Raw genomic sequence first — 276,945 nt, forward strand, 5'->3', positions numbered from 1 at the left:
CACTCTCTCCCCACCGGCCTTGCTGTCCACCCCACAGACAGAAGAGTGGGTGGGAAAGTGCCTGAAAGGGAGAGGAGAGGGGCCATGGGATGAAGAACCAATCAAGGGAGAAAGGGCAAAAGAGGAGGCTGGAGGGGAAGTGAGGGCCCAGGCAGGCACAGGGTGGGGCCGGGAGAGGGGCCCAGGGCCGGAGGGCGGGAGACAGCCTGGGAGGGAAAGCGCTGGGGAGGGAGGAGGGAGGGACAGGCTGGGAGACCGGCGGCGCTGACACAGCCTCGATGTGTGGAACGGGCTGGGGTTTGGCCCACAGGTCAGGCGTCTGGCAGTATTATGGGATGGAGAGGCCTTAGGAGACAGGGAGAGTATTATGGGTTGGAACAGCCTTAGGAGACAGGGGAATATTATGGGCTGGTGAGGCCCGGCTCCAACTGGAGGCGGGAGGAAGGGGTGCGGGGCGGGAAGGGGGGGGTGGTGGTGGAAGGGAATATTATGGGCTGGAGGCCTCCTGCGACCAGAGGCAAGAGTATTATGGGCTGGCAAGGCCTTCGGTGGCCAGAGGGGGGAGCAGCGGGGGATGGCACCGGCTGCATGTGACCGAGGGGGGGGCCAAGTTGGGGGGGTGGCGAGTGGGGGTGGGGGAGCATATTATGGGATAGCTCTTTGTACCTACTGCGGGGACTGCTTCTCCAGAAGATATTATGGGATGTCGTGTGTGGGAGGGGGAGAGGGGCTGGGGGATTATTATGGGATGGTGGTGCAGAATGGGGAGGGCCTGAGGCGCTCTTCTCCCACCGCCCCCCCCCACACCCCTTACTCTCTTGCCATCCTCTCTAAGGTCTGCCTTCTTTCGCAAATGGCCCAAGGAGAACACCTGAAATCTACCACCCCCCCTCTCGCTCTGTGGGCACCTCGACCCATCCTAGGCATCCCGCCTAATTAGCAGCCACCTCGCGGGTGCTGAGGGGGAAAGGGAGCCCTTGGGGATGGGGAGAAGGTCCCAAAGCGGGGATGTGGTGGCCAGTGGACCACACCTCCCACCTGTGCGGCGTCCCCTTGGCTCCCCATCCCCGTGGGTCACTCTCCGTCCCCTTCCCCAAAGTGGGGGCCCTCGATCCTCCTCCCCTTCCCCCTCCCCTCCATTTCCTCTCCAGCTCCCTCCACAGCCGTAACCAGTAAAACAGGCGGCCAGTTATTATGGGATGGCTGCTCCCGGCAGCTCTGCAGGGAGGGGGCGGTCACCGCGGAATGTCTCTTGTGGGTGGCTATTATGGGATGGCCGCCTCTCTTTTGGGGGGGGTGGGGGCTCGCAAGGAGAAGGATTATTATGGGATGTGCCCAGCGCAGCTGGGTGGGGCTGTCCTGGGTAGGTGAAGCTCTGGGGAAGGGGGATGGGGAAGGAAAGGAAGGAAGAGGGAGGGAAGAAGCTGGGGAGGGTGGGGTGAGCCCTGGAGCCAGACCTGAGGCCTGGCAAGAGTTGACTGGCTGGAGAGGTTCTTCAGTGACAGCTGTTTGAAGAGGCCCCTGGGGGCAGGCTAGAGCTAGCCAGATCTGAGCCCTGGACACCTGGGTCCCTAAACAGCTTGTGAGCTACGGGGTCGCTGAGTCCAGGCATGCAGTGAGGAGGCCTGGGTTCTGGCTGTGTAACACACGAGGTAGTAGTGCTCCTGGGTGACCACAGCACCAAGTACTCCTTTCGCTCCCTGCCTTCCTGGGTTTGAGCCTTGGGACTGTAGCTCAGGTAGGGGTCAGGCCAGGGGAGCTCTGCCACCTTGCAGTCACACCCAAGGAGCTGAGGCTGTGTTGGCTCCTGCAGGACACATGCCTGGGTGGTGCCCCCCAGTCCTGCACCACCTGCATCCTGTCTAGCTATCAGAGTGCACTGTCACTGTGGCTTTTCTGTCCTATGTCGCCTTCCCAAACCCCCTTTTCTGGCAGAGCAGGGGAACCCTAGTCCCTTAGACGTCTTATGAGCAGAGTTTCTGGGACTCACAGAACAGAGATGTAGAGAGAAGAGCTATAGAGCATGTGCTGAAAACTCCATGGACAGCCCATTCTGTTATTCTAGGTTCTTCTGTACCATGGGATGGAAGCAGAACTCTAAGGTGACCAGCTAGAGAGGCTGTCCCCCTGGGTGCATTAATCAGGAGATTATCCCACCCTTAGTCTCTGTGGGCCAATCATGCTGGTGGTTTATTTATAATTTATCTGGGAGGGTAGCATGGGGCTAGTGTATGGAGGCGAAGCACAGAAGGACCACAAAAGCAAAACACAAACACACACATCCTAGCCCTCTGGAACTCAAGAATAGAGGAAGGGACTTTAACCTTCTCCTTGTGGTGGTATCATGGAGAGGTGGGAAGTGAGGGGAGCTGGGGGATAAGTGGGTACAACCTGCAGGGGTGGGGCAGAGGGGCTGTGGTGGACAAAAGGGACCATGTTTGTAATCCCAGGCAAGAGGCTGTGACTACCCAGTTACAAAACTCTCTTCCTGGTTTATATTATGAGTCACTGTAGTAACGTGGTATATATATGCGAAGAAGAGGGTATGGGGCAGATGGAGACGTTACAGAAGGGAATTTGAGCCCCGGAGGCAGGCTGGATCCCCTAGAGAAATGGGGAAGGAGGAGGGCATACTAAGTACCTGGCAGTTCATACACGAATGAGAAACTTCTTGAAAGGAGGTCTACCCACATTATGGTATCTTAATGAAAGAGCTGTCCCCTCTCCCCCAAGTAAGGAGTAAAAGTTTTCCTCTTAGTACTCAGAATAAGCATGGGGGAGGGGGTGCACAAATGAATGGGGTCCAATCTTGATGTCAAGAGAATTTAATGAGAAGACTAGGCAGCCTTGCACAATGGGGGAAACAGCCTGCGTGCCACAATGGATATGCCGAAAGGGTGGTCCAGGGAGTTAAGTCAGGTAGGAGCTGGGGGAAAGCCTTACCAGCATCACTGGTGGTCTGCTTGGGGGCACAGGGATAGTGATTTCCCAAAGCAAGCTCTTGCCTCTCCTGAATTCATCTCTCCTCACCAGTTCTCCAGTCCTGAGGTTCTCAGAGGAGGGAGAGTCATCTGGCCAGGCCCTTTCTCTAGGGAAGTGAGATTAGAAGGGCAATGCAGAGATGATGTGAGGTTCGTCCCACTCACTTCTGGTCAGGAAGGGCCTCTCTTAGGAGGAAGTTCCGGTTTCTCTTCAACCTGTCCTACCACCAAGGGTCTTGGACTTGTGTGAAAAGCAGAGGAAGATATTATCTGACTTTGGGGTCTGGAGCGGTGGCAGCAAGGAAGTGGCGTTGGGATATTGGTTTTCACCCAGGTCCTGGTTCTCTGGGGATCAGGAAGAGGGAAAAGTGACAGGCTGTAGACTTAGGTTCTCTTAGGGCCAAAAAATTCTAAGATTGGGCTCTCTCACTTTCTTGGGCTGGGTCCCCAGTGTGGCTGCAGGGTAGGTGCAGTTAGGGAAGGGGGTGGTATGTGTTGGGAGGCTACCTTGTGGCATAATAAATGAAGAAGGCATTCTGGGATGTTGACTTGTACACAGGAGGGGAAGATGGTGAACGTTATACAAAGATCAGGGGTGTATTTTGGGTGGAGAATGGGACCTCAACAAGATGAGGATGGGGGCAGTTGGAAGTATTATGAGATTTCAGGATACAAAATGAGAAAGGATATAAATAAGAAACATGGGGCGTTGAGGGTAGAACTTGGTGTTCAAGCATGAGGATGACAACTCTGGCATGTTGATGAGTCTCTCAAGAAGGAAGCACATGATGATGTTATAGGATTTCGTATTAGAAACGCTGGATGGATGAACCTTGCTTTCCAATCAAAATCCCTTAGTATGTAGGGAGCAGATAGGAGATTATCTTGACCATCCATCTATATTGTAAATCCTTTTGAAATACCTTCGGGGCTCTAGAAGGACCGCTGAGAACTTCTACTGGGATCTGATCTCTCCTGAGGTCAGTTGGGATTTGTTTTATTCTCTGTAACAGAAAATTAGGAAATAGCACTCAGTTTTCCATTGACACCAGACATTCTATCTCATCTTGGAGTTTGGTTGTTTACGCTTCTTGAAGGGAGGCACTCCCCACGGTGCCCATCTTTGTGCCTTGCTAGGTACTCCGTCAACATTTGTTGCATAAGCACGAGCAGCAGTGAGCAGAGGGAGAGCAGTTCTTGGATCTTTGTGTGTATATAGCGGGATCCTCAGTTCACACCATGGTGGGATGTCCACCCATAGGAATGGCCTAGGGGTGAGAATAGACCGCTTGACCTGGGGAGGCGGTGTGGGAAGAGGACTGCTGGAATGTTGAGAAATAATCTTTAGGTGGGAGTTTGTAATTATTATGGGATGCTTTGGGGTGAACTAAACTTTATGTAAATGGCTCATCTGGCCAGTATGGTATTTGGTTGGTCTTACTCAAAACTCAACTGGAGGTAAGTGTCTGGAGAACACCTGGATTTTGGTGGGATTGGGTGGGGCCCTAGGTTGACTCTCAGTTCCTGCATGTCTGGAAATGATGGATGAGGGAAGCTAGGGTCCATCTTAGACATCAAGAGGCTTTGTGCCAGGACACTGCTTTGGCTCATTAAGGGATGAAGGTGTGTACAAGTTGGGGTGGGGGAGAGGGCAATGTGGGTAGCCTGTTTCATCCTCGCTGGTGTGGGTGTTAGAATAGACTGACAGCCTTGGAGACAGGGGAGATACGAGTATGAATATTATGGGATGCCTGGCTGGAAAGGTAGAGGGGTGGTGGAGTGGAGATGAAGCATTATGGGATGTGACTCTGGGTTGTGCTGGGAGTATTATGGTATGTCTGGTTGACCACGGGTTCTTTGCAATTATTATGGGATGTCAGGATGTGGGTGGGGGAGTAAAATTATGGCATATCTTTCCAGTGTTAGAGGAAAGGAGATTAGTTGTCCCTCTGTGGGGTGACAGTAGGGCTCTTGATCATTATGGGCTATCTCTTTGATAGGGCAGGAGTGGTTATTACGGGCTGTGAACTTAGAATGAATGTGTGAAGTTTGGGGGTCATGTTGTGAGGATCTAGCCTTGCAGGGGCCGAGGGCAGCGCCAGGGGGTTGGTTATTATGGGATGTCAGTATAGAAGGTGGGAGACTGATTATTACGGGATGTGTGTGGGAGGAGGCCGAAGTGTCCGTTGTGTGTGGGGGGGTGAGTTTCTGCCTATTATGGGATATCAAACTGGGGGTGGATGAAGAGTGGTTATTATGGGATGTCTGTGGGGGATGGGGATTGAGTATTATGGGATGTGAGGCTGAATGGCTGGGAGGGGTGCTTATTATGGGATGGCCATGGGGAGGGAGAGGTGACGAATTATTATGGGATGTTAGCATTAGGGCCAAGAGTGAAGAAGTTGGCAAAGGATGGCTATTATGGGATGTCTGGGGGTGTAAAGGGTTAGTTGCAAAAGGTCGGCAATACCATGAGATGTCAACAGCCCTGGCATATATGTGTATGGAGTGTGTGTGCGTGGGGGTGGTGGTGGTGGTGGTGGTGGTGGTGGTGGTGGTGGTGTCCGTGTGTATTATGGGATGGCCAGGGGGTGGTTGGTTGCCCGGGTGACACGCGCGCGCGCGCTCGAGGGGGCGTGGTCAATGGTTGCCGGAGCGACGAGGGGGCGGGGGTTGCCCGGGAGACCTAGGGAGGAGGGTGGCGGTAGTGGAGGGGGGGTTGGAGTTGGTTGAGGTTATTATGGGCTGTCCGTGGGGGGGCGGGGCCTGTGCGGTGGGATTTCCCGGCCGGTGTTTCGGGCCCTTTAAGAGGCGAAGCTGGAGCCGGAGCCATTTTCCCCCCTTCGGCCGCGGCGAGGAGGAGCCGGAGCGGGAGTGACACCGGGCCGGACCCAGCGCGACCTGCGGCGGCTCTGGGGTGAGGAGAACGCGGGGTTCCCAGAGAGACAACCCCTCTCAGCCCGACCAGCCCCGAGGGTCCTCCCTCCATCCAGCCGCCCCTCGGGCGTCCCCGGACCAGCGGACCGCCCTCTGCCCGGGGAGCCGACCCTGCCTCTCCCTTTCCTGCAGGGTGCCCAGCCCCCGCCCTCGTTCGGCCCGAGTCTCGCTCCCCGCGACTCCCCACCTCGGGCTTGGCCTTCCACAATGCCCGGCGCCCCCCTCGCCCTTTGCTCACTTGCCCCCCGGGACACGTGGCCCGGCCCCCTGCCCGGTGGGAGCTCCGGCCCCCCACGCCCCTGCCTCCAGCCCCCTGGAGCGCCGAGCCTCCACGCCCCCTCGTCCCCGCGGCTCCTCCGGAGAACCCGAGTTGTCCCAGAGGACAGCCTTTGGAGAGCTACCCTGTCTGGGGACTGGCCCCTCCCCAGGCGCAGGGAGGCGCCCCCCCACCCCCCAGTGACCTTGTGTCCCTGAGCGCCTCGCCGCCGGCCGCCTCCCCCGGCCCCCCCGCGCCGCGGCCACTCGGACCCCTTCCCCCGTCACGCCCGGCTCCGTCCAGCGGCTTCTCCCCTCCCCACGCCGGCACCGGCCTGCCCTCGGGGGCGCCGCTCCCTCTCGTCTGGGGGGCTCCAGCCGGGGAGCCGGCTTCCGGGCTGCCCCCGGGAGCGTGGAACTAAAGTTCAGCCTGAGTGGTTCGGGTGCCCTGCTCGGGTGGCTGTGGGGCGGCCGGGGGTGGGCGGAAAGCGCGGCGGGGTGGGGGAGGGGGCCGTGCGCGTCACTGTTCTCTTTCTCTCCCCCCTCCCCCGCACAGTGACTCGGGCCAGTGTCGAGGGCCCCAGGCCGCAGGCAGGAGCAGCTGGGCCAATTCCCTGGCCGGGAGCGGAAGGGGATGGCGTCGGGCCTGGGCTCCCCGTCCCCCTGCTCAGCGGGCAGCGAGGAGGAGGATATGGATGCACTTTTGAACAACAGCTTGCCCCCTCCCCACCCAGGTAACAGCTTCCCCAAGGGCCCCGGGCAGGAAGGAGCCATCTGGGCCCTCCCTGGCGACTCTGGTGCGGCAGGGTTGAGTTTCTGGGCTTTCTCTGTGCAGTCGGAGGTGGAGGGCATCCGAAGGGAGTGGTTCCCTTCTGCGGAGCTGTTGTGCGAGGGGGCTGGAAGCCATGTGCCTTCTGGGCTCCGCGGACCGCGATGCAAGCTTGCTGCACTGTCTTCGGGAATGCTGTGCAGATCCCGGTTGAGGGAGCTCTCCGGGCTGGCAGGCTTTGCCTGGCGTGGGTCCTAGGAGGAATGCAGGTAGCTGGGACCCCTGGAGGCTGCGCGGCGGCGGCGGCGGCGGCGGGGTTGAGGATTGCGGTTGGAGGAGACCAGCCGGGCATCTCTGCTAGTAGGATCCTGTAGCTGCTGCTGTGGAAAGGAAAGAGGGAGTGCGGGTTACTCTCTGATTATTTTTAGCTTCTGATCAGTTACCGGCTTTCTGTGCAGTTTCAACCGTGTGAAGTTTGAATTGCGCTCCTCAGCTGGGATCTAGAGCGCTTTTAGTCAGGCAGATTGCTGGAATGTTGAGTGAGGCTAGGGGTAGGATGTCATAGCCTGCAGGATATACTAGGAGGAGCAAAAAGAAGGAAGGTGACACCCTGGGCACCCCTCTTCCCCTGGCAAGTGGACTTAATCCTGGCTTTTTTCCCAGGAGGCTTCTGCCCTGTGCAGGTAGCCTGGGGTTTGGGCTGGTGGTGTGAAGTGTTTGTGTCGGTGTGTTGGGGGTTGTGCTGTCTGTGTTTTGGGGTGGCTCCTTGGACTGGCCGAACCCCAGTGGTTATAACCAGCCTGTATGATTGGCATGGCTCTTGTCTATCCTCAACTGATGATGGATGTCATGTTTCTAAGTGGATGTCTCTCTCCTCTGTCCTTCGTTCTTCAGAGCACTTAGCTAAGTCACCTACTTGTTTCCTTGATCTTTTTTTAGTTTAGTTTTTTTTTACATGCCATTTCTTCATCTTCCTTGTTTGTATTTTTATTTTAATTCTGGAGCCTGCTGGTCCTGTTTTTGTTTCCCATCAAGCATCTTTCACTCTTGCCTTCTCTTTGCTTAGCTCCAGCTGCACGCTGAGGTGGTCTGGGAGAGGTGTTTCCACATTTGGCACTTCCTAAGTTGGAAGTCTTCACTTCAACCTGAGGCCACTTAGGAGAGGGTCAGTCTTCTTACTGAACCTTCAGCTGTTGGGATGAGAATCTTAGGCTTGAGCCTCATCACCGTGTAGGGCAAGGTGGTAGATTTCTGTGCTATTGCCCAAGGTGGGGTAGGGTGGTGCTAGTGGTGAGGCAGTCCCATCCTTTCTGTGCGGGGCATGAGAAGTAGCAGTGCCATCCAGCCAGTGTTGGTTCCACATCTTGGCTTCCTGTTGGCCCCTTGGTCTGGGGCTGCCCCTGTGTTGACTGGGAGCCTGTGGGCTCCCAGGGTGAACTCTGCCCCAAGCTGTAGCGTGACCCAGTTTTTCCACTTGCCCCACCCCATTCCTGCCCCTTTCCCAAATCGTTCTCTATGTCTCAGCCAGTTTGCCGCTTGCTGTGTCAGCACATCTGCCTGAGAAGTTTGAGGGTCTTAGGTGGATGGAAGGGTGTCCCTTTTGCCTCCGCGAGTTTGTCCTTGTCTCTACTTCCAGCTTTTATGGAGGCATGGCTGATTGGGAAGGGGGGCACCACAGGGATTGCTGGGGAGAAGCCCTTAAGAAAATGATTCTTTCTGGTGAGATCCAGGCTGGTGTCACATTCCCAAGGGAATGGGAGGGGCTGTCTTGTGCCTGGCCTGATCCTGGGCTGAGAGGGAAAGGGGGAGGCTGATGGTGCTTTGTCCAGCCCAGTGCCGCCTGTTCCCTAGTATCTGCCTCGCACAGGAAGGGCGGAGTCAGAGGCATTTTCGGGCCAGTTCTGGGGGTCAGGAGCAGAGAGCATGTGTAGGAGAAAAGGAAGCATTCTGTTGTCCACCACTCTCTAGGTGCTGCTCCTTTTTCTCTGTTGGATAGGTGGCTGCCTCTAATCTGTTAGTGGTGGTTTAGGATCTGTGGTCTGCACTCTGGTAGAGGTGATGAGGAAACTGAGTTTCAGAGGCGTCTTGTGGGCTCCCATTCCTCAAGGTAAATCTTTAGGGTGTCAGAAGGAAGGTTGTGTGCTCTGCCCACAGCTCCACTGAACTCTTGTTAAATCTAAGCTCCGATGATTGAAGGCATAACGAGGGAGTAAGTCAGCCCCTCACATGGTGTAACCCTTCAAGGTGTCTTGGGTTTCCTTGCCTAAGACATTATTAGAATGGCCTCTTGAGAACAGTGTCATCCCACAGTAGGTGTTTGAAGAGGTGGCATTTGGACCTGGGGCCAGGTAGTAATTTGGGAAGTCTTCTGTGAGAGGGTAGTCTTTCCCCGGCTACCTCTCTCAACCGCACTCCCTCCCCTGCCACTTCCTGTCTGTCCTCTGTTGGCAGCTGGGTGCCCTGGGTTGGCTTCTGTGGTCAGGAGCCATTTTCCCTCTCCTCAGTGGGTGAGGCATTCCCTCCTTCTCTCCACTCCCTTCTCCACTCCTCCCACCTGGAGGGGGGTGGGTGGCTTGGGAAGCAGGAGGGGGAGGAGGAGGGAGCCGGTGCGCTGGTGTGAATGTCTGTTACAAAGGAAGCTGCCTCCTGGCCTTCTCCTCCCCCTCTGTGCCCCTTCCCACCTAGGCCTGCCCAGGAGCTCTCAGTATTACCCCAGGCTTTGTGTGTGCTCCCAGCCGGGGAGGAGGTGGAGCCAGATGGGGGGAGGAAGGGGGGGGGGATGGTGACAGCTGGGCTGATTTGGGCCCCTGGGGAGAAGAGGCTACTGACCCAGGAGAAGCTGGGGAGGAGCAGTAGAGCTGGAGATGGGGAAAGGAAATCAGCTTTGGGAGTGGGCCTGATCCTGGGCTGGCACCGGAGCCTGGGGCTTGGAGGTTCTGGTTGTTTTGCGCAGTGATGAGCCAGAGGGGTTAGTGAAGGGTGTGGTTTCTGGGACCCTCGAGCAGGTACTGTTCTGGGAATGTGCTGAGGGTATATTCTTTAGTTTTTACCTTCTGCGTAGGACCGCTCATTCTCGTTTCCCGGCTTGTGGAATGCTTGGTGGCTGGTTATAGGAGGACTAGGCACGTTTCTCTTACTTGGTTAACTGTACGCAGCTTGACTCAGCTGCGCTGGTGAACACATAGAGGACTCGTGTTAGGGATGAGGGAGAGGAGGCAGGGGTCTGGACAGCTGCCCGAGGTGGGCCTGGTCTGTCCCGGCAGGCCTATTTCAGGCATATACAGCTCTCTCTTTGTCTGTTTTTGTCCTGAGTATCAGCTTCCTTCTGTGGCGTGTATAGCAGTTCTCTTCAGTGGAATCTGGGACAGAAGGTGGGGGAATAAAGTCTAAAGCCTCTGGATTGGGCTCTAACCTTCTGCTATTGATCTTTTCCCTGCCTCCCTTTCTTTGCCAAAACATATGTAGAAAACGAAGAGGACCCGGAAGAGGATTTGTCAGAAGCAGAGACTCCAAAGCTCAAGAAAAAGAAAAAGCCTAAGAAACCTCGGGACCCTAAAATCCCTAAGAGCAAGCGCCAAAAAAAGGAGGTGAGTGGGTGACTGGATGTTATGGGCAGCAGGAGGGAGTGGGAGGTGCTCTGTGGAGGGCTGGGGCCTGCGTTTCTTGCCCTGGGGCGGTGGGCCAGGTCCTGGGCGTGAGCCTCAGGGCCGTCCTGAGGTCAGCATGTGTGTAGCATGTGTGTGTGTGTCTCCCTCTCCCCCTTCCCTGCTCCAGCGTATGCTCTTATGCCGGCAGCTGGGGGACAGCTCTGGGGAGGGGCCGGAGTTTGTGGAGGAGGACGAAGAGGTGGCTCTGCGCTCAGACAGTGAGGGCAGCGACTATACCCCTGGCAAGAAGAAGAAGAAGAAGCTCGGACCTAAGAAAGAAAAGAAGAGTAAGTCCAAGCGGAAAGAGGAAGAGGAGGAGGATGACGAAGACGATGATTCAAAGGTGCCTGGACCTCCATCCTCTTCTCTGTACTTCTGTCCTTTGTTTTCCAGACACTCTGCTGCCCCTTAGAATGTTTTCTCTCCACCTGTTTCTGATGATTTCTTCTTAGCCCTCTTACCCTGGACTTGCCAGCCTTAGTGGCAACTCAAACTCCCTTAGCGAGGGTGGGCACTAGGAGTCAGGCTTTGACTTTGCTCTCTCTGCAGGAGCCTAAATCATCTGCTCAGCTCCTGGAAGACTGGGGCATGGAAGACATTGACCACGTGTTCTCAGAGGAGGATTATCGCACTCTCACCAACTACAAGGCCTTCAGCCAGTTTGTCCGGTAAACAGGAGGGTCTTGGGGGCAGGAGATGGAGAGCGCTTCTGTAATCTCTTCTCACCTCCCTCGCCTCCTTTATTTTTAAACTTTTTCTCTTTTCTGTTCCTGCCATTTTTCCCCCAGACCCCTCATTGCTGCCAAAAACCCCAAGATCGCTGTCTCCAAGATGATGATGGTTTTGGGTGCGAAGTGGCGGGAGTTCAGCACCAACAACCCCTTCAAAGGCAGTTCTGGGGCTTCTGTGGCAGCAGCGGCAGCTGCGGCAGTGGCCGTGGTGGAGAGCATGGTGACGGCCACTGAAGTTGCACCTCCTCCGCCCCCTGTGGAGGTGCCTATCCGCAAGGCCAAGACCAAGGAGGGCAAAGGTGACATGGGGCTCAGTGGGAGTGGGGACTAGTGCGGGCTTGGGATGTCGAAGTTGGAGGAAGCGCGGACGCGCTATTCTGTCAGCCCAAAGATGGAAGCTAGGAGGTGGGAATGAACCGTGGATTAGGAGGGAAACTGGGGAAGCTGGCCACGTAGAAATATTTTAGGTGGGGAATATTTTATTGGGTTGGCCAAAAAGTTCATTCTGTTTTTTCCATAAGATGGCTCTAGTAGCACTTAGTAGTTTTCTTTAACTTCATTTGAAACAATTTCGTTAGGTTGTATTGTGACAGCTGTCATATCAGTGTGCATTTAAAAAAAAACTTATCAAAATTGGTGAATTTTTGTGTAGCCATTTTAATATTGAAGATGGAAGAAAAAAAGCAACGTTTTCGACGTATTATGCTTTATTATTTCAAGAAAGGTAAAAAGGCAACTGGAACGCAAAAAAAGATTTGTGCAGTGTATGAAGAAGGTGCTGTGACTGATCGAACCTGTCAAAAGTGGTTTGCGAAGTTCCGTGCTGGAGACTTCTTGCTGGACGATGCTCCACGGTCGGGTAGACCAGTTAAAGTTGATAGCGATCAAATCGAGACCTTAACTGAGGACAGTCAACATCATGCCACGTGAGAGGTAGCCGACATACTCAAAATCTCCAAATCAAGCGCTCAAAATCATTTGCACCAGCTTGGTTATGTTAATCGCTTTGATGTTTGGGTTCCACATAAGTTGAGTGAAAAAAATCTTCTCGACCGTATTTCCGCATGCCGCTCTCTACTTAAATGTAAGGAAAATGTTGCATTTTTAAGACAAATTGTGACAGGTGGTGAAAAGTGGATGCTGTACAATAATGTGGAACGGAAGAGATGGTGGGGCAAACGAAGTGAACCACCACCAGCTATGCCAAGGGCCGGTCTCCATCCAAAGAAGGTGATGCTGTGTATATGGTGGGATTGGAAGGGAGTCCCCTATTATGAGCTCTTTCTAGAAAACCAGATGATTAATTCCAACAACTACTGCTCCCAGTTAGACCAGCTGAAAGCAGCACTCGATGAAAAGCGTCCGGAATTAGTCAACAGAAAATGCATCATCTTCCATCAGGCTATTGCAAGACTGCATGTTTCTCTGATGACCAGGCAAAAACTGTTACAGCTTGGCTGGGAGGTTCTGATTCCTCCGCCATATTCACCAGACGTTGCACCTTCGGATTTCCATCTGTTTCAGTCTTTACAAAATTCTTTTAATGGAAAAAATTTCGATTCCCTGGAAGACTGTGAAAGGCACCTGGAACAGTTCTTTGCTCAAAAAGATAAAAAGTTTTGGGAAGATGGAATTATGAAGTTGCCTGAAAAATGGCAGAGGGTAGTGGAACAAAACGGTGAATACACTGTTCAATAAAGTTCTTGGTGAAAATGAAAAATGTGTCTTTTATGTTTACTTAAAAACCGAGGGAACTTTTTGGCCAACCTAATATCTTTCCCATGTTCTGCTCTGTGGTGTGTATTTGGATTGTATGATCTTACTTGCTTTCTCCTGATTTAGGTCCCAATGCTCGGAGGAAGCCCAAGGGCAGCCCTCGTGTCCCTGACGCCAAGAAGCCTAAGCCCAAGAAAGTAGCTCCCCTGAAAATCAAGCTGGGAGGTTTCGGTTCTAAGCGTAAGAGATCCTCGGTGAGAGCCCAGCCTGTCCCCTGGCGAGGGTGCCTTAGCTAACGGGGAGGATGTGGTCTTAGGTCAGGATTCAGGGTTCAGTAGGTGCATGAGCATGTGGGGAGTTGGCCATAGAAGAGGTGGTTAGGCTTCCTTGCTGGGATTCCAGCACCCCTAGTAAAAGGGTGATCCCTTCTCCATCACTGTCTCCTTCCCCTTGGCCTGAACCTCTAACCTTCTCATCCTGCCAGAGTGAGGATGACGACCTAGATGTGGAGTCTGACTTCGATGATGCCAGTATCAATAGCTACTCTGTTTCTGATGGTTCTACCAGCCGCAGTAGCCGCAGCCGCAAGAAACTCCGGACCACGAAAAAGAAAAAGAAAGGTGTGTTTCTCTTCTGTATCAGTATGTAATGGAATGAGGGGGGAATGATTGGGGAAGCATGTCCCTAAGGAGATAGGGGCTGGTTTAGCGGGGTGGGGGGAGGTAGGTTTTTTCTAATAACTGGGCTTTCCCTCTTCCTTGCCTAGGCGAGGAGGAGGTGACTGCTGTGGATGGTTATGAGACAGACCACCAGGACTACTGTGAGGTGTGCCAGCAAGGCGGTGAGATCATCCTGTGCGACACCTGTCCCCGAGCTTACCACATGGTCTGCCTGGATCCGGATATGGAGAAGGCTCCCGAGGGCAAGTGGAGCTGCCCACACTGCGTGAGTGCCGGGCCGTCGTGGCCCTTTGGGACCCTTGAGCGGAAGGGTGGGATGAGGAAACTCTTTGGGGCCTGGGTGGGGGTAGGAGTGGTGGCGTTGCTGGCTACGGGCTTTGGGAAGCTTTCAAAGGAATGATGGGCACGGTTCAGATGGGGGTTGGGTGGGGGTGGGGGTGGGGGTGGTAGTAATCTGACTCTGTGGTCCTTGACTGCAGGAGAAGGAAGGCATCCAGTGGGAGGCTAAAGAGGACAATTCGGAGGGTGAGGAGATCCTGGAAGAGGTGGGGGGAGACCCTGAAGAGGAGGATGACCACCACATGGAGTTCTGTCGGGTCTGCAAGGATGGGGGGGAGCTGCTGTGCTGCGATGCCTGTCCTTCCTCCTACCACATCCACTGCCTGAACCCGCCCCTTCCAGAGATCCCCAACGGAGAGTGGCTCTGTCCCCGCTGTACGGTGGGTGCCTGGCCCCGGCCGGTGGTCCAGCAGCAGGGTTTACCCCTCTTGCGTGTAGGTGTCGTGAGGCTGAGGTGCAGGAGAGGTCACTGGAGGGCTATAGGCCTTTCAGCCCTGAGGCATGGATCTTCCTTCCTCGTAGAGTCACGGGATACCTTTGTTCTGGGAAACCGTAGGACTAACTCTGAACAGAGTTGATGCTTTGCCAGCTCTCCGAAGTGGGATGGAGCCGTGTTCTTTTAGCCCAGAATATCCTTTCCTGTCTTGACACCCAGCCTCGAGGTCTTGGTAGCTTGGTGATATAATAGGGCCACTGAATGCTGTTAGATTGCTTAAGAGAGGAATTCTGAGCCTCAGGTCTGTGACTTTTCTGTGCCTACTTGTTCTGGGTTATTGTTGAAGTCTAGCTACTGGCTCTGTTAGGCAGATAGGAGTGATAATGTCTCACAAATCCTGGACGAAGTCCAGAAACAGAGAGGGAATTCTGTTCTTCTCTCCTGGGATTAGGGTCCTGGGATTAGGTCTTACTTGAAACGAGGTTTTAATAATGCTCTGATGAGGCTGAAGCTGCCTGTGGGCTATGCCGTGGTAATGATTCGGTGTTGGATCATCTCTTTTCCTCTTAGTGTCCAGCTCTTAAGGGCAAAGTTCAGAAGATCCTGATCTGGAAGTGGGGTCAGCCACCATCTCCCACACCAGTGCCTCGGCCCCCAGATGCTGACCCCAGTGCTCCGCCCCCCAAGCCCCTGGCGGGGCGGCCGGAGCGGCAGTTCTTTGTGAAATGGCAAGGCATGTCGTACTGGCACTGCTCCTGGGTGTCTGAACTGCAGGTAACCCTGGGGCAGAGCAGATGCGGGGCTGCGGCGAAGAGGGCAGTGAGAGACAGCAGCCTTGTGGGCAGGAGTGGACGTAGCTCCTTGGGGACTTCCTTCTCTCTCCGCTCTTGCAGTTGGAGCTGCACTGTCAGGTGATGTTCCGGAACTATCAGCGGAAGAATGACATGGATGAGCCGCCCTCCGGGGACTTCGGTGGCGATGAAGAGAAGAGCCGAAAGCGGAAGAACAAGGACCCCAAGTTTGCAGAGATGGAGGAACGCTTCTATCGCTACGGGATCAAACCCGAGTGGATGATGATCCACCGGATTCTCAACCACAGGTACCGGGGGGCTGGGCCGGGCGGCGTGTCGTGGGCATCCTGGAGGTGGGCATCGTGGGCATCCTGGAGGTGGGCAGCGTATCCGCGGGGGCTTAATTAAGAAAGTGGATGTCACCAGTAAGTTACAGTTGGATGAGACACTCAGTATGTTATGAACTGACTGAATCCTGGTACTTGAGCTATAGACTGTAGATACGAGATCATTTTTGGTGCAAAGACTGGTGGACCAGATGTATTTGCTTCTGAATACGTGTGGTGTCTGGCCTCCTTAGAGGTCTGGTTTTTGAGGGGAGCAGAGCAGGGTGGCCTTCTGGCTCTGAGGGTTTTCTCTCCTTGACTTTGTAGCGTGGACAAGAAGGGCCACGTCCACTACTTGATCAAGTGGCGGGACTTGCCCTATGATCAGGCCTCCTGGGAGAGTGAGGATGTGGAGATACAGGACTACGACCTGTTCAAGCAGAGCTATTGGAATCACAGGTGAGGGACTTTGATGAGTAGAGCTGCTGCTCATTGAGAAGGACCCCAGGCAGCTGTTGATGTATCTGTCTTCCTTAGGGAGTTGATGAGGGGTGAGGAAGGACGACCAGGCAAAAAGCTCAAGAAGGTGAAGCTGAGGAAGTTGGAAAGGCCCCCTGAAACCCCAACGGTTGACGTGAGTCATCAGGAGAGGGAGGGCGGTTTGTCGGGTAGGACGATGTATGTTGTGTGCTCCAGTCTGAAGGCATGATCTCAAGTGATCACTGTAGCTAAGTTGCTTCACACAGACTGCTTCCCTAATTCTCCACATCTCTGTAAGTCAGGGGAAAGATACTAGGATTACTTTATTTTCTCTCTTCCTCATCAGAAAACTAAAAACATAGATGTTAGTGTTTATATGACTGAGGAGGTGTTATGTATGGAGGGGTCACATAACCGAGCTTTTGTGAAACTTATTTTGGAACCTGGGTCTTCTGACCCTTAATTCATGGCTCAGTTCTTCCGGGGTTTTGTGTAATATAAGGTGAGTCTGGTTAAGGTTAAACAGATAAATCTAGAGGGGGCATAGGATCATTTACCTCGTGGTTCCTGACCAGTAGAATTTACTGTACTGCCAAGGAGACTATGATGTGTCTTTCCTGGATGTCTGTAGGACCAAGATCTGCGTCTTGCCTTGCTTCCTGGAGGATCCTAAATAAAACACAAAGTTACAGTAACCATTAAGCACCTTTTTCCCACCATTTTTTGTGGCCCCTCGAGTAGGATCTAGTGAGAGTGTGTCAGGAGGGGCAGCTGCCGTCTTACAGAAGGAAGGGAATTCCTGGCCAGCTCTTGACTTCTTTATTTCGTCCTTCAGCCAACAGTGAAATATGAGCGACAGCCAGAGTACCTGGATGCTACAGGTGGAACCTTGCACCCCTATCAGATGGAGGGTTTGAACTGGTTGCGCTTCTCCTGGGCTCAAGGCACCGACACCATCCTGGCTGACGAGATGGGCCTTGGGAAGACCGTTCAGACCGCAGTCTTCCTCTACTCTCTCTACAAGGAGGTAGGAGAGCTGGGGCTGTTAGTTTTTTGTGTGGGTATTTTGTGTTCGTGGTCTTCTCTTACACTCTGAGGAGACAGAAAAAGGAAGAAAAAAAATTGGTCTCTGGCCCTGGAGAACAGTGTTGAGTGACAGTAAGATAGATGCAAGTACACAGAGACAGACTGGAGGGAATGGAGCTGTGGGTGGGATTAGTGGTGGGTGCCTGGAGCCTCGGTCCTGGGGGACGGATATGCGCTGAGACAAGCAGAACTGTGGGTAGAAGTAGTGTGGAGAGACATCGAGCGGCAGGGGTGCGGTGTAAGCTCCCTGCAGGGCAGGCAGGCGTGTTGGTACATGGAGAAGGGAGGGAGAGGAGCGGCCATGCACACGCCCGTCCTCCGCCCACTCCGGGGCAGGGGCAGGGGCAGGGTGGGCGCTCGGGTTGCGTGTGGGACCCTCAGTCCTTACTCTCCGTCTCCTCTTCTTCCTCAAAGGGTCATTCCAAAGGCCCCTTCCTAGTGAGCGCCCCTCTTTCTACCATCATCAACTGGGAGCGGGAGTTTGAAATGTGGGCTCCAGATATGTATGTGGTGACCTACGTGGGTGACAAAGACAGCCGTGCCATCATCCGAGAGAATGAGTTCTCCTTTGAGGACAATGCCATTCGTGGCGGCAAGAAGGCTTCCCGCATGAAGGTACCTCAGCGGGAGGGAGACCCACCCTCGGAGAGGGGAGTTCTCGCTCTGGGCCCCTCGTGCCCCGGTCCCCGGGGTGAGGCGAAAGGATAATAGCCGGGAGGAGGGAAACCCCCCGGAGTCCCTTGGCTTGGCCTGTACCGGCAGAGTTGGACAGGAGTGACCAGGTTGCCTTCTTGTGCAGAAAGAGGCATCTGTGAAATTCCACGTGCTGCTGACGTCCTATGAGTTGATCACCATTGACATGGCCATCTTGGGCTCTATTGACTGGGCCTGCCTCATCGTGGATGAAGCCCATCGGCTCAAGAACAATCAGTCTAAGGTGAGGGGGGGCGGGAGGTATGGCCTCCAGTTTTAGTGTTCTAGTACTGCCTACTCATTAAGGGGAGACCTAGGAGGACAGGAAAGGGAGAAGGGCTCTCTGCCTTCCTTCCTCACTCGTGATAGATGACCCTTGGAGGCCAGGCCTTGAAAGTAAGATGGAGGGCTTCCCTGGCGGTCCAGTGGTTAAGAGTCCACGCTTCCATTACAAGGGGCACGGGTTCAGTCCCTGGTCAGGGAACTGGGATCCCGCATGCCGCACGGTGCGGCCAAAAAAAAAGAAAAAAGAGTTAGTAACGGGAAAGAAGATAAAGGAAAAAAAGAGGTGGGGATGGGGGCGTAACTGCTGGGCGGCAAAGCAGAAGTCTGTGGACATGTGCTGGAGCCCTCTTCTTACTGAATTCCACTTCTCTCCTGCCTCACCAGTTCTTCCGGGTCTTAAACGGTTACTCGCTCCAGCACAAGCTGTTGCTGACAGGGACTCCATTACAGAACAACCTGGAAGAGTTGTTTCACCTGCTCAACTTCCTCACCCCTGAGAGGTTCCAGTGAGTGTGTGCTTATCCACAGTCGGCTCCGCGTTCTTCCAGTTCTTCCTTTTGCCTGTTTCTTATGTCACTTTCCTTTCTTCCTTCCCCCTCCAACAACCTTTTCCTTTCTCTTTCTGAAGCAACTTGGAAGGCTTCTTGGAGGAGTTCGCTGACATTGCCAAGGAGGACCAGATTAAAAAGCTGCACGACATGCTGGGGCCTCACATGTTGCGGCGGCTCAAAGCTGACGTGTTCAAGAACATGCCTTCCAAGACAGAACTGATTGTGCGTGTGGAGTTGAGCCCTATGCAGAAGTGAGTCTGAAGGGACAGAAGCACTGGCTCCGTTTTGCAGACACACTTAGACACCTGCCAGTCTGCACAGTGTTTCCTTCTCCATACTCTGCCGCAAGGCGTGTGGTGACAGGAGCCAGCGAGGGCTAAAGAAACCTGTTGCCAGGTTGCTGGGGCCCAGAGTTCTTTGTTTTCTTTTTTTGACATCTTTACTAGAGTGTAACTGCTTTACGGTGCTGCGGCCGAGCTCTTACTGAGTTAACCCTTACCTTGTTTAAAATGATGGTGGCGGCGCTTCTTAGGTTTCCTCGGTCCCAAAGGGAGATGTGTTGGAAAGAAGATCCCAGACCCTGGGACTGCATTATGAGTCACACAAAGGCTCTTGAGCATGGCTTACCTTGCTGTCTTGCCCACATAGGAAATACTACAAGTACATCCTCACTCGAAACTTTGAAGCGCTCAATGCTCGAGGTGGCGGCAACCAGGTCTCTTTGCTAAACGTCGTGATGGATCTTAAAAAGTGCTGCAACCACCCGTATCTTTTCCCCGTGGCTGCCATGGTACGTTGTGCCACCTCTTGTCCCTCCCTGGGCGGGAACTGCTCCATTTGGGGTTTCTTTCCATATTTTTTTCTTTTTTGCTTATTTCCTCAGGAAGCCCCTAAGATGCCTAATGGCATGTATGATGGCAGTGCCCTAATCAGAGCATCTGGGAAGTTACTGCTGCTTCAGAAGATGCTCAAGAACCTTAAGGAGGGTGGGCACCGTGTACTCATCTTCTCCCAGGTACTGTGTGGGAGCTTTTGTGGGTAGCAGTGGACAGCTCAGTGACGTAGGGGAGGAATTGTCATCTGATTAATCCCATAATTAAAGTATGCTCATTTTCCAGATGACCAAGATGCTGGACCTGCTAGAGGATTTCTTGGAACACGAAGGTTATAAATATGAACGTATTGATGGTGGAATCACTGGGAACATGCGTCAGGAGGCCATTGACCGCTTCAATGGTGAGAGGGAAGGAGTGGCTTCGGTCCTGGCATCCTCACTCACGGCTCTGGACCGATCACTTGTTCTTCTTGAGCATCTGCTTTTCTGCGTAGAGGTTTAGGGTCTTTTGTCAATTGACGTGGAAGAGTACTGTTGAATGTCTTGATTGGAAGGATGTTTAGATTATTGCTAGGAGATTGTTTATTCCCTTTGGAGTCTTTGTTCTTTCTGCTAAAAAGAAGGACACTTTATTTAACCCTCCGCATTGCATCTTGAGGCCCAGGAGGGACCAGGACTTACCAAACCCAGATAGCAAGTTAGTGGCAGGCTTGTCTCAGTAGCCACTACCACCTCCTCTTCTTTTTTTTTACTTTTTAATTCGAAATAATTGTGAACTTAAAGTTCAGAAAATAATACAGAGAGTTGGTGTATACACTTCACCCAGCATTTCTTAATAATGACTTATATAACCTCAGTACAATGATCAAACCCAGGGAATTAACACTGGTGTCATACTACTACCTAAACTGTAGACTTGAATTGAATGTCACCACTGTTCCTGTGACAGGATCCAGTCCCAGATCCCACGTTGAGCGTAGTTGTTGTTTCTCTTCCAGTTCTTCATTCTTTCCTTTTCTTTCACAACGTTGATACCTTTGATGACGACTGGTTAGCTCTTTTGTAGAACGTCTCTGTTTTTTGTTTTTTTTGGCGGTACGCGGGCCTCTCACTGTTGTGGCCTCTCCTGTTGCGGAGCACAGGCTCCGGACGTGCAGGCTCAGCGGCCATGGCTCACGGGCCCAGCTGCTCCGCGGCATGTGGGATCTTCCCGGACCAGGGCACGGACCCGTGTCCCCTGCATCGGCAGGCGGACTCTCAACCACTGTGCCACCAGGGACGCCCTAGAACGTCTCTGCTTTGATATTTTCTCATGCTGAGATTGACACTAGACATTTTGGACAGGAATCCCAGAGAAGCGATGCTGTGTCCTTTTCAGTGCATCATTCCCAGGGAGGACATGATGTTGATAATGTTCCATTGCTGGTGTTAACCTTGATCACTTGGTTAAGGTGGTGTCTGTTGAATTCCTCCCATGTAAAGTTACTCTTTTTTTTTTCATTGTGATTAATAAATATCTTGAGGGAGATACTTTAGACTGTGGTGACATCCTGTTTCTCCTTAAACCTTCACACTGATTTCAGTATCCATTGGTGGACCTTGCTTATGAGTATTACTTATTAATATTATTAGTTTTGTGTTTGCCTAATGAGGTGGGTATTTTAATTCAAATATAGTTGGTTTACAATGTTGTGTTAATTTCTGCTGTACGGCAAAGTGATCAGTTATGCATATATATATGTTCTTTTTAAAATATACATTCTTTTTCATGTTCTTTTCCATTATGGTTTATCACAGGATACTGAATACAGCTCCCCGTGCTATGCAGTAGGACCTTGTTGTTCATCCATTCTATATACAATAGTTTGCATCTCCTAATGAGGTTTTATAGTTCTGATATTCCTTAAACATTTATTAACTGGAATTCCAGAGACACCTCTAATGGTGTTTTTGGTTCCTCTCTTAGCACCAGGTGCTCAGCAGTTCTGCTTCTTGCTTTCCACTCGAGCTGGGGGCCTTGGAATCAATCTGGCCACTGCTGACACAGTTATTATCTATGACTCTGACTGGAACCCCCATAATGACATCCAGGTGAGCAGAGGTAGCAGCCTTGGTCTACAGTGACTTTTTGGAAATGCATAGTGTTCTCTGTGAGGGCTCCACCATCTGGGATTAGTTGTTTCAGGGGGAAACAATAGATTGTTTTCAAATGTCTTTTACCTTATTGTAAGCCAGAGAGTTTGGGTTAGCTGTGGTCCTATTTTGGGTAACATGATAGAGGGTGGTATCTTGGGGTAGGGGTGCAAAGGGAAGTTTTGTGTGAGGGCAAGCTGCAGCTCCTGCCTTATGCTGGATTTAACTTATTATGTGGAAGTCAGGGCAAGAGTAGGAGTAAGGAAATATGATTACTTCAGTTTTTGCCTCCGTTTTGTGCACAACTCCAGGCCTTTAGCAGAGCTCACCGTATTGGGCAGAATAAGAAGGTGATGATCTATCGGTTTGTGACCCGTGCGTCAGTAGAAGAGCGCATCACGCAGGTGGCAAAGAAGAAGATGATGCTGACGCATCTAGTTGTTCGGCCTGGGCTGGGCTCCAAGACTGGATCCATGTCCAAACAGGAGCTTGATGACATCCTCAAGTTTGGCACTGAGGAGCTATTCAAGGACGAAGCCACAGATGGAGGTGAGCTAGGCAGGAGCTTGTTTTGGTGTGGGGCTTGGCTTCTCTAAAGGGTATCTTTGATACCTAGGGTCCTGAGACTCAGACCTAGGGTCCTGTGGGACTTGCTTTTTCCACTGCAGCTGCTGAAGTTAACTGGGGGTATGGACCCCTGATTCTTTATAGGAGGAGACAACAAAGAGGGAGAAGACAGCAGTGTTATCCACTATGATGATAAGGCCATTGAACGACTGCTGGACCGGAACCAGGATGAGACAGAAGATACGGAATTGCAGGGCATGAATGAATATTTGAGCTCATTCAAAGTGGCCCAGTATGTGGTGCGAGAAGAAGAAATGGGGGTGAGTATGAGTCCAAAGCAATGCTGTGCTTGGTGATTGGTCCAGAAATTGGAGTTGAGACCACGATGGTATTTGAGATGAGAGGAAACCATCTGTAGGCAAATTAGTACATTGCTGAATTGATACACCTCTTCCTTTGAAGAAAAATTCTGTAACATATGAGCAAATCACATTCTCATCTTTGACGTGGCTGTCCGGCCACTTTTCACACTCAAAACACTTGTATTAGCTCTTCTTTTTTTTTTTTCTAATAACTTTTATTTTTATTTTTGGCTGCGTTGGGTCTTGCTGCGTGCAGGCTTTCTCTAGTTGCAGCCAGCAGGGGCTACTCTTCGTTGCGGTGCACGGGCATCTCATTGCGGTGGCTTCTCTTGTTGCGGAGCATGGGCTCTAGGCGTGCGGGCTTCAGCAGTTGTGGCTCGCGGGCTCTAGAGCGCAGGCTCAGTAGTTGTGGCGCACGGGCTTAGTTGCTCCGCAGCATGTGGGATCTTCCCAGACCAGGGCTTGAACCCGTGTCCCCTGCATTGGCAGGTGGATTCTCAACCACTGCGCCACCAGGGAAGCCCTGTATTAGCTCTTCTTTATCAGAATCTCATCTTATTTTCTCTTATGTATTTTATTAGCCCTATAAATAAATTTTGGATTGCTATCTCAAGTCTCTCCGGAGAAAAGGTAGGAGATATGATACATACTTAGCATATCCCTTGTGCTTTTTAAAACTTTAGAATTGTTTTCCCTTTTTGTTTTCTTGTGTATTCTTTTATTTTGTTTGTTTTTTGTTTTTTTGGGGGTTTTTTGGGGGGGTACGCGGGCCTCTCACTGTTGTGGCCTCTCCCGTTGCGGAGCAACAGGCTCCGGACGCGCAGGCTCAGCGGCCATGGCTCACAGCACGGCTGCTCTGCGGCATGTGGGATCTTCCCGGACCGGGGCACGAACCCGTGTCCCCTGCATCGGCAGGCGGACTCTCAACCACTGCGCCACCAGGGAAGCCCTCTTGTGTATTCTTGGTCTTTTTTTTAGTAGAAAACAAAACATACTCAGTTATAAATGCTTGGCCTCTGTAATGAAGTTTTTCCTCCTAATGATATCTAGGGTATAAAATGAAAAAACAATTGCTTTCGCTTCTGGTCCTCTCTTAGCCGCCCAGGTCAGGGTTCTTCGAATTGGCATCAGTTTCTGCTGGTCCTTGCCATCTTTTCTCATCCTTCCAATTCAGAACCATCCCCCTTGTTGTATTTTTCTTTTCCTTTTTTTTATTTTTCTGATACGTATTATCTTTGTTCTTGAAAGTGATTCTACTAACTTCAGTTGGGTGTAACTGTGGCTGAAAAGTCTGACAGGTCTACAGACCAGTAGTATTCAGCCAAAACTGCCCTTCTGTCAGGGTGGTGACCGCATATGGGAGTGACTGACTGGGGCAGAACGTGCTGAGTGGTTGTAAGGGAGGGGTGGTACTCTCCCTCCCACTGATGACCTCTCCTGATGACTACACAGGTATACAGACAGCCCTCTCATTAGTGGCTGAGGCTGCTATTTACTTTATAATTTTTTTTTTTTTTTTTTTTTGCGGTACGCGGGCCTCTCACTGTTGTGGCCTCGCCCGTTGCGGAGCGCAGGCTCAGCGGCCATGGCTCACGGGCCCAGCCGCTCCGCGGCATGTGGGATCTTCCCGGACCGGGGCACGAACCCGTGTCCCCTGCATCGGCAGGCGGACTCTCAACCACTGCGCCACCTGGGAAGCCCCTACTGTATAATATTTTTAAATGTTATTTTATTTTATTTTTTTTGAATTTTATTTTATTTAACTTTTATACAGCAGGTTCTTATTAGTTATCTATTTTATACACATCAGTGTATACATGTCAGTCCCAATCGCCGTATTCATTCCCCCACTGCCCCCACCCCGCACCGCTTTCCCCGCTTGGTGTCCATACATTTGTTCTCTACATCTGTGTCTCTATTTCTGCCCTGCAAACCGGTTCATCTGTACCATTTTTCTAGGTTCCACATATATGCGTTAATATACAATATTTGTTTTTCTCTTTCTGACTTAACTTCACTCTGTATGACAGTCTCTAGATCTATCCACGTCTCTACAAATGATCCAGTTTCGTTCCTTTTTGTGGCTGAGTAATATTCCATTGTATGTATGTACCACATCTTCTTTATCCATTCCTCTGTCAATGGGCATTTTAGGTTGCTTCCATGTCCTGGTTATTGTAAATAGTGCTGCAGTGAACATTGGGGTGCATGTGTCTTTTTGAATTATGGTTTTCTCTGGGTATATGCCCAGTACTGGGATTGCTGGGTCATATGGTAGTTCTATTTTTAGTTTTCTAAGGAATCTCCATACTGTTCTCCATAGCGGCTGTATCAATTTACATACCTACCAACAGTGCAGGAGGGTTCCCTTTTCTCCACACCCTCTCCAGCATTTATTTGTTGTTTGTAGATTTTCTGATGATGCCCATTCTAACTGGTGTGAGGTGATACCTCACTGTAGTTTTGATTTGCATTTCTCTAATAATTAGTGATGTTGAGCAGCTTTTCATGTGCCCCTTGGCCATCTGTATGTCTTCTTTGGAGAAATGTCTATTTAGGTCTTCTGCCCATTTTTGGATTGGGTTGTTGGTTTTTTAATATTGAGCTGCATGAGCTGTTTATATGTTTTGGAAATTAATCCTTTGTCGATTGATTCGTTTGCAAATATTTTCTCCCATTCTGAGGGCTGTCTTTTCATCTTGTTTGTAGTTTCCTTTGCTGTGCAAAAGCTTTTAAGTTTCATTAGGTCCCATTAAACTTTATTTTTTGAATAGATGGTGTAGCCCTCCATATCTTTGGTTCCTCCACATCTGCAGATTCAACTGACCATGGACCATGTAATACCGTAGTATTTACTATTGAGAAATATCTGCATATAAATGGATTCATGCAGTTCAAACCTGTGTTGTTCAAGGGTCAACTGTAATTCACCTAGTTCAAAATTCAAAAGCTACAGAAGTATCTCTTTCCCACTCCAGTCCTTTGGCTCCCTAGCTCCCTCCCTGGGGATAAGGGATATTTATTTTATAAATTATTTTATGTGCACACAAATTACATATATATGTATATATACATATACATGTATATACATATGAATGCCTTTTTTCCTCTTCCTTTTAAGGAAAGTAGTTGTTTTTTTTAATTGAAGTATATTTGATTTACAATGTTGTGTTAATTTCTGCTGTACAGCAAAGTGACTCAGTTATACATATATATATATTCTCTTATTTTATATATACTCTTTTCCACTATGGCAGTTCCCTGTGCTATACAGTAGGACCTGTTGTTTATCCATTCTCTATATAAAAGCTTACATCTGCTAACCCCAGCCTCCCACTCCATCCCTCCCCCAACCCCCTCCCCCTTGGCAACCACCAGTCTGTTCTCTAGATCCGTGATTCTGTTTCTCTCTCTGTCCGTGATTCTGTTTCTGTTACATAGATTCATTTGTGTCCTATTTTAGATTCCACATATAAGTGATATCATATGATATTTGTCTTTCTCTTTCTTACTTCACTTAGTATGAGCATCTCTACTTGCAACCATGTTGCTGCATAAGGAAAGTAGTTTCTTATACATGACATTCTGTACCTTATTTTTATCCTCCTAATAAATCTTGGAAGATTTTGTCCAAGTCAGTACCCAAAGAGCTTTCCCCTCTCCGCACCCCTTTATTCGCTGCATAATATGTCCTTGTTTGGAAGTACCATAATTTATTTACTTTAAAAAATTGAGATATAATTGACATATGCCATTATATTAGTTTCAGGTGTACAACATAATGATTTGATATTTGTATATTTTGTGAAATGGTCACCTTGATAAGTTTAGTTAACATCTGTCACCATACATAGTTATACATTTTTTTTCCTATGAGAACTTTTGAGGGCTGCTCTTTTAGCAACTTTCAGATATGCAGTATGGTATTAACTATAGTTACTATGCTATACATAAAGTCACCATGACTTATTTATTTTATAACTGGAAGTTTATAACTATAGTTACTATTCTATACATAAAGTCACCATGACTTATTTATTTTATAACTGGAAGTTTATACCTTTTGACTCTCTTCACCCTTTTCACCCCCCATAATTTATTCAAGTTCCATAATGATGGATGTTTAGGTTGTTTCTAGTATTATGCTGTTAGCAGCAGCTTAATTCTAATGTAAGGGATTTGGAATTAGTGGTCCTGAACGATCTGAAAAAAAGGTAAGACTTTCAAAGGAGCATAAACATTATTGGGATATAAGAGGATATATATAATTTTTTTTCACGGTTGGTAAACTTTTATGAAGCTTATGCAGAACAGAAAGGGCTTATGGCCCTTCTACTTCCTCTCCTGGGAGAATCTTCTGCAGTGTTGCAGAAGCCTCTCCATTCTACCTTGCTAAGGCTGTGACCTCACTTTTCTCCATTTTACTGTCTCGCAACTGTACATGCATCAGCAAAAGGAGTTAAAAGAAAACATACTGTCTCTTCATTCTTCTCTTGTGATAACAGCTCCATCCTATATTTTTCTTTAGTTATTTTGACTGCTAATCTAAACATAACCACGAGAAACCAACCATGTCTTGTCAATTAAATTTCTTTTAAGCTCTTAGGTCCAAGCAGGCTCACCAAGTATTTCAGAGTCCAGTCATGAGAAGGAGCTATAGCAGAATGGGGACTATGAGGACCAGGGGTAGCTGGTGGTGCCGACTTCAGCACCCCTGAGTCCTGGCCCTCCCTCTGTCCCAGGAGGAAGAGGAGGTAGAACGGGAAATCATAAAACAGGAAGAAAGTGTGGATCCTGACTACTGGGAGAAGTTGCTGCGGCACCATTATGAGCAGCAGCAAGAAGATCTGGCCCGCAATCTGGGCAAAGGAAAAAGAATCCGTAAACAGGTCAACTACAATGATGGCTCCCAGGAGGACCGAGGTGTGTGTGGCCGGCCCCGCCCCCAACCCATGGGCCGTTCCACTAGAGCAGTGGGCCCCGCTCATCTGCCCTCTCTCCCTCCAGATTGGCAGGACGACCAGTCCGACAACCAGTCCGATTATTCAGTGGCCTCAGAGGAAGGTGATGAAGACTTTGATGAACGTTCAGAAGGTGAGGGCTATGCCTTTCTGCTGGATTTTTAAAATATTGCCTTGTCTAATATCCCTATCGGTGTCGCTCACGCATCCTTTTCTTCTCGCAGCTCCCCGCAGGCCCAGTCGCAAGGGCCTGCGGAATGATAAAGATAAGCCATTGCCTCCTCTGTTGGCCCGTGTTGGTGGGAATATTGAAGTAAGTACCGTTGCGTTCTAGGGAAGGTTGGGTGAGTGCTGCTGTCAGGTCTTTGGTGGAGTAAGGTCTACTCCTTCTCTCACCTAGGTTCCTTCTCCCCCCAGGTTCTTGGCTTTAATGCTCGTCAGCGAAAAGCCTTTCTCAATGCGATTATGCGATATGGGATGCCACCTCAGGACGCTTTCACCACCCAGTGGCTTGTGAGAGATCTGCGAGGCAAGTCAGAGAAGGAGTTCAAGTAAGTGGAGAGCTGGAATGACTGATGTAGAGCAAGGGCTTTTAGTCTCTGGTCACCCCACAGTACTAGTGCAGGCTGTGCAGGACATCGGCTGTCTCCTCTGCTGACGTTGGCAAGGGAAGCTGTTAGTAATAGGGTTCCTTGTACTCCTCGCTTCCCTGGAAGAGGACTTGGCACATGGTGTGGGGTCTGGAGACCAGCTTTCAGCACGATGGCGGGCTTTACCTCAGATGGAGCCATAGTTGATGCCTGACTGCGGGTGGGAAAGAATCTGATCTAGGAGTTGGCATGATTGCTGTTTGACCCATTTCTCTATTTGTTTACTACAGGGCTTACGTCTCTCTTTTTATGCGGCATTTATGTGAGCCAGGAGCAGACGGGGCCGAGACCTTTGCTGATGGTGTACCCCGAGAAGGCCTGTCTCGCCAGCATGTCCTTACTAGGATTGGTGTCATGTCCTTGATTCGCAAGAAGGTGAGCCCTGAACCTCCCTCCATCGTTCAGGGGTTTCTAGGTGAAACTGGAGAGCCAGCAGGAAAGGAACCTAGATGGAATTGGGTCTTCAGCATCTTGTCCCATTGCTGCAGGTTCAGGAGTTTGAACATGTTAATGGGCGCTGGAGCATGCCCGAACTTGCGGAAGTAGAGGAAAACAAGAAAATGTCACAGCCAGGGTCACCTTCCCCAAAGACTCCCACACCCTCCACTCCAGGGGACACACAACCCAATACTCCTGCACCTGCCCCACCTGCTGGTAAGTCTGCCTGGACTGTTGTTTTCTATCCTTTTCTTCTTGTCCTGGCCTTTGCTTTTTCTGTTTCCCTGTACTCAGTTCTAACAGGGGAGTCTGGCAGGACACACAGCAATCTCCCTCTCAGTTTAGGAGGGCTGTCCTAAGAATAGGGCTGGCTCTTAAAGGCACGAGAGGACAGTTAAGATGAGACAAACTGAGAAGGTGTGACCTTCTCTCTGATCTGGGACCTTCTTCCTAATGAATGTCTATTATTGGTGTGCAGAGGATGGGATAAAAATAGAGGAAAATAGCCTCAAAGAAGAAGACAGTGCAGAAGGAGAAAAGGAAGTGAAATCTGCAGCCCCTGAAGCCACTGTTGAGGTAAGAGACGGGGGTGACTGGATGCCACACCAAAGGCAGATGGATAAGCCTGTTCTTCCTCTTGGGTGCTGGCCTGTCTGCTTCAGCTTCTTTCTTCTTTCCTTTGAAGTGTACACAGCCCCCTGCCCCTGCCTCAGAGGATGAAAAAGTCCTTGTTGAGCCTCCCGAGGGAGAGGAGAAAGTGGAAAAGGCAGAGGTCAAGGAGAGAACAGAGGAACCAATGGAGACAGATCCCAAAGGTATGTACATTTTCACACACTACAGATCCCTGTGAACCACAGTTGCTCTTGGGCTTGCAGCCCGGCTGGAGGGAAGTCCAGAGGAAGTGACACACTGAAGAATCTTGTACCCTTGATTTTAAACTGTGGGCTTTTTCTCTCTCAAGACATCTTTTATGACTTTCATCATGATTTAGGTTCAGGATATAGTGTAGAACAGAAAATACACTTCCTTAGACATGCTCTCAGTGCCATCTGTTCTCCCAGGTATTGCTGATGTGGAGAAGGTGGAGGAGAAGTCAGCAGTCGATCTGATTCCCATTGTGGTGGAGGACAAAGGTGGGTGTTTGGAGAAGCTGACTGTGCTTTTAAAAGGACTCTAAAGCTGAAAGGAAGGACGTTATCTCTTGGACACCCCTCCACCCCCAGGTTCCCCCATCCATACCCATATAAATCATTTTATCCCAAGCTAAAAGACTCCACCTCTCCCCACATGTGGCTGTCGGTGGGCCAGTGGCACCTGTTCCTGGGTTTAAGAACACTTCTGTGGAGAAGGGTGGAGGTGGATGGGTATCTTGTAGCGTATGGTGCTATGTATGGGTAAGGGCTATGGTGCTGGCTTCTGTCTGGAGCTGACATTTTTCTTCTGCATGTCCTGTAGAGGAGAAGAAAGAAGAAGAAGAGAAAAAAGAGGTGATGCTTCAGAATGGAGAGACCCCCAAGGACCTGAATGATGAGAAGCAGAAGAAAAATATTAAACAGCGTTTCATGTTCAACATTGCAGATGGCGGTTTTACTGGTATGAAAAAGAGGGGCCCACTTGGGGTTAGATGAATTTGAGGTGAAACCAGGGTTCTTGTCAGAAACCAGGGTACAGAGACTTTACCTCTCCTAGAGAGAATGCCAGGCTGACTGCACACTCCTCTGGGGTCCATGTTAGAAAGCCAGAGGCATATTAAGTTGGTATCTGGGAATCAGGAATAAATAGCTTTTTGAATTCTCACAGATGTTTGCCTTTCTTTTTCTCCCCAACCTTCCCTAAATTCCTCTTCAGAGTTGCACTCCCTCTGGCAGAATGAGGAGCGGGCAGCCACAGTCACCAAGAAGACTTATGAGATCTGGCACCGACGGCATGACTACTGGCTGCTGGCTGGCATCATAAAGTATCCTTTGCCTGAGTTGGGGCTGAGGTCCTTGGTGAAGGTTTCTGAGGGTCCACAGTTTGAAGTTCTTAATTTCCTTGTTTCGTTTTTCCTGAGCAATTAATTTTCCAATAGCCATGGCTATGCCCGGTGGCAGGACATCCAGAATGACCCACGCTATGCTATCCTCAATGAGCCTTTCAAGGGTGAAATGAACCGTGGCAATTTCTTAGAGATCAAGAATAAGTTTCTAGCCCGAAGGTTCAAGGTGAGCAGGACGAGGAGGAATACAGCGTTGACGTGGCAGCCTTTAAAGTGCAGAAGGGACTAAAGGAGGGAGTCTGCTCATTCAGCCACGTTGATTATTGTGTTCTCCTGTGCACTTCGCTTTGTATTCTGTGAAAGGCTTTGCTCCCAAGTATCTTAAATATTAGAGATCAACACATACAGACCTGAAGGTTAACCAGTTGGTTAAGGGCTGAAGATGACTGTGCCTGCTGCATGACACAGCCCAGTGCAGTGGGTGTGCTGGGGGAACACGGTAGGCTGGAGTGTTCAGGAAAGATACAGAGGTGGGACTGAATTGGATCTCTGAGGAGGCAGGGCTGCCAGTGGGCTGGTGGTACTTTTTTCTGGGTCTGTGTGGATGAAGGGTGGGGTAGACGCAAAGGTGTAGAGCTCCATTTTCAGAATCACTAGGGCTGATACGCCCAGGACTGAAGGGGAGTTTTCCTCAGGAATTCAGCAAATGCATATTAAGGGCACCTTGTGTGCAGACCATCATAATGGGATACCATGGAGGTGAGACACGTGGATCTTAACGCTGAGTATAATTGGGGGAATAAGAAATGTACACTAATAAACCTTCAAATATCACGTGCTAGGGAATGGGTGGGCCAGGGACAGGCCTGGTGCCTGTTCTCAAGGAGCTCTCAGTTTAACGTGGAGGCAGATTGTGGTCAAATGAATGTCATTCTGTGTGTCGCGAGGGAGACTGCTAAATCCTTAAGAAAGTTCTCCAGAGGGAATGTGGGGAGAGCTCACAAATGCTCCAGGGAGAAGATGGCATTGGAATGAAGTTTCGGTGAATGTAATAGAGATTGCCGGATAGAAACGGAAGGCCCTTTGATCAAAAGAATTAGGTTAGGCAAAGACAGAGCCTGTAGAGCTTATGGTGTTTGGAAACAGCAGATAGTCCAGGTGGGGTGTAGAAGACACTTGTGTTGGTGATGGTGGGAGGTACGTTGGAGAGAGAAGTAAGGCTGGAGGTCGGTAGGTAGGTTTTTGGCACCAGATAAGAGAGTTTGGACTTTACCTTATAGTTCATGGGCAGCCATTGAGGGTTTGTGAAGGGTTTTGATACAACCAAGGGAAACTGAAACAGAACATTCATGAGATTACAGAACTATCAATAGTCATGAGGTAGTAAGGGCTCGTCTGTGATGCTGGTTGTGGAAAATGAGAAGGATAAGATAAAGGGAACGAGGGACCTCCCTGGTGGTCCAGTGGTTAAGACTGCACTCCCAGTGCAGGGGGCCCGGGTTTGATCCCTGGTCAGGGAACTAGATCCCCCATGCCACAACTAAGATCCAGCGTGCTGCAACTAAGACCCGGTGCAGCCAAATAAATAAATACTAAAAAAATAAATAAATAAATAAATAAAAGATAAAGGGAATGAAACACCAAGGAATTTACAGGATTTACTGATTTACTGTAGGGGTCAGCAAACTATTAAGGGGCCAGAGTAATTCAAGCTTTGTGAGACACTGATACTCAGCTCTGTCATAGTGGGCAAGCAGCCACAGGTGATAAGTATGAATATGTTCCAGTAAAACTTTTTTTATCGACACTAAAATTTGAACTTCCTATAATTTTTATGAAGCTTTGTAAGCTATTATTTTGATTTTTTTTCAACCATTTAAAAATGAAGAACCCATTCTTAGCTCTTGGGCCATCCAAAAACAGGCAGTGGCCCAGATTTGGCCCACAGGCCATAGTTTGCTGACCCCTGAGTTACTTTATTGAATTTGAGATACAAAGGAATGCGACTCCAAAAATAACTGAAGTTTTGAGTCTGAGTCACTGAGAAAGTTAAATTACTATTGGCAGATCAGGGAAGTGAGGAGAGGGAGCAGTTTGTAGAAAAAAGTTAAGTTCAATTTTAGACAAGTCATTTGGTGTTTTTCACAAGTAAATATCCTCCCAGTACTCCCACCACCGTTAAACAAGTGGGATCAAAGTGATCAACCACGCACGAGTGGGATCAGAACAATCAGTGCTTGAGATGCATGTTTGAAAAGCACCAACTCATTTGCACAGAGGTGCTGGCTGATGCCAGGAGGGGAGAGAGCGCTTGGGAGAATGCTGATCCTGGAGAAAGCTCATAGTTTGGGGCAAGAGGGAGGGGAGTTGGTGAAGGAGACAGGGTGGTATATAGATTGAAAGGAGGTGCTTGGTCTGTTTGGGGATAAGTTAGGCCTGAATTGGAGCCAGGTCTTCTGGAAGAAACAACTGTCCATTCTCATACTGTCCTTTTTCCTGACCCCTAGTGGATTCCTTCTTTTTAAGAACCAGTGGATACTTGAGTAAAATAAGTCTCATAAGTCATGAATCAACATTCTGTCCCTTGAAATGTATTTCAAAGGCCGTTTTACACAGCTCCATCAGGTGACATGTGCAACTGTTCGTTGCATTATGATTTTTGGTGGTGGGGCCTGGAGGCAACCTAGATGTTTGACATTGGGAGTGTGGGTAGGTAAAATGTGGATTCACATCACCGAGCATTAAGAAACAACAAAATACACGTTTTGTAACATAAATGGACCTTTAAAAAAGGTATGTAGTGGGGAAATGAAAAAGCATTTTATAATGTACAGAAAAACATTCTGTAAATGAGAAATGTGCACATGAAACAATACTGTCTGCAAGAAAACCCACAAAAAGACACACAGTAGGTATATTAGAAGGGTTGCCTATTGAGGAAGGAAAGGAATGGGAGTGAGATATAGAGATGAAAGAAAAGAAACAACAGGAATAATTTTAGAGAGTAAAACAACTTGATAGGGTAGATGGACTGCCATGCAACCATTAAGTCATCTGTATTCTGTAATAACCTAAACGGGAAAAGAATTTGAAAAAGAATGGGGGAAGAAAACGTCATCTTTTATAAAGAGCAGCTAGTAACAAGGGAAGAGCCTTACTATGTAACTTTGAGTTGATACAATATAAATACGTATATAGAATCTTAATTTTGTAAAAAACATGTAACAGAAAACCTCAAAATGTTAACAGTAGCTCTCAGAGGTGGAATTGTGATTTTAATTCTTTATACATTCTGTATTTTCTAAATTGAGGATTTATCATTTTTGTATAAGAGTGAATCAATAAAGGGTAAAGAGCTTTAAAAACACAGACCTTCAAAGTGGGGTGAAAAAGGCAATGGAATGTTGAACTGGCCAGGTGTGGGTTCTGAGAGGCCCATGAGAAATGAGCAAAGTGAGGGTCAGTCCAGCTGCCATCTCCTGTTTCTCTCTTGTCCAGCTCTTAGAACAAGCTCTGGTGATTGAGGAGCAGCTGCGTCGGGCGGCTTACCTGAACATGTCAGAGGACCCCTCTCACCCTTCCATGGCCCTGAACACCCGCTTTGCTGAGGTGGAGTGTTTGGCAGAGAGTCATCAGCACCTGTCCAAGGAGTCGATGGCGGGAAACAAGCCAGCAAATGCGGTCCTGCACAAAGGTAGCCAGTGGCTCCCCTGCCTCCTGTGGACTTGGCCTCCTTCCTCCTCTGCCCCTCCCCGACACACACCTACTTCTCAGGTCTGAGCCTTTTTTGGAGCCCCTTTCTTTGTCTGGGAGCTTAGGGTGTGCTGGGGATCCTTGCGTTCCTTCTTAGGAAGCTAACATCTTAGAGACGGTCAAGGACAGTAGTTCTTTGCTTTTTAACTCTTGAATGTATTCCAGTTCTTGGAGGTGGAAAGCAAAGCAGAATAATATAGTGTGATCTGGGATAGTTTAGAGGTAACAAGGTGATTTAAGATCTTGTCAAATTCTAGACTGCTTTCAACATTCTGTTTTTAATTAAAGTTAAGACATTGTAAGGGGGATGGAGGGTGAAATGAGGAAAAGAAAGCTGTTATAAAGGAAGAGGGAGACAGCTCCAAAGGTGCAGAGGAAAGATAGTGAGAAGAGGAAACAATAGGAATAGCTATTGAAGAAGTGGAGGAAATAGAGACAATAGGGATCAAGGGACAGTTGGCTTTAGAAAGCACAGAATCATGGACAGTTGGAACTGGAATATGAGGGACAGGAATTTGAGTGTGGTGGAGCCAGGTCAGGTGACTCAGTGACAAAAGACAGTACTCCGGCACATCAGTCACTTGGTCATTGAGAAGTAATGGGTGTGTGGGGGGGGTCCACTTAATGGGAAAGATGGACCTCGGTCTTGACTACCATGGCTCACCGCCTCTTTTTCTTGCCCCTGCAGTTCTGAAACAGCTAGAAGAACTGCTGAGTGACATGAAAGCCGATGTGACTCGACTCCCAGCTACTATTGCCCGAATTCCCCCAGTTGCTGTGAGGCTACAGATGTCAGAGCGTAATATTCTCAGTCGCCTGGCAAACCGGGCACCTGAACCACCTCCACAGCAGGTATAGGACCATTTTCGTCTGGCCAGCTCTTCCAACAGAGCCATTCTAGAACTTTAACTCTGCTGTCTGTCCCTAGCTTTACATACTGGGCAGGTGGGGCTGGCTTACCAGTGAGTTCCCTAGGGATCAGGTGGGTTCCTGGAGTCTGGAATTCTGACTCCCTTGGCTTTCTCTTCCTATAGGTAGCCCAGCAGCAGTGAAGATCCAGATTGATGATACCACCTCCACCGCTGAGCAGTGACCTTCCTCACTTTCCCTTGCCCAGCTTCTCCCCTGGGGGCCTGAGAGACCCTCTCCTTCCTTCTGCCCCATCTTCCAAGTTGTAGAGGAACAGCCCCGCTGAGCACTGGGGGAGGGGAGGGAGTGAGGGGCAGTGGTGCCCTTCCTGCTGGAGAGACATGCAGCAGTAGCGCCGGCGCCATCTGCGGGGAGCTGGCGGGCTGGCCTTCCGGGCCCTGGCTTCTCCCCACTGTAACGTCTGTTACACACAAACTGTTGCGGGTTCCCAACAGGCTTGAAGAAAATGATCAGAATTTCTTCCTCCTTTTGGTTTTATTTTGTTGGTTTATTTTGTGTTTTTTCTCCTTTTTTGGGGGGTATTCACAGTGGGCCGGGCCCCTGGGTGAGACACAGCTACCTCTGTTGGCATCTTTTTAATACCAGGAACCCAGCGGCTCCAGCCCCTGAGTGGCTAGAATTAAATAAAGTGGAAAAAAAAAAAAAAAACCAAAAGCATAAAAAACCACAGCAAATTTCTTGACGAAAATTGAAAATAAAATTTTCCTTGTATTTTAGTGCTCTCGTTCAGTGTGGGTGTAGGTGCAGGTGGATGAATGTTTCTGTATGGGAGCCTTGGGACGTGTGTTTGGAGACGAAGGGTTTCCTTGGGTCCTGAGATTTCACGAAAGAGCCGAGTTCCCACTGTGCACGTGCTGTGTGCTGACAAGCCCACCTGTGCACAGCGGGGCCACCGGAGCCGCCGGGTTCACAGCCCACACCGCGGCCTCCTGGATCCGCGAGGGTGCGGAAGCAGACTTCTCCGGGCTGTGGACGTCGCGCGTATAAAATGAAGGGGTCTTCCTCGCAGAGTTGGGAAAACAAAACCAACGAAGGGCTGGAAGAGTTTTAACAGCTAAGCACCACCTTGCTGTCTATTTGAAGAAAGGCTGAAGTCGGTTTTTCTGTTAACTTGCGTGAATGAAGTCAGGACGCGAGATGCCTTCCTCCCGACCTCCAAGACGGGAACCTGGGCAGAGAGGACCGTTATCTGAGGGGGAGCGCGGGGTCTGGGGTCAAGGAAGAGGGTTTCCGCGTCGCAGGCGTGGGGTCCCCCGATCTTGAGGCGACGTCGGGCGGAGGAGGGCCCGGCTCTGGCGCCTCCGTTCGAGGGGAAGGGGCTGCTTTCGGGTACAGTATTTCCGACAAATCTGCAGTGAGGCGAAAGGCCCATGCCCGGAGGGGAGGGCGGGGAAGCCGAAAACGCCTTGGGTGCACCACCTTCTCCGGCCGGGGGGAAAGCAGAGCGGTCCGCCCGAGAATCGTGCCCGGCCGCACGGCCCCCCAGCCCCGCGCGGGCCGGGTAAGCAAACGTTCCGGCTTCCGCGGCGGACCGGAAGACCGGAAGAGGCGGGGCCTCGGCAGGCACGCAGGGCGCCTGCGTAAGACGTTTTCGTGGTGCGGCGTCGGAGCGCTTGTCCTGGGCCGCACGTGGAGCTCCGCGCCTGCTTCCGAATCCCGTCTCGGGGCTGGATTGGCTTCCAGGTGAGCCGAGGCTTCGGGCGCGTCTGGAGGAATTTGGGGAAGGAAGGGTGAGGCGCTGGCCTGGACTGGGGCGTGGGGAGGGTGGGGGTACGCGGTACCTAGGGCGTGAGACCCAGGGCCCGGGGCTCAGCGTGGAGTGGAGGTTTGGACAGGCCTCGAGGGGCTGTTGAGTCGAGGTTCTGGTGGAGGCGATACCCTCTCCCGCTCCATTTCGCTTCGTCTGCGTTCTGCCTTTCCCTTACAATACGCGCTCTTTTACTGTCTCCCGTTTTGTTTTCCCCAGTACCATGGGGCGTAAATTGGACCCTACGAAGAAGGAGAAGCGCGGGCCGGGCCGAAAGGCCCGGAAACAGAAAGGTGCCGAGACCGAACTTGCCAAATTCTTGCCTGCAGGTAGGGGTCTGGCGTGCTCCCTCTCCCGATTCTCCAGCTTTTGCGCTATTCTTTTATCTGTAGCGCAACCCTTCCGTTTTTTTAGTCATTTTGTGTGTTCGCTTTCTGTTCAACCGGAATTTTCTTTTAATGAGTTACTAGGAAATAAGTAGGAATGAAGTACTCTCATTAGCGTTTAGAACTTAGGGAAGATGCGACTGGGACACAAGTACTCAAACAAGGAGAGGTGTGGTTTAACACTGCGGGAGTTCAGAGGAAGGGGGATCCCACGTAGTTAGAGAGTTTGAGAATATTTTGTTTGAAAAGATTTTGTGAAGCAGTTGGGTTTTGAAAAATGGGTGACATTTTAGCAAGTGGAAGTTGGAAGGGGATAGTCCAGTCACTGTGAACTGCATTGTTGAGGGCATGGAGATGGGAAAGCCCAGAACTGGTTCCTGCATGGTTGGTAGTCTACTGCATGGAAGACTGGGTGGGAGGGAAGAGTGGGCAAGCAGTTTGTGTTGAACATCATATAAAAGATGCAGTTTACTGAGGTGTTGGCAAATGCTAAACACTATACCGAAGCCTTTGGACACATTGTATCCTCTCATTCTCAGTGTCCTGTGAGAGAGGCCCTGCTAAGGAAATGGGTGCTGAGAGGTTAACCTGTAAATAGTTATTAAATGACAGAGCTGAGATTTAAATTTTCTGTTTCTTGGAGCATATACGAACAGCAGCAGTTGTAAAGGTAAAATGTATCGTGGTTGGTAACTGATGAGTTGAGAGTAAAAGAAAGGGGAGAAGAAAGTTTTGAATCTGTGTTACCAGAATGATGATGATGCTGTGTGTTGAAATCAGTCTGGAGGGAGGCCCTGTTTGGATTTGGCTGGTGAACAGCCAGGTGGAAATCATCTCCTCTACATCTCTTATCCAGCTCCCGGTAGAGCACAGTGGAGTGAGTTATCATCTACTGCCTCTAACTAGTGTTCCAATTCTTTTCCCTTTTATTTCCTTTCCCGTTGCTTTTTTTTTTTCATTTCCCCTGTAACCTCCTGTTCTGCCTGTTTAAAAAAAAATTTTTTTTTAAACAGGTGGTGATGAAAATTTCAAGAGGTTGTCCAGTCGTGCCCGAAAGAGGTGAGTGTGCATGTCTAGACTTACGTTACCCAGGTTAAACTGGTCCCACTCATCTTTAGGCACTGCTCCCATGTGATCATGCTGATGGAAAGAGCTGTTGGGGACTGTCAGGTTTCCCTGCACTGAGAAGTGGCAGAGCCTAGAGGTGTGTTCCATTTCCTCACTCCTTTTATGTTTTCAGGGCAGCCAGGAGGAGGTTGGGCTCTGCTGAAGCCCCTGAGATGAATAAGTCCCCTGGGGCCAAACCATTGCCTGGAAAGCTATCAGAAGGTCAGTGGACATAGGAGCTGGGTGCCACGTGAGGAGTCCTCTGGGTCCTGGGTAGGGAGGGGCTTGTTGAGTATTTCTGAAGTGAAAGGAACAGCCAGAGGACGTTCTTGGGGGTAGGAAGTACAGAGGCTCCATCAGTGTGTGGCTGCCATCAGTCCAGGATTCTTCAAACCCTCTGGGATCTCTGCAGGAGCTGTCCAGGCACCCAGTAAGAAGGGAGCCCCGTCCTTATTTAACAGTGCTCGAGGCAAGAAGCGCCCAGCACCAACCCACAGCAGTGACGAGGAAGAAGAGGAGGAAGACTCTGAAGAGGGTGGTGTGGCGAACCAGGGGGACCTCTGGGGCTCCGAGGACAGTGACGCTGATATGGTAGATGACTATGGAGCTGACTCCAGCTCAGAGGACGAAGATGAGGATGACGGTGCAGAGGTGAGCTTTATCTCTCTGGGTCTTCAGAAAGCTATCCTTGCCTTTTAGAGTCTTTCCAGATCCTTGAGACTATCTCTCGGTGACAAGGATAAGCCTGAGTGGAGAAAAGGGATTTTAGCGTTCCATCACTTTTCGTAGCACCTTACCTCCTCGCAGCGCATGTGCAAGTTTAAAAGAGCCACAGGATAGAGCACTTTAAAATATAACGATGCTCAGTGCTGGTGAGGACATGGGAAGGTGGACACTTGTATGGCCCCACTGCTGGGGCTAGAAATGCACACTTTTTTTTTTTTAAGCATTTGGTATCTGAGAACCTTAAAAAGGTTTTTCCTTTTCACTTAGTAATTCCACCTTAGAAAGGTGATCCAGAATGTAGACAGGTTTACTTGCCGAAGTATAAGAAGTTATCATGTATTATACAGTTTAAGTATATGAGTGTGTTACTAGGAAAATTCAAGCATAATCGAGTCGTATGGAATAAAAAGGAAGTTCCCACTTTCACCCCTCTCCCCTTCTCTCTGCAGAGCTACTGTTTTGCGATTTCCAGGCACCATGTGGACCATAATGCCCAAACTCTGGAAACTTCCAAAATGCCTAATAGGCTTAAGTGAACTGTGGTTCATTCGTATGCTAAATTAACGTTTGGCCATTGCGTCTGTGAAAATGCTTGTGATCTGTGAATGAGAAAAGGCGAGAAACAGACTCGAAAATGAATCATGATTTTAACTGTGTGAAAAATGTAGAGTAAGCGTGGAGGAAAATATGGCAAAACGGGTGCCCAGGGAAGTTTTTGTGTGTGTGTGTGTGTGTGTGTGTGTGTGTGTCCGTGTCCTGCCTGCCCACCCGTGTACATATGGGTATGGGAAGAACAATGTACCGAACTCTTTCAATCCATCATTTCACTTCAGTAATGGTAAATATTTTGCTAATCTTATATTCACTTTTTCAGGATCTAAATTTTTTTCTGGGAGCAAGAGTTATGTTTGTATTTAGGAAAAAAACAGAGGTAGGAGGTATTTCATGGGCTGGTGGAAGGGCAAGCTTTGCATCACCAGCCTCTTGTCTCTTTATTCAGTTGCTGCCCATTGAAAGGGCTGCTCGGAAGCAGAAGGCCCAGGAGGCTGTTGCTGGGTGAGTTTTGGAAACTCTTAGGGTGGAGAGTAGGCAGTGGCTGGGATGAAGGAAAATGTGAGGAAGGAGGAGGTGTCTGCTTTGATCTGTGAACCACTCTGTTCTTGGACCTGTTTATAGGGGCCAGTGGAGTGAGGAGGAGACCTATGAAGAGGAGGAAGAGGAGAAAGTGTCCCCTGGGTCAGGTCCTAAAGAGGATGATGAGATGGAAGGGGACCTGCAGATCAACGCGGACGAGGAGGAGACTTTTGTGCTGCCCCCTGCTGGGGAGATGGAGCAGGATATCCTTCTGGGGCAGGGGGAGCCGGAGGGGGATGCTGGGGAGAAGGCATTTCCAGGCCCCAGGAAACCAGGAAGCAGTTCCTTAACAGGTCCACATGCCCAGGTTCCAGACTTGCAGCGAGTTCACAAGCGCATCCAAGACATAGTGGGAGTGCTGCGCGATTTTGGGACTCAGCGGGAGGAAGGTCGGTCTCGTTCTGAATATCTGCAGCGGCTTCGGAAGGACCTGGCCACTTACTACTCCTATGGAGACTTCCTCCTTGGCAAGCTTATGGACCTCTTCCCTCTGTCTGAGGTACCGACTTGCCATTCTGATGCCCTTCATGCTTTTCTTTCCTCACTCTCTCTTCTCTTACACTGTGTAAGAAGGCAGCCAGCCCCCTTGCTCTCTGCTTTTCTGGCTGCGCTCCTAGGCCAGCCTGACCTGCTCCCTGCCATGCTCTGTCCCAGCTGGTGGAGTTTTTGGAAGCCAATGAGGTGCCTCGGCCCATCACCCTCAGGACCAATACCTTGAAGACCCGGCGCCGGGACCTCGCTCAGGTGAGGGGTGGGCCCTGAGGTTTGCTTGTCTCAGGGAGGCACTGAATCCCAGAGACCCCCGCCCACCCCCCCCCCGTCCCACCGCACTGGGCGTGGGGGGGTCTTAGTACCTAGGCATTTCTTGGTACAGGCATGGTCCCAGGAGGCAGACCTAGGCCTGGTGTCACGCTGGGTCTGTCTGGCAGGGCTGAGGACCTCTGTCGATTGGGGAGCTCGTCCCTTCAGCCTCTGCTCCCTGTGACAGGGCTGAGACATCCGCATCACGATGAAAATGCCGCCTCACAGAGAAGTGGGAGGGGGTTGTCTGCCTCGTAGATGATTGAGAAGCTGGTGAGGCTGTGATTCCCTATCCCCGGGAAAAGACGTGACACACACACACAAGCAGTGTTTTAAGCTCCTCGTTTCCAGGGGTTCAGGGGCCCCAGGTTAAAACCCTGGTGCCAGAGGCAGTGGTGTGGCCTTGTGTGTTGTCTGTCTCCTGGTGTCTGTCTTCTGTTGCCTCTCCTGGAAGGTAACTCGATAGTTATCTTTAACGTTGCTATAACCAATAACGCTAAGTTTTAGGATGGCAAGGGGGCTGAGGCTCTTGGAAAGTCGGGGTCCATTTCCAGGAGATGAAAGAACAGGAGCTGGCAGTGTGCTCCATTGGGATGGAATTCAGACCTTGAGTTAGAACCTGAGGCTAAGGAAGAGGAGACTATGGGATGGGACAGACTGTTCTGTGCGCCTGTGATGATTGTGTCCTGACTAAGCTCCAGGGGTCGTGGCGCCACGGGCCTCCTGCCAGGACCAGGGTGTCACGTCTCCAGTCCCCTACTGGGTATAGTATCTTCCGACGTTTTAACACTTTCATCCATCTTATTTTCAGGCGCTGATCAATCGTGGGGTTAACCTGGATCCCCTGGGCAAGTGGTCGAAGACTGGACTCGTGGTATATGATACTTCGGTGCCCATTGGTAAGTGTTCCCTGCCCCGGAGCCCTTCTGCCCGTGCCCTCGTCCCAGCATGTCACAGGCGGGTCCTCATCCACAGGTGCCACTCCCGAGTACCTGGCTGGGCACTACATGCTGCAGGGGGCCTCCAGCATGTTGCCTGTCATGGCCTTGGCACCCCAGGAACATGAGCGGATCCTGGACATGTGTTGTGCCCCTGGAGGAAAGACCAGCTACATAGGTATGAGAAGGGCCGGTGGGGCTAGGCTTCAGCTGGCGCTCTGCTTATGAAAGGAGGTGGGGTTGCACAGGCGGTCAGCAGAGTGGGCGGCAGCACAGGTTCTGGGGGCGGCCCAGCTCCAGCCCCACGAGGGCCTCTTACTGCCCACGTGACCTTGGGCACCTGTGGAACGGCGAGGTGATGGTGCTCACGTTGGCTGTTATGTTATGCGTGGGTCCTGAGGGTTGAGGTGCGCATATGCAAATCCCTGGCACAGTAACTGCTACGTATAATTAGTCGTAACCATTTTATTAAACTGTTATCCCTTGGAAGAAGTAACTTAGTCTGAAGGATCAGAAGGGCGTTCAGTAAAAGTAAAGTTCAGTAAAGTCATTCTGGCGGGCTCGCTCATCACAGGGCCGGTGCGGACCGGGTAGCCGGTGGGGTTGCAGCTTATTTGGGGAAGGGGTGAGACTTCACAGGCAGAGTCTTGGGCTAGAGGGTGGCCGGCAGGTGTGGAGGCACAGGAGCTGCTGGTGAGCACTGTGCCCTCCTCCCTTCAGCCCAGCTCATGAAGAACACAGGTGTGATCCTCGCCAATGACGCCAACGCCGAGCGGCTCAGGAGCGTCGTGGGCAACCTGCACCGGCTGGGAGTCACCAACACCATCATCAGCCACTATGACGGGCGCCAGTTTCCCAAGGTGGGGCTCCCCGCTGTGTGTCTCTCCTGGGGCGTCTCACCTGCTCCCTTCCCGACCTCAGGATGTTGAGACCTGCCCTTAGGGAATAATGGGTATGGTTCAGGTTGCCGAAAACACCCACTTAGCCTGCCTTTTCCCCAGGTGGTGGGGGGCTTTGACCGAGTCCTGCTGGATGCCCCCTGCAGTGGCACCGGTATCATCTCCAAGGACCCAGCAGTGAAGACGAACAAGGTGCAGGGGCTGGGGGACCTGCTGAAAAGTCTCGGGGAAGGGGGGCTGGCGAAGCGGAGTGGGAGGTGGGCAGTCAGCAGCTCACGTCTCCTGAGGCTACCTTTAGAAAGTCCAGCACTGTGGGTCTCTCCGTCCTGGGACAGGATGAGAAGGACATCTTGCGCTGCGCTCACCTTCAGAAGGAGCTGCTCCTGAGCGCTATCGACTCTGTCAGCGCCACCTCCAAGACGGGGGGCTACCTCGTCTACTGCACCTGCTCCATCATGGTGAGGCCTGTCGTGGGGCGAGGGGGGCAGGGCTGGCGCCGGCGCCCCCCAGCACCCCCTCGGCTCCAGCTCCGCTTTCCCTTCTGTCTCTGTCTCCCCCACACGTCAGGTGGAAGAGAACGAGTGGGTGGTAGACTATGCCCTGAGAAAAAGGAACGTGCGGCTGGTGCCCACGGGCCTGGACTTCGGCCAGGAGGGCTTCACCCGCTTCCGGGAAAGGCGCTTCCACCCTACCCTGCGCTCCACCCGCCGCTTCTACCCTCACACCCACAACGTGGACGGTTTCTTTATTGCCAAGTTCAAGAAATTCTCCAATTCTATCCCCCAGTCCCAAACAGGTAAGCAGTGTGCTCTTTGTACCTCTCCTCTCCACCTTTGCTCTTTCTACCATAGCTTCAGGAGGCTTTCTGGTGTGACTGCGGGGAAGGGCGGATCTCGGCCTCCCTCTCCTGGCCTTTGCACGCTTGGGTGAGAGACCCCTTTCATCCCAGCTAGTTGTTCCCAAGCCTGGGCCCCATTCGGTGCGTTACGGGGTTCACGTGGGTGGGGTCTTTCCCTTGATCCTGCCAAATGGCTGCAGTTGGTCGGCACTAAACGCGTTCCCAGTGCGAGTGTGGTTTCTTGGCCGAGGGTTGCCTTACTGGTAATAGACCTCTGCCAGTCCAGCCTTGTCAGCATTGGGTTGGCACGCGACTCCTCAGAACTGTCCGTTCTCTGAGCCCATCACACTAATTGCAGATCGTTTCCTCAGCCATCTTGAGGAGTCTGGCCTTGATCTCAAGGGGAAGGGTGGGGTTTTCTGAAACAAGCCTGAGGGCTCTGCCTGCTGGGATGCCACCCTGAGCTGAGTTGGAAGAGGGAGAGGCGGGCTTCTCTGGACACAAACAACATGACTTATTGAGTTGATTTTTTTTCCTCTTCATAAACAATGCCTCTTAACAAAAGTCACATCTGAATGTTAACAAAACAAAAACCTCTTTAAGAAGTAGCAAAATTTCTTGCATTTTTTTTTGCTGTAACTGTAAAGATACATATTTAATATGTCTTCATTAATGAAGACTAGCTTTTTCTAGTTGCTCTGTGTGCATTCTTATTTTCCTGCATCTCGTCAAACTCTGCATGAAAAAAATATCTTTTCTGATTCAAAGAAAAGCCCAGTGCTTCAGGTTTTTTCAGGGTTCGCCTCCTCCTTAGAGTGTTTTGTTACCTGCTGGCCTCAAGGGGGCACAGCTTCCTCTGAAAACCTTTTGGCCCAAGGATGGGGATGGGTAGTGATGCCTTCTCTTTAATACAGGGTTCAAATATGACTTGCGTAAAGACCAGGTGATATTAAGTAATATGAAGCCAGGTAATCTGCTCTTAGGCACCGTCCCAATTGTGTGGAACACTTGGCCAAGAGATAGTACCCCGGCAGTTTCCTTATTTTAATACCTCTACCTACCTCCACTAATGATCAAGACCCAGTGATGAGGCCTGTTTTCTCAAACCATCTGTTTAATTTTAACCTCAGGAAATTCTGTGATATCCACCCTTACAAACCTAGACTTGCCCCACCTGAAAGGGCAGGTGACCCCCCAGCCTGAGAGCAGCAGGCAGCCTGCCAAGAAGGCCAGAGTGGCTGGTCAAGCAAAGCAGCGGCTGCAGAAACGGAAACATCCCAAGAAGGCTTCCTTCCAGAAGCAGAACGGTGTCTCCAGAGGGACAGACTCAGAAGTGTCCACTGTGTGTTCTGTCACAAAGGCCCAAGCTTCCTCTAAGCTGCAGGATAGCAGTCAGCCAGCTGAAAAAGCAGCAGGGGTCAGGGAACCAAAGGTAGCCGGGAAGCTACAGCAGCAGTCACCCGAACTGCAGTCCTCCAAGAAAGCTGCCTTCCGGAAGCGGCACGCTCCTCCTAAGGGCACCTGCACGGAAACACCTGCTGCGCCGTCCCTCTCCAAGACGCAGGCCACTCTCAAGCCTGAGGACCGTGGTCAGCCCCTGGGGAACACCACAGGGGCTGAGGAGGTTAAACAGCGGGTGCCAGAGCAGCCTCTCAAGAAAGCTGCCTTCCAGAAACAGAAGGGTACCCCCAAGGGACCTAAGACTCCAGTCATGTCCCCCCACCGGGGGGGTCACAGCCGGCCCCCACCAGCAAAGAGGAGAAAATCTCTGTCCAGAGGCGGCCGCCAGCCCCTGCTGTCTCCGATGGATGGTTGAACTATACAGGGGTGGCTCATTGCCATTGTTACTGGGTTGGAACTCTTACCTCTATGAGGATGGCTTCCCCACTGGGGATGTGAAATTTAATACACATTTTACGATCTCTGGCTGCTGTGTGTTTTTTTGAGGGGACTGGGTACTGGCTTTGCTGCTTGAAGGGTAGAGGTGGGAGGGTGGGACGGGGAACCCCTGAAGAGAGCGGACAGTGTGGTATACTGAGAAATAAGGTCAGTTCGCAGGGACCCAGGGAAGGAGAGTCATGGAGTCAGAGCCTGGGTGTTTGGATTCAGGGGAGAGGAGGGCAATTGGGGTGTAGGGAAGGTGAATTTCGTGCCACCAGAACCATGGAGTACTGGAGGACCTGGGTTTTATGTCCTGCCACGCTGGCTGGATTCTGGGCATGGGTCGGGGTCCGGTCGGCTCAGGGCTCAGCCTCAGACCCGGAAAGGTCGGTCCAGGTGCCAGCTTCCGAATGAGCCTTTCATTGGCCTCCTCCGCCCCGCTGACCTCTGCCCCTTCCGCCGAGCCGTCTGATTGGCTGCCCCTCGTCCCCCTGGCGCCTCATTGGCTCTCCTCCCTCGCCCTCCAGCCCTGCTCCTGCACGGGTCTCCATCTCCCGGCAGAAGGCGCAGCCATGAATCCGTTATTCGGCCCCAACCTCTTCCTCCTCCAGCAGGAGCAGCAAGGCCTGGCCGGGCCGCTGGGGGACCCCGTGGGAAGCGACCACTTGGCCGGCGGCGGGGACGTGCCCCCGGCGCCGCTCGCCCGGGCCGGCTCGGCTTCCTACTCGCCGCCCGGGCCGGGCCCGGCGCCCCCCGCCGCCATGGCGCTCCGCAACGACCTGGGCTCCAACATCAACGTGCTCAAGACCCTGAACCTCCGCTTCCGCTGCTTCCTGGCCAAGGTGCACGAGTTGGAGCGCCGCAACCGGCTGCTGGAGAAGCAGCTGCAGCAGGCGCTGGAGGAGGGTAAGCAGGGCCGGCGGGGCCTGGCTCGCCGAGACCAGGCCGTGCAGACCGGCTTCGTCAGCCCCGTCAGACCCCTGGGGCTGCCCCTGGGCGCCCGGCCGGCTGCCGTCTGCACCCCGTCGGCGCGGGTGCTGGGCTCGCCCGCGCGCTCGCCGGCAGGCCCCCTCGCGCCCTCCGCGGCCTGCCACCCGGCTCCCTCCACCTCCACCTCCGCCTCCTCTGCCTCCTCGTCGGCCCGCTTCATGCCCGGCACCATCTGGTCCTTCTCTCACGCCCGCCGGCTCGGGCCGGGACTGGAGCCCACTTTGGTGCAAGGGCCTGGCCTGTCGTGGGTGCACCCCGACGGGGTGGGCGTCCAGATCGACACCATCACCCCCGAGATCCGCGCTCTCTACAACGTGCTGGCTAAAGTGAAGCGCGAGCGGGACGAGTACAAGCGGAGGTAGGGATCGGGAAGGTGGGGAGGGGGCTCAGCTCACGCCACACTGGGGCCGGGGCTAGGTGTGCGTACAGGAGCCGAGAGCAGCTGGGGCCCAAGAATCAGGGAGGAGTCAGTATGAGTAAAGTTCCTGCTGTGTAAGGAGGAGCTTGGAAGTCCACAGAAGGAATTGGATACCCGGAGACTAGAATCCCTAGAGAATGCAGAAGTCGAGACTCGTGACCGGAAGGAGGCGTCTAGGAGCCGAATACTGCGGGGAACACTTGTTTTTCATCTAGGCTGCAGTGTTTGGAGGACTGTGTTAACTGGGGGTTTTGTGATGTGTAAAAGGGACATGGGTCGGAGAGGCCACATCCGGGCTACTGCTTAATCCCCCAGTCTCAGCCCTCGGAGCGACTTTGTGATATAGGCTCCACATTACTGATCAAAAGTTAGAGGCAAAGGTTGTAGTTTTAATTTGGGAGTCGAAGGGAAATGAGAGGGGGTTGGAGAGGGGCTGCACCTTGCAGTAGGTGATCCTGCCTCTGCCCAGCGTTTCCCAAAACGGCGTCCGAGGGAGCAGCACGGCTACCCTGGTTCCATCCAAACCAGAATGCTGTGGGGACCTTAGGGCATTTCTGGGAGTGGGTCAGAAAAGGAGGGAGGCGGGAAGAAGGAGTAAAGGGAATTCCCTAGGGAAAGGGGAAGGGCCTATGTAGTTGGCCCAGGGCTAGCCTTGGAAGCTGGGGTATCTGAAAGTGCAGAGCTGAAGGCGGAGGAAGTGTGAAGAGGGCAGCAAGGACCCGAGTAGGAGAAGGCTGGGAACATGGACACACCACACCTTTGACACAAGGCAGCTGGGGCAGGCTGGGTGGCTCTGAAGATGAGGAGTTGGTTTACTGTAGGGAGCCCTGCGGGGTAGCACAAGGCGCCAGGGGAGGGGATGCGACGCAGGAGTGCTGGCTGCATCCAGGTGGATCCCCTAGACGGCTGATAACCATGCTGTTAGGACAGCAGCCTGAGCACAGCCAGCACTTCGTACACTGTGCCTGGGACGCCATGGTTGAAGAAGGAGGAGGTGACAGGTCGGAAAGAGGCTTAGCCTTCAGGTTTAACCTCTTAATGAGCTACTCTGACCCCTTGTGGGCAGGCCTGGGAATTACCCTTGCAGCCCAGTGGAGCAGAGATTTGTGTCTGGTGGGGATTGGCTGAATGCTCAGGCAAATGCCTGCTGGGTCGGGTTGGGGCTCGGGGGCGAACTTCAGGGATCTGTAACCCGCCAGAGTCTAGCAGATCACAGATCAGCAGGCTTGCTGAGGTGGAGTCCTGTCCTCATGCTGGCTGGCTTCCTTCCTTGGTTGTAGTCCATGACTGAAGTGTCTTTGGGAGTCTCAGTTATCCTAAAACCATCATTCAGATGCCACCCAGAATCATCCTGCCCCAGCCACTGCAGGAGTTAATTAACGCCGTCAGCAGTGGTACATGGACAGTTTGGGAATACATCCATAGCCACAGGAACAACTGCTGTTGTGGGGGTGTTCTGTTTCTAACCGGAAGAGTATTTGTCCTTGGTCCAGCTGTCCAGGGCAGCAAAGGGTTATTCCTCGGGGGCTGATGAGCTCATAGCTCTGCAGCACTCCGCTGTGCAGAGGGCCTCACAGCCAGACGTGGGTGGTACGTGATACTGGTAGTCAACTCGTTCTTCCACCCCAGATCCCCTGCCCTTGGTCTCTTCTCTTTATAGCAAAGCTAGCTCCCGTCTGTAGCCTGGAAGACGTGGGCATAGTATGAGCACTAAACTGGGAAGGAGCTGAGGCCTCCTGGTTCTGGGTTCAGCTCCCCTGCCTTGTGCGACCTTGGGTGGATCTCTTTTTCCTGGTCTCAGTTTTTCCGACATAGGAGTGGCCCCTGCTTCCTCACTTCACTCAGGGAGACCGTTTATTTGGAAGAAAGATGTTTGCTCAATGTAGAATACATGGAAATTGCTCAACGTCTACCCATGTTTAAAGAACCTTGCGAGGGAGACCAGATTTAAATAGAGGTCAAAACGAACCCATTCGTGGGAATGTCTGGCTGGAGTACAAATAGAATTCTAGTGAGCTTCCAGATGGTTTATTTTCAGATTTTTTGTTTGTTTGTTTGAGATTTTATTAATCTTAAGCCATACCTAACTTCCTTAAGTTTCTACCTGGAACAGTTGAGTTCACTGTCCTGCCCTCCCTGATGCATCTTCCCCAGGGTTTTGGTCCCCTTGTCTGTCTCGCTTGCTTCCTCCAGGGATGCATGGACCCCAGGGGCATCAGGGTACTGCATCCCCTGCCCTCACGCTGTAGACGAAGAAACCAAGGCCCAGAAAGATAAATGTCTTCTTTAAGAAAATACATAACCTGACACTGCTGGGGCACCTCGCTGGCCCCAACTGTCTGAATGAGAATGCCAGAGCGAGGGGAGGGGCTGGGTGGGGAGCCAGGAAGACGGGAGGGGAGCTGGGCTGCTTTCTCCCGGCCCAGCCCAGCCGCCAGGAGGGGCGGCCACGGTGAGTTCGAGGAGTTATTATTAGGAACACTGCAGTGCGGAGGAACGGGAGGGCTAGGAGAGATGGGCCTGGAGGAGGAGCCTGGGGAAGAGAGCTGAGAGGCACCTGGGAACAGAGATGGAGGGGAGGGGAGGGGAAGACCAAATCCTGGGCCTGCGGAGTATGTTCTCCATGCTGCTTCCTAACCACCTTTCTGGCGTTGAGGTTTCTCCCCTGGTGCAGTTGCCCTCCTTTCTCAGCCTGGAGGAAGCCTTTCCAGGATGGGGGAGAAGTACTGGGCTATGTCAGTGGGGTCTGAGGAGTCCCGCTGTTCCAGCCAACCTTGCGGGGCCCTGAAATCAATCCTAAGCAGGGGTGTTGCCCCCGCCGCTGCCCTCCTGCCTGTGTGAGGAGGAGGGGGACGTGCCGGCCAGCTCCCAGCCTTGGCCAGGAGCGCCTTCTAGCCTCCTCGTGGTCTTAGGCTCTGCATGCGGGGGCCCAGGAGGTCCTGCCGCTAGTTCTTACCCGCCACGGTTTCCCTCTCCCTCTGGGTGTGGGTGCTCAGTGATCCCAGGCTCCTGCCCGCACCCTGGCCCCTCTCTGCGGCTCACCCGGGGCCTCTGGGTGGGCAGTTTCTGGAGCTTGTGGGGATGGACTTCAAGCATCTCCTCGCAGGCTCCTGACCACCTTTGCTGATGCCGTATGTGTCCTGCAGCTGCTTTTACAGGATTAATGGTACCACAGGAGGCAGGGCAGCGGGCTAGACGAGCTCTGTTCTGGTGCAGGCAGCAGGCGGGAGCCCGGATCTGAGGACTGGAGGTGGGAGACCGGGCCGGGTGGTGTGGGCAGAAGGAGGGGGACGAGGCCAGCCGGACAGCTGGTCGGGCTGGGCCCTGCGAGGGACCAGAGCAGCCGCAGTTGCTCTTAAATGGTGCGAGGCCGGAGGTTCCGGGAAGGCAGCTGGTGAGCTGGGAGCTGGCGGGGAGCCTGGAGCCACACGTTTCTGCCCGGCTCCTCCCGTCTGGGGAAGCAGACCCGGGGCCGGGGCCTGAGCCTGAGCCAGACGGGCGGGGGGCGGAGAGCGGAGGCGGGAGGACCCCGCACCCAGGCGCTGGCCCTTCGCTGTCTGCAGGTGGGAAGAGGAGTACGTGGTGAGGCTGCAGCTGCAGGAGCGCGTGAACGAGCTCCAGGAGGTGAGGGCCGCCCTGCCCCGCCTCGTCCCACCTTCCCCTGCCCGCCGCCCGCAGGCAGTGCGGCTCACGCCGGGTTTCTCCCGACCGTAGGAGGCCCAGGAGGCTGACGCCTGCCAGGAGGAGCTGGCCCTGAAGGTGGAGCAGCTGAAGGCCGAGCTGGTGGTCTTCAAGGGGCTCATGAGCAACGTGAGTGCCGCCGCGTCACCCCTCGTCCCTACCCGCCGGGGCGAGGCTGCCTGAGGCCAGGGAGCCGGCCTTTTTAGTTGCACCCAATTCACTGACCCTCCCCCCAGCGTATGTGCTTCCATTTCTTTTCCGCTTGCCCACCCCTAACTCCGGAGAAGAAGAGACAGCGGAAGTCCCCGTGGCCTCCATTGTTCCTCAGGGTGGTTTGCTCGCAGTGTGGCCCTGGGTGAAGTCCTGACACTCTGCCTTCGTATCTGGGTCTGTGGAGTGGGATAGTAAAGCACGCACTTTGCAGTCTGGTTCGAAGGTTGTGATGCACTGAGTTAGGACAGCGGTGCTCGTTCAGCGTCAGCTGATGTCACCATTGCGATACTTCTCCACTCTCATAGCCCCTGGTGGTCAGCCAGTCAGTGTCTCTTGTAGCCTGAGTTCCAGGAGGGAGCCCCCTGCATGTCCCAGCCACTGGGCCGTGCCCTTCGGGGGCCCCGTCTGGCCGGGGAGCCAGCTGTCCTGGGCAGAGTGCTGGAGGGGCACCCAGGAAAAGGGGTGCCTTCTGCTGGGAGGGGCCGTGTGTCTGGGAGGATGAGGGGACATTGCCGGGCCCTGAGGACCCCCTCACCGCCCTCCGTGCTCCCCGCACAGAACCTGTCCGACCTGGACACGAAGATCCAGGAGAAGGCCATGAAGGTGGACATGGACATCTGCCGCCGCATCGACATCACCGCCAAGCTCTGTGACTTGGCCCAGCAGCGCAACTGCGAGGACATGATCAAGATGTTCCAGGTGAGGGCGAGGGGCGCCTGGGTCCGGCCCCCGCCCCGTCCCACCGCCTGGTGTCCGCGCCTGAGCTCTGTAGGGGGGCGCGGGGCCGCGAGAGCCCGGTCCTCCGCGGGAGCTGGGCCCGGCCCCTTCTCGGAGAGCTTAGCGCGGCAGCCGGGCCCTGGCGGGACGAGGCTGGGGGTGAGGGACAACCTCTGGAGAGGAGTTTGGAGCGGTCTCTAACGCCGTCTCTCCCCTCCCCTCTCTCTCCCGTCTGCCTCCTCGCCTCTCTGCCTTTCATCTTCTCTTGCTTCCTCCACAGAAGAAGCTGGTTAGTTCTGCTCTCACGCAAGCTTCCTGCGTCCCCGGCCCATTTCTCAGCTCCCCAGGCCTCCTGACCCGCAGGGCTCTCAGCGCAGACCCCTCCCCTCTATCCGGCTGCTCTGCTCCCTTCTTTATCTCCCACCCCTCCTTCCCTCTCCCCGCTTCTCCCTCCCTCTACCCCCTTCTATCCCTCTCCCCTTCTCTCTCCCTCTCCCCCTTCTCTCTCCCTCTCCCCCTTCTATCCCTCTCCCCCTTCTATCCCTCTCCCCACTTCTCTCTCCCTCTCCCCCTTCTCTCTCCCTCTCCCCCTTCTCTCTCCCTCTCCCCCCTTCTATCCCTCTCCCCCTTCTCTATCCCTCTCCCCCTTCTATCCCTCTCCCGCCTTCTCTCTCCCTCTCCCCCCTTCTATCCCTCTCCGCCCTTCTCTCTCCCTCTCCGCCCTTCTCTCGCCCTCTCTGCCCTTCTCTCGCCCTCTCCCCCCTTCTGTCCCTCTCCTCCCCTTCTCTCTCCCTCTCCCCCCTTCTCTCTCCCCTTCTCTCTCCCTCTCCCCCTTCTCTCTCCCTCTCTCCCCCTTCTCTCTCCCTCTCCCCCTTCTATCCCTCTTCCCCTTCTATCCCTCTCCCCCTTCTCTCTCCCTCTCCCCTTCTATCCCTCTCCCCTTCTCTCTCTCCCCCCACTTCTCTCCCCCCTGTTCTCCCCCCCACCTGTTCTCCCCCCACCTGTTCTCTCGCCCGCCACCTGTTCTCTCTCCCCCCACCTGTTCTCTCCCCCCACCTGTTCTCTCTCTCCCCCCACCTGCTCTCTCTCCCCCCCACCTGTTCTCTCTCCCCCCCACCTGTTCTCTCTCCCCCCCACCTGTTCTCTCCCCCCCACCTGTTCTCTCCCCCCCACCTGTTCTCTCCCCCCCACCACCTGTTCTGTCTCTCCCCCCCCCACCTGTTCTCTCCCTCTCTCTCATTCTTCTGCCTCCAGTTCTCTCTCTCCCTTTGCCCTCTGGCTTCCAGATCTGGATGTGTGACTCAGGTTCTGCTTTGTCAACTCCGTGTCTCCCTCCTCCTTGCAGCCTGAAAGTTTCCTCTCAGTTCAGTCATTTCACTAGAAGACTTTTTTTAGAAGAGAAACCCTCTGGGCCATTTTGCACATCTTACTGTGGCCGAGGCCAGCCATTTCCCCCTTATCTTACTGCTCTGTTTTCTCTGTTTCTTGTCTGTCTTCCTCCTAGTCTGCAGCCCCGTCCCCATCTGTGTCTGTCTGCCTGTCTCGGTGACGCTGGTGTTTCTGTTCCGTCTTGTAACTGTGTCTTCTCTCTGTCTGCCCCCCCTTCCCGCTGGTCCATGCTTCCCTCCCCTGCCGGCGCCCACGCCCTTCTCCTCATGCACCCGGCCTCGTCTCTGTAGTCTCTGCACTTGTCTCCCATTAAGGTCCCGTCCATGGGGGGGCGGAAGCGGGAGCGCAAGGCTGCCGTCGAGGAGGACACCTCCCTGTCAGAGAGTGACGGGCCCTGCCACCCCGACGGGGACGAGGAGGAGAGCACGGCCCTCAGCATCAACGAGGAGATGCAGCGCATGCTGAACCAGCTGTGAGTCCCGCAGGCCCCTCGCCGCCCCGCCCCCGAGGCCGGAGCCCCGCCCAGCAGCCCCTCCCTGCCGCCCGCCCTGACGCCGGGGCTCCCTGTCTCTAGGAGGGAGTATGATTTTGAGGACGACTGTGACAGCCTGACTTGGGAGGAGACCGAGGAGACCCTGCTGCTCTGGGAGGACTTCTCGGGCTATGCCTTGGCTGCTGCAGAGGCCCCGGGAGAGGTAACCGCCCTCCCGGCCGCAGGGTCCCGGCTCCTCCTCTCCGGGCGCCAGGCCGTCTCCTCCCCGCCCACCGTCCACGCCGTGCTCTGTCTTCCCTTTGTGGCCACCCTCCGTCACCTGCTTCTCCCTGGTCCTTTGTCCTCGTCCCCTCTCTCTCCGGCTTCCTTTAACCTGACTCACTCTCTCCCTCGCCTTGCCCTGTGGTGCCCCGTCCCACCCCTCCCATCTGGCCTCCCCCTGCTTCCCTTTCCTCTCCAGCAGCCGGAAGACAGTTTGGAGAAGGTGATTAAAGATACTGAGTCCCTGTTCAAAACCCGGGAGAAAGAATATCAGGAAACCATTGACCAGATAGAGGTAAGGCCGTGCGCTGAAGCCGAGGGGCCCAGGCTCCCGGTGGGTCGCAGGTGCAATGGCCTCACCCCTGCGGGACCCCAGACACCAGGGCCTCCCCATTTCTTCCTGACGGGGGCGGAGTGATCTCCCCACTGTAGCACCTCCGGTGGGTCCTTAAGACCTCAGGCTGGGGAGGGAGGCCGACAGATGTGGGTTCAAACCTCAGCTCTGTCACTTACTTCCACTCTAACTTTTAACAGGCCTCTTTTCTCTGAGCATGCTTCTTTATTTATAAAGTGGGGTTCTTACTAATACCTCCCTCAGGGTTGTTTGAAGGTCAAGTGAAGTAAGGCCCAGGCAGAGCGTGGGGCAGCGTCTGTCTCGTCGTCAGCACAGCATATGGTCGTTGCTTTATCATCATTGCTGTTATTATTGTTAGTGCTGTGGTGAAGTCCACTCGGATGGACTTGAACTTTGCTGCTGTCGCGGCTCAACCTTTGAGCCAATGGGGAAACCTCCATTCTTATTCCCTAGCCTTGAGGAACCTTCTAGAGATGCGAGTGGAACTGGTGCTTCAACTTAAACTCTAGGCCTCTAGGGGCGGTGGGAAGGATTTGTGGCACCTGGGAGGAGGGCCTGTGGGACGAGGCTTGCGTGCGCGTGCGATTCTCGTGAGCCCTCCTGCCCGAGCGAGCGTGAGAGGGTCCTTGCCATGCACTCTGACTTGGGGATGAGGCTGGGGGCCTCTCTCCGAGCCCACTGCCCTCACAGCGGCAGTGGAAGTTGAGGAATTATTTTCCTACATCCTCGTTCCCCCAGCGCACATTAGCCGGCCCTGCTCCTTTCAGCAAAACCTGCTTTCATTTTTTTTGCCCGGGCAGACAGGTGCTCACTTTTAAAGGCACTGCTGGGGACTTCCCTGGCAGTCACATGGTTAAGACTCCACACTTCCACTGCAGGGGGCACGGGTTCGCCCCCAGTTCGATCCCCCCCCCCAAGTCCCGCATGCCATGTGGCCAAAAAAAAAAGAAAAGAAAGACACAGCCAGCTGTGCGCCACTAGCTGAGGAGCTGGGAGGGGGAACTGCACTCCGCTCTCCCGTTTACACCATCCCACTGTCCGCCTCCTCCCTACGCCTAGAATGGCATGATGGGAGGTGTCAGCGGGGCGGACACGGTGGTGGTGGCTGCAGTGTTGCTCCTGGACATCCAAATGGGACACCTGAGGTCCTTCAACTCAGTGACCTTTGATCTCTCAGGGGCCCTGGGATGGAGGCAAGGACCATTTCCACCACTGGATGGTGAGACCAAGGCCCAGGTGGAGGGTGGGCGGGAATTCTTTCCCCCACCCCTTCCCCTCCATCTGCTCCCAGCCTCACCCCTCCGCCCTGCCCCGCTGCCAGCGTGCACGGGGTTTGCAGTGTGGCTTTTGGGGTCGTCTCCTTCCTGCAGCCCTGCTCTGAGGGGCTGTGTAGAGACTGGTGGCCGTCCTAGCCTCGTATTCTGCTGGAATATGTTTGGTTCGTTCCCTTGTTCCCTGCCCCGCTGAGCGATGGGCTCCAGAGCCCACCCCTCCTCTTTAATACCGGGGGGCTCTCCTGAGGTGTAGGGATTGGGGTGTAGGTGGCAGCCAGTCTGGACAAGAGCTGGCGGCACCGTATTTCCCTCCTGGACTGAACAGTCAGTGCGTCCTGCCCCTGCACATGCTCTTGCTGCTGGGCCCCGGCTGGGATCCCAGCTCTGGAACCAAGGCTGGAGTTTGAGCCGTGCTCACTAGGGCTTCTGATCCACCTGGGCTGCCGTCTCTGTGTCTGGCTCTGTGACTATTTTCTTTTCTCTCCGAGTTTCGCATCCTCTCTGCCCAGTTCAGACCGTTCACAGGTGGCTTCCCGCCCTTCCTCTTTGCTCTCAAGCAGTCAAGCACGTCACCTCCGAGCAGTTTCTCTGCCTCCCCTTGTGCCCAGAACAGAGAGAGGCAGCACACTGTCTGTGGCCAGATCTTTCACCGCCTCTGCGCCTGGCTCTCAGCTCTACCTCTGAGCCTGTGGCGCAGAGGCGGGGTCTGGGAGGGAGACTGCGTGCCCTCGACTCTGGGCCACACGTCATGTCACGCATGACGTGTCTTGAGTCGGGCTGCATCTCAGAGCCCGTCGGACATTCAGCGAGGCAGGCAGTCCTCCCGTTCATCTCTGAAAAGGACTTACAAGTGAGAAAAGCAATGCGAGGAGATAGGTGGTAAGGGAGCAGAGTGCCTTCAACAGGGCCCAGCCGGCCTCCGGGCCGTGAGTCTCGTGGGCGCTACTTGAAGTTAGCTAATGACTTTGCCGTCGAGGTGTGGGAAGAGAGCAGAGTGCCTTCAACAGGGCCCAGCCGGCCTCCGGGCCGTGAGTCTCGTGGGCGCTACTTGAAGTTAGCTAATGACTCTGCCGTCGAGGTGTGGGGTGTGCACGCAGGGACGAGTAGGCCCCGTGGCCAGCCCTGCCAGGAGCTCCCAGCTTGCAGAGGGGGACAGGCTGGGGGGACAGCGCTGTGTGGGGAGTGAGGACTGGAGCAGGCCCCGGGGGGGCCCCAGGAAGGGGCAAGGTCATCCCCACGTGCTGCCCACGCACTCAGGAACATCCGTTCCTCACGGCTCTCGTTGGGAGTCTGTTCCGAGAGTGCAGGCCCAGAGCAGATCGCTTAGTGAAAGCCTCTGTGGGAGAGACTCCCGGGGAAACTAGAAGGAATGATGGGGTATCGGGCACCTTCTGCCTTGAGCTGGTTTAGTTTAAAATCTGAGTCCTTCACTTGCACTACGGCTGCCTGTGCCCCGCCCGGGGTGCTTGGCAGTTAGCCTCCGGGGGGCGGGGGACAGGCCCTGCTGACCCGGCGGCCCTGCCCTGCCCCCGCCACAGCTGGAGCTGGCCACGGCCAAGAATGACATGAACCGGCACCTGCACGAGTACATGGAGATGTGCAGCATGAAGCGGGGCCTGGACGTGCAGATGGAGACCTGCCGCCGGCTCATCACCCAGTCCGGGGACCGGTAAGGGCCCCCCGGGCACAGGCGGGAGGGGACAGTACCCAGCGCCCCTCACTGGGGAGCCCTGAGACCCTCCGGCAGTGACTCAGGCCCGTCTTGCCGTGGGGCTGCCCGTTGGAGATCGCCTGGTCTGCTCGCCCCAGCCCGGCAGCTCCCTCCCCCTCGGCAGTTGTCCATCCGTGGTTGGACTGCCGAAACCTCCCGATGCGGTTCCCCTGGTTAGAAAGGCAGCTAAAGACTGACAGGGAGCACAAGGGGCAGACTTTTATCTAAAGTCAGCGCCACAATTTGTGCCTTTGACCCTGCGTAAGTTTTTAAAAATCGCAAAACTACTTCATAGACGTGAAGCTGGGGCCACAGAGCCGGTGCCCTCCGGCTCCGGCGGCGTCTCATACTGTGACCTCAGATACTTCTGAACTCAGCCTCTCCGGGTCCCCAAGTTAAAGTGGGGACCATTTCTTACCCCCTTCCCCCCTCCCTTGCCCTGCATCCGCCCTTGCCCTGTGGTCCTCCTGCCCTGCCTGAGATGCTGCCTGCCAGGGGATCAGGCCAGGGGTGGCGGGCGTGCCGGCCTTGTCAGGACTCCTCCCGCCCCGAGGTTACAGCTGACCCGCCCCGAGGTTACAGCTGACGCTCTTTTCTAGAAAGTCTCCTGCTTTCACTGCGGCCCCGCTTAGCGACCTGCCGCCCCCGCCGCCACCAAGTGAGGCTGAGGACTCCGATCGCGATGTCTCATCCGACGGCGCCGTGAGATAGGGGCCTCCTCGGCCCGCTGGGACTCACCGAGGCAGGGGGCTGGGTGGTTCCCAGAAGGGAACGCGTTTGTCCTGCAGCACCGAGCCCGGCCCCGGCCACGGGGTGCTCCTCCCCAGCCTCCCCGCTTGGTCCTTGGCCTCTCTAGGGGTCTGGGGTGTCTGGAGCGAGGCTTGGCCTGCCCTTCCCGGGCGACCCCCTGCACAGCCGGCTCCCCTGCCTTCCTGCGTGGGTGAATGCTACTTCCCATCTTTAACACGCTGCCCGAGCGCTCGTGGCCCCTCACCTCCCCACTGAGTAAGGAACATGATGGATTGTCCTTCCTGCCGTCCCTGTGGCCTCGAGCCAGCTGGCCGTCTTGATTCTGTACTGGTGCTAACTGGCGTGGGCACTGGTATGAGGGGGATTAGGCTGGATGTTCTGTGGCTCGTGCACCAGAGAGGGCTTCCCTCCGTGTCACAAGCGGAGGGAGTGGGCCTGGGCAGGGCGCTCTGTCCTCCCTCTTGTCCGAGTGCTCACGGCCGTGCCGGCCGACAGCAGTGACGTGGCTGTGAGCCTTCCCTGGTGGAGGTGCCGCGCATCGCAGGGGCCCTAGTGCGTCCGGTGCCGGCGGCTTCTGGGTCTGACCGGGTGCGGCGTCAGTGTCGTGGAGGGAGACAGAAGCCCCTGCTTGTTTCCCAGTCACCGCCCGGTGACAGAAAGGTGAAGCTGTGTGTGTGTGTGGGGGGGCGTGTGTGTGCACACGAGCATGTATGGGCGCATGTGCCCTCAGGGTCCCAGTTTCTTCAAGCATCAGCTGCAGGTGTGTCTCCTCCGTGTCTGTCACACACTGAGACGAACCGGCTGAGTGAGATGTCCTGGACTCGGAAAAGCTTGGTGAACTGGGGCTACTGAGACCGAGGGTCCCTCGTTGTCGCCGCCTGAGGCGGGCTGGGCTGAGCCGATGTTTGTGTGGAATCTAATGACAATGAAACTGGCGACTGTTTATTGAACACGTCTGTGTCACTGTTTCCAGCACTTTCTGGTCTGGTGGTGGTTATGCAGTCCTCTGCAGAGTGCGCTAGTTATCACTTTAAAAACATGCAGGTGCAAGGCAGGTGCGGAGATTGTAGGTAACCTGCCCAAGGTAACGGTGCCTCGAGTGGCACGGCCACGGCCTCAGCCCTGGTTTCCGGCACCAGCTCTGTGCTTCTACCGCCAAAGCCACGTGCATCCACAGGTGACAGATGACATGGGAGCACAGCCATCCCCACCCTTCCCATGGTCCAGCCTACTGTAACCCCTCCGGTGACACTAGGGCACCCACCCAGCTGCACTGCTGGTGATCACCGGGGCACTGAGACTTGCAGCCACTGGGCAGAGCTGGGGTCTGCACCCGGCAGGCTGGCCGTGCTCCATGCTGCTGCAGAGGTCAGCCAACTGGCCAGAGGCCAGGCACACTCTGCCCTGACTTCCTGTGCCAGTGTCACCCTCGGGGAGCTGCAGACAGAACGGCATCTGGATACGTGGAGCCAGACCATTCCTGGGCTCAGCCACAGCCATCTGGAGCACAGCGAGTCCCTGTGGCACCCAAAGGCCTCAGAGAGGAATCAAGGTGACCTGAGGACACGTGGCTCTTCAGGGGAGCAGTGTCCGCCCTGGGGCGGGGCTCCTGCCTGGTTGGGTGGTCTCAGCAAGATGTAGTTCTCCTTGGCCCCAGCCCAGCTCCCGTCCCCTTTATCCTAGACCCTGGAGCAAGACAGAACAGTAGCCTGGGTGCAGTGTGCTTTATTGATGGTACATGACAAGGTAGGGCTCCCTAAGCCCCTCCTCCCCTTCCTCAGGGGGTCTGGGATGGAAACCGCATGGAGGTTGGGAGATTCTCAAGTGTGTTGGAGGACAGAGTTGGGGCAAGGACTCCCCAGCAGCGGAGGACCTCTCTCTTCCTCTTGTGTTCCTGCTGGGGCTGGTGGTCCAGGGACTCTTACTCCTTGGAGGCCATGTGGACCATGAGGTCCACCACCCTGTTGCTGTAGCCAAATTCATTGTCGTACCTGGAAGAAGAGGGAGTTAAGGGTTGTTTTCCCGAGTCGGCCACCAGGGGGCAGCAGACTCAGTGCCACTCTGGCGCACCAACTCCCACACCACCCCAGCCACACACCAGGAAATGAGCTTGACAAAGTGGTCGTTGAGGGCGATGCCAGCCCCAGCATCGAAGGTAGAAGAGTGGGTGTCACTGTTGAAGTCACAGGAGACAACCTAGGGAGGGAGAGGGCCAAGAATAGAACCCAGTCTTGCTCACTGGGGCCACGTGGACACCAAGTTCCCTGACCCGTGAGTACCTGGTCCTCAGTGTAGCCCAGGATGCCCTTGAGGGGCCCTTCGGACGCTTGCTTCACCACCTTCTTGATGTCCTCGTATTTGGCCTGAGGACGTAAACACAGGCGGTCATTCAAGCTCCAGTCTTGCAAGCCCCAGCCCACCAAGGCTGCTCCAGCCGGAACTTACAGGTTTCTCCAGGCGGCAGGTCAGATCCACGACGGACACGTTGGGGGTGGGGACACGGAAAGCCATGCCAGTGAGCTTCCTGTAGACACAAGGAAGCAGAGTCGGCACCAGGCATCCCGGATCCCCGGGTCCCCAGGGCAGAAAAGCAGCAGCGAGTCTCACCCGTTCAGCTCAGGGATGACCTTGCCCACAGCCTTGGCAGCACCAGTGGAAGCAGGGATGATGTTCTGGGCAGCGCCTCGGCCATCACGCCACAGCTTCCCAGAGGGGCCATCCACGGTCTTCTGGGTGGCAGTGATGGCATGGACCGTCGTCTGGAGACAGGAGGGGGCGTGAAGGCCCTGCCTAGTGCTCACCATGCCACCCCTTCCCCCTCCCTCCTACTGAGGGAAGAAGTGACCTGAGCAGATCCCTTGGAACCCCGGATGCCCCTCAGCCCCTCAGCCCAGGGCCATGCTCTGGGAGGGAGAAGGGTCCCACCCTGGGTGTGGACTGAATGTGCCCTGGCAAGCCCCGCATCACTCATACCATGAGTCCCTCCACGATGCCGAAGTGGTCATGGATGACCTTGGCCAGGGGGGCCAAGCAGTTGGTGGTGCAGGAGGCATTGCTGGAAAGAGGGAGGCAGGTCAGGGGCACACCCCTCGCGTAACACGCAGCACGATCTGCCCACTTCTCCGCATGCTCACCTGACGATCTTGAGGTGGTTGTCATACTTCTCATGGTTCACGCCCATGACGAACATGGGGGCATCGGCGGAAGGGGCAGAGATGATGACCCTCTTGGCTCCACCCTTCAAGTGAGCCTGCGGCAGAGGAGCACTTACAAACCCAGGCTCCCCCTTCCCGGCCTAGGTCCGCCCCACCCAATCTTCCTGGCACACCAAAGCCCGGGGTCCCCTCCTCTCCCACCTCCCTGTGGCTCACCCCGGCCTTCTCCATGGTGGTGAAGACGCCGGTGGACTCCACCACGTACTCAGCGCCAGCATCACCCCATTTGATGTTGGCGGGATCTCGCCTACAAGGGAAGACAGGACAAAGCTCAGGGCCATGGGCTGCCACGGACCCAAGGAGGTCACCCCATTCCAGCACCTCCTCCAAGGCAAACTTCTTCCTGTTCCGTCTCCCACACTTACTCCTGGAAGATGGTGATGGCCTTTCCATTGACGACAAGCTTCCCGTTCTCAGCCTTGACTGTGCCATGGAACTTGCCGTGGGTGGAATCATACTGGAACATGTAGACCTGGGGGGACGAGGGAGGGCATCAGGGGGCCACGCCTCAGCCGGGCTCTGCTCCCCGCCACCGGCACGGGTGGCACTCACCATGTAGTGAAGGTCAATGAAGGGGTCATTGATGGCGACAATGTCCACTTTGCCAGAGTTAAAAGCAGCCCTGGTGACCAGGCGCCCAATACGGCCAAATCTGAGGGGGACAACAGGTGAGAAGGCATGAGAAGGGAGGAGAGAGTCCTCCTGGGTATGCAAGCAGCCCCAGGCCCACTCACCCTCTTTCAGAGGGAAGAGGATGCCACTTTGCTACCACCAGAAAAGTCCCAGGAGAGCTCACTTCACCTTCCTAAGCAACTCTGCCAGGCCAGCCTGGCTTCCCAGCACGGCCACAAAGTGAAGGCTCACATCCTGCCCAAGAGGTGATTAGGCTCAAAGACTTGCCCACCCATCTGAAATCTGTTGAGGAGCGACAGGGTAGGGTGGTGCGCTGCTGCTGCCACCTACAGTCTGGGCACGTGACAGGCACATGGCACTCATCTGACTGTAAATGCTTGTTCCTGCCTGGCCCAGCTTCGGGCTACACCCTCTAGAGAGCAAAGACCTGTACACTCAGCATCACCAAGCTCAAAGGGCAAGAGCAAAGGTCAGAAGTGAACTGGCCAGGGGAAACCCACCCCTTCCCCAAGTCCCTCCTACAAAAGGGAAAGAGGGAAAAGGAATGGTTTCTCAACCCCTAATCCCAGCACTCTGATTTGCTTAGTACTTGCCCTTCCTAGCTCTTTCCCAAAAACCAGGAGTGGGAGCAACAGACGTTTGGGTGTGGGGAGGGCAGGGGGAGGAGGTGGAAAAGAGCAGAAGCCCAGGACCCCAGCTGCAGAAAGGTCAGGCAGCTATATTTAACCCCAGCTTAGGGTGGAGTGGGGATCTGGTTTCTGGAAGACGGGATGGGGAGAAGGGCAGGATGCCTGAGGCTCACAGACACCTAATCCCTCCTGGTGACCTTTACAGCCTGGCCCTTAGGGTTGGGTCACCTCTACGCATGGATGGAAGAAATAAGCTTCGAGGAGAGCCGCTGTGAAGACAGGGGCTGCAGCTCCGGGAGCCATTTTGTGGTGGAAAATTTCTAAGTACCCATGACTCAGCTCCCCCAGCATGGCGCCAAGCCACGGCTACCACACCTCTACGGAAAAAGGAAAGGAAAAAAACCCCAACACAACACAAGACCACCCCCATAAACCCACGTTTTTGATTCATCAGATAACCATCTAGGAAAAGCGTCCTATCATCCCTGGGGGGAAATGTGGCTAGCGGTTTAAGGGATGGTCAGAGTTGAGGTCTAGTTGAACAAGAACGGGAAAGCCTGGCCTCACCTGGCTTAAGGGATAAAGGCGACTCCACCCCACGAGACAGGGGTAGGAGGGTCAGTTATAGGCAAGGAAGGAGGAAGGCTGAAGGGCTAAGGAAGGTTTCCTAACGGGCAGTTCATTCATTTCCTTCCTAGTTGCAACATGGCGGCTGGTTACCGCAGAAGACCAACAGCCCCCACCCCCCCGCCCCCAGCTGGTTCTGCGCGCAGCTGTGCCTCCTGCATCCCGGGGCTGCGCCCGGCCGGGGGCACGGGCTGCAGGTGGGGGACCGGCTCCTCCCCAGCACGTGACCGCGAAGGGCGCGAAATGAAAGAAAGGGCCCGAGCTGGAAGATTAGAGGATGGGTCCACATCAAGAATCGGAGACTCCTGGGTATCTGCCGCAGGCGGAGTGGAAGGCTCCGCAGAGGCGGAGTTAACAGGAGGCGCAACAGCCGGGGATGGGGGACACGAGGCCTTGCGAGGGCCTCCTCCAGGTCTGAGCACCGACCTTGAGCTCTCCTTGGGGGGCGGTACGACCACCCCCATCCAGGTCCCCCACGCGCTGGCAGAGACCCGGTAGGGCAAGACCCACAGACGCAATTCGGTGGGGAGCGCAGGACTTACTGCCCCACCCCGCGCCACCCCGCAACTCACCCGTTCACTCCGACCTTCACCATCTTGTCTCCGGGACGCAGCTGCAGACAGAGGGAGGTGAGCATTAGAACGCGCGGCGAAGCGGTTGGAGTCCGGCGCTGCCCTCCCCGCCCCTCCCCCAGGCCTCCATCCCGGACCTGCGCTTCCGCACGTCCTTCCTCCCGCCCCTGCAATGCGGGGGCCCCGCGACCCGGACCCCGGCCTCCTCAGCCGCACCCCCGGCCCGCGCACACCCCTTGTCCCTTTCGGGGCCATCCCCGAGCCCTTTGTGGACCCTCTCCGCCAGGCTTTACCTGGCACTGCACACAACACACGGCTGCCTGTCGAACGGGTAGGAGCAGAGAGCGCAGGGAAAGGCTGCAGCCGGAATTTATAGTGCAGGGGAGGGGCGGGGGCGTGGTGACGCAGGCCCGCCTAGCCCAGTCCCAGCCCCCGGGTGCGGAGGCATGAGCTACGTGCGCCCGTAAAGTCGCGAGTAGTCGGCCCCCCGCTTCTTTTGGACCAGCCTGGTTCTTCAAATGTGCAGGCACCGCGCGTGTGGGCTGAGGGAGAGGGGGAGGGGACCGAGACTGGCCCAAAGGAGGAGGGGACCGGTGATGGTGCTTGGCGGGGATTGGGGGCGGGGGGTTACTGCGGGATTCTGTGGACTCGGGGCCGTGGGCCCTGGTGAGAACTGAGGGATGCTGCACGGATGTAACGGGAGAACTTGGGGAGCCGGTTAGATAGGGAATTGGACCCGGAGCCAGGGACGGCTCGCGGCTGCAGGGTCCCCCTTCCTCCTCCTCCCCGCCCCCGCTCCCCTACTTTCAAAGGCTGAGAGGCGGGAAGGCTGCGGAACTTCTCGAGGCTCTTCGGTAGTGACACTGGAACTGCAGAGGAAAAGGCTCGGGAGGGCCTCCCGCAGGACCCTGCCCAGTCCTCCTTCCCCCTCCCCCTCCCCCCCTCCAACGGCCCGGATTCTGGGCCGGGGGCCGGGGCTGGGCCCTGGGCTGTAGGGGCCTGGAGAGGAAGGAGGCTCCGGAGGAGGCATGAGGGGGAGGGGTCTGCACTGAAGGTCACGATGTCCTGCGGCGCAGGCAGCCTGGAGACCTGAGAATCGAGGCAGACAAACCAGGCCCTGTGCGCACCAGCTGCTCTCCCCTAGGCCCGGGCTGGGGCCCCGGGGCGGGATAGCATCGCTGCTGGGGGCTGGCCCGGTAGAGGGCCGGAGGCCTCCCACAAATTCTCTCCTGGGAAGCCTGAGGGCTGTGCCGCCCCCGCTGGAAGACAATGCCTCTTTCACCCTGTCCAGCCCGTCCAGCCCTGGGCCGAGAGCAGGACGCTAGGGCGGAAGTCCCTCCCCATCCTGGGACGTGCAGGCCAGCCCTGCAGCCAGGGCCTCCCCTTCACTGGCTGCGTCCAGGGGATGTTGGGGGCAGGGTGAGGAGTCCAGAAGAGGAAAAATATTGGGAGGTCTTGGGCATATGGTGGGAACAGGCCCCCAGCCCCTTCCCACACGTGATGTGGAGGAAGGGATCCATTCCTCTCCAAGACCCGTCAGTCAGAAGCTGGCACTGTGCTGGGTTTGTAAGCTGAGGATGGAGGAAGGGCTGGTTCTGAGGACTTGAAGGGTTGAGGATTTAGAGGGGGGTGGGGTGAGATGGACATTGCCCATCAGCAGGTGCTGGGGGACAGAATTGGGGCCTCTTTGCTGGCCCAGCGTAACCTGAGACCAGCCCCCTTTTCCAGCTGAAAAGCCTGTGGCTAAGTTTAGCCCCGCACGGTGACAACCTTTGCTTAAAAGGCAGAGAGCACTGCCCTGCACCCCGACTCCAGCCCGTCCCTTGCCTTTCTGGGACTGCCCTCCCTCTTGGGGCCCCAGACCCAAGGCTGGCTGTGGCTGGCAGCCATCTGCATGGCCCATGGCCAGACTTCTGCAGGAGCAGGAAGAGCAGGGCCACGGGGCAGCTAATGGTGGGGGAGGCGGGAAGCGCCGCACTGAGGGGTCTGCTGGGTAAGTGGAGGGGAGACGCCACCTCCTCAGGCTCCACCAGGACGGCAGCGCCTTCCCTGACAAGGGCCTTAGGAGCCCCTCCACCCTCCTGTGCTACCCAAAGCACGTCCCCCTTTGCCGCGTGCTTGTCATTTCTCATTACTGTCCTTTGCTGAAAAGGGAGCTGAGTGCTCCGAGAGCACGACTGACTGATGCAGTGTGCTGTTGTCATGACAGCAAAGACACCACTGTAGCCATGACAGCAGCCTCACTGCCTCCAGTTCAGGTGATTCAGCAGAGAGGAACTGGGGAGTAGGAGGGGGTGGACGGGGCCTGCATCTGAGGGGCTGACTTGCTGCAGACCCTGTAACGTGGTGAGGAATCCCTGGGAGACAGTCCCCAGAGACACTGTCTAGAGCTGACGGGGAATCATGACCTGATCTCCCATCAGCCTGGCCAGGTCAGTCACCTGTCTTTAGAGATGGGGTCAGGGGCACGAGTCGGGGTGAGGGCAGGACAGAAGCCAGCCCTTGCTGGAGAGGAGGGTTTCTCAGCTTCAGCTTCACTGACATTTTGGGCCGGAGCATTTTCTGTGGTGGGATCTGTCCTGTGCATTGTAGGATATTTAGCAACATCCCTGGCCTCAGCCCCCTAGCTGCTGGTAGCACCCCTCCCTGCTGGGTTGTGACCACAAAAATAGTCTCTAGATGTTGCCAACTGTCCCCTGCAGGGCAAAATTGCCCCCAGATTGAGAAGTGCGGATCTGGAGTCTAGACGCTGCCTAATTCTGCACAGCGGAGCAATCCTGCCACGCGTGCAGGGTGGGGAGGTCGAGGGGGAAAGATGAGGCACTGAGGGGGCGTGAAACTCAGCAGATGCTGGACGGGCCCCAGACTCCTGGGCTCATCATCTTCTGGATCAATAACCCTCTATCTGCTGCCTGCCTCTGGGCTAAGGAGAAAGGTGAAACAAAGATGAGCTTAGGAAAAACCTCTAAAAGTATATAAAAACGTTTATTCATTGGAAAACTAGGAAACTGGCAATTGTATATTCCAAGGAAAGCAGCTCAACTCAGTTCAGTTAGGCTAGTTTAAGAGCAAAGCCGTCTGTTACAAAGACCATTTATGCATTAAAAAAACAAGGAGACAGGCAAACAAGTATTTTACAAGGGGAACGGAATTCAAGGTCACTCCACAAGACACCAGCACAGCAGGGTTGGGAACAGGCAAGGCTGCCCCTAGGACCTGTGCCTGTGAGCAGATGCTCGGCGGCGGATGGGGGTGGTTTTCTTGGGTGTCTCATCTTCTGTCATCTCTGCTAACGGTTCTATTCAAAGAATTGGGGGAATAAGAAAAAGCTGAGTCACAAAGATGGTGAAACATAGGTCTCAGAGAACAAATGGGACAGTCCCAGGCCACACTGCACAGGGAGGAAGAGGACCTTGGGGGCAGGGGGCCTATGCAGCAGGACCCCATCAAAGCCAGCCTCCCCCCCGCCCCCCCGAGCTATGCTTCTTCTGGGCTCGGTGTGGAAGGAAGCACCGTACCTTCCTCGCTGGACTCATCACTTGAGAAGACGATTCTGAGTTTCTTTCTTGAAACTTGCCGCTGGGTGTCTGGATGCCATCGGGTAGTACGGCGGGGCTCAGGTGTGACAAAGTCACTGTGTGACGCTGCAGAAGCCAGACGCCGGTGTCTAGAGACTAGAAAAGGCAGAGGCATGAGTCCAAAAAGGAAAGACAAAAGGAACCTCTATCTGAGAGGAGGGCCCCGCCTGGTCTGTCCCGCGAGGGGCTGCCTCACGTACCAGCAGGCTGTTTCCTGGCTGATGGGGCTCTCTGGCTACCCGCTTGGCCAATCTCAAGTTCCTCTATTGCATCCAAACCTCTGGTGTGACAGGCCCGAAGCTTCTGCTCGAATTCATCTATTACAGCCTGGAGGCAAAAAGAGGTGAAAAGCAGGCCTGGAAATATAGTTATTTCTATGATTAAAAAGAAACAAGTTGGGGCTTCCCTGGTGGTGCAGTGGTTAAGAATCTGCCTGGGGGCTTCCCTGGTGGCGCAGTGGTTGAGAGTCCGCCTGCCGATGCAGGGGACACGGCTTCATGCCCCGGTCCGGGAAGATCCCACATGCCGTGGAATGGCTGGGCCCGTGAGCCATGGCCGCTGAGCCTGTGCGTCCGCAACGGGAGAGGCCACAACAGTGAGAGGCCCGCGTACCGCAAAAAAAAAAAAAAAAAAAAAAAAAAAGAATCTGCCTGCCAATGCAGGGGACAGGGTTCAAGCCCTGGTCCGGGAAGATCCCACATGCCACGGAACAACTAAGTCCATGTGCCACAACTACTGAGTCTGCACTCTAGAGCCTGTGAGCCACAACTACTGAGCCCGTGTGCCACAACTACTGAAGCCCGCACACCTAGAGCCCAGGCTCCGCAACAAGAGAAGCCACCGCAATGAGAAGCCCACGCACTGCAACGAAGAGCAGCCCCCGCTCGCCGCAACTAGAGAAAGCCCACGCACAGCAACGAAGACCCAACGCAGCCAAAAAAAAAAAAAAAAAACACAAGTCCGTGAAAAGACATGGAGGAACCTTAAACGCATATCACTGGATGAAAGAACACAACTGAGAAAAGCATATACCGTGTGGGTGCGATGATATGACACCCTGCGAAAGGCGAAGCTGTGGCAACAGTAAACAGACCAGTGGCTGCCAGGGCTTCGGGGAGGTGGGGTGAACAGGGGAGCAGAGGATGCTCAGAGCAGGGAATCTACTCTGAATGTCGCACAGCAGTGGGCACAGGTCACAATACATTCTAAACCCTCAGCGCGCACATCACCGAGAGTGAACCCTCCCGGAAACCACGCTCTCTGGGCGATGGTGATGTGTCCAGGCAGGTTCATGGATGTCCTGCTCTAGCCTCTGGCGGGGATGCCGGTAACCGGGGAGGCTGTGAGGCTGTACCTGCCTGGGGGCAGGGGGCACATGGGGGAACTCTATATTTTACTCAATTTTGCTTTGAACCTGAAACTGCCCTCAGTAAAGTCTACTAAAGAAAAGAAAAAAGAGAAACAAAGAATCAGGAATTGGAGACAGAAAGATCTGGTCTCAGGTCACTCTGGTTACTTGGTTGCAATCAGCTGGGGCTAAGTCAGAAATCCAGAGCCTCAGAACAGCGGAATGAACTGCAGCTGGAATGCGGGCGGGCACCGCTCACCTTGCCCTCGGGCTTGGCTCCACGCCGCAACTTGCCCACAGCGGACAAAAAGGCGCTGAAGATGGACTCGTCTGACAGTTTATCTCCAAAGCAGTCAAAGTTTTCCAGCATCTTGCGGAGACCCCGCTCTGTGAGGGGCAGCTGTGACACGCAGTAGGCCAGGTCCCGGTACTGGCGCTCGGTCCTGCGGGCGGGATGGCTCTGTGAGGAGCAGTGGGACCCAGGAGGGAAAGGCCTCCTTCCTCATCAGCCTCCCACAGCCCCGGGGAGGCCCCTGGGTGGGAGGGCTCTTTCCCTCTCGCCACAAAGAGCCCTCAAGGCAGGCAGCGTACTGGGCCGTGCGGAACCGCTGACACAGCTTCTCCACCAGGCTCTCGGTCTGCTTGTCCTTGGTGATGTAGCAAAGGAGCTGCCTGCAGGAGGGGAGATGCGGATGTGCCGTCTCTGGGGGCAGCTCCGAACCCACCCACTGCCAACACCAACCCCGTACCCTCCCCAGCACCAGCCTTCTGCCATCCTCCTGACTCCGTAGCAGGCCCTTCTCTGCTGCAGCCCATGCCCGGGCCTGTACCTCCTGCCCTCTCTCACGCCTCAGGGAAGGGCCCACCCCACCCTCCTGAGGAATTTCACTGTGACGCAATTTATAACAAAAGCAGCTGCTGTCCAGTGTCAGGACTTTTGCCTTATTGAATCTTTTCAAGAACTAATAAAGGGGAAGTATTTCTGGCCTCATTTTACGCAGGAGGAACAGGCACAGAGAGGTGGTTATTGCTGAAGTCCACAGGCTAAAGAGTAGCAGAGCCAGAAATCACATACAGGTTTGTCTGATTCCTAAGGCTGCTCGACAATGGAAAACGTGCCCCAAGGCCCAGGGAACTGTACTTCATGATGGTGTGGAAAGGCTCCTCCTCCACTCCTCCCTCAGGGGCTGACAGGCGGCTGATGATATCTGGAAGGAGGTTATAGATCGCATTGCCCTGTGAGAGAGAGAGAGTCATATCAAAGAGACGAGGTGACCTGCATGTTCCCCCGGCAGCAAGCTCTAAGCTGCCCCCCACCTCTCACCTTGTGGGAGAGCTCGTTGAAGAAGTTCTTGGCCAGGGCAGCGATCTGAGGGGCAGGGTCGATGAGCAGCACGGCCATCTCGCTCACCTGCCCCTTCACCTTCACCATGTCCTTCAGGATCAGGTGGGTCATCACCAGCCCGGCTGTTTTCCGCACTTGCTGAGCGGGGTCCCGGAGACTAAGAATGAAATCCGAGTCATTAGGACCAAGACCATGGGCTAAAGCTGACGCTGGCAGACAGGGCCTCAGTAGGACTCTATGGCCTCTTCCTAGTGCCATTCTAGAAGCAGTTAGGGGATGTTTAGAGTTGAAAGCTGGGTTTGGGGAAAGAGGCCAAGGCTGTAACCAAGGCTTTAGAGAAGAAACATCAATCCCTTTGGGGCCACACTCAGCCAGGGCCTGCACAGATGTTCAAGGGAACATTAAAGACCAGGGCACAGTTTTGGGGATTCTCACACTGACTTCACCACAGCCTCCAGGGCTGGCAGGGACGGCGAAGGTGCTGTGAGGTGTCCCTCACCGAGCATACAGATGAGGTGTCCAGGGGTCCACCAGGTTGGGGAAGCGGATGGCCAGATCCCCAGTAGCAATCATGAGGTTAGATCGAACGATGGGGAGCGAAGACTTTTCTAGCATGGTGAACAGAAGACGAAGCTGGGAGTCACAGAAAGTGGCACTAGGGGCAAAGAGAGGATCATCAGGGAAACCATACCATCCCCCATCCTCCTGGAGAAGGTGATGCCCACCCCAGGGCCTACCTGATCATGCAGAACTTGCCGAGGGCAAGTGAAGCAGCTGCAGAGAGCTCTGGGTTGCTATAGAGACCAGGGTTGTTGCAGACTTTAAGCAGAAGTGGAACAAAGGCAGCCAGTGTCTGTTTGCCTGGTGAAGGAACAACTCTAGGTTTGGGACAGCCTACCTAGCCAGGGAGAGGGCCACTCAGCAATTCTTCTCACCATCTAGCAGCTCCAGCTCACAGATGCCGCGGATGAGTTCTGCCTCGGTGTCATCAGCTGTAGCCCCAACCAGCCCCATCTCCTCCTCCATGGTGGCCTCAGAGCTTGGATTCTGATGGGAGAGCAGCCAGGTCATGGGTGAGCAGACCGTTTTGATTCCAGCCTACCCTTCATTTCGCACAAATGGATCTGGGGAAAGGCAAATTCTGCAAAACCAGGCACAGGCGTGTCACGTGTATCCAAAGAAGGACTCTTGAATTAAACCGGAAGAGAACTAGGTCCGTTTGTGTTCAAGTTGCCGAAGCACCCCACACCTCTTCTGAGTTCCTCCTCAGAAGCACATAACTTCCTAGACACAGTAAACAGACGGAGCCTGCCAGACAATGGTTCAAGGTCACAGAGAAGGGCAGACTTTATCTCACTGCTGCAGGGCTCTGTCAATCATCTGTCTGCCAGACATCACTGCCTCTAGTGGAGAGAACACAAGGTCCCATCAGGTGCTACGCCCAGTCACCAAGGCTGCCGGAAAGGCCCTGGGAGTGTGCTAACTAACAAACACTGCCTAGGGCACAGCCTGTGTCTTGTGCCAAGGTCCTTATCTCGATGCTCTGTATTTACCTAAAACTTTCCTTCCTGGGTGATCCATCTTTGTTCTCACTAATCATTTCCAGAGTAGTTGCAGCAAGGAGGCAGTCTCCATCAGCTCATTTAACAGGAGAGAAGCGGAGATCCCCAGAAGGAAATGTGAAGGACCCGAGGGCCGGAAGCAAATCTGGGAAACGCCTGGGACCCGAACCCAAATGCGCAGGCGTGCCACTCACCTTCTCCTTTGGCTCTTTCGTCTTATGCTCCTGTTCTTCCCGAAGAACTCGGCGCCGACAGAGCTCTCCACTCACTGCCTGCTCCAGATGCACCAGCTGCTGCAGAGCCACATCCCCGGCCAGGGACAGCAGGTTCATCAACAGGAAAGTGGGGAGCACAGGCGTGTCCTCTGCAGGAGGGGGAGCGGGAAAGCACGGAGAAAAAGACAATCAAGTCTCACAGGCCCCCGCCATACTGATGGCCCCCTTGCTCACGCGCTCTACACCCCAGTGAAGAGGCAAGAGCTGGGGGTGGAGGGTGTGGTAGCAGTGACGGGCCCGGCCTGAGTGACAGAAAGGGACAGCGGGGGTTGAGGGGATCGGGAGTGGTTGTAGGAAGTGGTAGTATCAGTGGCTCCCGGCCGGCAGGGACGGCAGCAGAAGCTGGCTGCTGCCCGCGGGCCCACCGACCCTCTTGCCTACTTACTCATGGCCTCCTGGGGGATGCTTTTCTCTCCCAGCTTCTCCAGGGCCTGCTTTGCACAGCCCTGCAGCATCCGGGCACAGATCACCTCGGGGCCCTCTGCCAGCTGGTAAATGAGGGTCACTGCCGCCTCCTTGAATGGGATCCAGAGTGGGTCTGGGCAGACAACGCCTGCGCAGCAGAAGGGAGAAGTTGCCACTGCAGACAAAGGCCCAATTCTGCCCGAGGCCCTTCACGGTAGCTCACCTTTCGTGACCGTCTCCTGCAGTCGCTCAAACAAGCAGTGTTCCTGGGGCAGCCGGAAGGGAGGGTGACGTTTGCCCAGAGAAGGCTGTCGAAAGCAGGGAAGACAACGCGGGTGTGTGTTGACGGTGGACAGGAGAATGCCCACTCTCCTTAGTTTGGACGTACCCACCCCACGTACCTTCCTCCTGTCAGAGATGTTGGCAATGGCACGGCACACCTGTTGGGCCAACCTGTAGTCCTGTGGAAGCTTCTCATCCAGCCCTATGCTCACCAGTGTGTCTAAGTTGCTTCCTACAATTTCTGGTTTTCCTCTAGGAGAAGGAAGCCATAGAGTTAAAGCCACTCACGGACCCCTCTGCGTGGGGGACAACACCAAGGGGGTAGGAACTAGCACCCAACTTAGGGCTTCGAGAGCCTTGGAGCGCTACAGAGAGGCTCTGGCATAGGGCTGGCCCCTTGGCATCCCTCTTGCTCTGTTGACCCCACTGTTTCTGCTGCCTGGGGGTAGACTGGTACGGTCACTGTTATTCTCCATTTAGGTGGCTGATGCGTGCACAGAGCTCAGCTGGGCCTGACTGCTATTACTGAAGCAGTCTTTTTTTTTTTTTTTTTTTAAAAGAAGATGTTGGGGGTAGGAGTTTATTAATTAATTAATTTATTTTTGCTGTGTTGGGTCTTCGTTTCTGTGCGAGGGCTTTCTCTAGTTGTGGCAAGCGGGGGTCACTCTTCATCGCAGTGCGCGGGCCTCTCACTATCGTGGCCTCTCTTGTTGCAGAGCACAGGCTCCGGACGCACAGGCTCAGCAGCCATGGCTCACGGGCCCGGCCGCTCCGCGGCATGTGGGATCCTCGCAGACCAGGGCTCAAACCCATGTCCCCTGCATTAGCAGGCAGATTCTCAACCACTGCACCACCAGGGAAGCCCCACTGAAGCAGTCTTAAGAGAACCTTCCCTTCCTCTCTCGTCCTACCGCCTGTCTGGATCTGAGCCTCACCGTGCCATCATCCCGAGAAGCATGACAGAAGAACAGCGCTCCAGAGCAGAGCAGGGCACCTTCTTCGTTGCCCGCTCCCACAGCACTTGGGTCACTGCTGGTTTCAATTCATCCTTCTGCACAAACTCACAGAGCTGAAGAGAAAAGAAAAAGGGCTCAGGCCAAAAAATAACAATTCCCCTGATGCTTGGTCCACCTCCTCTGAAGAGAATATCGAGAACCTAAGTAAGTAAAGGCAATGTTGAGGAGTGGGAGAGGAAGGAGGAGGCTCGAAATGTAAAGTGGGGGCTGGAGAGGTACTTCCATCTCTGTTACTTTTCTGCTTTCATGCCTTCAAATCTACGTTCATGAAGATGACACACTGAAACTGACCTCGAGTTCCTGTGGATCTACAGTCTGGACTACATTCTGGGGATTTCTAGTAGGTTTCTTGCTGTAACCGCTAGCTCAGCATGTCTGAAATGGACGCCATCGTCCTTTCTTGCCTTTTCATTTTGCCAACGGCACCAACACCAACAGTCACATATGCTTCAAACTTCATAGTCACCTAATATTTTATGTATCAGTCACTTAGTCCGACCTATTCTTCCTCTTAAAATTTATCTTCCATTAAAGTGCAATTCTCCAGATTTTCCTCCCACCCCCAAAGTCTAGACCCCTGTCACTGCACATCTACAGCAGCCTCCAGGGACATCCCTGTCCCTAGCCTCTGCTCCAACCAACCTGTATGCTGTGACCTCCCCAGACGTCTGTTTCACCATGCCACAGCTCTGCTCACCATGCAGAGATAGCTCTCCTTTGCCCGCTGCATGGGCTCCTGGCCAGCAGCCACTCTACAAGATCTCGGGCCAAGTGCCACCAGCAGGCTCTTCTTTCCCGCGGTGACGCTCCTCCCAGTGGACGCTGGCACGCAGCACCACCTCTGCCTTCTGTCCCATAATCCAAACCCTTCAAAGCAGCTCTGCCTCACTAAAATGCTGGAGTCCCTGGCTGACAAGGTTCAGGTCCTAGACTCTTGAAAGGCATCCCGGGATCTTCCCGATTTAGTTCCAACCCACATTTCCAGCTTCCTATCTTTTCCAGATGACAGTTTTGAGCCAGAACACAATCGTCTTCATTCTACAACATAGGCAGTGCTCTTTCGTGGCTTTCTGTCTGAAATGTTTTCATTTCTTTTTCATTTCTCTTTAACTCCTTCCTTTCTTTAATTCTCTAAATCCTACTCATCAAGGCCCAAATTAAGTCCTGCCACCTTCAGGAAGCTTTTCCCTCGAGTATTCCACCTCACACTGCTCCCTTTCCCACTCTACTCGTCAATATAATATACCAGGTAAGAGTATGTTTTCTGGAACTCTTATGCCCGAGTTTGAATCTCAACCTTTGCTCCTAAGTAGCTGAAATTAGCCAACTTCTTTAAGATCTCTGTGCCTCAGATTTCTCATTGTAAAATGCTGATAATAGCATAACCTCCTAGGGCTGTTGTGAGGATTAGCAAATTAATATGAGCAAAGTGCTAAATACAGTACCTGGCATAATGTGTTACTATTATTATATTACTATCGCTACTATAATCATTGCCTGGGCCACTTAGCAATCTGCTGCATTGCTCTAGAAATGTGTTGTGTTTTGGGTTGCCAACTAGACTTGAAAGCGAATAATCTTATACTTCTTTGCAGGGCTGAGTAAGTTGCTGAACACATAGTAATCACTCACTAATACTTGCTGAATGAGTAAGTCAAAGTGAGGAGACTTACAATTTCCTCAAGACACTGAATGGTCCCAACTGAGGCATCCACTAGCAGCAAAGAGAGATTGTGAATCAAAGTCTGGGCCTTGGCTCTGCGGGAACAGCAGAGATCAGGAGTCATTAAAAGACCAAGAAGCTGAACCTGGCAAACAGGTTATTAGGCAATCCCACCACAGTGTCAAATAATAAATAACTGCTTTAGACTCACAGATATAGAGAACAAACTAGCGGGGAGAGGGAAGGGGGAGGGACAATACAGGGGCAGGAGATTAAGAGGTACAAACTATTATGTATAAAGTAAGCTACAAGGATATACTGTACATGGGCAATATTTTATAACTATAAATGGAGTATAACCTTTAAAAATAGTGAATTACTATATTGCACACTTCTAACGTTTAATATTGTACACATCAACTATACTTCAATAAAAAGAAAAACAAACCAAATAACTGCTTAGGATGGGTTTCACTGTAAGTTCAGGCCCACCCCGAGCCCATTACAGACCTAGTGCCTCTGGAGCTAGAACGCCTCTAGAAGAAGGGTGCCCACTCCCCCCAACTCCTTCAGGAGGCGAAACACAGCCCATCTACCTGGCAGAGTCCCCCTTAGGTTTGAGGTAAAGTTGGCGGTAGGCGTTCAGCACAGCTTCCCGGACACCAGGCTCCTTCGACCAGATGAGAGGCAGCATGCGGCGCACCCCGAACAGGGCCTGGGGTACCCCAAATTGGAATACCATCACAAAGAATTCAATCACCTCCTGTACCACTGAGAGGACAGACACAAATGTCACCTATCTGCTTGGCAAAACTCCCCCAATACTTAAAGGCGGAACCTTTCTTAATGTAGCAACATGCGAGCGGAGGCCTTCCTCCTTTTTCCCTGAGGATGCCAACTCCCCTAAATGCCCTGTGAAATACTATATGCACACTCCGCAGGGCTACACAAAGCAAATTGAAGAAAGAATCCGGGCCTTTCAAAGAGCGGACAGACATCAATAAAGTACGGACAAGACTGGTTCTTCCAACTCCAAGACCCAGTCCTTGCAGAGGGGATGCCGGCGTACCTGTAGTTGTGTGTTCATACATCATCTTGCTTATGATGCCAATGGCCTCTGTGATCTTCAGAGAGAAGCTGTAGGCATCCTGCAGATACTGCACCAGCATCTCCTGCTTCACCACCTCATCGTTTTCCCTGCATTTCTCAGGCTCTGACACACTGGGCTTGTCTTTGCAGCCAGTCTCTCCTGGGCCCAAGTTCCCCGCAGCCCCCTGGGGATTCTTCTCCTGTGTGGGAGCTGCTGGGCCTAGAGTTAAAGAATTACAGGATGGTTTTCGTTCAAGGGTATACGGGGAAACCCAACAGTTCTAAACATCGCTGAATATTTGTTTCTACAATAGGAAAGCTTTTTTTTTTTTTTTTTTTGCCGTGCTGCGCTACTTGCGGGATCTTAGTTCCCTGACCAAGGATCGAACCTGTGACCCCTGCAATGGAAATGCAGAGTCCTAACCACTGGACCACCGGGGAATTCCCACTAGGAAAGTATAAATTTAGAATTTATTCTAAAATATGTTGGTTCATTTCTCAAAAAAGATTCCTCAAGTCCTCCACAGTTTGGAAATAACCTTTTATACCCCGTGACTAAATCTTAGGCCCGTAGGCTGCTTCCATTCCAGAGCAGAAGCACCACTAACTCCCCTCTGGCCTCTTTCAGCACCAGGCTGCCAGCCAGGCCAGTGTCTGACAGAAAGTAAATGGTCTATAAATACAGTTGAAGTGTCTTGTTTGCTGACTGAAGAAGGAAAAGGAATTTACCTTTGAAGATAGTTCCTAAGAGATTCAAGAACGCAGTCTTCTCTGACTCCTCTGGGTCCATATGACAGAAGGGTTCAGATTCCTGGAAGTGGCCTATGGCTTCTTGAGTGAGAATGATGGCCTGCCTGACAGAACATCACCTGTCACCAATCAGGCACCCATAAGAGTGTCACTGCAGCCTTGTGTCAGGGAGCCTGTGTCATGATTCCATCAAGAACCTAGACCTACTGGTAGAGAACTCTGTCACTTGTATAAAAAGGGGGAAAAAATGTAGATATGTCTGACTGTGTGACTACATATTATCTCTAGAAGGAGGCTCGCTACGGGAAGGGAACTAACTGGCTGGAGAGCAGGTTTGGAAGGGATTTTTCATGGCACGTCCTTGTTCAAATTTTAAATACTGTATGATGTGAATATATTGTCTAATTACGAAAAAGTAGCTTCCTGCTTAAAAAAAACCCAAAAAAATCCCCCCAAACTCTGCTATTAAACTGTTAAAAAGTTACGTTCTAACACGTTTAAATTTGTAACTGGCAGCCAGAACCTCCGCTGTTAAGAACTCCGCCCAGCACTGGCCGAGAGGACTGCTGAGGGAGGAGGGGCATCTTTAACATGAGAAGGAGCCTTTTCCTAACTCATCACTAGCACGCTTGGAGGCAGAGCAGGCTGCCTTTTACGCTTCAGCAAAGAGAGACACCAGAGAGACGTAGGGAATTAGCCAACTAGCCACCCTCTCTTCAGCCTTTCTGAGCAGCCTAGTTAGGTAGGAAGTAAACTAATGACTTGTGGCTGAGGTTTAAGAATACCTGTGGACAGCTCTAACGCTTTTGTTGCCAAGGTGCTCTCAAGTTCTAGTCACAAAAATCTTTCCTCTAAGATCAGGATTCATACCAGGTTGATTTAAAAATTAAGGTACGATTGAGCACGTTTGTTATTATTTATCAGCTCACACATTTTGGAATTAAAAAGCCACTAGAGATCTTATGACCTAATCAACTATTTTTAAATAAATAATGAAACTGAGACCCAGAAAGTTTAAGTAACTTACTTTATAGAAATAGGATTATACTTATAGGTCGTCTTCTTCAAATGAAGCAGGACTTTGGTCATATTTAATTATAACACGATTTATGTCTAGTTGTTTTAGTAGTTTTTTTAAACATTTGTAAAAGCAGAAAAGCATGCTTAATTGTAGACTTTGCCTTTGGCATATATCTGGTGTTCAGACTATTACTGCAATGAAAACACCTACCACCATCTGATGGCAGCATACCCTAAGTGCAGTTCATTTAAAAAAAACATTGTTAAAGAATGTACGTATGTGTATTAACAGTCACTTTGCTGTAAAGCAGAAATTAGCACAACACTGTAAATCAACTATACTTCAATTAAAAAAAAATATTGTGTCTTAAAAGTTAACTCTAAACCTGACAGGTCATGAGAGAATATCCCATTCTTTCACATACTTGTAACTAGCTTTGGCTAGCAATCGACGGATGCGTCCTTCCACCTCTTCCGCTGTCTCTGTTTCGGCAACCTCCTCGGGCATCCCCTCTCCTTCCTGGGGAAGCTTCAGCAGCTGCTGCAGGGTAGCCTTCAACTCTGGCAGCATGGCTTCCCACTCCTCCCCTGGGTCCAGCACTGCGGCTGAATGAGAAAGTCTCACTTAGACTCTTGCACCGAGTTTCCAGCTGCAAGGAGAAGGATGTCTGGGGTGAGAACTCCCCCGCAGCAACTACTCACAAGCAGCTGCAGCTCGCCTCTGGGCCCTCATCTCTTGTAATTTCTGGGTTTCCTTCTGCAGCGGTCCAGCAAGGTCAGTATCACTAAGCTACCAAGGTAAAAATGAACATCAGGGTCACTGAGTCATGGAATTTCACTGCTATTTCCATTTAATTCCTTCTCTTTTGGGTGGGCCCAGACTACTTACCTTGCAGGAAAAGGGATTATTGGCGAGAAAACTGGCAAGGAGCTGGATGGCATTTTTACAAACCAGCACCGACTTGTCTGCCAGACGCCCCACTGCTAAGGCCACCACTGCCTGGAAACGTGTCAGGGGCAGAGCCTACGTGGAACAGAAAGACAGGATCAGATCCCGCCCCACACCTTCCATTCTGCTCAAGATGATCGTGAAGTACACTCTACATGACCAACCACTCATTCTAAGGAAACTTTTCTACGGGATGTGAATAGCTCAAGAGGACTGTCTGTAGTGGTTAAGACATACTGTAGTCCTTAAATGGAGCCCAGAATCCTTGTCCTTGATAGAGGAAGACCTTTATTACTGGTAGTAGAATCCTGAATTCTAGACTCTTCTTTGACATAGCTACTCTTCTTTTGACCCTGGATTCCTTTTCTTCGGCCTGTACATAGAGGGGTACCGTGTATCTTTATCACGTCAAAGGACACTCACCTTCTGCTGGACGATTCGGGTAAAGAGTTGCAAAACACGGCTCCGCACAAAGGAGCTGACGTCGTGGCCGTGGGCCTGCAAGGTGTCCAAGAACTGGTCTCGGGTGTCTCGGGCTGCCGCCTCCAGCTGATCTCCATTCAGAACCTGCAGCACCATCTCCGCCATGGCCGCCAGCACGGCATTGCGCATCATGTAATTCTGAGAGGGATATGAGGCTGGTATGAGCCTCTGCACCCCCATACTGACTGTCGTTTTCCTAAACTCTTGTGCTCATCCAGGCATAAAGAAGGGGTAAGGCCTTTAGGCAAGGTTAAGCTTGCTTTTCTTAGCTCTGACTTTCTCTGGTCAACTGCCCAGCAGGTATTCATTGACTCCTGAGGTCACTAGAAAAAGCTGAATCCCAGAAGGGCCTTGTCTGGTCAGGAGAATGTAGGGACAAAATAAACAAGAGCCCAGAGCAGTTTTTCCCCACAAGGCTCACCCAGGTAACCATGGTGGCAGCTGAATATGAAATCACATCCATCCACCAACACATGTTTGAAAAGCATTAATTACTACCTTTCATCTGAGGCCTCAAAGCCTTTGATCCTTACTAATAAACACCGCCTTTCTCTCACACTTCCCTTCCCACATCTTACTTACAGGGAAGCAGAAATCAGCCCTGGTGCCAACCATGTCCGTTACAGAATCATGGGGAACAGTGTTTGGGGTTTTTGCCAGGCCAAGAGCCTGAGAATGGGATCTTGCATAAAAGGTTATAGTACATTAGATGAACAAGCAGACTGCCTTTGTTCCTGACATTCACCGAGGAGTGCCAGCATCAGCTTGGGAAGCAGTCAGGCTAACACTGAGGGATAAGACAGATGATGTGGGTGGATCTGAGAACCAGGTGGGCAGGAAGGGGCTTCATCCTGAGGAATGGGTGGGAACCAGAATCACAGCTGAGTCACTCTCACTAGACTCTCCCCTTCCAGACCTGGGTGAAACCAGTGTGATACTGAAATAGGATTAATAAGTGGCTCTTTATTTAATTCAATAAACTTCATCTGCTTCTCTATAGGAAGGAACTGCCACAGTGATTAGCCTAGACAACTTGACTTCAGTGAAAGCTTCCTTCTTGTTAAGAAACAGCCTTTCAACAATGCACTTAAAACCCCTAGAAAACCCTGAGATCCCCAGGGGACCGCCTACCTCTCCATCCAGATGATCTAGTAGAATGCACACACTGGACATCAGGGTGGCCGGGACACGCTCCGCTAGTTCTGTCAGGAAGGCGGCAAAGCCCTTGGCCCCTGAAGGGTCCCGACTCAACTCCTGGGGACACTTCTGTCCAATCTCTCTACACAGGGGAATAAACACAGCCATAGCAGCATAACTTAATTACTAAGGGAAGGTAAAGTTGGCATCTAATATCTGAAGGAATCTAATGTTACACAGAGAAGCAATTTCCAATCTTTATACTCTCCCTGAGGGAAATGAGAATTAGAAATTAGAGAAGGAAGGGTCACCTTACAATCTCTCCTACTATGCTCTTCATCCCATAATCAGTTGCCCACAGACTCACAGCCGCCACCAGTACAGATGCCAGGTGTTCAAAGTGCTGCAGCATCTGGATGATCTTCACAGTGGCACCTGTGGAAGTGCTACACGTGAGAAACCATGGGCAAGATGAAAAGGGTGGGGCAAAGCGGAGGGCTAACTTACTCAGCATATGGTTATAACGTGTCAAGGCGACACCAAGCAGGTGTGTTATGGCTTCCCGGGTGGAGCGGTTCTTCTGGTGACTAATGGTGGGGTTCTCCAGGAGGCGGTAGCAGCAGCCAGTAACCAAACTGAGAAAGGAAGAGTTGAGATGGTGACATCAGCGGTCTGGACTCAACTACATTGGTCTTGCCTCATTCATTCCATCTCTGCTGCCCCAGTCAGGGTTTTCTAGTTTTCTTTATTCTATCGCCTTCCACACCAAGTTGCTTTGCTTTGCTGACCCCCAAAGGAGGAAGATAGGTACTTCCTCCTTCTGGATTACCAACTTTCAACCAGTTATAATGTCTACAGAAGCTGAATATATGATAAAAGACAGGACAAAGTCACCACTGACTTCTCATTGTTAAATGGCCAACGCAGTCCTCATCTTAGTTGACCTTTCAGCTGCATCTGACACAACTGATCACTTCTTTCTCCTTGAAACATGCCTCATTTGGTGCCAGGAGGCCAGCCTCCCTTCTCAGTTTCTTCAGCTGGCTCTTTCTCCTCATCTCACTCTCCTGATGCTGGAGGGCCCCAAGGCACAGTCCTTGGGTTTCTGCCCTCTTCTAGCTGTGCTTACTGATTTAGTGATCTCATTCAGCCGCATGGCTGCAAATACCATTTATATAAATGCATTATATTCCCAAATGTGTGCTCTAGCTTAGACCGCTCTCCTGTCTTCCTCCAGCTTTGTACATTCCACAACCAAATCTGACACTATTTGGATGTCTAATAGGCACCTCCAGCTTTCTATGTCCAAAGCAGAACTTCTACTGTCCCCCCAAACACGCTCCCACAGCCTTCCCCATTATTTCAGTTACTGGCAGCTACATTCTTCCAAATGCTCAGGCGAAAACCCTGGGTGAGTCACCCTCGACCACACCCTCCCTCAAACCTCACGCATCTGTCAGCTCACCCCGTAGGCTCTCCTTAAAAGAACAAGTGCAGACTGCATGCACTTCTCCCCATCTCCAGCGCCCTCTCGGGCCTAAGCAACTGTCATCTCTTGCCCAAGTGACCGCCACAGCCTCCTTACTGGTCTCCCGCTTTCCTCCTTTCCCTCCAGAGTCTGTTTCAACACAACAGCCAGGATGACCTTGTTGAAGACAAGCCAGACCACCTCACTGCCCTGCTTGGAACCCGAGGGGCCCCATCTCACTCTGATAAATGCCAAACCGTGACGGCCTATGAGGATCTGCAATTGGCTCCCTGTTGCCCCGACCTCACAGCCTACCCCTCACCCTGTCTCAGCTGCCAGCTCTGGCCTCAGCGCTATTACTTATATGTGCTCAACACACTCCCTCCCTTGTCCTTGCTGTTTCCTGCCCTTGCCCTTGCTCTCCCTCCAAATATCCTCATGGCTCTTATTACCTTCTCGAGGGCTTTGCTCAAATATCACCATCTCAAAGAGGTCTTGCTAGAACAGCTGATAAAGATTACAACACTTTCCCATCAAACTTCCCACTCCCTCCACTATCTTTCTCCACAGTAATAAACTATAAGACGTACTATATATTTTTACTTATTTAAAAAATTGTCTTCTGATCTAAAATATAAACTCTAAGAGGGCAGAAACGCTGGTTTTCAGTGACTTTAATGACACCAGCCATGCACCTAGGAGATTCTCAGTAAATACTGTTTCATGAATGAATAAATGGCATTAAAGATGAGAAATTCAACGCAGTTTCTAATCTTCATTATCTACTTCTGAACAATTCAACGTAATGGGAATACTTCTGTGTATTACAGACAGAACTGAGGGATGAAATGAAGTATTTAAAAGGCATATCTAGTAAAGCAAATGTGGTAAAATGTTAACATTTGAGGAGTCTGAAGGGTATAGAGGATTCTTTGTACTATTCTTGCAACTTTTCTGTAAATCTGAGATTATCTCAAAATAAAAAGTTAAAAAATTGAAAAACAACAAAACAAAACAAAAAGCATATCTAGGGCTTCCCCAGTGGTGCAGTGGTTAAGAATCCACCTGCCAATGAAGGGGACACGGGTTTGATCCCTGGTCCGGGAAGATCGCACATGCTGCGGAGCAACTAAGCCCGTGCGCCACAACTACTGAGCCTGCGCTCTAGAGCCCACGCACTACAACTACAGAGCCCACACACCAGAACGACTGAAGCCCATATGCCTAGAGCCCGTGCTCCGCAGCAAGAGAAGCCACCACAATGAGAAGCCCATGCACCGCAACGAAGAGTAGCCCCTGCTCGCCGCAACTGAAGAAAGCCCGCGCACAGCAACAAAGACCCAACGCAGTCGTTCATTCATACATACATACATACATAAATATATATATATATATATAGAGAGAGAGAGAGAGCATATCTAGCAACAGAGCCCTCATTCCTCACAGCCAATATCACCTATAGCAATCAACTACCCACCTGACAAACTCCTCTTCGATTACTGAGTGACTCCACAGGTGACGGATGTCCAACTGGAGCAGCTGTGTTAAAAGCTGAAGAATCGGTTGCCTCTCTTCTTCCCAGTCAAAGCCATAGGTTGCCTTGGCCCGGGCTTTCCTACCCTAAAAAAGGATATACTTAAGAAAAAATAAGGAAGCTGAAAGGATCATGATCTGCTAGTCTGAGTGCCCAAACTATCCAGTATTGAGACAAGGTAGAAGGTAAGACGGAAGTATTACAAGTTCCAAAATATAAAAGAGCTGCTTGTCAGCAAAAGATACATTGTGATACTTTTGAGTACCTCCTCATAAACCTTAAACATGGGTCAAGGGCAGAAAGGAAAAGATTCTCAGAATCACTGAATTCCATCTTTCCCACCAATTCCCGTATCTCCCCAGATCCCATATTAAGTGAGCCAGGAACAACAAATTACCTTCCCACCAAGGGCCAGGTCCATGAGGCTTTTCTGGCTGGCCATGGTCTCAAAGGATTCCAAGAGGCATATCAGAGCATAGCAGTTCATCTTGAGGGCATTTAGGTGTGCGCTTCTATCGGACCCACTCAAAGTTGCATCATCCAAGATGGCGGGAAGTTCCTGGGTGTGGCGAGATACCACTGCGAGGGGCAGGATCTGGAGTCAGTTTCATTCACTTTCCTCATACAACCCAACTTCAAAACCCCTAGCACTTGCAGCCATCAGATTACCAAAGATCTGTGTTTCATCTCTCAGTGGCTACAACACAAGCTAAGTCCTCTGGGACCCCTGACCCTGATATCCTGAACATGCCCTATCCCTACTCTCTCACTCCAGTTACCCCAATTTCTCTCTGGCAACAGGAAGAACTGCCTCTATTGAAGAGAGGCAGTTCAAGAGTGGGAAGAATTTATTGTTGGTCTGCCCTTACAGTGAACACACATAACTCTGTATTGCCCACCAAGATTACAGACCTATAGGTCAGAGGTCCCTGGGCTTAGCCAAACCAACTGAATCACCACAGCCTTGATATCATCATGTGGCAGGAAACAGTAAACAAACAAACAGCAACACACACCTTCCATCCCCCACCCCCGACCCATAAACACCTTTTATCCCATAAACACCTTTTATCAGGAATTCCAGAGTATCTTCCTTGAGGCCAGGGTCTATACTTCGAAAGTGACTATGAGGGAAAGAAAGTGCGGGGGGTGAGACAGGAACCTGCAGAGCCCATTCTAATAGATCAGATCAAACCTGAGGAATCTAATACTTAAAACAAAAAAACACGTGGAACTACTCGACTGAATAAATATGGTGGCAAGCTGGGGTAAATGCTCATGAGTAGAAATGTCAGCACCCAGAACCATTTATCAGTGAACTATAAATTGGAATTTCAGGACTAACATGCAAAGTTAGGGCAAAGAGCCACCAGTTCTTTTTAAAGTATCAGAGGGTACTTACTGCAGAATGCTGTAGATGGTATCAAAATGCTCCAGCATAGCCAGGGGCCCCTGAGCTCGAAAGGCAGCCTGAAATGCTATAAAGATGAAAGAAACTGATCAATACAGAGGGATAGGCCTTTTTTTTTTTTTTTTTTTTTTTTGCTGTACGCGGGCCTCTCACTGCTGTGGCCTCTCCCGTTGCGGAGCACAGGCTCCGGACGCGCAGGCCCAGCGGCCATGGCTCACGGGCCCAGCCGCTCCACGGCATGTGGGATCCTCCCGGACCGGGGCACGAACCCATGTCCCCTGCATCGGCAGGCAGACTCTCAACCACTGCGCCACCAGGGAAGCCCAGGGACAGGCCTTTTTGGTAAGTTCTACTCATGGCAGAAAATGGAGTTAATTGCTTTTCTTGGTAGAATCACAAAAGTAGACACTTCATTTCAATGTAATCTAGTATTATAACATCTGACACTTTGTCCTGTTTTACAATTAAAGCCTTACTTGAGTTTTATTACCACATCTCTGAACTAGATGAAGCAAACAGTACGGTGCCTATTTTATGGGAAAATAAATTATGTGACTTGTCCAACTGATTAATGAACATAAACTCAGGATCTTTTTTTTTCCAATTTTGAAATTACAAAAGTAGCAAAAACAGTACAGAGTTCTTGTATTTTTCACCCAGATAATGGTAACATCTTATATAACCATAGTACAAGGATCTATTCTAAACCAAGAAATGAACATTAATTCAATGTTATTAACTAATCTACAGATCTTACTTGAATTTTGCCAGCTGTTCTATTTTTGTCCTTTTCCCAGACCAGGAGCCAACCTAGGATACCGCAATGCATTGATTTGTCATACCTCCTTAGTCTCCTCCAATCTTTGTCTTTCATGATCCTGACACTTGAAGTGTATTTGCCAGTTATTCTGTAGAATGTTCCTCACTTTGGGTTTGTCTGCTATTTTCTCATGATTAGATTGAGGTCATGCACTTTTGGCTAGATCACTGAGAAAGGGAGGATGGGTCCTTCCAGATGCATCAAACCCAGAAGGAGGTGATGTCAATGTCTTATTACTATAGCGATATTAACTTTGATCAGTTGGTAGTGTTTGCCTGGGTGTCTCCACTACAAAGTTACTATTTTCCCCTTTGCAACCAGTAAGTATCTTGTGGGGAGATACTTTGAAAATCCTGTTTCTCACCACATTCTGCCCACTTATTTAAGCATCTATGGATGATTCTTGCCTGCCACAATTATTACTTTTACTAAATGGTGATTTGTCTGTTTCTATCATTCCTTTTATGCTTACTTAATGGGAATGCCAGGCTAAGATGAGCTGTTACTTTCCCTTCATTTATGTATCCAATTATTTGTTTATAACAGAATGGGCTCATGAACGTTTCTTTTATTCTGTGTTTTAATCATTCTTCTTATTATTAATTTTGTTGCTCAGACTGTCCCATACTTGACCACTGGGAGCTCCTTCAACTTGGCCTGTGTCTCTGACATGCTCCCTTCACTCTTGTTCTCTTACTTTCTTGTACCACAAGATGTTCCAGGCTCGTCTTGTACCTTCCTTGGCTCAGTCCTGGAATCAACCATTCTCACTGGAGTCCTGGTTTCTTTTATGAGAGAATGGTATGTAGAAACCAAGTTCTAGGCCCTAGTTAAAATCACTGCTGTTGGAGCTTTTAGGCCCTGTCAGTAGAGAAAAGCAGGATATACATATATGTAGGTATAAATGCACACACCCCTATATTTTTATCTGTGTATATATTAAAAACATAAATTCACTTATATATTTGCTTGATCCTAGTATACACATAATACAGTTTCAGAATTGCTAACCCACACCCCTTTAAAAAATAAATTTACTAACTACCTTACGCTAATCGTGTAAAGTTCTTTCATATAGAGTTTACAGTCAAAATGCTGGACTTCCCTGGCAGTCCAGTGGTGAAGACTCCAAACTTCCGCCGCAGGGTGCGCGGGTTCGATCCCTGGTCGGGCAAGACGCCGCATGCCACACAGCGCAGCCAAACAAAAGACCCAAAATACTGGGTCTCCTGGTTGCTTGTTAGTTATGTTCTCCTGCAATCCTTTAGTGCGATTAGGTCAAACATCTGTAACACACTTAGGTTCATGTTACCACAGATTTTCCTTGATTTATGATGGGGTTACATCTTGAAAAATCCCCTGTAAGTTGAAAACACTGTAACTCAAAAATTTAATACACCTAACCCACTGAATATCATAGCTTAGCCTAGCCTACCTTAAGCATACATTAGCCTACAGTTGGGCAAAATCATCTACTACAAAGCCTATTTTATAATAAAGTGTTGAATATTTCTCGTAATTTATTGAACACTGTACTGAAAGTGAAAAGCAGAATGGCTGTCTGGGTACAGGATGGCTCTAAGTGTGTGGGTTGGGAGCTGTGCTTGCTGCTTCATGAGAAGAGTATCCTAACTACATGCTGCTAATCCAGGAAGAGATAAAAATTCAACATTCGAAACATGGTTTCTACTGAATACATATTGCTTTTGCACCATCATAAAGCTGAAAAATCATAAGTTGAACCATCGTAAGCTGGGGGACATCTGTATTTCTATTACATTTAAAAAATCCAGCATTTGTTTTTTTTTTTGGGGGGCTGCAGTTCCCCAACCAGGGACTGAACCTGGGCCACAGCAGTGAAAGCCTGAAATCCTAACCACTAGGCCACCAGGGAACTCCCTGAAAACCCAGCATCTTTTGACTCTCAAACTCAGTGCTCTTTTCATCTTCACTGTACTGCTTCTATATAAAAACTTCAGTATAAAAGGGAGTAGCAGAGCTTCCCTGGTGGCGCAGTGGTTGAGAATCCGCCTGCTGATACAGGGGAAACGGGTTCGTGCCCCGGTCCGGGAAGATCCCACATGCCGCGGAGCGGCTGGGCCCGTGAGCCATGGCCACTCAGCCTGCACGTCCGGAGCCTGTGCTCTGCAACAGGAGAGGCCAGAGCAGTGAGAGGCCCGTGTACCGCAAAAAGGAAAAAAAAAAAAAAAAAAAAAAGGGAGTAGCACCTAATTATGACTTACAACATGCAAGAGTAGCAAGGCAGTATGGGAGTTAATTTTTTTTTTTCCTGGCTGCGTTGGGTCTTTGTTGCTGCGTGCGGGCTTTTTCTAACTGCAGTGAGTGGGGGCCACTCTTCATTGTGGTATGCGGGCTCCTCATTGTTGGCTTCTCTTGTTGTGGAGCAGAGGCTCTAGGAGCATGGGCTCAGTAGCTGTAGCACGTGGGCTCAGTAACTGCAGCATGCAGGCTCAGTAGTTGTGGTACGTGGGTCCTAGAGTGCGTGGGCTTCAGTAGTTGTGGTGCATGGGCTCAGTAGTTGCGGTGCGTGAGCTCTAGGGCAGGGGGGCTTCAGTAGTTGTGATGTGTGGCCTCTAGAGCACAGGCTCAGTAGTTGTGACGCACAGGCTTAGTTGCTCCGCGGCATGTGGGATCTTCCCGGACCAGGGCTCGAACCTGTGTCGCCTGCATTGTCAGGTGGATTCTTAACCACTGCGCCACCAGGGAAATCCCGGGAGTTAACTTTTGAACCAAGGTGTATATCTAGTTCTTTCTGTGGATGTGGAGGGAAAGAATTCCACCAAATTCTTCTTTTCTGCAGTAAGAAGTGGGTTTGCCTAGAAAGCAAAGCTTGAACCTTGTACTACATTATCACTGCTGGCTCACTGACCTGATTCATCATATTGCAGTGTTATGCTGTCCAACTACAACCTGGTCCTCTGCGATGCTTAACAAACTATTTTATTTCTCCAATTCCTACTGACTCCCTAGCGCTATACCCATAGCATGTTTCCCCCTTTCTTTATACCTCTTCTTATGCTTTGCCTCTCTTCTTTTAGCAGATGACTGCTTTGTACTTTACCAAAAAGAATGAGACCCAAAGCTCCCTCATGTAATCCTGCCTCTCTGTCAACAAGTCATTCTGCCAACACCTTCCCATTCTTTGCTTCAGTCTCAAGTGAAAAGATTTTCTGTTCTGAAGCTAAGCTGTCTCACTGCCCCAAAGACTTGTCTCCCTTCTTTCACCTCTGGCTTCATCCTCTCTAGGGAATGCTCTTTTCCTGACAATGTGCTTAGGCCCCTACTTCTTTAAAACAAACAAACCAAAAACGATCAGTGCCTTTCATTTATGACTTTGCTCTCATATCCCTTTAAAATTTTGTGTAATCTTTCTCAATTCCCTGAAACCTAGTTTCTGAGATTTACCAATCTAACAGCTATTCTCTCAAAGATTACCCATTACCTATTTTTTATTACATCCAATGATTCTCTCCATTCACATCCCTCTTTACTTCTCCGAAGCATCACCTGCTGATCTAGTCTAGTCACCCTGCTTAGGTTTACATGTGGCTTGAACATTTACTAGGCTAAGCTACTTAGCTTACCAAGTCTCAGTTTCCTCTTTTGTAAACTGGGAATAATAACAGATCATACCTCATAGGGCTTTTCAGAACTTTTTGGTAAAGATTAAGTGAGATAATCCACATGAAACAGTCAGGACAATACTTAGCACATAATGTAACTCAGTACTTGAAAGCTATCTCCCACTCTTACAAACCTCCTTCTGTAATTTGGAAAATACGGTAAAATGAAAATGAGAAAGAAATAAACACTGTTAACATCTGGCTAATTTTTTTCAGTTTATTTTCTATGCATACTATTTCTATTGTTGAGGTCATGTCACATATTCAACTCTCTGTTCCGTTTTTTAAAACTTAATATTACAATAAGGATATTAAAAAAACCTTTGTCTTTAATGACTGCATAACATTCCACTGAATGTACCTCAATTAACTTACTGTTCCTCTATCATTAGACATTATGATATTTCTAATTTTTTCCACTAATTATTAACACATTTACTCCCCTTGTAAATCTGGATTATATCCCACTGACTGATTACTCCATTCATGTAACTACACAAATAAAAGTGGCTCGAAAAAACATAAAACCATACCAACTATTCTCACTTTATGACCTCAAGTAGGCCCTTAGTATTTCTTAGTAAGCCTATAACAAGTTCCCAGGCCTATTTGCTTTCTTCTAGGCAATTATTTCACACCTTTCCTCTGTTCATAACATCAAGATCATTTTCCCCCAACTCCCCTTCAGTTAAAGGCGTCACTTCCTATCTCACTGAGAAAACTGAATCAGACAGAAGAGAAACTCCAACTGCGCCAAGGTCTGTATTTATCAGCACGACCTGCACCTGTGCCCTAAGCTCTGCCTTTTTTTTTGCTGCTGTGGATAAAGTGTCCATGCTCTAATAACCCACCTCCTCCCCCAGCACCAGATCGCTTACTCTGACTCCTTAAAGGATACTGCTCCCAACACTCATTCACTCTCCCTCTGGAGCGTCAGCTTTCCCCCTCTCTGATTATTCCCATTCAGCACATACACATGTGATGTTGCCCATCTTAAAAAGAAAAAAAGTCCTCCCTTGACTCTGCCTCCCCCTCCAGCTACGCCCTATTTCTCTGCTACTCCTTAAAGCAAAACAAGAAAGGGTTATCTAAACTCATCATCTCTAACCTCTCTCTTCCCATTTTCTCATAAACTATTCCAATCAGGCTTCATTCCCACGGCTCTGAAATAGTGTTCAAGGTTACCAGCCACATTGCTAAGTCCAGCAATTAAATGTGTAGCTGATCTCTCCTTTCCCTTTTGAAACTTCTCTTAATTTAGTGTCTTTGCTCACTTTCTGCCTCAACAACTAGTCCTTAGTTTCTTCTACTGGTTCTCTCTCATTTTCCCAGCCTCTAAATGTTGGACTGTCTCAGGTCTTATGTCTTGAAACTGCTTTTCTTCTCCATCAATACTTACTCCAATCTCACAGCTTTAAACACTCTCTACATGCTGAATATTAAATCCCAAATGTGTATCGTTAGCTGGAACCTCTCCCCTGAACTCCACAATCATATAACCAACAGTCTAAACGTGCTCCTCTCATACTCTACCCATCTCAGTAAATGACAACTCCATTCTTCTAGTTGCTCAAGTCAAAAAGCCTTATTTATAATCATCCTCAATTCTTCTTTCTCGAACCCTGTAAGTCCAATCCAGTCCATCAACAATCCTGTTGGCTCTACTTTCAAAATTCACTCAGGATCTAACCTTTTATGATCACCTCCACCGCTATCACCCCAGGTAAGCTGCCTGGTATTATTACATTAGCCTCTTAATTAGTCCCCTGCTTCTTCCCTTCCCCCTTACAGTCCCTGCTCAACACAGCAGATATACTTTTTAAATGTCAGACCATGTCACTCCTGTGCTCAAAACACAATGGCTTTCAAGCTCACTCTCTCTGAAGCTAAAGTCTTTACCATGACCCACAACACCCTAGATCAGTGCTTCTCCAACTGAAATGTACATACGAATTACCTGGGGATCTTCTTAAGAAATGGATTTCTGATTCAGTAGTTTGAGGATAGGTCTTCCTCCTGCATTTCTAATAAGCTCCTAAATCATGATACTAATTAACGCTCCTGGTCTGAAGACCACTCTGAAGAGCAAGACTCTAGAATAATCTGTACCACTTCCCACCTGACCTCTCTTTTCCTAGAGTTCTCCCCTCCAACCACATTGACACTTCCCCACCTCAGGGCCTCAGCACTGGCTTTCCTGTCTGCTTACAATGCCCTTCCTTGAGAATCTGCATAGGTAACTTCCTCACTTGTATGGTCTCTGCTCATATGTCATCTATCAGCAAGCCTTCTCTGATCATCCAACATAAAATGCTAGTCCATAACCTGGCTCACCGTAATCTTTTTTATCTTGCTTTATTTTTCTCCTTGGCATTTACAACCATCTGACATACTCCATATTTATTTATTACTTGTTGAAAGCCTTGAGAGAAAGAACTTTGTCACCTTGGCTGCTTTATTTACTGTTGTATCCCCAGTGCCTAGAACACTGCCTGGCACATAGCATAACACCAGTAAATACTTGAACAAAGTAAATGACCTGATCTTGTGTATTTATAGTAGAACTTGTATTTAGGGTTCTAAATACCAAAAGCAATGCAATTGTTATAAAAAGGACTCTTTTTTTTTTGCGGTATGCGGGCCTCTCACTGCTGTGGCCTCTCCCGTCGCGGAGCACAGGCTCCGGACGCACAGGCCCAGTGGCCACGGCTCACGGGCCCAGCCACTCCGTGGCACATGGGATCCTCCCAGATTGGGGCACGAACCCGTGTCCCCTGCATCAGCAGGCGGACTCCCAACCACTGCGCCACCAGGGAAGCCCTAAAAAGGACTCTTAAAAGGAACGAGCACTCATGTAACAAAGCGATGCATAATAACAGCTGAAGAACAGTTTGCTAGAGTGTGCAGCTTGTGCCATTGGCGATGCACAGATTCACACAATATGGAGAGAATGGTCTCTCTGTGGACACCCATCAGTCAACTCCACACTCTGTTCTCTTCCTTGCTTACCAAATGGTGATATGTTCGGGTTTAGGGAAGCCTAGGTAATGATCTTGATCAATTTAGCCAATCTGGATAATTCCATCTCCCCTACCAGTAGTTAGGGAAATAGGCACCTGATCCAATTCTGGCTAAGTCTGTTATAAGACTTCTGGTAGTTTTAAAACAAGAAAGAAGAAAAAGCACAAGATAGAAAAATCCCTTCTTCTACTTCTGCACATCAGAGCAAGGAGCTGTCATCTGGCAACAATGATGGGAAGGCCAAGAAGAAACAAGCTGAAATTATATTATCAAAGTGCCTGATAATTAATGAACCTTACTTGTTGTAGGAGATAACAAACAAAGCAGGTTACTATCCAGATGAGGAAACCAAGGCACAGAGAGAATCAGTAACTGTCCAAGGTCAGAGTAGTGGAGGCAGGATTCAAATCCGGGCAGCCTGGCTCCACAGCCTTAATCTCTACTCTCTATAACTCTCCAAAGCAATCTAACTGACACAAGACCCTTCCAAGAAGTACAGTGACATTATGGATGGGGTCTTGTTGATAATGCATGAATTGTTCTCGGTCATCTCTAGGTTTCAATGGGCAACTGCACTGTACATATATTGTACAGTGTTGCAACTGTGCACATATGCTTTTTTCCATTATTGCACTCTTGGAAATGTGATCTAGACTCTAAAAAAGTATTACCTGAAACAGGTCAGGTCAAGTCCCAGACATTCTAGGAGCTATCTTCTCCTACAACTCTTAAAACCACCAGTACTTTATTTTGGCATATGGTAAGAAGTCAGGATCTAAAATAAAATTCTCCCCAAAGACTAATCATACACACCAAGACTGTTTATTGAATAACCTAGAGAAGGTGGTCAATGAACATACTCTTCGTGTAATGCAACGCTAGGGAGAAAACAGTAAGGAATAGGAAAGACATGTTCCGTGCCCCCATGGAGCTTAGTGGTGTAGTGGAACAGACAGACACAATATAATCACATGTGGGTGGTTGTTCTGAAGTGCTAGGCACAGTGGCAGCTACGGAGTCTTACCTTTAAGGTGCGATGGAAGATGTCTGATGGACAGTACCTCTTGCACGACATACTGATTCACCCCTCCACTTTTCAACAACTCCTCTGGGGATAAGGGCAGATGGAACTCATACAGTTGGGGAGACATCTTTCCCCCAGTGGCTCACAGGGCTAGAAGCCAAACAGCAAACAAATCAGGGTCTATATCTAAGGGTCGTCTTTTTAATCTGGTTCTATTATTCCCCTCCTCCAATACATAACACTTTTTAGTGTTACATCAAGCTAATAACATTATCTTAGAGCGTGTGAGATTAAGCCTGGACTACAATCTAATTCTAGTTGTGACTCTGACACTTGGCCATGTCACTTAACCCCCTGGGCCCCATCTGTCAAGCAGGATTACTGATCTCTGATTACTTTACAAAATTTCTCAGGATCAAATGAGTCAAGGGGTATTAAAGTATTTAAAGAACTGTAAAGTGGCATATCGATGCGTTAAGTTAGCATTGTTATTTCTGTTTTTATAGGCAAAACTTCTTAAGTATATAGACACTGTCTCATCTGAGGTCAGAACGGTGATCCAGTATGGGCTAATGGGCTTCCTGTCTCCAGAATGAGAGAACGTGAATATTTACTATTTGTTTACTCTGTGCCAGGTTCTATTCGGCTATTTGAACGTCCTATCTGATCTAAGCCTCCAAATGCCAATCTCATGAAGTGCATAGTAATATAGCTCAATTTACAGATGAGGAAACTGAGACTAAGAAAGGTTAAGCGATTTGCCCAAATTCCACTGCGGATCTGTGAGACTTACTGTTTCTACCACGTCGTACCACAAGGACACACCCACTAGACCTCCCAGCCCAATACCGCGTCCTACAGCCCGGTGGCCGATTTTCCCGGCCTCTCCTTCCCCGCTCCCCCTCAACACCGCACCTTACAAGAGCACTTCGCCAGCCGTTCCTCCAACTCGGGATGTAGGTCTGAAACGAAGGAAAAACCAAGGAGGGCACAAGACGCACCAATCTGCGACGCGGCACCCCCGTGGGTAGAGAGACCGACCAATACCCGCCAGGCGGAGGCAAAACCCCGCCTCCGAGCCGGGCGCCGCGCGGGCAAAGCCACAAAAGTGCAGTTCAAATCTCAACGGCCGCAAGGGAGCCAATCGCGACGCTCGCTGCAGACACCGGCCAATCAGAGCGCAGGAGCCGGAAGGCCCGAGGAGGGCGGGGCCTAGATTCCGGCTCCCTCCCCACCCCCCCCTCCCACGCCGTAGTCTCGCGGCCGCCTAGTTCCCCACAGGGTCCTCTTTTTTCGCGGTCGGTGGAGAGGAGGCTCTGGCGGTGCCTGCCGGAGATGCCGCGTTTGTAGCTGGGCAGTGGCCGTGCCCCTGGGACCGTGACCCACTCCGTCACCCCCAAGACAAGACAGGAGGCAAGTTCAGGCCGGCAGTTAGAAGGCTTAGGCTCTAGTCCAGGTTCCGCCATGTCCTCTGCCTTATGACGTCCAGCAGGTCACTTCACTCCCTCAGCCTCAGATTTCCTCCCCTGTCGAATAGGGGAAATAAAAACAGCTACAGCGCAAAACTGCTGTGGGGCACAGAGAAAGGAAGCTCTGGGTTCCAGGTTCTGGACCTTCCTCTCCCTCAGTTGAGGGACGCCCACGGAAACAGGAAAGGGTGAATTTGTTTGACCTTCAGCTTTGAGGGGCCCTAGGCAACGAGACGAGTCCCTCAGCTCTTCCGGAGCTCCAAACCTTCCGGCGGGCAGACCGGAAGCGCCTCGGCTGGGCGGAGCGTCGAAGACCTTCTGCAACGGAACCTGGGGGGCGGGGCTCGTGGCTGGGGAAGGCGGGGCCAGGCTGGGTCTCACCCGGAGCTGCCTGCGTAAAGCCCAAGATGGCTGCGTGCACGTAGTATCCTTGTGAGCCAGGCGGGGACGGTTCTTGTTCTCTCGTTGAAGGCCACGTCTGGCCCTCCCGCCTGTGCTTGTGAGGTGGGCTGTTGTAGGGGAGAGATGAGAGCAATGGCAGGGAGCCTCTCTTGGGTGGCAGGCAGCCTCTCTTGGGTGGCAGGCAGGAGCCTATGGGGCCAGGTGCCGCTGGCCTGCAGAAGCTTCTCTCTGGGTAAGTGGCTGATGCAGAAGGACGCCCCGAGAACTACTTCAAAGTAAGCGGCTCAGATTCATTCCTTTTCTTCCCCATCCCTAGGTGTTCCCAGATTGTTCCATGTGAGGGTCACCCTCCCGCCCCGCAAAGTGGTTGATCGTTGGAACGAGAAGAGGGCCATGTTCGGGGTATATGACAACATCGGGATCCTGGGTAAGACTCGACTCGGTAGTGCAGAATTTCAGAGCGGCAGTGATGCCGTAATGATTATCTTTTTTCACCTGTGTAGAAATGGTACCTTCTTCAATAGTAAGAACAAACACGTGGCTATTTACGTTGTGTTCGGCACTGTTCTGTGTGCCCCGCATGCATTAACACATTTAATTCTCATAACCTTTTCACTTTGCAGGTGAGGAATCTGAGGCACAGGGAGGTTAAGTAGTTTTTTCCAAAGCTAGTAAATGGCAGGTCCAGAATTTGAACCCCAAGCAGTCTTGCTCCAGAGCCTGTGCTCTTGTTACCCTAGCGTAATGTGTTTTGTCTCTAGGTGCTGCTAGGGAGATGCAACCGTGTTGAAGGCTTAGCTGGTGGAGGCTGGGTTCTCTCCTCTTGGAACTAATACCTTCTTTCACATTACACAGGAAACTTTGAAAAGCACCCCAAAGAACTGATCAAGGGCCCCATATGGCTTCGAGGCTGGAAGGGGAATGAATTGCAGCGTTGTATCCGAAAGAAGAGAATGGTTGGAAATCGGATGTTCATTGATGACCTGCACAACCTGAACAAACGCATCAGCTATCTCTACAAATGCTTTAACCGACGTGGAAAGTACCGGTAGAAGAGAATGCTTGGAACTGTGGAAGAGGTGTATCTATCACCCAAGAGAAAGGGAAAGTACTTTTCCTTATGAGGAAAGGGATTTGTATGCTCTCAGGAATAAAATGGGACTTCTTTGAAATCTGTTATCCACATCTTTATTTTCCTCTAGATGCTACTTTTACTCATTCATGTGACTAGGAAGTGGAACTCATCCCTAAGTCTTACAGTCTTAGGTTTGGACTTCACCACTTGCCCTTTGCAGTCTAGCCATACCTATGGTGTTTAAAAACTAAAAAATTATTGTTGGCATCTGTTGATGTTTGGCCCTTCATGTATTGAAAGTGGTAATTTTAAACTGCCCCACAGTGCCATCACGTTAAATGTATTTTTTAAAACCCTTCCGCACTGAAATGAAGTATAATAGAAAAATGAAATTATACTTCTGCACTAATCTTGTCAAAAAATATTTATTGAGTACCTTTTCTGAGCTGAGAACTGTAGAAAAGCCAAAATGTAATATATCCTCCCCCCATGCTTTTCTAGTTATGTGTATAAAGTTATAGTCTCACATGTACACTTTAATATGAGGCATTAAGCACCATATGAGTGGTTTGCTTGAGTGGTTCCTAAGCCTGATTGATCATCAGAATCTCTGGGTAGTTTAATAATTTCGAAAGTCTAGTCCCTGCCCCCAAAGATTTGTGATCTGTAGAGCTGAGCTGAGTCTTGTGGGTCTATGTGGGTGGGTTTTTTTTTTTTTTAATAATTTTTAAAAAATGTATCCATCCATATAGGACATATGGACATCCATATAGGATATATAGACATTTCAAATTAAGAGTAATCAGGGACTTCCCTGGTGGCACAGTGGTTAAGAATCCACCTGCCAATACAGGGGACACAGGTTCGAGTCCTGGTCTGGGAGGATCCCACATGCTGTGGAGCAGCTAAGCCTGTGCACCACAACTACTGAGCCTGCGCTTTAGAGCCCGCGGACCACAACTACTGAAGCCCGCGTGCCTAGAGCCCCTGCTCCGCAACAAGAGAAGCCACCACAACGGGAAGCCTGCACGCTGCAACAAAGAGTAGCCCCCACTTGCCATAACTAGAGAAAGCCTGCGCGGCAACAAAGACTGAACGCAGCCAAAAAAAAAAGAGTAATGAGAGGAAAAGTTTTCTCACAGCTTGCTTTTTGTGCTCCTTGAGGCAACCACTCTTATGAGATTCTTTTTAATCTTTCTGGATATATACTGTGCATGTACAAGCTTATATTATCTATCTGTCTTCTTTATAAAAAAAAGTAGGATTCCATGCACACTAAGTTACATTTTCACTTAATGTAACTTAGGTATGGTTTTATATCCTCACGTTATATACCATAATGATTTAACCAGTTCCATTTTGATAGACATTTAGATTGTTTCCAGGCTTTTGCTTTTGCTTTTTCAAAGTATGACTCCTCTAATTTTAAAAGCCAGGTGATTTTAATTAGCTGTGTTTGGAAGCCACTGATGTGGGTGATAAATAACCTAGATAAGAGAATGTGTTTGGCCTAATCAGAAGAGGCTTCATAGAAGAGGTTGGATTTCAGTAAGCAGAGAAAGAAGTAGAACATTTCAAGTGGGGAAGAGAAGAGTGATCCGTGGTGCATGGTGAGGGAATATAGAATGTGTTGGGAGATGGCTGGGTAGGTCTAGCTATAATGACACTGTCTGCTTTTTCATCTTTTAATAATTTGCTTGGCCATAAATCAAGTTAAATAAGTTTGACATTACTCAACTGAGAGGAGAAAAATGTTGCTACAATTTTAGAATTGTGTATTGATTAGAGTTAAATTCAGTGTCTCCAGAGCCTAGTCTATGTAAGGCTCTCAATAAATATTTGCAGAGTGAAGTAGGGAAAGTATTTGAGGGGCTTCCCTGGTGGTCTAGTGGTTAAGACTCTGTGGTCCCAATGCAAGGGGCACAGATTCGATCCCTGGTAGGGGAACTGAGATCCCGCATGCCACAAGGCATGGCAAAAAAAAAAAAAAAAAAAGAAATGGGCAAAAGGAAAGTATTTGACATATTACTTTTAAAGAAATCTTTTATGTGGGTTAAAATTGCTATTTGTGTTTCTTGGGAGGGTTTTTTAGGTTGATTATGAGTCTCTAGTATAGTGTAGACTGTCGATTAAAAACATGTCCTTTGGAGTCAGACAGGTCTGGGTTTAAACTCAAGCTATACCACTCTATTTGACCCTAGGCAAAGTAGGTAATTTCTGAGCCTTAGTTTTTTTTAGCCTGTCAATTAAGAACAATACAATACTTTCCTCATAGGGTTATGTGAAGAATAAATGAAATTATGCATGTAAAACAGTACAAAGTTTGGCAATGTAAATGCTAATGACACTCTTCTGGAGTGTGTGTAGTTGCCAAGAATTAGAAAAACCTGAAGAAATGAATGGAAATAGGTTTTTTAAATTAACTTTTCAATAAAAGTATTGCAAACTAAAGAAAGTGAATTAGTTATAGATATAAACTGAGATTTGAAGGTAAACGAATTAGGGTGATTAGGTCTCTTATTTGATCCAAATCCTTTAAAAGTATCAGTTTCGATTATCTATTGTTACATAATACTCCATCCCCAAACTTAGTGACTGAAAACAACAAATTATGAACTCATATTCTCTGGGTTATCTGGGCTCAGCAGGGTGGTTATGCTCCATTTGGTGTTGGCGAGGGTCAACCATGTGGTTGCATTCAGCTGGGAGCTTGGTTGAAGCAAGAATGTACAAGATGTCTTCACTCACACGTCTGGTGCCTCAGTTGGAGTGGCAGAGATTTTTTTCCACGTGATTTCATTATTCAGTAGTCTAGCTAACCTAAACTTCTTTACATGGAGGCTTGACTCCAGAGGGCAAAAATGGAAGTTGCAAGGTTTGATAGACACAGGCCAAGGAGTGACATGTTGTCACTTGTGCTGCATTCTACCAGTCAAAGTAAGTCACAGGCCAGTGCAGATTCAAGGCTATGTGGAAATGCACTCCATTTTTGGATCAGAGAATGTGCATGCAATTACAGGGATGTGAGGAAGTGTCCACAGACATATTTGCAGGCAATCTACCTCAGTAACATTTTGTGTCTTTGTTGGGACTTTATCTTTTGGAAGGCTCAATAGAAGTGAAGCTAATTAAGTACATGTTAGATTAACTGAAAAGTAGATTTTGGAGAAGTGGATTGATGGGTATACATGACCATACATTATGATCCTGGGTCTCATGTAAATGTATATATGAGAGTGTCAGGACTCAAAGGGAGTGAATTTTTAAAGGGATGGCTGGAGAGGAGCTGGATATGAGAATGGAGAGGTTGGTGTGAAGTATGAGTGGCTCTGGGATACTTTACATGATTTGGTGGGACTGGAGAAGAGAAAATCAAATATTTGAGATTCTGCTAAGTACAAGGTGCCCCAAAGAATACGACTACATGTTTTAGTAGGATGTGTGGTTCTTGGTAAAGAGGAAAATGATCATTTAATTCAACGAGCATTGAATCTTCCTGCTGTGAAGATTTATAAGATCATGTTTTCAAGGACAGAACAATCTTGGTTTTGGTGTGAAACAGTGTGTAATATTTTTATTCAATAAACACTGAACCATTATGTGCAGTGTTATTTGGAGGGACATAAATCACTAAGTCAGGGTTGGTTCCTGACTCTCAGTAGCTTTCAGTCTACTTAAGAGATACAATATGTAAACAATATAAATTTGGATATGATAATTGCATAGGAAAATTAGTTCTTTTTTGGCTGGGGGGAGATCAGAAAAGTTATTTGTTGAAGAGATGACATTTGAACTGAATCTTGGAAAATTTCAGCTGATGGAAATGGGAAATCCTTGTTAAATATGGACAGTAATATCTATAGGGAGGAGCTTTGAAGAATATGAAATAATTCAGAATGTGAAACAATTCAGAATATGAAATAATTCAAATAATTCAGAAATAATTCAGGTGGGAATTACACAAGTCCATAGGACTAGTTAGTGATCATTAACACACAGTAGGCTTTCTCTGATAGTAGGAAATAAGTTTGGATAGGAAATCTAGTGCCAAATAACTAGGAGTCTTGAATGCCAGCCAGGATGAAGAGCTTAAATTTATTTTTTCCCCTGCAGACGAGTGCTGTTCAATCCTGGCAACATGTTAGAATTCTTGTCAGAGCTTGAAACCCAGCGGGACCCTGTGGGGCCTTCCTGGTGACTGACACCCCACCACCACTTGTGTCCCCTGCCTCTTGTTTGTAGAACATCTTTAGCCTCCTAGGCCTTCCCCAGGTTCCAAAGAGCAAATTTAATCAGAGGAGTGAGAAAATGCAGAAACAAAAGGAAACAGTCAAGCAAGACAAAATAAATAGCCTTAAAACAAGATCAAGGACTTTTATTTCCTCTCTGAGGGTTATAAATAATATCCTGAGCCGTATCCTTGAGCTGTTTTGCAGATACTAAACCCCCACCAGGTGTAAGAAGTTAACTACATGCTGACCACAGACACATAGACCCCAGACTGGCTGGAACCAGAAGTTGATGATTGAGATTCCTGAAACATCACCCTGTTACCTCACCACCAACCAATCAGAAGGAAGTATACCAGCTGATCATGCACCCTGTGACTCCCTCACACCGTCTTTAAAAACCCTTCCCTAAAAGCCATTGGGGAGTTCGGGGAGCTCTGGCCTTTTGAGCTTAAGCTACCCATTCTTCTTGCTTGGCCTTGCAATAAATGCTTTACTTTCCTTCACAACCTGGTGTCAGTAGATTGGCTTTGCTGTGTATTGGGCAAGTGGACCCAAATCCAGGTTTCATAACATAAAAAAAAAAAAGAGAGAAAAAAAAGATTAGAACCCAGACCAATGAAATCAACCTGAGCTGGTGTCCCAAGCATTCATCTTTTCAAAAGCTCCATAAGGGATTCTAAATCGGGGTCAAATACCACGGCTTTGGAAAAGTGGAAGAAGACAAGGGAATACTTTCCAAGGTCCATTTACCTTGAGATGTCTGAGCCTCTGAACTCATATTTTTGCTTTTCGATCTTGCTTGGTTTTATGTATCTCTTTGTCCACCTTCCCCACAGACTAGGCCTCATTCCCACTGAGGGCAGGAACTGTCTTGCACATGTCTGTTCACTGTAGTAGTCTAATATCTGGTCTCTTTGTGTACTGGCTCTTAATAGGCCCTTGGTAAATATCTGTAGAAGTAATCCATTCAACAGCCATTTACTGAAGGTCACCAGTAGGTTCCAGGGATACAAAGAAAAAAAGATACAACTCCTGCATTTAAAGAATTCCACGTAATGCAGGAGGTAGACAAAGAAGCATACTTATAAGGGGAGGGGGGAGGGAGAGGGATGGACTGGGAGTTTGGGGTTAGTAGGTACAAACTATTACATTTAGAATGGATAAACAACAAGGTCCTACTGTATAGCACAGGGAACTATTTTCAATCTCCTGGGATAAACCACAATGGAAAAGGATATAAAAAAAGGATGTATATATGTGTATAACTGAATCACTTTGCTGTACAGCAAAATCAACACAACATTGTAAATCAACTACACTTCAATTAAAAAAATAGCAAAGGGGGCTTCCCTGGTGGCGCAGTGGTTGAGAGTCCGCCTGCCGATGCAGGGGACACGGGTTCGTGCCCCGGTCTGGGAAGATCCCACATGCCGCGGAGCGGCTGGGCCTGTGAGCCATGGCCACTGAGCCTGCGCGTCCGGAGCCTGTGCTCCGCAACGGGGGAGGCCACAACAGTGAGAGACCCACGTACCGCAAAAAAAAAAAAAAAAAAAAAGAAACATAATTATAAAATATATCATGGCATTTAAAGTTTGTTAATTACCTACTGTGTAGGTTCAGAGAGGAGGGATGCTTATCCTGGGGGAGCAGGAGTGGGGGCAGGGAAGGCTTTCTGGAGGAGGCCATTACTGAGATATCTTAAAGAGTGGAGGCTAGCAGGCTTTCCAGGCAGATGAAACAGAAACAAAGGTCCAGAGGTGAGAAACAGCATGGTGTGTATGGGAAAGCTGTAAATGGTATTTGTTGGTGCGTGATAAAGAGGGCAGGAGATGGAGGCAAGAGTCAGATCACAAAGACGACTCTAAAGAACCATTAAGACTGAACCTTTAGTAAAAGGATGCAGACACTTTGGAAAACTGTTTGGCAGTTCCACAGAAAGTTACATAGAGAGTTACCATATGACCTAGCAATTCCACTCCTAGGTATACATATACTCAAGAGAATTGAAAACATTCACACAAAAATTTATGCACAAATGCTCATAGCAGCATTATTCCGAATAGCCAAAAAGAAGAAACAACCCAAATGTCCATCAACTGATGAACGGATAAACAAAGTGTGGTCTATTCATACAATGGAACATTACTCAGCCATAAACTAGAATGAGGTACTGCTACAACATGGATGAACCTTGAAAACACTATGGCAGAGGAGAGAAGCCAGTCATAAAGGCTACGTATTGTATGATTCCACTTACAGGAAATGTCCAGAATAGGCAAATTCACAGAGACAGAAAGTAGATTAGTTGTTGCTAGGGGATGGGGTAAGGGGTGAGGGATGGGAGAGGACTACTAACAGGTACAGGGTTTCTTTTGGGGTTGATGTAAATGTTCTGGAATTAGTGGTAATGATTGCACAACCTTGTGAATATACTAAAAATCACTTAGGTATATACTGAATGAGTGGATTCATATGGTGCATGAATTTTATCTCACTTAAAAACATGGGTTGGGAGACTTGAAGATTTATTTCTAAATTAAGCTTTATTTTTAAAAAAATCAAAGTAATACATGCATATAGTTAATCAAAAAGAAGGGAAAGTTATATGACAAAAAGAGCAATCCCCTGCCTAACCCCAGTCTACGCTCCAAACTAGCTTCCCAGAATGAAAGACTTTCACTTCTTTGAACTATTCTAGTATTTGTCATCGTAATTGGAAATAATATGCCCTCCTGCTCTTCATGGCTTATCAGCTTGAGACATCTATTAGCTTCCTGTTATGAAGGGTGAAGGTTTAGTCCTCTGTGGTGATCTTAGTTGATACAGAAAAGAGAATTTAAGTAATTCAGCTATTTATAATTAAAAAATAAAACCCTGGGAACAGAAGGAAATTTCCTTAATTTGGTAAAGGTGACATACTAGAGATCAACAACAGATATTTAGTGGATATATATTCCCTTAAGATCAGCAACAAGGCAAGAATGCCCACTATTACTGTTGCACTTTAACTTAGTACTGAAGGTACTAGTCAGTGTTGTAAAAACAAAGAAGGAAAGAAAGGGGGAAAGGAAGGAAGGGAGGGAGGGAGAAAGGAAGGAAGGAGGGAAGGAATTAAATGCATGCGAGGATTGGAAGGAAAGAGCAAACTGATCATTTACAAACTATATGAATTTCATCTTTAAAAATTCATGCTGAGTGAAAAAACAATGAGATTTAAAACATGATATCACTTATGTAAATTAAAAATACATGCGGGACTTCCCTGGTGGTACAGTGGTTAAGACTCCGTGCTCCCAATGCAGGGGGCCTGGGTTTGATCCCTGTTCAGGGAACTAGGTACCACATGCACGCCACAACTAAGAGTTTGCATGCCACAACTAAGGAGCCCGCATGCCACAACTAAGAAGCTCATGGGCCACAAGTAAGGAGCCCGCCTGCCGCAACTAAGACTGAGTACAACCAAATAAATATAATTTTAAAAAAATCAATCCATTTGGGGCTTCCCTGGTGGCGCAGTGGTTGAGAATCTGCCTGCCAGTGCAGGGGACATGGGTTCGAGCCCTGGTCTGGGAAGATCCCACATGCCGCAGAGCAACTGGACCCGTGAGCCACAACCACTGAGCCTGCGCATCTGGAGCCTGTGCATCTGGAGCCTGTGCTCTGCAGCAGTGAGAGGCCCGCGCACCGCGATGAAGAGTGGCCCCCACTCGCCACAACTAGAGAAAGCCCTCGCACAGAAACGAAGACCCAACACAGCCAAAAATAATAATTAATTAATTAATTTTTAAAAATCAATCCATTAAAAATAAGTAAATAAATAAAAATAAAAACACGTGCAGGAGACACTACACATTTTGCAAAAACACAAAATTATAAATATCAAACAATTTATAGTGTTCTCTATGGCTGGGGAGGGGAATAAAGAAAAATGGAATCATAAAATGAAATGAAATCTTTCTATGCATAAGTGGAGATCATGTGTCATGAATTGATGAGTAGCAGTTAACTCCACCTTCTGTACCTGAGGTCCTCCAGAAAAACAATGTTCTATTTTTGTCTTCAGGGTGATTCATGCTTTAAGAAACACTCATATTTGTTTACTCCTGTTGGTTTCTTAAACTTATCAGTATTCATAACAAGTCAAACACTTTAGCACACTTGCAAGTCCCTTTTGGTATTTTCATCACATGTATGTGTAATATCTATGTATGATATTTGTTGTTTGTTTTGGGAATCTAACACATGTGCTGGTTCAAGATAGCTGTGTTAGTTTTCTAGGGTGGCCGTAAGTACCGTGAGTTGGGTAGCATAAACAACAGAAATGTATGAACTCACGGTTCTGAAGGTTAGAAGTCTGAGACGAGCCCTCATCAGGGCTGTCAGGCAGAATTTGTTCCATGCCTCTCTCCTAGCCTCTGGTGGTTTGCTGGCTATCTTTGGTGTTCCCTGGCTTATAGACATATCAGCCCAATCTCTGCCTTGATGTTAACAAGGCGTTCTCCCTGTGTGTGTGTCTCTCCAAATTTTCCCATTTTATAAGGACACCAGTCATACTGGAGTAGGGGCCCACCCTACAACAATATGACCTCATCTCAACTAATTACATCTGCAACGAACCTGTGTCCAAATAAGGTCACATTCTGAGGTCTGAGTGTTAGGACTTAAACATAAAAACTTTTGGAGGACGCAACTGAACACATAACTAGAGCCTTCAGTCTCCCCAAGGTATTCTTATGCCTTTGTCTTTGTTAATTCTTGAGATTCATGATTCCCTATAGCTTCCATGGATTCTTCACGTGTGATTTTGGAAGAGGGAGCTGGTGGCCCTTACTAGTTACTTTGTTAGGAAGCTGGATTTACACTCCCCAATGTCCTCCTTTCTTATAGCCCCTATCCCTCATGCCTCTTCATTATAGTTATATCAGCATTTTGCCTTAAATCAGTAGACAGTGTTTACATTATTAGGACTATTAAATATTGTTTACTACTGAGCCAAATGGTGTACTGTGGTATAACTTATGTTTCTTATATTTAAAAAAACCTCTTGGTATCTTTATTGAGATACAATCCACATACAATTCACCCAATTCAATGGCTTTTAATATATTCGCAGAGTTGTGCATCCAATACCACAATCAACTTTAGAACATTTTTAACATTACCCCAAAAATGAACCCCCTGCCCCTTAGCTGCCACCATCAGTTCCCCCTTCCTCCCAGTTCTAGGCAACCACTAAGCCACTTTCTGTCCCTGTAGATTCTTGCCTGTTTTGGATATTTCATCTAAACAGAATCATACAACATGTGATCCTTTGTGACTGGCTTCTTTATCTTAGTGTAGGTACAAGATCTCCCCATGTTGTAGCAAGTATTAGCACTCCACTTCTCTTATTGCTGAATAGTATTCCATTGTATGGCTATTCCACACTATATTTATCCATTTATCAGTTGGTGGACATTTGGGCTGTTTCTACTTTTTGGCGATTCTGAATGATGCTGCTATGAACATTCGTGTATTAGGTTCTGTGTGGGCATTTTCATTTCTCTTGGTTAAATACCTAGGAGTGGAATTGCTGGGTCACGTGGTAACTCTGTGTTTAACTGTTCGAAAAACTACAGGCTCTTTTCCAAATTGGCTGCATTGTGTTGCATTTCCACGAGCAGTGTATGAAGGTTTAATCCTCATCAACATTTGGTACTACCTGTCTCTTTGATTGTAGCCATCCTAGTGGTTATAAAGTAGTGTCTCATTGTGGCTTTGGTTTGTACTTCCTTGACGGTTAATGATGTGGAGCATCTTTTCTTGTGCTTTTTGGCCATTTGTGTGTCTTCTTTTGAGAAATGTCAGTTTAGACCCTTTGCCCATTTTCAAATTGGGTTATTCATTTTTTTTATTACTGAGTTGGAAGGGTTCTTTGTATATTCTAGATACCAGTACTGTATCAGATATAAATATTTTCATTTGCAAATATTTTCTCCCATTCTGTGGGCTGTCCTTTCACCATTTGTTTATTTAAATATTTTATTTGTTTGTTTGTTTATTTATTTATTTATTTACGTTGTGCTGGGTCTTAGTTGCTGCACTTGGGGATCTTCTTTGTGGCACGTGGGATCTTTGTTGTGGCATGTGGGATGTTTTAGTTGCGGCATGCATGCAGGGTCTAGTTCCCTGACCAAGGATCGAACCCAGGTCCCCTGCATTGGGAGCACTGCGTCTTAACCACTGGACCACCAGGGAAGTCCCCCAGCACCATTTATTGAAAAGACTATTCCTTCCCCCATTAAATGGTCTTGACACTCTTTTTTAAAAAAATTAATTAATTTATTTATTCATTACTTTTGGCTGCGTTGGGTCTTCGTTGCTGTGCGCGGGCTTTCTCTAGTTGCGGTGAGTGCGGTCTACTCTTCATTGTGGTGCGCGGGCTCCTCGTTGCAGTGGCTTCTCTTGTTACGGAGCATGGGCTCTAGGCGCGCGGCCTTCAGTACTTGTAGCATGCGGGCTTGGTAGTTGTGGTTCGCGGGCTTGGTAGTTGTGGTTCGCGGGCCCTAGAGCGCAGGCTCAGTAGTTGTGGTGCATGGGCTTAGTTGCTCCGCGGCATGTGGGATCTTCCCAGACCAGGGCTCAAACCCCTGTCCCCTGCATTGGCAGGCGGATTCTTAACCACTGCGCCACCAGGTAAGTCCCGTCTTGACACTCTTGTTGAAAATCAATTAACGTAAAGGTGAGATAATTTCTAGTTCTTATTCAACTTTTTGTTTTCCCCTAAGTTTATAATTACCTCTTTTTCAAAATATAATTTTCTATGTATCTAGCTCTAATTTTTTCCGCACATCGCATCAGACTTGAAAAGTACTTGTTCATATTCTTTTTCAAATATTTAAACATGTCAGATGCTTTACAGGTTTTTTACCCCCCTCTGGAGACTGTCCTGCAGTTTCCTCCTTCTCCTACTTCAGTCAGGACAGGTTGTTTCTGGGTCTGTGGTGTAGCTTTCATTCCAAAGATTTCCTTCACCAGTTTTGTGTGTGGATCCAGCATTCCATTCCCTAGCTCTGCTGCCTTTCTCTTTCCTGCTTACCAGAGCACATCTTATAGTAGCCTACTTGGAAAGAGAAGTAAAAATGTTCACTCCTTGCATATCTGAAAGATGTCTATATTTATCTTATATTGGTATGTATTGGTCTTATATTCGTTTGGCTGGTATAGAATTCTAGGTAATGATCATGTTTCTTCAGAATTTTAAAGGCACTGTCACATCATCTATCTTTTAATACTGTATTGAGTTGCCATTCTCATTCCTGTTCCTTTCTCTCTCTCTCTCTCTCTTTTTTGGGGGGCCACGTCATGTGGCACGCAGGATCTTATTTCCTGACCAGGGATCCACCAGGGAAGTCCCTTTCTCTCTTTTTGAAATCTTTTTGGATCTTCTCTTTTCCCCTAATATTCTGAGATTTTACAAAGATGTGTCTTGACGTGATTCTTTTTCTTTCACTGTGCTAGGCACATAGTGTACTATGTAATCCAGAAAGACTTGTTCAGTTCAGAAATTTTTTCTTGTATTTCGTTTGTAATCTTGCTCTCTCATACTTTTCTCTCTTTTTAGAACTCCTATTAATCAGATATTGAACTATTTGGCTTGATTTTCTAATTTTCTTACTTCCTATTTCCATCTTTGCTGGCTCTTGCTCCTGGCTCTTTGCTCCTTATTTGTTTCCCATTTTTGACAAAATCTATTTTTCTTGGAACCGTATCTGTGGAAATTCCCCAAGGCCTAGATTGAAGATCAGCTCATCCAGAGATGATCTGCATTGTTTCGGCTGGTGCTTGGTGGCACTGTCAACCTGGAACCATTTTAAATTCTTGCTATTTTGTTTTTCGGACCAACAAGGCATTCGGGCAGAAAAGTCACAGCTTTGATGATAAATTATCTGCATATATTTAAAAGAAAAAAGAAAAGATCTCTAGTAGACACTTAGATTCCAGATGAGCAAATTTTCTATGCAGTCCCCTAGGGGCAGTTCAGGTGTTAGCATATTTTAAATCCACTCTTACATGAGGATATAGTCTTCTGGGGTTCTGGTGTTATAGTGGGGGCCTTCTATTAGATTTCCAACCCTATGCAGGCCCTGGGTTCTGTCTCCTATGCCACAGTGGCACCCTATGAGGTCACCATGCCTAAATTCAACTTTTAAGCAAACGCCCTCAAGGCAAAACAAGCTTCAGTGCTCAATTTACCTCTCCAGGTACCAGCTTTCACTTAGTTTTTTGGTCCTTAAATAGTCTATTTTCTTGCCAGTTTACACAAATGCATTTTTTAAATGATCTATTAGGCAAAGGACCTAGAATAGCTAAACCCATTTTGAAAAAGAACAATAAAGTGGGAAAAATAATTCTACCTTATATTAAGGTTTACCATAGCCACAGTAATTAAGATAGCATGTTATTGGCAGAAGGACAGACACATAGGTCATGGATCTGAATAGAAAACCCGGAAACAGACCTGCACAAATATGCCCAACTAATTTTTGACAAAAATGCAAAACAATTCAATGGAGGAAGGATTGCTTTTTCAACAAACAGTCCTGGAGCAATTGAACATCCATTGACAAAAAAAAGGAACCCCGACCTAAACGTCACACCTCATACAACAATTAACTCAAGATGGATTATGGACTTACATATGAAACAAAACTGTACAACTCTTAGAAAATAAAATAGAAGAAAATTATGAGACTCTAGGGCTAGGCAAAGTGTGACATCAAAAGTGATGCATTAAAGGACAAGTTGATAAATTGGATCTTAAAATTAAGAACGTTTCCTCTACAAAAGATTCAGTTAAGAGGATGAAAAGACAAAAGACAGACTGGGAGAAACCACTTATCTGACAAAGTACTTTATCTAGAATATTTAAGGAATTGTTAAAACTCAAAGGTAAAAGAAATGAACAAGCCAATTAGAAAATGGGCAAAAGACATGAACAGATCTTTCACCAAAGAGGATATATAGATGGCAAATAAACACATTAAAATATGTTCAACATCATTAGCCATCAGGGAAAAACAAAAATTAAATCCACAATGATATATCACTAAATAACTATCAGGATGATTAAAATTTTTTTTAAAAAAGTGACAACAACAAATGCTGGTGAGGATGTGGAAAAACTGGATTCCTCATGTGTTGCTGGTGGGAATCTAAAATGGTGCCGTCATTCTGGAAAAGAGTTCGGCAATTTCTTATAAAACTAAATATGCAAAATTACCTTATTACCTGGTAATTGAACTCTTGGGCATTTATTCTAGAGAAATGAAAATTTATGTTCATGCAGAACTGTACATAAATGTTCATAGCAGCTTTAATTTGTAATAAGCCCAAACTGGAATCAGCCCAAATGTCTTTTAAGCAGGTAAATGGTTAAACAAATTGTGGTATATCTGTACCACGGAAATACTACTCAGCAATGAAAATTATTTATACACACAACTTGAGTGGATCTCGAGGATATTTTAAAAAAAAGCCAATCTTAGAAGGTTATAGACTGTCTGAGTCCATTTATATAACAGTCTTGGAATAAAGGTATAGAGATGGAGAACAAATTAGCAGTTGCCCAGGGTGCGGGATCGGGGTGGGTGTGGCTATACAGGGATAGCACAAGGGAGCCTGGTAGTAATATAATAGTTCTGTAACCTGATTGTGGTGGTGGTTACAGGAATCTACACACACATTGCATAAAACTACACACACACACACACACACACACACACACACACACATGCACACACACAAATGCATGTAAAAGAGGCAACATCTGAATAAGCTCTGTGGATTGTACCAATGTCAATTTCCTGGTTTTAATATTGTACTGTAGCTAAACAAGATGTTACCATTGGGGGAAACTGGGTGAAGGGGTACAGGGGAACCGCTCTGTACTTTTTTTTTTTTTGCCACCTCATGTGAATCTGGTGGCCATTTAGCCATTCATGCTGCCTGAAACAATTCCTTCCATTCTGTTTGTCTTTGAGGGTTTATAATTTGTTTTCAGTATTTACCAATTTTCATTTTGATGTAGTTTCAGAAGGGGCATGCGATAAACACATATGATCAATACATTGTGTTTCTAATTGTTTAAAGGTTTTAAGCAGGGTTGTAACATTTGGGTAGACCACCCTGGTGGTTTCTTAGAGGATGGTTATAAATGAGGGCAAGATGAAACAGAAAGATATTATATTTCATTAATTTTAAGAGGCACTTGGCACTTTTTTTTTTTCATTTTAACATCTAAATTGGGATGTTTGACTATAACTATTAGCCAGAACAGTCATACTGTATTTGTCACACTGGCTCATAAGAATCAAACTTTGCCAAATGGGTGTCTGAGGCTTGGAAGAAAATTCCAGAGACAGAAAAGGAGCATTCCTTTAAGAAATGCTGCATCACCAAAGCCCCTGATGGCATGCACAGAGGACTACATGTGTGGAAATAATGCACATGAGTAAAAAAAATGAATCATAAGAGTCAGTGTCTGAATGTGAAGTTTTATGAACACTGTTACCATGTTACTCTTTTCTGTTTTCCTTTTTATGTATTTTCACGAGAGTGAAGTATGATAAAAATCTACATTTATAGACACCTGCACTTTAAATAAATATAAAATAAAAATTCGAAGTGATAAGAAAGCATTATGTCACAGTTGATTTGCTACCTTTTAACTTATCGGGACATAAAATAATAGTTTTACAACCGACGGCGTCCAGGTAAGGGATAATAATCTGAAGCAGGACAGTGAGACGAGGGGAGAATCCTTGAAATGCTAAGAAGGAAAAGTTGAACTATTAGAGGACAGGTAAAGATGAACGGGGAGGAAATCTACAATAGTTTCCAGGTTTCTGGTTTGGGCAACTGAATCGATGTAGTAAGCTACCTGGGAGGGTTAGGAGGAGCAGGTTTGGGGAGGGGGAGTTAAAATTAGGATACACTGCGTGAGGGGCTGGTTGGCTGTGTAGAACGGATGAACGGAGCTCTCGTATTTACTTTGGCCACGGGAGCCTGCGGCTCTGCCTTGATGGATTCAGCCTCCTCAGAGCTGTCAAAGGCGGGGAGGTGGGGTGGAGGCCGGCCAGGTCCGAGCGCCAGCGCAGTGCCTAGACTACCGAACCTCCGCCGCTCCCCGGGCTCCAGAGTCCAGGCCATAGCGAGCCGGAGCCCGCCCCCGCCCCCGCCCCCGCCCCCGCCCACCGCTGTCAGCGGAAGCGGCGTGATTGGCTGGAGACGCCGGCGCCGGCGGCCGCGAGCGGGCCCGGACTTAAGGAACTGCTTAGCGATTGGCTGGGAGGCACCAAAAAGGCCTAATTCAAATTGTTGGAGCCGCCGTTCCAGGGAGCGGGCGCTTAGTTCCACCCCGCCCCGTCGCTTAGTTAGACAGGTACGCAAACCAGAGCTGTATTGATCAGATCCTTCCGGCACCGCTCCTTACCCGAGTCAGGATGAGAAGAGAGCTGTGACTGGCAGATTTTCAGGGGCGGGCACTCTAGGCCTTATCCGGGCTTCGCTTCGGGACTGGCACCTGTCCTGGGCGTGGATTGGGCCGCAGCGTTGTCAGCGTGATCTGGGGGCGCGGCCAGCGCTAATAAAGACGAGCCGGGGCTGCAGGTGCAGTCAGTTCCACCGCAGCTAGAGCTCCGAGTGGCGGTCTGGAAGCGGAGCTCGGCGGTGCGGTCGGCTTCACCGCAGTGTTCCCCGGCCGGGTGTCTCGCCGCAGCCTCGGGAGAGGAGACGGACCTCTCCTCCTTCTGTCAGAGACATGTGAGTTGACCCTGGTGTGGGGGGCGCGACACCTTGCCAACTCTCACCCCTTGCCAACTCTCACCCCTTGCCAACTCTCACCCCAGCGCCGGACTCTGCGGGACCGAAAATGGCGCATTGCAGCAGCTGCGGCGACGCGGGGAACCACCGCCGCGCGCCGTCCGCAGGCCGAGCCACCCCCGGGGAGGGGAGGCAGCACCCCATTCCTGCACCAGCCGCAGCCGGCACCCCATGGGCGGGGCAGGGGCGCGGGGGTCCCACATTCATTGCCCCCTCTCCTCTCACCTGCGGGGCTCCTCAGTCGAGTCTCGGGTGAAGGTGGGGCGCGGAGACACCCGGGAGGGGGCTCCAGGCCCTTTCTTGTCGTTGATTGAAGCTGTGCTTGGGGCCTCTGGAAGAACAGTCATGGGTGCACCTGCCAGTTAGTAACTTGGGTTGCTCTGCAGTCTCTAGCTTTGTGTACGCCCCTCACCCCGACCGTGACGAGTAGCCCCCGCTCTAGGTAGTGAGCAAAGCTCCAGAAACTTATCTGCCAGTTCTTCGGCGCCAGGTGAGCAGCTCACAAAGACTCATGGGGCAGTGGCGTGTGATTCCAAGCGTCCATTCATCCCAAGGCCACCCGTATAGGAGTTTTCCTGTCATTGAGTCTTAGCCAAGTACTTGGAAGAGAAATAGAGATAAGGATCCCCCCCTCCCCTCGCCACCACCTTCCCTCAGTACATTCAATTTAGTCTCTAATCATCAATTTAGTCATCTGACCATGGTCACCGCATCCCAAGATCCTGAGGGAGAACTATAGCTAGACAAATGAAGAACTTCCCTTTCTTTCTTGGAGTCCTGGCCTGGTCCTAGATGTATTTGTGTTGCTTCTCTTGGTGACTAAAAGGGAAAAGATTTACTTACGTTACATAAGGGTTATAACTATCCCCGGATATGTTACTCCTGCGTGTTCCCAACTCCCAAGAAGTAATAAGTGAAATGGTCCCTTCAAATGCTTTATAACGATTTCCCTTTTTCTCTATTTGATTTCTACAGTTTTAACTGTATATGATATTCTATGCGTTTTGGCCAAGCCCTAGGATTCCTTGTGTTTTCATTTTGGGAGGGGGAGCCTCTTCAGTTGACCGGTTCCCAGTAGCATCTATGTGGGATGAAAGGAAGGAGATGGGGAAACCGTGGTGACTAGAAGGGCATCACGAGGTCTCTGACCTTAATCTTGTCATTGGTGCCACCAGCCTGGACTGCTTCCAAGACCAAACACTGGCTACTTCCTACTCCTTGAATTTTCCACTTTCACCAGAGAACTAGATTGTGTGGCACAGTAGTAGCATAGGAGTCTGGTGGCCGCCATAGTGTTGTATCTTTCCTTTGCCTCCTTTGTGCCTTAAAGGGCAATGGGAAAGCAATTCTTTTAGCCAAGATGAGTCAGGTGTAATCTGCTAGTATAACCTCTCTGAAGGGTTATTCTCTTTTGAGACTGAAATTTACTTACTTAGAGAGGAGGAACTTCTGGGTATTAGTTCTATTGTGAGTAGTCAAGGCTTTTCCTTTTTGGTGACTTTGTGATGGTTTCATCCGTAGTGCATTTACTCTTGGACTGCTCCTATGAGGTAGGCTTTGTGAGATTCTGCTTCTGTTTGAGGAGTTCTTATTGTAATTTCTTTTCTCTATCAAATTGCAGAGATCTCTCTCCTACCTGTGACTTCTTCCTTGGCAGGGAAAATCTCATGCCTTAGGTTAGACTTCAGGGAATTCTTGAGAAGGTGAATTTAGCTTCCATGTGTTGGGACGTGGAGAGGAGTTTATTTTGAGAATCCCACACTGGATTATTCTCCCCTAAGGCTAAGGGAAAGGGAGTACGGTCTCTGTGCCTAGCAGTGTAAACCAAGATTTCTAGTTGGGACATCAGGAGCTAGGAGAGTCTCCTGAGACTGGATGCCAAATCTAAAAAAGGAAGGGACAGGCTGTCTCTGGTGCATGTACACTGAGGACCATTTCCAATATTTTTGCTCCCTGTCTATGCTCTTGGAACACTTTCACAATTGACACAATTGCTTTGGGCCCCAGTTCTATCTAAGTGAAACCCCAGTCTTCTCTGCCAAAAAACAAAGCAAGCAAACAGTCCTGACTCACTGCAACTACAGAGGCCTTTGGTGATTCTCCAAGTCGTCCTTACAGTGGCCACGATATACTAATCATTGCATGAAACAACCAATAACTGGCTCCCCTTCAGCAGAGTCTGTCAGCTTGGCCTTTCTTTTTATATTCAGACTTTGCAAAAAAAGAGTTGTTCAGTCTGTAAGCTTGTCCTGAGTGTTGAGTTTTTTTTGTAGGTAATTATCCTGGATTGGAGTTTTCCAGTTTGACTTCATGTGAAAAAGGCTTCCGGGAGGCAGAGAAATGCCATTTAAGCCAAGACTGGCCCACTTGTCCCTGTGGCCATTGTGCCAGAGGATGTGTTTGAGTTTGGGTCAGAGGATAGACCAAACGAGAGCTCTTGATGCCACCCTGGATGTCGCTGAGCCCCATCTGTTACAGGATCTTTCATCTTTTGCTTTGGACCTCTGTGCTGCATCTCCCCACTTGGTATTGCCAAGGAGCTGGAATCCCTTCTACTTGCATATAGCCGTATCACCCTTGCTTTGGTGATAGGGGTGAGAACGTATGTGATTCCTTTCTTGTCTTGGTCACTCTGTGCACTTCTCTCCGCAGGTCTGCGGCAGCTCAGCCACCCACCGAAGGGGCAGAAGGGGCTGCCCCAGGTGGGGGTCCCCCTGGCCCTCCTCCTAATTTGACCAGTAACAGACGACTACAGCAGACCCAGGCACAAGTGGAGGAGGTACGTGGATAGCTTTTTCTCTAAGGGTTTCCAAGTCATGGAAGTTGGGAAACTTCTCTTTAAATAAACTTCTCTTTATCTAGAGGGGCAGCTAAAGGTTCCGGGAGACAGGGTACCCCTTAGAGTTAGGCAGGGCAGACTTGCTGTTCTCTCCCCGGCTCTGGGGGAGCTTAGCCGCTTTGCTCCTGCGCCCTGCTCAGGTGGTGGACATCATGCGTGTAAATGTGGACAAGGTCCTGGAGAGGGACCAGAAGCTGTCAGAGCTGGATGACAGAGCCGACGCTTTGCAGGCGGGCGCATCACAATTTGAGAGCAGCGCTGCCAAGCTAAAGAGGAAGTATTGGTGGAAGAACTGCAAGGTGAATGTTCTTGTCCTTTCCCCCTTATTTTCCTGGGTCTCAACACATAGGAGGCGGGAAAACCCTCAGGTTCCACAATCCTTCCCTCTCACGATCTGTGCCCTGCAGGACTCTTGGGAGGCAATCTGGGAAGCCTCCTTCTTGAGCTGCATTACCCGAATTGGCCACCAGGGTACGCTAAAGTGCTCAGAACCACTAACTGAGGGCCAGGGGAGACCTTGAGGAGTTTGGAGGGGTTAGTCCAGCTGCCTTTTCTCAAAGGACCCCGGGAAAAATTCTTACCTGACCCTTCCTGAGATACACTGACATCGACACAATGGCTGGGGTAGCTATATATTTAAATACCTGCAGCTTTTGGGAATGAGCTGGACACTTTTTGATGAAAAACGAACCAGTTGACTAAAGATGCGAAGTCTGCACCTGCTCTGGCGTTCCTTTAAAAGCCCCCGGGCAACAGGAACTAGGAGACAAGGAGCAAGCTGCAGACCCTCTCGTGTTTCTGAGAAGCTCCAGCTGTGGTGCAGGGGTTACTGTCTGATGGGGAGCACGAGGGGTTGGGAGGCCTTCAGCTGTCCTGGGGGGCGTGTGGCTTCTTCCGCCGTCCGAGTCCCTGGTCCTGGCTCCTGCCTCCTTCCCCAAATCCAAGGGCTTGTTTTTTGTCAATGTCTCCTCAGATGATGATCATGCTGGGAGCCATCTGTGCCATCATCGTGGTAGTTATTGTAAGTAAGTATCGCTGAGGTTGCTGGTTGGGGTGAAGAGGTGGGAAGGTCCTGGCTTCACCTGCCTGCCTGCCTGCCTGCCTGGGGAGTGGGGCTGCTCTGACTGAGGTATGGAGATCGTGGCCAGGGAAGCACCATCTGGTGCGGGAGGGCGGGAGGGCAGAGGTGAGGGACCTCCTCGGTGGACAAGCCTTCACTCTGCAGGACTGTGGGGGAAGGTCGTGGCTCCTGTTCTGAGCAAGTGGGCTGTGCTTCTTCTCACTGGCTTGGGTCAGAGGGAGACCGTGGGGATGGGACACCTACAACTACACCTGAATGTCCAGTAACCTGATGTAATTTGCCCTCGTTTTCTCCTCTTTCTCTTTTCCATCTGGGACTTCCTGACTCCTGTGTCCAGTCTACTTTTTTGCTTGAGAATGTGCCACCCCTTCCCTGTTCTCCATTGCCATCCAAACTCATGTCCCTGCCCTGCTGTTTCTCCCCAGAACTTCCCCATCTGCCTTCCTCCATCCCAGCCCTGCTTCTCCATCGCCCACTCCTCCCCTTGTGTTGCTTTCATTTGCGCTCTGTCCTGCGACACTGGAAATGCTGCTTGTGGTGCAGTCTTGAATTAACTACCCGAAGAACAACAGCTGGGATCTCCTTCCTACCCTCTCATGTTCTCTCAGGTTCCCCCAAAGACAAAAGGAGTTGGAGGCCAAGGGATGGGGAAAGGGGTGTAGCTGAGGTGACGTGCTCAAGAAGGGGCCAAGACTGGGACGAGGAGAAGAGTGTTGTGCCCATGGTGTTGCCAGAAAAGGCCAGGCTGCTGGCCCGAGGAGGCTGGGAGCAGCTGGGAGGATGCCCCCTCACCTCTCCTGTGCCAGGCCTGCAGAGGAGCCTGGGCCAGGCCCAAAGTCCAGCTTGGTCCTGGTGCAGGACTCTTTTAGAAAGTCAAACCTGTTTTTCACAGTTATTTCCCATCTGTTAGTCCAAGATCTATGTCTTCAGGGACCTTACAACCTTTTACTTTGTCCTCCAGAGACCTGGAGAACACGTATTAATAGCAAAAATATCAGGACTCTCGTTCCCATCCTAGAAACAGTCCCACAAGCTCATACCTGGAAGGGGCTCTTGTCCACGTTTTCTACAGCATTCTGTATTGCTCGTGAAGGCATCAAATAATTTCATTTAGCCAAAGTTTGAGCCTCTCAATTTTAGTTACTGGCATAGATAATGAGAGAATGCCCGTTAGTTATAGAGAAACAGCGAGTCAAGGGCCTAATCTGAAAATACCAAGCTTGGAGGAAGCCACTTCTCACCCTCTTGTTACAAGCGTCCTGTACCTCCCTTGCTGTTGATGGAAGAGGATGAGATGTCGGAGGGTAGGAGCCCTGGACCCTCTGGGAGCCCTTCCCCCGACACCACCCCCGTGTACTTGCCAAAGGCAGGGCTGAGGAGAGAGGCCCTTCCTGAGGCCCGGCCGCTCCTGAGCGGTGGGAGTCCGGTGCCCCCGCCAGCCTTGGGGCGGACGTGGAGCCGTCAGCAGACGGGCCTGCTTGTTGACTGCTGTGCCACCACGGCGCCTTCTCGTCTGGAGCGGCCCCTCTGTTCTTCCAGCAGTACGTTCCCCTTCCAAAGCACCCCTGAATTCCCTTTGCCTTCCTCCTCTTTGCATGGTTTGTGGCACAGACAGTGGGACCTGGGGATGGAGCTGCTCAGCCTGTCTCGGGGGCCAGTGCTGGGTTTCAGGAAAGGGCACTCAGTGGGACAGACCCCGGTGAGAGGGGAGGAGGGCCGGCTGGGAACAGAACGGGGACCGCCCCCCGTTCCTTCGTTCCTTCCGTCCACCAGTCCACCAGCAGGAGGCGGCTGGGCCAGGCTCGCTTTCCACGCAGCAGCATTTCGTTCCGCAAAACCATCCTTCCTCTCCCTTCGCCCTGTTCCCACATTCCCTTCGTCCTGCCCCAGGGCGGGACGGAAGAGCTGGACGAAGGCAGTCTCTGTACCCTCCTAATGGCCAGAGGCCCCTCGAAGGCCTCCACCCTCCTCTGGGCTCCCCTTGCCTAATGGAGGGGGTCACCGCTGGAGAAGAACCACCACTGTCCTCGATGTGTCCCAAGCCTGGAGCAAATCCGCCCTCTTGGCCCGCCCCGTCACAGGAATCACTTCTGCGTTTCTGTGCCATCTGTCCCAGGTGTAGTTGGCTTTGCTCTTCTGGGGACGGTAGCCCTTCTACTCTCTTTCTCACCCTGCCCTATACCCCCCTCTTCTGTGTCTTTGCCGCCCCCCTTCCCTCCCACCACCCATGTGCATGAGCAAATATGCAACTAAGCCTGGGGCTTGGCAGTCACGCGAGGCCGGGTCTCCTCGGCCCCTCTTGGGTTTGCCGTGGGACGATGTGGCGTCCCCACTGTGTCTGTCATCCCCTCTCTGTCTTTTTTTCTAACCCCAATCTCCTACTTGTACAGAAATAACAGCTGTACTTCCACCAAAGGCATGTGGCGTATTTACCAATTTCCTGTATTCTGAACAAAGGCAAAACAACAATACAACTTCCTACCACTAAACCGACTCGGCTGTTGTTTGGGTTGGGGTGAGTGCAGCAGGGCGGAGGCGTCTTGTTTCTCTCTGGTTCCTTTCTGATGGTGCCCTGCGCCGGAAGGGTGGCTTACGGGTGCTGTCGGTCTTCTCGAGATTCCACAGCTGGGTGCTGGCAGAGGAAGTGGTCTCCGCTCTCAGCCTCTGTGCCCGAAGCAGCCCAGCTCTTCAGGTGTGGGTGACAGGAAGCCACGGCAGGAAGCTGAGCGGGCATCTCACGGACAGACACCCGCAGATCTTCTTAGACATCTGCCGCCTCCTCCCTCCAGGTCCTGGGCCAGGCCCTGAGGAGGCCCCCAGGGGACACGCTCTGCTCCCCACCGTCCCCATGCATAGCCATCTTCTGCCAAGTCCCACTGTGCTGACCAGGCCCGTTTGAAAATGACTGAAAGGGGAGCTCTGTCCCCTGCGGCCAAGGCAGGGGTGTGTGCAGGTGTCCTGAAATGCCCAGCAGCTGTCCAAAGGTACAGGAGCTTAACGGCAGCTCAAGGTTACCCTGAGCGACTGGGGGGGGCAGGCCCAGGGCCGCCTCTGAGGGTCTTCGTTTCACACCTCAAGCACTTTGCCAGCCAAGCGGCGGGGCGGGCCCCAGTGTGAGGAAAGACAGGAAAGTGGAAAAGCTTTGCTTCTGAGGACATGAGGGCTTTTACTGGGACAGAGTTCAACGATTGTGCGTGGCCCTCCAACCCCCATCCTGTTCCACTGTCCCTCATCCGCTCCTTTCTTAATTTTTTTCTGCTATATTGTTCCTACCACCGCGCCTCAAACCTGGCTCATGTTTTAACCTCCACCCAGACCTCCTGCCTTCCTGCCACCCTCTCACCTCTTCACGCTTTCTCCCTTGGGTGTATCAGCCCAGGGCATGCAGTGAAGGAAGGCAGAGGCCTGCAGAAATCCAGTGCCACAGTCAGTGATCTGTGCCTTCTTCGTATCTTTCTCGGGGCCTCTTTGAGCTCTGGGACTCAGCTTCTGGGAGAATGTGACTCTCTCTTATATCTAAGGCAGGAGAGTGGCTACCCGGAGTGCCTCGGGGTCCTGGCAGGCCTTGGTGAGGTAGCTAGGAGATAACGGGAGGGAAGGAAGTTGGTGTCAGGGGGGGTAAGCCCAGGAGCTGGGGGCTGGGGGGCCAGCTGGAGCTCTGGATGCTTGCGTTTCATCCCTGGTCTGGGTGTGGCGGCACTTAGAGCAGCTGGTCTCCAAGTGAGTTCGGTCAGGGCCAGAGCCAAGGGTGCGCAGGCTCACTCTTACCTTGGCGTCTCTGCAGTCCCAGGAACAGCAGTGCCAGGAGGAAGAGGCTGCTGGCAAAAAGGACTCCAAAGGCCGTCCTCTGCTCTGTAGGGGACAGAGGTGTGGACGGGGATCAGTGGCGGGAACCATACCGAGCCCTCATGTGCAGCGTCTGCTCCGGCAGAAAGGACAGGGCGCGCGCGCCTGCGTTCAAGCGTCCCTGGCCGAGGAGCTCCCATCAGCTGTTTTCCTGCTCTCACCCAGGAACCAGCACACGGTGGCGCTGGGGCCTGCTCGGTGGACGTCCGTGTGTCACTCCACACAGAATCCTCTACCTCTTCCCACCTCAGGACAACTTTTTTTCAAACGGCTTTGCACGGGAGATTTAGTTTAGATTAGCTGGTGATAGTTAAACTGGAATTGTGTAAACCACTGGGAATGATGTAAGCTGAGGCAAAACCCCAGTTTCGGGGAAGCTTACAGTCTCATGAGACACCAAGTTAGGCATTTCGAGGTGCCGACTCTTTATGGTGTAGGACCTTTCGAAGACATTCTGTGGCCTCGGGATGAAGTTCCCGCTTGAAGGCCTGCTGTTATCTGCCCATCAGTAGCAGGAGCGGGGTTGAGGCTGTAGGGGAATCGCCTATTTTCCACATTTTCTGTTTGACCATTTCCTAGGCAGGTGACCTTGGGCAAATTACTGAACCTCTGCAAGTATCAGTTACTCATCTCTAAGATGGGAGGAGTGAGGACCTGTGGAGGCCCACATCTGAGGGCTCAGTGCCCTGCTGGCTTGACGCAGACGCTCAGCGAACACCATCACCTCTCAAGCTTCACGGCCACAGCCCCCTTTCCCCACGCACCCTTGCCTCTAGCCGTGCAGGCCCCCCAGTTCTTTCTAGCCTGTTTGATAATGAGGCCTTCACACATGACGTCCCTTCGGTCCTGGTGTTCCCTGCCCCTGACCCAGCTCAGCCGGCTTGCAGGCCTCCCCCGGGTCATCTTCCCTGACTGCCTAGTCTGTCCCTCCCACTGGGCTAAGCTCCTCGAGGGCAGGATGAGGAATTGTTCAGCCTTGGTCTCCAGCTCTCAGCAGTGCCTGGTACCCCAGAACTCGGGGGGTAATAAAGTCTTGGAGGACGGGGTGGGACCTCTGGAGGCTGTCACCTTGGGAAAGAAGCAGCCGACACTGTGGGAAGCAGAACAAGGCCAGAGGGCAGGAGCCGTGAGCCCAGGTGTGGTGGTGGGGAAAGGAGGGCACTCCCATACCTGGTGGGGCAACCCAGGTGTTGGCCCCCAGGGGCTCCTGCAGGGAGACGTGGGTGACTTGGCAGGTGTAAGTGGCACCCACAGAGCCAGGCTCTGCCGTCAGGGAGGAGGAGATGCTGTAGGTGCCTGCCATGCTCTGCCGGAGGTTGGAGAAGGAGGCACCAGAGACTGGGGCCGGGGCTCCACCCAGCTCCTCCCGGATCCACGTCACAGTCACATCCAGAGGGTAATAGCCAGTGACACTGCAGAGGAGGGTGGGCGGCAGAGCTTCGCTCGCCAAGCTCAGTCGTACTTTGGGGGCAGCTGGAAGAGAGGAGGAGAAGTAAAATCCCACAGGCATCACCGGGGCAGCAGAGGAGCCTAGAGCCTTCTCCTGCTGCACGTAAGAGCAGGCTGTGGAGGTGGAAGTCCCCTCCTCAGTGAGGTGGCAGGCGGCGGGAGGACAGTGGTGGTGAGGGGCCTGCCTGGATGCACGACATAAGGGGGTAGGATTCCCACAGGTAACTGAAAAACAACAGCAAAACCAACTAAAGGTTGGCTTGCTTCTTAGCATCACCACAAGCCAGTGATGTTAGAGGCTGTCCTGTTGAGACAGGCCTCCCGGTCGGGCCGCTCCCACGCCTCTCCTCGCTTTGCTACTGCTCCTCCTTTGGACGTGGCCCAAAAGGACGGGGGTGACTGGAGGCAGCCGGCCAGTGCGGGGCAGCAGGATCCTGGGCTGGGAAACTTCTCAATGGAATTATCTAGAGCCCGACGGGAAACTCCACCTGATGCCATCTGCGCTTCTAGGATGCAGACGGCATTCAGGCTGTGGGAATGCAGTCTGCCTCTCAGGAAAGCGCCCTTGTGTTTGATCCCATTCTGGAAGACACTCTCAATAGGTACATCCCTTTCCCCCTCTTCCCGACATAACTGAGTCCTGGCCTCACCTTGGACGTTGAGCTGGATGATCTGTTGAGCTCGGTACAGGGAGGTTGTGATCTCGCAGATGTAGGTCCCCTCATCCTTCAGAGTGAGGCTGGGTAGGGTGAGGGAGGCGTCCCCAGCCATGAGCAGCTGCTGAGGCTCCAGGGTGGCGCCCTCCCGCTTGGCCTGCCCCTGCCCCTGCCCCGTGGCCCAGCGGTACACCAGGTGGCCACTGCCCTTATGCTGCCGGTGCCACTCCACGCTGGTGATGCCCAAGCCTGGTGCCATGGAGAAGCCACAGTGCAGGGAGGTTGAGGACCCCAGCAGGAGATTCAGGGACGGGGTCTGTGTTGTCACCTGGAACTCCACTGTGGGAGAAAGAGGGTGATTGTGGGCCGCTCTCTCCTTGAGGCCACCTGGTCTCTGAGCTGTGGCAGGCTCGGGGTGTGTTGAGAGGCAGCATGCATGCGTAGCACTCTTAACCATTTTGGAGTCACTCACCCCTTGCACAATCTGATGAAAGTTACAGACCAGGCAAATACATATGCAAAATTATGGCTTACTGGGACTTCCCTGGTGGTCCAGTGGTAAAGAATCCACCTTCCAATGCAGGGGACGCAGGTTCGATCCCTGGTCGGGGAACTAAGATCCCACATACTGTAGGGCAACTAAGCCCACGTGCCACAACTACAGAGCTCGCGTGCCTCAATGAGAGAGCCTGAGTGCTGCAAACTACAGAGCCCACGCGCCCTGGAGCCCACGTGCCACAACTAGAGACAGAAAACCTGCATGCCGCAACTTGAGAGAAGCCCACGCACCACAACGAAGATCCCGCATGCCTCAACGAAGACCCCGCATCCTGCAACTAAGACCCAATGCAGCCAAAAAAATAAAAGAAAAAATTTTATATAAATTTATAAAAAATTTGGGGTTACTGTTGACCCTCAGGTTAAGAACTACTGGAGTGGCTTCCCTGGTGGCTCAGTGGTTAAGAATCCGCCTGCCAATGCAGGGAACATGGGTTCGAGCCCTGGTCTGGGAAGATCCCTCATGATGCGGAGCAACTAAGCCCATGTGCCACAACCATTGAGCCTGCACCCTAGAGCCCGCGAGCCACAACTACTGAGCCTGCACGCCTAGAGCCCGTGCTCCGCAACAAAAGAAGCCACCGCAATGAGAAGCCCCCGCTTGCCGCAACTAAAAGAAAGCCCGCGCGTAGCAACGAAGACCCAACGCAGCCAAAAATAAATTAAAAAAAAAAAGAGCTACTGGAGTTGCAGTCAGCTTTCAGAAGCCCGGCTCTTCCATTTAACTCCCTCTTTGGCCTGGGCAAGCCCCTCAGTGTTGCCGACCTCATCTGCTTAGAGCAAGGCTGCTGAGGAGACTAAAGGAGACAGAGCTTAAATACACAGTGGTGGTGTGTGAGCCAAACGTGCTGAACCCCAGACTAATGAGGAAACAATCGGACAGGTCCCAATGCTGGGACATCTACAAGGCAGTGGCCCGGCCTCAAAATAGTTCAGGCTCTGAAGACTGTTCTGGAGTAAAGGAGGCTGAAGGGACGGGACAACTAAATACAACGTGCAATCCTTGTCTGAATCCTGGACTTCAAAAACCAAACCAAACCCCCCAAGGCTATAAAGAACACTACGAGGGCAATTGGAGAAGTTTGAATTTGGACTTCATATTTGATAGTAGTATTGTATCAATTTTAAAATGCCTTAAGTATGACAATCAGGGGCGGACCCAGCCATGGTGGGGGAGGTGAGGATGGTCCGCCCTGGCAGGCAGGCAGGAGTGTTTGATCACTGACATGGTTCATAACTGCCAGTGTAGGCTGACGGTGAGGATACGTTCGTCCATTATCTGCACACTGCACCCCCCTTACTGCCTGCACCCCGGGTAGACCACTCCCCACCTTGGGTTGCTGCCGAGGCGATGGTGTTATGATTATGGAGAACATTCATGTCTTTGGTTATAAACTAACACATGCTATGCATGGAAGCATTTGGGATGAAGTGTAGAGATGTCTGCAGTTTACTTTCAATTAGTTAAGCGGAGGGGAAGTGGAGAGAAGATGAGGGAGGGGGAAAGGATGTGCAACATGTTAACAGCTGGTGAATCCAGGTGCACGGTATACAGGTGTTTATTATTCTTTCACCTTTTTCTGTAGGTTTGAAATATCCCAAAATAAATGGGGGCAATGCCTAGCTATGCTAGGACTACGGTTGACACTGGACAGACATGAGGACCCCTTTTTTGATGTAGCAGGATAAATTTAGGTTGGACCACAAAATAATCTGAGTGTTCTGAAGCTTTCTAAGGATACAAGGGTAGGCCCCTAATCTTCTCTGGATGTGGTTGTCTTTCTTGGAGGCAAAATATTGGATTCCATGAACTTTGGAGAAACCTATCATCATGTTCTCAATTTTCTGTGCCCTCTGAGATGTGCAAGGTTGGAGAGAGCAAGGACCAGGTTCTACTGATAGGAGATAATGAACAAATTCTGCGGGCCTGTGCTCTCCTCTCTCATCTTGACCAGGCTAGCTGTTCCCTGGGAAAAGCTGGCACTCTGCTCACTGAGACAGCTGTGGACAGCATATGCAAGTAGAGCATCACATGCCTTATTTCCTCAAGTCACCTGGCCAGGTGAAAATTATCCCCATTTGGGGTCTTTAGGAAGAAAGGACTGAGGCCTAGGAGACACCCTGAGATGACCAATGTGCACGGAGGTGGACTTGTCCCCTTCCTTCTCCTACTATTCCCCCATTTCTAACCCCTTTAAAAAAATTAAAACTTTCTTTCTGCTACTTTTCATTTTCTCACCTTCAGTCCGCACAGTCCCCTGGGGGCTCAGGGGCAGTTTCAGCATGGGATGCAAGACAGCCCCATTCTCAGCATCCCCAAGGGTCTTCATCACCATGGAGATACTAGGTCCCTCTCCAGGCACTAGCACGTTAGTGATGAACCAGGCTGCCGTCTCCACCGTGGCCTTGGGCCTGGCCTGGAGAAAATAGCGGGAGATCTCACAGGTCACCTCTTTGCCGCTGCAGTCAGCATGGAGCAAGGCCTCGGCCTGGGGAATCTGTATCAGGTTCACTGGGGGAGAAGAGGGCAGCACAGAGATGGAGCTGGATAGAGAACACCTGGGCTGATGGGAAGCAGGTGTGGGTGGGTGTCCTTGGGAACTGGGCTCAGGAACTGGAAGGAGCCCAGAAGGACTGGGACACAGGGTGGAGGGCTCTTACCTGAGGCCTCGAAGGTAATGAGTGGGTCGTCCTCGGCCAGTGTGCCCCCTTGGAAATCCGTGAGGCCTTCCAGCGAGCCGTCGTCCGGCACTGGCACCTGCTTCAGCACCAACAAGGCCTTCACCGTGTTCTCACTGCTGGCGAAAGCTCCACGGTGCCCACCTTCCCCCATCAGGAAGCAGTCCAAGATCACGTCCACTGCCCGCCACTGCCTTTCTACTGCAGGGAACAGGCTGGGATGAGCACCCTCTTGCCCAGAAAGTTACTTCTATACTTGTCGAGTCATCAAGGGGTAATCTTCCCCGTTCCTAGCTGCCTCTGCGTCCAGCTCTGATCCTGTTTTACCCAGAACCAGCTTTCTGCGAAACACCTGCTTCTCCAGGTACATACTTCTTGGTGTGAATTATTTAAAGTCCTGATTTCCCTTGCTCAGAGGGATTTAAGAAGCTTATTTCCACCTATCAATGGAAAGCTATCTCTTCAAAGGAATTCTCAGCAAAAGCATATAAATGAACAAAACTGCATTGGGAGAGGAGACGGGCTTGGATGCTAGGGCGTTGGCAGCCGTCTCAACTTCCCAGTCAGCCCCCAGGGTCTGCTCGCTCCGTGCTTTTTACAGGTGGCCTTCTCCTCCCCCACCTCTGGGGAGCACCTACCCCCCTCCGTGATCTCCTAGCTAGGGGCTCCCCTTCCTCTCCTGAAGGTGTCCGCTCCCAGGCCAGCTCCCTCTCCTGTAGGCCAGGGGGCCCACCACATCCACCGAGGCGGCCCCTCATTCCTTCGTTTGGCCCTTTCCCCAGAGTTCTCAGTCTCTCTCCCCGGCACAACTGGTTCCTTCCGTTACCAGCCGCCCAGTCTTCCGCCTGCTGGGCTTAGAAGGCGATTGGAAGCCATTCCCGGCCCCTTTCCCCTTCTGCGACCTCGGGGAGGGTGGCTACCTGATGCTTCTTTAACCCGACACGCCCCACCAGCCAGCTCCCCGACTCACCGGCGTCTGCTGCCCCGGAGAGAGCCAAGCAGACCAGCAAGCACCACCCCTCGGAGCCCATGGGGGCTGCTCTCAGGCCCTCCTCCCCCGCCGCCCCTCCTCGTGCCCCGCGCCCGCCAGGTCCGGGCTGGAGAAGGGGCTCCAAACACGCCTGCCTGGCCGACCGCCTGGCCCCGTCAGTCCTCTCCGCCTACTTGGCTTTCGCTTTCACTTTGAGGAAGTGTCACCGAGGCTGCCTTGGCCTCCGGCTGAAGCCATTGGTGCTGGAGCCAGAGTCTGCTCACTGTTCTTTCCTTCCACCTTCTCCTCCGCAAAAAAAATCCCCCGGTGATTTCAGGACCTGACTTCACCGCGTGCGCCCTTTTGCTCCCGACCAGCCCCAAGAAAATCGAGATAAGGGACGGGAGGCAGGGTGGAGGAAGGGAGGGACTGACAGACTCAGCTCCCAGGTAGCCGTGACCTTTCCCCACTTTCTGTAGGCGCCTTACCTGCCCGCCCCCGCCCCCGCCCCCGCCCCCACCCGCGTGGGCCCCAGCGCGCCTGCGCGGGAGAAAGCTCCGCCCTCAGATCGCGGGTCTGCGAGGAGGGTGGGTGTGGCCTGCGTGGGGAGACTGAAATCTCAGAGCTGGAAAGCTGCAGGCGCCTCTTTATTTTGTCGAGTTTCTAGGTCAACGGTACACCACGTGGGCCTACCGTAGGCGGAAGTATGTCTTCCACCTGGAGCCCTAGCCCTCTTGCAGCACAGGGGTGCAGCTGACACACTCGGGCTCCCGCTTCCCGCCCCCCACCTCGTTCCCCTGGGTCCTCGCCACTGCCAGTCTCGAAAAGGCACACAGGACAGTTTCCCAAGTCGGCACACACGAAAGGGTCCCGATGAGAGGGTAGTGCTGAAATTGGAGGTGCCGGCTCTCGATCCCCCTGGATGGCGGGTGGGTTGAGATGGAGGCTAGGACTTGACTGCAGTGACGGCCCCCCTCCGCCGAGCGCTGGCTCAGGGGTAGGAAGCGGGCTCTGGTTTTCGGTAATCCTCCTGAATGGGGATGGCACTGCCCTCCTCCTCCCTGGGGCAGCTGTAAGGACAAGGCTCTGCAGGCGCCACTGGACCTTCTCTCGTGTCTGAAGAGGGAGAATCAGATGAGTGTTGATCGGCGGTGGAGGATGCGTGAAGGGAGAAGAGGTGAGCAAAGGCGGGCTGTCAGGAGGGCCCCAGCTTAGAGGAGGGGAAGAGAGGCCACAGGGTGCTAAAGATGGAGCTGGAGAGATTCAGTGAGGTTCCAGATAGGGAGGCAAAGCCGAGATGGTGGGGTGGGGTGCAGAAACCTGAATTTTGTCTCTTACTTAATCTATATTTTCTTTGTTGATGGAGGAACAGGGCTCCGACTATGGTGAAAGCAAGAAACATTCCAGAGAGGAGCACAAAGATGCGGATGCAATCCGTGCTGCACAGGGACCTTTGGGCTGTGATGGGATGGGCAGGGGTCACAAGGGGGTTTGGGGGAGGGCCTAGCCCTTGACTCCCCTCAGCCCAGCCCTCTGTCACCCCTGCCTCTCCCCTTTCCCCACCTTCCTCCCCTGCCCCCACCATTGGACCACATCCTTTCCTAATTCCTGGACTCTGCTTCTCCCTCTTCTTACCCCTGTTCCTAGGAGCTTTCTGGCTGGCTTCCCTCCTGGACCCTCCTGTGTGCATTCTCTCTCTTGGGGTGGGGAGTGGGGAGAAAACTCACGTGACCAGTGGGTAGAGAGAGTTGGGGCAGGCAGCCACCTGGAATCAGCCAGAGTCCGCATATGCTGGCCTGTCCTGGCCTCTGGTGTCTCTGGTAAAACAGAGACAAGATGGGCAGCCGCAGGGGGCCCCAGAGGGCACAAGGCTAGGCTGAAGGCCTAAGCGAGCCAGGGGGTGCGAAGGCCGAGACAGGCGGACGAGGCAACGTATGTGGGGCTGGGCATGGGAGAGGCGGTGCTGGTTGGGGTGTGACCCTTACCCCCAGTGACCAGACAGAGGGTTGCCTAGAACTTACCTTCAGCATGAGATGAGTGGGAGGGTTGTGGGTGTGGGCCTGGGGCCTGGGCTGGACCAACACACTCTGTACACTCCTTGTCCCTGCACTGCCAGCCCTCAGGGCAGGCACACTCCGAGTTGGCGGTGAGGGAGCAGTTTCGAATGAGAAGACCTGGCGACAGAGGAGAGGGAGGGAACACACAGGGTCCACTGGCTTAATCCCCTCCCTCGCCTCCCAGGCCTGCCCCTCCCCCACTGTCATCCAGTGCCTTTGTCATTTGTGTTATTGTTATTCAAGAAAAACTCGGACCTTTTAGAAAATTCACGGTTCAGAAGTCGAAACAGCTTACATGATTTTTCCTCTCACTCACTGATGCTTTTAGAACTTCTTATTGAAGTATACTTATAGAGAGGTATGCATGTCACAAGTGTAAAGCTTGAGAACTGGGACGAATTGGACTCACAGGTGTAACCAGCACCAGATTAAGAAACAAGATGACCAGTCGTGTTCCTTTTTAGTCACTAACACCGTCCCCACCAAGAATAGCTACTGACTTCCTAACACCACAAGTTGGTTTTGCCAGTTTTTGAACTCTATGCATGAATCAAGCGCGTGTGCTCATTCGTGCCTGGTTGCTTTCACTCAGCTCTTTGTGAGATTAATCCAGTGTTGAGTGTGATTGCAAATCGTTCATTCTCACTGCCATCTAGCGTTCCCCTGTGTGAATACAACACCATTTATTCATCCGTTCTACTGTTGGTGTGTGTTTGGGTAGTTTCCAGTTTTTAGCAATTGGAAATGGTGCTGCTGTGGTCCCCAATAGGTTTTTAACTTTACTGATATCCTTTGCCTCTAAAATATAATTTGTATTCAAGTGTAGAGGTCAGGTGCTGGGTGGCTGCCAATCGGTGATACTGGGGGAGGTAGGTAGGAAGGGCGTCGCATGGGTTTGGGTTCATGGGTGTTTGGGGGTGAGAAGAGAAGTGTGACTCTGGGGAAGGTGGCACCCGGATGTGGGCCAGGCCTGAGTGGGAGCCTGGTGGGGCAGGGTGCACTCATGAGAACCCAGGGAGAGGAGCCCTGACAGGTGGGAGAGGGGTGCAGAAAGGGACGTCTGAGGATACCAAAGACTACCATCAACCCTCCCAATTTCTTTAATGTGCGCCTTTTGTCAGGAAAGGGTGTAAATTCCTTCTCATCTTTATGCCCCTGTGGCATCTCCTTTCTGAATTCTGACTCATGGTTGCTACTAGAACTTGGTTTCCTTGTGGCTCACCAGGAATTGTGAGCCAGCCTGGATAAGGATCTGCACAGGAAGAGCAGTGATGGAGGAGGGAACGGTGGTGGTGGAGATGGAAATAGGTAGGGAAGGTGAAGATCAGGGAGGGTATCTGCCCAAAGGGATGGGAAGGGTTAAAGAAGGGGCTGGGATTGGTTAAAAAATGAGTGAAGTACCATTGTTTTCAGTGGAGTCTACAGAAACCTGGGAGCTCTCTTCGCCATGTACAACCTGTGCACAGAAATCCATGCTGATTGCAGGCACTTGTCCATCTTACAGATGGGAATACTGAGGTCCAAGAGGACCAAGCCCATTCAGCCTCTTTCCAGTGCCCTGGAGTCCTGCAGCCAGGTGCTGCCTGAGTGCTTCAGGGATCTGTGGGCTGAATCTCACAGAGGAGGATCGTGGGCTGGGCTGGGCTGGAGCAGAGTGGAGGGAGCTCCGACTGGCTCAGTATTAGGAAAAGGCCTTCTACTGGGGCCTGCAGAGTGAGTTGGGGAGGCTTTGACTAAAAAAAAAAAAATCCCCATCTTGCCCAGATTGTTGCCAAGAAGAGAGAAGCACCCATGAACAGTCATATCTGTAAGTTAAGTAGACTGAGGAATGCCTCTGGTGTATTTCTTTTGTTGCCGTTTGACTGATTTGCAGCAACAAACCCTTGTATTTATTTTCAAGAATACAGTATTAAAAGGCCTAGTCAGTCATTTACAGGCGAGTAATGTGGTTCAGCTAAATCGTCCTCAAAAGCGTCCTGCTGGAGAATATTTGTTCCAAGGGGCCACTTTAGATCTGCTGATCTATGTACACTTGTACATACATAGTTTCTAAAATTCTAGCTAAAACAGAGAAATGATGAAAGTGTTCATAACCCAGCTGCTGATATTTCATTTCTTAGTTTTAAAAAAGATGAAATTACAAAATACATAAAGACACAAGCCACATACACATTCATTCTCCTGAATTGGCTTTTGGACAAAAAGAGGGCGTTATCCACTGACTGGGATTGTTATGTCCTTAGAAAGGTGTATTCCAATTTCCAGGCCAATGTGCACTCTGAGATACGGCCCGTCCATCAGTGGGGAGAGGCTCGTCTAAGATCTCGGCTCCTACAGCAACTTCCTACTCTGTATTGTCTTGATCCTAGCCATAGACCCCTTCTCAGCAGACCCTCAAACTCTGCTGGCCCCTTCCCTGAATCACTTCACAGCTCTCCCTACCACATCAACACACACCGCCCAGGGCGCCCCGTTTCCCACCGCGGGCTCCACTGGCCGTAGCCTTGAAGCAACTGAAGCTCCTACTTGCCCCCTCTTTGCTTCTCCATACCCACTTTGCTCCCCAAATGCTTGCCCATCTCACCAGAGTTACAGTGCCGGCAGCTCTCACAGTGGGGCCGGGTATGGTGGTCTGGTGAGAAGGAGACCCCCGGTGTACACGGATCGCATTGAGTAGCCTTTTCATGCTGGTCACATTCCTTCACCAGGAACGTTCCTGTGAGCAGAGGTCCAGGGTCAAAGCCCAAGGAAGGCCGCTCCCTCACCCTCTTCAAGGTGCTGCCTCCTGGCCTCTGCAGGATTCTGCTCCTTGCTTGAGCTCAGACTCCCTCTCTGCGTCCCTCCACCCCAAGCCTGGTCCTCTCTCTCCATACTCAGCTAGACCCTGGCAAGGCCTCCTCTTACCTGGCTCGCACATCTGGCAGCACCGTTCTCCCTGAGCCAGGTAATGCTTTTCCGGACACCTCTTGGAGGCTGGGGTCGCTGAGAGCACTGCCAGGGGCCCCAGAACCCACAGCCAGCAGGGAGGTGGCCGGGCCATGGCTACTGCCCGGGGAGCTCTTCCCGCCCTGGCTGCCAACTTCGGGCCTTGGGGGAGCTGGTACCTGCCCAGCCAGGCACTGGTGCCTCTTCTTTGCACCTCCCGGGCCTGTTTTCTTGGAGTGGTCCCCGAGTTGGGTGGCAGGCTGACCTGTGATGCAGTTGAAGTTCTACTGTAGCTGTTTCTCGCTCAGGCAGCTACCGCCACCCCTCCCCCTTTCCCATGCGCTGGGTGCTGGGAGAGCATTAAAGGGGAAACTGTCAGAAGACCTGCTCTCTTCAAAGACGCCCCCAACACGCCAGCCGCTCCGTGGCCTCTGTCTCTCTTCCGCTCGTGAAGAATTTAACTCTGCCTGCAGCTTTTATAAAACGTTGGATGCACAGGGACACGCACGCTCCTATTCAAGCACCTGCACACGAAGATGCCCACGTTGCCCCCTGTTCACAGCTGCGTGTCCCCACGCCTCTTCCCACACCACTTCTTACACCAAGGTCAGCGGTTTAGGGAAGGAAGGGAAACCAGAACTGAGTGCGGGTCCGCACACTCTTATCTGAAACTCTTGGGGATGGGATACATTCAAAATTTTTCAGATTTGGGAAGAAACCAGCATCACACGACACCCTCACGGGGCTGGAGCAGCGCTCACCACCAAGCACAGCGTTTCTGCAGCAAAACTGTTGACTCTTTCAGTGGGGTGGATAACAGCTATAGCCAGCCTCACATCAACTGACGTCTGGTTTCACGGCCAAAAGAGTTTGCTATGGGATTGATTGTTCAGAATTGCAAACAAGGGACTTAAACCTGTGTCTCCTCTCTGTCAGGCTGTGTGCTAGGAGCTCACACATGATCGTTTAACCTTCCTGCCAGCCTGTGGTACAGGTGCCACCCATTCCCAGCTGGCCTCCCTCACCATACTATCATTTTTTTTTTTTTTTGCGGTACGCGGACCTCTCACTGCTGCGGCCTCCCCCGTTGCGGAGCACAGGCTCGGGACAAGCAGGCTCAGCGGCCATGGCTTACGGGCCCAGCCGCTCCGTGGCATGTGGGATCTTCCCGGACCGGGGCACGAACCCGCGTCCCCTGCATCGGCAGGCGGACTCTCAACCACTGCGCCACCAGGGAAGCCCACCTTACTGTCATCTTTGTCCTCCCCTTCCCACCTCTGGCTGTGTTCGCCATTGGTCCTGGGGCACCTGGGCGTCTTCTCTCCCAGCCTTGGGCACTTGGGATTAAATGTTGATCCTATGGTCATTGTTTCCCTATTTCTGTGGTTCTCCTGGGAAGACTGACTTGGGGATATTGGAAATAGCTGGACTTTCCCCTCTTTGAGTCCCAGGAACACCTGGGTCATACAGCCCACCCACCGCCCCCCCCCCTTTCCCCAGAGACTGGCTTGTTTCTCCAGGCCATTTTTTCATTCAGGGGCTTTACCATTGTTTCCACACAGCTCATAAAATCTCACACCCCTGGGGCTCCTCTGTTAGATCTGTTCTCTGTCTCATTCGTCGGTTTCCTTTCTCTTCATTTTTTCCATCCTCCTGTCTTTCCCCAACTTCCTCTACTCTTCAGGACGGTCCTCTCAAGTGGGAAGCCACACAGGGGTGTGATTTGAAGAGTTACTTGTGCAAAACCATCCTTTTGGCGATATCTGGCCGGGTGCCTGAATTCCCTCCTCAGAGAGCGTTACCCTTGGGACCTGAGGATTTTGCTGTCACCAACAGTCCTGCCCGCATTCCCAGATTATGGTCTATATCTTCACTGTTAGTCTTTTTTTTCAGCCACACGGCTTGTGGGATCTTAGTTCCCCGATGAGGGACTGAACCCAGGCCCTTGGCAGTTAGAGCTCAGAGTCCCAACCACTGGACCGCCAGGGAATTCCCTTCACTGTTAGTCTTAAACTTCAAGGCGGGCATGGAGAGACATGTGGGGATGCAGGAGACCCTGGAAGGATGATAAGGTGTTGGGGACCTTTAGGGAGAAACTTGCCAAAGGGGGAATTGAGGATGCGGATAGCTAACAGCCTCTACAAGACCCTGGGCTCCCCCACGGGGGGTCTCCGTTCTCTGGGTCAAGGCCCATTCCCTCCTCTACTCATCACTTCTCTGGGCAGCTGGGGGGAGGATAGGAGCAGGGTCTGCCTGGCTCTCCTGGAGAACCGCTGGCCAGGAGGAGGAAGGCCAGTTTTCTGGCCCTCTTTTCTGGATGAGTGGAACGACTTCATCTGCCTTCTGTGCTTTTTGTGCCAACTTCTGGTGGGCCTTGGCCTGTCCTGGGCTGGCCCCCTGGACTGGACAGCCTTTTCTCTTCTCTACAGACCCTGCAGGTGCAGCCTGCTAACCTCTCCCCACCAAGTCCTCCACCATCACTTTCTCTTTGGGGTTCAGCTTCTCCCACTCCCGGCTGGGCCGAGATACATGGCCTCTTCCCAGTAACTCCCTCCCTTTCTTGCATCTATGGAGACAGGCCCACGGAAGCCCTTCGCCTCTGACAAGTTTCATTAGTTTTGAGAAGGTAATCTGGAGCAGGGGAGGTAGCCTGGATGTCAGCTGGGGTCCCCTTGCTCCTTATCCCTAGACAAGACACCCCGTGTCTTCCGGCCAGGGCAGGTCCCGGGCAGAGTGGGAAGAGGCAGTGCTGTGGACTTGCACGGATTCCAGTGGGTCCGGTGTGATGGTCGCTTCTCTCTTTCAGCTGAAGCCTTGTGCCTGCCTCTCTGCTCCTGAGAATTCCCGTACCTCTGCCCCGCCACAGGCCCCAGGTTGGGGACACAGGGCTCTCTTGAATTTTCCTCTGAACCAACTATAAGCAGAAATCTGTTAGGTGTGGCAGAATTTTGCTGAAGCTTTAGATCTCATAAGGATACAAGTTAAATTGCATTTTGGATATTCTGGTTCTTAATGGTCCTTCCCACGAAGCAGTAGGTGCACCGAGCATCCTGGCTGTCCTCTCTCCTCCTTTAGCCACAGACCGCCTTTCAGAAACCTGTCCGGCAGCATCCCTCCACTCTCTTCAGTCCCTCATCCCCACATCAGTCTTGGCCCTTTATAATTCTGTAAGCAAGTCCTCAGCGGAACTAAACTCTCCCTTAGAAGGAAGTTCTGTTCTATTACATAGGCATCAGAAATCGTATTCCCCAGTCTCATCAACCAAACCCTTAGTTTTTCTAGTCGTCTTTGTCTTCCACTCCATTCCTTCTTCTCCCGACCTCCCAGGCCCCCAACACCTTAGATACTCCTTCCCAGCAAGGCTTTGAGAAACCAACTAGGCAGGACAGTGGGGTGGGCTGCTTAAGGGTCTGGGTGCTCACATCCCAGCTCTGTAGTTTGCACCCCTGGGACTCCTCAGTCTGGGTGACACAGGGGACTGACCAACTCTCGGCAGTTCTTCCAACCTCTGACCACTTTTCAGTATCTCAATCCCAGCTCCTAGTGTCTCCCAGCATGTAAGGCACCTACTACATATGAGATGGTCCATCCTCAGCTTTGTTCCCTGGCAGCTCTATCCACAATTATAACATCGAAGTTTTGGAGGGCCCAAGGCCACACTGACCTTGTAAATTCCACTCCTCGTCCATTTGACAGGTATTTGTTGCATGTCCATTGTGTGTCAGGTCCCATCTAAGTAATGGGACACAATGATGAAAAAAAATAAACAACTGGTTTCTGCCCTTGTGGAGCTGACACAACAGTAAGAGGCAGACATTGATCAGGTAATCTCTAAGACACATGTGAAGTTCTTAGCGATGGCCATTATGGCCGCACCGTGAAGGGGAGAGTCAGGGTGCAGGGATGGGAGGGCTGGTGGGTGTTTCAGCCAGGAAGTAAGGTTTAGCTGAGGTATGTGGGCTCTGAGCTCTCACCTACTTGAGAATTGTTTCTTCCTTTGGTTTGGGTTTCCAGACACCACCCTATTCTTCCTTTGACCACTTCTCTTCTTTTGATCAGTGGTAGTTTTTCTTTTCTTAAATACAGATTATATAAAATAGGGGTGATCTGTCCCTTGAAGGCTTGGTAGAAGTGTGTGTGTGTGTGTGTGTGTGTGTGTGTGTGTGTGTGTGTGTTTATTTTGAGCATAGGTTTTTCACTACTGATTTCAGATTTTCAGTTTCTTCTGGAGTCAGTTTTGGTAGGCTATATTTTTCTGGAAGATTGTGTATTTAATCTGTTTTAGATGTATGGCCATAAATGTTTAAAATCACCACTAGATCTGTAGTTATTTTCTCTCCCAATATTTGTTTATAATTTCTCATTTTTTTCTTGATACACTTTGCCAGAAATAAGTCTAATTTATTTATTCCTTCAAAGAACCACCTTTTGATTTCATTATTTCCCTTTTTTTTTTTTTTTTTTTTTTTTTTGCGGTACGCGGGCCTCTCACTGTTGTGGCCTCTTCCGTTGCGGAGCACAGGCTCTGGACGCGCAGGCTCAGCGGCCATGGCTCACGGACACAGCCGCTCCGCGGCACGTGGGATCTTCCCGGACCGGGGCACGAACCCGTGTCCCCTGCATCGGCAGGCGGACTCCCAACCACTGCGCCACCAGGGAAGCCCCTATGTCATCCTTTTTTTATGTAAAAAATTAGAAGTGAAAATGGAAAAAAATGTTGAACGATTATTGATAAGACTCAAATTCCCTCTGCTCGATCTCCTTCCCTCAGCCCTGGTCCTGGTCCTCTCCCTGCTCCCTCAGGGGTAATCACTGTTTCAGGGTAGTGGGGGTTCTTGCAGAACTTTTTCTAAACAAACAAATTATATGTGTGTGTTTTATTATTTAGGAACGTTCATGGCCCCAAATGAGGGAAGACCCCTTTCCCTTGTTAGGCTGTTGTTAATAAACAGATTCTTTTTTTATAGCGGGGAATGAAAGTTCAGACCCCCCAGAGACAGACATCTATCAGCAAAAAGAACAGATGGATTTTTCCAGTGAAGTCCATTTTATTTCCTACTTAAAATATTATTAAGCAAAAACGAAATATTTCTCACTCTCTTTTCACACCCTCTCCTACTGAGGACCCTCTGTTTGAATTTCTCAAAGCAGGGAAGACCTCTGGTCTCCAGGGAGGTGGGCGAAGAACCTCTTGCACAGCCCGTGGTCACTACTTCTCCCCGGTGAGGGGCTTACCCCCGCCTTTTATAACTGAGATGGTTGTTGGCAAGGACACCTAATTTTCGCTTTCCCTTTCTTATTTGGGAATGGGAAGGTACCTCTGTTCTCTAAAGGAAATACTATACAAGCCGGCAGTAATTCTCCTAACACAGAGCCAGAAAGAAAGCCTACGGAACGAATCATGCGTTGGTTCTCTGTACTCGTTAAAAATGATCTCTTGGAAATGAAACAGCCCAAGCCTGGCAGTTCCATGTTCTTCCCGTGTTGCTTTTAAAAGTCCATCTTTTTCCAGGTAAAGAAAGGATTGTTAATTGGCCTGGTACCCCAGCCTGCCGGGAAGAATTCTCCAAGGGCCCCGCACACTTGCGTTTTGGGTTGTGCTTTGTTTTTTCATAAATGTTACATAGTACACATCCTTCTAAAATTTGCTTTTTAAACCCAGTAATACGTCTTGGAGATCATTTCACGTTATACATGTAGAACTACTACTCATTTCGATAGAGAATGGATGTATGTAGGCTTTTTAGCCATTCTCCTGTTTATGAATACTTAGCTTTTCCCCCAGCATTTCACTATTACAAGTGCTGTCGCATAGCATCTGCTACTTCTCTGTGCTTGTGAGAGTGTCGCTTTAGAATAAATTCTGGGCACTGGAATCGCTGAGTCATAGGGTATGCACATTTTTCACTTTAATAGGTGCTGGCGAGTTGCCCTCCAAATTGGTTCTACCATTTCACACATCCAACAGCCTTGAGAAGAGAGCACGTCTGCTCACATCCTGCCAGCCTTTCATATTAGCAAACCATTTCAGACGATCGACCTGGAGGAAAACGCTGCCTCACTGTTGTTCAGTGTACATCCTTCTGATTACCAGCGAGCCCCAGCGTCTTTCCCTGATCGCTGGCCGTTTGTATTTCCTCTTTGTGACTGATATCTTTTCTCCCTGGGTCACCACCAGTGTCCTCAAGTCCACTCTCGGCTCTTGCCTACAAAAATCCTGTTTCGGGGGCTTCCCTGGTGGCGCAGTGGTTGGGAGTCCGCCTGCCGATGCAGGGGACACGGGTTCGTGACCCGGTCTGGGAAGATCCCACATGCCGCGGAGCGGCTGGGCCCGTGAGCCATGGCTGCTGAGCCTGCGTGTCCGGAGCCTGTGCTCCGCAACGGGAGAGGCCACAACAGTGAGAGGTCCGCGTACCGCAAAAAAAAAAAAAAAAAAAAAAAATCCTCTGCTTTGGGACCCAACCTGCAGGGCCTCTGCCAGTTCCGTGGATCCCTTTGGATGTTTGCCATCCGCTCTAGGGGCTGAGACAAGCCTCCCTGTGGTGGGCGAGATTACTCCTATCCTCGCTACAAACCTCCAGAGACTTCAGATCTGCGCGGAGTTGGTATCCCTTACCTCATTTGCAAGATGCCAGTGGGACTCAGGGAACCCCCAGACCCTTCTGCTTCAGCACCAGACGCCTCCCTACGACTACACTTTCTTCTGGCCCAGACTGAAGGGCAACTTGGTGCATGTTGACTCTTTAAAAATTGAGATAAAATTCAACGTTTTAAGCGTTTTATAATGTACAATTCAGTGGATTTTAGGATTTTTCCCAACGTCGTGCAAATAGCCCCACTATCTAATTCCAGAACATTCCCATCTCCCCTAAAAGAAACCTCAGACCCACTAGCAGTCAGTCCCACTCTCCCCCTCCCCCATCTCCAGGCAATCATTAATCTATTTTTTAAATATATTTATTGTATTATTTATTTGGCTGCGTTGGGTTTTTGTTGCTGTGCACGGGCTTTCTCTAGTTGTGGTGAGTGAGGGCTACTCTTCATCACGGTATGCGGGCTTCTCATTGCGGTGGCTTCTCTTGTTGCAGAGCACGGGCTCTAGGCACGCGGGCTTCAGTAGTTGTGGCATGCGGGCTCAGTAGCTGTGGCTCACGGGCTTAGTTGCTCTGTGGTATGTGAGATTTTCCCAGACCAGGGCTTGAACCCATGTCCCCTGCATTGGCAGGCGGATTCTTAACCACTGCACCACCAGGGAGGTCCCTATTAATCTATTTTTGATCTGTACGGATTTGCCTATTCTCACCATTTCATATAAATGGAGTCATACATGGTCATCTGACTGGCTCCTTTCACTTTAGCATAATATCTTCCAGGTTTATCCATGTTGTGGCATGATTCAGCTACTTCCTGATTTTTATGGCTGAATAATATTCCATTGTACGGATATCCCACATTTTGTTTATCCATTTATCAGTTGATGAACGTTTGGGTTGTTCCCACTTTTTGGCTGTTATGAAGGATGCTGCTATCAACATTCATGTACAAGTTTTGTTTGAACCTATGTTTTGAATTCTCATATTCCTATGATTGGAATGGCTGGGTCATATGTTGATTCTGTGTTTAGCTTCTTAAGGAACTGACAAACTTTTCCACAGTTTGAACCATTTGAACCATTTGACAATCCCACCAGTGGTACATGTAGTTTCTCTACTTGTTTACCAACACATGTCAGTTTCCGTTAAAAAAAATTATAGCCACCCTAGTTGGTATGAAGTAGTACCTCACTGTGGTTTTGATTCACATTTCCCTAAGACTAAAGATGCTGAGCCTCTTTTCATGTACTTATTGGACATTTGTATATCTTCTTTGAGAAATGTCTATTCAAACCCTTTGGCCATGTTTAAATTGGATTATTTGTCTTTTTTGTTGAGTTATGAGTTCTTTATGTATTCTCGATGCTAGACTCGTCAAATATGTGACTTGCAAATATTTCCTCCGTTCTATGGGTTGTTTTTCACTTTCTTGGTAGTGTCCTTTGTTACACTAACATGTTTAACTTTGATAAAGTCCAGTTTTCTATTTTTCTTTTGTTGCTTGTGATTTTGGTATCATATTTAAGAAGTCATTGCCTAATCCAAGGTCACACAGATTTACACCTGTTTCTGACAGTTTTATAGTTTTATTTCTTTGATCTATTTTGAGTTAAGTGTTGTATATAATTTGAGGTAAGGGTTCAACTTCATTCTTTTGCCTGTGGATATGCATTGTCCCAGCACCAGTTGTTAAAAAGACTATTCTTTTCACATTGAATGGTCTTGGAAACCCTTGTCAAAATCAACTGGCCAGAGATGTATGGCTTGATTTCTGGACTCTTGAGTTTATGATCTGTATGCCTGTCTTTGTGCCAGTACCACACTGTTTCGATTACTGAAGCTTTGTAGTAAGTTTTGCAATTGAGAAGTGTGAATCCTCCAACTTTGTTCTTCTTTTTCAGGATAACTTTGGCTATTCTGTATCTCTTTCATTTCCATATGAATTTTAGGATTAGTTCATCTATTTCTGCAAAACAAGGCAGTTAGAATGACAGGGGTTGCATTGGATTTGTAGGTGAATTTGGGGAGGATTGTCATCTTAAAAATACGAAGTCCTGGGACTCCCTGGCGGTCCAGTGGTTAAGAGTCCGCACTTCCACTGCAGAGGGCACAGTTTCTATCCCTGGTCGGAGAACTAAGATCCCGCATGCCATGTGGTGTGGCAAAAACAAACAAACAAGCAAACAACCCCCCCAAAACAAACCGAAGTCCTCCAATCTATAAGAATGTAGGATATTTTCCCATTTATTTAGATCTTCCTTGATGTCTTTCATCATTGTTTTGTAGTTTTCAGTGTACAAGTCTTGCACTTTCTTCATTAAATTTATCCCTAAGTATTTTATTCTTTTTGATACTATTGTAAATGGAATTGTGTTCTTAGTTTCATTTCTAATTGTTCATTTTTCATGTAACACTTTGACTTTCGAAGGAGGCATCTGTTTTCTCCACAGAGTTGGAACATGATGCTTTGGGGGGTAGGTGTGTTACAGTTACATCCTGCGGGCCATTGCTTGGGGTTACCTGTGACTTATCTGAGGTCACAGATGGAGAATTTGATTCTGTGATGCAAAGGGAAACTTATCTGACTCATCTTCCCCACACTTCCTTTTCTTCTAATGTCTCCCTCTACTGGGAGGGGAAGAGAGTGGTTTGGTGACAGGGGCCTCCCCATCTCTCACAGCTGCTTCCCCTGACCTTGGGTGCCTCTGATGGAGTTCCTGAAGGTCGAGGGCTGTGGCAGCCTTCCCCCTTACGTGTGAGTTAGTCCACAATCCTTCCTCCGTTGATGGGCATCTTGCCCATAGAGGAATGCTGAGGGTGACAGGCAAGGTCCTGGAGGCTGGTAGGGTCAGAGGATTCTGGGGATGGAGTATAGCGATCAACCAGATGGTGAAAATCTGAGAGGTGGAGGGCCATTCAAGGTAAATCTGCTGCTTGGACCACGTCCAAGGCCATCTCTCTGCTTGGTCACTTGCTAGCAGGTCAGTTGCTCAAGCTGTGAGTCTGTTTCCACTGTAACATGGGACGCTGATGCTTACCTCACTGGGTGGATGTGATCTGTTCAGTGTGATAACATGGGGGCACACCCTACACAGGGCTTGATGCAGAAGGTCCCAGTAAATGTTCCTTGGAGTATGGTTTGATTATTAAGCTCTTTTCCTTCTTGGGGTTGGGGCAGTGTGAGAGCTTGGGATTCCTGAAGTGGTACAGAGCTCGTAGTGGAAGGGAGAAATCCAGCAGGAGGAGGTATATGGGACAAATCTCACCTTTACTAGAGCTCAAAATTAGCAATGGGAGCTTTAGGTTGGGCAATGGGGAGGCTTCTGTGGCTGAGGAGACCCCATCACATTTTCACACTGATGCAATGGGATAGGCTGGCTTGGTACAGCTGCAAGAGGAAGGATATTGCAAACGTGTGTCTCTTGATACTTGAGGGCACAGAGTAAAAGTCTATGCATAGTTATTGGAATTAAAAAATAGTTTATTAAAGTAACCAAATTCAAAATCTAGTTTCCCTTATGCTCTTTAAGTTCAACTTATACATTTTGTTATTCTATTATGAATATAATAAAACTTTTAAATTCTTACTTATTACTTTTCTTTAATTTTGACCTATAGATTTTGTTTGACTATTTATAATAGAGTAAGACTATGATATTCACTTTGTGTGTGTGTGTGTTTCAGAACACCTTTTCTGGCGAATTATTTTTTTTTAAACATCTTTATTGGAGTATAACTGCTTTACAGTGGTGTGTTAGTTTCTGCTTTATAACAAAGTGAATCAGTTATACATATACATATAACCCCATGTCTCCTCCCTCTTGCGTCTCCCCCCCACCTTCCCTATCCCACCCCTCTAGGTGGTCACAAAGCACCGAGCTGATCTCTCTCTGCTATGCAGCTGCTTCCCACTAGCTATCTATTTTACATTTGGTAGTATATATAAGTCCATGCCACTCTCTCACTTCGTCCCAACTTACCCTTGCCCCTCCCCGTGTCCTCAAGTCCATTCTCTACATCTGAGTCTTTATTCCTGTCCTGCCCCTAGGTTCTTCATAACCACTTTTTTTTTTTTTTTTTAAGATTCCATATATATGTGTTAGCATACGGTATTTGTTTTTCTCTTTCCAACTTTCTTCACTCTGTATAACAGAGTCTAGGTCCATCCACCTCACTACAAATAACTCAATTTCGTTTCTTTTTATGGCTGAGTAATATTCCATTGTATATACGTGCCACATCTTCTTTATCCATTCATCTGTTGATGGACACTTAGGTTGCTTCCATGACCTGGCTATTGTAAATAGTGCTGCAATGAACATTGTGGTATATGACTCTTTTTGAATTATGGTTTTCTCAGGGTATATGCCCAGTAGTGGGATTGCTGTGTTGTATGGTAGTTCTATTTTTAGTTTTTTAAGGAACCTCCATACTGTTCTCCATAGTGACTGTATCAATTTACATTCCCACCAACAGTGCAAGAGGGTTCCCTTTTCTCCACACCCTCTGCACCGTTTATTGTTTGTAGATTTTTTGGTGATGGCCATTCTGACTGGTGTGAGGTGATACCTTATTGTAGTTTTGTTTTGCATTTCTCTAATGAGTAATGATGTTGAGCATCTTTTCATGTGCTTATTGGCCATTTGTCTGTCTTCTTTGGAGAAATGTCTATTCAAGTTCTTTGCACATGTTTGAGGGTTTTTTTGTTGTAGTTGTTTTATTTTGTTATTGAGTTATCAGAGTTCTCTCTATAATCTGGATATTAATCCCTTATCAGATACAGGGTTTGCAAATATATTCTCCTATTCTGTGGGTTGCCCTTTTACTCTGTTGATAGTGTCCTTTGATACACAAATTTTGAAAATTTCCATGAAGTCCTATATATATATATATATATATATATATTCAGATTATTTTCCATTATAGGTTATTACAAGATACTGAATATAGTTCCCTGTGCTATACAGTAGGTCCTTGTTGTTTATCTATTTTATGTATAGTAGTTTGTATCTGTTAATCCCACACTCCTAATTTACCCCTCCCCTCCTTTTCTCCTTTGGTAACTATAAGTTTGTTTTCTATGTCTATGAGTCTGTTTCTGTTTTGTATATAGATTCATTTGTATTATTTTTTAGATTTCCACATGTAAGTGATATCATATAATATTTGTCTTTGTCTGACTTACATCACTAAGTATAATATTCTCTAGGTCCATCCATTTTGCTGCAAATGGCAATATTTCATTATTCTATCGTATATATACACCACATCTTCTTAAGCCAATTGTCTGTTGATGGGCACTTAGGTTGTTTCCATGTCTTGGCTATTGTAAACAGTGCTACTTCCCGAGAGATTTTTGATTACTGATTTAATCTCCTTGCTAGTTACAGGTCTATTCGAATTTTCTATTTCTTTGTGGTTTAGTCTTGGTAAGTTTTGTGTTTCTAGGAACTTATTCATTTCATCTAGGCTATCAAGTTTTTTGGTGTACAATTGTTCATAGTACTCCCTTATAATCCTTTTCATTTCTGTAGAATAGGTAGTAATGTCCCCATTTCATTTCTGACTTTATTTTGTTATTATTTTTGTTGGCCGCCCCTCGCAGCTTGCAGGACCTTAGTTCCCCAAACAGGGATCAAACCCGTGCCCCCTGTAGTGGAAGCACAGAGCCCTAACCATTGGACCACCAGGGAATTCCCTCATTTCTGATTTTAGTAATTTGAGTCTACTCTCTTTTTTCCTTCGTTCATCTAACTAAAGGTTTGCCAATTTTGTTGATCTTTTCAAAGAACCAACTTTGGGTTTCAATGATTTTCTCTATAGTTTTCCTGTTCTCTATTTTATTTTTCTTTGCCCTAACTTTTTTACTTCCTTCTGCTAGCTTTGGGTTTAGTTGCTTCTTCTTTTTCTAGTTTCTTAAGTTGTAAAGTTAAGGAACTAGAAAAATTGATTGATTTGAAATCTTGTTTTTTTAATGTATAAACAATTCACTATAAATTTACCCCTTAGTACTACATTCACTGCATCCCCAAAGTTTTGGTATGTTGGGCTTTCATTTGCATTTGCCTCTAAGTATTTTATAATTTCCCTTGTGATTTCTTCTTTGATCCATTGGTTGTTTAAAAATGTGTTGTTTGGGCTTCCCTGGTGGCGCAGTGGTTGAGAGTCCGCCTGCTGATGCAGGGGACACGGGTTCGTGCCCCGGTCCGGGAAGATCCCACATGCCGCGGAGCGGCTGGGCCCGTGAGCCATGGCCACTGAGCCTGCACGTCCGGAGCCTGTGCTCCGCAACGGGAGAGGCCACAACAGTGAGAGGCCCGCGTACACCAAAAAAACAAAAAAACAAAAAAAACCCCTCATACGTAGAAAATGGACTTGAGGACACGGGGAGGGGGAAGGGTAAGCTGGGACGAAGTGAGAGAGTGGCATGGACTTATATACGCTACCAAATATAAAATAGATAGCTAGTGGGAAGCAGCCGCATAGCACAGGGAGATCAGCTCGGTGCTTTGTGACCACCTAGAGGGGTGGGATAGGGAAGGTGGGTGGGAGACGCAAGAGGGAGGAGATATGGGGATATATGTATATGTATAACTGATTCACTTTGTTATAAAGCAGAAGCTAACACACCATTGTAAAGCAATTATACTCCTATAAAGATGTTTAAAAAAAAAAGAATTGGGAGTTTGGGGTTAGCAAATGCAAACCATTATATAGAGAATGGATAAGCAACAAGGACGTACTGTATAGCACAGGGAACTATATTCAATATCCTATGACAAACCGTAATGGCAAAGAATATGAAAAAGAAGGTATATATATGTATAACCGAATCACTTTGCTGTACAGCAGAAATTAACACAACATTGTAAACCAACTATACTTCAATTTAAAAAAAACCCTACTATTTCCTTACTCATCTTTTTTCTGCTTGTTCTATCATTATCGTGAGTGGGGTATTGACATCTCCAGCTATTATTGTAGAACTGTTTATTTCTCCCTTCAATTCTGTCAGGTTTTGTTTTATAAATTTTAAAGGTCTGTCATTGGGTGAGTGTATGTTTATAATTATTATATCTTCTTGCTATATTGAACCTTTTATTTTATTTAATGAATGAATTGTATACTTTATTTTATTTATTTTTAAATTAATAATTAATTAATTTTTGGCTACATTGGGTCTTCGTTGCTGTGCGCGGGCTTTCTCTAGTTGAGGCGAGCGGGGGCTACTCTTCCTTGCAGTGCACCGGCTTCTCATTGTGGTGACTTCTCTTGTTGCAGAGCACGGGCTCTAGGGCTTCAGTAGTTGTGACACATGCACTCAGTAGTTGTGGCTCACGGGCTCTAGAGCGCAGGCTCAGTAGTTGTGATGCAAGGGCTTAGTTGCTGCGTACCATGTGGGATCTTCCTGGACCAGGGCTCGAACCCATGTACCCTGCATTGGCAGGCGGATTCTTAACCGCTGAGCCACCAGGGAAGCCCTGAACCTTTCATTAATATATAATGACCTTTGTCTCTTGTAACCTTTTCTGATTTAAAGTCTATTTTTTTCTGATATTAGTGCAGCCACTCCTGCTTCCTTTTGGTTACTCTTTGCATGGAATATCTTTTTCCATCCTTTCACTTTCAGCCTGTTTATGTCTTTGGATCTCAAGTAAGTCTCTTGCAGATAGCAAAAGTTGGGTCATGTGTTTTTTTGTTTTGGGGGGTATTTTTTTGGTCATGTGCTTTTATCCATTCTGCCAGTCTTTGTCTTTTGACTGGAGAGCTTAATCCATTTACATTTAAAGTAATTACTGGTAAGGAGAGACTTCTGCCATTGTGCTACTTGTCTTCTATATGCCTTATAGCTTTCCCCCTCCCCATTTCCGCATTCCTGTCTTTTTTTGTGTTTAGTTGATTTTTTGGTAGTGAAATTTTTATATTCCTTTCTCATTTTGTTTTGTGTATATTCTATAGCTATTTTCTTTGTGGTTACCGCGGGGATTACATTTAACATTCTAAAGTCATAACACTACAGTTTGAATTTATACCAGCTTCATTTAAATAACACACAAAAACTGTGCTCCTTTACAGCTCCATTTCCACATCCTTTTAGTTGTTGATGTCACAGAATTACATTTTACATTGTGTACCCCAAAACATAAACTAATAATTCTTTTGAATGCGTTAGTCTCTTAAATTATGTAGAAAACAAGACTGGGAGTCACATATCAAAGTTTCAGTAACACTAACTTTTACACTAATAATTTTTTTCTTTAAATGTATTAGTCTCTTAAATCTTATAGGAAACAAATGTGCAGTTACAAACCACTCTTACAATAATACCAGCTTTTATAATTGCCCATATATTTACCGTTATTGAGATCTTTATTTCTTCATATGGCTTTAAGTTACTGTCTAGTGTCCTTTCATTTCACCCTGCAGGACCTCCCTGAGCATTTCTTGCAGGGCAGGTCTAATGGTCATGATCTCCCATCGCTTTTGTTTGTATCAGAATGTCTTAATTTTACCCTCACTTTTGAAGGACAGTTTTGCTAGCTGTAGTGTTCTTGGTTAATATCTTTTCTTTTAGCACTTTGAATGTACTGGCCCACTGGCTTCTGGCCTCCGAAGCTTCTGATGATCTTATTGAGCATCCCCTGTATGTGAGGATCTGCTTTTCTCCTGCTGCTTTCTTTCTTTTTCTTTTTTTTTTCTCTTTTGGCCACACCCCGCAGCTTGCTGGATCTTAGTTCCCTGACCAGGGATTGAACCCACGCCCTTGGCAGTGAAAGTGCTGAGCCCTAACCACTGGACCACCAGGGAATTCCCTGCTTTTCTCCTGCTGCTCTCAAGACTCTCTCTTTGTCTTTGCCTTTTGAAAATTTGATTATAATGTGTCTCAGGGTGGGTCTCTTTGAGTTCATCTTACTTGGAATTCACTGAGCTTTCAGCCATTATTTCTTCAGTTATTCTCTCTGCCTCTTTCTTCCTCTCTTGGCCTTCAGTTAACATTAGATTAACTGAAGTTGAAAAATCTAAATTCCATTATCTACTCCATTTACAACTATAGTCCACCAAATTCCTTTAAATAGTTTAAATTGAGTATCTAAATTTCACATATGATTTCTTTTTAAGTATTTAGATGTATGAGTGGATGGGCTTATGACCCTAACAAGAAAATATTTCCTAAATACTTAAATACTTTTTGTAAGTCTAATGAATGTTCAGCTATAGAGAATCATAAGTTCCCTCAAACTTTATAATTGTGTCAACACTTTTTACTCCATTCAACTTAGAATCATTCATTGAAAAAAATTATACAGGACTTCCCTGGTGGCACAGTGGTTAAGAACCTGCCTGCCCATGCAGGGGACATGGGTTGGAGCCCTGCTCCGGGAAGATCCCACATGCCACGGAGTAACTAAGCCCGTGCGCCACAACTACTGAGCCTGCGTTCTAGAGCCCACGAGCCACAACTACTGAGCCCACGTGCCATAGCTGTTGAAGCCCACGCACCTAGAGCCCGTGCTCTACAAGAGAAGCCACCGCGATGAGAAGCCCGCGCACTGCAACGAAGAGTAGCCCCTGCTCGCCACAACTAGAGAAAGCCCGCGCACAGCAACAAAGACACAATGCAACCAAAAATAAATAATAAATAAATAAAAATTTAAAAAAAATTAATTAGAAAAAGAAAATCAATTGTACATTTTAATAGAATAATGAGGCTAATTTTATAGCTCTCCCATGCTAAACTCTTTTAAGTATTACAAAAACTTTAAGCAGTAAATACACACAGATTGTCCTAATGATGAAAATGTATATGAAGCTTAGCATGAGTTTGATTTGCTTCATCACTTTTGGTTGATATCAGTTAACGTTTGACCGGAGAAGCAAAACTGCTGTGAGTGACATGGAATAAGGAACTGGTGAAGGGGGTCTGTGGATGTCTGTTTCCTCTGTTTCTGTCTGTGGTAGGCCTGAGATCACCACAGGTCATCTGGGAAGACGTTCTGGCTGTGAGTGGGGGAGAGCTTGGAGGGACCAAGTGGAGCCTGCGTCTGTCCCTCACCACCTCCAGGTTGGATGATTTGGGTGGTCTGCAGAAGGACCTGGTACCCTCTGCCATGGAGAGGCACACATGCCTGGCTGAGGAGTCGGTGCAGCTGAAGGAGGAGACCTGACGGGAGCTGGAGGCCCTGCAGGATTGGCTGCTACCTGGGCTGAAAAAAGTGAACCAGCAGAACAGCTGTGATGGGTAGGGGCTGGGGCGGCCTAGCGCCCACGCTGACCTTCAGAGCAGCGGCTGCTGCTTCACGTCTGCCTTTCCACCTTTCAAACCTCACACACATTTCTCTCCTGGCCAGCCTTAACCTGGAACCACACAGGGAGGGAATTCCAAGAAATGTGGTTTCATCTTAGCTAAGCTGACACAGTGCAATGCCACCACGTCAATTCCAAACCTTCCTGGAGTTAAAAGGACACCTGTCCACTAAGGGAGTAGTTTTACTATCTCAAGCGGACAGTGTATGACCATGATGTGTGATTGCCATCTCAAGAAGGCTTAAGTTCTCTATTTGCCAGAGACTTGAGGCTGGGTTGCTAGACCTGGGGCCAACGTACATCTAGGTGAGTCTTCTCTATTGGGTACACTAAGTTCCCGGAAATGTTTTAACCTCCATTTATAAATTTAATATTTTTGATTTTTTAAAGATATAGATATTGCATTAAAAAAATAAAATACAATAAATAAAATAAAATCACATAGAGGCATAGAGGCTGATGGAAAATCTAGGATTATTCCTTCATCTCTTCAATCTCATTCCGATTTTCCTTCAAAGCCTTAGTTATGATTTAACCTCCAGATACGCTTATAGATTGCATAAATATAATCCAATCTCTGAATACCTATTAACATACTATAAAAATTGATATAATCTATTATAGGATATGAAAATAAAATAAGTATATTCTTCAAAGAATTATTTATCATTCTATAATTAGCAAATTTCTGAATATTTCTTTAGTGTTATTGTGCTCTACTTAAATTATTTTTAATAAAAGAAGTTCAAAAAAATATTTTGGATTTTGTCTAAGTCCACACCCTTCTGATGGGTTTAGATTTTCATCCCGCCTTCTGGGGCTAAAATTGCACCCTCACTAGAGTACACGGCAGCCTGGGATCCCGACACAAGCTGGATTTTTGGTAACTCTTCCCTTAGGGCTCAGTGAATACTGGATGTTTTCCTTATCCTTTCTGAACAGGTCACAGTTATCTAGAGGTGTTTTAATGATGTCCATGGGCATCTGCACACCTCTGCAGGGCTCTGTTCACAACCCTGAAATCACGCTAAAGACTGAGCCTTGGGTGAGGGCCCTGCAGGCCCAGGAGTAACCTGGGGAGTGGAAAGCAGAAGTGTGTGCTATGATCACCTGGATCAGGATCTTCGCAATTCAAATTACATGTTCCAGGCCGACCCCAGGGAGGTACGTGGGGTCCAGGGTCACCTCTAGGGAAAGGGCTGAGGCTAGCAAGAACATACGCAAAGTTTACATCAAAAGGAGCAATGAGGCTTCCTGGGGGACACTGGGTGTGGGTAGAAGGGCTTTGTAGGCCGGTTGTATAACCAGGAGCTTCAAGCTTTGGCTCAGGGCAGGAGAAGCTTCTCTGAGCAGAGGCAAGAGGTTCGTTGTCCCATCTGTCTGGGCATTAGGTGCCCCCTTGTGGCGGAATAATGATTCTGTCTTCAGAGGGTCCCATGATTCTCAGGAACCTCTGGCTCCAAGGCCATTGCTGTTAAAACATAAGGGCAGGGATGCCAGACATCTGGCATCCCCCCAAAACGTCCCTGTGTCTGCAGAGCAGGCGGGTTTCAGCAAGTCCCAGGGATTTGGGGAAGCCCCTGAGGGAGGGCCCCTGGAATGGCCAGATGGACTCAGTTCCAAGGACTCCAGTCTATGGCTGTTGAGGAAGCTGTCTTTGGTATGACCCCAAAGAGTATTATCTGATCTTAAAAGCCCTTGTACTCCCCAGCCTATTTTATCCCAGACTCTAGACCAGTGGTTCTGTCTCAGCTTTTCTGGGTCAAGGGGCTCCTTTGAGAGTCTGAAGAAAGATATCGATCTCTCTTTGGAAAATGCACACGCACACAATATTGTGAATAGAGTTTCAGGGAATTAGTGGACGCTTTCGGGATCCAGGAGATAGTCTGTAAAAGCCCCTGCTCTAGACCTCTGCTTCCGTTAGCTTCTCAGAAGCTTGATGCGCTCGAATAGATTTGCTGCCTTTCTGGGGAAACTGACAATGTCCGCTTAAGGAAAATATCTCTGATCAGGGAGGAAGAACTCAGGGTAAAATTTCCTCTCATGAGAGAAGTAACTTTAGCTTCAAAGAGGCTAAAGAGCTGCCTAGTGGAGAGAAACAGTTGTTCCTTTTGTGAAAATATCTGAGAAAGGTACATACAGAGATAGTTAATGTACATAATGAGATGGAAGACAATCTACTCTCTGGAAGGGTTTCCTACAGCAGTTCCTCTTAAACTCTGCTTCAGATGGTCTGAAATGTCTCTGAAAGGTCTCAGAGGCAAGACAAAATATTTAAGAGGTTCAAAAAACTCCCAGTAGCCTGCTTCTAGAATAGAACTTAAACAAATTGATCCATGTTCCTTTAAGGTGCGCCTTTAAAGGGATTTTCTTTTGGTTGGATTCTATTCATCTACTCACCAGCCATTTACTTAATGCATATTGGAAAAGAGAATTCTAGAGTTGGTAAGAACTTCAGGCATCTCTTATTCTGATTCCTTTATTCTCAAAAAAGCATCATGGGGACTAGAGAGGTAAAATGTCACTCATTTATTCATTCATTCAAGTTTACAGATCACTTCCTATGTGTTAGGAACTGGAATTTGTATGAAGAATAAAAGAGGAAAAAGCATTGAGAATAACCTAATGGGGGTAGGGAGGTCTGTAGACAAACAACCATAATTCAATAAAGATAATCGCTTTAATGGAAGCTATTCCAAAAGCAGAAGAAGCTTGGCCAAACCCCCTCCTACATCTGCTAGAGGAAGATCACAGCGGAGGTAGGGGTTGAGCTGAGACCTGGTGGATGAGTAGGGGGTTGTCAGGTGGGCTAATTGTGTTTGTTCCAGGCTTTGGAAATGGTGTGCAGGTTGGTCCGTGCAATATGGTGCCAGACCAAGGGATGAGAGGGGCCTGAAGCCCAGCCTGCCCTCCGCTGGTAAGAGGAGGTCCCTTTGCCTAATTTTCACAAAGGCACGGTATAGACTCCCGGTCCTGAGATGTGGGCAGAAGCACAGAAATGTACAAGAGCAAGGTGTGCTCTGAGAAGTATTAGTTCTCAGAACCATAGCTCAGAATTGCTGGTATAAAAGCAGACGGAGAGGTGATGAGTCTAGCCAGGTAAGTCTGGACAGGGGTCTGGGCAGGTGAGTGAGGCCACCCTTCCAATCAAGTTATGGAATAGTTCCATTATGCAATGATGTTCCCTGGTGCCGGTTTCTAATCTACCTCCCTCAACCCCCTCATCTAAAATTAGATGACACAACCATCATTCTAGTTTTAATCACCATAGATTAGTTTTGCCTGTTTCTTCTCAGGCTCTATCCACCACCCCACACTGACCACGCACCTCATGAAAACCTGTGTTTAAAAGCCAGTTAAATGTGGATCTCACCCGTGTTTTCCCTTCTTTTAAGCATTAAATCTCTTCCACTTTTTGCCCTTTGGGGCACTCTCCAATGTATTCAAGCAACTATTTTTAATATTTAAAAATATCTATCTATAGATAAAATAAATATCTATCTATTATCTATCCATCTACCTATAGATAAATATAAATATTTATCTATCATCTATCTATTATCTATCTACCTATAGATAAATATAAATATCTATCATCTATTATCTATCTATCTATCTATCTATCTATCTATCTATCTATCTATCTAACCAAAACAAGCTATTCTGCCATTATCAGAACATGGTTTGATCTTTTACCAATGTTGTCAAACTTCAGCTAATCTGTATACAAGAATATTGAAGAACTAGTTGGCTGTTTTCTGGACTAGAAAATTCAGACAATCCTGGCAGAGTCTAAATCTTAAAGGGAAACCAGCCCGTGCATCCATCCTTCTAACACACTTAGATTCACTGAGCACTTATTGGCATCAGGCAATTTTGCTGGAAGCAGGAACGTCTGAGGCACAATTCCCACCTTCAAGAACCTGACAGTCTAGTGAAAAACCAACCCACAAACCAACACTGGTATGGTGTCTAGCAGTTTACGAAGCACATGCGCCGTCACATTTAATTTTCATTGTTCACTTCTGTTGTTTCCCCCACTTTACAGATGTGGAAACTCTGACCATAACCCCTGATTTCTTGCTCAGCTGCTCCCTCTGTGCCTGTTCTTTACTCAGGGCTGCCAGTCTACGACCTCATCTGCCTGGTTTCCAGCCATCAACTCCCTCCATTTTCACTTCCCTTTCTGTCCATCTTAGATCCTACACTATTTCTGTCTCTCTCTTGTCAACACTATAAAACCCTTACCTCTTTGTGTTTTTTTTTGGCCACATGGCATGTGGGATCTTAGTTCCCCGACCAGGGACTGAACTCGTGCCCCCTGCATTGGAATCGTGGAGTCTTAACCACTGGACTGCCAGAGAAGTCTCTCCCTTGCCTCTCTGACCTTTAATCAAACCTTTGTAGAAATACCCCAATCCTGGATGAATGGAACTATTTCCATCTGCATGTGTGCAACTGGGTTTCTGAGCACCACGGGGCAGTCCACAAGTCAGCATAGGTCAGTACTTCAGTTTATCACCAGCTGAGTCCCCAACTCTGCCTGGTGACCCTGCTACGTCCTTCTGGTCAACCTGCTCTTTCCCTCCCTGCAATGACCATTCACGCTTCCTCTATTCAAACTTCCTAGCACTATCTCATTTTTTCATTCTCAACAGATAACTTGGCATCCATCTTTGCCAAAAATCCAAACACTACCAAATTAACAAATACACGTGCATTTGCACACATCCTCACCCTCCTCTCCCCTTACAACAGACAAAGGTCCCTCCTCTGGTCTAAGGCCAGCTCCTCCACATGTACTCTGAACTCCATTTCTTGCGGTCTGCTTAGGAACCTTCTGCTATTGATTATTCCCTCCCTTCGGAGGCTCCAACCATTTCTTCTCTACTGGCTCCTTCCCCCAAACTTTAAAATATGCTCAAGCTTCTCCTCATCTTAAAAAAAAATTTTTTGGGGTTTCCCTGGTGGCGCAGTGGTTGAGAGTCCGCCTGCCGATGCAGGGGACACGGGTTCGTGCCCCGGTCCGGGAAGATCCCACATGCCGCGGAGCGGCTGGGCCCGTGAGCCATGGCCGCTGAGCCTGCGCGTCCGGAGCCTGTGCTCCGCGGCGGGAGGGGCCATGGCAGTGAGAGGCCCGCGTACCGCAAAAACAAAAAAACAAAAAAACACTTCCGCTCAATATTGTTAAGATTTCAGTTCTTCCCAACTTGATCTGTAGATTCAATGCAATCGCAATCAAAATCCCAGCAAATTATTTTGTGTATATTGACAAACTGACTTTAAAGTTTATATGAGAGGCAAAACGACCCAGAATAGCCAATGCAATATCAAAGAACAAAGTCACAGTACTGAAACTTCAAGACTTACTATAAAGCTATAGTAATCAAGATACTATGGGATGAGCGAAAGAATTAACAAATAGATCAATGGAACAGAATAGAGAGGCCAGAAATAGACCCACACAAATACAGTCAACTGATCTTTGGCAAAGGAGCAAAGGCAATTCAATGGAGAAAGGAGAGTCTTTGCAACAAATGGCACTGGAACAACTGGATATCCACGTGCAAAAAAATACGTTTAGAACAGACCTTACACTTTTCACAAAAATTAACTCAAAATGGATCATAGACCTAAGTGTAAAATTCAAAACTACAAAACTGCTAGAAGATAATATAGGAGAAAATCTAGGTGATCTTGGGTTTGGCAATGACTTTTTTTATTTTTGGCCACTCCGAGAAGCTTGTGGGATCTTAGTTCCATGACCAGGAATTGAACCCAGGCTCCTGGCAGTGAGAACCCCAAGTCCTAACCACTGGATGGCCAGGGAATTCCCTTGGCAATGACTTTTTAAATGCAACAGCAAAAGTACTATCCATGAAAAAAGTTTTGATAGATGAGACTCCATTCAAACGAAAAGCTGCTCTGTGAAAGACAGTGGTAAGAGAATGAAAAAAACAAGCCACAGACTGTGAGAAAATATTGGCAAAACACAAATCTAGTAAAGGACTTGTATTAAAAATATACGAAGAATTCTTAAAACTCAACAATAAGTAAACAAACAAGCCAATTAAAGAATGAGCCAAAAAGGGAATTCCCTGGCCGTCCAGTGGTTAGGACTCCGTGCTCTCACTGCCGAGGGCCTGGGTTCAATCCCTGGTTGGGGAAATAAAATTCCACAAGCCATGTGGTGTGGCCAAAAAAAAAAAAAAAAAAAAATAGACAGAAAGAACTTTTAGCAGACACCTCACCAAAGAAGATATAGAGATGGCAAATAAGCATATGAAATGATGCTCCACATCATACGTCATGAGGGAAATGCAGATGAAAACAACAAGCTACTATCGTACTACGTACCTATTAGAATGGCTAAAATCCAAAACATCGACAATACCAGTCACTGGGGAATATGTGGAGCAGCAGGAACTCTCATTCATTGCTTGTGGGAGGGCAAAACGGTACAGCTACTTCGGAAGACAGTTCAGCAATTTCTTACAAAGCTAAACATAGCTTTACCGTATGATCCAGCAACTGCAATCCTTGGCATTTCCTCAAAGGAGGTGAAAACCTATGTCCACACAAAAACCTGCACATGTATGTTTTAGCAGCCTTATTCATAATTGCCAAAACTTGGAAGTAACCAAGATATCTTCTATAAGTGAATGGATGAATAAACTGTGCTACATCCACACAGTGAAAAATTATTCTGCAATAGAAATGAGCTATTGAGCCGCAAAAAAACATGGAGGAAACTTAAAGCCATGCTGCTAACTGAAAGAAGCCAGTTTGATAAGGCTACATACTGTATGATTCCAACGATATGATATTCTGTAAAAAGCAAAACTATAGTGACAGTAAAAAGATCAGGGGTTGCCAGGGGCTTGGAGAGAGGGAGGGATGAATAGGTGAATCACAGGGGATGTTAAGGGCAGGGAAGGTACTCTGTGTGATAGTGTAATGATGGATACGTGACATTATACATTTGTCAAAACCCATAGAACTGTACAACACAAAGAGTGAACTGTAATGTAAACTATGGACTTTAGTTAGTAATAATGTATCAATATTGCTTCATTAATTGTAACAAATGTACCACTAATGCAAGATGTTAATAGTAGGGGAAACTTTGTGTGTGGAGGGGGAGAAAGCATAACTGGAAACTCTCCGCAATTTCCATGCAATCTTTCTGTAAACCTAAACTTTAAGAAATAAAGTCTACTAATTCTAACAAAACAAGACAAAAACCACCTTTCTTTAATTCTATGCCCCCTTCCAGCTATTGTCATTTCTCTTCTCCCATCATAGCCAAACTTCTTGAAAGGATTTGTCTAAGTTAATACAGAAAATAATAATTCACATTTGTTAAATTCTTACCATGTGCTAAACACTTTATGTAGACTGTTGTCTTTACTCCTCACAACAATCCTATGGCGTTGGTAGTATTTCTATAGATTTAGATCTTGAAGTGCAAGAAGTTGGAGTTACTTGGCCAACTTCACATCGTTAGTAAGTGGTGGAACCAGTATTTGAGGACAGGCTGCTGGACCTTAGAGGTCGTGCTCTTCAATCACTCTGCTCAGGGGCTCCATTTCTCTCCAGGGTCTCGGCATAGCATGGCCCTATGGACACCATTAAACTGTAGTCTGTGTACGTGGTGCCTCCTGGGGTATAATCTGAACGGTGCTTCTGCAGCTGTGCCATGTGGTGGCCCTGCTTACCTCCCACCCAGCCTTCATCTCACTCCATCCCCATATCTTCATTGGACCTACTCTTGCCGAGGTCAGTGACTACATAAATCCAATGGACACTTTCCAATCTTCATCTTATTTGACCTCCCAGGAGCATCTGACATAGTTGACCACTCCTTTCTGTTTAAAACACTTTTTTTTTCCCCCAGACAGCATATTTCCTTGGTTTCTTCCTTCTTTCACTATTCCTCTTCTACCTGACCATTAAATGTGGGAGCTCCACAGGGTCTTGCCCTAAGTCCCCTTTTCTTGTCACCTTCCTACATGCTGTAGGTGATCTTCTCTTATGCTTCAGTTATCATCTGTATATCCAGGACTCCCACGTGTACATCTCCAATCTATTCAGCACCAACATTTGATGGTCTCACAGGCACCTTATACTAAAATGGTCAAAACTGAATCCTTTGCCATGCTTCACCCAAACCTGCTCCCTTTCATCGTACTGTGTGAAATATACATCCTAGCAGAAAATGGCATAAGCATGTATGTATAGTTTATGAATAACTATAATGTGAGATGACTATGTAATTACCACCTAAATCCAGAGATGGAGCATTACCGGAAGCTCAGAAGTCATCCATCCTCTTCGATCATAATCAACTTCTTCCTTCCTAGAACAATGACTACAGTCTTTGGTGGTGATCATTTCTTGCTTCTTGTTATATTAGCTTTACCACTTATGTATGTATGCCTAAACAAGGTAGTTTCGTTTTTTAAACTCTATGAATGGAATCACACTGTATGTTCTCTCTTTTGTCTTGCTTTTTTCTCAACAAAATGTTCATGAGATTTATGCATACTGCCATGTTTCACCATAGTTCATGCATTTTCAGCACTATATAGCACTCCATTGTGTGTCTACACCATTATTTATGATGGTGAACATTGGGTTCACTTCCTGCTTCTATTGACCCCGGTGTATGTGTATACTGGTAACCGTATGCGTGGGTCTCTCTGGGTATATACCCAGGAGTGGACTTGCTGGGTCAGAAGGTGTTGTCAGCTTTACTAGACAATGCTAAACTGATTTCCAAAGGGACTGAAGCAATCAACATTTCCTGGACTTTACGTGGGAGTCGCAGTTGCTCCACGCACTTGGCAACATTGAGCACCATGTATTGTCAGAGTTTTGAATTTTTGCCAGTCTGGTGCGTGTGGTTTTATTTGTGCCTCTCTGATGTCTAACAAGGCTGAGCACATTTTTAAGTGTTTACTTGCCATTTAGATTTCTTTTTCGGTGAGGCAAGGATTTAAGCTTTTGCCATTTATATATCTGCATTCTCACTGTCTCTTAGATTGTTTTTCTGGGTAATTCCCTATTATCTTGTCATTTCTCTGGTACTTTTTCCTTGATTAAAAAAATATGTCCATTATTTTTAGTTTCTTTCAGCCAGAGGTTTGTACTGGAAGACTTAGTCTGTTATTACTAAAAACTGGACTTCTGTTTTCTTTTAAAAAGTACTTTTAGGGCTTCCCTGGTGGCGCAGTGGTTGAGAGTCCGCCTGCCGATGCAGGGGACGCGGGTTCGTGCCCCGGTCCGGGAAGATCCCACATGCCGCGGAGCGGCTGGGCCCGTGAGCCATGGCCGCTGAGCCTGCGCGTCCGGAGCCTGTGCTCCGCAACGGGAGAGACCACAACAGTGAGAGGTCCGCTTACCGGAAAAAAAAAAAAAAAAAAAAAGTACTTTTAAAGAAATATTTATGGCATATAAAAAAATGTAGATAATAATATAACTAATCACACATGTAGCCATGACTCAGCTAAAAAATGAAACATTGCTTGTAAAATTGAGGCCCATTTGTATATCCCTTTCCCCTCTCTTTCTCCCCAAGATAATATCCTGAATTTGGTTTCATCATTTCCATGCATATTTTAATAATTTTCTACAAATATCTTATAATATATATATATTTTGCATGTTTCTTAACTTCATATAAATGGTATTAAACTATGTGTCTCTTTTTACCAACTGGCCTTTTTTTTTTTTTGTCTCTGCTGCTTATCAACATGGTAAATTTCAAACACAGATGTATATATGTTATATATACGTATCTGTATATATATATATACAACATAATAGTAAAAATGAAAGAACTAAAGTTACATGTGTCAACATTTTTTTACTATTTACTATATTACTACATTTTACTACTGTATTTTGGCTGCCTTGGGTCATCGTTGCTGTGTGCAGGCTTTCTCTAGTTGTGGCAAGTGGTGGCTTCTCTTGTTGCAGAGCATGGGCTCTAGGCACACGGGCTTCAGTAGTTGTGGCACGCAGGCTCAGTAGTTGTGGCTCACGGGCTTAGTTGCTCCGCAACATGTGGGATCTTCCTGAACCAGGGCTCAAACCCATGTCCCCTGCATTGGCAGGCGGATTCTTAACCACTGCTCCACCAGAGAAGCCCTGTCTTTTTCTTACTGATTTTTTTAAAGCATTCTGGTTACTAATTCTTTGTCAATTATATGAGTTGTAAATATCTTCTGCTAGTCTGTCCTTTATAGTGTCTTTCAAAGGACAGAAGTTTTACATTTCAATATAATCAAATGTATTAACCCTTCACAGTGTTCTAGTTCAGTAAATGACATCATCACCCATTCAGTGCTCAGGCCACAAATCTGGGAGTCATCCCTGGCTCCCTGCTTCTCCCTTACTTTCCACATCCAATCAGTTAGCAAGTTCTATTTACTCTACTCCCCAAGTATCTCTAGAGTCCATCTTCTTCTTATCCCCACTGCTACAAGCCTTGTCCAGGTGACCATCACCTCCTTCACGTATGACAGCAATGGGCTCCTCCTGACATCTCCACACCCTTCCTCTCTTGCTACCAACAAATCCATTCTCCCCACTGTAGTCAGAGTAGTATTTGAAGTTGCAATCTGGTGGTGATCATTTTGAAATATATAGAAATATCGGATCACTATGTTGGGCACCAGGAACTAACATAGTGTTGTGGGTCAACTGTACTTCAGAAACAAACAAGCTCATAGAAAAAGAGATCAGATTTGTGGTTACCAGAGGAGGGGGAATTGGATGAAGGTAGCCAAAAGGTACAAACCTCCAGTTATAAGGTAAACACTAAGGATGTAATGTACAACATGATAGATGTAATTAACACTGCTTATGTTATATACGAAAATTGTTAAGAAAGTAAATCCTAAGAGCTCTCATGACAAGGAAAAACATTTTTTTTCTATTTCTTTTATTTTGTATCTGAGATGATGGATGTTCACTAAACTTATTGTGGTCATAATTTCACGATGCATGTAAGTCACGTCACTATGCTGTACACCTTAAACTTGTACAGTGCTGGATGTCAATTATATCTCAATAAAACTGGAAGGGAAATAAATAAAGTTACATAGCTGATCATTTTATTCTTCTGCTTAACACCCTTTAGTGGACTTCTGATCCACACTGAAATGCTGGCAGGAGTATTGCTCCCATCTGCACAAGAAAATAGCTAGAAAAACTGCACACGACTTTTCTTGATCTCATTAGAGAACTGAGGTCATAGGACAAACAATTAACCCGGAATCTAGAGGGTGACAGGCACCTGCATGGAGAAATAGGAACTGTGATTTGCTTACTTGAGAAAGAGGATTAAACTAGACTTTTTAACAATTTAATTAATTAATTAGGCTGTGTTGGGTCTTCGTTGCTGTGCGCGGGCTTTCTCTAGTTGTGGTGAGCGGGGGTTATTCTTCGTTGCAGTGTGCGGGCTTCTCATTGCGGTGGCTTCAGTAGTGTGGCATGCGGGCTCAGTAGTTGGGGCTCGCGGGCTCCAGAGTGCAGGCTCAGTAGTTGTGACGCACGGGCTTAGTTGCTTCGTGGCATGTGGGATCTTCCCGGACCAGGGCTCGAACCCGTGTCCCCTGCATTGGCAGGCGGATTCTTAACCACTGCGCCACCAGGGAAGTCCCTAGAATTTTTTTAAACAAATTAGTAAAGGCCTAGGATTGACTATTGAGAGAGTGTGAACCCCCTGGGAGCTATAGACACAGAGGGGTTTACATTCCCTTTCAGGCTTTTCCTTCAGGAGCCCCACCGGTCACCCACGGGAAGACAGTGGAAATGGGGGAGTGTTCTGAGAACTGCCCCTCCTCCCCGCTGCTGGCTATCACTGTTAAAATTCCACTCCTCTCAGACTTCATCTGCTCGAGAAAGGTCATCAAAACCTGTAGGCTGAGAGCACTGATGGAAATCCACTGAAATCGGGGAAGGGGATCAGGGAACAAAAGAAGCTTTTCCTTTCAGGGAGAACAGGAACACATGCTGGTCGCAGCAGTGCATCTGGGGAAGAAGGGGGAACACTCGTGAGGGTCACTGGTTCATAGTGGACCCAGGTTCATAGTGCCTAAGACTGCCTGCCTAAGACTCTGGTGATAACACCAGAGAGCACGAATCCTCCTCTACTTCCCACCACCGCATGAACAAGCGTCCAGTCAAATTAACAGAAATACACCTGGGAGAGCTTGCAAGAGACAGACTCTCTGGGAAACAGCACAAAAGGAAGATGCAAAGCCAAGTGGGGAGACACAAACAAGGTACCATGAAAGGAACTTGAAGACCCCAGTGCACTGCAAGTAACCGTAGCAAAGGAAACTTCAAGCCCAGTCCAACTCCTGACTAGGTGAATGGAAATGAAACCTCACAACTTGGATTGGGACTTGAGCCCGTGGTCTGGGACTCAAACCCAGCCAAAACCCAGACTGGGACTTGAACCCACTGTCTTTTAGCTAAAATCACACAGCTGGTCTCAGGACTTAATGAAACTCAGGCGGGAGAGGCCCTGCAATATGGGGGTGGTTAGTTTTCACAGGCTGGGTAATTTCCTAGGCTGATGACTGGGAGGATTATTTCAATTATCTGGGGGAAGGGGTGGGGATTTCCAGGAACTGGGCCATCACCCACTTTTTGGCCTTTCATGGTTGGCCTCGGGGCCTGTGGGTGTTTCATTTAGCACGTGCTAATGTATTACAGTGAGCATATAATGGGGCTCAAGGTCCCTGGAAGTTGAATCTTCCACCATCTTGGACCTAGTTGGTTCTAACCAGTTTATGTCATATTCTCAACGACTACGTCATTCTTTTAGGGTTGTCCTGCCCCCTTCCCTCCTGTTTCAGAAACCCTGAGACTTAAAGGACTGGCAGAAGGAAAAGAAATGCTCATCTTCAAGCATAAAAAATATGTACATCAGTATCTATGGTGTTATGCAGCATGTCCAGATTTCAACGAAAAGTCACAAGGCACACAGGAAGGACGGATAAGACACAATCTGAAGAGACAAAGAATCATCAGAACAAGACTCAGATATAATATCAGATGTGGAATTTAAAATAACTGTGATTAATATGTTAAAGGCTTTAATGGAAAAGGTAGACAACGTGCCAAGATCAGATGGATGATTTCAGAAGAGGAAACCATAAGAATCAAATGGAGGTACTTAAAATAAAAACATAGTAACAGAAATGAAGAAAGCCTTTGACAGGCTCATCAGTAGACTCCGTACAGCCAAGAAAAGGACTAGTGGACTTGAATATAAGTCTATAGAAATTACCCAGAGGAATACCAGGTACCACTTTATGGTCATAAATTTGATAACTTAGATGAAATGGACTGATTCTTTGAAAGACAAAGACCAAAACTCACTCAAGGGGAAACAGATAACCTGAAAGAAATCGAGTTGATAGTTAAAAACCTTCCAGTAAATAGAACTCCAGGCTGAGATTATTTCACTGATCAATTATACCAACACTTAAGAAAGAAATAATACCAATTCTACACAGTCTCTTCCAGAGAATAGAAGAGGGAATACTTCCTCACCAATTTTACAAAATTAGCTTTACTATAATATCAAAAGGAGACAAAGAAATTACAAGAAAAAAAATTACAGACACCAGTATTCCTCATAAACACTGGTGCAGAATTCTTCAACAAAATATCAACAATCAAATCAAGTAATATGTAAAAAGGATAATATATTTGGTTAAACGTTCATAAATCAATCAATGTCATACTTCACATCAATGGACCAAATAGGAAAAACCATATAATCATTTCAGTAGATGCTGAAAAAGTATTTGGCAAAATTTAAAATTCATTCGTGATAAAATCTTCCAGCAAACTAGGACTAGAGGGGAACTTCCTTAACCTAATAAAGAATATCTATGAGCAACCCACAGGTAACATCAAACCTAATGGTGACAGAATGAATAAAGTTCAGGAGCAGGACAGGATATCCTCTCTCACTCCAGTGACATAATAAGACATATGTGTTCGGTCTCTGCCCCCAGATCCTGACACAGAGCTCCTAAAACCCTTTGTAATTTCCTGAGTTATAGGGCTGCTAGGAGCATCTTTTGTTCTATATTTGGTCTTTGGTTCCTGGCAGGACTCCTAAAACCCTTGGGATTTCCTAGGTGATATGAGTGTCATTTGTTCTAACGAGGTGACTCTGGGTGGGCTCCTGGGTGACTTCAGGATGGGAACTGTTCACCAGAAAGACTAAGCCATGATTAGCAGCTTGGAACTTTCAGCCCTACCCCCCCATCCCCCCAGGAAGGGGAGAGGGGCTGGGGATTGAGTTAGTCATTGATTATGCTTACATGATGAGAACTCCATAAAAATCCCTAAACCATGGGGTTCAGAGAGGTTCCACGTTGGTGAACACATCCACGAGCTGGGAGGGTGGTGCTCCCCAAGCTCTGTGGGGACGGTACCGCCTGTATTCTGGACACTTCCAGACTTTGTTCTATGTACTTCTTTATCTGGCTTCTCATTTTTATCTTTTATAATATCCTTTATAATAAACCTATACTAGTAAACAAAGTGTTTCCCTGAGTTCTGTAAGTTGTTATAGCAAATGATGGAACCTGACGAGGGGGTCTTGGGGACCCCTGATTTGTTGCCACGTTGGACAGAAGTGTGGGTAACCTGCTAACTCTGGGTGCTTAGTGTCAACACTGAGCTAAATTGTAGCACACCCAGCAGGTGTGAAAACGGAAGGGTATCTTGCTGTGGAAAACCCACACATTTGGTGTCAGAAGTGTTGTGAATAGAAGCAGATCCTATTAACCTCTGTCAGAGAAGTGGGATTTGCTAAAACAGCCTTGGCTCATGGAAACTTGTGGTTTGGGAAAGAGAAGCATGAAAGGATGCAGGATGAGGAAGCTTTGATCCCGGATGGCTACCTAGTCACGCATAGTCTGAAACTGCCGCTGTGCTGTGATCAGTTACCAGTGGGATTTAGCAATGGTGGTAGACTCAGTTCCCAAGGAGTTGGCTTACTGGATACATAAGAAATGAAAAACAATCAGAAGCATGCTAAATACACAGTCCCTTAGTTATTGTTAGCTGACATAGTGAAAGTGAAAGTAAAAGCGAGCACTGCAGACTAGATGTTGGACCAAACTCAGACTGAGGTCAGTCTGAGCTTTGGCCACCGGCCTCAAAGCTGCTCCCAAGGGAAAAGTTATGCCAGGACAACAGAAAGCACCATAAGTCCTCTGCTTATGGAGAAGGTAGACAACATCGGGGGGAGGACAAAACGAACAAGCTACTGAAACCAGGGAGTAGAGTGAGAAGGAATTGTCTCGTTTTGTAGACTGGTATCATCAACTTCCTAAAGAACCCTTACTGGGATGGATTGTGGGAGTATTTAATTTAGGGGCTGTGTCTTTGGTTTTGATGCTGCAGAGTGGAAGAGTGTGTTGGGTTGACACCGGACCACTGTTGAACAATCAGATGGCTGGATGAAAGCCACTGTAAAGTGTGTTTATCCTGAGAGGAGGGACTACCCAGCTCCCCCTATAAATGCCAAGTGGAACACCCCAGATGAAGCAGCTTATATGCTTCACGTACAAGCCCTGCAGGACCGGCTTTGTGATGCCCAGGATATTCACCTGCTGATCATACTTGTTACCCAGGTCATAGGAAACGCTGTGATTAAAGGGACCCCTTTAGTAGGCACACCTCATATATCCTTCCTGCTGCAAAATTGGACGACAATCCCAGAAGCCCTATCAGACTCGCGGTCTCAACTTCCTTGTGTGATTCTTACTGATATCAAGACCATTAAAGTAATTAACAAGAAAATGGGGTGAGACAGAGGGGAACGTCCAGGGCAGTCCCATCGGGGTGGAAGTCTTGAGATGGTTATTGAGAAATGAGGTGAATGATGGTGGACTTTTAATGGTGTTGAAACAAAGCTGTTGATAAATTCTACTGAAGGTTGGGTGGACCAATGGAATCCCCTGCTGGTCTCCCAACATTAAAAGGCCCTAAATTAGTTTGTTCCATTTACCCGATTTTGTAGGAGTTTTGAAAATCGGAAGGCAAAGATTACGAAGAGAAATGTGTGGGGCAGTGCTTAGCTTAATCGAGGTAAAGATTGGTGGAGAGGCCAGGGTCTTCTTGTTCCATCCCCCAACTGGGGACTCAAGGCCATATGCATGTGAGTGGATAAAATGGCTGGGATGGGGGAGGAGGCTCTTCTGGGCTTGACAGGAGAGCCCTATGCACCTGTTGGTGAAGTCATAACAGGGCTAAGATTAGATTAGGAGGATATGCAGATGCCATGGTTGATGGAATGAAGGTGAAAGTTTGGATGAAAATTGATGTTGATGGTAGTTCCAAAACAAAGGGAGTAAGTATCCTGTTGGAAAGCCGCATTAAGACTGTTGGATAGAAAGACTGATAGAAGAGGGCCGTCTCTCATTGCGCTGAATTTCATGCTGTTTTCTAGCAGTGATGAAAGAATTGAACAATGGTAAACAGCCCCTATGTCTGGCTTTTTACAGACTCATGGGCAGTAGCCAATGGCTTGGCCATATGGTCAAGGTAAATGGGCAACGGAAGACTGGACTGATATGGGGGTGCCTGTATAGGGCACGACCAGGTGGAAATCACTCTGGGAATGCCCATCAGAAGAACCCCTTCCAGACTGAGAAGGTGATTGGAACGGGCAAGCAGACCTTCTGATGCACTCCCCTGAGGGGGCCACCTGGGTCTATGAAGTGAGCAGACATGTGGGTGGTGCAGCAATGCAGGATGGGCTGAATCTAGACAGAGTCCTCTTCACATTCTGAGGCACAGAATGCCAACAGGAACTGTCCTCTCTGTCAACAAGAGAGACAGACTGCAGAACCCAGAGACGGCGCTGGGGAGGATTCCCCAGGGAAGGCCCCACGCAGAGCTGGCAAGTGGATTGCATTGGACTCATGCAGGTAGACCTGGGGGGCTATAAATGGGCCTTAAAAGGAATAGACACTCTGGACTAGGCTTTGCACACGCAGTGGTAGACATAAACGTCCAAAATACTGTGAAGGAATTGGTACAGAAGATAACGTACTCATCTGGGCCGCTGAGCTCCATTTCTTCAGACCAAGGGATGTACTTTACAGTCCATCAGGTCCAACGGTGGGTAAAGAGATATCACATCAAATGGACAAACCGTGTTGCGTTTCATCCTCAGAGTAACGGTCTAATAGCAAATTGGAACAGGTAGATGAAACATTTGCTATCTAGAACGCGGGAGATAACGGCATGAGGGGCTGGCTTACGTGCCTCCCTGAGTGTGCACTCACACTCAACATGAGGGGGGCCAAGGGGGAGTCCCCTTGGATAGATTCCTCCAATTTCCTGGGGGATCTGGGAAAGGGGGTGGGGGAGAATGCTGGTGACACTATACAGCTCTTCTCCATATCACCACTACTTGCTTTTATCCTGTCTGCTCCAGTGGTCCCAGGGCCAGGGATACAACGGTGGGTGCTGGAAATGGGGATTACCCCTACGCAAGAAACTGTAACTATACCTTTAAACTTTTATGCCAGAATTCCTAAGGGCCTGATAGGTAACAGTGAATGCTGCTACGTTGCCTAGTGGTGGGAGCAGCCCACTAGTTCTGTACCTGTGTCACCTTCCCCTTTACGAATAATGGGAGTGATTTGCTTTGTCTGGGGGACGGCAAATTATGCTCGGAGACAGAGATTGTCTTTGCCAACAGTTTAGCACAGGACTGCAGGAATCATAATTTCACAAGGCAATAGCGTACAGTATGATGTCTCTTAATAAGCCAGTAAACTTACATACTCCAAACAGATGATAGATTGATTACACTATGTTTTCCAGGACAGGGGGAGATGAAAGGAATAAAGTCCAAATTTAGTTTCAAGGTTTATTTTTATACAGGTTGGTACTCCAGGGAGACACTTGACCAACCAAGAGCTGACTTGCAGCTGCCAGCGCAAAAAACGAAAGTCCCTAATGCTAAAGCATGTTGCTAGGGAACAAAGGCACCGGCGTCGGGGCAGGTTGGGCTGCTCAGAGGGTTATCACTCCAGGGGCGGAGGGTTATCCCTCACTCCAGGGACCGTGGCTCTGCTTGCGACACTGCCTACGAGGAGTGCCTCATCAATACAGGAAGAGATGTCCCCTCTCTTCCTGAGACTGCTGCGGTTTTAATGCCACTGCCCGCCGAGAGCAGCCTGGCCACGGCAGGTGCAAGTGTCTCAAAATTGTCACAGAGCTGGATCAGCAAAGGGTCGCTTTTTCCCAGACCGAACTCTGGATAATCCTCACACACTCTCAGTATTTACGGTCTAGATGTCCTCCTGCCATAGTTGCTTCTCCACGTGTTCTTACTGATAAGCCCCCAGCCGGGCCCCTCAGCGATGGAGCTGAGTGGTTATCAAAGACAATAGATGAGAGATTGACATCCTGACACAATGTACTTCATTCTTACATCAAAGCAACTTTACTTCTTTTTTAATTAATTAACTTTTAGCTACGTTGGATCTTCGTTGCTGCGCGTGGGCTTTCTCTAGTTGTGGCGAGCGGGGGCTACTCTTCGTTGTGGTGCGCAGGCTTCTCATTGTGGTGGCTTCTCTTGTTGCGGAACACGGGCTCTAGGCGCGTGGGCTCAGTCGTTGTGGCTCGCGGGCCCTAGAGCGCAGGCTCAGTAGTTGTGGCGCACGGGCTTAGTTGCTCCATGGCATGTGGGATCTTCCTGGACCAGGGCTTGAACCCATGTCCCCTGCCTTGGCAGGCTTATTCTTATTCACTGCGCCACCAGGGAAGCCCTGGCCTGACTTCCTGACTCCATCTGGAACCACTTTCCCCTCCATCCACCAGATTGTAGCCTAGACTTAGAGGTGCCTAATTCCTCTAATGTCCCAAGGGCCAAGGACCTTTGCACTAGCTGTTCCCTCTGTCTGGAACATCCTTCCTCTTGCTCTTCAGCTCAGATGTCACCTCCTCAAGAAGGACTTCCATGACTACTCAATCTCAAGTAGCTGTAGGGTGACTGTCACTTTCCCTATTTCAGTTTGCAGTATGATACTTATTGTTCCTTATTTTTTAATTTATTTTCATTATCTGCCTCATCTCATGAGAGAAGAACTCTTTTTTTCCAGTTCGGAAGGAAAGGTTTATTCTTTGATCGAAGAATGGAGAGATGTGAGCTCCTGCTCTAGAGGACACACTATTCCCCGGAACTTTGTCATCTTAGCTCTGTATCTTCGATACCTAGAAGAGTGCTTAGCACACAGTAGGTGCTCAGTGGGTAAATATTTGAGATTTAATGAATGAATGAGTACCTCCATGCCCGAGCTCTTTCTACCATCACAATTGCCTTCCCAGCTGTTGGCAACCACAGGCTCCTTGAATCTGGTTTCTCCACAGACCACTTAGAGTCAGTCTGTTCAGAACAGTAGCCGCTAGCCACACATAGCTACTTAAATATGAAATTAAATTAAAGTAAAATTTCCGTTCCTCCACACTAATCACATTTCAAGTGTTTGTCAGCCATGTGTGTCCAGAGGCTACCATATTGGACAACGCAGATAATACTTTTTATCATAACAGAAAGATCTATTGGACAATGCTGATAGACCTCTATGAATAGGACTAACCCCAAAGGGAAGGTTTCGGCCTCAAGCATGATTGCCTTTTGGGGTCTTGTTGCTCTGAAACGGCTTCTGTATAAACCATCCTATTTGACTAATAAGACATTTTATCAAACAGGTGTTTTGAGGGTCATGATTTGAGGACCTCAGAGGTATGCTACTTGGAACGAGTAACTCTTTTCATAAGTACATAAAAGTGAACAGATACCTGGAAGAAGATATCTTAACATAGAACCGTATGACTTTGTGCTAAGAAGTGTGATGGGGGATGAGTTAAGAATGGGTTGGGGAGGGTGAGTAGGCGGCAGTCCTAGATATTAAACTAAATTAACTCTAACGTATAATTCCTTTAGGGTGGATTGTTACATTAGAAATGCCTTCAGGATGGACCTGGAGACTGTCATACAGAACGAAGTAGGTCAGAAAGAGAAAAATAAATATCGTATATTAATGCATATATGTGGAATCTAGAAAAATGGTACAGATGAACCTATTTGCAAAGCAGAAATAGAGATAAAGACGTAGAGAACAAACATATGGACACCAAGGGGAGAAAGGGAGGGGTGGGATGAATTGGGAGATTGGGATTGACATATATACACTACTATGTATGAAACAGATAACTAATGAGAACCTGCGGTATAGCACAGGGAACTCTACTTAATGCTCTGTGGTGACCCAAATGGGAAGGAAATCCAAAAAAGAGGGGATATGTGTGTACATATAGCTAATTCACTTCACTGTACAGCAGAAACTAATACAACATTGTAAGGCAACTATACCCCAATATAAATAAATAAATAAAACCAGAAAAAAGAGAAAAGAAATGCCTTCAGCTACGAGACCAATAATGTAGACCAAGCTCACTTATGAAAATATGAAATAAAATCTTAGCAAACAGAATCCCAGAGCTACATGAAAAGAAAATACTTCAAGATCAAGTGTGGTTTATTCCAGAAAGTAAAGATAGTTTAGTATTAGGAAACTTATTTATGTCATTCATCAGATTAATAGACTTAAGGGGAAAAGTAGTGAATTGTCCTTGTAGATGCTCAAAAGACATTTGTTTTCTTCTCATAAAAACTCAATATCCATTGTAATTTAAAAACTCAGTGAAATGGTAAGAGATGGATATTTCCTTAGCATAATAAAGTAAATATATCTATTTCAACTCCTGCTTAATAGGGACATACTGAAAATATTTCCATTAAAATCAGTATCAAGACAGCAATGTCCATTAATTACTACTACTATTACTACTGAACATTCTTCTGGAGGTATTAGGCAATGCATTTAGACAAGATTAAAATATATCAGAAGCATAAAGTTAGACAGCAGAGATTAATTTCACACTTTTTATAGTTGATAATCTAAGAGAATCAACTGAAAACCTATTTTAGTTGATAAGAGAATTCAGTAGGTGACTGGGTAAAAATACAGAAATAAATTCCATTTCTAAGGCACTTACAAAGATGAAACATCTAGGAATGAATTTAAGAAATACTCAAGAGCTATATTTTAAAAACATTAAACACTGAAATACTACTGAGAGGAATAAGAGGAATCAACAAATAGAAAGGCATATCATGTTCTCGAAAGGAAGGCTCGCACCAGAAAGACATGAGGGAGTTTCTTCTTTTCTTTTCATTTCTTTTTTCTTTTCTTTTCTTTTCTTTTCTACTAGATAAACTGATGTTCATGTGGAAAAACAAATAAGAAAATATGGTTGGGAGAATTTTGAAAAAGGAGGTTAAAAGGAGCCCCATAGATATTAAGATATAAAGCTAAAATATATAATTGGAAGACTGTAGTGCTAGCAAACTAAAAAACCAGATCTAAGAAAGAGAATTGAAAATCCAGAAGTAAATTCAAATTCACACACAAATTGAGTTTATGATAATGGTAGTGTTTTAAATTAGTGAAGAAAAAAATCATTGTTCAATAGATGATTTGGGGGATAACAAGATAATATTTCATAATTATCCAGTAGAAAATGGTAAGAGAAATGAACAGTTAGTGGAAAATAAGTTACAAATGACTCTTTAACATATGAAAGTGTTCAGTCACAATGAAATGAAAAACTTTACTCACAATAAAAAATGCAAATAAAAATGACATTGAGATACCATTTTTCACCTTTCAGATTGGCAAAGATTAAAATGTTCGCTAGCACAGCAAGGTTGGTATTTGTGTATGAAAATGGCACTTATAAACTGCTGATGTTTAATCTCTATGGAGGACAATTTGGCAATATTTATCAAAATAAAGTATATGTATCTTTTGACCCCCAATTTTATTTCTAGCATTTTTTTTTTTTTTTTTTTTTTTTGTGGTACACGGGCCTCTCAATGTTGTGGCCTCTCCCGTTGCAGGGCACAGGCTCCGGACGCACAGGCTCAGCGGCCATGGCTCACGGACCCAGCCGCTCGGTGGCATGTGGGATCTTCCCAGACCAGGACACGAACCCGTGTCCCCTGCATCGGCAGGCGGACTCTCAACCACTGCTCCACCAGGGAAGCCCTCTAGCAAATTTTTGACAGCAATACTTCCACATGTGCAAAACGACATAGGTTACTGTAGAACTGTTTTTAATAATAAAGATTGGAAATTAATTAAAAATCATCCAAGGGATCTAGTTAAATGGTGCAGATATTGGGATCCCATACAATGAGATACTATGAAGATATAACAATTAAGGAGGACGTTTTGATACCCATATGGAATTATGGCCAAGCTATTTTGATAAATGAAAAAGCCAAAAGGAAAAATATGCAAAGAATTTGCTACCATTTGTGGAAAAAAAGGAGGAAGTTATATATGTGTATATATTTGCTTGAATATGCATAAATCAGTAACAGTAACAGTAACATTGGTTGCTTCCAGGGAGGGGACACCTTGCTGGTTGAGGGGCAGTAGTGAAAGAGAAACATTTCACTGTTTACTCTTTGATACTTTTTGAATTTTGAGCCATGTGAATAAATTACCTACCCCCAAAGAGGAAATAAATAAAGTTAAAACTAAAACAGAAAAGGAAAACTTGACTTATTGTGATTTACACATATGGGGGTTTGCTTTATCTCTCACAGAAAGAAGCCCAGAAGTAGGTGTTCACTGACTGTTGGTTCAGCTGCTCAATGATGCCTCACAAGCCAGGCTCTTTCTTTTCTTCCAGGACTTCCATCCTCAGAGAATTGGCTTTTTATCTCCAGGGCTTTTCTTCATGATAACAAGATGGCTGCCACAGTGCAGGCATCATGTCCTCACACAAGCATCCCCCAGACATGAAAGAAGGGACAAGGAAAGCCAAAACCTTTTTCCTGATAATGCTTTTTGTCCTGAGAAGGAAGATTTCCCTGTCCATGTCATTGGCCAGGATGGATCCCATGCTTATCCCAAACCAATTCCTAGCGAAGGGTAATGGGTTTACTGGCCCTTGAAATTGGGGGAAGGGCCTCCCATCCTGATATCAAGGAATCTTTGTCCTAGTACAGAAATAGTGTTCTGTTCCTAGGAAAGGTGCGGAAGTCCATTGGGTGGGTAGTAGACAGAGTCCACTCAGCTGTCAATGTGAACCACTCCATCTTTTGAAAAGAGAAATTCTTAATTACCCCAAGACCACATACCGCCACATCTCCCGTTGCACTGCCCTACAATCGATTTCGTCCATCTCCCCTGTGGACTGCGGCCTTAGCCTCACACTGGTCTCCTGCACCCATGTTGACATTGGCTGGACTCAGTGTTGGCTTTCTGGCCACCCTGTGTCGCAAGCATGACCGCGGCCTGCTCAGTGACCAGGACGTGCGCGGCCCAGTGTCCGGCCCTCTGAGGCGACCACCCGACTTGCCCCCAGCCCCACCGCCCACCTCTTGTGCCGAGGCTGTGGTCAGGCCTAGCTGGGCACCAACCGAACCGTGTCTGACTTCAATGCCTTCTACCAGGCATGACAGCGACAGCAAGCGGGTGGGGCCGAGAAGGGCTTCTGCTGGGCCGAGACCTGAGACACGCTTCTGTCTTCGTTCTGATCACAGTCTTCATCATCATGGACTTTTTGTCTTAATCGCAGAGCAGAGGGGAGGCGAGCAGCCCCCAGCCAGCATCCCCTATCCCCAAGAAAATGGCCTTGCCTGTCTTCTTGAACCTGTTGTCTTCTGCTGGGGTCCGAAGGAACTGCTCTCCCCTTCCTGTTCCCCGGCTGGCCAGCTTAGCCATTGACCTACACATCCTTACCCCTCTGGTCCAGGAAAGAGGCTTTTCCATGCCTAAGAAAGAGGCCCCCAATGAAGCATCCCCAAAGCCCGAGAGTGAGGGGTTTCCTGGAGGCTCTGGGGTGCCTGCTTCCAGATGTTGTCAATTTCTGGAACACTTGCTCTGGCTTCCTTGTAAAGCGAGACTTGTCTGCTCCTGCCCCACGTATGTAGCGTGGGGTCCTCTGTAACCCTGAAACGTGCAATGTGGCCTGTTGTGGCTGCCAAAAGAAAAATTCCGGAGTTGTATGAAACTCGTCTTTCTGTGAGTTCCGCAAGCCGCGGATGAGACCTATTGTAGGGTAAGGATGTGATCTGTGGGAACCTGGCCATTCTTCGGTGGTCAGCCCCAGACCCCACTCCCCCTTCTGTTGGTGGCATGTGGGAGCGGGAAAGAAAACAAGGTCATGAGCATAAGGAATAAGGCTTCCTGTGCCCATGCTTATCTAGCATATGACGTTGGAGAAGTTCCTCTGTGGGCATGATGGCAGAGGAACAAGTCGTTTGCTCTCTTGAGGGCTGTCACACTTATTATCCATGTTCTAAGGGGCTCGGTGATTAAAATATGATGCCAGTAGAGTCAGGTTTATCCTCAGGACAGTGTGCCTGCCACCTACCTGGTCATCCCTTGACCAGCCGGACCCATCACTAACTGTGCAGCTCATCCCTTCCCAGAAATAGAGCAACAAACCGGGAGTTTGAGTTGCCTGAGTGTGGGGAGACCCTACAAGCCAAGTCCTTGAAACATGGTGACTTGAGACTGTGGGAACTGGGGGAGTTTGAGTAGACAGGACTGCTGAAGGACACATGGTGGAATTTCACTTCCTTATTCAGAGCTGGTTGAGGATTTCTTTTTTTTAACCTCTATGCCTAATTGGTGCTAAGCAGTGGGTCATCACTTGGCTAGAGGTGTGATAATCAGCTCTCTTAACCCTGAATCACTGCATGTGGGGCGTGAATTAGCTGTGAGACGGTAGGTACTCTAGTGTGTATGCACTGTTGAGTGTAAAACCAGGGCAGGGTGGGGGGATAGAAAACCTTTGCGGGACATCTACTATAAGGATGAGCACCTAAGTCTAGGTTCTAAACAAAGCCAGAGGTGCTTTGCTACTATTAATACCAATTTCTGCACTCAGTCTTTTGTGTGAAATCCTTGTATAATTCGGGATAAACCCATAGCTAGTTCAACTTGGTCTCTTGGGAACCATTCTGTTTTCTCTAGCCTTGGAGGTTGGGGGCAAGCTCTTAGTCATGGCTTTACAGTGACCATATGATTCAGTAGTAAAGATTTAAGCCCACTCTGGTTCAGACATGCTGGGCTCAGCGAGCCTTAGTCTGGGGGGAAGGGCAAACGTACTTTAAAAAAGAACATTTAATGTTATTGTGTTTCGTATTTGGAAAACAAGAGGGAAAGTCTGTTCTTTTCAAAACACAAACTACAGGAAGTGAAGCTTAGTAAAATGTACAGAGGCTGGTGATTCTCAACCAAGGAGCTGTGGCATAAGAGTGTCCCTGGGGCAAGATTCTATCAAAGTTTCCATCAAATGGGGTTGGGGTTCTTTGGGGGTTTGTTTGTAAAAACACTAGTGGTCTGTGATATCTGGACCTTTCTCATGGGCTCTCAAGTTTGTTTTCTCTCAGTGAAGATCACAGCCAAGAACATTCCTTGAGCCCCAGGACATGGAGGTAGGTAGAAAATTCCAGAAGGTTTGGGGTGGGGGATGGGGTCCAGACTCTGTGAAACTTCTAGAACATTCCATGCAATTCCAAACAGGGTAGACAATAAAGTTTATAAACCATCCAAAAAAAAAAAAAAGAAAAGACTAGCTGGATTCAGACCTAATTACCCCATTATTAACTACCATTTTATCCGGTAGTTCCATTAGCATCATTTCCTTAAAAAAATTTCCCTCCTTTTATTTTGTTGAAAAGAAAAAGGATAATTTTTTTTTAATCTAAACACCTTGGAACAATGATGAAGGAATCACGTTGTCTAGTGCTAGGATATGGCAAGAACAGGAGGATTTAACCCTCTAAAAATACAGCTCACGTTATTTACTTCTCAAGAAAGGAAGTTGGATTTAGCACTTTCAAGGCCAGCCTTAAATAACCTTAAATATCCAACCTTATATATCCATATCCAACCTTAAATAACCATCCATATCCAACCTTAAATAACCCTCCCCACCTTGAAGGGTCCCAGCAACAGAATCATAACATTAGACCCAGATGGTGGCCTTTTATGGAAGGAGCAGTCGGCTGGCAGCAGCTCCCCTCAATCCTTCAACCTAAGACCGAGCAGCATGGCAGATAAATTCTGGGGGCCCAAACCTTTACAAACAATAAGAGAGCTTGAAAGATTTAAAGTTCTTTTGGGGGAAAAAAGAAAATACAGGCATATTTGGAGATGTTGCAAGTTCCGTCCCAGACCACTACAATAAAGCGAATCACACGAATTTTTGAGTTTCCCACTGCATCTAAAAATTATACATATATGTAGTCTATTAAGTGTGCAATAATAGCATTATGTCTAAAAACCAACGTACATGGCTTCATTTAAAAATACTTTATTGCTGAAAAATGCTAACCATCATCAATAATGCAGGGTTGCCACAATTTGTAAACAAACAAACAAACAAAAAAACCCACACACAATACAGCGAGGTAAGCCTGCAAGACAAGAAGAAATAAAGTAAAGGTCACGAGTGCTCCTTCTGGGCTGAAGGAGGCCGGCCTCTATCTCTTCACCAACAGAATGTGAACTTGGCCTCTAAATTTATGTCAATTTATGTCTAAAGTGTGTATCTTTCCCTTCATCCAACCTTTTGCCGAATACTTGTGCACTGTGCCTTGAGCCTGAGGGTTGGAGAGCTGGCTGAGACTGGATGCTGGTGGGACATGCAGGAGGTCTGATGACTTCAGAAAACCAGCCCATTTTACCCGTTCAGAGAAATTCTCTTTTTACCCAACAGGCCTCTAGAGCCAGCCTAATTGGGGTGTGGGGGGGAGGGCGCATGGCAGCCATGTGCAGCTGAACTGGGCAAGTGACTTACCCTCCTGGGCCTCAGTGTCCTCATCTGTTAAATGGGAAGAGTCATGGTACCTACCTCCTGGGGGGGTTGTGCAGGTTGCATAAGGTCACGTTGCACAGCATTGAGAACACTGCCTGCCACGCTGTCAGTGATTGCTGACCAATACTGTCATCACCTGAACTCCATATCCCGGCCTCTTACACAAATACCTTGTGGGATTATATTTCACAGCTTTGACCTGTGCCTTTGACACGGCCCCGGTGGAATAGTGTTCCTCTGTAAATCCCAAGGGACTTCTCTAGCGGTCCAGGGGTTAAGACTCCGCACTTTCCTTTTTTTTTTAATTTTATAAATTTATTTATTTATTTATTTATGGCTGTGTTGGGTCTTCGTTGCTGCGCACGGGCTTTCTTTTAGTTGCGTCAAGCGGGGGCTATTCTTCATTGCGGTGCGCGGGCTTCTCATTGTCATGGCTTCTCTTGTTGCGGAGCACGGGGTGTAGGTGCGCGGGCTTCAGTAGTTGTGGCACGTGGGCTCAGTAGTTGTGGCGCATGGGCTCTAGAGCGCAGGCTCAGTAGTTGTGGCGCACGGGGTTTGTTGCTCTGTGGCATGTGGGATCTTCCCGGGCCAGGGCTCAAACCCGTGTCCCTTGCATTGGCAGGCAGATTTTTAACCACTGCGCCACCAGGGAAGCCCAAGACTCCGCACTTTCAAATGCGCAGGTTCGATCCCTGGTCAGGGAACTAGAATCCCATATGCCGTGTGGCACGGCCAAAAAAAAAAAAAAAAAAAAAATCCCACAGAAATCAATGATCTAGGTCTCAGTCTCCTCTTTATTTGCATGTGGTTACAATTCATAAATACACTCACCGTTTTCCTCCCCCTCCAAAATTCTCCCTTATACCTAAAACCCTACCCAAGCCCCTGGTTATAAGGATTCCCTTTCCTGTCTAGAAGGGGAGGGTGGTCCTCCCTGTCACTCCATCTTCATGTAGCGTCTCCCTCAGTCCATGTGAAGTGTGGGCCCTCGAAGGGCCTCTGAAGCTTGGGGATGACGGGCACCACAAATCCGCCAGAGGTCCCGGCCATGTCCTTGAGTGACCATGTGGCTGGCTCCCTTCTGTGCCATGCTTGGGGTACAGATGCCAGGCGGGCGGCAGTTAGCGTCACATGTGCTGTCCGTGCCTGAGGCCGAGCTGGTGCTGCCCCAGTGGGCAGGGGGTCTGCAGTGGAGTCCCGGGCCTGCTCGGGCGGTGGTGAGAGTCCTGCAGGGGCACCATTCCCAGCCAGTGCTGGCCCTGCTCTCAGAGACGCGTCTGAGCCCCGGCCCCTCAGGGTCCAGCTCTCGGGGCCCTACCCAGGCCCTTGGTCAGTCCTGTGCGGGGAGGGCGGCCTCGGGGAGGAGGCGCTCTCAGGCTTCCCTTCTCCTGGCTTCTCCAGACAACATCAGGCGTGGGTGACAAATTGGGTCCTTGGCCCCGTTAGGGGGTGTGGCACCCCAGTGTCTCTGTCTCAGCCAGGTGCCAAGCTTTGCCATCCTCCTGGTAGGGTGTGGAGAGCCCGGGAGGGCTAGGGGCACCCTCTTCAGGGATGGGGTACGGAGGCTCTGGGGGAGCGGGGGTGTCTCCGGGGCCCCGTGCTCCCCCCAGTACTGGCCCGTTGTAGATGTAGATGTTGCCGGTGACAGTCACAGACCCGCCGGTGACGTGAATGCCATTGGTGCCTGTGGGAAGGAAGGTGGAGTAAGGAGTGAGGGGCAAGTTTGAGGGGAAGGCCTGTGTGACCCCAGCATCGGACTCCAGCTTCCCCAGGGCCCCTGTCCGCCATCGCTATTTCCGCTCTGTCCCCCTCCATCAGCGTTCTTGAGCTCTGTGTTTATTCCTCTATTTCTTGGTTTTCAGTCTCTTCCCTGCTCTGGAGTCGGGACGCTCTGGCTGCTGGAGCTTCCCCTTGCACCAGGTTTAGTCTCCTCATTTCTGCCTGGCTCACACTCTCTCTCCCTGCCCACCCTCCCTCCCCACCCACTCTGTTCCCTGCGCCTGCCCCAGGCTCACCGTGGGCCACCTGGCCTTGCTCTGGGAGCTCAGCCTCCAGCTCCCTGGCCTGGCTCAGAGGACTCTGCTGTTGTAGTGCCTCTTCCTCCAAACCTGGGGACGCCGGGAGCCCGGCCGAAGCTGGGGTCAAGTCTCCAGAGGTGGGCAGAAGTGGCTCTACCAGGTCAGGGTACTGTGGGTTGACCCTCGGGGGCTCCCAGCTTCCTTCAGCAGTATTTGATTCCTCTCCCTGCAGGACAGAGGCCGAGAACCAAGCAGTGACGTGGGCCTCAGACCCCGTCTTTCTTTAACTCCTCCCCCCTCCCCACCCCACGCTTAGGCAGCTCAGTGCCCTCTTCTGCTCCTCTTCAGGCTCCCTGCCCCAGGGCCTTTGCACCTGATGTTTCCCCAGCTCCTGGAGCACTTTCCTCGATACATCCCGACGGCTGGCTCCCTGTGTTCTTCAGCTCTCTGCTCAAATATCAGCTGATCACAGAGGCCCTCTCTGTCCCCTCTAAGATAATATACCCTCGTCTGTTGCCACTGTCACTGTCCCCCTACCATGCTTTATTTAGCAATTATCACTCCCTGAGGTACAGCTGTCTAGCTTTATTCTGGCTCCACTGGTTTGTAACTCTGGGAGGACAGACACTTTGCTTTGCTCACTGCTGTTTCCACTGTGCCTTGAACGGTGCCTAGCACACCGTGTGCTTGATGAATTATTAGTTGAATGAATGAATGGTTGTTGAAGCGGCAGACTCTTTTCCTGCCTGCCCCCCACCTGGTTCTCCTGTCCCCCTGCCCCTCCTTGCTGCCTCCTCAGCCTTCCCCATTACCTCTGGGTGCCTCTTGAGCAGGGATCCTGCAACAGAAAATGAAAGGGCAGGCCTCAGACCCCCAGGCTCTCCCCCTCCACACAAGCCATGATATGGCACTGCTCACCCTGGGCTCCCCACAAGGATCAGGTTACCATTACCCTTATCTCCAGCCTCAGAGTGGGGGGCTGGATGGAGGTGATGTCTATGTGGGGGGCAGGTGCTGGGCGTCTTGGGGGTGTGAAGGCGCAGAAGGGTCATCCCTGGGCGAGCTGAATATTCCCTCCAGCCCCCCTCCCCCAGCTAGGTAGGCACAGACCCAGGCCCTGCATCCCTGCCTGCACCCTGCTCCTTCCTACCCAGCTTTCTGCAGAGAGAGGGGTGGCTCTTCCAGGTGCAGGCGAACACAGTGGTGAGAAGCAGCAAGGAGACCAGCGGCAGCAAGACGGCCAGCACCAGCATCGTTCCTGCAGGACGGCAGACAGGACGTGGCATGAGGGCCCGAGGAGGCTGGGGGGTGGGCAGTTAAGGAAGAGCTCTGCAGTTCTCAAGCCACCCGGGCAGAAAAGGGAGAGCAGCTTTCCCCTTCTGGTCCCACTACAGTTCCTAAAGGAGGAGTTGGAGAAACTTCCCTTGGGTTACAGAGAAGGGGCACTAAGCCTGACTAGAGGGGGGACCTCCTGACAGCCAGCAGAAACTCTGCTGCAGATGGAGACGTTTGGGGTGGATGCGGGTGGCCACCGGCACGGGGGCAGCCTTGCGGGTGAGGACAGGCACTTGGGCAGTTGTTCTGCAAGGGCTGAAAGTGGGAGTGGGAAGCAATAAGGGAGGTAGGGAGTCTGTAAGCAGACTCAGGCCACAGGGTGAAGTCATGTCTCTGCGGACTTGACCATCTTACAGAGAGACCCACAGCTGCGGGAGCTGAGGTTGTCCTTCTGCAGCTGTGGAGGTGTTTACAGGGGTGACGGAGTCGGGATCCTGGCTTCTGAACTCTGCCTGTGGCTACCTGGCAGTGGAGGGCTGCCCGGTCTCCACCCGCGGCTCAGGGCAGGTCCCGGGAGGGAGGGAAGCAGAGGCTGGGTTTCTCAGGTGCCCACATGTAGCCATGGTAACTGCTGCCTTCCTATGGGCCTCATGCTGCCGTCAACAGCATGGAGTCTACCATGCCCGTCGCCTGTGTCACCTGTGCCTGAGGAAGATGGGGAGCACTTGGACATTTGCACACTGGGAGTTTGCCCTTTGTGATCCGTCTAATTCCATGGCCTAAGGGAGTCCAGAATGGGAGGTGTGGGGAAAAACTAGACCCAGAGTCTTGGACACCTGGACTCCTGCCCAGTTGTGTATTTTTCATATAAAAATGAGATTAGCTTACATACTCTCTAAAATTCCAGCTCTAAAATGCCTATCGTTTTTGATACACAGTTAGAAATTAATACGAGGATGTGGAAAATATTTACGATATAGTTGAATGAAAAATTAAGTTACAAATGACTGCACTTTTAGGAAAATAATTATTTTTTTCTATTGCACAGAAAAAAGTATGGGAAGACATATTCAAAAGTGTTGAGTGTGGGGCTTCCCTGGTGGCGCAGTGGTTAAGAATCTGCCTGCCAATGCAAGGGACATGGGTTTGAGGCCTGGTCCGGGAAGATCCCACATGCCGCGGAGCAATTAAGCCTGTGTGCCACAACTACTGACCCTGTGCTCTAGAGCCCGTGAGCCACAACTCCTGAGCCCACGTGCCACAACTCCTGAAGCCTGCACGCCTAGAGCCCGTGCTCCCCAACAAGAGAAGCCAGTGCACCGCAATGAGAAGCCCGTGCACCGCAAAGAACAGCAGTCCCCGCTCACTGCAACTAGAGGAAGCCTGTGCACAGCAACGAAGACCCAACGCAGCCAAAAATTTAAAAATAAATAAATTAATTAATTAAAATGAAAAAAAAGAAAGTGTTGAGTGGATATGCTAGGTGATGGTTCTGTGGGTGAGGTTTAGTTTTGTTTATCTGAATTTTCTGCAGTCTGCAAGTATTACGGCATGGGCTTTGGAGAAAGAGAGACTTAGAATAGGTCTTCGTAACACCAGTTACCACATGGATGATCTTGGGCAAGTCACCTAACCTCTCTGGGACGCGGTTTCCTCATCTAGTCAGTGAGGATAATAATAAGACTATTTCATAGGATCATTGTGAGGGTCAAATGAGTTATTGAAGGTCAAGTGTTCACAGAGTGCCTGACGCGCTAGCTCTCAATAGTGGAAGCTATGATTATACATACTTGGTAATTTTTTAAAGTTAAGGAAATAAACTTTCCCCTGATTAATAACAGCCACAGTCATTAGAAACATCCTGTAATCCTCTATTAGGCGAGGAAACCAATGACTCCACAGAAAAGACCAAGAAAGCATCAAGTGTAGAATCTTCTCTCGAATAACTACAGAGACATCCAGTCTAGTAAATGGATTACGTGATGGTGGCATGTCCAAAACGATGACGGTGATGTCAGTTACAATTACATCTCCATGTGGGTGTACTATTACATATAACTTATAAGTCATGTGTAGGACATGTAACTTAAAAAGTGTGTGTGTATGTTTGTGTGTAATTAACCTGGCCCAGGGATACTCCAATTTCCCTTTGAGGAGCTTTTCTTCTTGCCTCAATTCTGACTGGAAAGGATTCATCATTTCCCCGTTCTTTTAGATGGCTAGAATTAAGGCATCTTCCCAGATGCCCCCTGCCCCTGCCCCTGGCCCCTCACCTGGCATCTCGGAGGGCTCTGGCGGATTTCTGCAGCTGGTGTCAGACCGGGAGGTGCCTGGCGCTGCCTCTACGAGGCCCTGGTCCTCACACCTGTGGAGGAAAGAGCCCAGCTCAGGTGGGCTCCTGGCGGTAAGTGGGAGGCGGTCCGTGGAGCTGAGCAGTGGACGGGGCTGTCAGCAGCTGGGGCTGGGAGGGCGGGAGGAACACGGACCTGGCACCCTCACCTGGTGTGGGGCTGGCAGCGGGCGCTGGGGGAGGAGGTGTTCTGGAAGTGCCCTGCCTTACAGGGAACACAGTTGCTGTTAGCCTTCCTGTCTTCATCTGGCAAGAGAAATGCATGGCCAGCCAGGGTGAGTGGGCAAAGGGAGCCCACTGGATGGCCCCTTCCCTGACCACCCACTGCAATCTGTGGTTTGCAGCATCTCTCCTGATCTCCGAATTGCACGAGCTTCCTCCCAGTGCTGGGAGGACCCCCGAGCCCTGCACCATCCCAGTTTCATTTCTCTGCAGGTCCCTTCTGTGAGCCTTGCTCAGGGAGGGAGAAGAGGCCTGGGGCCTCACCATGGACACAACCCCATGCACCCTGCCCCCTTCAAGATCACCCGCCTCCTCCCCCCACCCCTTTGCCCCCAGTGACCTCTGACCTTTGAGCTCGGCTTCAGTGCCAGGCGGGCAGTGGGAGAGTGACTCGCAGTGTACACACTCAGAGCCCCAAAAGACGCAGAAGAGTCCTGGCTGGCAGCGGCACTGGGTTTTGTGTTTGCTAGTGCAAGGCGTGATCTCCATGAAGCCCAGCACTGGTGGGGAGACAGAGGGCTCAGCAGAGGGGCTGCGCTCCGGGAGATCCCAGCCCCCGTCCCCGCCAGAACACCCCACTCACTCCGGTCACAGGGGCGGCACAGCTGGCAGATGGAGAGATGGTTCCAGTGCTCGTTGTAGGAATTTTCGGGGCACGTGGCACAAGTGGTGTCCTGGTCGGGGCCACATTCGGCCGAGACGTGTGTGCCTAGGATGTGAGCGGGGCAGTGGGAGTGTCAGGGGACTAGGGTTCCTCCACGCCCTCTGCTGCTTGCTGTGTGACCCTGGGCCTGCCGCGGTGCCTACACGGGAGGGACGGCCGGTGTCTCTCACTCTCTGTTTCTGCCAGCGGGTACTCCTGGGAGATGGCGTCCACCTTCCGTCTGAGGCAGCGGTGTGGGCTGGAGCGCCCTGTAACCCACCTCCCTGTCCCAGACTTCCTGTGGCCCCCGCCACTCACCTGGGGGGCAGCGGGAGCAGCAGACGTGATGCTTGGGCTCGTAGTACTCCGTTTCCCGGTCCCGGCAGGTTTGGTTCTCCGTGCGGTACGGGGGCACCTTCCAGGGGAGATGGAGTGAGGCGAGAAGTATTCAGCAGTCAGCTGGGAAGGGCAGAGGGGCTACAGAGAGGGCGGCCCAGACCCCTCTTCCCTGGCTGAGCCCACCCCCACCCGCTGGCCTGGGCCCCTCCCTCACCAGCTGGAGCTGGGATGCTGCCAGGAGACCCCAGAGGCCCAATATGAGCGGCCCCCAGGCCAGGACGCAGGGGGAGGCGGCCCACGGCAGGCGCATGGCGGCCAGTCAGCCAGCCGAGCAGATGGGTGGAGGCCTGGGAGGAAGGTGGGAGGCCTGGACGTTCCGGGCAGTGGTGGCAGCAGCCTCCCGAGCCCAGAGGCTGGGACAGGACTCGGCCGACTTGCCCCCGGGGGCCAGAGCGGCCGGGCCTGGCCTGGCCTCCAGGGCTCCAGCGCTGGGCTCAGGAAGTGGGAGTGGAGGAGCCGGCGGGGCGGGGACAGGGAGAGCTGGGAGCCGAGGCAGCTGTCTGTCGCAATCGGGAAGAGGAACAGGCTTGGCTGACCGACGCAGGGCGGGAGGGGGTGGCGGGGAAAGCACGTGAGGGCAGTGGGGCCGGAACCGGGCCTCCGCCCTTCTTTGGAGGCCTGACCGGAGAGGAGGATGCAGGGACAGGCCAGGCCCAGCCAGTGGGAAAGGGGTAGCAGAGCCAGTGCACACTCCTCGGCTGGGCCCCCGGAAGCCCAGCTGGGAACAGATGGAGTTCCAGATACAGCTGTGTCCAGCTAGCAGGACGCCAGATCTGAAAAGTGGATGGGCCTGGACCGTCAAACTTGGAGGGTGCAGAGACCCACCGAGAGCCTCGGCCAGCCAGACCAGCATCTGGGAACCAGAAGTCCTAGCTGGCAGACTGTCTGGACTCCCGGCTTCCCACCCTGTTGTGTGACTTTTGAAGATAAACTACAAAGGAGTCACAGCCAGCCAGCACCCCCTTCCCTGAGTCAACCCAGCCCACACCCACCTCAGTGGACACGGGTCACCTATGAGATTCTCCAGAGCGTGCAGCGGCCCCTGCTCCCCTGTCCTCAGAGAAGGCAGTGGTGCATAGACCAGGTTCCCATGAGCAGGGCAGCTGGGCTGGGGCTGGGTGGCCACCACCCTCAGTCCCAGCCTCTCACCCAGGAGCCTTTGAATCCCTTTGAGCTGGAGGGAGCTGACAGCCCACCAGACCGGGCCCCTCACATTAAGGATGAGGACACAGAGGCCAGGGTGCCATGTAGAGGAGACGGGGATTCCAGGGGCACTCGGTCTGGTCCTTGTCCCTTTTCTTCCCACCATCTCCCTGCAACCCATTAACAGCATCCCAGCCCTTACCCAACCATGCCAGGGTGTCTGGTCTCCAAGTTCCTGTGCTCCTGGCTCACTCCCACCTGTCCTTGAGGGTCACCTGGGCTCTGGGAAGCACCTCCACCCCGGGCTGCCCAGCCTCCCTGCAGACCACTCCCTGTGACCCGTGGCTTGCCATCCGCTGGCCGCTGGGCCTTGAGCTCGGCAGCGGCCTGCCCCGGAGCTGTAACTCTGGGCTCCCGGAGCTTCACACAGGGTCTGGCACGCACCGCGTGTCCGGTACATATTTATGGACTAAACCGATGATGCCTCGCCCACGTCCCACAGCCGGTCCGTGGCAGAGCCAGCCTAGAGGCCGGGGCTCCGGATGTCTGGGTCCCAGCTCATTCCAGCAACCAGGCTCCCTCCTCGTGACTCAGGGGTGCCTCCCTAAGCATGACGGACTGTCTGGAGAGAGGTCACCTGGGCATCATCCCTGCCCCCTCCTTGGAGGGCTCTGTTCACACATCCTAACCCTGGTTGGTCTGGCTGGCTGGACAGGCTCCTGGTGGAAGAGTGGGAAGTCCAGGTCAGGGGTGTGCCCCTGGTGGGGGGCGGATCACAAAAGGGCGAATCAGCCTGCCTGAGCTATAGACATCTCTCTCCTCTCCTGGTGCAGGCCTAGGACCCGCCCTCTGCCGGAGAACATCCAAGGCTGCCTGGGAAGGGAGGAAGTGTCAGAAAGGCACGCGCTGCTCAGGTCAAGAAAATGGGGTCTGGGACTGGACACACCACTGAGCTCTTAAATGCAGAAAGGTCTGTGTGCGCACCTTAGATCCCTTTTTCTATTCATTAACAAAATTTTTAAAATTGAAATTTAGTTGATTTACAATGTTATATAGGTTTCAGGTGTACAGCAAGGTTATTCAGTTATATATATAACTGAACATATATTCAGTTATATGAAATTTGAAGCATACATATTTTCAGATTTTATTCCATTCTAGTTTATTATAAGATATTGTATACAATTCCCTGTGTTAGACAGTAAATCCTTGTTGCCTATCTATTTCATATATAGTAGTGTGTATCTGTTAATCTCATACTCCTGATTTATCCTTTCCCCATCTCTTTCCCCTTCGGTGACCATAGTTTGTTTTCTATGTCTGTGAGTCTGTTTCTGTTTCGTATATAGATTCATCTGTATTATATTTTAGATTCCACATACAAGTGATATCATATAATATTTGTCTTCCTCTGTCTGACTTACTTCACTTAGTATGACAATCTCTTGGTCCATCCATGTTGCTGCAAATGGCAATATTTCATTCTTTTTTATGAGTAATATTCCATTATATATATATATATATAGCACATTCTTCTTAAACCAATTGTCTGTTGCTGACGGTTGGGTTGTTTCTATGTCTTGGCTGCTGTAAATAGTGCTGCTATGAGCATTAGAGTCGCACGTATTTTTTCGAATTAGAGTTTTCGTCTTTTCTGGATCTATACCCAGGAGAGAGATTGCCAGATCATATGGTAGCTCTAGGCTTAGTTTTTTTAAGGAAACTCCACGCTGTTTTCCATAGTGGCTGCACCAATTTACATTCCCACCAACAGTGTAAGAGGGTTCCCTTTTCGCCACATCCTCTCCAGCATTTATTATTTGTAGACTTTTAAAAAATTAATTAATTAATTTTTTGGCTGTGTTGGGTCTTTGTTGCTGCGCGCGGGCTTTCTCTAGTTGTGGCGAGCGGGGGCTGCTCTTCGTTGCAGTACGCGGGCTTCTCATTGCAGTGGCTTCTCTTTGTTGCGGAGCATGGGCTCTAGGCACTCGGGCCTCAGTAGTTGTTGCACGCGGGCTCAGTAGTTGTGGCTCATGGGCTTAGCTGCTCCGTGGCATGTGGGATCTTCCCAAACCAGGGCTCGAGCCCGTGTCTCCTGCATTGGCAGGCGGATTCTTAACCACTGCGCCACCAGGGAAGTCCCATTATTTGTAGACTTTTTGATGATGGACATTCTGACTGGTGTGAGGTGATACCTTATAGTGGTTTTGATTTGCCTTTCTCTAATAATTAACGATGTTGAGCATCTTTTCATGGGCCTGTTGGCCAACTGTGTGTCTTCTTTGGAAAAAAGTCTATTTAGGTCTCTTTTTTTATTATTATCATGGAAATCACGCATAATTTATACATATGGAAAAGAGGAGACAATAGTACTGTGAACTCCCAGCCTCAACTCAGGTGGGTCTTATCTCTCCCATAGAACCCTCTCCTACTCTTCTAATCTTCTCTTAATTATTTTGAAGCAAATCCCAGACATATATTATTTCACTTGAAAATATTTTAAGATTTTACTCAAAGACAGGGACTCTTTTTCCTTTAATTGAAGAATAACCTATAAACAATGAAATGCATAAAGTAAACTAATCTTATGTGTACAGATCAATGAATTTTCACTTTTGTGTATTCCTGTGTATCTCCCAGAATACATCCAGCACCCCAAAATGTTCCTGCACGCCCTTTCCAGGCAAAGCTCCCTGCATCACAGGTAAGCCCCATCTCAGATCCTTTTAGCTCCAGCAGTCTGAACTATATTCTTTCTGCTGCTAGCATGAGCTGTCACTTCAGCTTTCAAGGACTCTCTGCGTCCTATGGAAAGAGCCCTAAGATCTGGACTTTAATCTTGGCCCCGTCACTTCACCTCTCTGGGTCTCTTTTTTTGTGCCAAATCAACTGCTGCTTTGCTTGCGGCTCTGATCTGTTCTCCACCCTTCCCCTGCTCTGTTCTGTTCCCTATTGGGAACTACATTTCCCAGAGTGCTTTTCCCTCTGGCTTCCCTGTAGGCTCAGCCAGTGGGAAGACAGGTGGGTGGAGGACAATTTGGTGGGAAGAGGGAAGAAGCCAGGCGATTCCTCTGCTTCTCTGCTTTCTGACACGGCGCGCAGCTGGTTGTGTTGCTTCCTTCCATCCTTCCACTATCCCATCCCCTGCCAGGCAGCCCCCACTATTTAGTTCCTGCCAAATAGCTCTGGAGGCTTCTGGGTCTGTAAGGCTTCTGTGTAAGTTTGTCTTTCCAGCCCTAGAGAGGTAGCTGCTTCCTGCTTTGCTATTTTCTGGGTTGCCTTGCTGTCCCCCACTGGCTTCTCAGCATTTCCATCAACCATGTACCAATTCTCTGTGTTAAGTTTCTTCCATTTGAAAGACATAGAGTGCTTCCTCTTTCTGGACACGGATGGACAAATCTCACCCATGAATGGTGATTATGCCTGCCCTGCCTTCTCCGGGAGGGTGAGGGGAGCCTCACAAGGTGAGGCGTCCATGAACTCTTCACGGGCAGACATCGTCTCTGCTTCTTCCCTTTCGTGTTCTTCATCGGCTTCCTTGAGGTTTTGCTGATTTCCGTGGGGCAACACCAGACCCCGACTGAGTGCCCCATAGACCCCCAGAGTGTGTGGGAGTGAGGCTCTTCTCCAGGCCCTCTCCAGAGGGGGTTGCTGGGAGATCCTTCTTCCCAGAGGCCCACGGGAATCCAAAAGGAGGGTTTATGGGAATGGATTCTTTTTTTTTTTTTTTTTTGGTTTTTATTAGAGTATAGTTGATATACAACGTTGTGTTAGTTTCTGCTGTATAGCAAAGTGAATCAGTTGTACATATACATAGATCCACTCTTTTTTAGACTTCTTTCGCATATAGGTCATTACAGAGTATTGAGTAGAGTTCCCTGTGCTAGCCAGTAGATCCTTATTAGTTAGCTATTTTGTATAGAGTAGTGTGTGTATGTCAGTCCCAGTCTCCCAATTTATCTCTCCCCCTCCTTTCCCCCTGTGGATTCTTCTAAATACTCTTCTTTCTCCCCTCCTCCCCATACTGCTCTCAGCCAGCTGCTGTCCTTGAATAGGGTCTGGTAAACACTGAGAAATGTGTAATCGATGAGGGTCGTCCTTCTCCAGAATATTTTCACTGGGGACAATCCCTCAGCCCAGTCGTTCTCAACTGGGGTGATTTTGCCCCCTAGAAGACATTTGGCAATATTTGGAGGAGTTTTTGATTGTCACAATTCAGGGGGTACTATTGGCATCTAGTCGGTAGAGGCCAGGGATGCTGTTAAACATCGTACAGCGCACAGGACACGGCCACAACGAAGAATTATCCAAGTGTCAGTAGTGCCAAGGTTGAGAAATTCAGCCTTAATCCAAAGGAATAAACCTCAAATGGTGAACTTCTAGGCATCGTGCCAGGGGATTGGACCAAGAGTGGCAGGGAGCGATTTTCTGGAACATCATTTTCGATGAAAGAGAAATTCATACTACATAAGCGCAGGTAAAAGGACACTGTTTTCCACAGTGGGCAGCTCAGTGTGGAGAGGCTAATTAGCTCTAAGCAGTAAGAATAAAAATTTACAATTACTTGAGTGACTCCTTTTCACCCTAGAAAGGATAGAGACTGAAATGAAAAGGGGAAGGAAATTTAGATAAATTAACAAAACACAAATTAATGGGTACTCAGAGGAAATTAGGATGTTGGATGTTTTGAGGATATCTTCATTTATTTTTTTAATTTTTAAAAAATTCATGGGACTTCCCTGGTGGCGCAGTGGTTCAGAATCCGGCTGCCATTGCAGGGGACATGGATTCGATCCCTAGTCTGGGAAGATCCCCCACACCGCGGAGCAACTAAGGCCGTGCGCCGCAACTACTGAGCCTGCACTCTGGAGTTCGCGAGCCACAACTACTGAAGCCCACGGGCCTAGAGCCCGTGCTCCACGGCAGGAGAAGCCACCGCAATGAGAAGTCCGCACTCCGCAAGGAAGAGTAGCTCCCGCTCGCCACATCTAGAGAAAGCCCGCGTGCAGCAACGAAGATCCAATGCAGCCAAAAATCAGTTCTGTATTTCTCTACTTATAATGGTGACTTACGACTATTTCTAGATAATGAAACAAATCTTTTTGTCCTGCCCAAGTGACTCCAAATTTACTCCTTTTTTAGTAGCTTAATAGCTTTATCCTTTGCATTTGAAGGTAAACTTCAAAAGGGGTAAGAGCAATCTTTAGAATTTAATTTGTATCTATGTTATACCTAGTATAGTGCTTCAGACAATAAACTGATTAAAATTGTTAACGGAAAAAAAAATGTAGTCTAGTTGATTTACAATGTTGTGTTAGTTTCTGCTGTACAGCAAAGTGATTCAGTTTTACACATATACACATTCTTTTCCATTATGGTTTATCACAGGATATTGAATATAGTTAGTTCCCTGTGCTCTCTAGTAGGACTCCGTTGTTTATTCATCCTATGTATACTAGTTTGCATCTGCTAATCCCAAACTTCAATCCATCCCTCCCCCACCACCACCCTTTGGCAACCACAAGTCTGTTCTCTATGTCTGTGAATTTGTTTTGTAGATAAGTTCGTTTGTGTCAAATTTTAGATTTGAGGATACTTTCTCATAGCACAACACTCTCTGTCAAAGATATACCTTGAGTCTTACCCAAGATGCTAATTCTGCTGTCTTCTGCAGAATGGGGTAGTCAACAAAGAGTGGCCACTAGACCCTGGGGCCACTGGTAATAAACCTAGTGCCTGTCTTCAGAGAACTCATAATATGATCCGTGCATATGGAAACACACACATACACGCATGCACACATGCACACACTGAGATAAGAGTGTACAGCAGTGCATGTTGGAGCATGGGGGAGAAAGCGATCACTTCCACCATCTCCTGTCCCTGGGGAGCAAGAGGCAGGAAGACCCTCCGAACTCACAACCCTCATTCCACTGCAGACCTTCTAGTCTCCCCTCTCTCCCTGTAGCCTTTGCACAGTTTATGGCCAAACCACAGGGTCAGAGGATAGCCAGTCCTGGGAGGGGGAAGGAAGGGCTGAGGCTCTGGGAGAGGCTGGGGGAGCTTCAAGACAAGACCTACAAGGCCCTGATGCCCCGCAGAACAGGCATCCACTTCTCTGGAAGTCAGGGAGCATCACTGAGCTTGGAAAGGGGAAGCTCAGCTCTCAATCTGGCCCCACCCCCAACTCCCAGGGTGATGTGGGCAAGTCACTTTGTTTCTGGGGCCTCAGTTCCCTGATGCATTAAGCAAGGGGCTAGATGCAGAGCCAGCTGGAAAGGGCTTTGGTGACCATCTGGGCTGCCTTACAACCCCACCCCCTCCCTTTCATTGAGAGCCTGGTGGCCCAGAGTGGTAAAGTGTCATTTTGTGGGTTTTTTTACATTCTTTTTTTTTTTTTAATGTTCTTTTCCACTGTGGTTTTTCCCAGGAGAAACTATCATTTTCTAAGGCACATAGTTTAAAAGCCAACATGGAAGTCATAGAATAATGCCTAGACCGTGGTCCCATTTATGGAAAAAAACTATATATCTTGTTTTTAAAAAATACATGTAAGTCTATAAAAGCACCCAAAAAAGATGGACACAAATGACAGTGGCTCTCCTGGGCCAAGGGGTGGGAAAGGAATGGGACAGAGGGAGGCTTTTATTGTCCTGTAAACCTCCATGTTGTTGGAAAATTGTGTTGTGAAAAAAACGTGTTCAGGTATTTTTTTCTGCACCTTAAAAGATAATATTTAAAACAGAGCCATGACAAGTGCAGGTCTCAGATTTCTGCTTTTTTCACAACAACAAGCTTGCTCTGGCCCGTTCCAGATCTGGAATGCTGCTGTCTCTAAGCTACCGCACCCTGGCAGGTGCTACAGGGACACAGCGCTCGAGCTCCAGCTCAGCCCAGCCCAGGCCTCTCTATCCTGCTCACTGAGCCCTTGAGAGGAAGACGAAAACTATTTGCAGTGAGGCCTTGGGCCAGTGGTTGGATTTCAGGCACCAGCCAGCAAATAGGAAAGGCAGGGATGTGTCTCTCTGAAACTCTGAGATGGGACAAGCAGGGTGCTGAGTACCGCACCTGTAGGTAGGATGTCCCTTGGGAAGGCGGGGACGGTAGAGAGAGCTTCTCAAGGAGCCTGGGAGATAATCCAGGACCCTGATGGCTGGTTAATCCACGGACTCTCTGTGGGAGTGTGTGAAACTTCCTGGTGTTCAAAACCAGGTGCAGGGGAGCCCCGGTTCCTCAAGAGTCTGTGGCTGGTCTCTCTTGGGGTGTACGGCAAAAGCCCTGAGCAGACATCCCCGTGCCGAAGAACAATTCTGCTCTGTCCTTCACTCTACTGCTATTAGGTTTTGTGTGCACAGAACACTGGTTTATCTTTGCGGAGGGCAGTTTCTTCATCTGGAAAATAAAGAAAAAGCCAGCCTTTCCCTTCCAAGGGGAGTTGTCCCCTATACGTGTCAGGGAAGCAATGGGGTGCGTTTGGAATCCTGGTCGACAGCAGCTCTCACTTTAAGAGGCCACAGGAGATGGGCGCAGACAGGGCTGTACCCTGAGCCCGCTTGTTCTGCAAGACCCAGCAGAGACTCCCTCTTCTCCGGGAAGCCTTCCTGAGCCCCCCTGGGTGAGTGCCTCTCCCTCCCTCCCCGCCGCCAGGCTCGCTCAGCACTTGGCCTCCGCAGCTGTCGCTAGGACCCTGCGACAGGGCCTGCCCTCTCCCACCCGGCTACATCAGCGCTCGGGCTGGGCCCCGGCGCCTGCACATCCCAGGCCTGCTCCTCCAGCAGGCGGGAGAAGCCGGCGGACGCCTCCTGCAGGGACACAGTGGCAGACCTCTCACCCGGCGGTGTGGTTTGCTCTCTGTGCCTCCTGGGCCCTGTTCTGAGGCCTCAGTGTCTGATGCCTTCCCTCTTCACTTGGCACTTCACTATTCTCTTGCTCAGTTGCTTGGGGCAGAGACTTTGGAGGAAAAACACAGCCCCACATTGAGCTTTTCCTTCCTTCCAGGGCTGGTGAGGCCTTGGGCCAGGCCCGGCCTCTTCCTCCGCATCTCCCTGCACGGCCCACGTCCCTCCCTGTCTCCTCGGTGCCCCCTGTCCCTGAGCTCCCTGGGCTCTGGGGTTCTGCCCAAGTGCCCTGCCTGGCCCCTTCTCCGAGCACACATTCCTGCAACCCCGTGACCACAACTGGGGACATTACACATTCCTGGCCTGGCAGCCAGTGATGTAAAAAAGAACAGAATGTCCCCAGGGCCCCGCCCAGCCCCCAGCTCCACCTGGGCCCCTCCCTGGGCTGGACAAGGTAGGGGTGCTGGTGAGGAGTCATGAGGGAAGAGGCTGGACCAGCTCGGACAGGGAGAAGGGTGCTCTGTGCCTGGTGCCAGGTGGGGCCGCGAGGTGTTCCCACCTCAGTGAGCGGGGAGGGAGGTTGCAGACACGCCTTCTCCTTCCTCTCCAAGGCCTGGGGGTGAGGCTGACGCAGGGGTGCCTCTGGAGGGATTCCTCAGGGAGGGGCCTGGCTCCTGGAAGCCCGCACAGGGGGGCCTTCCTGCTCTCCTTCAGGGGAGGGGCTGCTTCGGGGGCCGGCTCCCTCCTCCTCACCCCCCTTCTCTGCCTCTCCTCCCTCCCGGTCCTTCATCCTCTCCTGGTCCATCCACCTCCCTTCTCCTGCCTTCCCTGGTCTCCTGGTCTCCCCACCTTAGTCTCACTCGTCCTTACTTGTCCTTTTTCCCATGCTTTGCCCTCCTGGCTTTGCGTTCAGGGTCCTTCTCCTGGTTCAAGACCTCTGACCCTCCCCTGCCGTTCTGTCTCCTGGTCCCCCTGCCGGCCAGGTCCCCGCCACTCCGAGGCCCTGACTCTTCTCCCCGCCACCTCTCGCCTTCCCCGTCCCTGTGCGCCTGTCACCTGCCCTCAGGCACCCTCCTCCCACCGAGGAGCTCTCAGCTCTGACTCCTCCTCTGCCCCTCCCCCTGCCCGGCTCACCTTTAATTGAGATGCTAATGAGGCTTCTGTCGCTTCCATACCTGGCGGGAGGGCAGGCTGCACCTGTCAGGTGAGGGGGAGGAGAGGCCGGGCTGCCAGATCCAGCTGGAAAGGAACCAGTCCGAGTCCAGCCACAACCCGGGAGTGGGGAACCGGAGGCCACCCAGGCCTCTTGGAGTCCTGCAGTCCTCGGGGCCGAGGTCAGGGCCAGAGACCGGAGGGAGCGGGGGCGGAAAGGAAGGGGGGCAGGATCAGAGAGGCGGGTGCACGGAGAGGAGACAGGCAAAGCAAGGGAGCCCAGAGACACCCAAACAGAAGCAGGAGGCAGAGACGGGGACAGAGACGGAGAGAAGCTAAGACACAGATCCCAGAGGAAGAGACCAAAGAAAGGGATTGACTCAGCAGGGCAGAGACCGCAGTAGAGACAGAAGGGGAGATTCTAGGACAGAACCCAAGAGGTGGCCGTATCGGGGAAGCAGGGAGGTCACTCCAGGGAAGCTCCAGCTCTTCTCGCCCCGACTGCTGCAGGTCAGCTGGCTCCCGGGAAGGGGGGCGGGCAAGAGAGGGAGAAGGTGGGCTGAGGGTGGGCTGAGGGCGCGGCCCCGAGGTGACAATGGAGGCACCCAGAGCCCAGGACTCAGTCCTGCCCCTCGTCCTCCCCGACCCACCCAAGGGCTCATGAAGGGAGACAAGCATGAGGAGCCTGAGCCGGGCCCCGAACCTGCGGCCCCCTCGCCGTCCACGGACGAGGAGGAGCCCCTGCTGGAGTTCCACCACTCCTACCGGGAGCTCTTCCAGTTCTTCTGCAACAACACCACCATCCACGGCGCGATCCGCCTGGTGTGCTCGCAGCACAACCGCATGAAGACGGCCTTCTGGGCTGTGCTCTGGCTCTGCACCTTCGGCATGATGTACTGGCAGTTCGGCCTGCTCTTCGGAGAGTACTTCAGCTACCCCGTCAGCCTCAACATCAACCTCAACTCGGAGAAGCTCGTCTTCCCCGCCGTCACCGTCTGCACCCTCAATCCCTACAGGTCGGTCTCCTTCCGCCGCTTCCCCGAGCCTGGGAGGGGGCTCCAGAGGGTACAGGTGTGCCCACCGGGCAGGCAGATGCTCAGACCCAGAGGTAGGAGACGACACTCCTGTCCCGAGGCAGACCTCCCTTTGGGCAGGGTAGGGAGCCCCCGATCTGATGGGCTGGCCATTGCTCTGCCCAGTGACGCCTTCCTAGTGCCCGGGGCTTCTCCAGAGCAGGCTTGGGGCACTGACAGCTTCCTCCTCCAGCCCTTCATCCTCCCGCAAGCGGGAGGGAGTGCTGATGAGGTCAAGATGCTGAGAACTCCAGAAGGGCAGGGTAGGGATCAGCCCCTCCTCCGCGTCAGGCGATGAATCTGACGGAGGTTCTGGGGCAGGGGCGGTGGGATGGGCGGTGGCAGCTGGCAGGGGCCGGGCCCTGGTACGGTGGTCTTGGTTGAGCGGGGGGGTTGTTCTGGAGAAAGCAAAGTGGCGGGTGGTAGCAAAGCATTCTGTGAGCCGGAGGTGGGGGGCGTGGAGCGTCACAGAGCCAGGAGAACAGGACAGCCCTGGTCAGGCTGTTCTCCCAGAGGCTCAGGTGACCCTGCTGGGCTGTACAGTCCACCTGCCCAGGTGACTGACTGTTACGTACTTGGGTGTGTCCTGAAGTTTTGGGTTTCATCACCGTTCTTTGCCAATTTTCGGTCGGGAAGCCAGAGGGTGTGGAGGTGACCATAGAGAAGACAGGAGGGCAGGGCTGGGTGTCTACACACACCCACATTTTCTGTGTGTTCACTCAGTCCTGCCACACCTTGGGACACCCGAGGCAGGCCAGACACAGGGCTAGGCACCCGGCATATGGGTTCACCAATAATTCCTGCAGTTGTTGCCGTGGGCCAGGTACTCTGCTAGGTATTTGAAAGATAGGATGGAAGAGACAGGCATATAAACAAATAACTTCAGCTCACTGTGATAGGTACAATAAAAATTGTGAGGTATAGTCTCTGTCTTCAAGGAGTGTAAGATTTACGAGTGCACGTGTGTGTGATCACAGGAGTGTGTGTGTGAGCACACAAACGGCGTGTGTGTGCGATTGTGGGTGACTGGGATTGGTCACACATTGGGGGTGGCATATTCTGTTGTGTCCGAAGGTGTGTCATGAACTAATAAGGGTTGGGACCTCCTGTCCTACAGAGAAACATTGCCGGGCCATTTCACTGATTAACCCCCTTATAAGGTCTAGGGTAAGAGGCCAGTTACCAAGAAGCTGCCTCACGCACCAGACACAGCTAAGTACCCCACAGGCGTCTCCTTTAATTCTCCCAACCATCCTACGAGGCAGGTACTATTATCATCCGTGTTTTACACTTGAGGAAACTGAGGCAAAGAGAGGTACGGCACAAGGTCACAGAGATAGTGACTCACCCTGTTTGCCTGATCACAACTCACAAACCCTGCCTCTTCTTAACACCCAAGATGTGAACGTGGAATAAATGGAATCTCCGCTCAGACGTTTACATCTCCTTTCTGAGCTTGTTTTATTTGCCTTCTCAGCCTTCTTTCTCCTCCCCTGCTCCCTGTGACTTTGCTTCTCCTCTTTCCAACCCCATGCTCCTCTGCCCTAACCTTTCCCTCCTCTTCCTACACCCTCATCCCCTGGGGCAGTGGTGGAGGGGAGGGAGGGGAGGGCAGGCAGGCCTGAGGACTAGGCTGTCAATAAAATACTTGTGGTCGAAAGATGTGGGTGAGAGATGGACAGGGCCAGGGTGAGTGTTGAGGCCTGCGTATTTTCCAAGGCTCTGCAGGGAGCAAGGCCCTGAACAGTAGTGGAAAAAGCCCCCAGGGAATGAAAACCAGAGCCCCAGCCTCTGAGGCCTGCAGGCTGGGAGGCAGGTGTCCACACGGGAACAAAATCCCTCCTGCATGACTTAGTGGGGAGAGAACACAGCACCCTGGAAGGGAGGGGAGTCAGGAAAGGCGGGCAAGGGTATTGAACGTCTACTACATGCTTGATCCTGCCCTGGGTGCTTTATAAGCACAACCCCATTTAATCCTGACAAGTCCATGGGGATGGGCCTTATTATTTCCATTTTTGCAGATGAGGAAGTGCAGGTGAAGTAACTGAGCAGGGTCAAACAGCAAATAATAAAAAAATGAACAACGATAATGGCTAACACATACAGTACTTAATATAGTACGTCACAGTACAAACAAATGAAAATTTTCTATTAATTAAATGATTTAATCTTCACAACAGACCTCTAATGTAGAAACCAGTATTACTCCCATTTTACAGCTGAGGAAACTGAGGCCCAGAGAGGTTATGTAACTTGCCCAAGTTCACACAGGGAACCGGTGGTGAAACTGAGATTCAAAAATCCACCCCCCCCTCCCCCCAACATAGGAGCCAGTGCATCCTAGGTCAGCAGCTGAGTTACAAACCAAGTGTGTTTGATCTCAAAGCTCTTTCTCCCATTGCACTTTAAGGAGGGGCCAGGCAAAGGCATCCAGGGTTGGGGGGCTGGTGGGAGTCTGTGGGGAAGAGCAGCAGGAGTCCGGAGGGAGGAGGGAGGAGGGAAGGATCCAGGCTATTGGTTCCTGCTCCAGGAGAGAGGCAGGGAAGGGTGGACAGGTTGATGCAGCCCGGTGGGGGTGGGTGGTAGCCTGAGTGTGACCCACGCTGGCATGGGTACTAGAGGCAGAGGCAAGATGGGTGACTTGGACAGGGGAAGCAGGGAGGAGGTGGAAATCGTGACCAGATGCCCACCAGCAGGCAGCTGGGCGTGGCCAGAAGAGGGGGAGGAAGAAGGGGGAGCGTGGTTCTGGGCTGTTCTATAACTGCCAGAAAAGGGGACAAGGCTGAAGACCTTCATGCTAAGCAAGGAGGTGCTGAGAATCCAATGTGAAAGGTCAGCTACAGCAATCCCTTCCTTTCTGGTTAACAAAGGGCTTTCTTCACCCCAGAGACAGGGCCAGACATAGCCACATCAAAGCCCAAGAACATATTTTTCATCCAGTCCTCGGAGGATTGAGGCCGATTCTAAGGAAGAGCTTGGCATTCTTAGACAGCAAAGAAGGTCATGGAATCTTCCTTCCTGGAGATGGCAGAGCAGGGGGCATGGTGGTAAGGAGAAGGGCAGTGCCCCAAAGAGCTGCCTTGAGGCAGGGGAAGGCTCTGAGCCAACCCTGCACTCCCACAGGATCTGGAAAGCAGGCTCTGCATTGGCAGGCCTGGCAGGGACAGAAAGCCCAGACTCTTAGACCTGACACTCTCCCAACCCCCTCCCAGGGATGGACTCCTTCACGTCAGGAACCTTACTACCTCTGTAGCAGCTGTTGCTGGAAAGTTCTTCCTTAGGTAAAGCTGCAGCTTACCTCACCGTCACTTCTACCCTCCGGTCCTGGTTCTGTCTCTTTGGAGAAACTCTAAAGACATCTTCTTCTTTGCCCGATGGCCATCAGTTCAGGTGCACCTGACTGTGCTGCACTTTGCCAAGTCCACTATTGCGATCTGATCTTCATCACAAGCTTGCTGGATAAGGAGGGAACTGTCAGCTCAGAGTCAGAGGAGAAGACGGAGGCTCTGAGACCCTAAAGGCTTTGCAAAGGTCACCCAGCTGCTAGGTGGACGAGTCAGAATTGGAATCTGGTCTCAGGCTCCACGTTTGTTAAGACCACAAAGTCGCAGGGCAGGTGAGTGGCAGGCAGTGCTCCTGTCTCCTCAGCCTTCTCTGCTTCCACAACAGGTTACTATTATCGTTCGCATTAAAGAACAGTCATGACAATAATAACAACAGCTGCAGTTATACAGTACCCACTCGGCCAGGTATTTTCCTCAGTACTTTTGATATATTAACCCATTTAATCCTTATCACCACACTATGCAGCAGGTGCTCCCATTTCACAGATGATGAAACAGAAGCCCAGAGAAGATAAAGTAACTTCTCCAAAGTAACTTCTCCAAGGCTAACCATCTAGAAAGTGGCGAGGCTAGGAAATGAGTGTGGAAAGCTGATTAGATCTCAGTTCCAGTAACGTTTCCTTCTACTGCTGTTCTTTTAATGACCAGCAACAAACAAATCTCAGAATGTCAAACACACACCTTCCACCTGAGCTACATTTTCTCCTGGGAGAAGATGAGGGACAGCCGGCTAGTCTTTTATGAGGGAGATGGTGGAGGAGGACTGAGGACTTGGACTAGGCAGTGATTGTGACTGCACACTAGGACCTCCCGGGACTCTTGTAAAAACTACCTTGTTGGGGCCCCACCCGATCCCACCAGATCTGACTCTGGTGATTGAAGGCCTGCACTGATGGCTCACTTTTTCTTTAATTGAGGCAAATTTACCTACAGTAAAATGCACAAATCTTAGGTGCTCTTTGAGGCTTGGCGCTCAAGATATTGAACATTCCATTAGCTGGTGACCCTTTGTAGTCAATTCCTTTCCCTCTCCCACTGTCATCTTCTGACTTCTGTCACCATCCATTAGTTTTTTCTGTTCTTAGACTTCATATAAATGGACTCACACACTATGAATTTTCTTGTGTGTGTGTCTAGCTTATTTTGCTCGGCTTCATGTTTCTGAAATTCTTTCATGTGGTTTTTTGTTTGTTTGTTTGTCTTTGTTTTTTTTCTGTATCAGTCCCTTTTTACTGCTGAGCAGTGGTGATGGACATGTGGGTTCTTTCAAGCTTTTTGACAATTATGAATAAAGCTGCTATACATTCACATACAAGTCTTTATGTGTTCACTGCTCTTGGGCAAATAGCTAGAAGTGGAATTGGGTGAAATATACAGAGGGTTATAAGGTAGATGTAGATTTAACTCTAACTACCAAACTGTCCTCCAGACTGGTGGTACCACTTTAAACTCCCACCAGCAGCAATTCCAGATGCTCCACATTCTCATCAACACTTGGTGTTGTCAGTCTCTTACTTTTAGCCTCATGGATGTTAAATGGTACCTCATTATGGATTTCATTTGCATTCACTTGAGGACGAATTGTCTTGAGCACCTTTTCATGTGTTTAGTGACCATTCGTATATTTTGGGGGTTCGTTTTTAAAACAATTTGTCTTTTTCTTGTTGATTCATAAGAAGTTTTTATATTGCAGGATTTCTTCTTTAGGTATATTTTTTAAAATATTTATTTATTTGGTTGCACCAGGTCTTAGTTGTGGCACGTGGGCTCCTTAGTTGTGGCATACATGTGGGATCTAGTTCCCTGACCAGGGATGGAATCCAGGCCTGATGCATTGGGAGTGAGGAGTCCTATCCACTGTGCCACCAGGGAAGTCCCTAGATATTCCTTATTCCAAGGAATTTTGCCCACCCCAAGGACATGAAGATCTCTTCTATATTTTCTTCTATAGTCTTTATGGTTCTGAATTTTTTGTTTAGGTCTGTGATGCAGCTTGACTTAATTTTTGTATATGGACTAAGGTAGAGGTTGAGGTTCTTTTTTTTTTTCTTTCTTTCTTTTTTTTCATACAGTATCCAGTTGTTCCAGCACCACCTATTTTAAAAAAAAATTATTTTTGCCATTGAGTTGAACTGGTGCTTTGGTCAAAACTCAGTTGACCATATATCTGTGATTATATTTCTGGACTCTATTCTGTGCCATTGATCTTTCGTTTATCCTTATATTAGCCCTACACTGTTTTGATTACTGTGGCTTTAAAGTCTTAAACTCAGGTAGAGTAAGTCCTCTAACTTGGCTCTTCTTTTCCAAAATCGTTTTGGTCATTCTAGGGTCTTTGCATTTCCATATCAATCTTAGAATCAGCCTGTGAATTTCTTCCAAAATGTCCACTGAAATTTTGATAGACACTTGAGTTGAATCTAGAGAGCAATCTGGGAGACCTCGTGACTTTCTTTTTCCTTCTTTTTTTTTTTAATATTTACTTATTTATTTATTTGTGGCTGTGTTGGGTCTTCGTTGCCGCGCGTGGGCTTTCTCTAGTTGTGGTAAGCGGGGGCTACTCTTCGTTGGGGTGTGTGGGTTTCTCATTGCTGTGGCTTCTCTTGTTGCGAGCACAGGCTCTAGGCACACAGGCTTCAGTAGTTGTGGCACGTGGGCCCAGTAGTTGTGGCTTGCAGGCTCTAGAGCGTGGGCTCAGTATTTGTGGTGCACGGGCTTAGCTGCTCCGTGGCATGTGGGATCTTCTCGGACCAGGGCTCGAACCCATGTCCCCTGCATTGGCAGGAGGATTCTTAACCACTGAGCCACCAGGGAAGTCCCCCTCATGAGTTTCTGATCCATGAACATCTGCAACTCCTTTTATTTTGGTCTTGGTGGTTTGTTTCAGCAGGATTTTCAGTGTACAGGTCTTGCACTTCTTTCATTAGATTTATTCCCAGTGTTTGATGTTGTTTATGCTGTTTAATATGGTGTTGTATTTGATTTCATTTTCCAAATATTTGTTGCTAGCTTGTAGAAATACAATTAATTTTTGTACATTGGCTTTGTGTCTTGCAACCTCGTTTAATTTCTAGGTGTTCTAGGTGTTTGTTTTGTTTTGGTAGATTCTATCCCTAAGGCCCTGCTACTCTGGACTTTCGTGATGCAGCATATAGGCCTTGTATTGAGAAGAAGGAATGTGAGGATTTATACTGGACGGTGCTTAACTTACAGTGTTTGGGCCCCACCCGAAACTCATTAAAACTGAGTCTCCTCTGGTGTCTGGTAGGCGGGAGGGGGCGCGGCGTATGCAGCACTGACATTGGCATTTTTTAAGTTCCCTGGAAGATTCTAGAAATGCAGTTGAGAACCCCAGACTTAGAAAGTGTCAGGTGGCAGACGGACCCAAAAGCCACCCTCGCCGGGGCGGGAAGGGGCGGGATGGCGCGCGCATCGCGGGTCCCTGGAGTGTCTGGGCCCAGCCCGTCCACCCCCCCTCCCGCCCTGGGAAGGGGCAGACAAGTTCTGGGTTCCCTTCCAGGCCAGGGCTAGGTGGGAGGAGAGCGCCTCCCGCCTCTCCCTCACGATAAACACGCGGCAGTAAATGCCGTCACCGCCGGAGCTCACTGTCGCCTCCTATTATTCCCCGGACACACCTGTCTGCACGCCCCCTCGCCCCCGAGATAGCCTGGGAGACCCCAGAACTATTCCCCGCAGGCTTCTCCGGGATGAACCGACCTCTCCGGTTACAGACAGGGAAACTGAGGCCCAGGGGCGCCGGGGATTGTCGCGAGGCCGCCGCCTCCTGGTCCGACCCTTTGCCGTCGCCCCTCCCAGGTACACGGAAATGAAAAAGGACCTGGAGGAGCTGGACCGAACCACAGAGCAGACGCTCTTCGACCTGTACAAGTACAACTCCTCCAACAGTCTCGTGGCCCACGCCCGCGGCCGCCGCGACCTGCGGCAGTCCCTGCCGCACCCCCTGCAGCGCCTGCCGGTCCCGGCTCCGCCCCACGCCGCCAGCAGAGTCCGCCGATCCGACTCCAGCCTGAGTCACAGTAACCCGAAGGTGAACAGGAAGGACTGGAAGATCGGCTTCCAACTGGTAAGGCCCCGCCCCCTCGCCCCGCCCCTCTGGTGCGGCCGGAGCCCGGGACTCCGCTCCGCTCCCTTTTCCTACCCACCTCTGCCGCCGGTGATACAAGGCGGACCCAGTCCGCTGGCTGGCAAAATGAATAAGTTAAATACTTAAATATGGTTTGAAAAATAAAATTAAATGGCATCTCTCTGGGCTCCAGCTTGTGGAGGCTCCTCGCTGGGGGCCTCTGTGGGAGCGTTTATGAGGTGAGAAGTCAGATCTACGGTGGAAAAGGTGCTTTCTGAATTCCAATCCCCCCCAGTGGGACTCAGTTGGGACCCTCCAGTGTGATGGGGCACTGGGGCTCCGCCGGCCTAAGACAGAGAATAGGGAGACAGTAACAAGGAAACTTTAAAAATAAATGGGAGAGAAGCAGAGAGAAGAAAGAGAGGCCCCTTTAGTGAGAGCGGAGCATGGTACCCGGAGACCGGGGTTCCACTCCCCGCTCTGGTGCTGGGACGAACCACTTGATTCCTCAGTCTTCCCATCTGTGAAATGGGGAGAAGAATCCTTGCTCCACCCTCCTCGGACTGCATAAATGACCCGGAGGTGTGTGCAGCTCCCGGTCTCCTCCATTAATCCCCTGCTCTCCGGGTCCGCTCTTCTCGGGGCTTCTGTTTCTTCCCACTCCTGGCTCCCCACCCCTGTCTATCTGGCTTCAGGACCCCAGACTATCCATTCCTTGACCTTGGCCCCCCTCCTGCTTACCCTTGCTGCTGGTCCTCTGACTCTCTGGTCTCTGTGTCTAGTGCAACCAGAACAACTCGGACTGCTTCTACCGGACGTACTCATCAGGGGTGGATGCAGTGAGGGAGTGGTACCGCTTCCACTACATCAACATTCTATCCAGACGGCAGGACACTCCAATGCTGGAGGAGGAAGCGCTGGGCAAATTCATCTTCGCCTGCCGCTTCAACCAGGTCTCCTGCAATGAGGCGTGAGTCTTGTCCCTGAGGCCTGGCTTCGTGCTCCCCATGGGGTCTCCTTCCCTGCGCCAGCCTGAGGCCCAGCATGGCCAGCACCCCGGAATGCTGGTTGACTAAATAAATGCTTGCGGGTGGGGAGGAGGGAGAAGCATTGACTTCAGGTCCAAACCTCTGCCCCAGGAATTGTCCTGCAGGATTTCTGCTGCTCCCTGCAGGGCTGGGTCTGAGTGAAGCAGCCTCAAATGGATGCCCTGGGAAGGCTGGGGTTGAGGTCCGGCTTTGAGAAACCAAGGGCTGGAAGCATGGTTCTCCATTTTTCTAAGGCCTCTTTCTCACTAGCATCAAACTCCAGAGTGCCTGGAAGGTCGTCTGGTCCCCTGCCCCGCTTGCTCAGATGACGCGGCAGTAGTGGTATAGTGGACACAGCGTGGACTGAGTCAGAGTCTGACCCTCAGTTCCTGCTCTGGCTCTGTTTCTTCCAGGCCGGGTGACTCTGAGCATTTCACATCACTCTTCGGAGCCTACTTCTTTGTAAAGTGGGGGAAATGAGATTCATGCAATGTTCATTGAACAAATATGTTTGACTGTCTGGGCTGTGTGCCCGTCACTGCTGTAGACATTTGGGATACATCAAAGAAGAAGAAGAAAAATCCTTGTCTTTTGGCACTTTTTCTTTCTTTTTCTTCTTTTTTTTTTTCTTTCTTTTTTTGGCCACACCGTGCGGCATGCTGGATCTTAGTTCACTGACCAAGGATTGAACCCACGCCCCCCGCAGTGGAAGTTCAGGGTCTTAACCGCTAGACTGCCAGGGAAGTCCCTTGGCACTTTTTCTTAAGTGATGAAGATGATGATAACATCTATCTCCAAGTGCAAGAGATGACGAGTTGAGAGCACTTTACACACTGCAGTGAGTGGTGGGTCTCATTACTCCTGTGAAATGACACTCACACAGATGAAGTGACTTGCCCTAGGCCACCAGGCCAGCCCGAGCCAAGGGTCCTCCCCACTCTACTGCAATGCCCGCCAGGCATTCTTTCAGTCACATCTCCTGTCATAATGTCCTTGCAAAGAGGTCACAGCAGCTGCCAGCTCTCTGAGGGCTGGGAGGGGCTAGGGGTACAGGGAGGTCCCCTTCTGTAGCCTCTGGCCCCTCCTACCCCCGCCTTCCCCTCCCTATTCCTCGGTGTTCAGGCACCATCTCCCTGCCTCTGTCTGGCTGAGGAAGGGTGTTGACGCAGCGTCTCCACTCTACAGGGACCCCTGCCCTTTTCTGTCACTAGGGCCACGTGTCACCTGGTTCTGCCGCCACCCCTCACCTGGAACACACACTCTGCCCAGCGCACACCTTTGTTCCTGTCTCTTGTTTCTGTGTTTGTTTGAGGACAGAAGCTGCCACTGGGGAAGTGAGACCAGCACCTGAGCCTGGGTCAGCCCACACCTGCCACCGACTTGCTCTGTCACCCTCTCACTTTGCCTGCCCCAGGCTGCTGCCTCCCCATCAATGGAAAGTCCATCGTTCATCTCAGACTTGACGCTTAGGTCACTTCCTCAGTTCAGAGCCTCATTTCTCACCGGGATTATGATAGCCCTTCTAATTTGTCTCTCTGCCTCTCAATCCTCCCTTTATTCTGCGACCACAGGAAGCTTTAATACTTCAGGGTTCTGCCTGCACTTCACTGTACTTAACTATTCCAGTCAGGCCCGTTTAAAATCCTTCAGTGTCTCTCTGGCCTTCGGAATTGAGTTCAAGCGCTTTATCATGGCTTTCTCAGTCCTCTCCTCCCCTGTATCCAACACCCTTTCCCCTCTCTCTATAATCTTTTCTTTAATAACAGCTTTATTGAGGGACTTCTCTGGTGGTCCAGTGGGTAAGACTCCGTGCGCCCAATGCAGGGGGCCCGGGTTCGATCCCTGGTTGGGGAGCTAGATCCCACATGCATGCCGCAACTAAAAGATCCTGCGAGCCACAACTAAGACCCAGCGCAGCCTAAATAAAAAAATAAGTATAAAAAAAAACACAGGGACTTCCCTGGTGGCGCAGTGGTTGAGCGTCCGCCTGCCGATGCAGGGGACATGGGTTCGTGCCCCGGTCCGGGAGGATCCCACATGCCGCGGAGAGGCTGGGCCCGTGAGCCATGGCCGCTGAGCTTGCGCGTCCAGAGCCTGTGCTCCGCAACGGGAGAGGCCACAACAGTGAGAGGCCCGCGTACAGCAAAAAAAAAAAAAAACAACAAAAAACCCAGCTTTATTGAGATATAATTCACATACCACAAAATTCATCCTTTTAATGGCTACAGTTCATTTGTTTTTAGTTTATTCACAGAATTGTGCAGCTATTACCACTGTCTAATTGTAGAATATTTTCCTCACCCCCTGTTCCTTCCCCTCCTCCGAGCCTTGGCAACCACTATTCTACTTTCTGTCTCTATGGATTGCCTGCTGGGGACATTACATATAAATGGAGTCACACAATATGTGGTCTTCTGTGACTGGCTTCTTTCACTTAGCATCCTGTTTTCAAGGTTCATCCATGTTTCAGTGTGTATCAGTAATACATGCCTTTTTTTTTTTTTTTTTTTGGCCACGTCGAGAGGCATGTGGGATCTTAGTTCACCAACCAGGAATCAAACTGGTGCCCCGCTGCAGTGGAAGCGCGTAGCCCTAACCACTGGACCGCCAGGGAATCCCCCCCAGTTCCTGCCTTTTTTCTGACTAAATAGCTTTCCATTGTATGCATAAGCCACATTTTGTTTATCTCTTCTTCAGCGGATGGACGTTTGGGTTGCTTTCACTTTTTGGCTATTATGAATAATGCTGCTATGAGCATTCTTGTACACGTTTTTGTATGGATGTATATTTTCATTTCTCTTAGGAGATACCTAGGAGTGGAATTACTGGGTCACATAGTAATTTTATATTTAACATTTAGAGGAATTGCCAGACTGTTTTCCAAGTAGCTGCGCTGTTTTGCATTCTCATCAGCGGTGTGTGAGGGTTGCAAATTCTCCCCAGCCTCCCCTTGTTATATCTGTCCTTTTGACTTTAGATGTCTTAACGAATCCCTATACTCTTTTTTTTTTAATTTATTTATTTTTGGCTGTGTTGGGTCTTCGTTGCTGCGCTCAGGCTTTCTCTAGTTGCGGCGCGCGGGCTTCTCATTGCGGTGGCTTCTCTTGTTGCGGAGCACGGGCTCTAGGTGCGCGGGCTTCAGTAGTTGTGGCGTGCAGGCTCAGTAGTTGTGGCACACGGGCTTAGTTGCTCCGCCGCATGTGGGATCTTCCCGGACCAGGGCTCGAACCCGTGTCCCCTGCATTGGCAGGTGGATTCTTAACTACTGTGCCACCAGGGAAGTCCCTGAATCCCTCTACTCTTAATAGCAAATTTACATAGCTCTTACTGAGGGCTAAGCACCGTTCTGAGTGTAATTTAATCCTCCCAGTATCCCTGTGAAGTGAGTAGTATGATTATCGCCATTGTATAGATGAGGAAACTGCAGCGCAAAGAGATCAAGTGCCTGGGCTGGTCCTCCAGCTAACACTGGTTAGAGCTAGGATTCGAGTACAAGCTGTTTCGTTCTGGAGCGCGTGCTCTTCACCGTCACGTTATGCTGCTGCTCATATACATATTCTCATAATGTGCTTACTGTGTTTCTCTTTGTATGTGTTTTTACCCAGTGTGTGTGTAATGTGGACATAAATGGCGTTGTGTTATGTATCTCGTGTCACTTTTTATTTTGTAAACTAAGCTCTGTGAGTTTAAGAATGATCCATGGTTCTGTGTCTACACTGTTGATTCCACCTGCTGCAAACAGCCCGGGGTGTGCGTCTGCCACACTGTCCCTGTCCCTCTCCTCTGAGCAGGGCTCACAGGCCTTGCAGGACTGGCCGCTTCTTTCTTCCTCCCTCCCTGAGGGAAGCCTTTGTTCTGGAAATGCTGACTTCCTAGCCCTTCCCAGAATGTGCACCAGTACTTCACACCCTTGCGCCTTTGCTCTTCAAGGCCGATGGAGCATTCCAGATCATCTAGTTCCATCTCCTCGTTTTACAGATGAGGAGAGTAAGCTTAGGGAAAAATGGCTGCTCAAGGCCGTGCAGCCAGCGCCCCGCTCCTGACCTCCGTCCAGCCTTCTTTCCTCTCCTACTTCTCTTCCTTCCTCCTCTGCCTCTCTCGGCCCAAAGCCTCGTCCCCCTCTTCTCCCTGCTCCCCTCACTGGCTCCCAGAGGGCAGGGTAGTTAGAACACAGATCCCCTCTGTTCCCGTGTGGGCTCTAGCTGCAGCCCCGCACAGCCTCCCTGTTGGGGGCCCTGTGATTTGCTGTCAAATCGTGTTCCTATTGCAACACAAATCTGTGATTCCTTTCTCTCTGTTCCCAAACTTATCCCAGCCCAGCTTTGGACCTACCAGTGGGAGGCATGCTGACGTGAGAGGCCCCGTTCCCGCCCTCGCATCTGACCTTCCTCCTTGAAGCTTTGTGCTCACTGGTCTCACTCTCTTCCCCCCGGACCCCCCTTCCCTTCCGTTCATCTGTCAGCTAGCTGTTAACGATCTCCTGTGTCTCCAGTGTGCCAGGAACCACACCATTACCCTAGAGATGATTCGGACATGAATGAGATGTGGCTCCTGTCCTCAGGGAGATTATAAACCAAATGGGGAACTAAGAGTGAGACACACGAGAAGCTAGGGGTGCTGCAGGAGTTCATAGTGCAGCACAGTGACGGGAGGGTCACAAGGCCAGTGAGGTCAGGTGGCCTCACCGTAGGGTGGAAGGGAAGGAGCCTGGGTGGAAGGGTGGAAGTAGGGTGGAAGGAGCCTGGGCTAGAAGATGGCTGATCTGGTTGGTGTCCCATCTCATCCTCGCTGCTTGTGTGGCCTTGGGCAGCTACTGGATCTCTCCGAGCCCGTGCTCCCTCTTCCGTGAAGTAGGGATGATGCCCAGTGGAGTGACTGAGGGCTTGTGGGCAAGGCTCCCAGCACTGTGTTGGCACATAGTAGGTGATCAGGAAACAAAGGGCTCTGAAAGTCTTCCTCTCCCTGACCCCCTGCACTTTCCCCTCTGACCCCCCTCTCTCTCTCCTGCATAGGAATTACTCCCACTTCCACCACCCGATGTATGGGAACTGCTACACTTTCAATGACAAGAACAACTCCAACCTCTGGATGTCCTTCATGCCTGGGGTCAACAACGGTGCGCCACCCCTGACCTCGGCCCCAGCCCCTCCCCCGCGCTCTGCACCCGCATTTACCCACCTTGAGGCCGCGTCCTAGTGATGCTTGGGGCCTCACTGCAGCGTGCCCATCTGTATCCTGGAAAAATCCTCTTCGATTTTTCTCCCCCGTGGGCATCTCGTGGTACATTCCAGGAGTGGTAGGAATCCTGTCCCAGTCCTGCCTTCCGCTGCCCCTCACCCCAACCCAGGATCCAGCTCAGGGGTTGCCAAGCCCATTTGCAGGTCTTCCTGAACTTCCTGCCCTGGGAGGCTTAGAGACGAGGCAGGGTAGGCGGGTGGGTTTCCACCCCCAGATGCTTCTCCCAGACCCCCGTCACTCTGTTCCCCCTGCACGCCCAGGTCTGTCCCTGATGCTGCGGACGGAGCAGAATGACTTCATCCCGCTGCTGTCCACGGTGACCGGGGCCAGGGTGATGGTGCACGGGCAGGATGAGCCCCCCTTTATGGACGACGGAGGCTTTAACCTGCGGCCTGGTATGGAGACCTCCATCAGCATGAGTAAGGCAAGGAGGCTGACTGCGAGGCCTGGGAAGAGAGCCTCAGGTGAAGGGCGGGGAGAGGGCCTGGGGGGTGACAGCCAGAGGACCGGAAGAGGTCGTGCAGGGGGAGCCTCGAGCGCGTGGAGGTCTTCAGGAGCAGAAACCAGGGGTGAGGGCCCCGGCCGAGTGGGCGTTAGGAAGTAGGGATCTGGGGCGGGGGAGGCTCGGGCGAGAGCACCGAGAAGGGGTGCGGGGCGTGCTTGGGGTTCCAGGGGGTGCTCCGGGCCCAGTGTCCTTGGAAGTAGTCCCGGGCGTGTGTTTTGAAATGGTGAGGCAGATAGGAGAGGAGGTAAGGTAGGACATACAGCCTGGGACTGAGGGAAGACAGAGGCCGGGAAGAGGCCTTGACAACTAGAGGTCTGACCTCTGACCTCTGACTTCTCCATGTCTCTGCATTCGCAGGAAGCCGTGGAGAGACTTGGGGGTGACTATGGCGACTGCACCAAGAATGGCAGCGATGTCCCAGTGGAGAACCTTTACGGTACCAAGTACACGCAGCAGGTGAGGCTCAGCCTGTTTCCATGGCGACCATCTCCCAGGCCTGCAGTGCAGGTCAGCCAAAGCCACAGGGTGTGTGTGATGGGTGATGGGGACGGGTGGAGAGAGGGATGGAGGCGCACTGCGGGGACTGGTGTGTGCTCCCCTCCCCTGCCGTTTGGAGCTGCGTCAGGGAGGGCAGTCCTGACTCCCTCCCCCTTCATTCTCCCCTCCTGCAGGTGTGTATCCATTCCTGCTTCCAGGTGAACATGATCAGGGAGTGTGGCTGTGCCTACATCTTCTACCCGCAGCCCAGGGGTGTGGAGTTCTGTGACTACAGGAAGCATAATTCCTGGGGTGAGACTGCGGGAGGCCCGGCCCCATACCCCACTTGAGCCCAGGACAATCCCAGGAGCCCTGCACCCTCAGTGCCCCGGCCGTGGCTTCTGGCTCCCACGGTCTCTGGCAGGTTCTCCTGCCGACTCTTGTGTTCCGGCCCTTAGATGCTACCCCTCTCTGTTTTCCTCTCACTCTCTGTGTCTCTCCTCTATCTCTGTTCCTCCCTCATAGTTTCTCTCTCTCTCTGTTTTGGCTTCTGTGTGTTTATAATGGGATGGCCTCATTTAAAAATGACTCGCAGCAAAAAGGAAGGAAGAGCCATGAAGCAGATCTCCCCCGGGTTCTGCACTCTGACTGTAGCTTCCCGGCTCACTCCCCAGGGCGCCAGCCAGGCCGGTGCTTGGCACTGGCACTGGGGGCAGGAAGAAAATACTAGACGTTATGTGCATCTGCCTCATTCCCTAACATCTTCCATTTTATGTATGTTTTATAATGTACATAAGGTATCAGTGCAGTGGGAGTGGGTATGTCATTTAGAAACCCAGTACATAGATTGGAATGGCTTACGGAGGAATGTTTTACCTAGAATCTGGAGGGCACTAGATTCTCCTCCTGACCCTGGTCTAGGAGTCGACCAATCCCTTTTCCTTTTTTCTACAGCTGAGTTATTCAGCAGGGAAGCTGTGCTTAGAGAGAAAGAAAATCCCCAAGAGACTAGAAGATAGCGGGCAGGCGTCCCTGTGCACATGCCCTTACCTGGCACAGCTGACCCCTCCCAGGGGACGTGGCAGGGCCACAGCAGACCCTGGAGTTGCATGCTGCTTCTGTCTTGGCTCTGCTGTGTTCATCTTTCTGCCCACTTCCTTTCCTGGCTCTGCTGCACTCAGCTTTCCCCCTGCCTGTGCTCTGCAGTCGGCCTTCCGGCCTTCCTAGCCCTCTGGCCTTAGAGCATCACAGCGCATCAGAGCTGGAGGGAAGCTCGGAGGGCGTCTGGCCTGACGGGCTTCTTTCTCAGATGAACAAGCTGAGGTTCCCGAGGGAAGACGCGATGTCCCAGGACACGCAGGGCAGGGACTCTGCCCACTGCTCCCCCGACCCCCAAACAGTGATTGCTAAGTGGTTGTGAATTTGAAAAAGATCTTCGAGAGAAAAATAACATTGCTGTTTGCTGAGAAGCTGTGAGGATGAGGGAGAGGAGCCTGGCTGAAAACACAGTCTGTTGAGTTTCCTGAGGATGGCTTACTCCCAGAGAAAAGGGCCTAGCTGTTTCCCACTCTTCCTAATTAAAGATTAATTATGTAATTAATAATATAAACCCCGGTAGACAGAGAGATTTGGGTCAGAAATGAAGAAGGACTTCTGGACGGGTGACTAAAAGTAGCAAGAATGACAAAATAACCTTACTTAGAACTTGAGAAATAGGGGTGAAGGGCGAATTCACGGTCCCATTATTTTTTTTTCTTGGTAACAGCTTTATTGAGGTAATTCATTTCCCGGATAACTCACCCGGTGAAAGTGTACAGTGGAACTTTCAGTATACTCAGTTTTTAGCACAGTCATAGAGCTGTGTATCAATCATCACAATCAATTTAGAACCTTTTCATCACTCCAAAAAGAGACTATGTACCCATTAGTCCTCTCCATCTCCCCTTTCCCTGCGACCACAGGCTCCCTCCCTGCCCCTACCATCCCATGCCCCTCATAACCACTAACCTACTTTCTATCTACCGTAAGATTTACCTGTGTTGGACATTTCTTGTATCACAATATGTGATCCTTTGTGATTGGCTTCTTTTCATTAGCATAATGTTTTCAAGGTTCATCCACTTTGTAGCACACATCAGTACTTCACTCCTTTTTATGGCTGAATAATATTCATTGTATGGATGGACCACATCTTGTTCATCCATTCGTCAGTTGATGGACCTTTGGGTTGTTTCCATTTTTTGGCTCTTGTGAATAATGCTGCTCTGAACATTTGTGTACAAGTTTTGTGTTGAGTTTTCAATTCTCTTGGGTGTGGAATTGCTGGTGCATAGAGAAGTTCTATGTGTAACCTTTTGAGGAACCGCCAGACTGTTTTCCACGACGGTGGTACCATTTTACATTCCCAGCAGTGATGAGTTCCAGTTTCTCCACATCCTCACCAACACTTGTTATTGTCTTTTTCCATTGTAGCCATCCCAGTGGGTGTGAAGGGGTATCTCGCTGTGTCTCATTATTCTTGCACTAAAATTGTTCCCATTTCCTTCTTTGACTTTTAAATGTTTGTCCATATCCTGTGCATCTTTACAGAGGTGTACCCTGGTTGATTTTATTTTTTATTGGACTTAGCTTAATTTCTTCTACATTTTCTGTTGCTGCCACTCGGGGGGCATCACTGTAACGCTACGTAATACTCTTGTGAAGTGGGCGCCAGGGATCTTGGGAGACCTCTTGGGTGTGGGGTGGAGAAGGCTGAGGGGGCCTAGGGAAATGAGCACGTCTCTGCACCCGCAGGCTACTGCTACTATAAGCTCCAGGACGCCTTCTCCTCAGACCGCCTGGGCTGTTTCACCAAGTGCCGGAAGCCATGCAAGTGAGCCTCCCCCCACCCCCCCCGGGAGCGCAGGTTGGGCAGCTGGCTGCTTGGCTGGGTAGAATACGGGGTCCTCAGCTCAGCTTTGAGTGGGAGAGCCTCACCCCCCATCACTGAGCACCTTCTCCGTCCCCAGTATGACCACCTACAAGCTCTCTGCCGGTTACTCACGATGGCCCTCGGTGACATCCCAGGTAAAGTGTGTGTGTGTGTAACATTGTGGTCTTCTGGCCATATGCTTATGGTTGTGTATGACCCCACCCCATCCCTGTAAGCCTGAAGACTCTGGGGTGACCCCATTGACACCCCAATCCTTTCCCAGGACTGGGTCTTCCAGATGCTGTCCCTACAGAACAATTACACCGTCAAGAACAAGAGGTCAGTCCTACCCTGGTTCCGGCCCCGGGAAAGGAATCTTTTGGAGGGAAAACAGACCTGGGAAGAGGGGTCATTGATACAGTTGATTGGAGGAGGGTGTTTTCGAGCGGCAGAGAAGTTAACCCTCTGCCGTTTCTTCCCACCCTCTCCCCAACGCCAAAGAGATGGGATTGCCAAACTCAACATCTTCTTCAAGGAGCTGAACTACAAAACCAACTCTGAGTCTCCCTCTGTCACGGTGCGTCCTGCCTCACTGAGGCTAGGGATCTCTTGGGGATCTTAGCGGGGTGGCTGTCCGTAAAGACAAGGGATGGCCTCTGTGGGCCAGAGGGTTTGGGCCTCGAAGGTGGAAAGGGGATAGGGCAAGGATGAGGATTAGAAGGTTGGAAGGAGGATGCTCGCTGGGGGTGAAGTCTCTGGGGCAGGGGGTGACGGACGATGGGGAGAAGGCCCCTGAGACAGGTCTGGGTTTCAGCTGTCCCCGTCGTGGCCTGGTTCTCAGCTTTCCCTGGAAGAAACCAACCAGTGGCCGTGTGCTCCCAGGGGAGGGGAGCAGAGGCCAGGGGCCCCGGGACCAGGAGAGGCTGAGCGGGCTGGCCGAGGGCCTACGGGCAGGAGGGCAGGGTTCCTCTGCTGAGTGGTCAGTGTGCCTCTCCTCCTTACAGATGGTCACCCTCCTGTCCAACCTGGGTAGCCAGTGGAGCCTGTGGTTCGGCTCCTCCGTGCTGTCTGTGGTGGAGATGGCTGAGCTCATCTTTGACCTCCTGGCCATCACATTCTTCATGCTGCTCCGGAGGTTCCAAAGTCAATACTGGTCTCCAGGCCGAGGGGGCAGGGGTGCCCAGGAGGTGGCCTCCACTCCACCTTCCTCCCTCCCCTCCCGTTTCTGCCCCCACCCCGCGTCTCCATCCTCATCCGCGGCGGGCCCTGCCACCTCCCTGGCCTTGTCAGCCCCTCCACCTGCCTATGCCACCCTGGGCCCCCGCCTGGCTCCATCAGGCTCCACGGAGGCCAGCTCGTCCGCCCACAGTCCGGGGGAGCCCTGAGAGGGAAGGGCGGTGTCCCCTCCCCACGGCAGGTGCTTCCCTCGGTGGGCGGGAATTAGAGAATGTTTGGGGCTGCCTCTCAGAGCTGCCCAGCTGCCTGTGCTGGGGGGCAGGGAAGCAGGCTGGATAGGGGGCTGAGGAAATTGTCTGGAGAACCATGGCCAGCATGGCCTCGGTTCCTGCCCTGTACCCGCTGGTCCTGCCTCGAGAACACTCCGGTTTCCCCACCCGAGTGCAGACAAGTCCTCTTTTCCCTTGGACCAGCCAAGACAAACTTGGATCTTTGACAAAGAACTTTCCTTGGAAACAACTGACAACCAGAACAAAACACAAACAAGGGCACACAAAGCCATGCACGGTTTCCTCCTCAAAGATGCCTGGATTCAGCCCCAGAATGGCCCTCCACGCTGCTTTCCAGGGACACAGACATTTGCTCCTCTTCTTGAACTTGGGTGGGGAACCCCACCCAAAAGCCCCCTTGGTTGGTTGCTAGGCAATTCCCTTTCCCTGACTCTCAGGGCAGGGGCTGGAACAGCTCAGTGTAGTAAAGACTCGGCCATTCCCAGTCGGAGTCCCAGGACTCTTCCAGCCTCACGACCCCATGCCCCCACGGAGCCACACCCCAGCGCCTCTGCCCTGCATCCCTGTCCTTTGGAACTCTGTGCATCTGCTCAAGCTATTTCCTTAGCCTGGAAGCTTCTCCCACCCTCTGCTGGAGAACTCCTACGCATCCTTTAAACTCCAGCTCAGATACCATTACTTGTGTGCAGGCTTCTGCCCCGTCTTGTCTTGCCCAGGCGTGACCACTTCCCTACCCTGTGGACTCCCATAGCACACCATAACATCCATGGAAGTGCAGATGCTGCATTTTACTTTCCTGTTTATTTGCGTCTGCGTCCCCAGCTAGACTGAGCTCGTTGTGGTCAGGATTGAGTCTTGTTCATTTAGGGATCCTCAGGGTCTAGCCCAGTATCCTGCTTGGAGCAAGTAGGCAGGTACTTAATAAATGTTGCTGCATAAAGAATGTCTGGAGTGCTGGATGGGAGCACCGTGAAAGGGTCAGGGAGTGGATGCAAGTCCTGGGTCACTGTCCAAGCACCTGGGAGGTCCCAGCTTGGGGGAAGGGACAGTCTCCCGTACCCCTGGCTGCACTACGGCAATGGCCATTCTTCAGGGGCCTTAGGAGAGACAAACTAGCTTGTTAGTTCCTCCACGGGCATTGCTGAGCATCTGCTATGTGCCCATCACCATGTTCAGGTGGGAGGTGAAGACAGGTGCCCTTCCGTCAGGAGACCTGCTGTGCAGTTCCTGGGATGATGTGCCCCTGTCCACGGCCTGAACCTCCTTTCCTTCCCAACCTTGGTTACCACCATGTGTAATACTCCTCTGCATTCGCTGAGTACCACTCACCACGCAGCTGCAACATCTTCGTCCTCATCTGCCTCGTCTGCAGCATCCTCACCTGCCTGCCTCCCCAGCAACTGCCCGCTAGTGGTGGAGGAGTATGAGAGACAGTCCGGGTTCCTAGGAACTTCAAAGCCTGTATATTCTTACTCTCACGTCATCACAGAGAGAGCAGCATTGGGAATCTTTCCAGCTTTTATTTATTTATTTATTTTTATTATTATTATTATTATTTGCGGTACGCGGGACTCTCACCGCTGTGGCCTCTCCCGCTGTGGAGCAGAGGCTCCGGACGCGCAGGCCCAGCGGCCATGGCTCACGGGCCCAGCCACTCCATGGCATGTGGGATCTTCCCGGACCGGGGCACGAACCCGCGTCCCCTGCATCGGCAGGCGGACTCTCAACCACTGCGCCACCAGGGAAGCCCCAGCTTTTATTTTAACAAAGGAGAATTGAGGGATGTCTGAATGGAACCCGGGTTTCCAGACCCCCAGTTCCTTCCCCCATTCCAGCATCAGACCTGGAACTCAGAAGTCAGCCTTCCTCATCCTCTTTGGGACCACTTCCCCTGCTGCCTTGGTCTTACTCTCCTCAACTGTAATCTCCCCGTCCTGAGGAGCCACGTGAATCTTGGGAAAGGGGGGGGGATGGTGGAGGGAGCGGGAAGGTAGGAAAGGTCATGACGAGGAAGTGATGTGACGACTCCTGACTTCCCTTTCGTAGACACAAGACGATGAGGGGAAAATGCTGGTGTCACAACGGTTTCCTCTCAGAGCCCTCAGGTTCAGCCTGCTCTTGTGCTCTCTGGCCACAGCCTATCATCAGTCCTGCCCCAGCCCTCCCTGGCTCCGTCTCCCCTGGCTGTGTGGGCAGGACCTGCGGGGCAAAGCTGGAGCTATTGCAGATGACAGCAATCAGCTACGCTCCCCCTCCTTCCCCTTCTCCCCCAGCCTGCGCTGGAGTTTCTCCTGCCAAAGGCATGTCCACCCTGAGCTGTTTCCTCCTCTCCTCCATCCCTCATCTTTGTGTTACTTCTGGACACTAGGGTAGTTTGTTTGTTTTTTTTAGCTTTAAAAATAGTTTATTTCCTTCTTCACCCACACACAAAGACATGCACCTTCTGACCATTATTCAAGGCATCACAAATTCCATAAAAACTTCTATTAATGTATGTGTCTTACATGATTCAAGATAAAGTGGATTTTAAAAGCAAACGGGTACCAGTTACGGGGGCCGGGAGGGGACTAGGGCAGGTACCAGTAATACAGGGCATGCGTTTTTCTAGAGTGTTTACTGAAATAGGCAGTAATCTGCACACTTGCACCGTATGAGTAGTTATCCAAGATCAGCGCATCCAGGGGAGGTGCGCCTAGTTTCTCTGTCCCAGGTCGATCAGACAGGTAGAGAAGAGAGTTCCAGTTGCCTCACTCTCCTTACTGAGCTTATCAGGTGAAGTGACTTGCCCAAGTTCATGATTCTTACAGAACCAGCTTGGAAGCCAGGTCTTCTGTGACTCAGCCTGTTTTCCTGTGACACATGGAGCTGGGATGTCAGGGGCTGGAACCCATGTCACCTCGACTGAGAGAGAGTTCAGTGCCCTTTTGATGACTCTGCTACCGTGGGGCCCGTGTGTGTGAGTCTGTGTGTGTGTGACACGTGATGGAGAGATGGGGCTCTGTTATCTAAAGCTCTTTATACTCTTTATCCTTTTCTTCATGAGCCCTAACAGCCAATCCTAGTTTGCCGCTGTCCTATTTCTCCAGCTCTCCCATTGTCTCCCTCCCCATGATTTCTTCTTCCCGTGGAGGGATTATGCTTATATACTCTCACCTCCTCCAAGAGACTGGTTAGCTGTTCATATCCCTAGATCCATGCACCTCTCACCATCTTTTCTTTTGTTTTGTTTTGTTTTTTGCGGTACGCGGGCCTCTCACCGCTGTGGCCCCTCCCGCTGTGGAGCACAGGCTCCGGACGCGCAGGCTCAGTGGCCATGGCTCACGGGCCTAGCCGCTCCGCGGCATGTGGGATCCTCCCGGACCAGGGCACGAACCCGCGTCCCCTGCATCGGCAGGCGGACTCTCAACCACTGCACCACCAGGGAAGCCCCTCAGCATCTTTTCTTTTAAACAGAATTTTATTGAACAGTTGAATACCATGTGTCTCAAGACTTTAAACCTGCTGAGTAAATAGGCATTTATCCTAAACAATGAAAGAAATTCTCCTTTTGTGCCGGGCTATGTGTAATGGCATTGACGGTTGGCACAGACTACTAAAAATTCCTTGTAACATTAAAAATAGGACATTGACACCTGAAACTAACACAACACTGTAAATCAACTATATTTCAATAAAAATTAAAAAAAAATAGGACACTGAATAATAATTGTGAATACAAATTATTACCATTGCTACCACTGACTGAATGCTTAGTATACGGCAAAGCCTTGCTAAACACTTTACATGCGTTTGCTCATCAGTGCGTGCTTCCCATTTCTTACGTGAGAAGCCTGTGGCTCTTCTGGCGTCTTTACACTGGAAACTGGGCAATTTGACTCTCGCACTTTATTTCAGTGACTCTGCTTCTGTAAGAGCTCTGCTTCGGGTCCATGCGTGCTGTACTTGGAGCCTCCCTGTGTGTTGGTGGAGGGGACCTCCTTCCTCTGTGAGTCCAACTTCAACCCTCTTGTCCCTCAGAAGCTGGAGGATGGGGTGGAGTGAAGTCAGCCAGAAGTGGGGGCGTCCAAGCTCCGTTCACATCCACAGCTCTGTTCCGGGAATCACAGAGGGGCACCAGGAAAGGGCCAGGGAGGGTGGATAGCAGCGTGGGGAGTCAGCTGGTGGATCAAGAGGCAAAGGGGTGAGTAGCTCTGATTCCAAGTCACAAAGCCCTAGGACCTCACTCCTGTCTGGTCTCCCCGCATTTCCAGCAACGTCAACGGCTGGAGGACCCGGGGCCTGGACTGGGTCTAGGGAAGGTCATTGTGGCCAGAGAATATTTGGGTGAATGTTGTACCCTTGTTGTGGGATTCACTGGGGAGATGTCCTGCACAGATAAGCATGGCATAAAATACCCAAAGAGGGACTTCCCTGATGGTCCAGTGGTTAAGAATCCGCCTTCCAATGCAGGGGACGTGGGTTCCATCCCTGGTTGGGGAACTAGGCCCACCTGGTGCAACTACTGAACCCCCACATCTCAACTAGAGAGCCCGCATGCTGCAACTACAGAGCCCACCTGCTCTGGAGCCTGTGCGCCACAACTAGAGAGAAGCCCATGCGCTCCAACGAAAGATCCCGCGTGCTGCAACTAAGACCCGATGCAGCCAAAAATAAATAAATAAATAAATATTTTTAAAAAAATACCCGAAGAATCGGGTTGGGGGGTCTGACTCAGAAGGACTGATGGAAAGCGGTAATTATGTGTCGTAGCAAAATGGGCCCTTAGTCTGAAGTCAGGAGTCTGGGGGCTGGGCTGGCTCTGCAGGGCACATGACCTGCGTGCCTCTGGGCCTCCGTTTTCTCGATTATAAAACAACGGGGCTGCGGTAGAAGATCTCCGAGCGCAATTCGGATTGATGTATCGGAATATTTGGGAAAGGGGCACTGGGAACATACTAGTAATACCTGATGGAGAGAGCTGTAATTCCACAGCGTTGTCACGGATGTGATCTCATTAGGACTCATGACATCATCTTCCCCACGAAGGCAGGCCAGGCACTGTCGCTCTCATTTCAAAACCGAGGTCTTTTGAGAGGTCCCACCATCGTTTGGAGGCAGAGCCAGGATCCGCTGTTGGGAGCATCGCCCAGCAAAGACTGGATGAGAACTGGGGCGGAGGGGGTGGGGCAGGGAGGTGCGGGGCGGCAGGGCCCCAAGTCAGGGCTAGGCTTTACTCTGAGGTTTGGGTTGGAGGCGTAAATTCCTAAGAAAGTGAGAGATTACGGTGTCAGTGGAGAGCTCTGGGGAAAGGGGAAGGGGTTCTAAGGAACACTGAGGACTTGTCTGGTATCAGACGCTTACCTGCCGGTGTCAAGAAATCCTGCCGGCAACCTCACGAGACAGCGGCTCTCCATTTTGCAAACTGGAACACAGCATCCGAGTTTGCCCAACACCACCCACCTAAAAAGTAGAGAATCCTGAGCTGGAACCCAGCGAATCTGACTCCAAAGCCCCGAGTCCTTCTACTATGGTTCATTTGGGAAAGGCCGGGCGATGGGGGGAGGGGGCAGGGGGCCGGCGCTCCTGGGTGTCTGGGTGGGAGTGGTCAGACCCGCGCACGTGGCAGGGCAGCTGGATCCGGGCGCCCGCGCTCGCACTGGGTACAAAAGGTTAAGGCACCTTGGCCCCCCTCCTCCCGCCTCCTCCCGCCACCTCCCCCCTCCTCCCCCCTTCTCCCGCCTCCTCCCGCCTCCTCCCGCCTCCACCCGCCTCCACCCCGGCTCTTCCTGTCCTGAAGTTGCAACACCCCCCCTCTCCCTTCCCCTCCCACCTCCTCTCTGCTTAACTTTTCTCTGAGTTCTCCGAACTCAGGCTGCAGTGCCGGCCTTCCGGGTTTGAGGTCCCCGGGACCCGGCTGTGATCCGCGCCCCAGTCTCAACCCTCCACTCCCCTGCCCGACGCCCGGGCTCCACTCCGGACCCTGCTCATCCTGGGACTGTGTCGCTGCCACTGTCGCCTCTGTCCATCACTGCCTGAGCCCTGATGGGGGAGTGAGAGGCCACAGCTGGCCGGACATGGGCCTCCCCACCGTGCCTGGCCTGCTGCTGCCACTGGTGAGACGGGGGACGGAGGGCGGAGTGGGCTGGCGGGCGAGCGGCGCCTGGGGCGGGAGAGAGCCGAGGGCCGGGCCCCAGCCTCAGGCCTGCGCGGCCTGACCTCAAACACTGCCCCATTCATTCGCTGCCCTGAGTCGGGAGCAAGGGAGAAGTTTGAAAGGCACGGAGGGAAAGGGGTTCCCGGGCTGCCAGGAAGACGGGGGGCAGGTGCCCACGGCGGGGGCGGGGGAGTTTGTTAAGAAACCGAAAGGAGTGGGAGAAAGAAGGTCTGTCCTCTCAGAGTCCAGATGGTTCTGAATTGTGTCCGGCAGGTCAGCAGTCTTGGGCCGTGGACAGGCGAGGCTGCCGGTGAGCCCAGCTGAGCACACCCTGCTGGAGGGCAGGGACTGGATGCCAGCGAAGTGGGGAAACTGAGTCTGGGAGAGGCCCTGGCTCGGGGCGGGTAGGCTTGGGATGCTGTGTGTTGGAGGCATTTGGGAGGGGGGTCGGTAGCCGGATAGGCCTCCCCAGGCCCAGGCCTCCCCCCCGGGAGGCACGCTTCACCCTGGGTCTGTGGTCCCTGTCTGTGGGCCTGACCCTCCTCCCCCGCCTCAGAGCCCTGGACCTGCCCCCCAAGCCCTTCCCACGGACCCAGACAACAGAGCACTTGCTTTCTTCTCCCACAGCTCAGTTTGGGGAAGTTGGTAGACAGTTGTTTTCGTCACTGGAAAATGTCCCTTTCTCTTGCTTCAGCCTTGTTTCAATGCATCCCTGACCCCTCCACGTCCTGCAGTCGTCCTGCGCAGAAATCCAGCCCCTCGCCTCCACCTAGCTGGGGGCACTGCGTTGGTCACTTTCTTCAGGGTTCCTGCTCTTCCCTGGCCCAACCGCCACTCCCCACCCCTCCTCCCCTACCTCTCCTCCCCCACCTCTCCTCCCCCCACCTCTTCTTCCCCCAGGGTCTTGTACTGTGTCCCCAAATCATCCCTTTCTTTTCTGTCCCGTCTCCTCAGACTTCTCGAGTCTCCTTTCTGAACCTTTCTCTCCAGTTCCTCCCGCTCCCTCTGCTTTAGTCCACGTTTCTAGACCCTAGTTCCCTGCGCAGCACCCCGCCACCTCCTGTGGCCCCAGGCCCACCTTTCCCTCCTGTGCAGGCTGTCCTCCCCAGGGGCTCTCCCTGCTCCCCATCCAGCTGCCCTGCCTTCTCCTGTCTCCTGGCAGTGAATCCCCTGGTCCTGTCCTGACTCCCTCAGGGACTAGCTGCCTGGACTTGAGCAGGTTAACATAACCCTTCATGCCTTGCTTCTTTATCTCTAAGATGGACAGAATCGTCACTACCTCATAATGTCGTTCTGAAGATGAAATAGATAGATAGATATTAAGTATTCCATTCATTTCTGCCTGCTCGGCACTAGATACTCTTTTAGGTGCTGGACTTACAGCAGTGAACAAAAGTCTCCGCCTTCATGGAGTCTCTATTCTAGTGCAGGAACAGGGTATAGCAAACAGAAAGCACTCAATAAATGTTAGCTTTCCTATTCTTAATAGTATCAGTAGTGGTTGTAATTACTCAGTGGCTTCTGCGTTTGGAAAACAGAGGTACGGGGGAGCCTGAACAGATGAAGGAATGTGCCTGGGACTGCAGCTGATCCAGCCCGGGTTGGGGTGTGACAGCTAAGGGACCAAGCTCAGCCTGGAGCTGGAGGGGAAACAGGAGGTGTGCAGTGCTGGGTGAGGCTGTCCACGGGCTTTCCAATGGGCAATGCAGGGAACTGTGATTGTGTGGCGGCGGGGCCGGGTGGGGGGGGCGTGGAGGTGGGGGAAGAATGCGGGAGAGACTGTAACAGAGCACATAAGATCTTGCTGCTCTCAACGAGCTGACAGTCTTGGAACCAAGACAGCTTATAGCAAAAAATGATTTTAGAGCACTCCAGGGAGAAATGCCCACAAAAGCATTGCGATGTGGTGCCCTGGAACACCCGTGGGAGGCAGAACCAGGAGGGGTGTGAGTGCCGTCCTGCTGCCTTTTCTGCTCAGCTGATCTCAGCTCCAGCGCCTGTGCTCCCTGCAGAGATGCAGAGTCCACAGTCGCCCGTCTCTGACCCAACTGAGAGCTCAAGCCATGTATTCACCTGGGCATCCCTGCGGGACCTGCGTCTCTACCGTGCTCCGTAACTGTTTGTTGAATGAATAAAGGATGGAATGAGGGACGAAATGCCTCATAGAAGAGTGGTTTTGGAGCTGAGCTTTAAAGCCACTCACTGGCAGCAGGCTGGAAAGAAAGGGGACTGGTTTGAGGTAGAGCGGAGGAACGGAGAGATGGGATTTTGTGTTGGGGGCTGGTGGTGGCAGGAAGCTGAGCACCTTGGCTGCAGGGGAAGGACCCTGTTGAGGAACAAGAAGAAGCGAGAAAGAGAAAATTGGAGGAAGTGGGGGAAGGGATGGAGAGAGAGTCCTGACTGTGGTCCCAGGTAGAGGAATTCATTCATTCATTCGTTCATAAATGGTTCTCTCAGGGCCGCTGCACCTGGGCATGTGTCCAGTATAGCAGTGAGGTACCTCTGCAAGTTCTCATTCAGGGAAAGAGTGACCCATGGAAATGATGTTTGAGGTCCGGCCCCGGAAAGGAAGATTCCCACACCTGTGGGTGCAAGTTGAAGCTTAAATGCAGATAAGAAAGCGTGTAGGATGGATTGGAGCAGGAAAAAGGCGGGAAGACGGTTGCAGTGATCCGGGTGTGAGGCAACCCCTGGACTTGGAAAGGATTGAGAGATGACAGGGGAGGTCTGGCAAGATGGACTACAGACTGGATGGCAGCACAGGAGGGATGGGGGCTTTGAGGAGAGAAGGGTGGCAAAGAGAAGTTGCTGGTGTGACATCTGTCCAGGTCAGGAGGTCGATGGATTTCCTTTGGGGCATGTTGAGGGTCTGGAGAATAGCCAAGTGAAGTGGGCATCTAACAGGCCAGAGCAGAGGTTCTCAGACTCACATCTGCCGTTGTGTCGTTCGTAAGTGACACAAAACCTTCACTCACCAGGGATGCTCAGAAGGAGAGGAAGGCTTGTCAGCATCTCCTGTGAGGGTGTTTGCGGTTGTGCATGTGTGTGGGAAGGAGAGGGGAACTCTCCCCTGGAGATAAATATATGCCTACAGGGAGGCACTGACTCCCATCTTCCCACTTTGGTTTTCACTGGCCTTGACTGGAGTGGAAGACAGATAGTCATGAAATCACCCAGTCAAACCACATTTATTTCCCTCTTCCAGTTCTGGGTGCGGAGGATTAGACATTATCTCTGACCAAAACACTTTCTCATCTCTCATCGCATAGTTTATGGTCTGTTTGGGGAGACCGTATCTACTCACCCTAGGTAGTTATGGTAAGAGCCCAAAATAGGTATAGTTTATTCATATTTTTAAAGTTCACAGGGTGGTTATGTATCTCATGAGCTGGAGTGGGGGGAAACCTCATTAATGGGGGGCTTTCGGGGAGGGAGGCCGGGCCTCAACTGGGCCTTGGAGGAGAAGCTGTCGTGAGCTCCCCAAAGATTTTGACATCCAATGAACACAAGACATTTTAAGTTAACGAACAGAAGAACGCAGGACGGGACCGTGAGGCTGCTGGGTGGGAGCTAGACCACAGGGTCCACCCCTCCGCCCCCAAGCCGTGGCCCCAGCACAGGAAGTCACACTTAAAAGACTCCCTAGGCGGAAGTTATGGGGGAGCTGGAGGGGTGCTGGGCCACCCCTTCAACCGTCTCTCCACAGGCACCCCGGCTTCCTGCGCTTCCCCTGCTCCAGGACACAGGCACTCAGGCTGCCTGGGGTCTGGGCGCTCAGAGTTCACCTCCTAGCTCCGCTGTTTTGCTGCACGGTGCAGCGGCTGAGCACTGGCGCCAGCCAGTGCCGAGGAACGGTGCCTGCTGGCTCCTGGGGTCGGAGTGGGCTGGCTCCGGGGGCTGCTGGGGACTGGGGGGACCCGGGGAAATGGTGCTGCTTGTCTTACATCCCGTCTTGCTCGCTCCCTCCCGGAACTGGGTGCTCAGGGCTCTGGAGTTTTGCCTGTGCTGCCATTGGGCTTGTGGGAGGGGCGTGTGGAGCCTCAGAACTGGCCGCGTTTCCTAAGGATTGTTTGAGGACCCCAGGGAGGTGCCCAAGCCCAACCCAGCTGGCCAGAACCAGTCAGGCTGTGGGAAGGCAGTGAACCCGGGTGGGAGGGCAGCCTTGGTTTGCTCCCTTCTGGAACTGGGAAGTGTCGGGGGCGGGGTGGGGCTCACGTGAGAAGCCAGGGAAAGGACAAACCCGCAGAGAGACTGGCTGAACCCGGAGGAGGAGCCTGGGCGGGGCTGGGTCTGAAGGAAGGATGCTGAGGGGTGGGAAGGAGCTGAGTGGCCCTCAGGGAGGGGCGGGTAGTGACCTGATGGGAGGAAGCAGGGGGTCGGCCGAGACTTCCCTTTGGGATGGAATGGGATAGGGAGCCATTTCCCGAAAAAGTGGGGCCAAGGGGGACTGAGGCCCATTGCCTGGCTCCTGGGAGGAGAAGGGGAGGAAAGGGGCCTCTGAGTGGGGATTGGAGGGAGAGACTGGCCCACAGGAGGAAGGGATCGGATCGGGTCCCAATTGCGGGCTGGTCCCTTCAGCCTTTCTGCTGACTCATGACCCTTGAGGAGCTGGGGAAGCTGCTGGTTCCCTCTCCCTCCCCTAGATTCCCTCCCTCCCTCTGGCCTGAGTCACCGGGCAGAGCTTCTGGGAAAAGATTTCCCTTTCCCGGATCTGACTTAACCCCCAAAGTGCTGGAGATCGCGGTGGGAGGCACGTGGACGGAGAAGGTGCCTCTCCCTCCTTCCTGGGAAGGACCCCCACCCCACCCCAACCCGCCGCCGTTCTTTTTCCTGATGCTGTCTCTGCCGGTTGGCTCTGCTCCCAGCCTCCTGGGTGGAATTCCAAGTGCCAGTGACCTTAGGTGCTGTGAGCCCTTCTTCGGGGAAAGGAACCACACTCTCAGGACTGGGAAGTCCTTCCCATAAACACTCCAAGCTTTTCCTGTTGCTCTGGAAGCCTCAGCCCTGTTCTCAGGGGAGGTGGCACAGCGCTGGAGTGGCCAGGGAAGGGTGCTGCCTCTGGGTGGGGAGGGCGCCCTACACCCCTGGGGGGTGGCAACTGGGTTTCTGAGTGTGGCTTCCCCTGTGTGGGGCTGGGGCGGGGGCTTGGGCTTCCGGGCCGCTGCAGCGACACCTAGCGGGGGACTTGGGTGTGACCTGCCTACAGCCTTGGGCTACCAGGCCCTCCTGTCCTGGGCTGGGGTTTCTGGGATCTGATTAGCCTGTTGCTCCCAAAGTTTAACATCCTTGGAGGACATCCTCTTATCTTCATATAAGGCGGGCTTTGTAGCAGAGAAAACAAAATCAAGGGCCAGGGAAAGCCAGGAAGAGGCTGGTAGGAGGTGAAACAGCAAAGTCTGGGTTGGAGCTCAACACAGCCTCCTGGCCGTGCCGTCCCAGCTCTGAAGCCAGGGCTGGGCGAGTGATTCCGGGATGGGGGCCCGGCCTGGGGCCGGAAAACAGGCTCCCCGGACACCCCGATGTGCAGAGGGCAGAGGGACTCCCTGGCACGCCCTCAGCTCCTGGCTCGGTGGTCTTTGAGCCAGACCCCCAGCCTCCAGCCGGCTACGATTACGTGTAACCTCCATGCCTGTGCCCCCTCCCGCCCCACCTAAACCTCATCACCTTTTCTACCCCCATCCCTGACCCTGAACTTTCCCTTTTTCTCCACTCCCCCTTTGCCCGGGCCAACCTGGGGTGTTCGTGCAGGTTTACTGGCGGAAGGGGATGCAGCACGGAGTCCGAGGGCAGGATCCTGAGTGAGGTTTTGGTACAGATTGACAAAGAAACTCTTCCTGTGGCTTCTGCCCGCTGTCCAGGAATGGCCCCCACAGGGACATCGCTCACCTCCACTCCAATCTGATGTTACAAAAAACCTTTTTAATGGCATAACATAGTTCAGGAAAGTGCACAGATCCTAACTGTTCACCTCCGTGAATGTGCACAGTGAATACGCTGTGAACGCAGCACCCAGATGGAGAAGCGCCACCCCAATCTTTAGGGCTACTCGTCGGAAGGAAGGTCCTGTTCCCAACCCAGAAAACTCCTTGAACATCTGCCTTGTGCCCAGCACTAACAGCTGCTTCAGGGAAATAAGGATAAAATACAGCCCGTGCCTGGAGTTTACCAGCCTTGAGTTGGAAGGACAGAAACGCACACACAGGACAACCAGAGGACAACTAGATGGCACTGTGCCGGCAGCCTAGGCTTAGAGGAGAACGTGGCGTGTGAGCGGGAGTGGCCTGGGGAGAATGTTCCGCTGAGAAAAGACTTGAGCTGGGAAGGCTTTAGACTCGCTCCCTCTGAGACCCCACCCCTCCCTCTCCTGATGGGGTCTTCTCCATCTGACTCTTCCCCAGGTGCTCCGGGCTCTGTTGGTGGATGTGTACCCCGTGGGGATTCATGGGCTGGTCCCTCACCCCGGGGACCGGGAGAAGAGAGAGAGTTCGTGTCCCCAAGGGAAATATAGCCACCCTCAAAATAATTCCATTTGCTGTACCAAGTGCCACAAAGGTAGGAGGAGGGGTAACCGTGGGGCTCCTCAGGGGCCCTGCTTCTCCCTTTGCTCTTTCCAGATGTTCCAGAACGTGGGGTCCCTGACTTGGCTGCCTCTCCAGGGCTGGGAGTTTCTCCCTCCTTTCCTCTCCCAGGGACTTCGGGGAGGTGCCCGGGCCGTCCTGGGGCTGGGGCTCCTGGCTGCAGCCTAACCCCGACCCCCCAATCACAGGTACCTACCTGTACAATGATTGTCCGGGCCCGGGGCTGGACACGGACTGCAGGGTGTGTGCCCGCGGCACCTTTACCGCTTCGGAGAACCACCTCAGACAATGTCTGAGCTGCTCCAAGTGCCGGAAAGGTAAGTCCCAGCAGGGGGGCGGGACTCTAAACCGACTGGGTCAGGTGGGTGTGCGTGTCTTGTCTCCAGGGGAAGGTACGAAGCTGTGCTGCTGCGGGTGGGCAGGGATGCATGTGCGCAAGTGAACGAATGCATGGGTGTGAGCGTGCGTTACCCAGAGAGACACACCCGGTGGGGACAGTGGGAGCTCATACCCCATCTACTCCCCGCACCAGAAATGTTCCAGGTGGAGATTGCTCCTTGCGCAGTGGACAAGGATACCGTGTGTGGCTGCAGGAAGAACCAGTATCGGAAGTATTGGAGTGAAACTCTGTTCCAGTGTCTGAACTGCAGCCTCTGCCCCAACGGCACGGTGCACCACTCCTGTGAGCATGGCCCTCCCGACCCAGCTGGTCACCCCGTCTCCGGAGGGCGGTCTCCAGCTTGCTGTACCCCTGCCCCCCCGGTTCTCCCTCCGGCCCTCAGGGTGCTGGGCCATCCTCCTTCAGCTGTGCCGCATCTCTCCCTACAGGCAAGGAGAGACAGGACACCGTCTGCCACTGCCACGTGGGGTTCTTTCTAAGAGATGCTGAGTGCGTCTCCTGTGCTCAGTGAGTACTTCTGCTGGCTGCTGGGCACCGGATCGGCATGGGAGGGGGAGACTGTGGGAGGTGCTCTGGCTCCTCCAGGCTGTTTGGATGGGAGACACTTCATGTCAAGATACCAGACAGTCCTCCCTGCCCCCAACTTGTTCCTAAAATCTCATGAAGTCTCTGTGGATAGAGGCACATACCGCAAGGACTTGAAGTTCTTTTTAGACATTCAGATGTTTTTTGGAAGACGTTCAGATTCTTGAGCAACAGACCCTACTATGGATTCTAGGAATACACTTTTACATCTCTGAAATCATACTGCATCTTACAACAGTTGACGGTGTATCATGGTTCAGTTGGCACCTGTGTGTGTGTTTGTGTGTGTGTGTGTGTGAGATGTAAATCGTAATGTCTCTGATTATTGATCTTAGGTTTAATGCAGTATGCACTTTCCTCCCCAGTCCCTTTGACCGCATCTCCTCACTCCTTCTGGCTCTGCAGGGGCTGTTCTTGCACACTTGCTTGCAAAGAGGAAACTGAGGGTTCTAAAGTTGAATTGCCCTGGGTTTAACATCTCAGGCTGTGTGAGCTTGGGCAAGTGACTTAACATCTCTGAGCCTTAGTTGTTTCTACCTTTAAAGTAAGGATAATGACATCAGGTTGGCAAAGCTGTAAGGACCACAAAAAATAGCCACAAAGTGTCTGACAAGAAACTATGTTCTTTTTCCCACGAATTTCTTCCCCTTAAAAGCACTTCTACACCCCTTCCATGTGGTTCTCACCAGGAGCTTGTGAGGTGGGCAAAATGACCTCTCCCTGCTTTCAGATTCCTGCTGAGAACTCACCTCCTCAAGTTCCTTCTAGGACCCCTGATGTAGTTCTCATTAGTCCATGCTGCCCAGTGCCAGCTCCAAAACGGGAAGATGCGCTTGTTCTAGAGTGTTCTCTGGCTGCCCCCAGCAAGATGTGTTTTTTAATTGTTCACATGCATGCTAGACCCCTCTCTCAAAGTTAGGTGCTGTCATCAGCAGTGTCATCTAGAGAAAAAGCTCTTTAACCTTTTTTTCACTGGATTCTCATCAGTAAAACAGTGATAAAATAACAATTCAATGACAGTCAGCATTTATTGAGGGCTTACTATATGTCAGGCATAATTATCTCACTTAATCCTCAATCTTGACAGTGGGTAGGATCCCTGTTTTACTGATGAGGAAACTGAGGCTTACAGGTGAAGTGATTTGCCTGGAGTCACACTGCTAGCCAATGAATGGGGCTGGAATTTATACCTGACTCTGACTGCTTTTAACTCTTTTTCTACATAATGTCTTTTTTTTCTTTCTTTTTTTTTTTTTTTTGCGGTACGCGGGCCTCTCACTGTTGTGGCCTCTCCTGTTGCGGAGCACAGGCTCCGGACGCGCAGGCTCAGCGGCCATGGCTCACGGGCCCAGCCGCTCCGCGGCATGTGGGATCCTCCCGGACCGGGGCACGAACCCGTGTCCCCTGCATCGGCAGGCGGACTCTCAACCACTGCGCTACCAGGGAAGCCCTCTACATAGCTTCTTCAAGATCAAATCCAGCTCTAAAATGAAATGATGTGGGGATTAACTAATGTTTCTTTCCTCCGCATCAATTCCCAAGATAGGATTAATTTCCATTATATCAAGAGATAGCTAAAATATTTGTAAAGCCAAGAATTTCCAACAATCTGTGTGGTTTTTTTCTTTTTCTTTTTTTTCCTGTATTCCTCTTACGGTGGGCCCCTACTCACCAGCACTCTCTCTTCTTTTAGCTGTAAGAACACGGAGTGCGAGAAGTTATGTCCAGCTCTACCTGTAACTAGTAACAACTCTCAGGACCCAGGTGAGGAGAATTATCCTGGTGCCCATGCCCATGGACCCTTTCCTAGTCATGCCCCTCCCCATCCGTCCTGCCCTGCTACCTCCAGAGCCCCTCTCCTCTGACCACAATCTGCTCTGTTTCCAGGCACCACAGTACTGTTGCCCCTGGTGATCGTATTTGGTCTTTGCCTGGCATCCTTCCTCCTCATTGTTTTAGCATGCCGATACCAGCGGTGGAAGCCCAAGCTCTACTCCATCGGTGAGTGGGGCCTTTGGGAAGGGAAAGGGTGCTGGTAGGAATGCAGGAGGAGGCTTCAGAGGAGGCGGGAGGGAGGGGTGCACAGGCATGGAGGGAGATGAGGAATGTCCCCTTAGTTCGCTGGCGAGGACCCCACTGGCACGAGGTGGTCTTGGACGGCTGGTGAGAGCTCATACTGCATCAGTAGCTCTCTCGTCCCTGGGGCCACATAGGCCCTGAAGCATGTCACCACAAGTACCCATCGCCAGCCCCATGATGGGCGCCAGGGTTGAGAGAGGAAGTGAAATCTGTGACGCTTTGTCTCTTTTTTCTCAGTTTGTGGGCAGTCGGCTCCTGTAAAGGAGGTAAGGTGAAACCGGGGAACTACCCGCAGTCTTCCCTGACTGTCCGTTGTCATCTTGTAACACCCAAATCGTCCTGGGGCTCCCCTGATTCCCTCTAGCCCCAACTCCCGTCCGGAATCCAGAAGAAGGAGGGCTGGGGCTGTATTTCCTCTTCCCCGCTAATGCTGTGCCTTCTCTCTCTCTCAGGGGGAGCCAGAGCCCCTGGCCCCGGCCCCAAGCTTCAGTCCCATCCCGAGCTTCAGTCCTGCCTCCAGTCCCACCTTCACCCCCTGTGACCCCCCGTGGTCCAACTTCAGAGTCACATCTCTCCCCAGAGAGATGGCCCCGCCCCACCAAGGGGCTGGCCCCATCCTCCCTGCGCCTCCAGCCTCCACCCCCGTCCCCACCCCTGTGCAGAAGTGGGAGGCCAGCGCCCACGGCGCCCCCAGCGCCCCCAGCGCCCCCGCTCCGCTCGCAGATGGTGAGTTCCTCATTCATCCTCGCAGGGAACCCCGGCCGGGGAGGCGGGTGGGCGGGGCGCCCGGGGCGAGTGGGTGTGGGCCGGGTGGGGAGGGCCGCCGCTCCGGGCTCACCGCGCCGCCTCCCGGCAGCTGACCCCGCGACACTGTACGCTGTGGTGGACGGCGTGCCCCCGTTGCGCTGGAAGGAGTTCGTGCGGCGGCTGGGGCTGAGTGATCACGAAATCGAGCGGCTGGAGCTGCAGAACTTGCGCTGCCTGCGCGAGGCGCAGTACAGCATGCTGGCGGCCTGGCGGCGGCGCACCCCGCGGCGCGAGGCCACGCTGGAGCTGCTGGGCCGCGTGCTCCGCGACATGGACCTGCTCGGCTGCCTGGAGGACATCGAGGAAGCGCTGGGCGGCCCCGCCCCCCTCGCGCCCGAGCCCCGCCTTCCCCGATGAGGCCACGCCCCGGCCCCTGCGGGCAGCCCTGAGACGGCTGCTTCCTGCCCCAGGCAGCCTGGAAGGACCCGCGAGATGCCCTCTGGATCCCCGTTTTTCTGGAGGGGAAGGGTCTTGGCGGAGCAGGCATGATCTGGCAGCCACTTAACCTGGTGCTACTCCCTCAGTGTATATCTCAGCTGCCTGAGCATTGCCAGCGGGTGAGCTGTGTGTAGTGTGTGTGTCAGAGTGTGTGTGTCTGTGTGATGTGGAGTGTGTGTTACTCGTGAGAGAGGCTGAGTGTGCCAGGAGCCCAGGCGGTGGCTGCGGGGATGAGGGGCGCCTCATTGCCCATTTTGGACTTGGAGAACCCAGCAAGGCTGCTTGGGGGCCCCTGGTTGGTCCCTGAGCCTGTTTCACAGTAGATAAGCAATCTTTGTTTCCATTATGTACACTAATAGAACCTTTGTCCCCCTGCCTGGACAAGCACAGAGTAAGCCGAAGTGTCCCAAGGCAGGGGAGGCACAGAACAAAGGGCCCTCCCGCTGGAGCTGTGGACTTGTAAATACACTAAAAGCCCGGAATTAAAGCTGTGCTCCTGGAGGGAGTGGCCTTTTGCGTGGTGGGAGGCGGGGCCGGGGCCGTGATCCTGGCGGAGTAGGGGGGCGGGGGATACCTCACCCTCGTGCAGCCCAGTAACAGAGGAGTCACCTGTGCTCAGTCTGTGACTCCTCACCCGCCAGGTTCTCTTTGCCCCGCCCTCATCTAGTGCTGGTTGGACGGCCATCTTTATGCACAACTTTATGTGGGACTCTGGTGTGTCTGTGACACATCGGTGTACAGCTCTTGATCCCCAAAGTCCTCAGAGCAGGAAGGGCAGGGTGCCTGGGGAAGTGTCCTTGAGGTAGAATCCAGGGGTGGAGGTGGTGACCAGCACTCTTACGGAGGTATTCCCTCACACCTCTCTGCAAAGGCAAGAGGCAGGTGTCAGGTAGGCAGACATGGGGTGAAGAGTGAAGCTAAAGGCCCCTCCCCGCCATGACCCCATGACCCCCCTCTGGTCCTGCCCTCCTGTGTTGTCCCGCCAACCCCCTGCCCCGGCATCCCCTCTGGCTCCATACTGGCCTTCCCCTCCGCTCCATCCCACGCCAGCTTCCCTTCTGCACTTACGATGCGGACAGGGGCGTGTCCAGGCGTATGACGTGAAGCCCCCGCATCCTCTGCAGTTGGACCCGAGTCAGCTTCCGAGGTCTGCTGTCCCCAGGCTCGGGGACTCTCTCAATCCTTTGGCTGGCCAGTTCCTCCCGGATCTCTCGGAGCATGTCCTCGGCCCAGAGCGGGTGAGGGGAGGGGCTGTAGCCGGGTCCCAGGAAGGGCCCCTCTTCCTCGTCCCCTGAGGATTCCCAGGGGCTTTCCCCAGAAGAGTCAGTGTGGGTCAGGGAGGGGGAGAGCTGCCACCGAAGTCGGGCCCTATGTAAGGTTTCCACTACCACATTCTCTCCAACCGAGGTCCCGCCTTCTTCCTCAGACCAGGTCGGTGGGTCTCCCCTGGGAAGGCTGTCTCCTTTCTGGACACTTGCCTCTGGCAGTTCAGGGGTGCTTCGGCGTTGGGGAGCTTGGGGGTCAGGAGGCTGGAGATGCAAAGGAACATCTCGGAGGTCCAGGGTGGAGAAGGTGCGGCGAGGGTCCCGCCGAAGGCCCTTGGAGCGTAGACGGTTTGGCAGAAAGTGGGACGCCTTGGGGGAGCCTGGGACCAGAGTGCCATAGCCAGAGTCCGAGATATCATCTGGTACCAAGGGAGCATCTTCATCTGTGTCTTCCGTCACCACCAGCTGGGGGATGACGATCGAGGACCCAGGAGTCCTACAGTTACTAGCAAATGGTCAGAGTCAGATGCTGAGGGATCAAGTTCAAGTCCAGGGAGTCTCCCTTGATCCCTCCATCCAGAAATGGGCCCTCCTCCAAACTTATTTTGGTATCACTTTTACACTGCACTGACTCACTGGCTAGACTATAAGCTCCTTAAAGGCATTTTAGCCCCTGCACTCAGTCCAGAAACTTGTTATCAAGTATCTGCTGAGTGCTTCCTGAGCTCCCCTGAGGTTATCCCCCAGTGATGGAGTCTTTTTTTCTCTATAACCGTGCTGCTCAACAGCTGTTATTTTGGGTGAAACTCCCACGCTCTCTGGGGATTTGAACTAGCCGGGTCCCTGCAGCTCTGACATTCCGCAAACCCATACTGGCCTTCACTCTCCATCCCCGGCCTGGGGAACCTGATTCTCTCAGGGAATTTGTGCCTCTCGTGCCTGTTTCCTTCACCCTGTGCCAGCCCTAGGCTGGCTAACCCCATAGGCTGTCTCATGTGGCCTTTCGCACGGCTGGTGTCAACCTGTAGCCTGGGTTCCTCAGTCTGGTCCCCGTCCCCCCAAAAGCTGTAATACCATTTCCCAACCTTGTGGGCTCCTCTGCCCTCCCTCCCTGCCTGCAGCCCCCCTCCTCTGGGAGGCCTTGTACGCCCTGTAGGTCTTACCTTCCCTCTGTGCTGCTCTCAGAGCCTTCCACCGAAGGCATGGAGGGCCTGGGGCCTGGGGACTCCCCGTCCCGGTCCTGATAGAGGGCCAGGAGCTCCCTCTTCTGTTGGATGTACTCCTCTGCCTTCAGCTTTTGCAGGGTGACCTGGGGTGGGGATACTTTCATTAAGAGCTCTCATTTATTGAGCACCTGCTGTATGCCAGGCACCACGCTAAGTGCTTTACATATATTATCTTGCTTTCTCTTCACCACCGCCGCCCTATGAGGCAGACTTTTTTGCTCCTACTTTACTCCTGAGAAACAGAGACTCTGAGGTTAAGTAACTACCACGGTCATGCTGCGGGAAAGTAGGACGGAGCCAGTGTTTGAACTCTTGAGCTGGTCCTAGGATGTGTGGGGTAAACATAAGGCCCCTTTTCCTACTTGTACGTTCTTCCTGCCTCTCACATCCCCTTGGCAAGCCAAGGTCTGGTCTGTTTCTTCCTTCAGGAAGTCCTCCCTGATTGGTGGTGATGGTGGCATAATTGCTCTGAATGATGCTGGGCCCTCAGGTTACTCTTTCTCCTACCACCAGGGTGGGCAGGGGCAGGCTTTGTCCTGGGTTGAGGACTTTGTTGTCCTTCAGAGTTGACAACAAGACCATCCCAAGAGGAATGGAGAGAGGATATACATTATATTTTGTCTTCCTTAGCATTTTCATACAGGCGCCACCGGAATAAAATAGTAATATCTGAGAAGTGGTTTATGAAGCACCTCTACACGCAGGCGGTCATTTGACACGCACCATCAGCCTGCAGTGTATTAGCCAGTTTTACAGATGGGGAAACAAGACTTAGAAAGATGAGTGGACTTGGTCCAGGGCGCACAGGTAGAGAGAAGCAGAATTGGGGCTGGGTCTTTCTCTGTGAGTCCTAGTTCAGTAACTGCACTATTTTTCAAGGGCAGCCTTAGAAAGGGTCAGGAATTACCAAAGGACAACGTTCTCTTGGGGGAGGGGAGGGATGGCAAGGGAACCCTCGGAGAGGCCAAAGGCGGAGGCCTGGCAAAAAGAGGTGGTGGGGGCTCCTGGGGGCGGCGCTGGTACAGCACTGGCTGGAACGGCCTTATCATTGTGCACACATTGAAGTACTTTCATGCTGGTGAGCAAAGGGCTACTGCCCAAGCCTCCCACCTTCCTTCACCAGGACTACCCTGCCCTCCAAGATCCAGCAGCAGAGGGATAACATCTGGCACAGCAGGGGGCCTCTAGGACCACCACCACCACCACCACCACCACCCCACCCCCCGCCTCCCCGAGCTCTACTCTGATTGGTTGATGCCCATTCCATTCTGGTTATTAAGTAATTTGAATGTGCCCCTCCCCCCACCCCCTTCAGGTGTATGAACCAGCAATTCTTAGGCAACTCTGGACCTTCCCAAAGCCCCTCCAGAAACGCAACGGGGTGGGGGGTAGCTGGGTCTGTACAAGAGACGTGTTGGAGAAAAGGACGAACAGGGACAGGAAAATGACCTCAGGCTTGTATTTCCAATTTTCCTGCCTGGCTTCCCAGTCACTGTCTCCTGCAAGGATTCTCAGCAGTCTCACAAGACTTGCTCTGTCGGCCAGAGCCAGGGATGATGGTGTCTGGGGGCAGGAGACCAGCACACCAGGCCAGGTCCTGTGACCTTTTCCACATCTCCCAGCTGTGCAGAGTAACGAGGGTGGGAGGAGCCGCTCTTGGGGCCGGGGTGGGGCTGGGGTCAGGGTGGGGCTGGGGCAGCCGGCTGAGATGCCCTTTGGCCCCATATGACTCAAGTTCAAGTTTATCTTTGGGATGCCCAGGATAGAGATGGTGTGTGGAGGAAAAGAACTGGGAGGAAGGCAGCTGGGGGGTGGTCTGGAAGGAACATCTGTCCCATACAAGCATTTCCACTAAACTCTCCCGTGGACCCACCTGGGAAGAAGCAGGGAGGCAAGGGGTGGTGGGGTGGGGATGGAGGACCTGACACCTCAGGTACCAGGGACCGGGATGTTTGAAGGGCCCCCGGCCACCCCAAAGGCTCTCTAGCAACCCTGGGAGGATTTTCACAGCTTGGGTAAGAGGAGAGACGTGTTGGGGGCAGGGTGGGAAAGGAAGAGGAAACTGGTGCCTGGGCTTGAATGCGACAGCCCCACAAAGCCGGGAAAAGGGAGGGCTCCCCCGACGCCATGGTTCTTCTTCCTTTGCCCCGGTGGGGAACTGAAGCCTTGGGAGGAAATGCCTCCTCTCCCTGCTGCCCCTGGAGCGGCTCCCAAATTCACCCGCTGCCCTCCCCAAGTCTCCCATCACGGACGAAAACCATCTCTTGAAGGTGCCCTCGGCCAGGCACCCCCGGCCTTTAGAAGATGTTGGCATCTTCTAAAGTTGACAACAATAAACATGTATGGAACCCCCATTAAGTGCCGGGCGCGTGTCAAGCAGCTTACAAACATAACTCTCCCGTCTGTCCTGCAAGGTGGTTCCCATTATCCCTGCAGTTCCCAGGTGGGGCCGGAGCTGAGAGAATTGACGCAGATAATGAGTGAGAGCTGGGCTGCGGGCCCTCCGAGCCCACCTCTTTCCTCCGTTCACGTCTTGGCCTCGTCTCTGATAGCTCCTTGTTCCCAGCACTGGTTCATTTTCCTCTTCCCAGCCCCTAAACGTGGGCATTTCCCAAGATTCAGTGTCTCTCCTCTTGAGAAGCTCATTTTCTCTAAAAGCTGAAGCCACAGAGCCAGACCCGCTAGGAATAATCTACCTATGTACGATTCTGTAAGGCGGAGAAAAAACACCCTGACCCCTAGGATCAGTAGGTATGCTACGGCCCTCTTCAGTTTACAAGGACTGGTGGGAACTGCGAAAAGGATTTTCCCTAAGACTTTGGTGTGAGGCAGCAGCAGGACAATCTCATTTCAAAGTTTCAGGGTTCTTGGTTTTGCAAGGGGATGCGGGGAGCTAGTGCGCTGCTTGGTTAGGTATCGGAAATGCCTTCTCTACCTCAGTTAGCGTGGAGTAAAACTCCTGGGGGCTAGATTAGTTCGTGTAATAAAATACCAGCAATCTTTAGTGGTTCCCCTGGGGGTTCTAAGGAGAAGGTGGGGGGTCTCTTCTTGGGCTGGGGGGCGGTGGTGTAGAGGGGAGGCCCCACTGCAAAGAGAGAGGGGACTCTGATCCGGCCTGGAGCAGGGGTCAGGGCAGATGACCCACACCCTGTCCCCTACCTCTGGCTTCCTGGGCGCTGTCACCATCGTGTTTAGGTATCCAAGGAAATGACAGCCCCGATGGGCTGGAGGACACAAGATCTTGAGGTTCAAGATCTTTCATCCTTTTTTCTTCTTTTTTTTTTTTAATGGCATAAACCTCCTATTTATTTTTTACTCTCATAATTCCGAATCTTTAAATACAGTGTTTAAACAGAGACTAAGCTCTGGTTTTCCTTTTCTCGAATAAGCTCTCCACATCTTGATACGATGCCATAGGTAAGACTGTGGGAAGAATGCTTAAAATTGTTTAAAGGACAAGACTGTTTTTACGCATCCTCCAAAGTTTCAAAGCCCTAATTACCTGATGTGCAAACGACAAATCATTATAATCTGCTCATTAAAGCAAGTCCTATGAGTAAAGAGTTTGATTTAAACTCTTTAAAAATAGTGCAGTTGCATTCTTTAGAAATCGTCTACACTATGATTTCTTAACTTGTTCAAAATGCCTCTTCTTTTTATAAAAAATTGAGGTGTAATTGACAGATTAGTTTCACGTGTACAACATAATGATTCCACATTTGTGTACATATGAAGTGATCCACACGACGTCTAGTGAACATTCGTCACCGTCGTCACATTTTTTTCCTTGCGAAAAGAACTTTTAGGATCTGCTCTCTTAGCGATTTTCATAGTTCACCCTCATTTCTCGCCTGAACTCTAGTCTGTGTTTCCACAAACCCCTGAAAGGTCTCCACTTGGCTGTCTCCCATTACCTCATTTCCAAAGTGCTTCTGTTTAAAAGTAAACCTTGCTACCCATGCCCCACGCCACCCAGGAAGCAACAACTAGACAAACAGGTTTCCCTTTCTAATGATTTCTGTTGTCATTGCCAAAGCAGCCTTTCACACAGGAACCTCGGAAGCAAGTCATCCTTTGTCCTTGTGGACCTGAGTTACCGAGGCACCAAGTTGCCTACTTAATCTGAATGGTTTCTTTGAATCTTCCCTATGAGACAAGGACTGTTATTATTTATATCCATTTTGCAGGTGAAGAAACGGAAGACTAGGGAGGCCACATAACTCACCCAAGGTCACCCAGCTAGTAAGAGGCAGAGCTGGGGTCTGAACCATGGGCTCGGTAGAGGCTTCTATTGGTCTCCCTAAGGCTCACCTGTCTCTTCTTTCTTCTTCAGCTCCTTTCTTGTTCTTTTCTTCTTTTTTTGCACCATGTCCCTAAGGCCGTGGCACTCAACCTCTATGTTTCATACCCAAACTAGTACGGGAAATCTCCTGCCACCAATCTCTCCTGCCCCCAGCCCACCTGTCACATTGCCACCTGACAATTCAAGACAAAACACGTGGATTTCACCATGACCTTCCCTTGCTCAAAGAATCTATGGTGGCTCTGGTGTCAACTTGCCAACCCAATTCAATTCAGACTCGTCCAGCCCACCCTCTTCTACAGGCCCTGGGGTCCCCTAGAACTTGGCGTTTCATCACTGGCTCCACACAAAACCCTTCCCTCCAGACTCAGACAGACATGCTGGTTGTCCCCCAAATAAATCCAACCCAATTTCTCCCTTGAGTCTTCTGCTCAGGGTCTTCCCCATCCTTAAAGTCCAACTCAAATCTTCCCTCTTCTTTGGCAATTCTGCTCCTGTAGTGGGTTGAATAGTGGCCCCAGAAAGATGGGTCTAGGTCCTGACCCCCAGAATCTGTGAATGTGAGTGGCCTTGTTTGGAAAAAGGGTCTTTGCAGATGTGCATAGACCCTCAGTGCAGGATCTCAAGATGAGGTCATCCTGGATTTTGGGTTAATGACCGGTGTCTTACTAAGAGACAGGAAAGGGAGGTTGGGACACAGAGACACATGGAGAGGAAGACCACGTGAAGATAGAGGCAGAGAGTGGAGCGATGCTGCCGTAGGCTAAGCAACACCTGGAGCCCCCAGGAGCCAGAAGAGGCCGGGAAGGATGCTCCCCTAGAGCTGTGGAGAGGAAGCATTGCCCGGCTGCCATGTTGATTTTCAACTTCCCGCCTCCAGAACCGTGAGGGAATGTTTCTGTTGCTTTACGGCACCAAAGCAGTAACCAATATGGCCCCATCCGGGTCTCCCTCCTTTTGAACTCCTTGGGCTTTTCTTGCATAAATCTGCCCCCCGCATCACTCCACTCCACTAGCTAACATTTTTACCGCCTCTGTGTCACTTGCAGGACAAAGTTCAAGTTCCCCGGCGCGGCATCCAGGGACGGGCACCATCTGGTAGCACCTCCCTCCTGGCCTCTCTGCCGTTGTGCCGCCCCGGTAACGCCAACCCCTCAGCTGACGGTGCACTCAACACACACAACTGCTTCCGATTTCCGACCTTCGCACACTCTGCTCTCCATCTGGAATGCCTTTTCTGCCCACCTCGTTCCCCTGACGTGCTCCTAGATATCCGCCCGCGGTGCTCAGAAAGTAGCTCCTCGGCGAAGCCTCCTCTGTCCTCGGAGGCATCTCTGTTCTCTGCACTGTCCCTCTCCCAGCCAACCCACCAGACCGAGTGAGCCACTCCCTTCCCTGTCCTAACTCCATTCCGTCCACACGTTTCTGTTATTTGTATACTTGTCTGTCTAGCTAGGCTGCAGCGTGTATTCTGTGAGGGAAGAAATGGCATTATATGCTTTTCTGATTCCCCAGCACCCAGCCTGTGCGCACCAGCAGGTGCCCCGTTCATGTTCGCGGAACGGAAGCTCAAGTTCAGCAGTTAATTGTTTCACAGCCTCGGAACCTTCAGGGGAGGCTCTCTTGGCTCTCCCAGGGACTGGTACCCTAGCTGGCCAAAGGCTTTCTTCTGTGCTCTTTTTCTTTATACTTTTTTTTTTTTTGGCCACACCATGCAGTTTGCAGGATCTTAGTTCCCTGACCAGGGATTGAACCTGCACCCTCGGCAGTGAAAGCGTGGAGTCCTAACCACTGGACCATCAGGGAAGTCCCTCTTCCATGCTCTTAAGGTTGGTCAAGGCTGTGTCTCCCTCTCGAGGGTGCACCGGAGGGGCAGGAGGTCCAGTCTGAAGCTGTGTGCACCCCACCCTCTCTCTCCCCTTCCTCCACTCTTGTGCACCGGATCTGAGCTCCGGGGCCCCGCCATCCCCCTGCTCCCACACCTGGCTTCACATACCTGGGCCTGCTGGGTCCTCTCCAGCCACACGGCACGGTCTGCAGCACTGGGACAGTGCACAGTGAGGGCGCTGGAGACACACTGTAATTCGGTGAGGTGGATAAGCAGGAAGCTGCCTGGGTGGAGGAGAAGGTCTGCTTCCAGGGCTGGACTTTATCTGATCCCCTTCCCAACCTCTCCTTCTCCAGCCGATGGGAAGGGAGAAGGAAAAGTTCCCCCCAGGAAAGACATACTCGGATCTCGGAGCGGTCGGCACACAAGCTTCTCCAGCATGAGGGGCGGGCGGATAACCTTGGCTTTGTCTGCCCTGCGAAGGGGCTTGGTCACCAAGAGCACATCAGAGAAGAGGAACAGGTACACATCCAGCTGGGGGCAAGCGAAGAGAGAGACGAGGGTCAGCTGGAGCAGGGAGCAGGCGGGACAGGGGTCGGGGCTCACGCGTGGGTGTGTGCAGAGCTGTGGGATAGGACAGCTGGGAGCCGTGCTGCTTTGGGCGCATCTCTCACTTTACAGGTAGGAAAGTGGCTGACTCAGGGCCATGCCAGCAAGCAGAGCAAAGCCAGAACCACGTCCTCTTCCCAACACACACAGACACACACAGACACACACACAGACATGCACAGAGACACACACAGACACACACAGACACGGACACACACACAAAGACACACACAGACACACACAGACACAGACACACACACAGACACGCACAGAGACACACACAGACACAGACACAGACACACACAAAGACACACACATAGACACACACAGACACACATAGATACATACAGAGACACACACAGACACACACACAGATACACACACAGACACACACAGACACAGACACACACACAGACACGCACAGAGACACACACAGACACAGACACACACAGACACAGACACACACACAAAGACACACACAGACACACATAGACACAGACACACACACAGACACGCACAGAGACACACACAGACACAGACACACACACAAAGGCACACACACAGACACACATAGACACACACAGACACACACACAGACACACATAGATACACACATAGACACACACACAGACACACACAGATACACACATAGACACACACAGACACACATAGACATACCGACACCCACAGACACACATAAATACACACAGAGACACATAGACACACAGAGACACATACAGACACACACATAGATACACACATAGACACACACACATAGACACATACAGACACACATAGATACACACACACACATAGATAGACACATACAGACACACACATATACACACAGATACACACAGACACACACAGACACAGACACACAGACACACACAGACACACACAGACACATACATACACACATAGACACATACAGACATACACATAGACATACAGACACCCACAGACACACATAGATACACACAGAGACACACAGACACACACAGACACACACACAGACACACATAGATACACACACAGACACACATAGATATACACATAGACACATACAGACACACAGATATACACACAGATACACACAGACACACATAGACACACACACACACAAACACACACACACAAACTCACACACAGACACACACACCCCTTTTCTCCCATTCCCAGCCTCCTGACGCATCCTGTGTCCCACCGTCTCTCCCTTCTTTCTCTTAGTTCTCTCCCATCTTCTTCGCTCCTCCCACAGCCCCCTCACCTTCCCTTCTCGTCCCTCCTTCATGCGCGCAGGCCCCTCAAGCAGCAGCTGCCTGGTGTGCTCAGAAGGAACCCCCAGCATGGGGGCCGTCAGGTCCAGCGTGGAGAATGGACGCAGGTTCTGAGGGGTGCAGAGAGCACAGGAGTGGGGCCCTGGGCATCCTGCCTCTTGGAGGACAGGAAGCATCCCAGTGCCTTCGTTTCACTCCTTTGCACCTGGCCCCTGGGACCCTCACCCTCGGGAAGGAAGGATGGCACACGGCCCACGGCACCTCTGCCTCTCCCGCTGCAGGCCTCGGCTTCATCCGTTTTCCTGGGGGCCTTGCTTTTTTGGACGCCCCCTTCCCTCCGCCTCTCTCACCTTCTCCACCTCCTCGCTGGACGGCTCCAGGACCTCGTAGGGCCCGATGCGCTGGGCTGCAGCCGCCAAGCTCTCCTGCTCTTCCCGCTGGCGCACCTGCTTGTTGATGTGTCGGAGGAATGACTCCACCGCCGCGATCTAGGTGAGGGTGGGGTGTGGAGGGAGGACAGCTCAGCTCCTCGTCTGTACATCCCACCCAGACAACGACATCAGTGCCACGCCGGCACACAAACGTAAGGAAAGAGACCTCAAGAGTCCCTGGAGATGCGTCCCCACTCACCAGCCCCCAACTCCCGAGGGTACAGCCCCAGTGGCCCCTACCATGGCGGTCAGGGCCTCCCGGGCGCGGGCCTCGGGGGTCCTCTTGAGCACAGCCTGGAGCAGCAGTGGGTACTTGGTGATGCGCTGGTGGGGCTTGATGAGGAGGTCCCCCAGCGTCTGCCTCCCCGAGCGTTTGTGCTTCTCACACCACTGCCAGGGAAGGTGGGCAGGGGTCAGGGGGCTGCAAGCCACCCTCCTGCCCCGCCCCGGGGATACCCTCAGCCTTGGAGCAAGGTCCGCCGCATCCCCCTTCCCCAGCAGCCCCTCTCCCACCTGCAGGAAGGTGCGGAAGAGAGGGTCGTTGTCCTGCTGCTTCCAGGCGTAGGCCATGGTCTGCTTCACTCGCAGGCAGTACAGGACGTAGGGCTGGAAGCGCTGGCTGAACTGGAGGGACAGGTGTGGGGCGGGGAGCGGGCAGGGGAAGGAGCCTGGCCTAGATCCTTAGTCCAGCTCCCGCCAATCCCAACCCCCCACCACTTCCAGCCCCCCTCTCTGGATTCCAAGGAGGAGTTGAGGTCCCGAGGGGCCGACCCGCTGCCGCCCTCTGAGCTCCATCCCCAGCCCCCGCCACGCCCCACTGCTCTGGACCTCACCCGCCATCAATAATTTAGCTGGACCGTTTTCAGGGCACTGCGGATCCCATTTCAGCCCAGCCACGGGGTGGTGACCTGAGGCTTGCCCAGAGCCCTGCTCCTGGGGAAGAGGGCCACCAACGGCCCCAGGAGACTGTCCCCCTGCCTCTCTACCCCAATCCAACTCTGCAAGGCCACGTTTCCCTGGCCAGTGAACTGGGAGGAAGTCAGATCCTGGGCCTCTTGCTTTCTCTTATCACCCTTCACGCCCTGGGTACCCTGTGGCCTTTCACTCCCCTCCCCCCAGGCCCCTGAGGGACAAGTCGCTTAGGCCCCTGCTGCTTGTGGATGGGTCTCTGTCCCGGACATAAGATTTCACGGTCGATGAGAGCTTAGGTGTAGCCCTTCCCTGAGATAGCTGCCCTCCCTCTGGGCGCTCCAGAAGCCCAAAGGGCCTTCGGGACAGAGGTCATACTGGTGGAATGGAGGGAGGAGGTGAGGTGGTATTTAGGGGTAGGGGTCGTGCCCTTGGACCCCCTCGAGTCACGGCAGGGTGCCAGTGGTATGAGCATTCCAGCGGACAGGACCCCTTGGGGCTCTCCCAGTCCTGCCCCATCCAGATGGGGCCCTTCTCCCCGCCTCACCGACAGGAAGCCGTTTTGCAGGCTGACCGGGTCCAGAGGCTGGCCCGAGGCTCGCGTCTCCTCCAGGGTGGGCCCCAGCACCTCTTCCCAAAAGCTCTGGTGGGCTCGGATCAGGCTAGGGACATTTCCAAACAGGGTCTCAGCTGACACCTGGAGGAGGGAGCAGAACATGCCTCGGCAGGTGACCTGCGGGCAGCACAGGCGGTGGGCAGGCAGGGACGGCTAAGCCCGAGTGGCAGGGGCTGGGTGGGACCTGCAGCCTGCTTGGGGTCTAGGGCAAGGAGGGGAGTGGGGAGGGCAGGGTAAATGGGGGTTGCAATTCCGCTCTGTGACCCCGCCCCCACTCCCTGGGTCCCACACCCCAAGTGCCCACTCACTTCCGTCAGCAGCCCCACTCGTTGCAAGTTCAGCAGACCGGCGGCTAGGAGCTGGATGCAGGGAGGGCTTTCAGCGTCTGACCTCCTCCTCTCAGACCCCAGCCTAGCCAGCCCTTCACAGCATCCCCACCCCCACCTTCATACCACGAGCCTCTCTCCCAAGACCCCGGGCGGGTCTCAGGTCAGGGGAATCTTGATGTCCTGCCCCTTCTCCCCAACAGCCGTGCCCCTTCCGGTCTGGAGAACCGGGTGGGGGGAGTGATTCGAGGGACACGGTAAAGGGCCAAGGATGGGGCCCAGGGGCGGGGCTGCCGGGGATGTGGCGGGGGTAGGGCGGCTCACATCCGTCATGATCTTGAGCTTCCGCACATAGATGAGCTCGGTGGTCAGTAGCTCCCACAGCGCTTCCTGCTGGTGGCAGAGCTCCCGGCTCATCTCCTGGGTGGGGATAGGGCTGGTTCAGCTGGGGAATGATGACAAGACCAGCAGATGCCATCTGCTGACTGCTACCAGATCTACTGCACAGAAAGCCTTTAACCCTCCACCAATCCTCCAGTGTGTAGGGGGCGTTATCCCCAGGTCACAGAGGAGGCCACCGAGACGCAGAGAGGTTTGCTGTCTTGACCGAGGTCTCGCTAGTATGTGGCGGGGCCGGGATCTGAAGTTACAGCAAGATGCCTCCAAGTGCTGTCCCTGCAGACCCCACTTCCCAAGGCCTTTCCCTCCTCCAGGGCAGAGGTGAGGGGGGTGTGTGTGTGTGTGTGTGTGTGTGTGTGTGTGTGTGTGTGTCTAGGACCCCACGGGGTCAGACACTGTGTCCTGGGCCCACCTTGTGTCCAGGCACCAGCTCCTTCCAGGACTTCTCAATGGCCAGGCTGCTGTCACCGTCCTCTCCGATCTCCCAGTGCCGCCGGTCCTCTGGGGGCAGGCGGGGCATCCCAAACATGCTGAACGTGTGCAGCCTCATCTCCAGCTGATGGGCTCTGGTGACTTCCTGGGGGCGCCGAGAGGGGATTAGTCCTGGCCACTTCCTGGCCCGGGAAGGGCTGCGTGTGTGCGTGCGTGCGTGTGTCTGTGTGTGTGTGTGTGTGTGTGTGTGTGTGTGTGTGGTGGCAAGTTGCCCTGAGCTTGAGTGAGGACCTGCAGGCCCGAGGGACGAGGATCAATCCTGGCTGGGATTACGGGGTACAGGGTGTGGCCGGAACACGCATGGAGAGGCACCTTGTCTGCAGAAAGGTCCCTGGACAGAGGGGTCTGACCTGGGCTCCCTGACCAGAAAGATAGCTTCCAGGGCTCTCCTGAGACAGAACCCTTCAGAGGGACCTTCAGGTGGAGACCAGAACGGCACTTAGGGAACCAGTGGTCTCAGGAACATTTTGACACTTGCCCATCAAACGGACATCATTACGAGGCAGCCTGGCTTAGAGATGCTCCCCTGAGAGGGTCTCTAGACAGAGCCGCACCCTGCTTCTTGGAGGGGCTCCCATGTTCTCAGCTCTGATGGTCTCTGGAGGACGTCGCAGCTCAGGCTGTGAGCTTGGGGATGGGAGGAGAGGGACCCCTTACCTTGAGTTTGGGGAAGTGAGGTGTCCCAGCCCCAAAGGGGCCTCCATGCCTCTTCTCAGGCTCTGGTTCTCGCAGCCTCAGGGGAGACAGGCCTCGGGCCGGGCCAGAACCCTTGGTAAAGGGGACATAGCCTTGGAGGTGTCGGCCACTGGGATCCTGGAGGAGGAATGGGGGAGTTCTGGGGGTGTCCTCTCCCCACAGAAGTCCCAGACAAGCAGTGGGGCCTGGCTTGGCTCTGGACAGCATCCCCTACACCAGCAAGTTGGGCCGGCTCACCTCTCCCCTCAAACCAGTTTGGTGAGAGCCGCTCTGGCCCTGAGTCACAGTAGCCACTTCCAGGGAGGCCACTGAGCCAGGCAGGGGCCGCCGGGCCCAGGCGCCCAGGGGCCTCGTGCAGAGCAGCTCTGGCACGCACATGCCCAGGCTCTGCGTGTGTCCCGGTGTCCCCCTCCAGCCCCACTCCCGTGTGTGCTCCCTGCACCACGGCCGTGCCTGCACGGTGCCCGGTGCACACGCATTCTGGGGCCCTCACAGCCTCCTGCGCACGTGGGGATGGGGGGCCTCACACGTGCGGCCTCCTCCCCGGGGCATGTCCCCTCCAGCTGGGAGTGGCTGCCCTTCCGTGTGCGAAGCTGAGGCCTGGCCCAGAAGTCTCCTCCTGGGCAGGCCTGGTCACATTCCTTGATCTGCCCGTGGCCTGATTTACCCCACAGACATCCTAGTCTCCCTTCCCACCCTCAGCTGCCTCCCAGGGCCAAACCCTCCTCCAGTCAGGCAGGGGGTACCCTCGGCCGAAGCAGAACTGACCTCAAGGTGGAGGGAGAGCCTGGAGGCTGAGGGAAAGACTGCTGCGCCTCCACGCCCATTTCTTTGGTAGCACTGGAGGCCGCCAGGAGGGTGGAGCTGGGGTGGAGGTGGGCAGGCCCTCACACCCCTCCCCACCTGTAGAGTAGGAACACCTTGAACCTTTGTTCTTCCAGGCCTGACTCAGAGGGAGGCAGGTTTCAAGGAGCCCACCAGCTCCTCGCAAGTAGAGGTGGGAGTCTGGGAGGTGCCAAACCCTGGGTTTGGTGACCTTCCCCACCAGCTCCGTGCCTGTGACCAGTCTAACAGCACTGAGGGCCTGGCCCCTCCTGGCTCTCTGCCTCACCTGCCCCATCTGTCTGGGATGGGTGTGGAGTCCCGGGAGCCTGGCCCAGCACGGCCATCCTCTCCCTCACAACCCACGAAAGAAGGCAGGGGTGCGGGCTAAGAACAGAGCAGTCCAAGGCCTGGCAAGGGGACAGAGACTTTAAAGCCTGGGTGTCCTCCCCCCTGCCCCACCCCGGTCACCTTTGGGACACAGCCTGGACTCACCAGCACGGGGCCTCCTCGGGGATAGAGGCTACCAGGAGTACTCAGGGTGGAGGCCCGAAGCCGGCCCCCATAGGTCTCAATGCGGGAGGCCACCAGTCCTTGGAGGCGACCCCCATTGGGAGGACCAAAGGCGTGCATCCCTTCTCTCCTGGGTCACCTCCCAAGGGTCATAACTCCAATGTTCAGGAGAAAGGGACCCGCTGAGGCTGCAGAGAGAAAATAAGGAATGGAAGGGCCAGCCTTGATCAGTGGGTAACGCCAGGCTGGAGACAGAGAGGGGAGGGGGAGGGGAAGAGAGGGAAGGGGAGAGGGAAGGCCAAGACTACTTGGTGGGAGAGCACAGCTGCCTCATCTACTACTTGGTGGGGGTTGGGCACACCCCGACATGCTGGGTAGGAAGCCCCTTGGAACCATGCCCCTTCCCTCACATTTGCGCATTTGGGGTACCAGCTCCCACCCTGGCCTCAAAGGATGCTGAAGTCCTAAGAGTAGCTGGGAGCAAGGGTCCCTCGGTTCCTGGAGGCCCCCAGGCATCCAGGATGCCCCTTGCACCTAGCTACACCCTCCCCTCCTCCAAACACGGGAGTGGGGGATGAGTGTCTGGGGTGGCGAGCTGGACGGGCCCCGTTGGACGCAGCCCCGCCTGCCACCTGTTTTTGCACAGCCCACAAGCTAAGCATGTTTTTTACATGTTTAAATAGTTGGAAAAAGTGAAAAGAAGAATAATATTTCACAACATATGAAGATTATATGAAATTCAAATTTCCATGTCCATAAATAAAGTGTTATGGGAACACAGCCACATCGCCTCCTTGGCCAGTTGTCTGTGACTACGTTCCTGCTAGCTGTGACAGAGACCACAGCGGCTTCAGAGTCTGAAATATTTACTATCTGGTCTTTTACTGAAAAGCTTGCCCCACCCCTTACCTGGACCCTCCAGGCCACAGACAGCTATCCGGCCGCTGGCCTTACAGACGAGCCGAGGGGGAGCAGGCTCTGTTAGGTCTTCCCCAGCCAGTGGGAACTCCTCCGTGGGGCTGGGAGCCTCGCGCGCGGGGCGCCATCCCCTCCCCCTAAACCTGATAGAGGACCCGCTCACTGGGGCGGCAGGGCCTGGAGAGGAGAGACCTCCTAAGCAGGTGCTGGTCTCCCTCCAGGCGGCCCCAGAATCCCGCGCAGCCCGCCCCTTACTTTTCCTCTGATTTATGAGCAGGGGACAACGTTCCTTGTCTCCTGGGCCCCCTCCCAATAATCCTCCCTCCTAGGGCTCTGAGTCCCTCTTCCTCCCCGGGGTCCTTTCCGAGCTTTGACCCGGCTTCCCCTTCTCTCGGCCCCGCGCCCACAGCCCCGGCGCCCCGCCCCCGCCCTCCCGCCACTCACCTGTGTCCGCAGGTGTCCCGGCGCCCGCTGCCCGCGCTGCCAGCCCCCCGGTCGCCGATTGCTCCCCCGGCGATGCCCACCTCTCGGCCCGGCCAGGTCTGGGACCGAGCGGCCCGCGGGGCCAGTACAGCGCAGCGCGGGGCCGGGCCGGGAGGGGCGGGCCGGAGGGGCGGGGCGTCGGGCTGGCTCCTCCCTCTCCCGCGGGCACCGGACCCGTGGCGCAGTGGGCGCCCATGGGGCCCTGGGGACTGAGCGGCTCTGCCCGGGCTGCGGCCACCACCTTCCCCCGCCGAGGAGGGCTCGCTCCGCAGGGACCCCTCCCCGCTTCCCCTCGCCCCTGAAGTCGCCGCCCACCCTGGCTTGCCCGCCGCTCTCCCGCGCTGCAAACCCCCCGCGCCCCCCTCCCCCCGGCCGGGCGGCGGTGATGACTGAGTGACCCGCAGCAGGTGCCCACCTCGCTTTGCGCGTGCTGTGAGTGACTGACTAGCCCCCCACTGCCCTGGTCTCGGCCCCGTCTTCCTCCTTTAACCAGGCAGGGGAGCAGGACCCGCAGCAGAAGGGGTGTCGGGGTTCACGGACCCCGGGGGCTCTGCCCCCACCTCTGGCTGTGGAGTCCAAAGTGTGACCCTTATCTCTGCTTGCCGGCTCCAGCCATCTGGTAGAAGGTTGGACTTCACCTTTGCTCGAAGGATGGCGTCTGGTGCCAGGCTGAGGCTGACCCAACACTTCTCCCATTAACCAAGTCTGGGGCTTGGGAGGACAGGGGTATCAGATGGGGGCGCCCACGCTCTTCACTGGCAAACAGCCACATTGAAGGCTTCAGGAGGGCGTCCCAGCACCTACAGCCGGCAGCAAAATAAAGGGCACATTTTCACATTCCCAGATCAGGACACATCATCTGACAGAAACGCCGACATGGAATCAGAAGTGTCCATGGATGTGTGGTCATTGTCTTCTCACCCATGAAGCTGAAGACCCAGTGTGGGGGGAGAGGTGGGGGGAGCAGGCCTGAATGCCTCCAGCCCGCCACCCTGTCCTGGTTCTTCCTTCTGTAAAATGGCTATGCGGGGACATCCCTGGTGGTGCAGTGGTTAAGCATCCACCTGCCAATGCAGGGGACACGGGTTCGAGCCCTGGTCCGGGAAGATCCCACATGCCGCAGAACAAGTAAGCCCGTGCGCCACAACTACCGAGCCTGTGCTCTAGAGCCCACGAGCCACAACTACTGAGGCCCGCGCACCTAGAGCCCGTGCTCCGCAACAAGAGAAGCCACCGCAATGAGAAGCCCGCGCACCACAACAAAGAGTAGCCCCCGCTCGCCGCAACTAGAGAAAGCCCGCGCGCAGCAATGAAGACCCAACACAGCCAAAAATGAATTTAAAATAAATAAATAAATTTATTTTAAAAAATGGCTATGCAGTGAAGTGTACAGACATCCTCTCATTGTATCACTGGGGAAAGGGTGTCCAATCTCTCTCCTCTCTTTGCTGGCATATTAAACCCACAAATGATCTGAAGTGTTCCAATCCTCGACTCTGATGACTCTGTTTGATCTGGAAGAGGAATCTTTATCCTTTGATACTTTCTAATTTCGTCTGCCCTCCACTATTCTCTTGTTCTGAGCTTGCTGTTATGCGATTGCTCTGTTAGTTCAGAAGGGCTGTTGGCACCTGCAGCTCTCTGCATCCTACCTCCTGCTTCCTGCCTCCCAGTTGATCTGGATCCATTTTAGGGAGAGAAGTTGTGTGGGGCAGGAATTGCGGTGGACAGAAGCCCTTTTTCCCATTCCTCGTGTGTGTGTGTGTGTGTGTGTGTGTGTGTGTGTGTGTGTGCGCGCGTGTGTGTGTCTGAGAGAGAGAGAGAGAGAGAGGGATTCAGGGATGACAAGAGTAGCCATGAGGGAAAGAGAGCCAGTAAAGGAGGTGCTGATTACTGGCAGTATTAAATGACACCCCACACACTGCTGGTGCCAGGGGTGTCCTCCCAAGTGGAAGGAGTAAGAGAGGAATGGAAACTGAGAGAACACCAGAGGCAAGCCCGGACTTACAGGCGCTGAGAGAGCTGGCTACACTAGGCCAGTGGACACAGGAGCGTTAACCCTTTCACTTGTCTCGAGGCTGAGATCCAACCTCCACCCGCCACTGCCCCAGGGCCGGGTCTCCAGCCTGTCTGGGAGGAGACGTTATCAGGGAAAGAAGCTGGAGGAGTGGCCGCAGGAACGTGGCGGGTGGGAGGCCGGACTCCTGTGTTCTATCTGTTCCATTCCGGCCTCGTCAGATGGTTCGTCTCACAGCCTGCCTGGTCCCTTCTGCGCTGTGGAGAGGAGACCCCTGCCTGCGACAGGCTCAGAGGGGAACACAGCTCAGGGAGCTGAATGAAGCTGGAAGAGCTGGCAGGTTGGCGGGTTGGCCTCTACTGGGGGGCACCGGGGTACATGTCTTTCTCCCCACCCCGCCTTCCCTCACATTCCGCCCCCCCACACACACTTTTTTTGGCCGTGCCACACAGCTTGTGGGATCTTAGTTCCCTGACCAGGAATTGAACCTGCGCCCTCGGCAATGAAAGCGCGGAGTCCTAACCACAGGACCGCCAGGGAGTTCCCCCTAGCCTGAGTCCTATCCCTCGGTGCCTCCGTTTCTGCCCCAGTGCAGATGGTCCCCATCAAGTCCCCAGCTGGACCCCACGGCTAGTGAAGTGTCTGTCTGTCCAAGAGCAGAGCTCTGAGGATCAAAAGCCTCTGTCCAGTACAGCATGAGGGTGACTTCTGGGGCTGGTGTAGTGGGCCCTTAGTCCCTTCTCCCCTTCCTCATGGGCAGAAAGGTCAGGGAGACTCCCTTGATCCCTGAACTCTGCCCAGCCCACACCTCTCAGGGCAGGGCGGGGGCCAGCTGGGTTAATGAGGTGCTAGCAGGCACTGGCAGTGAGGGAGCTGATGGGAGGTGTGTCTTCCTCCCTCCAGAGCTGGGGGCGGGAGAAGCTGAGGGCTCGAGCTGGGAGGTACCAGGTCATGTGAAGCAGATAAAACCAGGAGGCCAGGCCACGGGGCACAGCTGACAGCGCCTCAGACCAGAACTGATGCCCTCCGTCCCTGCCCCACTTACTGGCAGTGTTCTCTGTGCAAGGCGCTAGGAGTATATAGAATATGCATTCCTAGTATGAAGACTAGTATAAGAATAGTATAATTCCTAGTATAGAGATAGCCCCTGACTTCCAGGAACTTACAAACTAATGGGGAGACAGATAGACTAATGGGGGACAGAACATTGATCTATAAGTTACATATAAGGAATGAGCCAAGAGCTGGGGGAGTACTTTGGGGGGACTAATAGCTACATAAGGGAGCCAGGGAAGGCTTCACAGAGGAGGTGAACTTTGTACCGGGACTCTAAGGTTGAGTAGGAGTTTGTTGACCAGAGTAGGAGGGAAGGGCATTTCTGGAGGAGGGAACGGCATGAGCAAAGACACAGAGAAGTGTTTAGAAAGAAAGAGGGAAAGGGCAGGCTTCCCAAAGCCTCCTGAGAGCCTCCCCGTCCTGGGTGCCGATTTCTGGGTGGTGGCTTCGGAGGACAAACCTCTTGCTGGCATGCAAAGACCTCCAAGGCACGGCCCCAGTCATACTTCCTGCTTTCACTTTCTGCTCCCCTGCTCCGTCCCTGGATGTGTCCCCATCCTCTGACTCTGCCTGGGCTTCCCTGGCTCCACGCCTTTGCTCAAGCATTCCCCCCAGCTGGCATAACTAACGTTCCTGACCCCTTGTCCCCCCATCTCCACTTCTGCCTCCTTCAAGGTCCTGCTTCCTTCAGGACATTTTCCTGAGGATCCTCCAACCAGAGTGATGGCTTTCCTCCCCACTTTCAATGCCTTGGCCATTGTGTTTCTTTGAAAGGCACCACTCATATTCTGCCTAATTCTGCTGCTGTTGGCTTATGTGCTCATGCCCTTCACGGGACTCCTTGAGGGCAGGGAGCCCCTAGCACAGGAGCCTGTGCAGGCCTGGCATTGGTGTCTGTGGAGTTGAACGGCCTTGATTTGCTAAAGGACTCAGATAGAACGGACTTGCAGGTAGATGTGCCTACGCTGTCATCTCTCTGCCCCTGCCCAAAAGGACGGTCTTTGTTTTTTAAATACCTGGAATTCTTCCCTAACTTCAGTTGTGCATTGCTGGTTCATTACTGCCCCTTCAGCATTTCTTCAGTGGCGCTCCTTCTAAAGGCTTCTGGCCCCTTAAGACAACCATGTCACATAAGTTGTACCCTGCGCGCCAGTTCTGATGGATCAGTAGTGGGTGTCCTAGAATATTATGACCAGAAGGATTCTCTGGATGGTGACGGCTCTGGAGAGAGAACGCCCGGGCTTAGCAGTGCCTGCCTTGGTGGGGACAAAGGGCTCCCTCTGCCTCAGGGAGTTCATCGGATGCTTTTCTCACATTAAGCCAAAACTGGGGCACTGGGAGAGTGTGGCCTTTGCCTCTGGTGGAAGGTGATGGGGAAAGGGCATAGGAGCGGAGCTGGGGGCCCCAAAGGCCCTTCTTGGGATCTCCTGAGGCAGACCTTGGAGTCAGGTGTGTGAATGTTCGGGTCTGTGCTCTGGCCAGGCCCCCTCCTGCTCCTGACACAATGGGTCCCTGGAGGGGCTGTGGCATCGTAGCAAGACCGGGAGGGCCTCCATGGCTCAGGATGCCCAGCATTTCCGCAGGAAGGCCAAGGCGACGGCGCCGAGTCCACACCTGTGGGAACGCTCCCTGCTCCTTTCTCCTCCCAGGGAGCTCAGGCCTTCAAGAATGAGGAGAAGGCAGCAAAAGTGAAAAATCTCTGGAGGCGTTTTAGTTCGTGGCCTTGACTTGCCTCCTTGTCCTTGGGAGCCGTGTTCTCCCCTAGTGGCAATTCCTGGAACTGCAGGTAGATTTGACTTGGTCTGTGGGCCAGGAGTGGCCTTTCCCAGCTGGATGGCAGCCATGTGGTCTCACAACCTGACACTCCTCCCTGTGCAGAAAGGCTGACTAATGTCCTTGGCAGACGGTCCTCACTGCTGCCTGACAACCGCCAGCGAGGCTGCTGCCCAGTCCGTGCCTTTGTTCAAGTGGCTCTGATCAGTGACAGCCCCTTCCTCCAAACAGTCATTTGGTTTCCTCCCTCAGGTCTGTGCTGACACCGGGTGTCCACCTGCTCAGCCCCTGAGTGACTCAAAAGCACACGGAGGGCTTCCCTGGTGGCGCAGTGGTTGAGAGTCCGCCTGCCGATGCAGGGGACACGGGTTCGTGCCCCGGTCCGGGAGGATCCCACATGCCGCAGAGCGGCTGGGCCCGTGAGCCATGGCCGCTGAGCCTGCGCGTCCGGAGCCTGTGCTCCGCGACGGGAGAGGCCAGAGCGGTGAGAGGCCCGCGTACCGCAAAAAAAAAAAAACAAAAAAAAACAAAAAGCACACGGAATGAAGAGTCTTAAGGCTTTGGGTCAGTCCTTGCACGTTTCCAAAGCTAGAACAGCTCGCCCTGCCCCCTGCCCCCAACATGGTCAGCTTCTATGAGCTCTCTGGCCCCTGTCACTGAGTCCAGGCTCACAGCCAGCCCTTGCCGTGACATGTGTATCTCATTATGACACTTCTGGCCCAGCCCAGGAAGATGGGCAGATATTTTACTCCTAGAGCAGACGCTGGCGCAACAGTCCCAAATTGTTTTTTCTAATTTAATTTGACAACCCTGAATTTCAGGAAGTTCTTTCTCATCACTGACCCACATACCGCCTGCTCAAGCTTATAGTAATTTCCTCATGCTCTGGGGAATACCCTTCTCTGAATCACAGACCCCTCTGTGGATAACTGGACCACAATTCGGGTCATTTTAGCAGCATTCAGAAGCCTTGGATCCTCTCCCCATCCTTCAGAGACCCAGGTTCTCAGTTTGGGGGTCACGTGGGCAGCCCCTAGGTTTCAGGAGCTGTCCTACGTGCCCAGCGCTGTGCTCAGTGTAGAACAGTCACCCTTCTCCTCAGCACAACCCAGTGGAGCAGGGCTGCTGGTATTATCCCCGCTTGCCAGATGCAAGAATGAGTCTCAGGGGTAAAGTAACTTGGCTAAGGACACAAAACCAGCATGTGGAACAGCTGGGATCCAATCCCTACATCCAACAGGGCTTCAGAGCGGGCATTTGGTCCAACCATGAGCCTCCACCAGAAGACCTCTGTGAGCATTTGGGCGCATGCATCCTCTGACCTCGCCCCTATTTTATGCGCGTCTCCACTCTAATTTTGCATTGATCCTTTCCATCTGCCTAGGTGACCTTCAGTCATGGCCTCATGTGTTCCTTCCTGTCTTTGTTCAAAGGCAGGGCCCTTCAGAAGGGCTTCTGGGGCAGGTGAACTTGACTTCCCCAAGTCTCCACCCTTGTATGTAAAATGAGGATAATACTACTACACTTTAGGACTATTATAATAATAACAGCTAACTTTTTAATAAAGCAATTACTAGGTGCAGGAATAACTTAGCACTTGACATGTGTAATTTCATTTAATCCTCACAAAAGCCCTACGAGTTAGATATTATCCTCATTATAACAGATGAGGGAACAGGCTCGGAGAGGTTACATGACACGCTCATGAGGACAAAGTTAGCAAGAGGAAAAGCCAGGATTTGAACTCACATTTGTCTGACCCCAAAGCCTGCACTTCTCACCGCTCTCCTGTAGAAGATAAGTGGGTTACTGTGGGTAAGCCTGCCGTAGGGGAAGAAAACCAGAAGAAACCAGCTGCCTTGTTTCCATCCTAAACGTCAGCTTAGCATTCAAAGAAACTGCCTTGAGCAGTGATGTTGGCCCTTGCTCAGGGCTGCGTCCTGCAGCACAAGGACCTGCAGCTCACCACCAGCAAGATTTCCTTAAAAAAGCATTTTCGGGCTTCCCTGGTGGCGCAGTGGTTGAGAGTCCGCCTGCCGATGCAGAGGACACGGGTTCGTGCCCCGGTCCAGGAGGATCCCACATGCCGCAGAGTGGCTGGGCCCGTGAGCCATGGCCGCTGAGCCTGCGCGTCCGGAGCCTGTGCTCCGCAACGGTGAGAGGCCCGCGTACCACAAAAAAAAAAAAAAAAAAAAGCATTTTCATGGGACATCCCTGGCAGTCCAGTGGTTAAGACTCCGAGCTTCCCCTCTCCTCGCTTCCACTGCAGGGGGCACGGGTTCGATCCCTGGTTGGGGAACTAAGATCCCTCATGCTACGTGGTGAAAAAGCATCTTCACACATCATCCCGTCCCCAAAATATCACTCCGCACAGCATCTGTTCAGCCTCTCCACTCTTCTGTCTCCTCCCAAGCCCTCTTCCTGATTGCCCGTCCCAAAGCCCCATCCCCTTGCCTTTATAAAGTCACCTGCCCTGGTCCTCTCTTTGGCAGATTTTTCTGGGAAGCCACCGCGCTTAAAATCAGGTAGTAGGGCTTCCCTGGTGGCACAGTGGTTAAGAATGCGCCTGCCAATGCAGGGGACATGGGTTCAAGCCCTGCTCCGGGAAGATCCCACATGCCACGGAGCAACTAAGCCCGTGCGCCACAACTACTGAGCCCGCGTGCCCAGCTACTGAAGCCCACACGCCTAGAGCGCGTGCTCTGCAACAAGAGAAGCCACTGCAATGAGAAGCCCGCGCATCACAACGAAGAGTAGCCCCCGCTCGCCGCGACTAGAGAAAGCCCGCACGCAGCAACAAAGACCCAACGCAGCCAAAAATAAATAAATAGATTAAAAAAAAATCGGGTAGTAAGAATGGAACATGCTTGTGCTTGGCATCTGGACTCAGTGCATATCCAAGGCCAACAGAAAATCCTAATGGCTGAGGGGGCAACCGAGAGGTGATTTAGAGAACTACCTTCCTCAGGGGCCCCCTCCCCCGTCCCATCTCCATTTTCCTTCCCCTCCATCAGTATCTCGCGGAGGGAGGAAGAAGGGGAGCTATTTGTCCCTCCCGACTCACCATAGGACCCATTTCTGCACGTTCTGCACCACCCAGATCAATGCCCACCCGACCCTCGGGCCTCTCCAGTCTCCGCGCCCTTTCCTACCTTTGACTCCTGTTGCTTTCATCACCCCTGCCACTCGTCCTGCCTTTGTTGTTACCAAACTTTCCGTGGTGGGTGTCACGTCTCCTTAACTAGGCTGTGTGCTCCTTGAAGGTAGGACCTTGTCCCTTCCACGGAGCCCATGAAGGTGCTGTCTGCACCAGCTGATGGAACTTGAAATAGATACTAACTAAAGATTGGACAGGGACGTGGCTGTGGGATGAGGGTTAAGAGTGTGGGTTTCCCTGGTGGCGCAGTGGTTGAGAGTCCACCTGCCGATGCAGGGGACGTGGGTTCGTGCCCTGGTCTGGGAAGATCCCACATGCCGCGGAGCGGCTGGGCCCGTGAGCCATGGCCGCTGAGCCTGCGCTCCACAACGGGAGAGGCCACAACAGTGAGAGGGCCGCGTACCACACAAAAAAAAAAATAATACAGAAAAAGAATCACATGACAGTTTCCTGAAATGTTCCTTGAGACTGTTCCCTTCTAGAGAACCAACTGGTGGCTGCCCAGGGAGGTTGGGAGTAGGAGATGGAGTGGAAGTTAGGGGTTAGCAGATGCAAACGATTGTACATAGGATGGCTAAACAACAATGTCCTGCTGTAGAGCACAGGGAACTATATTCAATAGCCTGTGATAAACCATCATGGGAAAGAGTATGAACAAGAAAGTATATATATGTATAACTGAGTCACTTTGCTGTGCAGTAGAAAATAACACAACATTGTAAACCAACTATACTTCAACAAAATACATTTTTGAAAATACCGTTGTCACCGCTGTCTTCAAACTGTGCTTGTTACCACTACCAAAAAAATTTTGGAAAACTGTATACATCCTTGCATATTTTTTAGACCTAAAATTTTTCTTTAGAGTTTTAAATGTAATTTTTAAAATTTTAATCAATATTAACTTTAAAAGTAAAACTATTCACTTTTAAATTTTATATAAAAAATAAAGTTTGTAAAAAACTTGCAAAATAATATAATGACTTCTTGTATGCCTTTTCCTAGATTCATTAATTATTAATGTATTAAACTTAAAAAGAAATGTTTTGGGGGGATTGTACTTCCCCAGGGAGGTGGCCAGAGCTGTTCTTGACTTCCTTCAATTTGTTCAGAGAGGCAGCAATAGTACAGTTGTTTAGCTCAAGTGTGGAGTCAGGCAGCCTTGATTTGAACGCTAGTTCTGACACTTAATTAGCTCTGTGGCCTGGGCAAGTTATTTAATCTCTCTGTATCCCAAAATCTATCTCATATGGTTGTATGAGGACCAAGTGAGTTAATATTATAAAGCACTTACAATGTTACCTGACATATTGTATGTTCAATTTACGTTTATGGTACAAATAAAATGCACCAATAAGCAAATAATTATTTATTGTTAGAATAATTAGGCTTCAGAGCATATTAACAAGAAGAAGAGAAGACACTATAATACTAGTAAGTTTCAGGCTTACAAAAGATGTACTTCATGATTGTTGTTAAATGCATTATTTACAGGAGAATCACATAACATTGTTAAAGTTAATCTAATAAGACCATGGTAGGAATAAACAAATGAGCAGAGAAATGATTGATGATTGACAGCAGGCAGGAGACGTATCCAAATTTTTTTAAAAAAAGAATGATTTTCCATTATCCAAGAATCTGGGGGCAAAAGTTAATGAAACATTTTTTCTACAGGTCATTAAATGTTTGCAAAAATATAAAACACTAAAGTGCCTCTGATATAGGTTCCTTTTATTTAAAGACATCGTGTTCAGCTGTTGAAAGTAAATGTGAAACTTTTCACTTCCTCCTCCTGGAAGTCATGCAAATATGCAAAGGAGAAAACAGACCCAGACAGGACGGCTGAGGGTGCCAGCTGAGCTCTGGCACGGCTGAGAATAGCCAGGGCACGGGTGCGCCTCACAGCGGATCGGCATCGAATGCCCAGACGCTCTTTAAGAATCATGAATATTTTTAAGACAGATAAGGCAAGGTGCTTGGCCATGTGTCTGTCACCTGCGTGATATAAAGTATGATCACCTTCAGAACTTCACCTGCTTTGTGCTCAAGGGATTCGCCCTCAGGAATCAGGCATCCTTAGACAATTGGGGGTGTATGGAAATGAGTACCATCATCGGGCTTCCTTGGTGGTCCAGTGGTTAAGACTCCACCCTTCTGCTCCTCGGGGCGCGGGTTCCATCCCTGGTCCAGGAAGTTCTGCATGCCTTGAGGTGCAGCCCCTCTGTGACATATCTGAATCCAGAACACCCCAACATGGGCCAAAGTATCTTTTTATTTTAGTTTTTTATTTTTTAGCACTGCTTTATGTACTCATTTTCTATTAAATTCTTTAAAAAGGTTTTTTTTATTGAAGTATAGTTGATTTACAATGTTGTATTGGTTTCAGGTGTACAGCAAAGTGAATCAGTTATACATATACATAGATCCACTCTTCTTTAGATTCTTTTCCCATATGGGCCATTACAGAGTACTGTGTTCCCTGTGCTATACAGTAGGTCCTTACTGGTTATCTATTTTATATATAGTAGTGTATATATGTCAGTCCCAATCTCCCAATTTATCCTTCCCCTCCCTTCCCCCGGTAACCGTAAGTTTGTTTTCTACATCTGTGACTCTATTTCTGTTTTGTAAATAAGTTCATTTTTACCCTTTTTTTAGATTCCTCATATAAGAGATATCATATGATAGTGGTCTTTCTCTGTCTGACTTGCTTCACTCAGTATGACAATCTCTAGGTCCATCCACAAAATATCTTCTTTTTATTAATTTCATATTGTGCCCATAACAAAAATACATACATGACAGAGAAGACATGAAGATGTGTCACAGGCTTGCGGTGATTCGATTAAAGGAGGATTCATCAAAACTGACATTTTGGTGTCTTTTGTGTGGGGCCACAAAGCTTTTGCATTCCAAGCATTGATAATAATTAACAATAATTCCTAACAAAATCCAGGAGCGGGGAGAGGCTGAGGCACACCTGAAGCGTCTCACGTGGCATGGATTAAACACCTTCCCTCTCCGTTAGACAAAATTATTTTCAGCAATAATCATAAAAAGAAATGATGACATTTCATGTTTGTCCTGACTCAACAAAAAAAGTCTAACCTGTAATTTGCCTTCCTTTTCACTGTTTAAAATTTTTAAACGCACATAAAAAGTCCAAGTAGGGCTTCCCTGGTGGTGCAGTGGTTGAGAGTCCGCCTGCTGATGCAGGGGACACGGGTTCGTGCCCCGGTCCGGGAGGATCCCACATGCCGCGGAGTGGCTGGGCCCGTGAGCCATGGCCGCTGAGCCTGCGCGTCCGGAGCCTGTGCTCCGCAACGGGAGAGGCCACAACAGCGAGAGGCCCGCATACCACACAAAAAAAATTAAAAAGTCCAAGTAGACAGAGGTAAATAACTCAATTCATTTCTTTTGTCTTTATAGTCAAGGTGCCGTCATGGTTTCCTTTGGTTCTACTGTTTGAACACAGATACGTGTTGCAGAGATGGAGGTGCTGACCTAGCGTGAAGGGAGCTCAGATGATTCCAAAGGAGGGAATCCTCATAAACTCACTCTGGAAAGGGGTCCATGGGGCTGAGGTGGTGGGTGTCCGGGGCCCACTGTATAACTGGCGTTTTCAGGATTAAATTCTATGTTGAATATAATGTTTTTTAAAGGTTAAATTACACAGATAGGCCAATTTGCAGTTTACATATCTATTATTGAAAGCCAGTGGAAACCACAACATTTGTGTAGATTCAGAACTTAGACCAACAAAATATTTTTTCAGGGAGGAATATGTTATCAATGAGGTTGTTTATTTTATTTTTTTTAACATTTTCCCCCAATATTTATTTATTTGTTTTTATTTGGTTGCGCCGGGTCTTAGTTGTGGCAGGCAGGCTCCTTAGTTGCGGCTTGCTGGCTCCTTAGTTGTGGCTCGCAGGCTCCTTAGTTGTGGCATGCAAACTCTTCGTTGCGGCATGCATGTGGGATGTAGTTCCCTGACCAGGGATTGAACCCGGGCCCCCCTGCACTGAGAGCATGGAGCCTTAACCACTGCGGCACCAGGGAAGTCCCTACTGAGGTTGTTTGGAATCGCCCCGAGGTGATAATAAGAGCAGCCCATTTGGGGGACGGTTAATGTTTTAAAATTCTCTATGGACGATGCAGCCTATTGCCCGCCCACAGTGGTGGTTGCAGGGTCGGGGGGAGTCCCACTACCCTCCTCTTGCACACGGTTGATAAGAGGCTCACCTTTCCTTTATAAGGTGGTAGAACAGCCAACAGCCAGGTAGGACAGAGACCTAGCGGATACCTTGAGCGCAGGCAGGAAGAAGGTGACAGAGAGTTTGAGTTGGTGGCAATCGATTCTCTTCCAATGGTGTGTTGAGTACTCCTTGGACCAGGCAGAGGGACTTGCCCTCAGGCTGGCAGAGGGGGAAGGAGCCTGGGCTCTGGAGGACTCCATGGAGAGCGCCCTGATTTCACCGATGTGAGAAATAAGATTCCACTTTTCATGGGGTTTCTGACACTTCCAGCAGTCAGGGAAGGTCCCGAGATTTCAGGGACCTGAGATCTAAAGGATAAATAGGTGTTTTCTGAGTAAAAAGAAGAGGGAAGAAAATATCATGGAGCTGGAAGCTCAGATAGGAAAGTCAAGAGCCAAGAGCCAGGACTTCCCTGGCGGCGCCGTGGTTAGGAATCCGCCTGCCAATGCAGGGGACACGGGTTCGAGCTCTGGTCCGGGAAGATCCCACATGCCGTGGAGGAACTAAGCCCGTGTGCCACAGCTACTGAAGCCCGCACGCCACAACTGCTGAAGCCCATGTGCCCTAGAGCCCGTGCTCCGCAACGAGAGAAGCCACTGCAATGAGAAGCCCACACACTGCAACGACGAAGAGTAGCCCCCGCTCGCCGCAACTAGAGAAAGCCCGCGCACAGCAACGAATACCCAACGCAGCCAAAAATAAAATTAAATTTAAAAAAAAGAAAAAAAAAAGAGCCAAGAGCCAGCATGGTGAGTTTGAGGAAGGGAAATCAGCCCAGGTTCGAGAGGACCTTGGGGGTCGTGAGCAGGAACTCCAGAAGAATGGCTAATGATTCATCTGGGTTTGTTGGCCTGGCCCAGTGCCATGGTCTGGGAGCTCTGTGTTCTAGGAGGTTTTCAGAGGCCAATCCAGAAATCCAGGGCCCTGCCCTCCCAGGGTTGCCCTGGGCAACCTCTGTTAGTAAAGAATCCTGTTTACTACCTTGTGACTCATACTCACCTGTGGTTTCTATAGTTGCCACCAACAATGAAGCATAAATCCATTCCTGGAGGGTGGGGTCCGCAGGGTGAGGCCGTCCTCTTCCTTCTCTGGCTCAGAACCTGGCAGAGTTTCCCAGACTATAGCAGAGGGCACTGGGGGAGAGAGAGTTTGTCTACTGAATCTCAGGTGTGGGTTTCCTTGGGAGGGGAAGGAGCTGAGTGGGGTAGAGGGACAGATCTCTGCAGTCGGGCCTGGGGGTACACACAGTGCAGCCCCCAAGCTGATCAGAAGCTCCCTCTCTCTAGATAATTATGGGGAGAGCCCAAGAGATGGAGAGAGAGAGAGAGAGAGAGAGAGCGCGAGCCTCTGGTACAGAAAAGTTACAGCAAGACTCAGGGGACCCAGGCACTTTCTTCACCAGAGACAAATGGGGTTTGGTCCCCAGGGTGGTGGTGGGGTGATAGGCCAGATTCAGAAATGCAAAGCTGGGGTCGGTGGGTGGGGCATGGGGATGTACACAAAGGAACCAGAAGCAAGGAAGCCACAGGGACACACAGTCTTTTTAAAAGACCATCTCAGGGAGATGCAAGAGGGAGGAGATTTGGGTATATGTGTCCATATAGCCGATTCACTTTGTTATAAAGCAGAAACTAACACACCATTGTAAAGCAATTATACTCCAATAAAGATGTTAAAAAAATAAATAAATAAAAGACCATCTCATATGTATAACTGATTCACTTTGCTGTACATCTGAAACTAACACAACATTGTAAATCAACAAGATTCCAATTAAAAAAAAAAAACCCATCTCATCCCATACGTTTGCACAAAGTCTTACAGGTCACAAAGCACCTGTGCGTCTACTTTCTCATTTGCTTTTTACAGAAGCCATGTGAGGAAAAGCCAGAGCAGGGAATACCATCTATCCTACAACCGGGAGACTAAGGCTTATCGAAGTTGACTAACACAGTCAAGGTCAAAAGCAAGACGAGAATCTAGACCTCCTGGCTCACAGTCCAGTGCCCTTTCCACTAAACCAGTGTTTTTCAAACTTCGGCATCTACAGACTGTTTTAGTGAGTGTCTGTTACACACAAAGTACTAGAATTTTTGATACATTTAAAAAATTATCACAAATGTTAAAATAGCATAACGAAACATTTATTTTAAAAAGTAATAATTCAGGGACTTCCCTGGTGGCGAAGTGGTTAAGAATCCGCCTGCCAATGCAGGGGACACGGGTTCGAGCCCTGGTCTGGGAAGATCCCACATGCTGCGGAGCAACTAAGCCCATGTGCCACAACTACTGAGCTTGCACTCTAGAGCCCGTGAGCCACAGCTACTGAGCCTGCGTGTCACAACTACTGAGCCCGTGTGCCTAGAGCCCATGCTCCGCAACAAGAGAAGCCACCACAATGAGAAGCCTGCGCACCGCAACGAAGAGTAGCCCCCCGCTCGCCACAACTAGAGAAAGCCCGCGCGCAGCAACGAAGACCCAACGCAGCCAAAAATAAATAAATAAATAAACTTATTTAAAAAACGAAGTAATAAATCAACGAGAAAGATATACGTGTAACCTTCACTAGGGTATTTATATTGAGCTTGATATCAGAGAGTTTGAGTCATGGCTCAGGTTTGAGTCACAGCCAGACAGTTTCTTTCTTTTTTTTTTTTCCTGTTTCCACTAAATTAGGACCAGTTAAGGAACGTCACTGAGTGCATCATGAGACAGTCCTGGATAACAGATGAAACTTATACTCAACTGTGCAGAGCATTCTCAGGGAAGGTGGTTTGCTGAATGATCAGAATCCAAATGTGCAATTTGGAAGACTGACCATTCTCACCTGGGAGGTCGGTCAGTTGGATTCCTTATCCAGTCTTTGGCTTCGTTCAGCTTCGGAAAGTACTTCTTGTTCTGATGTAGAATTACAAGCTGTGTGTGTGTGTGTGTGTGTGTGTGTGTGTGTGTGTGTTAAAATATCCACAGCACAAAGTTTTTTTTTATCAAAGTGGTTTTAAAATATGCCCAATTATATGTTTTTAATTTCTTTTTCAAAGAAATCCAATGTTGGGACATAGTAAAACTTTGATGATGCAACTGTGCCAGAGTTCTAGCTTTAAGAAATCCTGATATTTTATGTCCAGCGTCACAACTGTGAACTTTTGGTTCTGGGTGATAGATTCTGACACATCACTAAGATATACGACTTGAGCAAACCACGTGCGTTTGGAAGAATGCTCTTTATCGGCACTATCAGTCACGAAGCGTCATCCCGCGTTTCAAAATCTCACGTAATGAAAAGGAAAACGTAAAACTATCTTAATTTCCAGACGACATGGTCTTATATATTAAAAGAAACCCTAAAGAATTTACAAAAACAAAAAAACCCCACCACAATAACAACAAAAAACAAACAAAAAAAACACCCCAACCCTGATTAGAGCTAATAAATAAGTTCAGTAAAGTTGAAGGATATAAGATCAACATAAAAAATCAGCTTCATTTCTATGTACTAGCAGTGAACAATCTGAAAGTGAAATTAAGAAGACAATTTCATTTATAATACCATCAAAAAGAATAAAATACTTAGGAATAAATTGAACCAGAGAAGTGCAAGACTTGTATACTATGAAACACTTCTGAAAGAAATTAAAGAAGGTTTAAATAAATCTAAAGACATCCGTGTTCACTGTCTGGAAAATTTAAGATCTGCCATCTGTTAAGATGGCAATATTTGCTGAACTGACCTACAGATTCACTGAAATCCCTATTAATACTGCTTTTTTTTTTTTCCAGAAATGGACAAGCGAATCCTAAATTTCATACAGAATTGCAAGGGACCAAGAATAACCAGTACAATCTTGAAAAGACAAGAGTAAAGTTGAAGGACTCATTTACCAATTTCAAAACTTACTACAAAGCTATAGTAATCAAGACAGTGTGGTATTAGTATAAGGATAGCCATAGATCAATGGGATAGAATTGAGAGTCCAGAAATAAACCCATATGTTTATGGTCGATCAATTTTTGAGAAGGGTGCCAAGACCATTAAATGGGGAAAGAATAGCTTTTTCAACAAAGGATGCTGGGACAACTCAATATCCACATGCAAAAGAATGAATTTGAACCCTTACTTCATACCATATACAAAACTTAACTCAAAATAGATCAAAGACCTAAATGTAAGAGCTAAAACTATAGAAATTTAGAAGTAAACATATGTGAAAGTCTGTGTGACCTTGGATTAGGCAGTAGATTTTTAGAAATGATAACAAAAGCACAAGCAGTCAAGGAGAAGAAACCAGATAAACTGGACTTCATCAAAAATAAAATTTTTGTGGGCTTCCCTGGTGGCGCAGTGGTTGAGAGTCCGCCTGCCGATGCAGGGGATGAGGGTTCGTGCCCCGGTCGGGAAGATCCCACGTGCCGTGGAGCGGCTAGGCCCGTGAGCCATGGCCGCTGAGCCTGTGCATCCGGAGCCTGTGCTCCGCAACGGGAGAGGCCACAACAGTGAGAGGCCCGTGTACCACACACACACACACAAAAAAAAACTTTTGTGAATCAGAGAATTCCCTGGCGGTCCAGTGGTTAGGACTCTACACTTTCACTGCTGAGGGTGCATGTTCAACCCCTGGTCAGGGAACTGCAAGCCATGTGGTATAGCCAATAAATAAACAAATAAAACTAAGCCAAGAATAAAAAATAAAATAAAATAAAACTTTTGTGGGTCAAAGAACACTAACAAGAAAGTGAAAATACAACCCACAGAATGGGAGAAAATATTTGCAAATCATATATCTGATAAGGGGGCTAGTGTCCAGAGTATATAAAGGATTCTTACAACTCAACAAGAAAAAGGCAACCCAGTTAAAAAATGGGCAAATGGGGCTTCCCTGGTGGCGCAGTGGTTGAGAGTCCGCCTGCCAATGCAGGGGACACGGGTTCGTGCCCCGGTCCGGGAAGATCCCACGTGCCGCGGAGCGGCTGGGCCCGTGAGCCATGGCCGCTGTGCCTGCGCGTCCGGAGCCTGTGCTCCGCAACGGGAGAAGCCACAACAGTAAGAGGCCCGTGTAACGCAAAAAAAAAAAAAAAAAAAAAAGGGCAAATGCTTTGAATAGATATTTCTCCAAAGAAGATATACAAATGGCCAAAAATCACATGAAAAGATGTTTTTAACATCTTTAGTTACTAGGGGAATGTAAATCAGAACCACAAGGAGATGTTACTTCACATCCCCTGGGACAGTTATAACAACAACAACGACAACAAGTGTGGGCGGGCACGTAGAAAAAGTGGAATCTTCATACATCGCGGCTGGGAATGTAAAACGTTTCGGCTGCTGCGGAAAGCCGTTTCGCAGTTTCGCAAAAGGTAAAACATAAAATTACCACAGGACTCAGCAATTTCATTCCTGGGAGAACTGAAAACATACGTTCACACGCAAGCTCGTACATGAATGTTCATGGGAGCATTATTCAAAATAGCCAAAAAACAGAGACAACCCAATGTCCATCAACTGATGAATAGATAAACAAAGTGGGGTCTATCCATACACTGGAATATTACTCAGCCGTGAAGAGGAATGAAGTACTATTACGTGCTATGACACGGATGAACCTCGAAAGCATGGTGCCAAGTGAAACAAGCCAGTCACAAAAGGCCACAGAGTGTATGATGCCATTTATATGAAATGTCTAGAACAGGTAAAGCCATAGAGACAGAAAGTAGATTAGCAGTTGCCAGGGGTTGGGGGAGGCTGGGAATCTGGATTAACGGCTAATAGGTATGGGGTTTCTCTGTGGGGTGATAAGAATGTTCTGGAAGTAGATAGTGGTGCTGGTTGCATGACATAGTGAATATACTAAAAGTCACTAAGTGTACACTTTTAAATGGTGAATTATTTTTTTAATAAATCTATTTATTTATTTTGGGCTGCATTGGGTCATCGATGCTGCACGCAGGCTTTCTCTAGTTGCGGTGAGCGGGGGCTACTCTTCGTTGAGGTGCACGGGCTTCTCATTGCAGTGGCTTCTCTTGTTGTGGAGCACGGGCCTCTAGTCTTGCAGGCTTCAGTAGTTGCGGCACGCGGGCTCAGTAGTTGTGCCTCGCGGGCTCTAGAGCGCAGGCTCAGTAGTTGTGGCACATGGGCTTAGTTGCTCCGCGGCACGTGGGATCTTCCTGGGCCAGGGCTCAAACCCGTGTCCCCTGCATTGGCAGGTGGATTCTTAACCACTGGGCCACCAGGGAAGCCCTAAAATGGTGAATTTTATGTTATGTGAATTATATCTCAATAAAATGCTAAAACAAAACAAGACTCATGTGAATTACTTTGCCCTCCAGCATCCGTGTACTTCCTAGGGGTTGCAGGTAGGAAGCGTTCTTGTACATGCTGCCTATTTCTGTGACTACGTTGAAAAGAATGTGTCCTTAGTGACTGCTGTTTGACTCATGGTGAAAATGTTTTCTATTTCCTTCAACACTGAATTGGGTTCAGGACACGTATTGAGGGCTGTCAGTGGTTCTCTGTGAATTAAACAGTGTTGGAACTGGAATTCATATGATGGTAATAATAATAACTCGCCTTCACTGAGTGCTTTCTATTCAGTATATGCCAGACATTGTCCTCAATGCTTTATAGGTAGTTCTTCACTAATCTTTACCACAACTGTATGAAACAGGCATTGCTATTACTGTTATCAACATCATTCCCAATTTTCAGAGGGAAAAACTGAGGCTCAGAGTTAGACAACCTCCTTTATTAGAATTTAGACCTCCTGCCTTCTTGCTGCCAAAGCCAGTGCTTCATCTGTCCTGATCCCAGTGTGTCTTTTTCATTTACCAAATAATCTCTAATAAGACAAAGTATTTTTCTCTTGCAGTAGAGAATTTTAGAGATAAGCGGAACAGAAACTCATTGACTACTTTGCCATCATATGTGTTCCCCCTTCTGAAAGCTATTGCACCGTCTGGATATGAGGATTTTCACCAGCCACAGAGAGAACTGAACGCTGACATCCGTACCCGATGATGATTGATCTTGAACCTAGTTTGCCACTGTTCTCCGACATCCAGCAGTGGCGATAAAACTGCTTTCTAAGTATCTATGTCACTAACTTCACAACCGGTTTGTCTGTCTTCTCTGTTGTGTGTCTTGTACTCGTGTTTGCTCTGAAGAGTGAGGGCAACTTGGAGTGATGTGCTACACTCCTGGGGCCTTTCTCTCTATCGCAAACTTAAATTTTTATTCTGGGAAATGCTATATTGAAGTTATTCTGGAAAAAATCAGTAGGTTCTAACTATGAGCGATACACAAGCTTTAATGACTTCGAACCTCGATTTGACATTTTAGAGCTGGTAATGCCCTGGGGACAGGGGTGAATGAATAGTCAATACAATCCAGCTTCCAGATAATGTTTGTGGTAGTTCCTATTTGCAGTTTCTTTTTTCTTACTGTGCAAAATCATCACTCACATTTTCCTTCATCCCAGCACCTTTAGACATATTATATCCCCACTGAAACCCAGTTCACGGTTTATGAATGGCATTGTTCTGAGTTGTCAGGTCCCTATTACCACCTCAATTGCTACATTTACACATCAAGGGAGCACTTTTGAGCCATTCATGAGTTTTTCTAATTTGGGGGTATAACATAGCACAACAGTATGAACATATAAAGCACATTTTAAAAGGTAAACAAAAACATGCATACGACAGGAAAATGATTCACCAGAGTCCCCTGTCCCCATTAATTAAATCTTTAAGAATCTGAAATCTTTAGGATTGTAATAATTATTAATATAATGAGACACTGTGACAGCTGTAATCAATGCCACATTTCGAATTTGTGAAAAGTGGAGAACTAAGGTGCTTATTACTTTTTTCCCTGAAACTACCAGTCTACCTGAGGGCCCAGTGATACAACTTTTCTTGGAAACATTTCAAGCCTCCAAGAGTTGTTGTTTTTTTACAAAAATAAATTTATTTATTTATTTTTGGCTGCGTTGGGTCTTTGTTGCTGCGCGTGGGCTTTCTCTAGTTGCAGCGAGCGGGGGCTACTCTTCGTGGCGGTGCTCGGGCTTCTCACTGCGGTGGCTTCTTTTGTTGCGGAGCACAGGCTCTAGGCACGTGGGCTTCAGTAGTTGTGGCGCGCAGGCTCAGTAGTTGTGCCTCGTGGGCTCTAGAGCGCAGGCTCAGTAGTCGTGGCGCACAGGCTTGGTTGCTCCGCCACATGTGGGATCTTCCCGGACCAGGGCTCGAACCCGTGTCCCCTGCACTGGTAGGCGTTTCTTAACCACTGCGCCACCAGGGAAGTCCTCCAAGAGTTTTTGTTTTTGTTTTTGTTTGGTTTTTTTTTGGCTGCGCCACACCAGATGCGGGATCTTGGTTCCTGGATCAGGGATCGAGCACGCGCTCCCTGCAGTGGAAGCACGGAGTCTTAACCACTGGACTGCCAGGGAAGTCCCTCAGTGCTCCAAGAGACTTTAAATTCCTAAGAGATGGGATGCGGGAGAAGAAGTGTGGACAGAGGCCAGCCGAGGTGCTGAGGGTAGGCTCGGAGCAGGGACTCGGAATCCTGCATTTCTCCCCCGGCCTGGGAATCCTAGGCAACAATTCTATCCCACCGCCAGGCGGCGCTGTAGAACCAGGGATGGCAGCCCTGGACCTGCGGGGCTGCTTTAGTTATTCCCCAGGCATTCTTGACCGCTAACACTTCGCTTTGTTTTTCTCCCTTATATTCAGGTTCTTAACCTGGTGACTCTGGTCAGGCTTCTGATGGTCAGTGAACACCTAGAATTTATGTGTAAAATATGTGTTTAGCTTCATTTTCCTATCTAGAGGGAGGTTTTATAGTTTTGATCAGACTCAAGGTAACAGTATCCCCTTGAGAGAGTAGAATGCAATGACGTTAGGCACTAATACGCTGACATCTATCGGTGGCGAGCACTTGTTATATATAATTTAACACAATAATCCTCAAAATTACCTTGCAAGATATCCCCAGTTTACAGAAAACAAAACCCCAAAACCCCTGAAGTTCACACAGCTAATGACACACAGCTAATAAGTGTTGAGGCTGGGATTTAACTCCAAGAACGCCTGCTTCTCCCTGTGCTGTTGCTACACCGAGAAAAAAAGCCAGAGACTCACTCATTCATCAGCAAAGATGTAGGAGGGACTGAGTGTGTGTCCAGCACCCTGTACTGGGTGCTGGGGTAGAGGGGGATCCGGACAGCTCTGCTTCCTGCCTTCTTGGGGCTTAGTGCCTGGAGGTGATGGCAGCAATGGTGGCCATGTCAGCAGGAAACAGGCAGTAAACAAATAAGTCTGTAATTGCAAACTGAGAAAAGTGCTTTGAAGAAGTAAAGGGGACAGCGACATAGAAAAATGGGGAAATCTACAGATAGTTTGGCCAGGGAAAACCTGAGCGTGTTAGCTCAGAGTAAAGGGTGGGGATTGCCATGGGAAAAGGTGGAGACAGAGCCTTCCGGGGGGGACGAGCCTGGTGTGGGTACGCAGAGGCAGCTGGTGCGGCTGAACAGGGGGACCCAGAGCAGAGGTGAGGGTGACAGAGGAGTAGAAGTCATCGGGGCTTTCTACACCAAGTAAGGAATTCAGATCCTATTCTCATAATAGGAAGCCATTCTAGGGTTTAAAGCAGGAGAGAAATGCCAGCTAATTTATGTTTTTCTTATTTTTAATTGTAAAAGAACCCCAACACAATGCCAAATTTACCATCTTAACCATTTTTTTAGGTTTACAGTTCAGTAGTGTTAAGTACATTCACATTGTTGTGCAATCAATTTCCAGAACCCTTTTCATTTTGTAAAACTAAAATTCTGTACCCATCAAACAACAACTTCCCATGTCCATCCCCCGGCCCCGCATTCCCTGGCAACCACCATTCCACTTCTTTCTGTCTCTGGATTTGACCACAGTAGGGACCTCATGGAAGTGGAATCGTATACTATATGTGTGTGACTGACTTACTTCACTTAACATAAGGTCCTCAAGGTTCCTCTGTGTTGTAGCATGAATCAAAAGGCCCAGGATCAGAGGCCGTGGTGATGGATGGTTCCTCCCACGGGGCTGCTGCCTGGCAGAGCGAGAGCAGAGTCACGGGGACAGCAGGCATTGAGCCAGGAGCCGAGTCTTCAGGGAAGGAGGGGAAGTGGCCAAGAGGCCAGAGGACAACAGCAAGAAGGGGCACCAGGAGGAAGGGGAACGGGAGCTAAAGCTGATCGCCCAGATTCTTCAAGGAGGTTTATACAGGGGTGGCAGGGGTGGTGATGGGACGACACTTATAAAAGCAGCCATGAGGAACCAGGAGGATGCAAACCTCACTTACTGCCCCTCAGGTATGTAGGGAATGTGAGAATAAAATCAAGGCTAGGTTTGGGGAACACTTTTCTGATCCGGACAGGGTATGAAGCATGAAGACGGGCAGCGAAAGGAGCCCTAGGAGGCGTCTTTCCTTCTGGGAGAGGTTTGGGAGAAGAACTGACCCCTCCACCACCCTTCATTTCCTGTCTCCCCATTTTTGGGGGGCGGAGTCTTAATCACTGGACCACCAGGGAAGTCCCTCTCTCCATCTCCTTGAGGCCTGTTGGGACTGCCTGGCCTCTTTGGCGGAGAGGTTTCATTTATCTATGGAGCTCCGTGAAATGTAGACACTCACTCTTCTAGGCACTGGAGAGACAGCGGTGAATAAAACAGAGGAAAAGAAATCCCGGCCCCACAGAGCTGGCTTCCCAGCAGGGTGGGTTCTCCTGCAAAAGCATCCAGCAGGGTAACTTACTCACCGGTGCTGGAATCTGGATGTGGGCTGAGTTCCACCGTGAGTCACATGGGTTGCCTGCAGGAAGAGAGAGGGGAGATGACATTGAGAAAATGGAAAGAGCCCCAGGGCTTGGGGACCGAGGCCTGGGTCCCAGCAACCTTGAACGAGTCACACAACTATGGAGCCTGCGCTCTAGAGCCCGTGAACCACAACTACTGAGCCCATGTGCCACAACTACTGAAGCCCAAGCGCCTAGAGCCTGCGCACCGCAACGAAGAGTAGCCCCCGCTCTCGGAAACTAGAGAAAGCCCGCGCGCAGCAACGAAGACCCAACGCAGCCAAAAATAAATATTTTTTAAAAAATTGTCATTACATCATGACTTAAGCCTTCATTTCTTTATCTGAGAATGGGTGCATAATGGCAACTGCCTCCCCCAGGGTGGCTGTGAGTATGAATTAAATGCATAAACTAAGCATAGAAGGCTTCCGGAGCTCCTCAGCTCAGAAGGTGGAGACGCGTAGGGGTGAGGAGGGCGGGGCCACGAGGCGGGGGGCGGGGAGGGGGCGGGGCGCAGAACGCTGGGAGGGGCAGCGGGGAGTCAGGGCGGCCGCCAGGGGGAGCCACAGGGCGGCGGGGGCGGTGGGGGTAGAGGGAGCGGGTCCCGGGGGAGGCGGGTGACTCACGGCGGCGGGAAGGAAGATGAGTCAGCCGTCCTCTGGCTTCCCGCGCCCGCCGCGCCCCGGCCGCCGCCCGCAGCTGACCCTCGGGAGGGCCCCAGAGGGCGCCACCCTGCCGCCGGCCGGGCCCGGGCTTCCCCAAAGCGGCGGCGCGCTGGGCCCTGCGCTCGGCGTTTTCTCCTTCGGGGCCGGGGCTTCGGGAGGAGACTTCGTGCGGGTCTGGGCCCGGGCGCGCCCAGGCTGATCCAAGGGCGGCGGGTGCCAGCTCGGGAGACGGCGGAGGCGCTGCCCGGGGGCCCGCGCTGGGCGGTGGCACTTCCTGCGGGCGGGGGGATGGGGAGGGGCGTGGTTGCCTGGAGAACTGCTCCCAAAAAGGCGGCCGGGCCCTCTGGGATGCTCCGGGTGCCGGGTGGGCTGCGGGCGGCGCGGAGAAACTCGCCCTCACGCCAAAGCCACACGCAGAAAGCCGGCTCTGTACCTTGGCGTGCCGTCTGTTTTCGCCTCTTCCCAGACTAAGTTAGAAGGAAGAGGAACCCTAGTCCTGGCTGCAGGTTGACAGGTGCCCGGTGTCTAGAGAGGGTCTGGCTCAGCACCTCCGGGGTCAAAGATGCCCGAGGCCTTGCGGAGCCTGGGCCCTGGCTTCGCGTGGGAGATCCGGCCCAGGCAGGAAGGTGATTTGTCCAAAGGCCTCAGAGAGGAGGCCGAGCTCCTGGGTCTGGACCTCCTGCTCACCAGGCCACGGAAAGTGCTTAAAATAGTTCCTGGCGCATAGTCAGTCGTAATGTATAATAAATAATATATGTATATATGTGTCTCATAGCTCATCTTCATGGGGCGCTTACTGCATGCCCGGTATTGTTGCAAGTGTTCTTCATGGATGAATTGTTTGATTCTCACCACCGCACTAAGATATAGATACTATTCGTATCACCATATGGCAGCTGAGGAAACATACTCAGAGAAGTTAGGTAACCTGCCCAACATCACACAGCTAGGAAGTATAGTGTGGGAGTTAAACCCAGACCCCCTGACCTCAGAGGCCGTATGCATGAGGCTGACTTCAAATATTGTTGAGGTCCAGGTGCTGACACAGAAATTAACCAGTCGATCTAAGAAAGAAATGGGAAATTTTATTCACGCCAAACTGAGGGTTATAACCTGGGAACAGCCTCTCCGAAAGCTCTGAGAACTGTTTGGCCTGTTAGAGGTCAAAGCACAGTTACGTAAGTTTTGAGCGAGGGCTGTATATTAAATGACGTATTATTGACAGTTTACACAATCCAGATCCCCTCGTACAAAGCGTGGTCATGGGTCATTGTGGCCTCTTACAAGATTAAGAAGGAAGGTTATCTCTTAAGGAGCTGTGACCCTTTATGAGATTAAGAAAGAATGTGATCTCCAAAGGAGATCGGGTTAATGCAGATGCAACACACACACACACACACACACACACACACACACACACACACACACGAGGAGGGAGGAAGCCCAGATGGGCAAAGAAAAATTTTATGTTTATGTTTCTTGTCTTACCATAAAATTTGAATTTTATTTCATCACAGGAGTATGCTGCAGATGGCTTGCTTCTCAGGGTGTCTGAAGAGCATAGTGTTAAACCGAGAGCTAGCTCCGTGCTGGGGGAGGGGGTCCAGTGAGCCCTGCCCCTCCTGCTGGGGCCCCAGTTCCGCAGTTTCCCATGTGCCACAGTGCAGAAGAGAAGCACTGGGCATCCCTCTTGTCCAGTCATTGGCTACATCCCTACTGTAACCGAAAGTGGGGTCTGGCTGCTCGCCGCTCAAAAGCCAATGAAGAGGCCAGGCTGGTGGAAAGGAGAGTTTGCTTTACTTTGGATGCCGGCAACCCCGGGGGGTGGGGGGGAGGGTGGACACCTGTCCAAAGACTGAACTCCCCCTCCCACCCCGCCCCATCAATCAGGAGGCAAGAGCTTTTGTAGACCGAGGGAGGGGGCTACCTGCAGAAACAGCACAATCAGCTCGGACACTCATCTTTTTTTTTTTTTTTTTTTGCGGTACGCGGGCCTCTCACTGTTGTGGCCTCTCCCATGTGGAGCACAGGCTCCGGACGCGCAGGCTCAGCGGCCATGGCTCACGGGCCCAGCCGCTCCGCGGCATGTGGGATCCTCCCGGACCAGGGCACGAACCTGCGGACACTCGTCTTGAAATTAGTCATGAGGTGGTCTGATCAGTATCATCTTGATTGTTTTAAGTACAGTTAGTCTTCAGTTCCAGGGTTGGTTTGTTCCCATTTCCTTGAGGCCATTTCCTAGAATTGTGGCAGCTTGTGTCATGGCTACAGCCTGGTCATCATGTAGTTCATTTCTTCCACCTGGTGGAGGTTTCAGTGTCTATAAGACAGCTCACAGGATATGGCTCAGAATATTATCTATAGCCCTTGAGGAGGAACTAAAGGTCCTTGACTTTGCTTAATGACTAAATTATTATTATTTGGTCTCCTTCGACTGTTTTCCTTTGTTTCTGCATTTTCTCATTTCTCTGATTAAATTTATTCTTTGGCTAAAGTTTTTCCACAGACAAAAGGCAGGCAGAGGACATGGGGGCCAGGGAACATAGGGTCCTGCTCCGTTTCGCTATGGCTCCAGGACCTGGTCTCCAGCCCCCACCATTCCCCCTGCTCAGTCTGGTGGACCACACTCACTGCTTTGGGGAACGTTGCCTTTAGCAGAGCTTCCCAAATACCTGCCAACAGAGTGAGGCCTACTTGGGGTTCTTTAGAATCCCAAGCTGGGGAGCACGTTAAACACACAGATCCCAGCCCACTGCAGAGCTGTGATCCTCAGCCTTGATCATGCATTGATACTCAGTGGACTTGATGCCTAGGTCTCCCCCCACCCCCCGCCGCGGAGATTCTGACTGAGTCCATCTGGGGGTCCCCCCGGGTGTTGGGATGATCCTCGTGTGCAGCTGAGATTGAGCACCGCTGCTCCGATGGTTGAGTCCGTAAGGTTGAGGGGGCCCTAGGAATCTCTATTTTTAAGAACCTGCTTGTGTGATTTTCAGGTGCTGCCTTATTTGCAAACCTCTGATGTGGAACTCACTTTCTTCTAATTGGCTTTGAAGAGTGTCCCAGATTCTTCTAATGGGACCATCTGCGTCACGTGTGGGAGCTGCTTCACAGCTTGTCCCGGAAACTTTGCATCAATTCTCCCATACAAGAAAGGGAGCAGGGGTCCCTGCTCAGCCTCTCCTGGCCCCTGTCTCAGTTGACAGGATTTCTCTCCTTGCCAGGCACCAGCATTCTTGCCCACCCAGTCATGTTCATTTCTCAAAGGTTCTGGGCAGTGTGGTCAGCTCCTCTGAGCTGGTGGTCACCTGGAGCTCGGGACCCTTGAACTCTTGAACACCAACCAGCCGTGTTGGCAGCCCAAGGACCTTAGGGAACCCTCACTTCCATCCTCTTTCCCCAGGTGTTAGTAGACTGTTATCATGACCGGTGAGCTGGGTGGAGGGACTGCTTCCCCCGCTCCTCTGGGACATGCTGTTAAAGCTCTTTTTCAGTGTTGCCTCCTGCCCTGAAGTAGTCACGTCTGCTGTCTCCCAGCCTGATAGCCTTTCCTGTGTCTGTGGCTACTGTGTGTTCTTCTGGATACTTGGTGCACATGTTGGGTGATAGGCTTGGAGTCTGGGAACCTGAGTTCTGGACTGTGTGCCCCAGATCATATCACAGCCCCCGCCCCCCCAATCCTCTCCCCTTCACTCTGAGTTTTCTGGCGTCTCTCTGCTCCTCCCACCCCAATCTCTGTCCCTGCCCAAGTGCTGCACCCTCCGCCCGGAGCTGCCATCCATTGTTCTCCTTGGGAATGGATGTATCATGGGAAATCACTCTGTCTGGGCCCAAGGGGGAAGGAAAGAGGGACGGGAATGGAATGGGCGGGTGATGGAAAAAGTGACTGCCAGCCGTTCCCTGGACTTGGGCCTGGAAGGCAGCTCAGTGTGGTTGCCGTGGTGACAGTCAGACAAGCACACTGCTGTTTCCCTGTCCTACGAACTGAAGAGTACTTGTTGTGCCTTTTCCTGCCTGCTCTGACAGCCTTAGGCCCACATCTGGGATGGGGTACAGACCCCCAGGTTTAACTCTCGTGCCTCAGTTTCCCAGCCAGAGCAAAGGAAGATAAAGAGAATGTGCTGGGTATTCCATTAGTCCCTGCAGACCTTCCAACCTTCCCCACCTGCTCTGCACCTTAGCAGGCTGACCTTGGTGGACCCCTTCTCCTGGGCTCCCTTGTCTTCTGGCTTCGGGTCAGCACCCCAGGGGGCTTCATCATCCTGGCCGGTTTCTCTCAACCCCACCTGCCCCTCTGTGATTAGCCCCTCCACCAAACTCTCCCTGATCACCCCTTTCTCTCTGTTTGCTGCTGGGGGCCTGACTACTGGAGAAGTCATCTTAACAAGGAGGAAGGAAGGAGGGCAGTCACTTAAGGACTCCTTTCTCTGCCGTGAGGCTCTGGCAGGGTGGCTATGTAGGTGGGGTAGTCTTGTAGGTGTAATCTGAGATGTACCCAGAAGGCAGCCCTGCCCAGAAATAGCCAGGCTGAAATCCTAAAGTTCAAGGGTCACTCTCTGGGTTAAAAAGTTTCTCTGTAAAGATCCCACATTCTCTGGGAAGGTGAGTACATTCCCTTCATTCATTTCTTGACATGTCTTAGTTTTAGCAGGTAAGAAGCTTGACCGTAAGCTTCAAAATGCAAGGACTGTGGCTGTCTTCCTTGTGTAGACATGGGTGGCTTAAAATAATATCTGCTGAATAAATTCATTGCCCTTTCAATACATGTTTCTTGAGCACCTACTGTGTTCCAGGTGTTCTAGGTTCTTGGGATACATTAATGAACAAAACCAGTAAAGATCCCCCTCAAACAGAGAGACAGACAGTACATTTTATATACATACATATACATATATGTATGTGTGCGTGTGGCCAAAGCCTGCCACCCTCTCTGAAGAACCCCACTGAACCCCACAACCCCACCCAGACTTCCTCTGTCCCCACTGCTCTAAGCAGACCAGTCTCTTTGTGTTTCCTTGGTATAGCTGATCTCAGAGACAGTTGACAAGGAAAACAGAGGCTCCTAACAAATGAGACAATTGTGGATCCTAGGAGTTTTTAAAGTGGATATTTTATAATAAACCCCACATTGGTGAAATTTAATGCAGTGTAACTGACTGTATTTAAAACACTCAGGTACTGGGACTTCCCTGGTGGTCCAGTGGTTAAGAATTTGCACTTCCACTGTAGCGGGTGCAGGTTCGACCCCTGGTCGGAGAACTAAGATCCTGCATGCCAAGTGGCCACACAAACAAAAAACCAAACCCAAACAAAACAAACCCAAAAAAAGCCAATCCAAGATGGAGATATAGGAGACTCCTGAACTCACCTTCTCCCACAAATAGAGCAAATCTATAGTGACATGTGGAGAAATTCCACCAAAAAATCCAGAAATCAGCTGAGTGGCTTCTACACATTGGATGAATGAGAAAATATTCAAATCAAAATGCATAGGAAGGGCTGAGACACACTGGCCATAAACCCCAACCTACACAACGCCATGCCGTCAGGAGGGAACTCAAATCCCAGTGTCCCCCTGAGGAGCCAAGGCTTTGGATGTAATATCTTGCACCCCAACTTTTAAGACTTCCACCTTTGGGGGATGGACCCCCCAAAACACCTAGCTCTGAAAGTCAACGGGACTTGCATCCATGGGGCCCACAAGGCTATAGCAAACAAAGCAATAGTTCTTAATGAGCTACACCCCCCCCACCCCCAAGGCTTAGTGCAGAGGGAGAAGACAGAAATGCCCATCTCGCAGTCTTTCCCTGAAGACTCCTATTTGCATATCTTAAAAACTGTTGCCTCAGCATCTGGCTTCCAATCAGTCTGCATCCAGATCTGCAGACTGAGATCTTCCACTTTGGGACGCTGACAGTTCTTAGCACACCCTCAACTACTGGGAGCCATGGAGAACAAAGAAATCAGCTTGGACAATCACAAAGTCTTGAAAGACAACCAAGAACTCAGGCTGAGCTGAATGATAAAGTTCATCTGTTACTTGAGACCAGCCTGTCAAGATTGGGAGAGATGGCTGTTCTGTCTGTTGCACAGAAAACAACATGGAAAGTCAAGGAAAATGAAGAAACAGAAGAATATGTTTCAAGCAAGAGAACAAGATAAAGAAGTGGACATAAGCAATTTACTTGATAAAGTGCTCAAAATAATGGTCATAAAGATGCTCACTGAGGTCAGGAGAACAACGCATGGCCAAAGTGAGAATTTCAACAAAGAGATAGGAAAATATAAGAAAGTACCAAGCAGAAATCACAGAGCTGAAGAATTCAATTATTGAATTGAGAAATTCAATAGAGAGAATCAACAGCAGACTAGATCAAGTGGAAGAAAGGATCAGAGAACTTGAAGACATGACAGT

At 50.6% G+C, this 276,945-nt stretch overlaps 13 protein-coding genes, 2 long non-coding RNA genes and 2 other non-coding genes across 32 annotated transcripts; 9 read left to right on the forward strand and 8 right to left on the reverse strand.

The window, feature by feature from the left end:
* The first annotated feature begins 5,748 nt into the window (after window positions 1-5,748).
* On the forward strand, window positions 5,749-36,026 carry CHD4 (chromodomain helicase DNA binding protein 4). Of its 7 annotated transcripts, none has more exons than XM_030834616.2 (40): window positions 5,749-5,898; window positions 6,730-6,907; window positions 10,408-10,529; window positions 10,717-10,932; window positions 11,139-11,257; window positions 11,378-11,619; window positions 13,163-13,290; window positions 13,521-13,656; window positions 13,803-13,981; window positions 14,196-14,435; window positions 15,062-15,265; window positions 15,385-15,590; window positions 15,936-16,067; window positions 16,146-16,242; window positions 16,924-17,115; window positions 17,589-17,789; window positions 17,974-18,111; window positions 18,537-18,658; window positions 18,781-18,954; window positions 19,352-19,493; window positions 19,587-19,718; window positions 19,822-19,939; window positions 21,505-21,629; window positions 21,983-22,220; window positions 22,383-22,558; window positions 27,343-27,523; window positions 27,608-27,694; window positions 27,786-27,874; window positions 27,979-28,112; window positions 28,442-28,586; window positions 28,700-28,865; window positions 29,128-29,225; window positions 29,335-29,464; window positions 29,711-29,782; window positions 30,105-30,242; window positions 30,498-30,606; window positions 30,721-30,853; window positions 34,126-34,324; window positions 35,069-35,232; window positions 35,415-36,026. In XM_030834616.2, the coding sequence occupies exons 2-40, from the start codon at window positions 6,808-6,810 to the stop codon at window positions 35,430-35,432; spliced, it is 5,742 nt and encodes a 1,913-aa protein (XP_030690476.1). In that variant the 5' UTR covers window positions 5,749-5,898; window positions 6,730-6,807; the 3' UTR covers window positions 35,433-36,026. The 7 variants fall into 7 exon arrangements, with proteins under 7 accessions (XP_030690476.1, XP_030690477.1, XP_030690478.1 ...); XM_030834617.2 differs by having other exon boundaries at window positions 34,126-34,321; XM_030834618.2 differs by having other exon boundaries at window positions 27,346-27,523.
* On the forward strand, window positions 28,905-29,044 carry LOC115841135 (small Cajal body-specific RNA 11). Its single transcript, XR_004034707.1, has one exon. It is a non-coding gene; the product is annotated as a small Cajal body-specific RNA 11 (non-coding RNA).
* Window positions 36,027-36,891: 865 nt separating the features above from the next.
* On the forward strand, window positions 36,892-45,812 carry NOP2 (NOP2 nucleolar protein). The gene is made up of 16 exons (XM_030834628.2): window positions 36,892-36,993; window positions 37,277-37,386; window positions 38,457-38,502; window positions 38,684-38,772; window positions 38,963-39,201; window positions 40,277-40,332; window positions 40,453-40,613; window positions 40,710-40,909; window positions 41,065-41,154; window positions 42,023-42,110; window positions 42,187-42,327; window positions 42,870-43,009; window positions 43,151-43,240; window positions 43,384-43,506; window positions 43,616-43,844; window positions 45,017-45,812. The coding sequence occupies exons 2-16, from the start codon at window positions 37,281-37,283 to the stop codon at window positions 45,700-45,702; spliced, it is 2,484 nt and encodes an 827-aa protein (XP_030690488.2). The 5' UTR covers window positions 36,892-36,993; window positions 37,277-37,280; the 3' UTR covers window positions 45,703-45,812.
* A 508-nt stretch (window positions 45,813-46,320) lies between these two features.
* On the forward strand, window positions 46,321-58,969 carry IFFO1 (intermediate filament family orphan 1). Of its 3 annotated transcripts, XM_030834637.2 has the most exons (10): window positions 46,321-47,115; window positions 50,739-50,799; window positions 50,890-50,985; window positions 51,628-51,768; window positions 52,067-52,075; window positions 53,466-53,647; window positions 53,750-53,870; window positions 54,129-54,224; window positions 57,097-57,227; window positions 57,869-58,969. In XM_030834637.2, exons 1-10 carry the CDS (start codon window positions 46,340-46,342, stop codon window positions 57,978-57,980), a joined length of 1,725 nt encoding a protein of 574 aa, XP_030690497.1. In that variant the 5' UTR covers window positions 46,321-46,339; the 3' UTR covers window positions 57,981-58,969. The 3 variants fall into 3 exon arrangements, with proteins under 3 accessions (XP_030690497.1, XP_030690495.1, XP_030690496.1); XM_030834635.2 differs by lacking the exon at window positions 52,067-52,075 and having other exon boundaries at window positions 53,490-53,647; XM_030834636.2 differs by lacking the exon at window positions 52,067-52,075 and having other exon boundaries at window positions 53,490-53,647; window positions 54,132-54,224.
* A 759-nt stretch (window positions 58,970-59,728) lies between these two features.
* GAPDH (glyceraldehyde-3-phosphate dehydrogenase) lies at window positions 59,729-64,106 on the reverse strand. Its single transcript, XM_030834640.2, has 12 exons — window positions 63,989-64,106; window positions 63,696-63,736; window positions 61,787-61,886; window positions 61,600-61,706; window positions 61,391-61,481; window positions 61,154-61,269; window positions 60,993-61,074; window positions 60,627-60,778; window positions 60,465-60,543; window positions 60,299-60,382; window positions 60,118-60,215; window positions 59,729-60,010 (listed from the first exon to the last, which is right to left on the reverse strand). Exons 2-12 carry the CDS (start codon window positions 63,716-63,718, stop codon window positions 59,941-59,943), a joined length of 1,002 nt encoding a protein of 333 aa, XP_030690500.1. The 5' UTR covers window positions 63,719-63,736; window positions 63,989-64,106; the 3' UTR covers window positions 59,729-59,940.
* Window positions 64,107-66,661: 2,555 nt separating this feature from the next.
* NCAPD2 (non-SMC condensin I complex subunit D2) lies at window positions 66,662-94,736 on the reverse strand. Of its 3 annotated transcripts, none has more exons than XM_060306346.1 (32): window positions 94,435-94,736; window positions 93,520-93,669; window positions 85,002-85,077; window positions 84,665-84,723; window positions 83,997-84,178; window positions 83,543-83,685; window positions 81,105-81,232; window positions 80,909-81,032; window positions 80,592-80,739; window positions 79,401-79,598; window positions 78,918-79,052; window positions 78,731-78,818; window positions 78,454-78,628; window positions 76,988-77,112; window positions 76,239-76,478; window positions 75,766-75,940; window positions 75,180-75,264; window positions 73,426-73,559; window positions 72,610-72,742; window positions 72,432-72,516; window positions 72,189-72,356; window positions 71,723-71,892; window positions 70,902-71,013; window positions 70,704-70,827; window positions 70,466-70,621; window positions 69,946-70,123; window positions 69,697-69,857; window positions 69,213-69,293; window positions 68,881-69,064; window positions 67,474-67,600; window positions 67,214-67,369; window positions 66,662-66,993 (listed from the first exon to the last, which is right to left on the reverse strand). In XM_060306346.1, the coding sequence occupies exons 2-32, from the start codon at window positions 93,644-93,646 to the stop codon at window positions 66,905-66,907; spliced, it is 4,266 nt and encodes a 1,421-aa protein (XP_060162329.1). In that variant the 5' UTR covers window positions 93,647-93,669; window positions 94,435-94,736; the 3' UTR covers window positions 66,662-66,904. The 3 variants fall into 3 exon arrangements, with proteins under 3 accessions (XP_060162329.1, XP_030690486.2, XP_060162328.1); XM_030834626.2 differs by having other exon boundaries at window positions 69,763-69,857; window positions 78,454-78,634; XM_060306345.1 differs by having other exon boundaries at window positions 78,454-78,634.
* On the reverse strand, window positions 84,255-84,581 carry LOC115841137 (small nucleolar RNA U85). The gene has a single exon (XR_004034709.1). It is a non-coding gene; the product is annotated as a small nucleolar RNA U85 (small nucleolar RNA).
* A 608-nt stretch (window positions 94,737-95,344) lies between the features above and the next one.
* Window positions 95,345-100,064, forward strand: MRPL51 (mitochondrial ribosomal protein L51). Its single transcript, XM_030834645.2, has 3 exons — window positions 95,345-95,622; window positions 95,707-95,817; window positions 96,246-100,064. The coding sequence occupies exons 1-3, from the start codon at window positions 95,514-95,516 to the stop codon at window positions 96,440-96,442; spliced, it is 417 nt and encodes a 138-aa protein (XP_030690505.2). The 5' UTR covers window positions 95,345-95,513; the 3' UTR covers window positions 96,443-100,064.
* A 12,029-nt stretch (window positions 100,065-112,093) lies between these two features.
* VAMP1 (vesicle associated membrane protein 1) lies at window positions 112,094-118,968 on the forward strand. The gene is made up of 5 exons (XM_030834642.2): window positions 112,094-112,499; window positions 115,212-115,338; window positions 115,539-115,697; window positions 116,372-116,423; window positions 116,817-118,968. Coding segments are annotated over exons 1-5 (357 nt in total). The 5' UTR covers window positions 112,094-112,497; the 3' UTR covers window positions 116,834-118,968.
* On the reverse strand, window positions 112,791-127,129 carry TAPBPL (TAP binding protein like). 2 transcript variants are annotated; one of them, XM_030834639.2, is made up of 7 exons: window positions 126,638-127,129; window positions 125,650-125,865; window positions 125,228-125,500; window positions 122,425-122,769; window positions 121,496-121,798; window positions 120,248-120,331; window positions 112,791-120,056 (listed from the first exon to the last, which is right to left on the reverse strand). In XM_030834639.2, the coding sequence occupies exons 1-7, from the start codon at window positions 126,696-126,698 to the stop codon at window positions 120,013-120,015; spliced, it is 1,326 nt and encodes a 441-aa protein (XP_030690499.1). In that variant the 5' UTR covers window positions 126,699-127,129; the 3' UTR covers window positions 112,791-120,012. The 2 variants fall into 2 exon arrangements, with proteins under 2 accessions (XP_030690499.1, XP_030690498.1); XM_030834638.3 differs by having other exon boundaries at window positions 116,582-120,056; window positions 125,650-125,868.
* A 448-nt stretch (window positions 127,130-127,577) lies between these two features.
* On the reverse strand, window positions 127,578-131,842 carry CD27 (CD27 molecule). Of its 4 annotated transcripts, XM_060306358.2 has the most exons (7): window positions 131,599-131,842; window positions 131,250-131,410; window positions 130,664-130,716; window positions 128,659-128,822; window positions 128,365-128,454; window positions 127,976-128,095; window positions 127,578-127,753 (listed from the first exon to the last, which is right to left on the reverse strand). In XM_060306358.2, exons 1-7 carry the CDS (start codon window positions 131,732-131,734, stop codon window positions 127,629-127,631), a joined length of 849 nt encoding a protein of 282 aa, XP_060162341.1. In that variant the 5' UTR covers window positions 131,735-131,842; the 3' UTR covers window positions 127,578-127,628. The 4 variants fall into 4 exon arrangements, with proteins under 4 accessions (XP_060162341.1, XP_060162342.1, XP_030690503.1 ...); XM_060306359.2 differs by lacking the exon at window positions 130,664-130,716 and having other exon boundaries at window positions 128,659-128,811; window positions 131,306-131,410; XM_030834643.3 differs by lacking the exon at window positions 130,664-130,716 and having other exon boundaries at window positions 128,659-128,811; window positions 131,279-131,410.
* A 44,438-nt stretch (window positions 131,843-176,280) lies between these two features.
* LTBR (lymphotoxin beta receptor) lies at window positions 176,281-182,907 on the reverse strand. Its single transcript, XM_030834658.3, has 10 exons — window positions 182,546-182,907; window positions 182,311-182,407; window positions 181,933-182,058; window positions 181,697-181,849; window positions 181,277-181,373; window positions 181,051-181,142; window positions 178,653-178,760; window positions 178,315-178,340; window positions 177,500-177,728; window positions 176,281-177,168 (listed from the first exon to the last, which is right to left on the reverse strand). Exons 1-10 carry the CDS (start codon window positions 182,639-182,641, stop codon window positions 176,927-176,929), a joined length of 1,266 nt encoding a protein of 421 aa, XP_030690518.1. The 5' UTR covers window positions 182,642-182,907; the 3' UTR covers window positions 176,281-176,926.
* On the forward strand, window positions 181,045-188,694 carry LOC115841055 (uncharacterized). Its single transcript, XR_004034671.3, has 4 exons — window positions 181,045-181,181; window positions 184,368-184,504; window positions 186,175-186,238; window positions 188,313-188,694. It is a non-coding gene; the product is annotated as an uncharacterized lncRNA (long non-coding RNA).
* Window positions 188,695-192,559: 3,865 nt separating this feature from the next.
* On the forward strand, window positions 192,560-213,584 carry SCNN1A (sodium channel epithelial 1 subunit alpha). Its single transcript, XM_070046426.1, has 13 exons — window positions 192,560-193,034; window positions 193,180-193,540; window positions 200,758-201,025; window positions 201,808-201,995; window positions 207,066-207,169; window positions 207,552-207,715; window positions 208,154-208,252; window positions 208,468-208,585; window positions 211,067-211,145; window positions 211,282-211,339; window positions 211,468-211,523; window positions 211,686-211,761; window positions 212,189-213,584. Exons 2-13 carry the CDS (start codon window positions 193,185-193,187, stop codon window positions 212,567-212,569), a joined length of 1,947 nt encoding a protein of 648 aa, XP_069902527.1. The 5' UTR covers window positions 192,560-193,034; window positions 193,180-193,184; the 3' UTR covers window positions 212,570-213,584.
* Window positions 213,585-216,135: 2,551 nt separating this feature from the next.
* On the reverse strand, window positions 216,136-218,138 carry LOC115841054 (uncharacterized). 2 transcript variants are annotated; one of them, XR_011377756.1, is made up of 3 exons: window positions 217,991-218,138; window positions 217,595-217,759; window positions 216,136-216,807 (listed from the first exon to the last, which is right to left on the reverse strand). It is a non-coding gene; the product is annotated as an uncharacterized lncRNA (long non-coding RNA). The 2 variants fall into 2 exon arrangements; XR_004034667.3 differs by having other exon boundaries at window positions 217,595-217,892.
* A 320-nt stretch (window positions 218,139-218,458) lies between these two features.
* On the forward strand, window positions 218,459-230,161 carry TNFRSF1A (TNF receptor superfamily member 1A). Its single transcript, XM_030834657.2, has 10 exons — window positions 218,459-218,742; window positions 225,182-225,335; window positions 225,550-225,678; window positions 225,894-226,043; window positions 226,190-226,268; window positions 228,040-228,110; window positions 228,234-228,347; window positions 228,663-228,691; window positions 228,878-229,151; window positions 229,282-230,161. Exons 1-10 carry the CDS (start codon window positions 218,704-218,706, stop codon window positions 229,587-229,589), a joined length of 1,347 nt encoding a protein of 448 aa, XP_030690517.1. The 5' UTR covers window positions 218,459-218,703; the 3' UTR covers window positions 229,590-230,161.
* A 205-nt stretch (window positions 230,162-230,366) lies between these two features.
* On the reverse strand, window positions 230,367-270,318 carry PLEKHG6 (pleckstrin homology and RhoGEF domain containing G6). The gene is made up of 20 exons (XM_070046425.1): window positions 270,184-270,318; window positions 269,833-269,885; window positions 260,048-260,181; window positions 247,202-247,586; window positions 246,295-246,480; window positions 245,368-245,573; window positions 244,012-244,167; window positions 243,275-243,439; window positions 242,788-242,883; window positions 242,446-242,496; window positions 242,069-242,218; window positions 241,126-241,236; window positions 240,853-241,002; window positions 240,532-240,669; window positions 240,172-240,291; window positions 238,694-238,826; window positions 238,461-238,576; window positions 232,099-232,244; window positions 230,739-231,431; window positions 230,367-230,533 (listed from the first exon to the last, which is right to left on the reverse strand). The coding sequence occupies exons 6-20, from the start codon at window positions 245,503-245,505 to the stop codon at window positions 230,524-230,526; spliced, it is 2,373 nt and encodes a 790-aa protein (XP_069902526.1). The 5' UTR covers window positions 245,506-245,573; window positions 246,295-246,480; window positions 247,202-247,586; window positions 260,048-260,181; window positions 269,833-269,885; window positions 270,184-270,318; the 3' UTR covers window positions 230,367-230,523.
* Between the last annotated feature and the right edge of the window lie 6,627 nt (window positions 270,319-276,945).

The sequence above is a fragment of the Globicephala melas genome, chromosome 10 (assembly GCF_963455315.2).
Source record: "Globicephala melas chromosome 10, mGloMel1.2, whole genome shotgun sequence".
Taxonomy (NCBI): Eukaryota; Metazoa; Chordata; class Mammalia; order Artiodactyla; family Delphinidae; genus Globicephala; species Globicephala melas.

Coding starts and splice junctions, on each gene's coding strand:
- CHD4 (XM_030834615.2), top strand. CDS start 6,808: ATGGCGTCGGGCCTGGGCTCCCCGTCCCCCTGCTCAGCGGGCAGCGAG. Junction 13,982..14,195: donor AGTGGAGCTGCCCACACTGC/GTGAGTGCCGGG, acceptor CCTTGACTGCAG/GAGAAGGAAGGCATCCAGTG. Junction 27,875..27,978: donor GTGTTGGTGGGAATATTGAA/GTAAGTACCGTT, acceptor TTCTCCCCCCAG/GTTCTTGGCTTTAATGCTCG.
- NOP2 (XM_030834628.2), top strand. CDS start 37,281: ATGGGGCGTAAATTGGACCCTACGAAGAAGGAGAAGCGCGGGCCGGGC. Junction 39,202..40,276: donor ATGAGGATGACGGTGCAGAG/GTGAGCTTTATC, acceptor CTCTTTATTCAG/TTGCTGCCCATTGAAAGGGC. Junction 43,845..45,016: donor TATCCCCCAGTCCCAAACAG/GTAAGCAGTGTG, acceptor TTTTAACCTCAG/GAAATTCTGTGATATCCACC.
- IFFO1 (XM_030834637.2), top strand. CDS start 46,340: ATGAATCCGTTATTCGGCCCCAACCTCTTCCTCCTCCAGCAGGAGCAG. Junction 47,116..50,738: donor CGGGACGAGTACAAGCGGAG/GTAGGGATCGGG, acceptor CGCTGTCTGCAG/GTGGGAAGAGGAGTACGTGG. Junction 54,225..57,096: donor AAACCATTGACCAGATAGAG/GTAAGGCCGTGC, acceptor CCCCCGCCACAG/CTGGAGCTGGCCACGGCCAA.
- GAPDH (XM_030834640.2), bottom strand. CDS start 63,718: ATGGTGAAGGTCGGAGTGAACGG. Junction 61,075..61,153: donor AACCACCTCAAGATCGTCAG/GTGAGCATGCGG, acceptor CCCTCTTTCCAG/CAATGCCTCCTGCACCACCA. Junction 60,011..60,117: donor TTTGTCAAGCTCATTTCCTG/GTGTGTGGCTGG, acceptor CTCTTCTTCCAG/GTACGACAATGAATTTGGCT.
- NCAPD2 (XM_060306345.1), bottom strand. CDS start 93,646: ATGTCTCCCCAACTGTATGAGTTCCATCTGCCCTTATCCCCAGAGGAG. Junction 84,179..84,664: donor TCTGGAATTCCTGATAAAAG/GTGTTTATGGGA, acceptor TGCCCCTCGCAG/TGGTATCTCGCCACACCCAG. Junction 70,622..70,703: donor GGCAAGTTCTGCATGATCAG/GTAGGCCCTGGG, acceptor CTTTGCCCCTAG/TGCCACTTTCTGTGACTCCC.
- MRPL51 (XM_030834645.2), top strand. CDS start 95,514: ATGAGAGCAATGGCAGGGAGCCTCTCTTGGGTGGCAGGCAGCCTCTCT. Junction 95,623..95,706: donor CTGCAGAAGCTTCTCTCTGG/GTAAGTGGCTGA, acceptor CCCCATCCCTAG/GTGTTCCCAGATTGTTCCAT. Junction 95,818..96,245: donor TGACAACATCGGGATCCTGG/GTAAGACTCGAC, acceptor CACATTACACAG/GAAACTTTGAAAAGCACCCC.
- VAMP1 (XM_030834642.2), top strand. Junction 115,339..115,538: donor CCCAGGCACAAGTGGAGGAG/GTACGTGGATAG, acceptor CGCCCTGCTCAG/GTGGTGGACATCATGCGTGT. Junction 115,698..116,371: donor ATTGGTGGAAGAACTGCAAG/GTGAATGTTCTT, acceptor ATGTCTCCTCAG/ATGATGATCATGCTGGGAGC.
- TAPBPL (XM_030834638.3), bottom strand. CDS start 126,698: ATGGGCTCCGAGGGGTGGTGCTTGCTGGTCTGCTTGGCTCTCTCCGGG. Junction 121,799..122,424: donor CATCCAGCTCAACGTCCAAG/GTGAGGCCAGGA, acceptor CCTCTCTTCCAG/CTGCCCCCAAAGTACGACTG. Junction 120,057..120,247: donor GGGACTGCAGAGACGCCAAG/GTAAGAGTGAGC, acceptor GTTATCTCCTAG/CTACCTCACCAAGGCCTGCC.
- CD27 (XM_060306358.2), bottom strand. CDS start 131,734: ATGGCCCGGCCACCTCCCTGCTGGCTGTGGGTTCTGGGGCCCCTGGCA. Junction 128,455..128,658: donor CCACTCATCTCATGCTGAAG/GTAAGTTCTAGG, acceptor CTGTTTTACCAG/AGACACCAGAGGCCAGGACA. Junction 128,096..128,364: donor TCTCTCTACCCACTGGTCAC/GTGAGTTTTCTC, acceptor ATCCCATCACAG/CCCAAAGGTCCCTGTGCAGC.
- LTBR (XM_030834658.3), bottom strand. CDS start 182,641: ATGCGCCTGCCGTGGGCCGCCTCCCCCTGCGTCCTGGCCTGGGGGCCG. Junction 181,850..181,932: donor GTGCCGCCCCTGTGACCGGA/GTGAGTGGGGTG, acceptor TCTCCCCACCAG/TGCTGGGCTTCATGGAGATC. Junction 178,341..178,652: donor CTCTCTCTGCAGAAAGCTGG/GTAGGAAGGAGC, acceptor TTTCTGTTGCAG/GATCCCTGCTCAAGAGGCAC.
- SCNN1A (XM_070046426.1), top strand. CDS start 193,185: ATGAAGGGAGACAAGCATGAGGAGCCTGAGCCGGGCCCCGAACCTGCG. Junction 208,253..208,467: donor GTACCAAGTACACGCAGCAG/GTGAGGCTCAGC, acceptor CCCCTCCTGCAG/GTGTGTATCCATTCCTGCTT. Junction 208,586..211,066: donor CAGGAAGCATAATTCCTGGG/GTGAGACTGCGG, acceptor CTGCACCCGCAG/GCTACTGCTACTATAAGCTC.
- TNFRSF1A (XM_030834657.2), top strand. CDS start 218,704: ATGGGCCTCCCCACCGTGCCTGGCCTGCTGCTGCCACTG. Junction 228,348..228,662: donor GCCCAAGCTCTACTCCATCG/GTGAGTGGGGCC, acceptor CTTTTTTCTCAG/TTTGTGGGCAGTCGGCTCCT. Junction 228,692..228,877: donor AGTCGGCTCCTGTAAAGGAG/GTAAGGTGAAAC, acceptor TCTCTCTCTCAG/GGGGAGCCAGAGCCCCTGGC.
- PLEKHG6 (XM_070046425.1), bottom strand. CDS start 245,505: ATGCACGCCTTTGGTCCTCCCAATGGGGGTCGCCTCCAAGGACTGGTG. Junction 244,168..245,367: donor CCCGAGGAGGCCCCGTGCTG/GTGAGTCCAGGC, acceptor TTCCTCCTCCAG/GATCCCAGTGGCCGACACCT. Junction 242,219..242,445: donor GAGTGGGGCTGCTGACGGAA/GTGAGTGGGCAC, acceptor TCCCTCCTCCAG/GTGTCAGCTGAGACCCTGTT.